At 40.2% G+C, this 287278-nt stretch overlaps 1 protein-coding gene across 1 annotated transcript; it reads left to right on the top strand.

The window, feature by feature from the left end:
• The first annotated feature begins 54126 nt into the window (after positions 1 to 54126).
• On the top strand, positions 54127 to 203571 carry TSEN15 (tRNA splicing endonuclease subunit 15). The gene is made up of 9 exons (XM_022593350.3): positions 54127 to 54296; positions 56486 to 56567; positions 56849 to 56984; positions 89462 to 89603; positions 90146 to 96419; positions 122254 to 122367; positions 151372 to 151586; positions 167554 to 167736; positions 179581 to 203571. The coding sequence occupies exons 1-5, from the start codon at positions 54174 to 54176 to the stop codon at positions 90164 to 90166; spliced, it is 504 nt and encodes a 167-aa protein (XP_022449058.1). The 5' UTR covers positions 54127 to 54173; the 3' UTR covers positions 90167 to 96419; positions 122254 to 122367; positions 151372 to 151586; positions 167554 to 167736; positions 179581 to 203571.
• The last annotated feature ends 83707 nt before the right edge of the window (positions 203572 to 287278 follow it).

Below are 287278 nucleotides of genomic sequence, written 5' to 3'. Positions count from 1 at the left end.
ATTAAAAACATCAGTCTTAGCGATGTTTTTGTGGATCTGACTCCAAAGGCAAGGGAAACAAAAGCACAAATAAACAAATGAAACTGCATCAAACTTAAAAGCTTCTGCACAGCAAAGGAAACCATCATCAAAATGAAAAGGGAACCTACTGAATGGGAGAAAATATTCGCAAATCATATATCTGATAAGGGGTTAATATTCAAAATATATATACAACTCAACAGAGCAAAAAACAAATAAACAAACAACCCAATTAAAAGATGGGATCTGGACAGACATTTTTCCAAAGAAAACATGCAGATGGCCAACAGGCACATGAAAAGATGTTCATCATCACTAATTATTAGGGAAATGCAAATCAAAACCACAATGAGATACCACCTCACACCTGTTAGAATAGCTATTATCAAAAAAAACAAGAAATAACAAATGTTGGAGAGGATGTGAAGAAAAGGGAAACCTCATACACTGTTGGTGGGAATGTGAATTGGTGCAGTCACCATGGAAAACTCAAAAAATTAGTAATAGAACTACCATATGACCCAGCTATTCTGCTTCTGGTTATTTATCCAAAGAGCACAAAACCACTAATTTGAAAAGGTATATCCACCCCTATGTTCACTGCAGCATTATTTACAATAGCCAAGGTATAGATACAACCTAAGGGTCCACTGATGGATGAAGAGATAAAGAAGATATGGTATATATACACAATGGTATACTACCCAGCTATAAAAATGAATGAAATCCTGCCATTTGTGACAACATGGTTGGAACTTGAAGATATTATACTAGGTGAAATAAGTTCGATGGAGAAAGAAAAATACCATGTGATTTCACGCATATGTGGGATCTAAAAAACAAAATAAATAAACAAACAAAATAAAACAAAAACAAATTTATAGATACAGAGATCAGATCAGTGGTTACCACAGGGGAAGGGGATTGGGAGGTGAGCTAAATGGGTGAAGGGGGTCGACTGTATGGTGATGGATGGTGGTGGTGGTGGTGATCACTGTGTAGTGTGTACACATGTTGAACTATAATGCTGTGCACCTGGGTGAATATGCGCCCAGAGGCCACTGGCACTCAGGTAATCAAAATAGTAAGTACTTAAGCTTTTTATATTCTTGACCTTTATCTCCTTGAGAGAATTTTAAAAGTACAGTGCCTGAGTCAAAAAGGGAGACAGCTTATTCAGTGAATCAATGGGTGGACAAGTAAATACATGAACAAATAAATTAATGGCATGGGAAATGGCGAGCAGCAGAAATCTCTCTATAGAACAAGAGACTTAGGATCTGGCCCAGCCAGCCTCATATGGAATTTCAAGCAAATACATTTATATCCCAGATTTGTTTTCTGTAGGATTAACAGAGGTGTTATGAAGATAAATATAAAATAAAGTTTCATGGGACAGCATTACATAAAGCTAAGAAATTATAAATTGTCATATTTCTTACTGTAAACTACATCACACAAAAGTGAATACAACATACGTGTAAAAGAGTGGTAAATGTACCTATGTGCCCCTCTCCACCTTGCTTAAGAAATATTAAGAAGTATTATCAATACCTTTGAAGTCCCCTATGTGTCCTTCCTAGTCACTGCTCCTCCGTCTCAGCCAGTAATCTCTAGTGAATTTTTGGTTATTAATTCCTTTGCTTTTCTTTACATGTTCACCACAAATGTATGTAACCCTAAACAATGAATACTTTATTTTGAACTGTTTTTGAACTTTATATAAATAAATTCATAGTATGTGTGTTTTCTGTGGCCTTACCTTTGACTTTAAAATTCACATATGTTGATGTTTATATCTATAGTTAATTCATTGTTAATGCTGTAATTCAGTGATCTATTGACTGTCAATGCACATTTAGGGTGTTTCCAGGTTTTGCTATTAGAACCATGTTGCTATGACCTTTGTTGTATGTATTCTCTGATATGCATGGCCAATAGTGTATTTAGGAGTAGAATTCCTGGGTCAGAGGTCTGAGAATATTCACTTTTACAAGGAAATGCCAAACTGTTTTCTAAGTAGTTGCAGAGATCCATACTCCCAGCAGTAGTATATGTGAGCTCCTGTTGTATTTCCAGCAATATTTGGTGTTGTCAGGCTTTAAAATTTTGGCCCACCTGGCTGGTAAGAAATGATATTTAATTGTGGCATTTATCTGCATTTCCTTTATTACTGATCAGGTAGTACAAAGTTTCACATATTTATGGTCATTCATGCTTCCTTTTTTGTGAATATCTGTTTATGTTTTTTGCCCCTGTTTCTATTGAGTTCTTTGATTATTCTTATTTATTCATAGGAGTTCTTTGTTAATTCTCAATACTATTCCTCTGTCAGGTGCAAAAATAATTTCCCAATTTTTTTTGGTGTTTTCTGATTAAAAAAAGTCTGCCCCCCTGCCCCCCACCAATTAGTTCTTTTGCTTTAGGAATGACTTAGGTATTCTTGGTTCTTTGGTATTTCAAATAAATCTTATAATCACAGCTCCTCAAGGTTCATGAAAAATCCTCTTGGGATTTTGATTGGAATTGCATTAAATCTACAGATCAGCTTGGAGAGAATTAATATCTTTAATGAGTTTCCTATCCATGAACATCTCTTTCTCCACATTGTCTTCTTTATGATTTTAATAAAGTTTTAGAATTTCTTTATAAAACCGTTACCTATTTTTGTTAGATTTTTTCCTCTGTATCTTACATTTTTGGTAGCTGTTACAAATAATATCTTTTCTTAAATGGATTTTCTGTTACTTGGTGGTAAATAGAAATCCAGACTTTTGTATATGGATTTTGCTAAATTTTTCTATAAATTCTCATAACTTACCTGCAAATTCTATTGGGTTTTCTATGCAGTCATATCATATGGGAATGATGGTGTCTTATTTCTTCCTTTTTAATCCTTAACCGTTTATTTCTTCTTTTACTTCTACTGCTGAGGCCAGAATCTCTAGAACAAAGCTAAATAAAAGTGATGACAGTGGCACCCTTGTCTTGTTTCTAATTTTAAAGGAAATGCTTTAGCATTTCACTATCAAATATCATGTTTGTTACAGTCTGCTTTGGTGTTTGGTTTTTCTTGTTGCTTAATTTTGGTTTGTGGGTAGCATTCATTGGGTTGAGAAAGTTTTCTTGCTTTCCTAGATGGTGAAATATTACAAAATTTTTTTGCATCTATTGAAATGAACACATGGTTTTTCTCCATTAATATGTTATTGTGATAAAATACATTTATAGATTTTTCTAATGTTGAACTAATTTTCCACTCTTGGTATAAACCCAACTTAGACAGGATAAAATATCTCCTTTAACATTGCTGGATTCAGTTTGCTAGTACTTTGCCTAGAATTTTTACATCTATGAAAACATGGGTAAGATTTGCCAGTATTTTCCTTCCTTGTATTGCCCTTCTAAGATTTTAGTATTCAGCTATGTTAACCTCATAAAACAAGTTGGAAAGTACTTGCTGTTTTTCTAATAGCTCAAAGAGTATACAGAATGTTGGAATTTTCTGTTCATTAAATAGGTGGTAGAACAAATCTAGAAAATCTTCTAGGCCTAATGGTTTCTTTGTGGAAAGACTTTTTAACTACTGACTAAATTTCTTTAATGGTTCTAGGAACATACAGGATTTCTCTTTCTTCATGAATCAGATTGTTGTATCTTTTCCCTAAGATTTTTTAATATTTTACCTAATTTCTCAAATTTATTAGTATAAACATTTATAGTATTTTTATGTTCTTAACATTAGTTTTATCATTATTTACATATTCTCTTTTTCATTTCTTATAGTGTTTGCATGATCAGTCTTACCAGATTTTATTGATTTTTAGAATATTTTAGGAGAATTAAATATTGGATTTATTTATTCTTTTTACTTCAGTTTTTATTTTATTAATTTCTATCTTATTTGTATTACTTTGTTCCTTCATCTCTTGTTGGGTTTATTCTATTTTTTTCCCTAGTGACTTAATTTCGCCACTTAGCTTATTTAGTAGTATGCAACCTTCAATGTCTTCTAAATTTCCATTATTATTTCTTTCTTGGCCCTTGAGTTATTTATAATTGTGATTTTTATTTTCAAAATATATGGCCATTTTTGAGTTATCTTTTTGTTGTTGATTTCTGTCTAGTTGTGCTATAATCTGAGAATGCAATCTGTATGATACCATACTGTTAAATGTTTTGAGGCTTGCTTTATATCCTATATGGGTTTAATTTTTGTAACTATTCCATGTGTGCCTGAGGAAGAATATGTGCTCTGCAGCTACAGTAGTTCTTTTTTTTTTTTTAATTTTTCCTCTCCTAACTTATTTTAGATTGAGATATTTTCCTCTCATTTCATTAATTTCTCCTCCAATAGTTATTAGTTGTCATTGGAATATATGTATATAACTTAACAAATTTTTAATTTAGCAAACATTTTTACTCTCTGCAAACCAATACAAGGACCTTAGAATGATTTAACTCAGTCACGTCACATCCCAAACTAAATGTTATTGTTATACTATATTTTAGTTCTATCTTGATTTTCTAATTCTTTAGACATTGTTACCATTTTACAAGGCCAATAATTTTTTAAGATTCACCCTCATGTTTAACATTTTCCTTGCTCACCACTGCTTTCTGCATCTTAAATCTTCTTTCTGGTATCATTTTCCTTCTCCTTGAAGTACAGGCACTTAGATGCTTCTTTAGTAGGTATCTGCTTGTAGAAAATTCTCTCAGTTTTTGTTTGTCTGAAAATGTCTCCATTGACTCTCCTTGTTGAAAGGAATTTTTGCCAGTTAAAGAATTTTAGGAGGGCAGTTTTATTTCAGCACTTTAAAGATATTCTGGCTTTGATTTCACTCTTGAAAACTCAGCTGTAGTATGTTGTTCTTTTTTAGTGATCTATCCTTTCTCTCTGCTGTTTTTATGGTCTCATAATTCTAAAAATATATATTTTGCAGTTTAACTATGATGTATCAAGTGAATTTCTTTTTACTTACCCTGATTGGGATTCATTGGAATCTATATCTGAAGATTGGTATCATTTACAGATTCTTGAAAATTCTCAGCCATATTCTGTCCAAATACTGCCTCTCTCCTATTCTCTTTCAAATCTACTCCTGGAATTCCAACAAGCATATATTAAGTCTTCTCATCCCTTCCACCACATGTCTAAACCTCTCCTTCATATTTTCCATCTCTTTGACTTTCTATGCTGAATTAAGGATAAATCTTGAACTCTATATTCCAGTCTATTAATCTGCTCTTATACTGTCTGCATTTCTAACTTAAAGCATCATATTTTTTTCATTTCTAGAAATGACTCACACATCCCTATTTCAGAGTTTCATATATACAGAGAATCACATTTTTCCAAAGCACTTTTATTACAGGCCAATTCAATTCACGTTATTTTTAAAACTATTGTTGAACTTAGTATATGAGTCTCTTTGTTATTAGGAAAGTCGGCTGGAATCACATAGAAATATTCTGTCTCATTTATAAAACCCCATGAAATGCCCTGCTCCAGAGCCTTCTTACCCCTGAATCTCAGTCTTTACAATCTTTTTAGGTCAAGTCAGAAGTCTAAACCCGTAGTTATAGTCGGGAATATTCCACAGGCCTGCAGTTTGGGGCTTTATGCTTCTCTGGTAAAAAAAATCTCATTTCTTTATAAGGGTCTTTCAGCTGGAGATTTTGAATGACCAAGTTTAAACTCTCTAGCTATGCTACCCCATGCTCCTTTTTTCTCCTCGTCACTGCATTTTGAAGACTACAATTTTCCCATTTTGCTGCTGCAGGAAGCACACACTCCTCCACCAGGATTTTGGGATGGAAGCCCAGTGCTCACTGCATGCCAGTCCCAAGCTCCACAGGTGGTGCTCCTACACCAAGTGTTTGAGACCCTGAGCCCGACAGTGAACATCGTCCGCTGGGCCTGGAGTGGACAGCTGTCAGGTAACTGCCCTGCAGGCTGCAAGAAGAAACCTGGGTTGGACTCCAGGCCTGCAAATAAACTCGTGGCCATCTGCATTCCCTTTCATGACTCAGCTGTTCTTCATGAAAGGATTCACTGTGTGTGAGGAGCAGGAGGCTAGACGATCTGAAAGAAGGAACAGCAGAGGAAAGCTGCGGAGATGATTAAGTCATTGAAATCAAGGTGCAAAGGAAGCTGTTAGAGGCTGCTGCTGCTCTGTAGCAAGAGGAAGAGAATGCTCCACTTAAAGAATAATCATCACGTGGGAAGGTTAATCTTTGTGTACACAATGCAAACACCACATAACAAAACAGTACTAAAGCACCTTACTAGGATCTCAGAGAAAAGCAGTAATATAGAACAGGCTGAGTAAATGTTGAGTTTGTAACTTGAAGTCCTCTTCTAGTTTGGAATAGTAGAAAAAGGACTTGGGTCTGAATTCTTGTTCCACACTTTCTATTTTGGGGCCCATTGGCCAACATTTTACCATATCTAAGCTTCAGTTCTCTTATTTGAACAATGGGCATAATTATAACTATGTCTCTGTGAAAATCAGAGATGATACATATAAAGAAATGATACAGAAATTACTAGTTACCTCCTGGTATCCATTTTCCCCTTTTTTCCTGGTAATAAGAACTATGATTTTATCTGGGCACATCCCCACTTAGAGAAAAGGATACACTCCTTTAAGTAACACACCTATGAATGTATAAGATTGGGAGATATATATATATATATATATATATAAAATAATATATAATGATATATGAGAAATGTTGCACGTGATTCCCATGAAGTGCTCTTAAAGCAAGGGGATTGGGTGGCCTTTGTTCCTTCTTACTTCCTGGAAGTTAGATGAGATGGCCAGTAACCATTTAGGACTAGGAAGACAGAGGATATATTTGTCTCTGAGTTAAATCAAAGTAGAGATTCAGAGTAAAGAGTTGGAAGAACACTGGGCTCCTAATGATACTATGGAATCACCATACTGGCCTTGGGCTCTGTATCTCCAAATTCCTTTACGGGGAAAAAGAATTTTCTCGTGTGTTTAAGTCAATATTATTTTGAGTTTCTGTTTTAAATCACATTCAACCAAACAATTCTGATGCAAAAAATTAGGCTTCCTATCGACCAACATTAAAATTTCACATTTTTTTGACCCAGAATCCCACTTTTAAAAATATATCTTATAAATGTACTGAGATATGTACATAAAATATATAATCAAAAATATGTATTGCATCATTGTGATATCAAAAGACTGGAAACAAACTAAATGTTCAACAGTAGGAGGCTGGTTAAGCAAATGACTTGTACTCAAGTGGTATATTTTTATGCAGCTGTTAGCTTGAGAAATCTATATGGAATAATCTTCAAGTGGAGTAAATTCCCATTTGGGGGAAAATAGATTAAATACTTTGTTTTCCAAAGATAGCTGAAACAATATCTCCCATCTCGTGATGTGACCTTGATACTCTTCCCATCAAGATATGGGGGCTGGTCTCCTTCTCTTGAATCTGGGTAGCAGAAATGACACTGCGTGACCTCCAGGGCTAAGTCAGAAAGGTGAGGCAGCTTTCTCCTTGTTGACCAGAAGGCTCAAGCCCAGAGCCCAAAGTCACCATGTAGAGGCCGCCATGCTGTGAGGAAACCACAGCACGTGGAGGGGCCATAAGTAGGTGCTCTGCTCAGCAGTCTCAGTCTTCAACGCCACCCAGTCCAGGGACCAGACATGGGAGTGAATGAGCCTTCGATGATTCCAGCCTTCAAGTCTTTTGAACTGAGGATCCAGATATCACAGAGCAGAAGAAAGTCATCCCTGCTGTGCCCTTTCTGAATCTCTGAGTCACAGAGTTGGTGAGTGTAGGAAAATGGTTGTCTTTTTATGTCATGAAGCTTGGGGTTGCACAGTAATAGCATGTTTTTTGTGTGTGTATAAAAATTTTCAAGAAGAGTTTACAATAAAGCCTTTAACCTTGATTGTTTCTGGAGAGTGAGACAGGAGATCTAGAGTGGGGAAAAGACTTAGCTTTCACTGTGTGCTATTTCATACCATTTCAATTTTTCTTTTATTATGTGCATGTGTTATTGCACCTTTCAAGTATGTATAAAAAAGGACATTTATTAGGAAGATGTGACCAGAGTCAAGCAGGCCTGCCAGCTCCCACTAGCGACATGACTCTAAAAGCCCAAATCCCCATTAAGCGCATGTGCTAAAAAGTCCAAAGAAGATGAAGATAATATTACAGGCATTCCAGTTTTTAAAATTAGGGAACATGTTACCAACTTCATCAAGTATAGTATCTCACTATGATAAATCTCTATCACTTTCTTTTCCACAATGAATTATTAATTTAAAAAAATTACCACCATCTAGCCTAGTGCCTAGGATCTAAAACAGCATTATTTCAATCATAGATTAAGGTGCACATTGAACACAACTTTCACTTTACATCTTCCAAACAGCAAGCTGGCCACGGGCTTAAGCCCCTGTCCCGTGTGACCAAGGGAGGCATTGGGCAGTCAGGTGAGAACCTAAAATGTGAAAGGTAGAAAGTCTATCTTCCCCAATCACTGCAGGAAAGCACGTGTCCTTAGAATTCATACAAGTGCTCTGAAATCTGGTAATGACAGGAAAAGAAACAGAAACACCCTTACCCATCCTCTTCGCCAGATTGTAAAGTTAATGGAGAAAAGGGGATGTAACCATTAACTCAGAGGACTTATTCCAAACAATACTAGGAAATAGGAATAGAAATGATAAACCAAAACAACCAAAGCACTTAACCATGTTCTACAACAACTTCCTTAAGCATTTTAAAGTATCCTCCCATTTCCTTAAATTTACAAAACTCTTTTAGGAGGAGTTGTAGCAAGAGACAACCAGTTCTCTATAAAAATTACTCAGCAACTAAACAGTACATGATACAGAATTTTCTAATTCCATAACTTCTAAATAGGAATAATGGATGATTTACAAACATCCTGAGGGACAGACTGGCCCTTTTTGGACATTTAGAGAACATTAGTTCTGGGAATTTCTGTAGAAAAATCATTTTACTTTGCTCTATTACAAAACAATCTCAGTACAGAGCAACAGGAAGCCATGCATCCGGGAAAGGGATGGGGGGTGGGAGTCGCTCACTGAGGTTGGGATCAGTGGTTAGTCCAGGGGTTGACTCTGAATACCATTAAAAGACTTCCTCATATAATGAGGTTCATGAAAATAATTGGGAATAATTAATATTTTCCACCCAAAGGAAGTTTTTTTTTTCTACTAAGAAGAAGGTAATTCCCACACTGAGGGCAGGAGGCACCTAAAAACAGAGGGCCCGATGCAAGCTGCTGCAAAGTGCTAGCTTGTGTTCAGCGCCCCCTTTGCCTGTAACCAGGGCAGATCTATAGCAAAACATGAAGGAGCACAAAGTGGGGGCTCCAGAAACATTTTCTGAATGAATGCATGAATGAATGAATATCAAGGAAGCCCCAAACTTCTTCAGGCTTCCCGGAAGACACAAACTCATCAATAAGCATCAAGTCCCCCAACTACCTGACTTGATCCTTCACCTTCTTGCAAGGACCTCTAGCTCCTGTAGAGCTCCCCCGACCCCCATCACCCGACGTGAGCTGGTCGTCTTAATCTCTCCTAGCTGCTTAGTCACTCCCCGCCCATAGTACTTCTTTGTTGATTGCCAAATGACCAGGCGTGTCATACTCAGAATTTCCACCCACCTGCCCTTCCTGCCTGGAATTAGTTTGATGGGATAATTTTTCTCTTAGAGACTCTCTCAGCATCCTGCACAGCCCACCCCACACTCTGCCTTGCCATCTCCACCCCACCCAGCTGGTGCATGCCATGCAGATCTGGTCCCCGTGTGCTGATATTAACTTGAATTACTTCCCAGGAGACTCCTGGTATGAATCACTGGACTTCTCCACCAGGCCTATTGTCATGGACTGAATGTTTGCGCTCCCCCCAAATTCGTATGTTGACATCCTAGCCTCCAATGTGATGGTATAAAAATTCTAAGTGATAAGAAAAATGTATGTTTTAGTTTAACTTGCAGCTTTCCTTTCTTTCTCTTAGAATACATAAAATCATGGTGTATCTTGGATTTGATAAAATACCATATTTTAAATTAACAGCAACTGAAGCAATTTTTAATATATTTCATACTTGCAACAAATCACGTGGCTCCTATTTTAAACTGCTTATAGGTCTTTCCTTCCTAATCTGTTGTCACTCTTGAAGAAGAGTAAGAACAGAAGCTCGTTTACTTGGGACTGTGGTTCTTCTGAGAAACAAGACCACAGCTCCGTTTGGTGTGGAGTTCTGTGACACAGGTTCCCAGGGCCACACACTCCCTGGGTCCTCAAACAAATATCTTGCAAACAGCCCCACCCGGCTAGTCTTCTTTCATCTTTCCTTTACCAAAGTTAGCTCATCTTTCCCCCCAAATCTCTGAGACCTACTAAAGTAGAATATATACCCAGATCCACTTTATCTAACAAATACTCCGTACCTGCTCTTGCCAGGTCCCAAGGTACACAATGAAGATACACTGGGGAACACAGAATGTTTCCTGCTAATGAGGAACTTAAAATCTACTGAGACAAATTACTAATTTCAAAAGGAAAAAATTACTCTACAATGGAGAAACTGGAAACACATTAACCTGTGTTAACGTGTTGCTCAAAATTAACATCACCAGAAAGGAGCAAACAGACATCAGCCTCCAGATGGATCCCAAAGACATCTGACTTAGTATTCCAGCCCAAATGCCTAAACAGAAGCTAATCATGAGGAAACAGCAGAGAAACCAAACTGAGGGACATGTTATAAATGACTGGCCTGTAGAGTTTTTTAAAGGTCAGTGGTTCAGTGGTGTGAAAGATAAAGAAAGGCTGAAATTAAATATTTATTCAGATTAAAGGAGATGAAAGGGATGGAATGACTTAATGCAATAAATGATCCTGGGCTGGAGCCTGTTCTTAAAAAGAAAGGAAGAAGGAAGAAAGAAAATTCTGTAAAGGCATTATTAGAACAATTCAGGAAGTGGAAATGTAGATTGTAAATTCAAGTAGTATTGTATCAGTGTTAAATTTCCTGAATTTGATAACTGAACTGCTACAGATACGTAAGAAAATATTCTTGTTCCTAGGAAAAATATAGAGTCATGAGGTATGCAAACTATCTTAAAACAGCTCAAAAAATAATAATACATATATACACACATAGAGAAAAAGAGAATGATAATGCATATATGACAAAATGTTGGTATACAAAAATTCTTTGTATTATTCTTGCAACTTTCCTGTAATGCTTTAAATTACTTCGAAATGGAAAGTAAAAAACAGATAATCCCCATGAAAGTCTTTTGTATATACTTGTAAGGTTGTAGCACAATTAAAAAGAACTCTATTCTTAGTTGCCACATGATCCAGCAATCCCACTCCTGGGCATATATCCAGACAAAACTCTATTTCAAAAAGACACATGCACCTCTACGTTCATCGCAGCATTATTCACAATAGCCAAGACATGGAAACAACCTAAATGTCCATCGACAGATGAATGGATAAAGAAGATGTAGTACAAATATACCACGGAATACTACTCAACAATAAAAATGAATGAAATAATACCATTTGCAGAAACGTGGATGGACCTAGAGATTCTCATACTAAGCGAAGTAAGTCAGAAAGAGAAAGACAAATACTGTATGCTATCACTTATATGTGGAATCAAAACATGACACAAATGAACTTATCTACGAAACAGACTCACAGACATAGAGAACAGACTTGTGGTTGCCAAAGGGGGAGGGGATGGATTGGGAGTTTGGGATTAGCAGATGCAAACTATTATATATAGGATGGATAAACAACAAGGTCCTACTATACAGCATAGGGAACTTATTCAATATCCTGTGATAAACCATAATGGAAAAGAATATGAAAAAGAATGTATAATATGTGTATAACTGAATCACTTTGCTGTACAGCAGAAATTAGCACAACACTGTAAATCAATCATACTTGAATAAATTAAACTTTAAAGAAAGAGAACTCTATTCTTAAACTAAAAAAAAAAATCCAATGAGAGGTATAGACAAGTAAACTTGCAAACCTGGGGTTAAGAGTTCTAACACATTAACCTCCAGATCTTGAGAAATGAACCTGAATGAAGTTAAGATCAGAGAGGGAGTTGTCAGAATTAAACATAACTAATTAAATGTGAATTAAGAGCAAAAAAAAATTCCCCTCTGTTTCAACATTCCTAGGATTACATTTTATTAAGAGATTGGCATTTTCATAATCAACATAATTCCCTCAAATCCTTTTTGGAAACAGGTGAAGTATAAGTAAATTAACAGATGTGTGATTCTTATCTTGGTCTCTTTCTCAGCCACATGCATTGCATTAGCCAATTATTCCAGAAACCTCTAAATGAACTGAAAATGGCAATTCTTCAGTCAACTTGTCTTACACTCTGCCCTCCATATGAATCTCCCTTCCCTTCTCTAAACATCGAAACATCAGTTTTTGTGTTTCTTTCAGACTTTAAATGGAGATTTATGAGTAGATCATCTTGGGGATTATATTTGTATGGTTGACAGAAGATGACACAACATTTTTCTAATCTCTGAACGCCCAGAACACTGGTGGTGACATCCCATGAAGTCAACAGTGACAAAGTAAAAAACAAAAAAGATTTTGGCTTAAATTTAAAATTTGTGTTTATTTTGGTGATTTAAAATATGACTTCTCTCCCTACTTTTTGGACATAATTTATATCCATTCCACTCTTGCTCATGTTCTCTAGTTCATAAGAATAGTGGTTATGTAAGGATAGAAAGGAAAATGACAGGGCAACTAAAAATCTGAGGCTAGAGTTGCCAAACGCCCTGCTTTTGACCAACTCATGGAGGAAAGAACTTCAAGATTCCTTTGGAGCCGGGCCAGTCTTTGCTCCAAAAGTACTGGCCACCTGTCACAGAGGCACCAACAGAACTCCTGGCCAGATTTGGGGCAACTGAAACAAATGATCATCAACTTCGAGGAGATGAATCACAGCCACCAAGCAGGGAGCCAGTGGTGCCTTACAGCCAGGGGAAGCAAAGACAACAGACCAGTGGGGAAGGAAGGTCTGGTTTTAATTCTCAGTGGCACCATATGGCAGCTCAGTGAAGGGCTGCGAGTTGGGAGAAGGTCATTGCTTGACATATGATCACCAGTGGCGGCAACCTACCATGGAAGCTAGTGGAGATCCAAGAGCTACTGCAGCCTTTTCAAGAAACAATTCAAACCATGGTCAGAACAATACCACCTATATTTCACCTCCCTCCTTAGTGCACGTTCTGACCTAGAGCTGAACATAGAGACACTTGTAAACACTTCTAAGTGAATGCTAGCTACACAAGTGTTGGCCACATGGTTTGTTTTGAGAGCCTATTTAACTGAAAGCTGGAATCTGGGCCAGTAAAGCTTTCATTTTAGTACCCCTTCTCCAACATAGTTCCCCTGATGGCTTAACTGGGAAAGAGAAAGTATCCAGAAAGGGACAGCAAACTGGAGACCATTCTGCTATTCACAAGCTCCTGTCTCTTTCCAACCTCCAGTGACCTTCAAAGCTGTCTGCTGCACAGAAACCCAGGCAGACTCCATCTCTACTATCAGCTCTTATTTAAGGTGCCAGCCAGTACGTGCAAAACCAACTTCCTCATTCCAATTGGCTGACATGATATTTGACACATGGTCAGAGACCACTCTTAGTAATCCAAGGCATCACAATCTTACACCTCCCCTTAGCTCTCAATGTAATTATATAGTTAGTATCTTTATGCAGTCCTCTGAGCTGTCTGTCTTGTCTCACTTTTAGAATGTGTAAACCCTATGTGTAAAATCCATATGTGAGACACAAGTGGGCAGCAGTCTGATCTATTGGTCAATATGCTCCCAGATTGTTATATAAACCAATAATGAAGTGACCTGACCACTACAGTTTGGCAGGAAATGCAAATTGTACAAATTCCCTGCACTTACCCTGGCTCTTATTATAAAATACTTTATTATAATTCAGAATACTGTTATCTCCAAGAAGGATGTAAGAGAAGGAAAAGGGCAAAGAATGATATTTCTTTGTCCTTCCTTATGCTTTCTGAAAACACATTTCTCAGAACCCTCTTCCCCAAAAAGAAGAAAGAAAAATAGAATAACAAAGAAAAGAAAGAGAGCAGAGATTCCCCCAAATCTCTCCTGAATCCCATCACATCCACAGCTTACAACATTTCTGCTGCCTCCTTCTTTAGGATGGTGAGTACCAATGATTTTTAATCCACTATCCTTGCAAGCATTTTTGTGCAGATGTCTTTATAAGTGATTAGAACCATTGAAAAATGTTATCTGCTAATACAAACAAAGAAAAGAAACTATTTCGTTAGAGATTTTGATAGTCACGAAATCTAAATGAAACTGTGTATGTGGTATCCTACAGCATCTAGGGTTATCAGAGGAGAAAAATGAAAACACCATAGCGGATTACGTTTCAAAATTCTTTTTCTTAAGAGAGAGAAAAAAAGATTGAATCTAATTTGCATAATGAGGGTGGATTACTCTTTGAAACAATGAATCACTGTTTTATTGAACTTAGTGTCATGACAAAAAAACTGTATGTTTTCAGTGTGGCTGTGGGATTCTAATAAACGTGAAATTCATCCTCACTGTGTACTTTAAAATGCACTCCAATTCCATCATCACATAAGCAAAATAAGAGACGGGATCCTACAGAAGAGAATTCCAATTCCCCTGCTTCTGGGAAAAGAAGCATAAGGTCTCAGTTTGGGGTCCCGACTCTGTAACCAGATAAGCCCCTGAGGAACTGGGAGGAAACCATTAGTTATCCTCGGGGGCCTCAGTTTTATCATAAAATGTAAATAAATAAAGTCGATATTGATGAGAGAATCTATTAAAATAACTTATTTACCCTTTCCTGAATATTTATTGAGCCCCTTCCTACTAGGCACTTCAGTGCCAGAATCCGAGGATACGATCAGAAGACAGGCCCTGTTAGCAAAGAGGTAATTTAAAAACCTTTACAAGAAAGCTATGGAAGACGCATGAAACCACACCAAAGACGTCTTGCCCAGATCACAGGCCCCAGGAGACCCTGCTGGAAGAGGGTAAGGTCTGTTACAAACTTTGAAAAACAGGCAAGTAAGAGTAGAGTGGCAATCTGGATCTAGCAAAGAGCATTAACAAGGACCCAGAAATCAGAGAGAGTTGTGGTCCCCTGGAAGGCAGCTCAACATGATTACAGCATGGGGCATAAAGGAGGAGGGAGGACAAATAGGGCTGGAGAACTAGCAGAAGCCCTTTATCTTGAAGGGCATTGTGTGCCATTTCAAGATGTATAGACTTTACCTTCAAAGGCCATCGGAAGTTTAGAAGTAGCAAAGCCTGATTTTATTTAAAGAAAGATGGTTACTATGTGGGTCATGGATTATTGGGGGTTGAGATTGAGGGCAGAGCAATCCATTAGGAGATGGGAGAGTACAGTGACCTGAACTAAGGACATGGCAGAGAGGATAGGGAAAAGTGAAAAAACTCTGAAGGATTAAGAAAGAAGATTTGACAGAATTTAAATAATAACTTGATATGAACGGTAGCAGAGAGGTCCATGTTTCCGTTTTGAGGGAGTGGTGCATGGTGGTAGGAACATGGGAGATGCAGCTGGCTGAGAAAAGGGAAAAGAAGGTAGTGAGTTCAGTGTGAGATTTACAAATTAGAGGAATCTCTGGACCATCCACATGAAGATGTCTAGGAGGCCACTAGGTGTGGAGCTCTGGAGAAACAATCAGGGGTAGAATTAAGAGTTGGGAGTCATCTGCACACATATGGTAACTGAATTTACAGGAATGGACAACACCATTTAGGGTGAGGTTGTCCAATGAGAAGAAGGTCCAATCTAGATTCCCTAGGAAACACCACTTTTAAGGATTATGAAGTGAGAAAGAAGTAAGCCAAAGAGAAGACAAGGTAAGAAGAAAATTACCTCAGCATATTCACTGAAGTTAATATGTTGTCAAGAAATTATAATGAGTTAGAATTAAGAGGAATTCTTAAGAGAGAGGAATTATGGATCCAAGTGAAGACACTCTTATAAAAAAGGAAAGTGTGGTCCACATGATGGAATGCAGCAGAAATATCACTATATAGAAGTTGTCAAAGTGCCACTGGATTTAATGACTGGAATTGCTGGTGACCTTGGCGAGGAAACTTTCAATGGAGAGGAGGTTAGGGAAACCAGATTACAGAAACCAGAGGAGGAATGAATGCAGGTGAGAATGCAAAAGTGGCAAATGTAGACCATTCTCTCAAACAACTTGACTCTAAGTCCTTGAGAGCAAACACTATTGTATCCCCAGGTCTAAAACATAACAAGTGAGAAATAAACATCCACTGAATTAATGTTAAATTAAGGGGAAGAAGATGAGATAAAGGCTACTGGGACGATAAAGTCAAGGAAGAGGATGGGATCCAGAGAAGAAACTGAGAAGTTTACTTTAGGCAAGATGAAATCTCTCTTCCATCCAGATAGGATTAAAGGAGGCAAGGAAATTGAAACCGTGGTCATCAAATGGCTTCCATTTTCTTGCTGAATTCAGAAGCAAGGTGGTATGCTGAAAATGTCAGTGGAGATGATGGAGTAAGTAGACTTACAAGAGTGGAGAACAGAGCAAGAACAACTCACCGGGAAACAGAATGATCACTGGGCCCACTTGAGGGTAGAGAGCTCAACTCGTGTGGCAAAATTAGCATGAGTGTGTGTTAGGGGAATGAGGAGGGGAATGAACCAGACCCCAAAGTAGAGACTGCAGGAAGACTGATCTGGGATTGGTTTTTTTCTAGGTGAGTAAAACAAAAAAGACAAGGGAAATCTAAGGTATCTGCAACTGGGCCAGGCTAGAAGGAACTGAAGAACAAAAGGGACTTTGGTAGCAAGTAGGATCAATGAGGTCTTACAGAGGACAAAGATAAGATTGTAGAGGGCATGGCAGAGTGAGAGTTGAAGGCTCCTTATAGCAGGACATCCTATGTAAATGCAAGGTAAATATACATCTAATCCTGGCACTTTTCTGGATGGCCGTTAACATGGAGCCATAACCGAACTCTCCAACTCCGTCTCAGTGCCCCTCCAGGCTCTCAGAACACTGCCTTGTTTCTGAACCCCCTGGGCTTCTTTTGTGTTGCTGGGCTTCTAAAGAGTAGAGAGAGGCAGTATTTTACTCACTTTCAGAACAGAATTCCTGCCATTAGAAAGATTATTGACATCTTTGGTGAATGAAGAGATAAAAGTATACCTCAATGTATTTGCATATCTTCTAATTTGGTGAAATGCAGATTATTTTGCTCATTTTCCCTGCATAGGTACATGTGGAACATTCTTAGTTCTGAAATCCACAGAGCAAGTCCCCGCCCCTGGGCCATGAAGTCATTATATTGAAAGTTAGAAAACGAGCTGCAGAAGAAGCCATGTGGCTGATGTGAAGAAGTGAGGCTTCGATGGCAGATGACAAGTCACACTGTTTTCAGGGCACCTTCTGAGTGTGTAGAGGATTTGGTGAATTAAGTAAAAGGCTATTTATGTGAAACTATGAAAATATCCTGAGTCCCAGATGCAGACATCATAGATGTATGTGAAAGTCAAACAGAAATTCTAACTCATTATAATTTCTTGACAACATATTAACTTCAGTGGATATGCTGAAGATCTTAAAATGTCAAAGGTGATGCTATGAAAATGAATTCTTACTCCAAACCTCATATTGTCATGAGTGGCTTTATTTATAGGCACATGGTGGTTTCTGAGGTCATATACAGTTAATAAAATGTGACAAAATGGGTTTTTTATGGACTCAATAACCCTTAGTTACTACATTTATCTCAGAGTCAAGATGATTTAAAAATTTCCACTTTGATTATAAATTATCAGTCACTAAAATTTTTATCATTCCCTGAATTACACGAAAGATCCAGGAGGGAATTATATAGCAAGCCTGGAGTAGGGCGAGTCGTCCTGCAAATTGCCATGCTGTGTGGCAAAGCAGCCGGACAGAATGTTTTCAAAGCATTTTACTGCGGGACATGAAGATGGGTGTTGAAATACTATTTATAACTCCAAGTTTGGGGATTTTTTTTTTCAGTAGTGAGATTTCAGTGTTAAATAAAGATAAACTTCATTAATTCAGAAAGCCCTAACATGAAAATTTAATTGAAAGAACAGCTGGTTTGTGAGACAACCAAAAGTAAAAGCAAGGTTTGAAAGGGACAATTTGTATCACTCAAGTGGTAGAGGTGTGCAGAAGAGCAGCAGTTGGGTTTGAAATCTCAGGGCTTCGGCAGGATTGAATCAAGGTTTTTTGGGGCTTGGAGCTTATATAACTTGGGGGAACCCACTTTAAGAAAAGGAATACAAGATTCCAAATGTAAAATTAAGTATGAAAGTGAATATTTACTTAGAATGAGAAAATCACTGTATAAATAATTATAACACATTAATAAACTTGTTTTATAATCAAGTCATTATAAGAAATTTTCAAAGGCTGAGAAATGCCACAAACATCCAAAATCCAGAAAAAAAACCATTTTATTAACTACCTGACATACTTCTATAAACTTATTTTCTTAGATTTTTGTTAAAATGGCCATGATCAAACAATCTACAAATAATAAATACTGAAGAGGGTGTGGAACCCTCTTATACTATTGGTGGGAATGTAAATTGATACAGCCACTATGGAGTACAGTATGGAGGTTCCTTAAAAGACTAAAAATAGAGTTACCGTATGATCTAGTGATTCCACCCCTGGGCATATATCCAGAGAAAACTCTACTTTGAAAAGACACATGCACCCCAATGTTCAGTGCAGCACTATTTACAATAGCCAAGACATGGAAGCAATCTAAATGTCCACCGACAGATGAATGGATACAGAAGAGGTGGCACATATACAGAATGGAATATTACTCGGCCATAAAAAAGAATGAAATAACGTCATTTGCAGCAACATGAATGGACCTAGAGATTATCATACTAAGTGAAGTAAGTCAGACAAAGACAAACATCATATGATATCGCTTATATATGGAATCTGAAAAAAATTACAAATAACTTATTTACAAAACAGAAATAGACCCACAGACATAGAGAACAAACTTATGGTTACCAAAGGGGAAGGGACGGGGAGGGATAAATTGGGAGTTTGGGATTAACATACACACTCTACTATATATAGAATAGATAACCAACAAGGACCTACCGTATAGCACAGAGAGCTATACTCAATATTTTGTATCAGGGAAAAGAAGCTGAAAAAGAATATATATGTAATACATATATAACCAAATCACTGTGCTGTACACCTGAAACTAACACATTGTAAATCAACTATACTTCAATAAAAAAAATTAATAAAAATTAAAAAAAACTCTGATCACCTCTTCATATGGCAATTATTTTACAGTATCTCATGTATAAAGAGAAGAGAAATATAATTTCGTCTTTCCTCAACTAAGGTTGGCTGGAATTTTCTTTTTATTATTAATAATGTAGAAAGCTTTCAAGCCATTTCACTGTGTTGCTAACAGTTTTGAATGCCATTTCAAATGGATCTGCCAGATTTTGTGAAGCCATGATGCCTTCGGTCTGCTAGACACAAGCTGAGGTGTTGGGATGCAGAAAACTTCCATGTACTCAGACACAATGTCTCTGGTTGTGCTCTTCAGAGAGCAACTCTGATATATTCTGTTCCATGTGATTCCCATAGAAAAAAGGAAGTGTCCAATAGCTTCGGACACTATTATATTCAATTGTATTCACTATATTACCAAGTATGTTTCTAATAGAAGAGAAGTTTTGTTTTGCCCAGGAATTTATGAGAGAACTAAATCATCCACTTAAAAATTTTCATGTCTGATGACTGGAAGTATTTTCCAGAGACAAGTTTCGATTACTGTTGCTCCTCTGCACCTCACTTACTTCTTACTTACTGCAGCTATGCAGCAGAGCCCTCGGTCCTTCACCTGTGTGTCAAGTGGACCACAAGAGTAATAAACTATACATGGAAGTGACTATGAACCACATTTTTCCCACTATCCCCAAACTAAGTACATCCCCAAGTCAGCCTCCTCTTAACCAGATCCCAGATACAACCATTGCCACTCTATCACCACCCGAAATAAGGGGAAGAGGGATGGAGGGCAAGTTGGCTATGTGGTCTTAGCCCATTGCTGATGAAATATTTTCCCTTTGCATGTTTTACCAAAACAGACGGGAATACATTGCAATGGGACCCCAGCAGGGGGACTGAAGCTTAAGCTTGCTTAACTTCCAAGTCAACCTGCCTCTGGCCTGAGTCAGGTCACTCTCTGCCACTAAGTCTATGGCTCTGGAAAAATCTTAGTTTGTCTCAATTCAGTTTCCCCTTCGCCAGATGAGGCTACGGCTAATAACAGGTGTTTCATGGGGTTGTTGCGAGCTCTGAATGAGTTAACTCATGGAAAGTGTTATCATAATGCTCAGTACACCGTAAGTATCCAATTAATATTAGCTCTCACGATTAAGTGAAGGGTACTATATTGCAGAGTACTATATAAGATACTAAACTATTTAGAAAACGAATTCATATACCATCAATAAAGATATTAAGCAGACAATTGCCATATATTAATTTAACGATTTCTCTAAGGATAGCAATAGCATTACCCTAATTACCATATGTATTTGAGAACAATAAAACTACTTTAAAAAATTGTATCTGAGAGATTTAACTTGTACAAAAGGAACACCTCTTCTTCCCATCTCATTATGTTTGAACTGGGGGGATGGGTGATTTGTTCCACTACAGTATTATAGGGGCAAGAAGGATGTTGCTTTTCTGGTATTAATTATTCTAAATGGCATGTTATATTTCCTTTCCTAGGAAGCATATAAAGAATTCCAGTCCCAGAAATCAAGGTTTCAAGACATCTTCAGAAGCAAAGTAAACAAAATGGAAAACAAATCTTAACAATGGTTTCATTCATAGGAAACTTCTCATTGCTAATAAAATCAAGGAACAGTATAACCCTTTTTCAGACTACACGCATTCTTCACTTTACCTTCAAAGTCTAGATATTTAATAAAATATACATAGAATTACTGCGTAAATTACCTAAGTGAAAAAGCTTAAGATATTTTAAAGCCAAATTTGACACAGAGGCCCCTATAAAACCAAATATGTGATCTTTCAAAGTCATAAATTATTATGCTGGAAGATGCTCCAGACAGCAGGGATCAGAATAAACTGAGACGGAAGAAATATTTTCTGCCAGAGGCAAGCAGTAAGAATGCCAAATGTAGGGGAGATAGGGAAGCTTTCAAAAAACAGAAGAGATCTCTGTGGAACCATATATCTGCTTAAAGTAGACCAGATTATAATTATTACTTTATTAGAGATTAGATTTTGAAACGTCTTAAATTTGAACATTTGAATTTGAACGGCTCAAGTCCTTTCTCACAGTCCCCATAAATGTGCCTCTCGATTCTGAAATAATTAAATCATTGCTCTCTGCTCTGATTTTTGGCTTCTCAGTATCAACTCACTTCGTGGTTACACTGTATGAGAGGCAGAGGAAATGTCATCGACTTAAGAAGCTAAATCTTAAGGGGTGACAGGCAGCACTTGTGAGGACCCAGGTACGAGACAGAAAAATCCTGGCAGTTATCTTATTTTACATGAAGAAACCAGAGCTGAGCTTTGCCAAGCAGACAGCTATGAGCTCACTGGTCTGAAATAATTACCCATTGAGACTTTTCTCCAGCACAGAACTAATGGCTTTATGCAGAAAACATAACTCGAATATTGATTTGCAGAGTTTTTCTTTTTAAATCAGTAATCAGTAGGCTTTGTCTGTACTTGAGCCTGACATAGCTCTCGGTTACATTAATTGACAAAGTAGAAGAATAAAAAGAGAATAAATATTCAACAAAAGCAGATTGTTTTTAATTCACATTCTTTATGTTTGGTGGTCTCATTCCTGTTTTAGGAGATAAAGAAATCAAAGCCTCAAACATTTGAAACGGATAGAAGAGTTTTTAAGGGGTTTAATATTCCACAGTTGTAACTCAGAAATTAAGCACAGACTGAAGCAAACCCAAAACAAACTGCTCTGTTTAGCCTAGAGCCGACCTGAGAAATGTTCTTTATAATCAAGATGAGATATGTTGTGATGTTAACAGAGGGACCAAGGACATCAAAAGTGGACTGTGTTCAAATGATTTCCACAGAAAGATACAGAGCAGGATCTAAAACACCAATCTGTATTTTTGCAAAATTGTGCTTCATGCCTCAAGAAAACAAAGTACAGCAAATAGTATGCAACTAACACTCAGTGATGCATGCCCTAAGCTTAGTGCATTCTTTCAACACTCCTAATCTGTGGTTTAAGAAATAGTTATATGCAGAACTGGCAATGTCCAGCATTCACTCATTTTTTTAGACTCTTTGGATGGCTGTGTAGAATGTCTTCATTTATTGCTGGGGTTATATGTTGTGCTTAGTTTTATTTTGTCATTTTAAAACAAAGCACTTTAATTTTTTTATGAATACTGCCCCCAGAATCCTATTAGTAATGGCATTGCCATTGGTGACATACAGAAAAAAGAAAAAAAAAGTCTTTTGAGAACATTCCACTGTGTAATCAGGATGCAGGGAAAAAGTAGAGAATTTGCTGACGTAATACTCAAAGGTTTACAGCACATTTATTTCCACTAACTGGTGGGGGTTTAATTGTATAAGTTACACAGGTTGAGAAGAATTAAAATAAAAACTTTATACTATTATTGATGATATTGAAAACTGACCATATTTTCCCCAAAAAGAAACCCAAAGAAGAATGGTATGCCATTGAGAGGGCAAATCTGACCTAATTCTAAGACAGATCAGCCACACCAGCCTTCTTCTTTCCTTCCAACAGTGTAATCTTTCTCTGATTTAGGAATCTGCCTGGTTCCCCTTCTCTTCTCCCGTCTTACCCTCTGTTGCCAAGGTGGCTCCTTCTCATCATTCAGGGCTTGGCTCAAGTATCACCTTCTCAAAAAGCCCTTCTCTGACCACCTTATATATGAAGTACTCTTTTATCCAAGCACTTCATCTATACCCCATTATCCTGTTTTACTTTCTCCTTAACACATCTTTTAAAATCATCTGGTTTGTTTATTTTTTGTCTGTCACTGCTCTCCCCCAGTACAACAGAAGCTCCATGGATGCAGAGCCTATATCTGTACACCCAGCATCTCACACAATGACATTGCTTATGTTCGCAGATGTGTAGGTCAGGTGTTTAGGACATTTGCACTTGAAGTTTCTCATGAGCTTGTAAACAGATGTCACCTGAAAGCCGCACTGGGCTGGAAGACTGACTTCCTAGGTGGATCCCTCATATGGCAGCAAGGTGATGCCGGCTGTTGGTTGCTGGCCTTAGTTCCTTCCCACATGGACCTCTCCTTGGGATTGTTTTGATGTCCTCATGGCATGGGGGACATCCCTCAGGACAAGCAATCCACGAGACTGGGGCAGAAACTGCAATGGCTTTTATGATTTGACCTCGAAAGTCACGCACTCTCACTTCCACCCATGCCACTGGCCATGTGAGTCAGCGTGGGAGGAGACTAGGAGAGTGAGTACCAGAAGGCAAGGACCCTTGGGGGCCACCATGGAGGTTGGTTACCATACCACTGGTTACAGTTAGTTCACTATTAAAAAAGCAGGCCTTTAAGGTAAGGCAAGCAAATACCCATACCCCTTATATTTTTACATATTACTTCAATATTTAAAACACTTTAAAAGAAATAATCAAAGCTGTCTACTTGGGCTTCCCTGGTGGCGCAGTGGTTGAGAGTCCACCTGCCGATGCAGGGGACACGGGTTCGTGCCCCGGTCCGGGAAGATCCCACATGCCGCGGAGCGGCTGGGCCCGTGAGCCATGGCTGCTGAGCCTGTGCGTCCGGAGCCTGTACTCCACAACGGGAGAGGCCACAACAGTGAGAGGCCCGTGTACCAAAAAAAAAAAAAAAAAAAGCTGTCTACTTTTCTATGGAGCCTGAAAAAATATATGAATCTCTTCTTAGTGACAGAATTAGATGAAAAGAATCATAAAATGACTACTGTTGTCCCTTTCATTTTTCATTTAACAATAGGTTGCTGGTTTTGTTTTACTATCTACTTAGTTGGGGATATGCAGCACTCAAGCTCTTTGAAGTGTAAAAGTAAGATTAAGGCCAAGTGCAAACTGAGCTGGGAGGAGTTCACACAAGTATTTGGAAGCAGGTCCCCAGACAGGATCTGCAGCCCATGTGTCTTTTGAGACAATGACATATGCAATCCTTCAACCAAAAATGACCTCACTTGTTACCAGTTGATTGTTCAGGGGTCTGGAAACCACAGTGTATTATTTTACCACCCAGGGTGAAATTAACTACAGACCATAGCCATGTGTAACCTTGGTCTTCTCAGGGATCAAAGGCCAAGGAAGGCAAATACAGTTTTTTAAGTTGCTGAAAACAAGAATTATCTGTCTGGATTTTTCAAATTCATAATCATTTTTTACAAGGTGATGCGAAGAATAGCTTCTCCTAATTATTTCAGATAAGACACTTGCATTTCTAGTACTGCTAATTCTATATTTAAGTAAACAGATCAATCCATCAGTAAACTAAGACCTACCTAGAAAAATGCTGCTTTGAAAAACTGAAAAAGAAAGGATTGGAAAAGAGAAAATGGAGCCAAATCTATGATGTTAGTAAGAATAGGAGTAAAAGTAGTGAGATTTAACTGGAATCTCAAACTAGATTCTAGCTAACTAGATTTAACTAGAACCCCAAAAATCTGCTACGGAGAAATGATTTCAGAAGGTGAAACACAGACTGTGGTTTATTTATCTGCTTCTCCTTTGACATCAAAAAGATGAAGTGCTCCTTTTAGAGAAACTCTTTGCTTTCTAACTCAAAGCTACAGAATGTCAGCGCAATTTATTATCTAAAACTTGACAGATGATACACAGATTAGGGGAAGCAACACCAAATCTCAGATACCTTGTTACACAGAAGAGAGGAAAAGCTTCAAAATCCACTTCACTACAGGGCAGAAATTGACCTTCTGTGCCTTAAATCACATTTACTGTTACATCAGAGGAAAAACTCATTAGCACATTTTATGCTACCATGCCTGAACCCCAGGGTAATGAAAGCATCCTAGAAAAATCTTACTTCAGAAACTCAAAACAGCTGGCGCTAGATTGTTGGGAAAGCAGGCAGCTAGCTTGAAGCTTGAGAGTATCAGCTGAGTAGCCAAGATCAGAGCGAGCTGAGAGAGGCAGCCAAAGAGCAGTGCTTTCTCAGGATAATTCTGATCCAGCAGCACTGCTTTTTTACTGAGCTCAAAAAAGGAAGAATTTGATTTTAGAGGCTGAACCCCAGGAATATAAGTCGGAAACACCAATGAGAACTCTCTTTGGAAAGAAAATTGTTGCCCTCCTGATTTTATCTTTCTAGAGCCTATATACAAAAACTCAACTTTTTCTTCTGCTCCTACATTAAAGCCTCAGCAAGGAAGGACACGGCCCCAACCAGCTCCATTTTACAAGGACCTTTCACAGGCACTCATGCTCCTGGCCTCTGGAGGTGTCAGTGCGGACCAATCTTCAGCATCTCTACAGTAAATGACACCATGACACCGCTGTGAAGTAAAGCCTCTCCCTGGGGAGGAGCTATCAGTTCAGTGCAATAGCCCATTAGCCTGCTGAAACGTGACTTCTATTGCCAGGTTCTCCTAACCCCAAAGTGCACATGCAAGCTAATTCCCTCACACGGTAGACTGAGCAAAATACACAGGTCTGCACGCTGGCCAGCAGCTTTTGCAAAGAACAAGCACATATGTTGTTTCCCATCACAATGGCAAATGTCCAACTCCTATTTCTGCCTCTTCAGAAAAAAGGGGGACCTTCTAGGGAAGACCTGCACTTACTTATTTTGCACGCATGAGAAAAGTCAATATATGCACTCATGCCACACACAACTATTCCATCCCTGGTGCCCACAGCAATGGTCTTCCTAGCTTTCAGATCTGGAACTATCTCCTCTGACATAATTCTCTGCGTTCTTTTTCTTTTCAGCACAGCCCTTCTTTTGGCTGTTGTTGTTCATGAAAGAGATGGTATTTTCTTTCAGGTTAGAGGTTATATTAGTCAAGGTTCTCTGGAGAAACAGAACCAATAGAACAGATAGCTAGAGAGCCAGAGAGAGAGAGAGAGAGAATGTATATATATATAATATATACCTCAATATAATATATCTACTTCATATCTATCTATTGAGAGAGAGGTGGAATGATTTTAAGGAATTAGTTCGTGCAGTTATGGAGGTTGGCAAGTTCAGAGTTTGTAGGGTAGCCCAGAAGGCTGGAGACTCAGAGAAGAGCTAATGTTGCAATTCAAGTCCAAAGGCAGTGTGATGACACATTTTCTTGTCGCTAGAGGAGGTCAGTCCTTTGTTTTATTCAGGCCTTCAACTGATTAAACGAGGCCCACCCATGTTATGGAAGGCTTTACTCAAAGTCCACTGATTTAAATATAAATCTCAGCCAAAAACACCCTCAGAGAAACACCCAGAATAATGCTTGACCACATATCCAGGCACCATGCTCAGCCCAATTGACACATAAAATTAACCATCCCAAAGGGCAAAAAAATTTTTTAATTTTTATAATTTGATGTAGATATGAACCATCAGTCTATTCACCAAGGATATGAGACAAGGATAAGGCAAAACTACTGAAAAGTTATATCTAAGTACAAATAAAGAAACAAAGGCCCAAATGGCATTTTAAATAATGTGGCAACAGAGTAAGCTGTTTTATTTTTCATGGTATCAGTGGTGGAACTGCAAATTCACAGCATGCTATGGCTAGAAAAATCTTTAAAGATCAGCCTATGCAGCACTCATGGTATAGCTAAGGAGACCAAGGCAAGGTAGAGAATTCAAGAAAATCTGAAAATATGGTGGGGTATGGTATAGATGATGCAGAAGAGCTAACAGCTAAGAAACCAGATAAAATTCATACTGGAATGCCTTATGTGGAATGTTACTGAGATAAAAATCACTCTCCATTGTGTAAAAACACGACTATTGCGCGGGAGAGAGAGAGAGAGAGAGAGAGAATGAGCTCAAGGGGGTGCTGGATGGTTGGAGCAAACTGGTCCATTATCAAAAGCTGGCCTCTGTATATCCAAAAGACAATCCATGCATGGATAACCGAGAGTTCAAATACTGCCTTTATTTTGATAAGACTCATGGGAAAATGAGAGTTTGGCCGTCACCATGCCAACATCAGCAAAGACTGGCCAATGGGTCTGGGACTTCATGCTTCCCAGTGGGACTCAATAATCTGCCTCTCATGGGGTAGGGGAGTTCGGTAAATATTAGTGAGTTACTGTCCTTTCCTCCTCAGACAAATGCCAGCAGTGTCCCTTTAGTTCACTAGTATTTGCCCAGGCTTTGGGAAAAGCTATTAAGATTCAGCACCATTATCAAAGGGGACTTGGCAGCATCTAATCTTTGGGAGACAGAAAACTGGCTCAGAAGTGGGGCTGTAACCTTCAGTCACCTTCTGGCTTTGCTGCAATCTGATGCCTAAGAAATGAGGATCCAGTGCATCTTTGATGCCCAGTCAAGGCTTTGAAGCTGTGTCAAGACCACAGGACAAAGGCAGCACTGTTTATGCAAATTTAGAAACAAAAGAAGCTAGAATTCAAAGCCATTAAAAGTAACATCAGAAATCCAATACCCAGAGGTGATTAGAGGCCCTACACCAGTATGAAACAGAATGCCTGAAAGTGAGGCTGGGCAACACACCAAAACACACGCTGGGGAGCAATCCTGAACCGCCACAGCCCGGCTGGATGTGCTTAGAGGCCTTTGACGTCCGCAGCTCCTTAGCCAAGGGGCAGCCTCTGTGTACCGCAGGAAGGAAGCCCTCGGCCACAGCTGCTCTACACCTGGTGCATGCAGCCCTTTCCTGAGAAGTTCCAATTTGTGCCCTCAAGCCCAGCCCTCTTGCTGCCACATCGTCCCCTCGGCAGTTCAGTCATCATGTGGCACAGGCCTTCCACAGGAGACGACACTATTAGGGAACACCTCCGGGCACAGTACACAACAGGGTGATATACAAATGAGCTTCCGAGAAAACTTAGATATTTTGTTTTAGGCCACTCCGAAAAAGATCTAAAATTGGGCTGAGGGTCCAGGAAACATCAATCGTGCAGAGTTATGATTCATGACAATTCTTTAGATCCACTCACTCCATGAAGGGGGTACTGATGTCAGACGGGGAAGGGACCCGAGAGAACATCTGTCTCATCCACAGGTTCTCAAGTTTGGCTCCGCATTATCACCCCCTGGGAAGTTTTCAAAATATGTCACTTGCCCTAGTCCTACCCCATAGATTCAGACCTAAGTGGTCTGGGGGTGGGGCCCAGGCATCAGTATTTTTTTAAACCTCATCAAATGATTCTCATAAGCAGCCACATTTGAGAGCCACAACTCTGGCACATCTCCCTGATGTTACGGAGAGGAAACTGAGGCCCAGAGGGAATAAGGGGTTTGTTCTAAGTGACACAGCATGAGCAAATGAACAATGCCTCCCAGTCCTTTCACAAGACAACACAAATAACAAAATGAGGGTATTTGCATACTGGGGGGAAAATGGAGGCGGCTGCTTTTGGCTGGAGGGAACAGTTCCGGAGACACACACACACACACACACACACACACACACACACACACACACACACACACACACACACACACACACACACCGCCCCGGGGAACCTGGCCTCATCTTCCTCCCCAGGTGATCATTATCTCCCTGGCAGGAGGCATTAAGCTGTAGAATGCAGCTCACATTTCAGGGATGGAAAAGGACTTAAAAATGGGAGGGGCTTCCCTGGTGGCGCAGTGGTTGAGAGTCCGCCTGCCGATGCAGGGGACACAGGTTCTTCGTGCCCCGGTCTGGAAAGATCCCACATGCCGCGGAGCGGTTGGGCCCGTGAGCCATGGCCGCTGCGCCTGCGCGTCCGGAGCCTGTGCTCCGCAACGGGATAGGCCACAACAGTGAGAGGCCCGCCTACCGCAAAAAAAGAAAACGAAAAAAAAAAAAAAAAGAAAATGGGACACATAAACTTGAGGACATTTACAGTGGAATCTGTGATAGACCGGTCACCTAAAGGACACAATAAAACGAGGGTGTGGAACTGTATGAGATTTATCAATGGAGCTGTGATCATCCCCAGAGAAGGCTGCCTGTTGGTAAGCTTATAATAATGCTACTATATCAACTCTGAACATACCTCCGCGCAGCAGCGACAAACTCAGAAAAATCTTTTGTACAGCGGACTCGAATAGTGTACATTTACCAAAAGTTCTATTTTGGATCCATAACCGGTGAAGACACTAGGTTAGAGACTTTGTAATATCATGTAGTTAAGGCTGAACTTCAACTAAGCTAATTTAGTAGACTGTTTATTCTTCTCCCAAATGAGGGGAGGAGTTTTTAAAGGCATGCCAGAGAGAAAATCAAAGGTAAGAAAATTAAATACCAGCAACAAAAGAATCAAGATGAGGGGATATGGAGACTGAAGTGGTTCACATGACTACTATTTATTTGGAGGAAATGCACTGGTTTGATTTCCCTCCAGTCTATTAAGAGATGTTCATCAATAGCTATCCTTCCTTCTATAAACCTAAATGCTTAATGAGCTCATGATGTGAGATACCTGAGCAAAGAAAAGGGTTTGAGGGAGTGTCACATTATACTGAGCCCCAGCGCAAGGCACTTCATACAATGGGTAATCTGGAGCATTGCCTTAAAATATATATATATTATTTTTTTTAAATAGCCACTATTGGAAGGCGGGAAAACACATATGCTTGACTCAATAAAAAACACAGATGATATCTGTCTGGCAGAGCCTCTTCTTTGTAATCCTGTACATTACTACTTCTCTTAATAAGAAACCCCTTGGCCTTCTTGATTGCTTACACATCTGGAACCTGGGGTTTAGAAGATTCCAGTGTGTGCCAAATTACCAAGCTTTGAAAATCCCACGGCCTGTACTTCAGGCACATATACAGCTTTCAGTCCTTCCATGAGGGCCCCCTATTTTTCATGGGGGCTTCTGGGAGCTCATCTCCTGCAGTTCCCAGACCCAGAAGTGTATACAAATTACTTGTGCACATGTTTAAGACACAGATTCCCAGGCCCCTTCCACAGGCCATCTGATTGAATGTGGCTGAAACGGGGCACAGAAATCTATGTAACTAACAAATGTCCTAGGTGTTGTGATACAGCTGGCCCATGAACAAGTATTTAGGAACCACTAGTAGAAGCCCAGCAGCCTTATAGCAAAAGGTCAACAGAAGAGTGATGAGGGCCACGTCCACTCATGGCCAATGAACTTGACCAATGGGGTTGAGTTGCTTTGAGGCCACCTCAGCTACTAATTTCAACATGATTACCTGAATTTATCCACCTAGACAATCCATGATGGTCAAATAAATAAAAGGAGGCATATAATTTTTTTTAGTCTGCTGCTTTAGAAATTCATAGTTTATCTTGCTACAGAGAATTTTCTAGGATAGAAATCAATGTGTCCAGTAAATCTTAAAGTCTAACAAGATTGAGGAAAGGCATAAAGGAGATTTGTAATTTTCTAAAACATTTTAGTATGCTGAGCCTTAAAGGCCAGCTCCACAAAATCCATCTGAAACATAAGACACAGTCTGACTGTCTGAATGCACTCCCACCCCACCTGCTTCTAGCAGAGGGAATGCAGCAATGTAGGAACTTCATATAAGCTTACTGTTCAATGTTGCAGTGATGACATGAAAAATCCTGATTCCACCTGGCAGCAACCTTCCAGTATCTTGGCGGTTCTCAGCCATAATCACTGTGGTGTGTGGAGCTTGGACAGATTATGGGGCTGGCTGGAATCCAAGAAACTAAAAAGCAGTCCAGCAGTCCAGCAAGGAGACTCTGTGTTGGAAATGCCATAGCCCCAAATGCCCATGACCATATTTCTCACGGACAGCCCAGGAATTTAAGTTCCACTGTTCGTCTCCAGAAAATCCTGCCTTTCCCAAGGCCCTGAAAAGTGGCAATTTCTCACTTAATATGACTTTTAGGGAGAATGTCTATCAACATACATCCATGTACTCCCCTTTCTCAGAATCATCTCTCGCCCTGTGAGAACAGGAAAGCTTCACGTGGCCCACTGCCCTCCCCACCTCCAAAATGTATACAATCAGTCTCAGAAAGGAAAGGGGATGGAAAGTAAGAGTTCTACTTCTTTACTGCCTAAAATGTAGGCAGTTTGGGCCACCTTCATGGTTTCCTTGGGCTTGACAGCTATCTTAGTCTATTTGGGCTGCTATAACAAAATACTACAAGCTGGGTAGCTTATAAACAACAGAAATTTATTTCTTACAGTTCTGGAAGCTAGAAGTCCAAGATGAGGATGGCAGCATGGTCAGGTTCTGGTGAAGAGCCTCTTCTGGGTTGTAGACTTCCTGCTGTGTCCTCACATGGTGGAAGGGGTGAGGGATCTCTCTGGAGCTTCTCTTATAAGAACACTAATCCCATTCATGAGAGCTCCACTCCCATGACTTAGGCACCTCCCAAAGACCCCCCCACCTCCTAATATCATCATCTTTAGGGGTTAGAATTTCAACACATGAATTTTGCCAGGAGGGTGGTGGATGGGGAAAGCTCCATTTAAGGAACTTCCTCTCTCCAGCCTGACATGTGCCTCAATGGACTTTGAAGTGATCAAACCTAGGAGGTAAAGAATTCTTCCAATGTAGGCAATTTATCACTTAAATCAAGTACTCATGAGGCTGCTTCATAGAGTGGCCTGGTTCCACACACAGCCTTCTGCCATCTTCTTAGGGGTGTGTAGCCTAGGATCATCACTTAAGTTATCATTTATGTTTTTGAAATGCACGTTTTCTAAGGGGTGTTGAAACATTAATCAAAAATTCTTGGGTGGGGGCTTCCCTGGTGGCGCAGTGGTTGAGAGTCCGCCTGCCGATGCAGGGGACACGGGTTCGTGCCCCAGTCCGGGAAGATCCCACATGCCACGGAGCGGCTGGGCCCGTGAGCCATGGCCGCTGAGCCTGTGCGTCCGGAGCCTGTGCTCCGCAATGGGAGAGGCCACAACAGTGAGAGGCCCGTGTACCGCAAAAAAAAAAAAAAAAAAATTCTGGGGCGAAGAGGATTACTTTGCACTATGTTTGCAGAGGAACACGATCTCATCAGCTAAACCAATTAAGTCAGGGACAGGTTTCAGCTTGCTGAGCTTGACAAACAACTAAATAATAACAATTACTGCCTCGATTAAATGAAGTGTGTTACGATATCATAAATTCAGCCTTGGTAGGATGTCATGAGGCTATTACGGGAAGTCTCAGTCCGAAATGATTTCTGTCCAGTGCTCCTAGAGAGGAAAAGAAATGCCCTGCAGCCAAGTCTAAGGTTTAATTCATACAAGAGACTTCGCTAATGTCACCAACCACAAATGCTGCGTTTTCATGGCTCTGGACAGCAGCAAGTTCCAGTGAATTAATTACAGCCACTCTATTTATATTCTGCATGGCTTTTCAATTACTACCTATAAGGAGATGGTTTTTACCTTTATGAACATTAACGCATAGCTTTCCAACCATAGGGATGGAGAGCTGAGGGAAAAGTAATACAATCCTGATCACTTTACTACTAGGTCACTCACTGGCAGCTTGCCAAGCCTGCTGGTTCTAGAAAGCAGTTACTACTGGAGTCCTAAGGCTCCTGAGGAGCCTGAGCAGGGAGCAAAGGTCACCACCCAAATGCCTACAGGGGCCAGAGAGCAGGGACCAATCACAAGTGCACAGAGGGTGGGCTTGATGGGACGAAGTCCGGGGGACAGCAGCTCCTAGGCTAACCATTTGTTGCTGTGGACAAATGCAGGCCTGGTGGGGCAGGTGCTGCTCACTCTGGCATGTTCAGTTTGTGAAAAGTTATCTAGTTATACATTTATGATAGATGCATTTTTTGGATATGTGTTATGCTTCTTTAAAAAGTTTTTTTTTTAATGGGCTAAGGGCCACATTTCTGGGGGCCAGAGACACAAGAACAAGAGAGCAAGATGGGTATAATCAGGGAGGGTTCAGAGTAACTACCTGGAACAGGTGTTGTGTGAAGCTGGCTTTCACTGTGCCAGCCAGGACATAGGTACAGGTGGGATGGCAGAGTTTAAAAAACCTGGGATAGAGAGATTGACTTAAAAACATCACATTTGTGCAGAATAGGAGATATCAAACACTTCTATTAGGTTGGCCAAAAAGTTTGTTCTGTATTAAGTAAAAATGAAAGACTCGTTTTCACCAAGAACTTTATTGAACAACATATTCATTAACCAAATGTACTTTTTGGCCAACCAATATTTGGGTTAACACTTAAAAGGATATATGTATATGCACAGAAAGTTTCTAGATGATACACAAGAAACTGTTAACAATGGTTGCCCCTGGCAGGTGGTATGGAGTGGAAAGGAGATTAACTTTTTTTTGTATTCCCATTCACACTTTTTGGAGTTTTATTATGGGAGAGTATTATTTTTCAATTTTAAAAAGAAAACGTCAGGAAAGAAAATGCCTAAAATAATTAAATTACTATAAACCTACAAGGACTCTAACGGATTTAACTTCTTTTAGCGGCAATTTTTGATATGCTAACGATGTAAATGCAATAAAATGAACAGATCACTCCTTTGAGAATAAAAACGTCAAAAGGTATACAATACTTTGTAATTCCTGATGAATAATAGCTATGATTTAAACACATATAGTGAAACCTCTTCATAATATGGTAACTGGGGAATAGAACTAAGAACCAAACTACAGGCTAATCATTTTCTCTCAAACTTTAACTCGAATGTATATTGTTATGTTATTTGAAGAAATGTGCAGAAATGAGCCTTATAATGGTCCTACTATAGTATGCCTTAGACTTGAAGACAGTGCCACACCGTGATAGGACCCATGAGGACATTTAAGTGTTGGAAAAAGGACCGAGGCACAACCAACAGCCTTTCAGGTTACAAAGCTTTCATTGTTCATTCCTACGACCACCGAGACAGTCAAGGGAGAGGGCCGTGGGAAGCACGCTTACGTACCTGGAGTCATAAGCATGCACCATGCACTAGCTATAGAATCACCTGGAGAAAGGAGTTGAAGACAACTACGTAAAGCCAAACCCTGCTTAGAATAACTGGTATGCTCCTTTAGTCATGAGCTATATTCCTTATAAAATACTCAACATTAAAACAGCCATATAGGGTTTAAAATCTAGAAATCTGTTATCTCACTCCGACACTTATTCATTATGTAATATACTGTGGGAACATCCCTTAACTGCCCTGTGCTTTGGTTTCCCCACCTATGGAAGTCAATTAATAAAATAGATCCAGGACAATTTAGGCATCCATTCTAACTCGCAAGTGATTTGTCTAAACTAGAGCAAGAGGATAGGTGACTTCAGTTTTTACCCAAAGGAAATATATAATTCTGAGGTCCAATTGTGTTTTAAAATTGTACAGTGGAGGGAGGATTGATAGTTGTCTCCGACTATTTGGAAGAAAGTTGAGTTTATGTGTCAACCAAATCCAAGACCACTAATTAAAAAGGCTGAAAAACTGACCCTCTGTCTTACCAAAATGCTGCAGCCACCATTCATATGAATAGGGCGGCCTTATTCGTTTGTCACTAACAATACGTGATAAATTTCTTTCTGTTGCTATATAGCTGTGATCATAACAAGTGACCTGCATATTTAAGTACAACCCACATATTTAGTCTCGTTCTGTTCCTGTGAAATCTACCAACACAGAACAGAGTTTAGTAACTAGAAAGTGCCTAAGTGACAAAATCATCAAGACAGTGGAAGGGAGCCACTGAGTCCCTTGTGTCATTCAAGCAGAAGGAGCCATTCTTCTTGGAAAGAAAACACTGGCACTCTTATCTTCCTAAGGTGGGTCAACTGACAGAAGCAAAAACTAGAGCTAATTGGTCTTTTCTTGATCTTAAACAGAGCATCTGTACTCAGTCTGCGACATTAGCTGCCTGAGTCGCGTCCTGGCTCCACCGTGCACTAGCCTTGTGACCTCAGACAAGTTACGTAAATTCTCTGTGCCTCAGTTTCCTCCTGTGTAAAGTGAAGAGCGTAATGACACTTCTCACCTAAGGTTGCCGTCAGGGGTAAATCAGTTATCACGCCAAAGTGTTTAGAACAGCCCCTCCATGAATGTTAGTTTCCATTATGCTGACAACTTTTTGTTGGAAGGAAGAAAATAAACAGCTTCTTTTGAACATATTTTCTTTTTTAAAAGTTTCATTTGCGAAGAGAAAGGTAATGGAGATGAGACAAAAAGGAAAAGATGTCTAGGAAATAGCAACTATTATCTATTTAGTAGCATGTGTGTAAAAGACATTGTAATACTTTATCTCATCTGCTTGTTATAACAACTCTTTGAGGTAGGTGTTATTATTAGTCATCTCCAGATGAGGCAGCTCAGCTTAGAGCTTCATGATGTGCCCATGATTACACAGGAGATTTGAGCCCTAGTCTATCTGACTGTAAGCTGCATACTTTGCCCTCCGTAATAAACTACCAGGCTGGGAAAAATAAGGAGAAGGAGGGGGTAAGGTGAGAGAAATAAACTAATGGAGAGAAGCAGACCAAAGTACCATATACATTTTCAGCCATGAGCTGCAACTAGAGGGAAAACATAAACACTTAATGTCAAGATTGTAATGATAAAACGTGACATCATTCTCACCACTGATGAAAACTAGCATTACTAGTAGCTTGGAACATTTTGTAAACACACTTATATTAGTGTATCAAGTTAAACATTCACCAAAATGCTACTGGTTGGGCATTAAAACGTAGAGATAAATCCAAGCTAATCCCCAAACACCCCACAAAGTTGTGTGCAAAATGTCAGGGTCAGTACCCCAGAACAAGTAGAAGTTCATCATTGTTAATGTTTATGCCACAGAAACACCTCTTTATTTAAAAGCCATATGACGGTTTTCAATTTAGCATACATATTACTTTTCAAAACTCTACCAAATGAAATGCCCAAATTGTTCTGTAATTACACGATAGTTACTGCCTTGTGACTGCACAGACTCCATGAATCCCAACCGTCTTCCCACACAGAACAGCAGGCTCTCCAAAAGACAAACTTAATGTATCTTTTGGGTCAAATGTTTTTCCTTGTGCCCTGCTCCATTTTCCATCATCATGTTACTTGCCACTGCCCCCCTTAATCATAGGCTTGGGAAGGGGGATGAGGTCAGCCTTCCCTCTACTGCTAAGGCCACTATTCACGGCTCCACTGAATTAAAGAGAACCCACTCAAGCGCACTGCCGCATGTTACAATGCCAACCTGTCCCCTTCATCTCAGCACAGCAGTGATCCCCATTAACCCAGTGCTGGTTTTAATTACAACACAAGGATTATCTCAGTTCCTTATCACAGAACTGTGATATCTGAAGGAAAACAATTAGTTTGGTGGGGTTTGAGATCAGATAGGTAAATGTGACAAGTTTTCCTTTTTGCCGGTACAAAATATCTCTAAAATATAAACTTTCCTTAATTCAACTGAATCCAAATAAACTTGATACTGAGATAACTGCACTCAACCTCTGAAAAAAGTTTTCAGGTCAATTTGTTGGCACTCAGTGCAGATCTGGTCCAGAACTTTAGGTGAGGGGAAAAAAAAAATCACACCACTGGGAAATCTGAATATGATCATCGAACCAGGGTCTCAATTACTCATACAGGAAAGAAGTCTTATCAGATGCTCCTCCAGCCATCGTTAGAAGTAAGCAGATGAATGAGAAGAGAGAGTCTGCACAGAGTTACTAAAATAAGATGAAATGGAAGCTGGCAGCCCAGTCTCTATACCCAACGTGGTTCTGTTTTATGAAGTTCTGGCCATTTTTGACACTGACCATTTTTGACCTCAGCATGTGCTAGCCTTGCAGAGTGGAGACTAGCCAGTTTGGCATCTCGGAATGTTGAGGAGAGCTTGGGACCGAGAGACTAGAGTAAGTCATTGGCAGAAGCCCCTCAAAACTGCAGCATCCTAAACTGAGGTACTGCCTCTCCTGGAGGGTTATAACCCATCACCTTCCCCGCAAATACTCCTCTAGCACTAGTCATGAAGTCAGCAGCTCCAGGGTACAGTGCAATGAGTTTGGAGATTTGCAAAACTTAGACCTGCCACTCACTTTATCTCCCCTGATAGGAAGCTCTGGTTAATGTTCCAGTACCTTTTTATTTTCCATGCTTCTCCCTCTTTCTGGAACCCTCCTTCCTTCCCAGGTTTTTGTGGATTCCTATTTGTCCTTCAAAACTGAGTTCAAACTAAGTGTCAACTCTCCTCAAAAAAACTTTCATGACCACACAACTGCCCCAATCTGATTTATATAGAAGTCTTTTGTCACTCTCCCAAATGCTATAAATGCCATTCAGATCACCTTACACTGCCTAGTTTTAGAAAGCCATACTTATCTGTGAGGAGCCACATCTTATTCAACCTTTTCCAGCCTGAACCTGGCATAGTGCCTGATTCTCACAAAAGAAGGTCATTACTTGCACAACCTCTCTGTGCCTCAGTTTTCTCATCTGTAAAAGGGTGTAAATAATAAGACATAACTGATAGGGTTATTGTGAAGAGGAAACCAGAAAATGAATGTAGCGTGCTTAGAAGAACTGTGAGCTCTTATTATTAAATATTTGTAAAATTAACAAGTAAATATAATCTTCAGTAAGTTAGTTACTTTAGACACGATATCTTCTATGAAATGGAGATAATCTTGTTTCTTTATAGGATGGTAGTTAAGATCAAATGAGATAACTAGTTGATGAAAGTACTTTGAAAGCTGTAAAGGACTATTTAAAAACTGGCATTTTATTATTATTACCTAATAAATTATATAAGATTTCTAAGCCAGAACTCAAAGAAGAGTCTTTAGTGGCTGGTTAATGTAGGGGTTGCCCAAGGCCTTACCCAAGCCTTGGGTTTCTTCCTTCACTTTCCAACACAGACCATAAAGGTACAGTCACATGGACCATGAATAAGGGTAAGGGAAAAGAGATCCCTAAGGTCTAAGCAGAATTGAGAATACTACCCATCTAAAGAGAACACCAACATCCATAGAATCTGGAACATCCAGGGAACTCAGGATGTACAATCATTGCTGAGTGATTCTGATCATATCACAAAATCTATGAAATTCAAGAGCTGGAAAGGAGTTTTGAAATCACTTGTTCCTATTCCCTTATTTTACTGATGAGAAAACTGAGGTCTGTGGATCCGAAGCAACTGGCCCCAAACTACATGTCAAGCTAGTGACAAAACAACTCAAGTCTCCTTATTTGTAGCTTTATATACATTTTGCTTATACTGTATCATGTTCCCTTTATCCTTTCTGGGGTGGTCTTTAGAAACAAACCTGTGTTCAAATTTCAGTTTAACCATTTATTAATTCTGTGACTGAGTTATTGAACTGATCCAAGCCTCAATTTCTTCGTTTGTAAAATAAGGATGATAGTATCTTTTAAAAGTTTACTATATGATAAAAGGGGTAATGTCTGTACATCAGGTAGCAAAACCTGTGCCTGGTACTCACTTCCCCCCTCACTAATTTCCTATAGCAACTATTGTGATGTTCTTTAAAACTGAACAATGCATAAAGACCAAGACTATATTGTAATGCATCTCTTTTGAAGAAAGCATCTAAGAACTGACATTTGTAAAATTTTCTTTTGGTGTTGAAATGGTTAAAAAAAATCCTTCTGGTTTAAAATCTGACTGCACCAACGTTCCTACTTTCCACATAACATGCCCTTCTCCGTGGCAAACGTCACGTATAACAGAGTATATAGTAAAGCAGTGTATAGCACAGTGCTGCACTATATCTCATGTTTGCTTTCTCACCTCTGCACCTTTCCCACCAGGTACCATTAGGCTGCCAGCTCCAGCTACTGCTTTATCCTTCCTTTTCCCTTTATGCCCAGCTGTGGCTTTAAGGATGTCTTGTCTGTGGACAGCTCCCTTTATCAACACAAGACAGAAATTGCTCCTGAGTGACCTGGGCTCTGTCTTCCTCAAGAGACCAGAGGCCTCTTGTCCATGTATCTGGTGGCCTATCTCCCCTGGCCAGTGCCCACGTCCTCCTCCACAGGCCCCTTAGCGGCTCACCTGGCCACCAACTTCTCACCATCTGATACCTGCTTTTATAAAAAGATGTGGAGACAGGACCAAGTGGGAAAGTTGAAGTGGGCAGCCACCTCCACAGCAAGCACAGGGCCTAGGCCCGGGTCTCTACCCTAAGTGCAACAAAACTTAGCTGTTTGCCTTCCCGGGGCGCCTCGGTCCCCAGGACGCCGGCACCCCAAGGCACCCCGCGCGGTTTGCATCTGCGGCGGGGTCCCGGGAGGATGCAGGGCCGGGACAGCCTGGAGCGCTCAGAGGAGACAGGACCCACGGTGGTGACGTAGTTAGGAAGACACAGCTGGCCCCAACTAGCCTCAAACTCTGGGTCCTGATCCCTTCTACCCTTCCTCCCCACACCCAGGGAGAACCTTGAGCCGCTTTTCCAGCCTCTGAGTTGGGAGCAGGAACCTGGCACCAGGAAGCCAGGACAGCGCACTCCAGCCACTCCGGAGGGCCCTCCCCCCCGGGCCCCCAGGCGCAGTTTCGGTCCATGTCGCGTCCGGACGAGTAGGCGGCAACGGGCAACCTTATTCCCGCACTCCGGGGCGAGGGATATGAGGTGGGGGAAAAGGAATCTTCGCGAGTGTTAAGGGGGCAGAAGGTAGCACTCCTGCGGGGTCTCCCCAGTCCTGTTCGGGAGAGCGACGAGGTCACCCCGCTCCATACTGTCCCCACGGGAGCTCGGGGCGGGCTGCTTATCCTGGTTAGCAGCCGGTGCGCACGCAGACGCGCGCGTCCTTCCCCACCCCGACCGCTGATCCGCCCAGGACCCACGCCGGCTGTGAGGGGTGTGCGCACCTCGTCTCCGCGTGCCCCGAGCGGCCCCCTCTCCCCTCAGCGACACTTCGGGCGCCGCCCCCGCCGCCGGCCCGGCGCAGCCAGCTCACCAGATGGCCATCCTGCTCTTGGGGTAGTCTAGCCGCTCCAGGCAGCCGAGGAAGTGAGGCAGCGTGTGCGCAGCGTTACGCGCGAGGACGGCCACCATCACCGTGGGTCTCTGCAGGGGGGACTCGGAGAATACTACCGCCTCCCCTTCGTCGTCTTCGGAGTCCGGCTGGGCAGCGAAGCGCGCCCGGCAGCCGCCGCGGAGCAGAGCCCACGAGAGGAGTAGCAGCGCCCAGGCCAGGGGGGCAGCGGGGCTTGCGGCCATGTTCAGGGCCGTGGCGGGCGGCTGGACCACCGGCCGTGGATGCCCGAGGCCGGCAGCGAGGGGGGGAGGGGAGGCGGCTGGTGCGCGCGCACTGGCAAAACCTCGGCTGCCCGGGACCCTCCCGCCGCCGCCGCCGCCGCCGCCGCCGCCGCGCAGCTGCACTGCTCAGGCCCTGCCGCGGGGGCCCGGAGTACCTGCCGCCGCCGGCGCTCGTCTGGGACTCAGGCTCTCAGACAGTCGTGTCGGTGCGGCTGTTTGTCCCGAGTCCCGCGGAAAGTTCCTTTAGTCCATGCTCAGCTTGTACAGCTGAGGTCTGTGGCTTCCCCCAGAGCCGTGAGGTGTGGCCGTGTCTGCCAATGGGCGTGTGAATGCGTGTGTGTGTGTGTGTGTGCGCGCGCGCGCGCGAGCGTGTGTACATAACGGTACGACTCCAAGAAAATTTATTCTGCTTTTGCAAACCGCAGTCTAAAGTCCTTCACAGTGATGCAATGTATCCAGTTTTTCATAATGCACTTATTGACTAAATGGGTAGAGCTCTAAAATGGAAAGTCACCTAATGATTCACTACTAGGATAAACAGTTTTTTAACTTCCACAAAGGCAGAATGTTTGCATTTCCTCACACTCAAGTGCTCTTTAAATTCATTCTTGACTGAGTAGACCCCCAATAAGATCAAGTTGGAAGACTTGGAGAATTTTAGAGCCAGATCGAACCCTTGAAATTAAAGAAAGCCCCTTGGGGGCCAGGTCCTCTACCTGCCAACTCAGGGTCCTCAGCTTCCTGACAGGGTGGCATGTTAAGGAGATTCGCTTAGATGGTTTTCTTTCTCCTTAATGACCCAAACTGACAAAGAGAGGGAAAATCTGTACATGCTGGAGGAGAAGTATAAGGAAGAAGGAAGGAAGAGGGAAGGTAAATTAGCAGATAAAGTGAAATTCCTAGGATACACTATCGAAGGATATTTAATCTTGAACATAATGGAGGAAAGCTAGTAAAAAAAATCTGGAGTTCCTTCTCTGTGGAATTGTGTAGACTTTAATTTACCTGTGTGCAGATGACCTCCAATCCCAGCTTGCCCTACACGGTCTTTTTACTAGTTGTATCCAAACTTCTCCACAACTATTAGACACCTTCTTCACTCTCCTTCCACCCCCTCCCTTCCTCAGAAGAATATCACCTCCTTTACTGAACTCCCTAAACACCCCTGTCTCTAATTAATATCCCTATCAATGCACTGCTTACTTGCAGGTGCCTATTCATGGCAGAGCTTCTGATCCCATCCTCTCCCTTCTAGTCCAGGACTTTTCTCCATTTATCTCCACTCTACTGAACCTTCAACTTGTCCCTTTCCATCAGCTCTTTTCCCTCAAGCTAAAGACTCAATCAGGGGACTTCCCTGGTGGCACAGTGGTTAAGAATCTGCCTGCCAATGCAGGGGACACGGGTTCGAGCTCTGATCCAGGAAGATCCCACATGCCGTGGAGCAACTAAGCCCATGCGCCACAACTACTGAGCCTGTGTGCCACAACTACTGAAGCCCGTGTGCCTAGAGCCTGTGCTCCGCAACAAGAGAAGCCACTGCAGTGAGAAGCCTGCACATGGCAACGAAGAGTAGCCCCTGCTTGCCGCAACTAGAAAAAGCCTGCGTGCAGCAATGAGGACCCAATGCATCAATCAATCAATCAATAAAAAGAAAAGAAGGAAAACTAAAAAAATAAATAAAAGAAAAACTCAATCAGTCATCTTCTATCCTTAAAGAATTAAAAAACAAAAAATCTTGGCTCTCTTTCTAGCAATCCCCTCTCTTGGCCAAGTCCCTTTGAAAGAGAGCTCTACACTTGCTTTCTCCACTTCTTCATTTTCCATCTCTCCTACCACAGTGCATGTGGTTTCCCACTTTTTTACTGAGGTTGTTCTGGCAAAGCCATAGATGACCTCAGTATTGGAAGATTCAGTGAACTATCCTCAGTTCTCACCTTCCTGGATTTGTTGTGTCATCTCTCCTCCTTGGTCTCCTCTGAGTCTACTTGGGTGCAAGCCCCTTCACCGTGTACTACTCTTCTAGCACTACATGTTCTCCCAGGGTGATTGCAGCCTCCAAGTGTCTGTCTCCTGCTCTAACCTCTTTGCTAACGTTCATACTTTTATGTTTAATGGCCGGCAGACATTTCCTTCTGCTCCATCCTCCTACAGAAATTGCCCTCAGTCTCAGTTTTGTAGGGCAGGCTGAGAGTTAAACACCTGTCAGAGGTGTCATGACAGGCATGTATGCCAGCCACATTGGAGGCACAGACAAAGGCACAGCCACTTATGCAGGGGACATGTTGCTGGAGGGACTATTCGAAAGGTTCCATGGAGACCATCTCCATGTTGTTCTGTCTTCCTTCTTTCCCTTTCTTGGCCTGTTTCCCTCATCTTTCAAAACTAAGATCCCCACTCCAGCAAAAATTTGTAAATGCAGGGCATTAAAGCTAGGGAACCATGTTTCTGTCTTATTTCACTTCTGTTACCAAAGCTTATCCAAATCCATGTTTTTTTTGAAAAATGAAATGAGGCACCAAAACTACACTGGTGCTGCGCCCTGTGTGACCTCTAATGACATTTTAATGAAATCAGCTGCACAGAGTTCTAAAATAATTACAGCCTGGTCTACAGATGAAATCAAGCTTCACAGCCATGCACCTTGAAAAACACCTATTTAAAACTTTTAGTCAATTTAGAGTGTTTATTTAGTCACTGAGGATATTGAGGGCATGATAGGGTAGGTAACAGTGGATCATTTTAAAGACGGGGGTTTAGGGGTGGGGAGCGAGGAGGGGAAGCTCCGGGAAAGTTGCGTCCTCATCTTACTAACAGATTTATGCCACAAGTTCTTTAGAAATCAGTGATGCAAGTCTTGGATGATTTTCTTTCCTCATACAATCAATGTTATAAAACAGTTAATTTGTAAAAACTAATTTAAAAATAAAAGCTAACTATGCTTCAAAATATTCATCACTTATAATGCTCTTTCCATGGAAAACTTGTTGAATTGAAAGCCACACGCATCTCCTTGTCTCTGCTGCTAACAGATGTCCCCCATAGTTCTTGCATGCATGTTAGAAGTAAGCACTTTTGCTCACCTCCCCTCTCCACACTGTGCCAGCCCAGGGAACTTCCCTCTTAGTCTTTCCCCAGGGACAACAAAACCTCTTTGCCTCTCATTCTCAGCACAGCTGTGGCAGGGGCAGGGCCTCTGAGGTGGACAGAGGGCTTCTTGCAGGAAAGAGTCTTGAGGTGTCTGTGGCTCCAGCAGCCAAGAAGAGGAGGAAATAAATGACTTCGGGGCAGAAGTAACACACTAGAAAGAGAAATGGATGCTTAGAGTTGGAGCTAAATTTTTGTCTCACATGTGTCACTTATTATATGTGTGACTTTGGAGACTTGACCTCTCTGGACATCAGTTTCTTCCTATGTAAAAACATTTTTAAATGCTTGCCTTATTTGTTCATTCCACAAACATTTATGAAATTACTAAGTGTCAATCATTTGGGTGTTGAGTGTTTTAATCCTTCTTCTCTAGAGAAAGGGGCAGAAGGTGTCCTGCCCTGGTGTCCTGCTGGGCCAGAGTTGGAGAAGGGAGTCTCTTGGATGAATCAACAGGGATAGTTTTTCCTTCACCGAAATACCTTTTTTTTTTTTACTACTTGGATCTTTTATTCCCTTTTCTTAACCTGCCTAAAATCCTACAATGTAAACATTTATCTGAATTGACAATGATGCCAATTTCAACACAAAAACATTTGAGAGAAGAATCTTAGGCAATAGTTTCTGTCATTCCTACATTTGTGTGAATTAAATCAGAGTTCGTAATCTCAGTACCTAAACTGAGGTGCACTATAAGAAGCTTTGATGAAGGGAACAGAACGGGATCCTCATTTGGAGCACGGAACCCTTTGATGACAAAGCAAATCCCGTGGATTTCTGATATGTGGGCTTGAGGCCTCCAAGTCCAAGAGGGGGAAAGGATATGGGAAGGTAGAGGGAGAAAAAGAGCCATGACCGAGGTGGAAAGGGCTAAAATTAAACTGTTCCACTTTCAAAGTTTTGTCTAAGCTCTGGCCTGCATCCAAGAACGATATAATAGTCACCATAGGAAAATGTTTTTCAATTCCAAACACATTTACACAAATTTAAAATACATGCCTTTATCTCATTTGAAAAGACTAGATATGTTTCTTAAGTTGTATTCACTTATTTGTTTCAGGGTTTCCTCACTGCCTGCTGTCTCAAGGCACAGGTGCTGGAAATGCATGGATAATGAAGATACATCCAATGAACGAATAAATGTAATAACGTGGTATACATCTTATGGTGGAAAAGGAAGAGAGTGAAGGTGGTTGGGAAATGCCGTATTAAAGAAATGCCTTTGAACTAAGTATTGAAAAATGAGGAGCATGTTTTATGCCAGTGGGCAGAGTGTAGGGAGAGGTTGGAATTTCAGGCAGATGGAACTATAAAAGCAAAAGAATGAGAGAACACAGCACATGAGAAATCACAATGAGTACAACATGACTGGAGGGTAGGATAGGAAGTGGGAAGAGAGAAATCTGGAATATTACATGATTTTTATATAATTATCATATATAGACAATCATTTCTAGAAAAGCCAAAAATTCAGTTAAAAATGGAAAAAAATGAGCTAAATAGCTGATGTATAGTTAGCCTACATAGTGCTTTCAAATGTTCATCTGTTTTTAAAGATATTGAATGGTCACAATCATATGGCAGTTGCAGGTTTCAGGTGATTAAAGTATCAAAACCAAAATTTTAGTTTAAATATACAAATTTTCAAACTCAGTAATTTTGAATTTACATGGTTAAATATCTTATTTTAAACAGATAAAAACCATTCTATTTTCAACATATAAAAACATCTTACGAGCATATAAAAGCATTTAGTTCTTCATTTTATTATCTAAAACAATAGTTCCTAATACTTTTTAGAATGAAGACCCTTTTTCGAATATAAAGAAAAAGAAGATAAGACTTTGCACATGACAGTAGTTGTATTTTTGGTAACCACCAAAAGTACCTAATGGCATGATCTGCTCTGGCCTCAGCCACTGTGTGCAAGGAGTCTCTTGGACTACCCTGCATAGGCCATAGGGACTTTTTGACATTGCCTTTTCTCTGGGATGAGATGGGATTGATGGACAGTTGCTGGTGTTCTTGAGTGTATTTTAGTTTTCTGAATGTTCTCCTTACTGATTCACAAAAAGAGCCTGTTAATTAATTATGGCCTGGCAAAGAGAATGGAATTTCCCCTGATCTTGGCAGGTTCTAAAACATACTAACAGAATTAACACAACATTTTTTTTTTTTTTTTGCGGTACGCGGGCCTCCCACTGCTGCGGCCTCTCCCATTGTGGAGCACAGGCTCCGGACGCGCAGGCTCAGCGGCCATGGCTCAGGGACCCAGCCAGTCCGCGGCATGTGGGATCTTCCCAGACCGGGGCACGAACCCACGTCCCCTGCATCGGCAGGCGGACTCCCAACCAGTGCACCACCAGGGAAGCCCTAACACAACATTTTAAATCAACTATACTTGAATTAAAAAATACTAACAGAATGTATATTTTATTAATCATAACTGCATGTATAAAATATGAAAACAGGGCTTCCCTGGTGGCACAGTGGTTGAGAGTCCGCCTGCCGATGCAGGGGACACGGGTTCGTGCCCTGGTCCGGGAAGATCCCACATGCTGCGGAGCGGCTAGGCCTGTGAGCCATGGCCGTTGAGCCTGCGCGTCCGGAGCCTGTGCTCTGCAACGGGAGAGGCCACAACAGTGAGAGGCCCACATACCGCAAAAAAATGAAAACAGAAATTTATACGTATGAGATGTAGTGCAGATTTAATTAGTCTGTAGATAAAGCTTGGTGCAGAAGTTGTTCCACAGTGGAGTAGATTACAGTCTTTGCAAAACTCTTTTATCTGCTGGGGTAACTAATAAATGAATTCAGTAAAGTTGCAGGATACAAAATCAATATGCAAAAATCAGTTGCCATTTTATACACTAAACACAAACTATCTGAAAAAGAAATAAAGAAAATAATCTAATTTACAGCAGCATCAAAAACAATAAAAAATTTAGAAATAAATTTAACCAAGAAAGTAAAAGATCTGTAAACTATAAGACATTAATGAAACAGAAGAAGACACAAATAAATAGAACTATAAATCTTTATGGATTAAAAGGCTTAATATTGTTAAAATGTCCATACTACTCAAAGCCATCTATAGATTCCATGCAATCCCTATCAAGTTTCCAATGGCATTTTTTATTGAAATAGAAAAAAAATCATAAAATTCATATGAAACCATAAAAGACCTTGAATAACCAAAGCAATCTTGAGAAAGAACAAAGCTGGAGGCATCATACTTCCTGATTTCAAACTATATTACAAAGCTATAGTAGTCAAAACAGTAAGGTACTGGCATTAAAAACAGACACATAGATGAATACAGCAGAATTTAGAGCCCAGAAATATGCCAATTAACATTTGACAAGGGAGCCACAAATACTCAATGGGGAAAAGGATATTCTCTTCAATAAATGGTGTTGGGAAATCTAAATAGTATTCACATGCAAAAGAATGAACTTGGACCCTTATCTTAGACCACTTGAAAAATTAACTCAAAATGGACTTAAATGTAAGACCCCAAAATGTAAAACTTCTACAAGAGAACATAGGGGAAAAGCTCCTTGACATTTATCTTGGCAATGATTTTTTTTGGATATGACACCAAAAGCACAGGCAACAAAACAAAAATTAAACAAGTGGGACTACATCAAACTAAAAAGCCTCTACACAGCAAAAGAAATGATCAACAAGATGGAAAGGCAACCTACAGAATGGAGAAAATATTTGCAAACCATATATTTGATAAGGGGTTAATACCCAAAATAAATAAGGAATTCATGCAATGCAATAGCAAAAAAACACAGACAACAAACAAAAAACCCAACCACCAACACCAACAACAAAACCAAATAACCCTATTAAAAATGGGCAAGAAACCTGAATAGATATTTTCCCAAAGAAGATATACAATGGCCAACAGGTACATGAAAAGGTGCTCAACATCACTACTCATCAGCAAAATGCAAATCAAAACCACACTGACATATCACCTCACATCTATTAGAATGACTATTACCAAAGAGACAAGAGATAAGTGCTGGCAAGGACGTGGAGAAAAGAGAACACTTGTACACTGTTGGTGGGAATAAAAATTGGTACAGTCAGTACAGAAAACAGCATGGACGTTTCTCAAACAATTTAAAATAGAACTACCATACGATCCAGCAATTTCTATATGTGTGTGTGTATGTGTGTGTGTGTGTGTGTGATGTTATATATATCAGTCATAAAAAAGAAGGAAATCCTTCCATTTGTGACAACATGGATGAAACTTGAGGGCATTATGCTAAGTGAAATAAATCAGATAGAAAAAAGGTTAATACTGTATGATCTCTTCTATGTGGAACCTGAAAAGCCAAACTCATAGAAACAAAGAGTAGATTGGTGGCTGCTGGGGCAGGGGATGGGGTAAATGGGTGAAGGTGGTCAAAAGGTACCATCATCCAAAGAAAGAAAAAAAGGTACAATCTTCCAAATCTTCCAAAGGCAATCTATAGATTCAATGCAATCCCTATTAAAATACCAATGGCATTTTTCACAGAACTAGAACACATAACTTTAGAATTTGTATGGAAACACAAAAGGCCCTAAATAGCCAAAAAAATCTTGAGAAAGAAAACCAGAGCTGGAGGTATCACACTCCCTGACTTCAGGCTATACTACAAAGCTACAGTAATCAAAACAGTATGGTACTGGCACAAAAAAAGACACATAGAGAGCCCAGAAATAAACCCACGCACCTATGGTCAATTTAACCTACAACGAAGGAGGCAAGAATACACAATGGAGAAAAGACAGTCTCTTCAATAAGTGGTGCTGGGAAAACTGGACAGCTACATGTAAAAGAATGAAATTAGAACATTTTCTAATTCCCCATTGGATATTCTTGCCTCCTTTGTTGTAGATTAAATTGACCATAGGTGTGTGGGTTTATTTCTTTTTTGTTGTTGTTTATTTATTTCTGGATACGTTGCCTGAGGCAAAGAAAACAAAAGCAAAAATAAACAAATGGACCTGATTAAACTTAAAAGCTTTTGCATAGCAAAGGAAACCACTGACAAAGTGAAAAGACAACCTGTTGAATGGGAGAAAATATTTGCAAATGATACGACCAATAAGGGGTTAAAATCCAAAATATATAAACAGCTTAATATAAAAGAAAAAACCGACCTGATTAAAAAATGGGCAGAACACCTGAATAGACATCTTTCCAAAAAAGACATACAAATGGCCAATAGGCACACGAAAATATGCTCAACATTGCTAATTACCAGAGAAGTGTAAATCAAAACCACAATGAGATATCACCTTACACCTGTCAGTATGGCTATCAAAAAGTCTACAAATTACAAATATTGGCAAGGATGTGGAGAAAAGGGAACCCTAGTACACTGTTGGTGGGAATGTGAATTGGTGCAGCCACTGTGGAAAACAGTACAGAGGTTTCTCAAAAAACTAAAAACAGAACTACCATATAATGGGACAATCTCACTCCTGGATATATATCTGAAGAAAACAAAAACACTAATTCCAAAAGGTACATTCGCCCCAATGTTCATAGCAACATAATTTACAATAGCCAAGATATGGAAGCAACCTAAGCATCCATTAACAGATGAATGGATAAAGAAGATGTGGCATATATATACAATGGAATATTACTCAGCCATATAAAAGAATAAAATTTTGCCATTTGCAACAACATGGATGGACCTAGAGGGTCTTATGCTTAGTGAAATAAACCAGACAGAGAAAGATGAATACTATATGTTATCACTTATATTTGGAATCTAAAAAATAAAACCAACAAATGAATATAACAAAACAGAAACAGACTCACAGATACAGAGAACAAAGTAGTGGTTGTCAGTGGGGAGAGGGAAGGGGGTAGGGGTACGATAGGGGTATGAGATTTAGAGATACAAACTACTATGCATGAAATAAATAAGCACAAGGACATATTGTACAGCACAGGGAAATATAGCCATTATTTTATAATAATTTTAAATGGAGTATAATGTATAAAAATATTGAATCATTATGTTGTACATCTGAAACTAATGCAAAATTGTAAATCAAGCAATACCTCAATTTAAAAAGAGTGGGGAAAAAAGAAGAAATCAGATTTTGTTTATGGTGCAATTAGGGATCCAATTTCTTTTTATACATACATGTATATGTATATGAATATATATGAATATACACGTACATATATATTATGTATATGTATACATATATGTATTCATTGCCTCAACCCTGCATTGTGTCTGCAATGTCATCTCTGTCCATATTTGTATGACTCTCTACTTGATTCTGTTGGTTTATCTACCCCTGTAGAAATATCACATACTCTTTTTTTTTTTTTTTTCCGGTACGCGGGCCTCTCACTGTTGTGGCCTCTCCCGTTGCAAAGCACAGGCTCCGGACGCGCAGGCCCAGCGGCCATGGCTCACCGGCCCAGCCGCTCCGCAGCATGTGGGATCCTCCCGGACCGGGGCACGAACCCGCGTCCCCTGCATCGGCAGGCGGACTCTCAACCACTGCGCCACCAGGGAAGCCCTCACATACTCTTAATTACAGACCTTTATAAGTTCCCTCAGTTTGTTCATCAGAAGGGTCTTGGTTATTTTGGGCCCTTTATGCCCACATTTCAGAATCAGTTTATCGAGTATTAGAAAATCCCTGTTGGGACTGTGATTGAAATTTACAGTTTATACAATTTATAGATCAGTATTATAAAGATGGCAATTCGCCCCAAACTGACCAATAAATGTTATTGAAGCTCATTAGAGAAGACCTAAATTAATGGACAGATATACTTCTCTAATGAGCTTCAATAACATTTATAATGTTCTCCATAAAGGGTTTGCTCATTTTTATTCTAGGTACCTTATTTTTGTTGGTTTTTTCCCAAAGGTAAGCAGTATTTTTAAAAATTAAATATACTATATTCTGATTTTTTAAATGGGGAATTTAGATTGCACTCTTAAATTTATGAGAAGTTGGAGAGAACATATTTTGATTATTCTGAATTGTTTTCTATATGTATGAGATTCTTCATACATGCTCATACATATGAATAGTAAAATATCATAGCATTCTAAATATTTTACTTTAAGTATAAACATCTCACCTATTCTCCTGGAAACACAGAGAATGGGGAATTGTATGCTTTGTGTACAAAAGAAGGAATGAGATATATAAGAACATTCTTACAATCAGTGAATTAAAAGCTGATCCAGAATGCTAGCCTACATTTTTTCAGCTTGAGATCATTGTCTTACACAATACTGTGTCAAAGCTTTTTCTTTTTAACACACTAAACATTCGTATCACAATTCAAAGTTCATTTTTCCTCTGAAGACTCTAACTGAATTAATGTCTCTGCCTAAACATTACAGACTTTTTGGTAGGAATAAAATGGCCTGGCTCAGATATCAACATGGGAAATCGGTAGAGCAAGTGCCAGATTACACTGAATTTGATTTCACCCAGTATACTCAGGGGGAATTTTACTTGTTACTTATCTAGCGTTTTTCCTAACCACTTTGGTTCTCTGATATAGTGAACCATTGAAGCATTTATAAAAGGAGAAATTCTTCAGTCTATCAGAAGCTGAAACTCTAACCTGTCCTTGGTGGATTTTACTCTAGATTGTCACAACAGACATTTTGACTATACTTTAAACACTAGGTTAAGTGTTCCTAAATATTTTGTTTTCTTTCTTAACCATTTCCAATCACCAAGACTTATTTATGTTTCCATTGTTTAATACGAATGGCAAAAGACATTTTATTTTCATTCTTCAACTCTTTATAATAGATGATGACATCAAAAGTCAGAAGCATTTAATATTTATGCTTAAATATACCATGCTTTTTCTAAGCAATAGAATTTCATCTATTTGCCAAAGGATAGCATTAGCCTGTTGCTTTTTTTTTTTTTTTCAGTTTATGGTTCTTTCTGAATACTTTTGGGATTCCCTAACCTCCCTGTCCCATACACCTTTTTTTTTTTTTTTTTTCCTGAAGTTGGAAATCTTCCCTTGAAGATGTCTGAGCTTTGTTCACATAGTACCTAATTCCACTGGATCTCCTTACTGATTTATAAAATCTCCCCTTTCCTCATATGAGGAACAGAACACTCTTAAATGCTTCTATAAGTACCATCACCTGAACTGATTGGGATCTTTAGAGGTGAGAGAGAAAGATCTACTTACCTCTAATTACTTAAATTAGTGTCAGTGCTCAGTGCTTCAAGGAACCTACTAATTTCAGTGTCATTTGCTTCTTTAGGGCTTAGCAGCTGCTTGTAGAGACAAAGGTTAATGACTTCATTCAAATGTAATACATTCTAGGGCAATTTATGAATCTTCATGCACTTCTCCTTATATGTAACGCATTTTTAAAAATGCATTCAAGCTTTTTATCTGGTTTTAAACAGCTTGACTTCAGCATGGACTTCATTGTGTTTATTTTACTTGGTATTCATTTAGCATTTTGTACCTGCAAATTTCTTTCATCAAATTTGGGGAATTTTTAATTTCTTCCATTTTTTTCCGTCCCATTCTATTTCTTTTCTCTTTCTGGTATTTCATTTACATGTATGTTGGATTGACTGATACCATGTGGCAGGTCTCTGAGGCTCTGTTTATTTTTAAAAAATCATTTTTCTCCTTGTTCATCTTGGATGATTTCTTGGATGACTGCTCTACCTTCAATTTCATTTAATTTTTTCCTCTGTAATTTCCATTTGGCTGTTAAATCCAACCAGTGAAATTTTTTTTATTTCTGAAACTTTAATTTTTAGGTCCAGAATTTCCATGTGATTCTTTCTTCTTTTTCTCTGATGAGATTTTTTTTTTTTTGTCTCCTGAGAGTTTCATTCACTGAAAATATGTTTTGTTTTACTTCATTGAGGATAGTTATAAGAGTTACTTTAAAATCTTTATCTGTCAGTTTCAACATCTGATTCATCTCAGGGTCAGATTTTACAAAATGTGATCCACTTTCTTGATTTTCATTTGTCAGTAGTTTTGAATCATATCTTGGACTTTATGAATAATAAGTTGTGGAGGTTCTGGATTCTATTACTTTTCTATGATGAGTGTTATTTCCTTTGCATTAGCAGGTTATTTTCTCGGCTAAATTTGAACTGTACACTCTGTTTCTTTGAGGATAACCCTAGTCTCAGTTCAGATCTTTTGTTTTTTAATTCTGTTTCAGGTGGTTCAGGATCTGTCAGAGATGTGAGCAGAGTTAGGGGATCCTCTCTCTGGCTCCTGCCCTTTTGGGATTTCTTAATTTCTTCAGCATTCAAAGTTTCCTGGCTTCACATTTTTGGTTCTCCAGAAAAGAAAAACTGGGAGTTTTCCCACATGCACCCCTGCTGCCAAAGAGCCTGCCTCCTGGACTGCACTTAGCTCCAAGCTAAACTCCAAGGAAAGGGCAACTTTCGTTTATGGTTCCTCAACTGCCCTTCTCCAAGCAAGCTTGCCCTCCCCACCAGAGTCATGTTTCTGTTCGCATTCCAGGGCATTCTGGTAGTTGCTTTTTGTATTATGTCCCATTTTTCTAGATGTTTTCTGCTGGGGGATAGTCCAGTAGGGTCTTAGTCTGTCATATTTGGAAGCAGAAGTTCTATCCCTGCCTGGTACTTTGACTCTTGAGAGTCACTTCTTGCCTTGGTTAATGCAATACCCCCTAACCAGTCCCTGCTTCCACCCTTGACCCCTAAGGTCTATTCTCAACACTTCAGGAAGAGGGATACTGTGAAAGCATAAGAGCAACTTCTAGCGTCCCCCCATTTCACTTTAGGGATTTAGGTAAATGCTTAAAATGTCCTACTCTGCCTGATTGAAACTCCTCGGCCCTGACTTCCACGTCACATGCTTATGCTATGCTGGTTTGCATCCTACTTTTCTGACTGCTCCTGTTTACTTTCAACAACTCGTATTTACTCTTGCTCCTCTAATCCTGAAAGGTCGGTCCACCCTAAAAATAAGGTCCTTGGCAGTCTGGTCTTTCTCCTTTCCACTTTCTTCTCTGGATATCTCATCCACTTCTACACTTTAAGCTTACATGTCAGGGCAAAGAAGCCTTAAGTTTCCCCCACTTTCTCAGCAGAGTTGCAAACAGCGCTGACGTAAGGAGAATTAAGGGCTTCTGGACTCGGGGTATCCTTGAACCTTCTTCTCGCTATTATCTGCCCAGATTTGAATAAGCGCAGACCGAAAGGGGAGTGCGTTTGCCCAGGTTCTAGCTATGTTTGTCTGAAGATGGGTCTGAGAGAACTGTCCTCCCAGCATCCGAGCTCTCCCGCGCCAGCGCAGCGGACGACTGGGAAGCGGAACCCAAACGCGCGCGTTTCTGCTTCTGGCCGGGCGCGGAGAGCGCAGCGCGGTGCACCACGGGCGCACCGCACAGCAGGGCATGGAGGAGAGCGGCGAGTCCCCGCCGACCGCGGGCTGCAGCGATGTGCGCCCGAGCGGCGATCGCGGCGGCGGCGCCCTCTCATGGGCCCCCGAGGACGCCTGGATGGGCACGCACCCTAAGGTCAGGAGGCGCGAGAGGAGCAGGGCGCCGGTCCAGGCCTCTACCCCAGGCGGAACCCACGGGCCGTGCTCCCCTTTGGGCCCTTGACTCCCAACCGCATGGGATCGCCGTTTACGCGCGAACCTCACCGAAGGGGATCCTTTATGCTCACCGCCTGCTGCAGGCAACCTTGTTTTTGTTTGTTTAAAGGAGTTGAACTCTTGTTCTGACAGCGCCCCCTTCCCCCTCCCTCAGACCATTCTTAGCTGGAGGGAACAACATTGAATACATTGCCCCTCAAGGCCAGATAGTAACCACTCCACTAATCTGAGTTTTGCTGTGTAGGGCTCGTTCTGGGGATGGTCTCATTTAATACTCACAGTAACCAAGCAAAACAGTTTGTGGGCCATGGATAAGACGTAGTAGTCTACAATGATTAAGGTTTAGGCACAATCCTCATTTGCCTGTGCTTGGCAAATTGCTGCCCTGTACCAGTCATGGCCCAAACAATGAACGGATAGTGAATGGATATAAGGGTTTTTGTAGTATTATCAGGGACTAGATACTTTGGTCTAGTAACTTTAGTAGAATTGCAGTCTTCTGCTGGAGAGCAATATTTCATAGATAATAATCTAAAAACAGTCCAGAAAAGGAACAATTTGAAGATCTTTTCATCTTCTCTTGCTTGATGTTATCCTCCTGCTCTGATCCCCTTATTTCCCCTCAAGGTGAGAAAAACAAACACTAGCATGGAGGTGTTATTCAGTGCCATAAAAGAACCAAAACATGGAGAGGGATCATGGTGGTTAGGAGCATGAACTCAAAGTTAGACTGCCTGGGTTTGAATCCTGGCTCTGTCACCAGCTTTGTGATTTTTTTTTTTTTTTTTTTGGTGCAAGTTGTTTTATCTCATTGTTTCTCAGTTTTCTCATCTGTAAGATGGGGATAAGAATAGTACTAACCTTATAGGGTTGTTACAGGATTAAATCAGTTAATATTGGTAAAGCACTTGACATATAGTAAACATTACCTAAGTGTTTAATAAGTGGAACAACAGTAACAAATTTTAAAAACTTCTTCTAGATTTCATGTTACTATTTATATTGGTTGTTTGATTTTTCAGTTCTGCATTTGTATTATTCAGTTTGAAAATTACTTAGGTCGATCCAGTAACGCAGTATCAGATTTATCATCCTCAAACACCATTTTGATTATATTATTCCCATGCTTAGAGAATTTCCTTATGGGTAAAATTCAAACTATTAGCTTGACCATCAAGACCTTGCCACCTGGTCCCCAATTGCCTTTTCAGTGTCATTTTCAAACACGTTTAAGGTTTGAGGAGGACAGTTAATAACACCCCTCTTTTCCTGTACCTGTGCACACTTAGGAGGACTCCGATGGGGAAGTGTGACTTCAGATCTGCACCCAGGCAGGTCTGCTGACGCCTCACTTCTGCATTGTCCCTGCTTCCCCACCTAGTCACTGACATAGCTCGAATACCTCAGGCTTCTCTTGCAGGGGCAGGCTCCTGAAGAATGTTTGCTCAGTGCTGACCAACAAGTCTGAAAGCAGCAGCAGCTTGCTTGTTCCTTTAAAAACCAACAATTAAATAACTCCCTACTCTTGAGTGAGCAGGGGTGGGGATGGAGGCCAGGAGTGGTCTTCTTGCAGACTTTCTCCACAGGCAAATAAGAGACCAGGGAAATAGAGGCTCCCACTAACATGAGCCAACAAAAGTTCTATTAAAAAATGTCTCTACTCCTGGCAGATAGGTTTCTTTATAGGCCCTTGAATATGTGTTGCTTATTCCCACCTTTGTGTGATTACTCACACTGTTACTCTACCTTCTCTATTCAAATCATACACGACAAGTCCTTCAGGGCCCAATTTGCATCCCATCTCTGCCAGGAAACATTCACCAACCAAGCCACCTGAGTGGAGCTCCTTTGACCTGTTGTGTCATGTTTTTTTATTCCACTCACTTGGTTTTTAGTCACTTACTGTCATGTATTTTTATTTACCTACAATTGCATACCCTAACAATCCATAAATTTTTTAGAGATAGGGATCAGGGCTAATTGCCATGTAGCTCCCACTATACCTATAAGAGAGTCTTATATATTATCTATTTAATGAATAGTTGTTGATTGAAAGAAAATATTAAGAGATTCTTCCTTCTCTATTGACAATTACATTTTGATTTTCAGTATTTAGAAATGATGGAATTAGATATAGGAGATGCCACCCAAGTTTATATAGCATTCTTGGTTTACCTGGACCTCATGGAGAGTAAGTATTTGTTTTATTATTGTTTTGTTATTAGGGCGGTGGTGGGGGGATGAGGAGTTGGGTTGGCATATAGCGTTTATACATTCGCTATTAATTTTGTCACTGTTGTGATTTCTTTATTCCTTTACATTGGGAATTACTGGGTAACAGAAAATACTAGAATGATAAGGAGACATAGCTTTATAAGCGATGTTTGCTCAGCTGAGTATTAGGTAGGTGTTTGGAATTTTTATCTTTTATTTTTGATAAACATTATTGTTCATTCAATGATGCACTTTCAGGTAAAAGTTGGCATGAAGTAAACTGTGTGGGATTACCAGATCTCCAGCTCATCTGTCTTCTTGGTACTGAGATAGAAGGAGAAGGGTTACAGACTGTGGTACCTACACCCGTCAGTGCTTCCCTCAGCCATAACAGGTGGGCAGGTGATTTTGATCTTTGTTTAACAGGTTAGTCCCTTTCCTGAATAAAGCGCTAGGAATCATTAAATTAGAGGTAGTAATATATATATAGTATTTGTATACATTTTGTAAAATTTTATCTTCCACTTTTTTAGTTAACTCCAGGTCACAGCAATGTACACTTACATACAGATACAAACAGAGCATTTGTCATTTACACTTTTCCTTTGAAAATAAAATATCTTAATAGTCTGTCTAATATTGATATATCACAGATGCTTCAACAAGTTGGTTTTAATTAATGACAGAGATTCTGTAGAGACAGACATTGGAAAGTTTTGAAACAAGGAATGTGGTTAAAAATCTTGATTTTTCCCTCTCACAATGTGTCTGCCACATATTGTTAACATTTTCAGATAATCCGCTGTTCTATGACTGTAAAAATTTGGAGGTTTTGTTCCTTTCCTCTCAAAGCATTTGTAGAGGTAGTAATATATTTTAAAAGGAATTTGGGGTACAGGGATCATTGCTTTACTTTTTGTTATTTGAGGAATAAGTTAAATATGAGTATGTAACAAGTATTCATTTACTGTAAAGTATTACTGTATTTTTCATGTTCATTGGGAATTGTTTCATTTTAGATCTTTTTAACTTTATAAAAAGGCATGTAATCATTTGAGGCTCACTTTATGTACTTAATGTCATACTGCTAACATTGATCTATTGTGTATTTTGGAGGTGGGGAGCTGCCATATAGCATTCCATCGTGTGATTGTACCACAGTTTTCACACCTACTCTCTTGATGATGGAATGTTGCTAATGTTCAACTTCAGGGGGTAATTTCAAACTGTTTTCCAAAATGGTTGCCTCAATTTACTTTCCCCTGCAATGTAAACAAGATCTTTGGAAGCTGTGTGGTCTCTTATATTTAGTATTCTCAGACTCTGAAATTTTTGTCAGTTGAATGGCTTATCTCATTGTGGTCTTAATTTGCAGTTCTCTGATATTGAACATTTATTTATATATTTAATATTTCCTCTCTTGAGAAATGTATTTTCATATCCTTTGCCTACTGGATTGCTTATAGTTTTCTCATTGACTTCTAGGAGTTCTTTATATATTCTTGATAATAATCCTTTTGGTTGTGTTTCTGAGCTTTAAAATCTGTCTTTCAGGTATCTTTTGATGAATACAGTTCTTAATTTGAATATAATCCTATTTATCCATTTTCAATAATCAATATCTTTGTATCTAATTTAAGAACTATTTCCTGTCTAAAGGTCTAAGAAGTTCACCTATATTTTCCTAAGAGTTTTAAAGTTTGCTTTTTTTAATGGTATGAGAGGAAGGCTAGGAACCCTATTTTCATTTGGATAACCATTTTTCTCCACCTACGTTTACAGAATATTCCCTCCTTTCCTTATTGTCCTACATATCATCTCTGTCATTTTCCAAACCTCCCTCTATGCACTGATTTGTTTCTGGGCTCTCTTTATATTCCATTAGTCAATATATTTATCCTTGTGCCAATACCACATTTTCATAATTGGTAACTTCATAGGAAGTCCTGGTATCTGGTTAACAAGTCTCCCTTTTTGCTTTTCTTCTTTAGAAGCTGTGGCAGGCAGCCTCTAAGATGGCTTCTTATAATCCAGCCTTCTGATGGTCACACTCTTGTGTATTTCTGTTCCCTGGAGTGTGGTCTGGAGTTAGTGACTTGCTTTCAGTAAATAAAATTTGGCAAAAATAATGGGATGTTACTTCTAAGATTAGATTATAAAAGACTATGGCTATTTGGGGTCTTTTGTGTTTCCATACAAATTTGAAAATTTTTTGCTCTAGTTCTGTGAAAAATGCCATTGGTAATTTGATAGGGATTGCACTGAATCTGTAGATTGCCTTGGGTAGTATAGTCATTTTAACAATATCAATTCTTCCAATCCAAGAGCACAGTATATCATTCCTTCTGTTTGTGTCATCTTTAATTTCTTCCATCAGCGTCTTACAGTTTTCAGAATACGGGTCTTCCTGACTTCAGACTATGCTACAAAGCTACAGTAATCAAAACAGTATGGTAGTGGCACAAAAACAGCTACATAGATCAATGGGACAGGATAGAAAGCCCAGAAATAAACCTACACACTTATGGTCAATTAATCTACCACAAAGGAGGCAAAAATATACAATGGATAAAAGACAGCCTCTTCAATAAGCAGTGCTGGGGAAACTGGACAGCTATGTATAAAAGAATGAAATTAGAACATTCTTTAATACCCTATACAACAATAAACTCAAAATGGATTAAAGACCTAAATGTGAGCCTGAATACTATAAAACTCCTAGAGGAAAACATAGGCAGGACACTCTTTGACATAAATCTCAGCATTCTTTTTTTTGATCCATCTCATAGAGTAACGGAAACAAAAGAAAAAATAAGCAAATGGGACCTAATTAAACTTACAAGCTTTTGCATAGCAAAGGAAACCATAAACAAAACGAAAAGACAACTTACGAAATGGGAGAAAATATCTGCAAACATTGCGACCAACAAGGGCTTAATTTCCAAAATATACAAGCAGCTCATACAGCTCAATATCCAAAAAACAAACAACCCAATCAAAAAATGGGCAGAAGACCTAAATAGACATTTCTCCAAAGAAGACATACAGATGTCCAATAGGCACATGAAAAGATGCTCAACATCGCTAATTATTAGAGAAATGCAAGTCAAAACTACAATGAGGTACCACCTCACACTGGTCAAAATAGCCATCATCAAGAAGCCTACAAATAATAAATGCTAGAGAGGTTGTGGAGAAAAGAGAACCCTCCTACGCTGTTGGTGGGAATGTAAATTGGTGCAGCCACTATGGAGAACAGTATGGAGGTTCCTTAAAAAACTAAAAATAGAGTTGCCATATGATACAGCAATCGCACTTCTGGGTATATATCCAGAGAAAACTCTAATTCTGAAAGATAATGCACCCCAGTGTTCATAGCAGCACTATTTACAGTACCCAAGACATGGAAGCAACTTAAATGTTCATTGACAGATGAATGGATAAAGAAGATGTGGTATGTGTGTGTGTGTGTGTGTACACACACACACACACACACACACACACACACAATGGAATATTACTCAGCCATAAAAAAGAATGAAATAATGCCATTTGCAGCAATATGGATGGACCTGCAGATTATCCTATTAAGTGAAGTAAGACAGATAGAGATAGACAAATATCATATGATATCACTTATATGTGGAGTCTAAAAAAATGATACAAATGAACTTATTTACTAAACAAATAGACTCACAGACATAGAAAACAAACTTATGGTTACCAAAGGGGAAAGAGGGGAGGGACAAATTTGGAATTTGGGATTAACAGATATACACTATTATATATAAAATAAACAACAGGACCTACTATATAGCACAGGACACTATATTTAATATCTTGTAATAACCTATAATGGAAAAGAATCTGAAAAAGAATATATATGTACACACATATATATTTTTTTCAGGTATACAGCAAAGTGATATATATATATATATATATATATATATATATATGGAGTAAACAACTATACTTCAAGAAAAAAAAAAGACTATGGTTTCTGTCAGGCACTCTCTCTGACTTGCTTGTTCTGAGGGAAGCCAGCTGCCCTGTGAACTGTCCTAGAGAAAGTCTGAACATAGAGGAGTAAAGGTAATTACTGATGGAGCAAGATTCTTGAGAGGTGGGGAGTGGTGGATTCAAGAGACTAGTTGAAGAGATTAATATTGAGCTAGAGGAGGAACACCTGAACCACTGAGGCTGTGGGGCAGGTAGAAAGGACAGAGGAAGACATAGGTGTATCTGAGTGGGTTTACACGCAGGGAAGAGGACAGAGCACTGTAAATTCTAACATGAAGCACTTTGATAAACACCTATTCCTTTCCTAATTCTCTATGATAAATGCATATTGATTTAATAGAAAGACCACTGGACCAAAGCCATAAGACCTAAGTTCTGGTCTTGACACTGACACAACATTTTCTTTCATGATTGGAGACACCTAATTTTTCTGAGTTTCACTTTCTTTGTCTTTTATTGAGGGATATAGATTATCAGTAGATAACATGTAAGATCCCTTCCAAATCAAAGCTACCATAATTGGTTATTTTCATTGTGTGTATTGCATAAAATTAAATTTTTAGATTTCTATTAAATGTTTTTTGTATGTGTGATTTGTTATGAGAATTGTTTCTTGATATATCAGGCTATTTATACCCTTCTTTGAGAGGCTCCTTACTCTGAGATTTTTCTGTGTGTTTGAATATCAACACACAATTTTACTAGCATTATTTCCAATAATGCTTCTGTCTAAAAGACTTAATAATTCACTCCTTAAATCTCTTCCTTTGTGTCTTTTAATTACTCTAACAAATATCATCCTACCTAGTATTATTAATATATTATTTGTTTGGAGAAGGAACTACCATTTAGAGTTTACCTGAATTTAATCCTAAAAAATGAAATCAATAGCCTGTTTGAATCAAATCATTTCATAAGTCTAGAATAAATTTGTGTCCTATTTATTTCTAGTTTTTCCCAACTGGTGATTATTGCTTTTCTAGCTTTTTAAGTTTGTTTTCTTCTTTTTTTTTTTTTTATAACAAAGTGAAGCAGTTATACATATACATATGTTCCCATATCTCTTCCCTCTTGCGTCTCCCTCCCTCCCAACCTCCCTATCCCACCCCTCCAGGTGGTCACAAAGCACCGAGCTGATCTCCCTGTGCTATGCGGCTGCTTCCCACTAGCTATCTACCTTACGTTTGGTAGTGTATATATATCTATGCCTCTCTCTCGCTTTGTAACAGCTTACCCTTCCCCCTCCCCATATCCTCAAGTCCGTTCTCTAGTAGGTCTGTGTCTTTATTCCTGTCTTACCCCTAGGTTCTTCATGACATTTTTTTTTCTTAAATTCCATATATATGTGTTAACATACGGTATTTGTCTTTCTCTTTCTGACTTACTTCACTCTGTATGACAGACTCTAGGTCTATCCACCTCATTACAAATAGCTCAATTTCATTTCTTTTTATGGTTGAGTAATATTCCATTGTATATATGTGCCACATCTTCTTTATCCATTCATCCGCTGATGGACACTTAGGTTGTTTCCATCTCCGGGCTATTGTAAATAGAGCTGCAATGAACATTTTGGTACATGACTCTTTTTGAATTATGGTTTTCTCAGGGTATATGCCTAGTAGTGGGATTGCTAGGTCATATGGTAGTTCTATTTTTAGTTTTTTATGGAACCTCCATACTGTTCTCCACAGTGGCTGTATCAATTTAAATTCCCACCAACAGTGCAAGAGTGTTCCCTTTTCTCCACACCCTCTCCAGCATTTACTGTTTCTAGATTTTTTTGATGATGGCCATTCTGACTGGTGTGAGATGATATCTCATTGTAGTTTTGATTTGCATTTCTCTAATGATTAATGATGTTGAGCATTCTTTCATGTGTTTGTTGGCAGTCTGCATATCTTCTTTGCAGAAATGTCTGTTTAGGTCTTCTGCCCATTTTTGGATTGGGTTATTTGTTTTTTTGTTATTGAGCTGCACGAGCTGCTTATAAATTTTGGAGATTAATCCTTTGTCAGTTGCTTCATTTGCAAATATTTTCTCCCATTCTGATAGTTGTCTTTTGGTCTTGTTTATGGTTTCCTTTGCTGTGCAAAAGCTTTGAAGTTTCATTAGGTCCCATTTGTTTATTTTTGTTTTTATTTCCATTTCTCTAGGAGGTGGGTCAAAAAGGATCTTGCTGTGATTTATGTCATAGAGTGTTCTGCCTATGTTTTCCTCTAAGAGTTTGATAGTTTCTGGCCTTACATTTAGGTCTTTAATCCATTTTGAGATTATTTTGTGTATGGTGTTAGGGAGTGATCTAATCTCATCTTTTACATGTACCTATCCAGTTTTCCCAGCACCATTTATTGAAGAGGCTGTCCTTTCTCCACTGTACATTCCTGCCTCCTTTATCAAAGATAAGGTGACCATATGTGCGTGGGTTTATCTCTGGGTTTTCTATCCTGTTCCATTGATCTATCTTTCTGTTTTTGTGCCAGGACCATACTGTCTCGATTACTGTAGCTTTGTAGTATAGTCTGAAGTCAGGGAGCCTGATTCCTCCAGCTCCGTTTTTCGTTCTCAAGATTGCTTTGGCTATTCGGGGTCTTTTGTGTTTCCATACAAATTGTGAAATTTTTTGTTCTAGTTCTGTGAAAAATGCCAGTGGTAATTTGATAGGGATTGCATTGAATCTGTAGATTGCTTTGGGTAGTAGAGTCATTTTCACAATCTTGATTCTTCCAATGCAAGAACATGGTATATCTCTCCATCTATTTGTATCATCTTTAATTTCTTTCATCATTTGTCTTATAATTTTCTGCATACAGATCTTTTGTCTCCTTCGGTAGGTTTATTCCTAGATATTTTATTCCTTTTGTTGCAATGGTAAATGGGAGTGTTTTCTTGATTTCACTTTCAGATTTTTCATCATTAGTGTATAGGAATGCCAGAGATTTCTGTGCATTAATTTTGTATCCTGCTACTTTACCAAATTCATTGATTAGCTCTAGTAGTTTTCTGGTAGCACCTTTAGGATTCTCTATGTATAGTATCATGTCATCTGCAAACAGTGACAGCTTTACTTCTTCTTTTCTGATTTGGATTCCTTTTATTTCCTTTTCTTCTCTGATTGCTGTGGCTAAAACTTCCAAAACTATGTTGAATAAGAGTGGTGAGAGTGGGCAGCCTTGTCTTGTTCCTAATCTTAGTGGAAATGCTTTCAGTTTTTCACCACTGAGGATGATGTTGGCTGTGGGTTTGTCATATATGGCCTTTATTATGTTGAGGAAAGTTCCCTCTATGCCTACTTTCTGCAGGGTTTTTATCATAAATGGGTGTTGAATTTTGTCAAAAGCTTTCTCTGCTTCTATTGAGATGATCATATGGTTTTTCTCCTTCAATTTGCTAATATGGTGTATCTCATTGATTGATTTGCGTATATTGAAGAATCCTTGCATTACTGGAATAAACCCCACTTGGTCATGGTGTATGATCCATTTAATGTGCTGTTGGATTCTGTTTGCTAGTATTTTGTTGAGGATTTTTGCATCTATGTTCATCAGTGATATTGGCCTGTAGTTTTCTTTCTTTGTGACATCCTTGTCTGGTTTTGGTATCGGGGATGGTGGCCTCCTAGAATGAGTTTGGGAGTGTTCCTCCCTCTGCTATATTTTGGAAGAGTTTGAGAAGGATAAGTGTTAGCTCTTCTCTAAATGTTTGATAGAATTCACATGTGAAGCCATCTGGTCCTGGGCTTTTGTTTGTTGGAAGATTTTTAATCACAGTTTCAATTTCAGTGCTTGTGATTCGTCTGTTCATCTTTTCAATTTCTTCCTGATTCAGTCTTGGCAGGTTGTGCATTTCTAAGAATTTGTCCATTTCTTCCAGGTTGTCCATTTTATTGCCATAGAGTTGCTTGTAGTAATCTCTCATGATCTTTTGTATTTCTGCAGTGTCAGTTGTTACTTCTCCTTTTTCATTTCTAATTCTATTGATTTGAGTCTTCTCCCTTTTTTTCTTGATGAGTCTGGCTAATGGTTTATCAATTTTGTTTATCTTCTCACAGAACTAGCTTTTAGTTTTATTGATCTTTGCTATCATTTCCTTCATTTCTTTTTCATTTATTTCTGATCTGATTTTTATGATTTCTTTCCTTCTGCTAACTTTGGGGTTTTTTTGTTGTTCTTTCTCTAATTGTTTTAGGTGGAAGGTTAGGTTGTTTATTCGAGATGTTTCCTGTTTCTTAAGGTAGGATTGTATTGCTATAAACTTCCCTCTTAGAACTGCTTTTGCTGCATCCCATAGATTTTGGGTCATCATGTCTCCATTGTCATTTGTTTCTAGGTATTTTTTTATTTCCTCTTTGATTTCTTCAGTGATCACTTCGTTATTAAGTAGTGTATTGTTTAGCCTCCATGTATTTGTATTTTTTACAGATCTTTTCCTGTAATTGATATCTAGCCTCATAGCGTTGTGGTCGGAAAAGATACTTGATACAATTTCAGTTTTCTTAAATTTACCAAGGCTTGATTTGTGACTCAAGATATGATCTATCCTGGAGAATGTTCCATGAGCACTTGAGAAAAATGTGTATTCTGTTGTTTTTGGATGGAATGTCCCATAAATATCAATTAAATCCATCTTGTTTAATGTATCATTTAAAGCTTGTGTTTCCTTATTTATTTTCATTTTGGATGATCTGTCCATTGGTGAAAGTGGGGTGTTAAAGTCCCCTACTATGAATGTGTTACTGTCGATTTCTCCTTTTATGGCTGTTAGTATTTGTCTTATGTATTGAGGTGCTCCTATGTTGGGTGCATAAATATTTACAAGTGTTATATCTTCTTCTTGGATCGATCCCTTGATCATTAGATAGTGTCCTTCTTTGTCTCTTCTAATAGTCATTATTTTAAAGTCATTTTGTCTGATATGAGAATTGCTACTCCAGCTTTCTTTTGGTTTCCATTTGCATGAAATATCTTTTTCCATCCCCTTACTTTCAGTGTGTATGTGTCTCTAGGTTTGAAGTGGGTCTCTTGTAGACAGCAAATATATGGGTCTTGTTTTTGTATCCATTCAGCCAATCTGTGTCTTTTGTTGGGAGCATTTAGTCCATTTACATTTAAGGTAATTATCGATATGTATGTTCCTATTCCCATTTTCTTAATTGTTTTGGGTTCGTTATTGTAGGTCTTTTCCTTCTCTTGTGTTTCTTGCCTAGAGAAGTTCCTTTAGCAGTTGTTGTAAAGCTGGTTTGGTGGTGCTGAACTCTCTCAGCTTTTGTTTGTCTGTAAAGGTTTTAACTTCTCCATCAAATCTGAATGAGATCCTTGCTGGGTAGAGTAATCTTGGTTGCAGGTTTTTCCCCTTCATCACTTTAAATATGTCCTGCCAGTCCCTTCTGGCTTGCAGAGTTTCTGCTGAAAGATCAGCTGTTAACCTTATCGGGATTCCCTTGTATGTTATTTGTTGTTTTTCCCTTGCTGCTTTTAATATTTTGTTTTTGCATTTAATTTTTGACAGTTTGATTAATATGTGTTTTGGCGTGTTTCTCCTTGGATTTATCCTCTATGGGACTCTCTGTGCTTCCTGGACTTGATTAACTATTTCCATTTCCATATTAGGGAAGTTTTCAACTATAATCTCTTCAAATATTTTCTCAGTCCCTTTGTTTTTCTCTTCTTCTTCTGGAACCCCTATAATTCGAATGTTGGTGTGTTTAATGTTGTCCCAGAGGTCTCTGAGACTATCCTCAGTTCTTTTCATTCTTTTTTCTTTATTCTGCTCTGCAGTAGATATTTCCACTATTTTATCTTCCAGGTCACTTATCCATTCTCCTGCCTCAGTTATTCTGCTATTGATCCCATCTAGATTATTTTTAATTCCATTTATTGTGTTGTTCATCATTGTTTGTTTCATCTTTAGTTCTTCTAGGTCCTTGTTTAATGTTTCTTGCATTTTGTCTATTCTATTTCCAAGATTTTGGATCATCTTTACTATCATTATTCTGAATTCTTTTTCAGGTAGACTGCCTATTTCCTCTTCATTTGTTAGGTCTGGTGGGTTTTTATCTTGCTCCTTCATCTTCTGTGTGTTTTTCTGTCTTCTCATTTTGCTTATCTTAACTGTGTTTGGGGTCTCCTTTTTGCAGGCTGCAGGTTCGTAGTTCCCGTTGTTTTTGGTGTCTGTCCCCAGTGGCTAAGGTTGGTTCAGTGGGTTGTGTAGGCTTCCTGGTGGAGGGGACTAGTGCCTGTGTTGTGGTGGATGAGGCTGGATCTTGTCTTTCTGGTGGGCAAGTCCATGTCTGGTGGTGTGTTTTGGGGTGTGTGTGGACTTTTTATGATTTTAGGCAGCCTCTCTGATAATGGGTGGGGTTGTGTTCCTGTCTTGCTAGTTGTTTGGCATAGGATGTCCAGCACTATAGCTTGCTGGTTGTTGAGTGAAGCTGGGTGCTGGTGTTGAGATGGAGATCTCTGGGAGATTTTCGCCATTTGATATTATGTGGAGCTGGGAGATCTCTTGTGGACCAGTGTCCTGAAGTTGGCTCTCCCACCTCAGAGGCACAGCACTGACTCCTGGCTGCAGCACCAAGAGCCTTTCATCCACATGGTTCAGAATAAAATGGAGAATAAATAGAAAGAATTAGTATAAGTAGGAAGAAAGGAGAAAAGGAAGAAAGGAAGGAAGGAAGGAAGAAAGAAAGAAAAGAAAGAAAGGAAGAAAGAAAGAAAGGAGGGAGGGAGGGAGGGAGGAAGGAGTGAAGGAAGGAAAAAAGAAAGATAAAGTAAAATAATATAAAGTAAGATAAAATATAAAGTTATTAAAATAAAATAATAATAAGAAAAAAATTAAAAACAAAACAAAACAAAACAAAAACCGCACGGATAGAACCCTAGGACAAATGGTGGAAGCAAAGCTATACAGACAAAATCTCACACAGAAGCATACACATACACACTCACAAAAAGTGGAAAAGGGGAAAAGATCATAAATCTTGCTCTCGAAGTCCACCTCCTTAATTTGGGATGATTCGTTGTCCATTCATGTATTCCACAGATGCAGGGTACATCAAGTTGATTGTGGAGCTTTAATCCGCTGTTTCTGAGGCTGCTGGGAGAGATTTCCCTTTCTCTTCTTTGTTCTTACAGCTCCCAGGGGCTCAGCTTTGGATTTGGCCCCGCCTCTGCGTGTAGGTCGCTGGAGGGCATCTGTTCTTCCCTCAGACAGGACGGGGTTAATGGAGCCGCTGATTCGGGGGCTCTGGCTCACTCAGGCCGGGGGGAGGGAGGGGCATGGAGTGCGGGGCGGGCCTGCGGCGGCACAGGCCAGCATGACGTTGCACCAGCCTGAGGCGCGCCGTGCGTTCTCCCGCGGAAGTTCTCCCTGTATCCCGAGACCCTGGCAGTGGCGGGCTGCACAGGCTCCCCGGAAGTGGGGTGTGGATAGTGACCTGTGCTCGCGCACAGGCTTCTTGGTGGCGGCAGCAGCAGCCTTAGCGTCTCATGCCCGTCTCTGTGGTCCACGCTTTTAGCCGTGGCTCGCGCCCGTCTCTGGAGTTCCTTTAAGCAGCGATCTTAATCCCCTCTCCTTGTGCACCAGGAAACAAAGAGGGAAGAAAAAGTCTCTTGCCTCTTAGGCAGGTCCAGACTTTATCCCGGACTCCCTCCCGGCTATCCGTGGCGCACTAACCCCCTGCAGGCTGTGTTCCTCTCCCGGCGCTCCAACCGAAGGCCGAGACTCAACTCCCAGCCCCGCCTGCCCCGGCGGGTGAGCAGACAAGCCTCTTGGGCTGGTGAGTGCCGGTCGGCCCTGATCCTCTGTGCGGGATTCTTACCGCTTTGCCCTCCGCACCCCTGTTACCGTGCTTTCCTCCGCGGCTCCGAAGCTTTCCCACTCCGCCACCCGCAGTCTCCGCCAGCGAAGGGCCTTCCTAGTGTGTGGAAAGCTTTCCTCCTTCACAGCTCCCTCCCAGAGGTGCAGGTCCTGTCCCTATCCTTTTGTCTCTGTTTATTCTTTTTTCTTTTGACCTACCGAGGTACGTGGGGGGGGGGGTTCTTGTCTTTTGGGAGATCTGAGGTCTTCTGCCAGCGTTCAGTAGGTGTTCTGTAGGAGTTGTTCCACATGTAGATGTATTTCTGGTGTATCTGTGGGGAGAAAGGTGATCTCCGCGTCTTACTCTTCCGCCATCTTCCCGGAAGCCCCGTTTTCTTCTTTAAACAGAATTAGTTGGAAGGTTAACTTAGTAATCCATTTTTATACTCTGGCATTTAATAACTCAGAGGGCTTAAGTCTATGTGTTTTGTTTTTATAGAAATATTCATAATTATATTATGCAGTGGAATAATAATACACAAAATAGCACAAATGAGGCCCAGTACACATTAGATTTATTATGCCTTTTATGGCATGAAATTTTCTCAACTCAAAGTATGCAAATGACCTTTTAGCAAAGATTTGTGTATGTTTGTTTGATTTCATTCCTCAGTTTTTAACAGGAGTGATATTTTTAGGTAGTAGGCAAACTTTTATCTATTTTTGCTTCTATGTGTACTTTGTATATAAAATGTTACATATCTAACAGAGATGCTGCAATTTCAGACGTTTGTGGTTAATGTAGGAATTTTCCTTCATTAGTAACACAAAGAAAATTATTGACTTTGAAGCTTCGGCAGCCTTGTATAGGGAAGAAATTCATTAAGCCAAGTCCTAAAAGTATTTGGGTAGGAATTTATGAAGGTAGCTCACCTTAAAAAAAATACATTTTTTTAAAATTTAAGAGAACAAACAGCTCTTAATTTATCTGATAATAAATCATCTACGAAAATAAATAACTCTGTTCACTTTTGAATATCATTACTGTCAGATAATATTGCTTGGACTTTTTAGTTTAGCAAATATTTATAGACAATTATGTGTCAAGAAGTGGTCTAAGTGCTAGGAATACCGTGTTGATCAAGACAGCCTCTTTCTTTTTTTGAGGTATAATTGACAGGCAACATTATATTAGTTTCAGGTATAAAACATGATGATTTGATATTTGCATGTATTGGGAAATGATCACCACAATGAGTCTAGTTAACATTCATCACCATACATAGTAACAGAATTTTTTTCTTATGATGAGAACTCTTAAGATCTACTTTCTTAGCCACTTTCAAATGTGCAACCGTGTTATTAACTGTAGTCACTATGCTGTACACTACATTCCCATGACTTACGTATTTTATAACTGGAAGTTTATACCTTTTGACTCTTTTCACCCGTTTTACCCACTGCCTCTGGCACCCACCATTCTGTTCTCTGTATTTATGAATTTTGTGTGTGTGTGTGATTCCACATCTGCATGTGGTATTTAAGACATTCTCTTGAAAGTAATGTTCTAGCACTAAATGTTGGCTGGAAAATAAATTTTATTTCATTTTTTGGCAATTGTTAGATGAGATCTGGTAAAAACAGAATTGTCCTTTGTTCAGAGATTTAATTAACTGTAATTTGGGACCACCTCCATTTATTTTATTGTTAGGTAATTGAATAACAAGGGTAGTGGAGTACTGATAAGTACTTTACACTAGGTTGTGCAGGACCCAAAAGGACAGAAAAAGCCTCCTGAAAGTTGTAAGACACCATGTTTTAGTAGGATAAGTGCAAGTAGTTAAATGTGCCTGCCTGCCTAGCATGGAATCTAGTTCAGAGTAGGTGATTAATGGCATTGATTAAGGCCGCTAATGAACAAATGAATGTATAGAACTCATGAGAAAAGAAGGGAAGGACGGGAAATGAGGCTGGAAGAGTTATGTACATCATGAAGGCCATCACTGTTTTCACTTTTTTGCTGTTACAAATTGTACTGTAATGAATAGCCTTGTAAATATATCCTTGTTCTCATGTATGAGCGTTTCTCTAATGTAGAAACCTAGAGGTGAAATGGCTGGGACATATAGCATTTATACCTTCATCTTTACTGGTTATTACTAACTTGCTCTCCAGAAGGTTATCAGTTTATGGTCCCACTGACAATATATAAGTTTCCATAGACTAGGAGAAGAGATTTACTGACATATAGCTGACAAAGATTAATTCAGAATATGTAAATAACTTCTCTGCCTCAAGGAAGAAAACAACCCAAATGAAAAACATGGGCAAAGAATGTGAACAGGCAGTTCATAGAAGAGGAACTGAAATGCTCAAATCTATTTGTAATCAAGGAAATACAAATATAAGACGTGCATGTTCATGTTTATCTTGATGATGCAGAAGCTTTTCAGACAGTTTATGTTGTTATTGTTTGACAAAAAGAAGGTATGGGGGTATCTTTGAACAGGGCTATAGCTAGCTCATAACATGCCTTGGAGCGAATTAGAAAAAGGGACTCCCTCTGGACATACAGAAAAAGTCTCTTCACCAGGATTCAAGGTTTGGCAAGCACCATAAATCAGATTTCAGACGCATTTGTACCTGGCATCCTTGTGCAAGGCACAGTCTGTACAATATACATGATTCCTTACCCCTGAAGCATGTCTGTTGAGTCCTAGGTTTCCAGAAGGAACTCTAAAAGTTACTGGTACATGGATGGTGTTATTGAAGGGCTTTAAGCAGGGGAGTGATGCTGTAGGTTATTCCATGTGGTTATAAGAGTATTTTGCATTTGTAGAGAAGTTACAGAATTTCAAAGTACCTTCACATGTATACTCTCGTTTCATCAGCTCTAAAATACTTAGTGGTATATAGGGTACTTGTTTTATCCTAATTTCACATATAAAAAGCTTAGATTAAAAATGTGGTTTTATTTATGCTCTACTGTTTCCAAAAGATAATAAAGGATTAAATGAGTTGCGCCAAGATCTCATAGTAGATAACAAAGTCTCATAGCTATAGTTCTTCTTACTTTGTTGGTGATTTTAAAATCTTTTACTGTAGAATAAAACCAGATACAAAAAACTACGTAATATAAATGCCATAGATCGAGTTACAAGGCAAACATTTTGAACACTTGTAACCCACCAAGTCAAGAAATAGAACTTTTCTAGCCATCCCAGAACCACTTGAGTGTGCCCTGTCCTAAGCATTACCTTTTCCTTTCCCGTTATTCTTACTTTTATAATAATAACTTTTATTTTGGCTATACTATTTTATGGTGTACTCATGGTACATTTCAGCGTTTCCCTGTCCTCTGTATTTTCTGAAAATTGGCAACTGGAACCAGGGCCTTGATTTTATCATATTAATAAGACTGTAGCTGGTGGTCTGTACTTTGGTCAGGAGGCATGTAATGTCCTTTTACTTTTTTTTTTTTTTTTTTTTTTGCGGTACGCGGGCCTCTCACTGTTGTGGCCTCTCCCGTTGCGGAGCACAGGCTCCGGACGCGCAGGCTCAGCGGCCATGGCTCCCGGGCCCAGCCGCTCCGCGGCACGTGGGATCTTCCCGGACCGGGGCACGAAGCCGTGTCCCCTGCATCGGCAGGCAGACTCTCAGCCACTGCGCCACCAGGGAAGCCCCTTTTACTTTTTATATACATTTTAAAATCAACTAATTTCTACAAATAAAGCACTTCTTTATTTACATCTCAAATTTTTCCCATTAAAAAATGTTTTTGGTTATATCCTGTAAATCTGTTGATCTGCAGTAGAGTCCAGCAAACTCTTTCCGTAAAGCTCTAGATAGTAAATATTTTGGAATTTGCAGGCCATTTGGGCTCTATTGCAGCTCCTTAGCTCTGCGATGTTATGATGAAAGCAGCGTTAGACAATACATAAGCAAATGGTGTGGTTTTTATAACTTTATTTACAAGAACAGAGGGCAGTCCAGATTTGGCCCATAGACCATTGGTTTACCAGCTCCTGATCTGTGGGTTTTGCCTCTATCCTTCTCTTTTCCTTACAATTTTTCTGTTAAAGAACCTGGGCGGTTTGACATGCATACTCTCCCATAATCTGGGTTTGTCAGTTACTCACGGTGCATTTCAACGTGTCTCCCTGTCCTCTGTATTTTCTGCAAATTAGCGGCTGAAACCAGCAGCTTGATTAGATGCAATTGGATCATGTTAGTAAGACTATAGCTGGTAGTCTGTTCTTTCATCAGGCAACATATAATGTCTGGTTACCTCTCTGTGTGACCTTAGTAGCATTGATGCTTAATGCCTAGCTTTGACCGGTGGTTTTAACCTTTGTTGTCATTGTTGTTCTGACTTACGATTCTAGTCCACTTCCCTTGAACTGCAGCACAGATACAGTAGAGCTTTGGTTCAGATATTGTTCCCAGGACCTCTTAGTGCTGACTTCCGCCTTTGACTTTCACTCAAGAAAGCACAGTAGAATGGGTGTAGGTGAGAATGATGATATATTATGGGGAATATTAATTTTATATTAAAATATGACCTGCCAACTTCGATGCTTTGTTGTTAGACACAAATTACTTTCTACACACTGCACAACCAACCTGAGCAAACCAGCCGTAAATCACTATCCTAGACTGTGTTGCTTAGCTGCTTGATTATAGTGCTTTTTTTTTTTAATGCTCTTTATTCCTCAAAAACTTTAAAATGACATTTTTGTTACTAGGGAATCTGGGTAGCACACAGAGCCTGAGAGCCAGAGGAGTTGGCAGCTGCTGCGGGCGCCAACTTCATGTTATTTACACAGGGCATATTACACATTAAGCCATGATAGCTGTCTTCTTTACTGAAGTCCCAAGTTTTGGAGTCTGTTGTTTGTAATACTGGACCACACTCTATCATTTACATAGTTAACTACAACTTAGTTATAAAATATTTCCCCAGTGCTAACAATAAATAATCTCACTGTAGCTCTTAAAGCTACAGCAGTAGCTACCTTGCTGCTTGACTGCTGAGCGGCAGAGTGGCATATATATTTGCAAGGCTTATGCTTTCCGTTATTTATTTTATGGTGTATGTGTATTTGATGACTCCTTAAAAGGTAACAAATCTAGACAACATTTAATGTTATATCTGCATCAGTTTCTAAGAATGCCCAAACAGTTTTTGTATCCATTTCCTATTTATTTTCCCAGGCTTTGGACCTAGTGATTTTATGTACATAGTTTCTGGCAAGAGTACAGACAGATCCCATTACAGAGCAAATGTGTATTTGAATAGCAGTGAGTGAATGCATTACTTTGAGCAAAAGTACAGTTTATGATTGGCGTTTTCTGTAAAGCAGTTATGCATAATATTTGCTCATAGTTAAAACACTTTGGCGTATTTTTCAAGGCTCAGAAGGTCTTATGTATCCTGGTCCCTTGTGAAAATATTGATTTAATACTACTTGCTGATCTCCAGTGGCAGAATAGAATTGGTAAAATGCCTATATCTGATACCTAGTGGGAAAATTATGTTGATGGAGTATGCAGTTGTTTGTGTTTCTTGAAGGGAAAGACACAGCTCCTTTTTCTCTCATCTAAAAATACTTCCTAAAGCTAATGCAAAATAATCTTTAGCTTACATTTTAAAATAGTAAGTTATGTATTCGGTTGGCATACGGAAAGTACTCTAGGTTGTTTCTCACTAAAGTGAATCTAAGAATCCATGTAGCAGGTTTGGTCAGTGACGGTAGAGGTATGACTACAGTTTGCCCAGACTTCGTGATGATATAAAATCATAGTAATAAATTCACAGAGGTCAAAGAGATCTGATGAATTTAAAAATGAGACAACCAGAGGAATGCTAATGAAAGACAAGGGCCTTTTTCAGAGCTAAGGAAGCAAATGAAGTCAAATTTATGTTCACATGGCTTAATTAGCTTCTCTTTGGACCATCCTGCCATTGATATTTGTTGAGTGTCCCTAAATGTGTGAAGTATATTACAACAAAGTTAGGATAATAGTTTTACAGGCTTCTGTAATTATTAGTATTATAGGTAGTTACAAATGGGAAAATATCTTAATAAACTGACACAAGGACCCATACCAAATTGTGAGGTAAAAAAATGTTTTTCTGTTTTTTAGCTATCAGTTTGGGGGGTTTTTGTTTGTTTGTTTTCTGATAGAACTTATGTTGTCTTCCAGTTTCAATGTCAATTTAGTTTCTTCGGTAAAGTATGAGAGATGTGCTGAAAACTGAAACCCCAGTTGCCGTATTTTAAGCTTATCTGCTTTTATACATAACTTTAAAAAGAAAAAAAGCTGAGCAAAGCGTTTTCTACAATCATGAGATTCAGGGACAGTTAAGATACTGTTTTTTGAAATGCTCTATAAACCTCCTTTGTTACAAAGGACCATAGTTCTTTGCTTAGTAATACCAGTGAATCATTCACCTTTTTAAACCCAACTAAATTATAAATGGCTGTCTACTCTCAGTGCCAGAGAAGGATAGTGGATAGTTTATGTGAAGATGGAGCCTGTCCAATGACCATTTTATCCACCCCACTTCCACAAATTTGTGACATTTCTTTTGATGTGTGGTGATTGATAACCTCTCTAAAAGAGGTACCTTCAGCCAGTTTATCTGAGAGGCAGTTTTTCCAAATATTCTCTTTCTTAGCATCTTCCAGTCTGACTATTACTCTAGAAATTTAGAAAAAAGCCTTCAACATTCCATATACCAAATTGGTCATCTGCTAGTTCAGCAGCCATAAGGCTAAAAGTCTAAGAACTTTTGTCATTTGGTTTGATCAGAACTCTTTTGGCAAGATTCTTGTACAATTTATGCTTTAAGAGAAGTGAAGACAATTCATTCAGAGCCAAAGTTAGGATTTCTAGCCTGTGATTTTTTTTTTTTTTTTTTTTTTAAAGTGAGCCCAGGAATGCTCTTGCTCATCTACCTGCTCTTACTGGTCTTTCAAAGCTCACTCTTTTTTTTTTTTTTTTGCGGTACGCGGGCCTCCCACTGCTGCGGCCTCTCCCGTTGTGGAGCACAGGCTCCGGACGCGCAGGCCCAGCGGCCACGGCTCACGGGCCCAGCCGCTCCGCGGCACGCGGGATCCTCCCTGACCGGGTCACGAACCCGTGTCCCCTGCATCGGCAGGCGGACTCCCAACCACTGTGCCAGCAGGGAAGCCCTAAATACAGTTTTTAAAGACTGTAAATAGTAATTTCTCTTTTCTTAAAGGTCATGATTATTTTTAAAATATTTTATTAGCTGTTTATGTGTTATCACAGCAGTAACCCAGGTAATAAAATAGACCAACTGTTTATTTTTAAATTCATTGTACCATTGTTTTTATGGGGAGAAGAAAAAGAACCCATATTTTAAAACACTGAGATGTGTAGGAAAAATTAAAATTTTATTTATTGTTCTTATACTAAAATAATATAGCTTTCAGTAAAAATACTATGAATGTAATATAATTATACTTTTTCTTTAAGCATTAAATGTAATGAATATAAATGAATATTAATATAATTATAGACTATCTAGAGTCAAAGAAGCATGTTTTGGTTTGGGGGGAAAGGATAAAAAAGTAAATTGCATATTACTCCAGCATTTTCTAGTTTGCTCATTCATTTACTAGGCATCTGTTGTGTGCTGGACTCAAGGGATCCAAAACATCATAAGATGCTCACAGTCTTTAGCGGAGACGGACAGACATTTATAGCCATCGTGATGAATGTAATGAGAGACGTGTACGAGGCACTGAGGAGGATTGCAGAGGGAGGAGATAGAACCTTGGCTGGTGATACAGGAGATGCGGGAGGCTAAGAAAGCTTCCTGCAGGACGAGCTATTTGAAATATGTGTAGGCATTCCATGTGGAATGGAGTTGGGGATGGATGTTCCTAACAGAAGTAGTAACATGAGCAAGGTATTGAGATCTGAGAGAGCATGGAAACTGCAAATGTTTCCTTAAAACGGGATATTAGTAATGGCAGAGGGAGGGCATGCCTGCAACTGGTGAGAAAGCCCTGGATTAGGGGTGTGTGTGTGTGTGTTGATGTGAGAGAGATGGGAATGGGAGAAGGAGGAGGGAGGGAAGGAAGGAGAGACAGAGATAGAGAATATGGAAAAAATACCCCTTCTCCTGGTAAGCAATAGATCAGGAGAGGCTGAAGGGGTTAGGGAATTCAAAGATAAGAGAAAGTTAAATCAAGTGTTTTGCCACTTTGGGAGATGCTGGTATATCCTGAAAAAAAAAAAGGTAGGAAAATTATTTGAATCAGAGTATTAGGAATTGTAATGCTTGTTTCCATTTTCTCTAAAGATACCAATTAAAATATACAAATCTGCGAGGATATAGGAAATGACCAGCGGTTAGTGCAAAACCAAATTTTAGGGATTTGAGGAGATTAAGTAACTCCCTCCATCTCTTGCTATTTCACAAGCTTCCTTTGTTGAACCTTTTCAAGTTCCTGGCCTCAAAATTTTAAAATGTTCTAGGGCTTAGGCCTCTGAGCTTTTCTCTTCTTAGGTAGCTTCATCTGGTTCCATGGTTTTAAATATCATCGATATACTGATGACTTCCAAATTTATGTCTCTTCCTCTGCCTCTTCTATGAATCTAAGACTCATATTTAACTGTCTACTTGACATCTCCACTGAGATCTAAATGGCATCTCAAATTGCCATGTCCAAAAAGAACTCTTTCTGTTTTGTAAATAAGTTCATTGGTACCATTTTTTTTTAGATTCTGCATATAAGCCATATCATATGATATTTGTCTTTTTCTGTCTGACTTACTTCACTCAGTATCACAATCTCTAGGTCCATCCATGTTGCTGCAAATGGCATTATTTCATTATTTTTAATGGCTGAGTAATATTCCACTGTATATATGTACCACATCTTCTTCATCTATTCACCTGTCCATGGACATTTAGGTTACTTCCTTGTCCTGGCTATTGTAAACAGTGCTGCAATGAACATTGGAGTGCATGTATCGTTTCAGACCATCTTTTTCTCTGGATATATGCCCAGTAGTGGGATTGCAGGATCATATGGTAGCTCTCTTTTTAGTTTTTTAAGAAATCTCCATACTGTTCTCCACAGTGGCTGTACCAATTTACATTCCCACCAACAGTGTCGGAGGATTCCCTTCTCTCCACACTTTCTCCAGCATTTATTGTTTGTAGATTTTTTGTTGATGGCCATTCTGACTGGTGTGAGATGTTATCTCATTGTAGTTTTGATTTGCATTTGTCTAATAATTAGTGATGTTGAACATCTTTTCATGTGCCTCTTGGCCATCTGTATGTCTTCTTTGGAGAAATGTCTATTTAGGTCTTCTGCCCATTTTTTGATCGGGTTGTTTGTTTTTATGATATTAAGCTACATGAGCTGTTTGTAAATTTTGGAGACTAATCCCTTGTCGGTCGCATCCTTTGCAAATATTTTCTCCCATTCTGTGGGTTATCTTTTCGTTTTGTTTATGGTTTCATTTGCTGTGCAAAAGCTTTTGAGTTTAGAAGATGAACTGATGGTTACTGGGGGGGAGCAATAGTTAGGGAGTTTGGGATTGACATGTACACACTGCTATATTTAAATTGGATAACCCACAAGGACCTACTGTATAGCACAGGGAACTCTGCTCAATATTTTTCTTATTTTAAAAAAATTTTTGTTTTATATTGGAGTATAGTTGATTAACAATGTTGTGTTAGTTTCAGGTGTACAGCAAAGTGATTCAGTTATACATACACATGTATCTATTCTTTTTCAAATTCTTTTCCCATTGAACTCTGCTCAATATTATATAACAACCTAAATGGGAAAAGAATTTGAAAAAGAATAGTACATGTTTAAAAAAAAAAAAAGAATTCTGTATTTGTCCCCTAAACGGCTCCTACTTTCAGTAAATGGCAACTCTACTCATTCTGAGGCTCAGGCCGAAAACCTTGGAGATAGTTATCTCTCTCTATCTATCTATCTATACTTTATTTTTTAGACCAATTTTAGATTTACAGAAAAATTGAGCAGATAGTACAGAGGTTTTGCATATAAGCTTCAGTCCAGCACAGTGTTTATTAGTTGTTACTATTGTCTTGTCTTAGTATGGTACATTTGTTGCAAATAATGAACCAATATTGATATATTATTGTTAAGTAAAGTCCATAGTTTACATTAGGATTCACTCTTTTTATTGTACAATTCAATTGATTTTAACAAGTGCATAATGTCATGTATCCACCATTACACACAGAATAGATTTCCCACCCTAAAAATCCCCTGTGCTCCATAGATTCATCCCTTTGCCCCGACCCTGAAGTGCCGGCAGCCACTGAACGTTTAACTTTCTCTGTGGTTTTGCGTTTTCCAGAATGGTATATTTGAAATCATACAATATGTAACCTTTTCAGATTGTCTTCTTTCACTTAGCAATACACGTCCTGGCCACCATGGTACTGTTAGTTTTTTGAATTTTAGCTATTCTAATTCATGCATAGTAGTGTCTCTTTTTTTTTTTTTTAATTTGCCATTTCCTAGTGACCTATGATGTTGAGAAGTTTTTCATATGGTTATGTGCCATCTGTGTATCTTCTTTGATGAGGTATCTGTTTGGATCCTTTGCCTATTTTTTATTTGGGCTGTTTGTTTTCTTTTTGTTGAATTTTGAGAACTCTTTATGTACTTTGGATACAAGTCCTTTATCAGATACGTGTTTGGCAAATATTTCCTCCCAGTCTGTGGCTTCTCTTTTCATTCTTTTAATAGAGCCTTTTGGGGAAGAGAAGGTTTTAATTTTAATAGAGTGCATCTTTATTATTTCTCTTACAGATCATGCTTTTGGTGTTGTATCTAAAGGCTCATCATCAAACCCAAAGTCATCTAGATTTTTTCCTATGCTGTCTTCTAAAAGTTTTATAATTTTGTGTTTTACATTTAGTTCTATGTTCCATTTTGAGTTTAATTTTTGTGAAAGATGTAAGATGTGTGTCTAGAGTCATTTTTTTGCATGTTAATGTCAGTTGTCCAGCACCATTTGTTGACAAAACAGTTTCTCCATGGAGTTGCTTTTGCTCCTTCGTCAAAGATCAGTTGATTGTATTTATGTGGGGTCAGTTCTGGGCCCTCTATTCTAATTCATTAACCTATTTGTCCATTCCTTCACCAATACCACATGGTCTTAATTACTGTAGCTTTATAGTAAGTCTTGAAGACAGGTAATGTCAGTCCTCTCACTTTGTTCTTTTCGGTATTGTGTTGGCTATTCTAGGTCTTTTGCCTTTTCATATAAACTTTAGAATGAATTTGTCAGTATCTACAAAATAACTTTCTAGGGTTTTGGTTGGGATTTTGCTTAATTTATAGATCACAATGGGAAGAATTGTCATGTTAACAGTATTGAGCCTTCCTCTCCAGGAATATGGACTATTTCTCCATTTATTTAGATCTCCTGTGATTTCTTTCATCAGTTTCATGGTTTTCCTTATACAGATGCTGTACATATTTTTGTTAGGTTTATACCTAAATATTTCACTTTTTTGACACTAATGTAAATGGTGTTATGTTTTTCATTTGAAATTCCAATTGTTCATTGCTGGTATGTAGGAAAACATTGACTTTCATATATTAACCTTGCTATGTCTCTTATTGGTTTTAGTCTACCCAGTTCTCAGACCTCCAAATTAATTTGTTAACAAATTCTGTCAGTTCTCCCTTAAAAATATATCCAAAATCTGACCATTTCTCACCGCTTCTGCAATACTCTGTCACTCTGGTGTAAGCTACTATCATCTTACCCTCTGTACTATTGCATCCTGAGAAGTGGGCTTCCTTTAATAACACAACATTTGTCACTACTCAATATACTATATATTGGTTATTTTTTGTTTGTTTGTTTAGTTGTTTACTCTCTTCTTCCCCCACTTCCTCCATGGAAGCAGGAACTTTGTTCTACTTGTTGCTGTTTCCCCTGTGCCTAGCCTGGTACCTGGTATTTGGGGTTAAATATGTATTTGTTGTATGAGTGAACTCACTCAGACTACTCAGTTCCTGCAACAGAGACTTGCTAAATAATATCTTAAAGAACATAAGGGTGCTACAAGCAACCTTCCAAGAGTTTCTAAAAAATTAGAATGTCTGCAAAATTCATCACTATTTCCCACACTTTACACTGTAACTCTAACTGGTATACATCTGAAGAGAGAACAATCACAGATCTGGAGAGTCACTCTGCCAATGCTATGAATAGTCTCCTTACCTTTTAGTTAAATTCGTTTTCATCCATATCTTCCCCTCCTCAACATGCCCACCCCCACTTCAACCCTTAGTTTTCCTTAGTGCCTTGGAAAAAGGACTTGTATTAATGGTGCAGTAAAGGGTTAATAGAACTGAGTTCCTTCTTTAGAACATGTTTAAAGTTATGAAATCTAACTCTGAAAAGCTACATATTTTTTGAATGATACTCCATTATTATTTCCCTGTAATCAAAAATATTCCTCTCTCCAAAAGTATATTCTTTATTACAAATTCATTAAATGATCATTATTTTATATGAGGCCTGAAGTCTAATAACTAGTAAAACGAGTTGTCATTTGGCTTCCCTGCATATCAGGATGTGTGTCCTCATACTACCTCTGTTGGAAATCTGTTTCTGGTGAAACCCCCAATTCTGGCAGCTTCTTTCAACTGACATAGCATTTTTTTCTTACCCTCAAAAAAAGCTTGCAGTTTATTTTAGAATGGCTTCCCACTGGGGTGAATAGCCACACAGGCACTTAATTGTTCAGTAAACCCCCTTGGGCTTTTAGCTGCCTTGATTTTTTAGGAGGAAGGCATCGGCATGATTCCTAAGGAGATGGTCTGTTATTCTTGAAACTTTCTTCAGGACTGAGCCTGTGGATGAATAAGGCACCGTGGGCACCAATTTAATTTTGCATTGTGTTTCAGAGTTGCATTATTGCGTGTCGTTTCAATATATCATAATGAGGCAGATCAGGGAGTTAATGTCTTTTATTGATGAAGCTACAGTGTGTATCAGTTTGGCTACATTGAAGAGGACAGGAGGAGATACTGCTTTCTGTGGATTGAAATTAATAATTTTAACCCATGATGCATTCTAGTTTGACAACATTGAGGGTAAAATTAATGTTGTCTTCAACTTTCTTGTCCTCTGTGCAAATCTCCAGAGATTACTTAGTCTCTATTGTAGGATTGTTACCAAAAAAATGAATGCTAAGGTTTATGGAAAGCATTTGAATAGCTTGGAGAAAGGGCAGTAGCCAAATAATGTTCCCTATGTGTTTGCCTCAGGCACATTCTCAAGTTAGCTTTGTTAAACTTGGGAGCCACTCTGTTTTCAGTATGCTGAGCTCCTCTCTGAACGATTACGAGAAAGAAAAACCTGTTATAAACATCAAATTCTGTTACTGTTCATGAACAACTATGATTATTACTGATTTATCTTTTTCTTTAGATGGGATTTTTTCCCTTAAAATATAATGAACTCAGAACCTGAAATTTTTATTATTAATACATAGGTTATGTTTTACATATGTGTATTACTATCACATATGAACCATAAAGGGTTTTATTATCTAAATTATTATTTTAGATTTGTGTGATGAAACTTCTCTACAATGTTTTTGCAAAGAACTGAGCTTTTAAAAAATACGCCTGTAAGGAAACTTTGTTCAGTGGTTTCTAAATTAAGATTTCAAGCTGTAAGCTTGTTAGAGGTTAAGTGAGACTATTGTATTTTAGTGATGCTTCAGTGTCCTCAGCATCTTTACAACCATGTGTGATTTTTAAAATAGAACTTTGGAACCTGTTGTTGTTATATTGAGATTGTGCACTCTGTTGACTTAAAGGCAAAGTAAACATTTTTAGGAGTTTATTAGTATCCCATAAAGGAAACAAACAGGACAGGTCTCAAATGGGCAAAGATGATGGCATTACTTTAAACATATGTTAAAAATTGACTAGAAGAGATCCTGAACAAGAATCTTTGTAAGACTTCCCAAGTGTGCTTTGGGTAACAGAGGCAGATAAACTATTTTATTCTGTTATTACTGCGAAGATTCATTGGTAATTTTCCCCCATGCTACCAAGTAGGATAAACAGAGCTCTGAGAGGGGAACTTCCATTTCATTTTGACAGTGATTTCCCTCAACTCCGAAGACAATACCCCCTTTACAACTCTGAACTAATTTTCAAATGTTAGCATTTCCCACATGGGTGTTTTGAGTAAGTCTGAAAATGTTTTGCTATTTATATCAAAGAACTCTGGAAACAAATATGAATGAGATGGAAATTTCTATCCTAAATTTTAGTATATGGTCTAGAGTTCCCACACAGTTTACATTAGGAAAACAACCATGCACACGCACACACGTATGTATGTACATTTCTGATTTAAACCACGTCATATCTTGATAAAAAGAAAATACGTAAAAGTTGTCTTAATAGGTTTTATTTCCCTTTCTGTCTGTGTCCCGTCTTCGTCATACTCTGCCAGTTAGGGATATTTAAAGAAACTTATTTTTAAGTTATGTGTATTACAGTGGCTTCAGAGTGTTACTTTCCATCAGTGCTGTGTAATAAGGTTTCTGATTAATATTTATGGTTGCTTTATCTCTTTCTCAAGTAAACCTCTGATATGAACAGTAATCTAGCCAACTGTCATACAATTCAGCATAGGTGGAAATTAGTTTTTAAGGGGAAGGTAGTGGTTACACTGCCTTTGCAAGAATGCAAATCTGGTATAGATACTATATATAATAATACTGTATTCAGTGACTACTTGACAGTTCGCAAAGCCTTTTCATGTATGCCACCTCATTGATTCTTAAAATAATCCTATTTGTAGACATAGAGGTATACTATCTTCAGATTACAGCACCATTTGTTAAAAAGACTTTCTCCATTGAACTGCCTTTGTAGCTTTGTCAAAAATCAACTGATCACACTTATAGCATATTAAGAAGTAATACTTATGACAATATTAACACAAAGGATGGGGTTATATTGAAGCAAGGAAATGATATCAGAGAGTAACTTGAAGAAATGAATAGTATCAGAAATATTAAATATGTAGGTTAATATATTTTTTATCCTTTTTCCTCTTAACTTTTTAAAAAGACATAAGATTGTATAAAGCAATAATATAACACTGTATTGAGTTTATAATATATAGGCATAATATATATGACAGTAATAGCACAAAGGAGGAAGAAAGGAATGAAAGTTATACTAGAGTTTCTATATTTGTTTTAGAATTGAATTAGTATTCATCTGAGGTAAATTGTGATAAATTAAGATACTAATGTATTATAGTGATCTCTAGAACCACCACTAAGAAACTCGAAAAAGTACAGTTGACCTTTGAACAATGCAGGGGTTAGAGGTGCCAATCCTCTGCACAGTTGAAAATCCAAGTGTAACTTTACAGTTGACTCTCTGTATCTGCAGTTCTGCATCCGCAGATTTAACCAACCAGGGATCATGTAGTACTATAGTACATATTTACTGAAAAAAATCCACGTATAATTGGACCTACATAATTCAAATCTGTGTTGTTCAGGGGTCAACACAAATTAAAATTAAAATGGTACACTAGAAAACATCAATTTATTACAAAAGAAGGTGGTAAAGGAGGAACAGAGGAACAAAAAAGACATGTGATATATAGAAAACAAACAGCAAAATGGCAGATATAAATCCAACAATATCAGTATTAATTTTAAATGTGACTGGATTAAACACTCCAGTCAAAGGACAGAAATTATAAGACTGGATGTAAAAACAAGATCCAACTACATGCTGTCTGTAAAAGAGACACTTTACATTCAGAGACAACGATTTTGGAAAAGTCTCAGCTGTTTCTTCTATACTGCTATAGTCTGAATGTATCCCCTATGTTTCATATGTTGAAATCCTAAACCCTGAGTATTAGGAGGTGGGACTTTTGGAGGTGCTTAAGCCATGATGGTGGAGCCTTCATAAATGGAATGAGTGCCTTAAAAAAAGACCTCACATTTCAGATAGCTCTGAGAAACTGCTCCAAAGAGGTAGGGGGGAAAGGTCAGTATATATGTGATTTTGGTGAAGGGGGAGTACCTGCAATTAAGCACACATTTTTTGCAGAAGGCTTCTGCTAGTCACGAGGAGCAGACGTCACCACAAAGGATTTTAGTGCTTTTCTAGATATGAGGAGATACAAGAATTGAGCTCATAAAATCAGCTCCTGAAAATATCTAACTATCGGAAGACCTGTTCTGCTAGTTTTTCCCAGAGCACAGGGCGCCTCATTTCTGCTCTCCACACTGAACTCCTTTCAGGGGGTGTCGAAAGTCAGCAGCTGCAGTAGCACATGACTTAATCCTTGTAGAGGTAGATGGCAAGTGCTAATGGCAAGTGCCAATTTGTAGTTGACAGTGCCCACAGCCTAATCCCAGAAATTTGTGAATATGTTATGGCAAAAGAGATTTTGCAGATGAGATTAAGGATCTTATGATTGGGAGATTTGCCTGGATTATCCGGGTGGGCCTTATTAAAAAAAAGAGAGAGAGAGAGACCTTACAGGGATCCCTTGCCCCTTTTACCATGTGAGGACACAGTAAGAAGGTGCTGGCTATGAGCCACAAAGAGGACCTCCACCAGAATGAGACCATGCTAGTGCCTTGATCTGGGACTTTCCAGCCTCCAGAACCCTGAGAAATAAATATCTGTTGTTTATAAGCTGCCTGGTCTGTGATATTTTGTTATAGCAGCATGAACGGACTAAGACACACACCATTCTCTCCTTATTTTTCTCTGTAATTCTATTTACACATATGTTAAACTGATATTGCATCAAAGGCCTCTGATGTTTTATTTAAAGAAAAAAAAAATTTCTCTTTGTACTTCAGTTAAGTTTCTTGTGACCTATTTTCAGGTTCACTAAATCCTTTCTTCTGCTGTGTCTAATCTACCATTAAGCCTAGTCAATACTTTGAAAATACATTTTAAATTCTAGAATGTTCATTTTCTTTAGAATTTTCGTTTTTTTGCTTATATTTTTCATCTTGTCACTCATTTTGTCTGTCTTTTTCCTCAATGCTATAACATTTATTATAGTCATTTTAGAGTCTTTACTAATTCCAACATCTGTTCTTCAACAGCCTTAGTTTTCTGACAGCCATCTTGTATTGACTTTTTGCTCTTGATTATTAGATATATTTTCCTGCTTCTTCACATAGCTTAGAGTTTTTCACTGGATGCTGGACATTGTGTATGAAAAAAAGACTGATGTTGATAGACGGATGTCGATTCTACTCCCCGCCTCCAAAGAGCTCATCCTTTCCTCTATGTGGCAGGTAGAGTTAGTGTCTAATTTAGTCAATCAAATCAGAAGTCAAGAGGAATCATGGCTGAATGGCAGCTTCAGTTATCTCAGTTCTCTTCTTGGTTTCAAATGTCTTAAGAATGGGATCAGCCCTCTCTCTTCAGCAGGGCTTAGTGATTAGGGCTTACTTGCCATTTTCCAGTCCCTTCCCCAGCTTCTCATGCTGTTGCTTAAGCACAGCAAAAGTGCCGTGAGTGAGAGTTGGTGAACTGGAGGGATTGGTGGCTTTTAAGATTCCATTCCACCATGCCAGTTCATGTGCCATTTTTACAAGTAGTGCTGTTTTCTCCTGGTCCCAATGAAGTTGCTTGTGTATGACTGGCTTTCTCCTCCAGCCACTGTGGCCAGACTTGGCAGTTGCCCTCAGGGATGGAAGTGGCCGTGTCTTGGTCTCTACCCTGGAAGGTCTCATTGCTCATTGGAATTTAGTTCCTTTAAACTTCATTGTGTTTACCTCTCTTTTATGGCATTAAAGAAAAATGGCATATTGTTAAGCAAATCAGGTGTGTTTCTCTTTATTATCATAGGAATGGTGGTCTTTTGAGATCTTTTATAGCCTCATTAGAAGTGAAACCTCCTTCTGTGCTGACTTTTGAATAAATAATATTGAAAAAAAAGGAACACTGCCTTGGTGATCATATCTTACCATTTTTATTCTTAACCTTTTTTTAAAAAAATAAATAAATTTATTGATTTATTTTTATTTTTGGCTGCATTGGGTCTTCGTTGCTGTGCACAGGCTTTCTCTAGTTGCAGCGAGTGGGAGCTACTCTTAGTTATGGTGTGCAGGCTTCTCATTGCGGTGGCTTCTCTTGTTGCGGAACACAGGCCCTAGGCGTGCGGGCTTCAGTAGTTGTGGCGTGCGGGCTCAGTAGTTGTGGCTCGAGGGCTCTAGAGCACAGGCTCAGTAGTTGTGGCACACGGGCTTAGTTGCTCCGCAGCATGTGGGATCTTCCCAGACCAGGGCTCGAACCCATGTCCCCTGCATTGGCAGGTGGATTCTTAACCACTGTGCCACCAGGGAAGCCCCCTTAACCTTTTTCATAATGTAGAGTAGGGGTCAGCAAACCTTTTCTTAAAGGGCTAGATAGTAAATATGTTGGGCTTTGTGGACAGAGTGGCAAAATCAAGGCTATTATGTAGGTACTTATATGACCATTCAAAATGTACCATTTAAAGATGTAGTAAAGATTATTCTTAGCTCATGAGTCATAGAAAACAGGTGACCATAGTTTCCCAGGCCCTGGTATAGAGACAAATGATAAAACAATTTGACTTTTTTTCAGTGGCCATGGCTCACAGGCCCAGCCGCTCCGCGGCATGTGGGATCTTCCCAGACCGGGGCACGAACCCGTGTCCCCTGCGTCGGCAGGCGGACTCTCAACCATTGCACCACCAGGGAAGCCCCAGATACTTTTAAGAAATTAAATTCTAAGGAGTTCTTTGGTACACCATCTACCACTGTCATCTACAATAATAAGTACCAAAAATGATGATCCTGAGCTGTCAAGACAAGTTTAACTTTTATTTAGTGTAATTGAATTGCATAATAAATTTTAGAAAAATGTTTATCAGAAATATTTTAAAGTTTATATGCCTGAAGAGTTAGTTACAGCCATATGGAAACCTTCATTCAAAAAGCCTCATTCAGGGACTTCCCTGGTGGTCCAGTGGGTAAGACTTCGCCCTCCCAATGCAGGGGGCCCCGGGTTTGATCCCTGGTCGGGGAACTAGATCTCACATGCGTGCCGCAACTAAGAGTCCACATGCCGCAACTAAAGATCCCGCATGCCGCAACTAAGACCCGGCACAGACAAAATAAATGAAGTAAATAAATAAATATTATAAGAAAAAAAAGCATTCATTCTACCCAAGTATTCTACTACATATTGAGCATTAACAATTTTTTTAAAAAAGCTTTGACCCTCAAAATGGGTACAATCCAGTGGAAAACAGGCACTTAGATGTAAATATAAATACAAGGTAGTAATTGCAGTAATGTAGGTTTGCACAAGGTGCCTCTGTAGGGTTGGGGAAAGGTGGCAGGGAAGACTTCAGAGAGAAGATGATGCTTTGCTGACTCTTGAAAACGAATTAAGATTTTGTCAGGTAAACATTTTATTTATCCAGTACTACCATATTGTTGAATTGACTCTTTCAAGGTTATTTTAGAAATGGTTTGACTATGAGGAAACGAACTTAGACACTCATTCTCTCCCTATCTGATTACATACCTGTGAAATTTAAATGATAGTAGGTAAGCAGCTTTTTGTGACTGTTTTAAGAAACCAGTTATCACTCTGTAACATATGTAGTGACTAAATGATGGTTTAGCAAGAACAATTTAATTTCAGCTTTTCTAGAAGTTTATTGCTGTTTTAAATCACTTTTAAAATCTTGTCTCCACCACAGGTTTTTAAAAAAGCATTATAATTACTATAGGAAGAATATTTCAAAGCAGAGACTTTTCTTTTTAGATACTTTATAGATTCAGTAGCTAGTAGGATGGGTGAAGAATCACAAGAATTTTTACTTAGGGTTGGGAGTAGAATTTAAAGGGACAAATCAGACTTTTGTTAAAGAGAATATAGTGTTGAGTTATTTATGTATTCAGTTGTAGCATGTTAATATGCTAGTAAATCTTTTTCTAATTCCTGGAAAATTGGTTACCTTCATGAAAAAACAACTGACCATTTTTTATTTGCCTTTTTAAGAAAGCTCCTCTGGAGATTATATTTTACTGAATTATTGAATACAGGTTTTATTGAGTAGGTAATAAGGATTTTTAGTTTGTGGTAAACAAAAGCTAATGGTGTTTTGAAGACCTAGATATTAGATTTAGTAGATTATTTTCCACAGCAAGCAAGCTGAAATCCTTTATAACATTGATGTTTGATATATAATTTTACAAAAAAGTTTTTTCTCTCTGTATTTTTCTTTTAGCTTTTATTAAGTAACAGAATACATATTGAGAGCTGCAAAAATATCTATATTCGTATCTAGTAATTCTGATACCTGGAAAGACCCAACAGAATTATTTAAAAAGAAACAACTACCTGCAGAAAGATGATTATTACAGCTTATCTTTATTAGCACCCTCCTCCTCACAAAAAACCTGAAAGAACTTTACAGCAATAGGGGAATGACTGGATAAATTATGAAGCAATAGAATATTATATAGCCATATAAAGGTTGTAATTATTAACACCAGTAGAAACATGGGGAAATGTTTATTATAGTCTATTTTTAAAAAAACAAACCTGAATACCAAATTGTTCCACTGTAAGATACCAAGTTGGAAAATTGGAAAAATGAGTAACCGGGATCTTTAGCTAATTTAGATGCCCTAAATACTGTTAGTGTCCCATTCTGTTGGTTCCTAAATGCAGTTTTGATTCTCTCAGGTATGATGATCAGGAGAGACGGGTGAATACAAAAGAGAAGGACGGAAAGTCAGTAGATAGCTCTTATTTGCAAGATTTTCTGTATAAGAAGACAACTTTAAATGTTTATATTTGAGCCTTCATACATTTCCTGAGTCCACATTATGGAAATAATGTTATTGCCTACCTCTTCTCCAAGATTTTACAGTATTTGATCTTATTATTAATTGCGTGATTGTGAATGCTAAATGTGTTGTGACTTTATTTTCAGGATAAGGGAGATCTTGAAGGCATCTCGAAAATTGCAAGGTGATCCAGATTTGCCGATGTCTTTTACTTTGGCCATAGTGGAGTCTGACTCCACAATAGTCTATTACAAACTTACTGATGGATTTATGCTGCCAGATCCTCAGGTCAGTTTGGGGGCAACTATCAGTAAACATTGAAAAAAGAAGAAAGTTATGACATGATTTTAAGTGTGAATCAATCCATTCACAGAACCATCACTTCTTTTGCAATATGAACATTCAAGAAAAAAAAAATGACTTGGTTTTTCATACCTCAGAAATCTGTTCAAAGTAACATGTTTCTAGCTGTTTTCACAAAAATAATTTGACTTCCCTACTCTACAGAAAATTTCATAGTTTCCCAGAGTACTTCATGAAGTCATGATGCATTTAATGATTTGATGAGTAACTGGGATGGAATGTAAAGGCTTATAATAGTAATAGTTCTGAGAACACTTAAACACTTCTTTAAGGAAATGTTAAATTGGTTGACATTTTGACAGGAACAATTTAATAAGTAAATGTATTTTATATGATTTCTTTACATATATTGTTGGCATAATTGGCATGATCACATTACATATCTTCCTAGTTTTGCTTTTAAATTACATTATCTATTGGGGAAAAGGTCCATCCTTATCTTTTTTTTTTTTTTTTTTATGTTGCAGAATATTTCCCTTAGAAGATGACACCTATACTTCCCGATGCTTGCTTTATTCACACAAGATTGGATTGAGACCCATCAGCCTGATTCATCTTTTATCTCAGAGATAGTCAGGGTTGACTTAGCTGGTCCCATTCCATAAGTTTTCTTTTTGAAGAATAAAACTTTCCCAGATAGAAGAATTTATTTTATTCAGAAATATAGGGTAGTTGCTCTAGAACTTTCTCATCTGGAGACAGTTTAATTATAGTTGTATACAAGTTTATGCCTAGGGTGTGTTCAGAAGGGTAGAACATTGTTGAGACTGCCACCTCTTTCCCTTACTCAACCCTCTCAGCGCCTTTTGGTCACTACAGCTAGCCTGGAATGGCATTTCAGGTACACCTTGACACCTGGAGAGTTTACTTTAGTCTGCTTTTTCATCCCCAATAGAAAGTATTCTTTCAATTGGTTTTTTCATGTTGCAATTACTGTCACTTCCCTCTTTGGTTGACTTTAAATCAAAACTAAAAATATGCTCATCCAGAGTGTAAAATTACATGTCTAGATTAATAGGGACCAGAGAATTGCTACCTACAAGAGTACTGGGTCTTTTTCTTCTGTTCTTATTACCACCACCTGTACTGTATCATAAACTAGAATATTACAAGAGAGATAGTAGGGGACAGTGTTAACCTTAAAAACATCTTTCTTAAGTAAACCCAGTTTTTCCACTTTCGTTCATACCTCCCAATTAAGTTGCCTAAGGTATAAACAATTATATGCACAAAGATGTTTCAAGTGACATTTTGGGGCATATAATAATCCAAATTATAAATGACTTAAAAGTTTAAGGCAAGGGTCAGCAAAATTTTTCTGGAAAAGGTCAGAAAGGAAATATTTTAGGCTTTTCAGGTCATATAGGCTTTCTCACAACTTCTCAGCTCTGCTGTTTGTAGGACAAAAATAACCATAGACAGTATCTAAATGAATGGATATGGCTGTATTCCAATAAAACTTATTTGCAAATACAGGGCCATAGTTTGCCAACCACTGGTCTGGGGAGATAGTCAATGAACATATATAGCTAATGAATGGTGTGTTATGTACCCATTAAAAATTAGTAATTACCGAAAAACATGAGAAAATATTTAGTAACAAAAAGCAAGATACAAAAGTATATGAATGTGTATGACTATGGCTATAAATAACACACCAAGTATATAATAAAAAGATGACAAAATAAATTACTAACTGGTTATAATAGGATGGCAGGGCAGGAAATGGATGACTTTGTCTTTCTTCAATATTTTACTTTTTCTCTATTTGTATTACTTTTATAATAAAAATGTTTTAAAATAAAAAAGTGTCCTGAGATCTATATTAGTTATCTATTGTTGCATACTAATATCACCACAAACTTAGCAACTTAAAATAGCACACATTTAATATCTCAAATTTGGGTCCTTTGTAAGGTTGCAGTCAAGGTGTTGGCCAGGGCTGCAGTGTCATCTGAGGCTTCACTGGGGAAAAACCTGCTTTTTCACTCATGTGGTTGATAGCAGCTTTCTGTTCTCTGTGGGCACTTGTACTGAGGACTTCAGCTTAGTGGGGTGTTGGTAAGAGGCCACCCTCTTTGCCACATGAGCCTTGCCAGCACAACTGGTTGTTTCCTCAAAGCCAGTGAGGGAGAGAGAGTCAGCAGGATGGACCTCCTAATATCGTGTAAGGTAGTCATGTACATCCTGTCACCTTTGCCATATTCTGTTGGTTAGGAGCAAGTCATGGCTAATTACGCTGGGAAACAACAATTACAAGAATGGAAAAATGACCAAAAGTAGGAAAATTACAAAATTGTGTAAAGCATCACTCTTGATCTATAGTAGTTCCTGAACTCCTTTCCTTTGATATTTTTTGAATTTTACTTTCCTTCTTGATGGAAGGTCTTGGCAACTCCTTCAGACTCCCTCTGCTTCCCCAGAAGGCCTGAAGATGCACCAATTCAGAACAATATGGGTTTCTGTAACCCTAGTCAGCAATTTGCAGATCTAAGGTTCCTAAAACAGTTTATGATCAGTTCTTAGCGTCTCTGCCATTTGATTCCTTTTGAGGGCTTTCATTACAGTGCTAGAAAAACAGTCTGCATTTTCAGAAAGAAATGTAAGGCTTAATGAACGCTAGATTTGTGTGTCAGATCTGGTGACCAGTGGGCCCCTATGTAACTACAAGACCAGAAGTGTCTTGACTGTGAAAGGAGCTTTCTTACAGAAATCTTTAAAACTAGGTCTTAATCTCACTGTATGTCCTGGGATGTCTACTCTTTTTCAGAATGTTCCCTGTGTACTTGACCGAAGTTGTTCTGTCCAAAGCCAGCCAGATACCTGCTAGTGTGAGTAATGGTCCAGGACAGTTTGGAAATGGAGATGACCCGGCTCTGTCAGTCTCATTTTAGTGAAAAATAGGTAAAGTGATTTCTTTTGCCTGATCAAGTAACTTTGTAATTGCATTTACACTTGTCTTTCTTGTTAGACTATGGGCTCCTTAAGAACAGAACAAAGAACTGTATCTTTAAAAAATTTTTCTAATTGAAGTATAGTTGATCTGCAGTATTATATTTTATCAGTAGTTTCAGGTGTACAACATAGTGATTCAATATTTTTATAGATTATACTCCATTTAAAGTTATTACAGCATGATGGCTATATTTCCTTGTGCTGTACATGTATTCTTGTTGCATATTTATTTTACATATTTATTTTATTAATCCCCTACCCCTGTTTTGCCCCTCCCTCCTTCTCTCTCCCCACTGGTAACCACTATTCTGTTCTCTGTATCTCTGAGTCTGTTTCTGTTTTGTTATATTCACTAGTTCATTTTATTTTTTAGATTCCACATATAAGTCATAAAAAACCATGTCTTTTTTTATACATCTGTGTATCCCACCACCTTCCACAAACTGGCATATACAAAGTGCTCAATAAATATTTGGTGAATGAATGAATGCTGATTGTAGACTTGTTTAATGGTTTACTTTTTGCCTGAAGGCAAACTAAAATGATCCATTTGGACACCAGAGGGCACTGCTAAATAAGCACAAAATTTTCAGACTTCAGGAATGAATTAACTTGAGAAGTGGTGCTCTTGAAAGTTTATTTTCAATCTGTGGGAAATAGCATAAATAAAAATATAAATAAGTTTTATGTGCTCATACCCCCTCCCTTTTTCTTTCTGGCATGACTCTAAAATAACGCTGTCTACTGACATTAAATATGTGACCTGGTTCATGCTTTACTCAAAATATAAATCTATATTTAAAAATCAAAGCTTGGGGCTTCCCTGGTAGTGCAGTGGTTGAGATCCACCTGCCGATGCAGGGGACATAGGTTCGTGCCCCGGTCTGGGAAGATCCCACATGCCGCGGAGCGGCCCGTCCGGAGTCTGTGCTCTGCAATGGGAAAGGCCACAACAGTGAGAGGCCCGCGTACCACAAAAAAAAAAAAAAAAAATCAAAGCTTGTTTGGGGCCAGGGTGGGTGGGTGTTTTTTCCTAGATTATGGTTTTGTTCATATCCACATGCCATGATGCATTTCATTTTTTCCTTGCAAAAGCCCAATATATTAGATAAAATTTCAAGAGCAGATCACCTAGCAACAGATCCCAGCTCTGAAACACTCATTGAACTGGCTAAATCCCAGTGGTGAGAGACATGAACTGCTGCTGTTATACCTATAAACTTTTCCGTTAAAGGGAAGCCCCTCCCTAGATGGGAGCAGGATGGGGGAAAGGGTATGCAGTGATCCCTCTCTAGTGCTGTCTTTGCCTGTGTATTTTGGGGTCCCTAGTGAGTGCACCCTCGGCGCTGGGACGGCTTAGTAGAACGCTGAGTGATTAGGTCCAATGACGCCAGACTGACTTATTTTGCTTCCTTGCCTGGGCCTCTCCAGGAGAATGTGTTCCTAAACACCACAGATCTCTTGTGCAGAACATGAGGGTGGAGGCACTTTGGAATTCTAAGCTACAACTAGAATAGAATAATAATCTACAAAGTTCATGTAATCTGCGGTTTTTTAAAAAACTGAAACAGCTTTACACTTTTATATTCCTGGAACCAAGTGACTTAACCAAAACTTCATGATATTTCATCTTTCTGAGCATTTTAGTTCTGAATTCCTCTCTGAGGTCACTTTTTCCATTGCAGCCCCAGCAGGAGGCCTTTCACTGCTGCAGCACAGTGGTTCCTGCCAAAGTTTATAGTTCTTCTAGACAGAAGCACTTTATTCATCTGCTGTATTTCACCTTGACTCTTCACAGGTGCAGAGTAGTGTCGTATTCTGAACAATCAGTACAATTTTCCCTCCTTTCAGACCAAGGGCTGTCCCATTCCTTACCACCGACACTCCTGCAGCCTAATCGGCTTAATGATCTTTGAGTAAGAACTTGCTTGGGCTAACTAAGGGAAGAGTGTGGGGAAATCACGTGACTTATTGGACGGGTCTGCTTTTAAAATGTTTAGATGATTCTGGAAGATTAAAAATCAATTTAACTAAAATCAAACAAAGATTGGCTTTTTAGATTGCAGAGTACTAAATGGAGGTACTATTAAGGAAGTATTTAATTAAAGTTCATTAATTTATTAACATGCTAATTTATCTTCAGACATTAACTGTGCTTCTTCTGTGCTTAGATGACTGTGGTAAGTGCTGAAGTAACAAAGGTGAATGAGATATGACCTGTGCTCTCAAGGAGCTCAGATAGCCAATTACAACTCTCCTAGCCAAAACTCTAAAACACTGTTGCCAATGTGAGTGAGGAATACCCATCATGCAGTGTATGAAGTCTGAAGTTTATGCGGTTTACTTAACGGTGAAGGGGTTCAACAACTTTTGATAAATTAAACAATTTTCAAACAATCATTGTATGTATATTATTTGTCCCAAAGGACTGAACGTTGGACAGGATACAGAGAAATATTACACAGTGCACCTCTCAAAGACTTATTTTCTGGCTTAAAAGGAGAAAATCTATGTGTACAAGATAACTGAGAATGTTACAAGGCAGTATTACATATAAATGCTAAATGATAATTGTAAAGCAATTTATTCACTACCAAGTACTTCAGTACTCTTTATTTTGATTCTCACAACAGAGCTGATGTTATTTACTTGCTATTGTTAATTTATTATGCTTATTCAATAGGTGGAGAAATTAGGGCACCAAGTGGTTAAGCAACAGCTTCATGTAGTAGCAAGTGAGTGGGTAATGAGAACTAGAGCCAGGTCTCTTAACGTCTAGCCCCCTGTTCTTTTCAGAGTCTTGTATGGTGCAGAGAAATATATTAATGTGTGTCAAACAGGCTTTGGGAAGAAAAAAATTAGCTCTACTTAGTCCTGGAGGGAGTTTTTGTTTGTTTGTTTGTTTGTTTGTTTGTTTTTAGCGGTACACGGGCCCCTCACTGCTGCGACCTCTCCCGTTGTGGAGCACAGGCTCCAGACGCGCGGGCTCAGCGGCCATGGCTCGCAGGCCCAGCGGCTCCGTGACATGTGGGATCTTCCCAGACCGGGACCTGCATCGGCAGGCGGACTCTCAACCACTGTGCCACCAGGGAAGCCCGTGGAGGGAGTTTTTTAGTGATTTAGGGATCAGTTACATTATCCTCTTGGACTCTTGAACAAATGTATCAAAATGTCAAGCTGTGTACGGGTAATTTGGAAAATCATATTCATAGGCAATATATTTATAAGTTTTATTCCAAAGAATAAATACGATCATCTCCATGCTGTTATGTAGGCAAACCTAAAACAATAATTAATGTTAAATGAGAAAGAGCTCAGAAAGTTTCTTTGCTTGTTGGAGCTAAATTTTGGCTGGTACGAAGAGTAGACTCAGGGAACTTTTAAATGATGATTTCACACTCAATGAGGAAGGGTCTTGCACCATAAATATCCCACAGATATGCTTGCTATTGCTTAGAATCCTACCGTAGTTCTATTTCTTAATCATGAAGCTTTGATCCAATTTAATTTGAGAAGCATTTTTGCAGGACCCCATGGAAAGGCCCAGTGCTAAGATTTGGGGGGACTACAAGCCCAAATATTTACTATTAGAGAGTCAACAGGTAAAGTTAATCAGTTGAATTGTTATATGAATTTCTAAATGTTTATTCTCAATTTCTGTACTTGCCTAATTGCAGACCAGCGATATCTTGTGGATTGACACCTGTGTACAGACCACACTTTGAGTAGCCTGTGTTAGAGCTCAGATGAGAAGTGATGAGAGCCTGAAACCCAACAGTAGCCCAGGTATGTTAGGATGGGCAAGATTATGATGCTGCTGGTTCACAACCTGAGGAATTTCCCAGGTGAAATCTGCAACTGGCTCCTGTAGAGAGAGCAAGGAGAGACTGAAGAAAGAGGCAGGCCACTTCGATTGGTAGGTGGCAGTTTTAATAAGCAAGGGAACTTACATACCAGGCTTATCTTGGGCAGCCACAAGATAAGTAGATCTCTGTACCCACCCTCCAGGATCTTAAAAGTTTATATAGAGGCCTTAACTGGATTCAGTCATGTATTCAGTCCAGATGGTCTCAACAACACATTACTATCTCAAGGCTGCATCCTTGAAAATGGCTCCCACTGTGGGAACTGTGGGCAGAGCATACATTATAAGGACAGGGGAGGGGTGAGAAGCCTCCAATTGCCCTGGTCCAGCTCGTGGGTCAACGGGGGGTCGTGTCCTCTTGTAATCTTTTCCAACAGCTTCAGTAAAAACCAGTGAATTAGTTAAACTTATGTTTATTTCTTGCTCACATTACAAGTCCTTGTACATAGACTTGGAAACTGGGAATCAGATCAACAGAACCTCCGACAGCTAGAATGTTGCTGGTTCCAATGGTCGGAAGAAGAAAGTGCTGTAGTGTCACATACAGCAATTGAATACTTCCAGAAGAAGCAGCATGTCATCCCTGCCCACATTTTTTTGGCCAAAGCGAGTCACATGGCTGGCCACGATGAACTTCAAGAAAGAGAGGAAGTGCAAGTCCACTGTGTTCCTGGACTGAGAAGAGGGGATAGTCAGAGAACAGCACTCCCAGATAATGAAAAGCAGAGGAAAGGTAGCAAGGAGGTAAATTTAACAACTGATTAGCTCTGGGAGCAAAGAAGGGGGGGAAGTTAAACCTCAGACTATTCCCAGTCACTTACTTATATGTGAATGGGTTTCAGGTTGCAATGGGGAGATAGTGAGAGGACTTTATAAGAGGGACACAGAGGTGGGAAAAGGGCCGACCTAGGGGCTGAGGGGGAGAGGAGAGTTTGGAAGAGAAACTTCCCCCACTTTTATAGTCAGGTTCTAGATTTAATAGCTGAGCTCCAAAGAGAGATCTTTTATGTAGCAGGAACTCAGGATCACTGTAGACCTTACTCTTCTCTCTCTTCTGATGCACCATGGGCTGTTGCACAGACTATGTTTGGTCTTTACTTCCTAAGAATGGGGGAATGGGGGGAAGAATTTGTGCTGGTAGCGTAGGGGATTTAGTTGAATCCTGCTAGAATATTTCTGAAGGAAGCTGGTTAAATATGGATGCACAGATGGGACTGGGTTTGTGAAGAACCTGGGGGCTTTTTTCGGGGGCTGGATAATTATCTAATGAGATCACAAACCTGGGGTATTCGTGTAGATGTAGGGGGCTTTCAGAGTGTGTTAGCATGGGCTAGGGAGAGAAAGTTGGGAGTAGACACTAGTCCAGGGATTCCCATCAGTCCATGTTGGCATTGGCTGAATTGAGTATCATCCCGCAGTGCTTCTGTTCCACCTAAGTCACTGCTGTGTCCTCCTGATCTCTGGCCACAAGATCTTTCAGTACTCTTTCAATACTCTTGGGCACTTAGAAAATATTTCGTTCTTTCCCTGAACTCCATGGCACGTGGGGGGGAGCTTTTCGGCCATCTCGGGTCCTCTCCATCCCGATATGCTTTCCTAGCCAGACGTTCTTCTCTGCTGTCTCAGTAAAATGCTAGGTGAACGACCATAAGGGTCTGGGGTCTGTGAGGTTCCACCTGAGCCTGCAGGCAGCAGCGGGTGGCTGGGGGACGGCTGCTGGCCACAGATTCTCATCTTGGATGAGAGGATTTCCCCTGGAGTGTCTACTGTTTCTCCTCTGCAGTGGGAACTCAGCCAGAGGGGGTCAGGGCAGAGGGAACGGAGTACAGGCCTCTGCTTAGTGACCCAGTCAAGGGTCTAGCTCTTCTGCTTTTGCTCTCACCTCTCCCCGCCACCAGTTTTTTTTTTTCTTTTTTTCCTAGTTTTATCTTATTTTAGGAGTAGGAAGATACTATGACCATTTCCAGATCTATTTTTCTTCCAAACATATTGTTTTTGCCAAGATTTCAGGTTTTGAAACTCAAAAGGCAAGAATTTTCCTCTTTTGTTCTGTAGTATAATCCCATCCCCAACGCAGTGTGCCAAGAAAGGCTGTATGGGAAGAGGTTCACAGGTAACAAGAATTACCGAGAAGGGAAAACATTTCAGTTAATACATCAAAATATTATCCTTCTACATTTGCCAACAGAAGGTGTTAATTATTGTTAACATGTATATTTATACTCACAAGAACTACGTAATTTCCTTAGTGTATATAATATCTTACCAATCAGACCGTACCCTACCTATTGGTAATACAGTACTTGGCACGGGAATTCCCTGGCAGTCCAGTTAGGACTCAACACTTTCACTGCTGGGGCCCAGGTTCAATCCCTGGTGGGGGAACTAAGATCCCACAAGCCGCCAGGCATGGCCAAAACAAAACAAAACAAAACCAATACAAAAAAACACTTGGCACAGAGTAAGAGCTCAATAAACGTTTTCTTTGATCACATTCGAGTTTATAAATGGACTGCTCCTTACCCAGTCCTATCCCTGCCATTCTAAGGGATAAAACTGCCTTTCTGCCCCGTCAACCGCATGTAGAAAGGGAGCCCCATGTTCCATGGGCCACAAGAAAGATGCTATATGCTCTTGTAAACATGCTTATGCTATGAGATACATTATATTTTGATCCTTTTCCTTAGTAGTTTTGAGAAATCAAGACAGAGGTTTCTAAACAAAATATATCCACTTAATATTTTATTACACATTCTTTCCTGTGCCAAACCTGTGCGTTTTTACTTATCCAACAGCTTTTGGAGGGAATGTAGACATGAAAACATTGCTAAATTTGGAAACTCTACTTAGAAATGGCAATTCCCTACTCACAATTATTAAATTAAAGTTAGGTTTAAATGAGTATCATTCACCCACTTTGGGCCTTACTGTTCCACTTCTGTAAAATGAAGGGGTTTGTGCAGACAGTGTGAGATCCATTCTATCTTAAATGTTGGTCCACCTGTAATTGAAAGATCTTGCTGCATAAACCTTCCCTTTTCTTCAACACTTTCATCACTCTCTTCTCACCTCCACCGCTGTATAAAAAAAAAAAAAAGTTCTTCCAATCATGGGCTTTGATAATCTACCATGAGAAATGTGCTCATTTGAAGTTTTGAAGCTCAGGAGGCTTGAAGGGCAGAGCTTTGACTTCAGACCATCCAGAGTGACATGGGAGAGGTAGGTAATCTCTTTGAGCCTCCGTTTCTCATTTGTAAAATGACGGACAAAATATGTCCTTCTAGGTTGTATTTTCCTTGCACGATGAAATGACTGTGCGGGGATAAACAAAGCCCTGCACATAATAAGCTATCCGTATCCCGTTCCTTTGCAGTCTCCAAGCACTTCCCATTGGTGTGCAAGTTGCCAGCTTAGGAGGGAATACAGGTAAATCGCTGGGAGCCAGGCCTCCAAGGAATGGGCCCTAGGTGCCCACTAGGGTAGGAAGAGGATGCAGGAGGGCACCAAAGATAAACTTGGCTCCTGTCAACTTTATCAGGCCTAACCCTGCTGCTGCTGCTGGTGGTGATGATGATGATGGTGATAACATTGTTTGGTCCCATTTTGGGGAACCTTTCAAGTCAGATAAACTGCACAAGAATAAGACAACTACTAGCTAGGTAGTTGGCGGCTTACATCAAGTAAGGGAAATTTCCACTACAGGGAAGCTGTACTGGGATAATTCACTGGGATTGAAAGCAACTGAGTTAAACTTAGCTCAGCACAGCACAAAAACACATTGAAAAATTCCCTCAAAATAGAAGCTGGAATGTTCAGGGTGGGTTTAAGTCATGGGCCCTGGCATGGAGCCTTCTGTTGATGGTAGGGATTGGGCCTCTTCTTGAAGGAATGAATAAGTAAAGAAACATGATATAATAACTAACAAACTGTATTTGTAGAGCCTGCTTACATTAGTGTGGGGGACGTAGGGACTTTATTTTGTTTTCCTCTGTGTCCCCAGAGCTTAGAACTGTGCCTGACATATAGTGGGTGTTCCCTAAATATTTGTGGAAGGAAGTAAACAAGTGAATACATCTAAAATAATGGCAAGTGGTAATAAATGTTATGAAGAAAGTAAAGCAGGGTGAGAGGGTAGAATGCAACAGGAATGCAACTCTAGTTAGAGAGGTCAGGAATGGCTTTTCTCTGCAGGTGACATTGGAAAAGAGACCAGAATGCAGTGAGGGAATGAGTCTTGCAAGGATTAGTCATACAAGGACTAGCATTGCAGGCAAAGGAAACAGCAAGTACAAATGTCTTGAGGTGAGAGCATGATGGGGTCTTAGCTTCTGCATATTCAACAAGCTTTCAGGCAATGCTGAAGCAGCTGGTCTGTGGACCACACTTTGAGGGGCAAAGGTTTGGTCTAGAGCCTGACCATGGAGTCTGTAGCTGATATGAGGAGGTCAAGGAACTGAGAGGCAGGGTCATTGCACGTGAAAAAGAAGATGAAAAACTGCATATGCAAGATAATATTATTATGTAAAATTATATGCAAAATGGATATTAAAAATATCAGTAATGTTTTCCTCAGCGAGGTCACATGTCAGGTGATTTAAATTCCCTTCTTTTTAGATTGTTCCAAAATTTCTGTGTGTATTTATCAGAAAAATTTTTATTTCTAAAAAGTTAATTTTAAAACAGGAAATGTTTTTGGATAAGACACTGAATTCAAAATGTGTGAAAACATTTCTAATTAAAAAAAATTTTTATAGACATATGGGAATCGACTGGGGTTTGTTAGAAAAAGTTTCATAGAGGGGATCGTTTTGAAGTGAATCTTGATGTCTAAGTAAGTGAAACCTAAGTTTGAGCTCTTAGCAACTTCTCTTCTCTCTTCTTTTCCTGTCCTCGGGTGGAAATGTGGAGGGATTTAGGGCATGAGTGGTGTACTAGTTATCTATTGCCATGTAACAGATTATCCCAAAACTCAGCTGCTGAAAACAACAAACATTATCTCACAGTTTCTGTGGTTCAGAAATTTGAGAGCAGCTTAGCTGGGTGATTCTGGCTCATGTTTTCTCATGAAGTTACAGTGAAGACACTGGCTAGAGCTGTAGTCATCTGAGGGCTTGACTGGGGCTGAAGGATCCACTTCCAAGGTGGCTCATTCACATGGCTGTTGTCAGGAGGTGTCAGTACCTTGTCATGTGGAGCTCCCCATAGGGCTGATTCATTGAATCTCTTAATGATAAGGCAGCTGGCTTCACTCAGAGTGAATCATCATTAAGAGAGGTGGGTGGGGGAGGGGGAGAGGAGGAGGAAATTCCAACACTTTTTATGACACACTGATATTTCTGCTTTATTCTATTTATTTACTTAGTCACTAAGTCCAGTCCACACTCTAGGAGAGGGGAATTAGAGTCTACCTTTTAAAAGGAGGAGTGTCAAGGGATTTGGGCATATATTTTAAAGCCATCACAGGAGGAATAGGGTATGATAGTTCAAGGGCATTCTAATTTTCATTTAAAGTGTGCTGTATAAGATTATAAAATACCATAGCTTGCTTTGTTAGTCACTGAGCATGCCTGGTGTTTAGCACAGTATGAGATGGAAAACAAAGGGTAAGAAAAACATCTAGAACATAATGCAAGCCACATATGTATGTTAAAGTTTTCTAGAAGCCACATTAATAGAGGTACAAACAAGTACAATTAATTTTAATAATATATTTTTAACCCCATATACGCAAAATATTTTTATTTCAACATGTGCATATTCAATATAAAACGGAGACATCAGTGGTTTAATGGCTAGGGGGAGCTTACATATCTGAAGCAAGGTCCTGGAGTGACACCTCCCCCTCCCCAACTGTGGCAGCAGAAGCAGGCAGGACCTCACAGCAGTCTCTGCTCCTGGTGGGAGGGGGAAGTTACCAGTTATAGGGGGAATTGAGTTTGGCTCATCGGTTGCCAGGGAAACCAGCAGGTGGGCGTGCCCCTCACCACTCCTTTGACAAACTATCATAGTGGAGATAGTTCTGATCTAAAGATTAGAGCTGGCTGGGGCCAGGGGCAAGTACATAGGCATTTACTGATTAGGCTCTATGATTTAGAGGGAAGGTCAGTCAGGTGAGTAGGGTGTAGGACGGGTCAATCAGGGGATGTACAGAGAGCAAGAGAACAGCCTTCTTGGGTGGCCTGGTCATACAGATAGCAAGGAGGTGGGTTGTTCTTGGATGTGGAAAAGTAGGTGGTCAGAAAACAGAGAAGCCTAGAATGATTCCAAGGTTTATGGCTTAGGTGATTGAGAGGATACAAAAAGGAAATACTGGACACAGAACATATTTTGTTCTGGGAGGATGGCAAGGGAAGATTACAAATGTAGACTTGGAAAAGTTTTGATTGAGGTAATTGTGAAGGACAGAGGTGGAGATAACTGGACAGTTGCATGGGTGGATCTCGGGCTTAGCAGAGAAAACTAACTTCAAGTAGAATCATCACAACGCTTCTTCCTTCTATATAACACCACTGTGAAACACTATAGAAAGTTCCAGTCTTCTCACTTGCTTACGGTGGAGGCAGAATAAGCTGAGGAGGAAGGAGCAGAGCCCCTCAGGATAGGCCTGGGGGGCCTGCTTTCCTGGCCCACTGACCTGGTCCCTTGGGAGCAAGAGGGATGCCACAGGAGCCACACTAAGTGGTCATCTTAGAGAGAGGCAGGAACCCCTCAGCCTCCCATTGAGGGGGAAAAGGAGAAGGAAAGTGTCTGGATAAGATATTAGAAGTTAAGAATTCCTGTCCTGGAGTGTGGTTGTTCACCTCGTATGTTGTCTCCACCTCTGACAGTACGTTTCCTGTCAGTGAAGTGTGTCCAGCCACTTCTTTTCATTACTAGATGTGATGCTTTAATGCCAGAGTTGCAAACCAAAGTACCTACAAGGTAGACAACATGCAGGAGTGAAGCAAGTGCAGAGAGAGCGTGACACACTCGGCCAAAGGGAGCAGTTGCCTCTCAGCTCCTGGAGATTTTTGTGAAGTGGCAACATGGACCTAGTTGCCAGATATTCTTATTTTTGTGTGTGTGAGTTTTTTGTGTGAAGTTTTCACACATTTAAATGTCGGATAAATTTTATTTAAAACCCCAAAACCAAATAAAACATGTCTTCACGCTCCAACTAGCCCATAGTCCACCAGCATTTGACATTAGTCTGAACACCTTTTTTGTGTCTTTATGTATCACGCTTAATTGTGTTTTTCCACTTATGTTTCCTACTGTAACCACCAATTTTGTGTGGGTTGCTTTTGTGTGTTTGCTTTTTTGTTTTGATTCTCTAAGGAAAAATATAATGGGTCAGACCGTATTTGTTGATTAATCTGATTTCTGGAAACTGGACAGAACTATGTGAGGTAATGAGGCCCTTCAGTCTTTTAGGGACCTGAAACAGCAGACCACACAGAAAACGGCATATTCCTCTGGCAGATTTCGGCCTCACAATTGGAGTGGGAGAGGAGTAGCCAAAATGCACTTGGCCGTGTCTTGGTGATAACTCCTCTAATAAGGTCACAGATTATTTAAAGTAGATCCTGTGTTTAATAGCAGGATGAAACATGAAAGTCATTCATGAAGGTATTAGGTCTCATGATGAAAAAACACTCTTTCCAGTGCTCAAGGCTAAATATATATATATTTTAAATTGAATGAAGAATGAGGTAAGAGAAAATACAAGAAGAAAACTAGTGAGGGAAAATAGGAGAGAAATACATGGGATAAAATGGACATAATATGCATTACCCATGGATATTATGGAGCTATACGTCTTAGGTTTACAGAAGAGAAACAATGCTTCTCTTATCGTGCTCCTTATTCCTCTTCCTTCTTTCCTATCCTATGGGGCAGAGTTGCTACAGATTGACAGGATTCTAGGACACTGGACTGTGTTTGCCAGTAGGTGCATTAAAAGATCATGGACTGGGCTTCCCTGGTGGCGCAGTGGTTGAGAGACCGCCTGCCGATGCAGGGGACGCGGGTTCTGCCCCGGTCCAGGAAGATCCCACATGCCGCGGAGCGGCTGGGCCTGTGAGCCATGGCCGCTGAGCCTGCGTGTCCGGAGCCTGTGCTCGGCAACGGGAGAGGCCACAACAGTGAGAGGCCCGCGTACTGCAAAAAAAAAAGATCATGGACTGTCCATTAAAAGATTGTGCACAATGTCCACAAAAAGACTTATACACATATGTTCATAGCAGCTTTATTCATAATAGCCCAAACTAGAAACAGCTTAAATGTCCATCAGTAGGTGACTGGATACTGAGCAATAAAAAGGAACAAACTACTTTTATATATATATATATTATTCATAAAACATTGTGTTGAACAAGAGAAGTCAGAGCCCAAAGAGTTCATACTGTATAACTCAATTTATGTAAAACTCTAGAAGAGGCAAATCTAATTTATAGGGACAGAAAACAGATCAGTGGTTGCTTGGTGCTTGCGGTGGGGGGCATGTAATACAAAAGAGCGTGAAGGAATTTTCAGAAGGGATGATGGAAATGATTATATCTTGATTGTTGTGGTGGTTACATGTGTGATTATAGTTTCAAAACTCATCACACTTACACTTCAAATGGGTGTATGTTATTTTATGTAAATTATACCTCCATACACTTGATTTAAACAAAGAGGTCCTGAATAAAGATAGAGTTCTCTCTGGTGCTCTCCTGTACCTCTTTAACCTGTGCTGCAGAAACTGTCAATAGATTTAGCTCACCTTTCTGCTTCCATGTGACTTGAATGAGGGAAAAGTCAGGGCCTTCCTGCTTAGAACATGCCCAGCTAACCTTTTGCTCTTATCTTGCATCATGAAGCCTTTTCATTTGTTTGGTTTTCGGTCTTCATTTTTGGCAGGTGAGGTGTGGTAAAATCCTGAAGTTGAGTTTGGACTTACAGGGAGAAAAGGTGTTCCGTCTCTAAGCCTTCAGACTTGCTCATGTGCTCCAGCCCAGCTTACAAAGCCTCTGTGCTGGGGTAAGAGCCCAACTTTAGCTGAGAATGGGACACTTACTTTCCTTTACCATTGTTCTTTGGGTATATAGCTCCCTCAGGGACGTTTCGGAGAAAGATGGCTGAGGTTTAGGACATGATTTTGGTAATCCTAAAACACTTGGATAAATACTATCTAAACATCATAATTCTTTTTAAAATAAGTCTTCCACAGGCATACCATGCTTATTCAGGCCTCACTGCCTTTGCACATATCATTGCTTCAAGCAGGAACGTCATTCTCCAGTCTTAATACCTCTCTGGGCTTGTCAGATACTTATTTTTTAAAAATCCAGCTTGGGTCATTGTCCTTAATCCTTTCCACGCCCCAGTCTCAAAGCAGATCTGTGTATTTCTTGCTACATCGTGCAAAAGAAGAGACAGGGGCTTGACTGTCATACAAGTCTGAATTCACATCTTGACCTGCCACTTGATCTGCCACTATATATATATAGTCACTGAGGTTTAGAGATTGATACACATGTTTATGTGTTCTTTTCATTTCTGAAATGGCGATGATAATTCCTACTTTTTAGGCTATTGTATATATTATGAAATAATTAAAGTACACAATTTAAAAAATGAAGATGAATAATATATTCTAGCTATTATTATTAGACACTGGTGGCAGAAACAGCTCACAGGCTGTTCTTGCATCTGGGTGTGGACATATGGCATGGAGAAAATGGAATGCGAGTGCTGTGTGTCACTCCAGGGGCAAGGATTTTAGAAGAGGGTGTCCCTTCTCCCCTCTCTTTTCCTTTCCATTGGCTAGAAGCAGAAAACAAAGGGACCATAGGAGATGGTGGGACCACAAGATAGATGGAGCTTGGGGTCCGTAAATCACCACCTGGAAGAAAGCTGTCACCCAGTAACACCTGCCTTGGACTGTATAAGGAAGAAACAAGCTTATTTTGTGTTGGGTCCCTGAAATTCTGGGGTTTATTTATTATAGCAGCTTGTGTTAATTACCTTAGTGAATTTAGAAATGGGCACTTTGAAGTGAGGGTGAATGTAAGAAAAACCTAAAATATGTTGCATTGACTCAGCAGCTGGATGGTGGGTGGCACAGGCACTGATAGTGAAGGCTGGGAAGATGGAGACCAATGGAAGTGATGGCAAAGCATTTGGTAAATCTGTTGTTACTGATAATTTCAAAGGCAGGCCAAGTGCCTTACAAGCCTTTTTCTCCAAGTGAGAGATAGCTTATCACTTATTGCGTTTAACAAAGTATCACAAGACAGAGATATGCTGCTCAGGCAAGAACTGGTTTGTATGACAGCAGAAATGAAAGGGACCAGATAGAGGCCAGAAATTTGAGGCTTCACAGGACTGGAAGGGAAAACTACTTATTGGCTCAAACCAGTAGAAGATGCGGCTGAAAAAAGGCTTGAACAAGAGGTGCATTTAAAAATCTCAATTTACTAGATGCCATGCTAGCTTCTACAGAGGTTATAAAATAACTAGGGACTGTTCTCTGCCCTCGAAGAGGGCAATTTACAAAATTGCAATTTACAAAAAAGGATAAAACATGTACAAATGACTGTAGTGGACACAGTTAATGATTGAAATATTTGTTGCTATGAATAATGGAGGAATTACAACCCTCTGGCGGGAGCCCAGAGAAGGGGTTCTCAAGGGTGCAAGGAAGCTTGGGCCTTGTTTACCCATCAAGCCCTCAGAATCATGAATGAATGAACCTCAGTCATCTTTCAAATTCATCTTTACCTTTTCGAAATATTAGAGTTCAAGTTTGGTCTGTGGAGTAGGAGCTGATACCTGGCGCACTGGAGGATCCTTTCAGCCAGCCCATGACTTCCCTATTGACATTCTTCCCTGACTTCACAAGTAGTTCAGGCTAAGACGTGCTCAGCTTGCCTCCTTAGGGCCTCATTTCTGTAAAGGTAGAAGAGGACCCTGCTATCCTCATCCCTCCTCAACTGCCCCGAGGCTATGAGATGGTCCAGATCTTAAAGCACTGTGTGTTTGCAGAGATTGCTTGTTTTTATTGTCTCTTGTTTTTTTACATCTTTATTAGAGTATAATTGCTTTACAATGGTGTGTTAGTTTCTGCTTTATAATAAAGTGAATCAGCTATACATATACATACATCCCCATATCTCCTCCCTCTTGCATCTCCCTCCCACCCTCCCTATCCCACCCCTCTAGGTGGTCACAAAGCACCAAGCTGATCTCCCTGTGCTATGCAGCTGCTTCCCACTAGCTATCTACCTTACGTTTGGTAGTGTATTTATGTCCATGTCTCTCTCTCGCTTTGTCACAGCTTACCCTTCCCCCTCTCCATATCCTCAAGTCCATTCTCTAGTAGGTCTGTGTCTTTATTCCTGTCTCTCTTGTTTTTTTAATAATCATCTTTGGGCAAAGAATAACAACTTACAGCTTCTTAGTGTCTCCTGGCATGGGCCTAGTACATTTTTATCTTGTTTTTATTGCCTCGTTGGCTGCAGAGAGCACTTATCTAAATATAGAAAGGTACACCGCTATGGAAAGGACTGGAATAAAATAACATTTTCTTTCCAATCAATTCCCTTGCATCTTCTAGTGAACACCAGGTACTGTTCTTTTGTCAGAGTGGCAAGAGTGGGCAGCAAAAAAGAAATGATATTGAATTGTGGAGCTTTCCAAAGTAGAAGTCAGTGACTGCAAGGCCTTCCGAGGTAGCGGGGCCAAGGTAGTTAGTGCTCTGGGCTGGCTCTCCTGTGACCTTGGGCGAACCACACAATGACGGTCAGCAGCACACACCTGTCCTTTGGAGGAAGGGCAGTATAGTGGAAGGGGCGCAGGCTTCAGCAGACCCAGATTGGATCTCCTGCCCAGCCCCTTATTTACGGGTGACCTTGGGCAAATTACTTAAACTCATGTATAAAATGGGTGGTACTAATAAAACCTATCTCTTAGGGCTCTTATAGGGGTTAGATGAGGTGAATATATGTAAACTATTCAACACATTTTCAAGAAATGGTAGCTATTACTTTTTGTAGGCTGGTATTTTATAGCATTAATGTTTCAAATGTGACCATATTTTCAATTTTGTTTCTGGGGAAATTATATAAATTTATTCTTGATAATAACAAATAGCAGCTCTTATCTACCATATGAATCAGATACAAGTCTCTACCTTCATTCATTCTGGAGAGAGGGTTTCATTGCTGGAGGCAGCGCTGTGTAGTGGTTAGAGCGGGGTCTCTGGCAAGAGTCTTTGGGGCTCAAATCCTGGGGTGTGATCTTGAACAAGTTGCTTAACTTCTCTGGGACACAGTCCTTTATCTGCAATTCCAAAATGAGATTTTTTATGAGCTTTAACCCACTTTGCATAAATCTTCCTAGTTTTGTGCAGAAATATTGTGATTGAGTCTAGGGGACTCCCCAAGACCCTGAGGGGGTTCTGTAATATATGTTACATGTGCCATGTTATCTTTATTAAATCTGAATTCTGAATTTCAAAACTCATCTGGCTCTAAGGATTTTGGGTAAGTGACCCATGACTCACCCTCATAAGGCTGTTTTGAGCTACATTAACTTCATGTAAGCCTCTGGGAATCCTATTGGCTATTATTGTCATCCTTGGAACAATTCTTTGAGGCAGCAATTATCATCCCATTTTATAGATGAGGACAATAGGGTATAGAGACGTTAAGCAGCCAGATAGCTCATAGGTGGTAGACCTAGAATCCAAACAAGACATTTCTGACACCAAATCCCATGCATCCTATTGAAAGATTTATTCCCAGAGCCCTGCACTTGCCCTGGCTGAATTACTCCCAATTAAGTTTCCACTCAGAGAAGTTAGGAAACACCATCAGCTGGGGCTGCCCTTTCCAAACATCTCCGCAGGGAGACCAGCTCTGACGTGGGCTCCCCACCCTCTTCTCATGGCCGTGCAGAGGAGGGAAGAGTAGGGGTGCTGGTAAGGCTCCCCACAGGGGGCTGCCAATGACACAGCATGATGAGAGAGCCTGGCCTGCACACTGTCCTGCTGCACACCTCTGTCCATTTCTCTGACGGCCACCCTTTCTCAGTTTGCTTTCCTCCGGAAGATGACACTGAGAAAAGGGTTTCAGTGCAAGTAGTTGATTTGTGAAACACAGGAAACACCATTTGCCATTTGGCAGTGAAGAAGGGAAGGGGGAAGCAGCCAATAATAGGTATATTATTATTCATTTCCTACTGCGAGTAACTGAAACTCCACAGGGAAACGTGAGGTCACAGTGTAAAACATATGGCTCAAAATGATCCCACCCAAGGGATGAGGGAGCTGAGTTATTTATACCCCATCCCTGGAGAGACATTGGTTGAGGGTTACTCCCAGGGACGTCCTTGGCAGACAACCAGAAGCAGCATGGCCTTCTTCATTCTGGAATATGAAGTCTGGGAGATAGGAGTGAAGCACTGACAGGGGCTGGTACACACCCTTTAGCCCAGTTCTGTGTAGTAGCAGGAATAGCCTTATTTGTGAAAAGCCCAGGATGAATGATGTCTCATCCACCGTGGGTTTGATGTCCATTGACAGACTCAACTACCCTCAAAAAATTCCCACCATACTGCCTGCTGTGGTGCCTGATATTGGTGCCAGTCTCCAGAGGCCACCAATAAAATGTCAGGATGTTACCCAAGAGAAGGAACAAATGAGCTATGACCTTTCCTTTCCTAGCCAGACTTGCCTCAAGGGAAAGGGACTTGGATCAAAGAGGTTTTAGTGGAAGAAATATCAAGAAATTTCTGATGGGGTGAGTCATCACCAGCGAAGACCCTGGATAATCTGGGGTGCCAGCTGCCAGCTTGGAGGTAGACATGGAAAAGGTGACCTCTGAGGAGAGTGGCACCAATGGGGGACCCAAAAGTGTGACTCAGAGAAGGAAGGAACCCAAAGGGACAATTTCCTACTTCCCAGTTGTATCCAGATCAGGGGGCCCGGAAAGGAAGACTCCCTTCACCGCTGCCGAGACCGTGAGCGCCCGGAAGATAGTGACCACATCTTCTTGTCTTAGTATTCGGAGCTCAGCACAATGACCAGTGACTCGTCTAACTAAAATCATCTTTCTTTTTTTCCCAGAAAGAAATATTTCATTTTAAAATATATTTTCTCCTTGTGCTGTGCATACCTGGGCCTATGAAACCCCTATGAATGCAGGGGAAAGCAGTATTTTGGAACCGACCCCAGTCGAGACTCTCCTGGTCTTCATGTTCACGCAGTTGAACCACCAGGCTTTTCATACACTTTACATTCTCCTTTCAGGCGGTGATCTGCTGGACACCAAATTCTTAATCCCTTCTTCAGTTTCTGCAGCACTGGAGGCCATGTCTGGCCTTTCCTATGGCCTAGCTTCTTGCTCTTACAGAGCCTTGAAGCGAAAGGCTCTATCCCAGTGAATTCAGTGCTTTGCTCTTGCTTCCACCTGCCAGTTCCTTTCTGACTTTTCTGCTAGCAACCCTACATTCATACCAATGAGCTCTGTGTATTTCCACTTCTCCTTCTATAAAAACAAGCAACACCAATACCAACAAGTTACTTATTGGCAGTGAGACTTTGGGCAAATTACTTAACCCTCAGTTTATTTAGCAATAGAAGGTAGAGAATGCCCCTGACTTCCCAAGCTTGTGGAGAGGACTCAGTGAGGTTATTATGAACTGAATTGTGTTCCACCAAAATTCATATGTTGAAGCTCTAAGCCCTGGTGTGACTGTATTTGGAGTTAGGCCCTATAAGGAGGTAATCAGATTAAAATGAGGTCATAGGGTGAGGCCTTAATTCAATAGGACTAATGTCCTTATAAGAAGAGGAAGAGACACCAGGGATCTTTCTCTGTCTCTCCTTGTGCGCACAGAAGAAACGGCATGTGAGGACACAGTGAGAAAGTACCATCTGCAAGCCAGGAAGAGAGGCCTCACCAGAAGCTAAATTTTCTGGCAGCTTGATCTTGGACTTCTAGCTTCCAGAACTGTGAGAAAATTAATTTCTGTTATTTAAGCCCCACAGGCTGTAGATTTTGTTATGGAAGCCCTAGCAAACTAATACAGAAGTAACTCATATAAAGGGCTTTGCTGTGGCACCTGACACAAGGTGGAGAGTCATTAAGTGTAGCTATTGCTATTACTATTGCTTCTAATAAAATACCCACCTTTCTAGGAGAGAAAGAGAATTCTAGAAATCCTGTACCAAACAGTTGCAAATCCATGTTAAGCTTCCGATGAGAAATTGAGGACATCAGAAAGAAAGCAAACCACACTCCCTGAAATCTTCCAATCCTATTAATGTATATAAGTCATAATGATCTGGGTCAAATAATATGACTGCATCTTTCCTCTGAGGAACTTAATGTGCTTTTGCCAACTACTTATCCATCAGGCAAATGTCTGCATCCTGAGGCTGAGCTAAGAGAATGTCTTCGATGGCCAGGTGCCTGAGACCAGGACAGTGCACAGGGGGGCACTAATAAAATATGATAATTGCATTTGTTCCACTCTCTCTTTAGTTTAGGTTGTGCAGTCTGGAAGCAGGCCAGACTGGTCCATTTTAGGAATTGTGGGGTTGAGCTTACAGTACAAGACATATTTTCCTTCAAGTTGGCCTTGACTAATGGCTGTTCCGTCTCTTAGAAGCATAGCTAACTCCGACTCATGGACACATCAGGGAGAGGGACCTCCCAAAACTCCATTCTCTCACCAAAACTCTGAGGTTCTGGTTTCATAATGCTGTTTACATTCCTCAGGACGCCTCCACCAGGGCCCTCCAAGTAGACTTCTGGGCTTCGGACCTCCTATGGACAGATCGGGGAGGGGACAGAAGAGGCCTCTTAAGCAACTGTAATTCTTTTTGTCTTTATTTTTAATCCAAATGAATGCATTAGAGATGGTACTAAAATCTATGTGGGAAAAAAGAACCATCTGAGATCATTGGTCAGAGTTCTAAGTGGTGTGGAAAGAGAAAAAAAAAAAAAAGTGCTGAGTCCTGATAAATGGGAAGGGGGTTACATTGGCTAAATTGAAACCAGTTGAAGGGGTTCTTTTGTCTGGTTTTTTTTTTTTTTTCCCTCAAATTTCTCTTTAAATCAGTGTTGTCCAGCTGTCCCCAGAGACTACAAAAGACACAGATCAAATTTCTATTGTTCTTTCTTGCTACTGCCTCTCCACCGACCCTGGCTTCACCCAGAAGGGTGTTGTAGCCTATAGGATCCCTTGCCATTTATTCCTCTGTCACAGATGGATGAAGTGCTCGAATATGAATCATTAAACCTACTTCTTTTTGTGTCTCCCAGATGCTAAGTATTTGTTCTCTGATTCAACGTTGATTCAATGTATTCATTAAATCCAAACATTTACTCAACACTCACCACGTGCCAGGCCCTCTTGAAGGCACTGGATATGCTAAGGCAAATGAGACACAGATCCTGCCTTCAAAGAGCTCCAGTTTAGTGGGAGAGCAGAGAAATAATTACTAACACACTGTGGAAGACGAGGACAGAGCATGGAAAAAGGCTTTGAAGAGAGTACCAAGGGATATGGAGCTCACCTTCCAGGAGGGAAGAGGAAGAGAAGCCCCTTAGTGGGAGGGCAAATGTAATGGGGAAAAAGCAGCAGCCAGCTGATTGCTTGTGAAAGAATCAGTCTTTTTAATATACGGCCGAAGGCAGCTAGGGATGTTGGTGTAGACTGCAGATGGCTTTAGTTTGGGCACCAAGAAGCAGCCTCGGAAGGTGAAAGCCTGAGTGGAAGGAACTTTCTCATATTGAGCAGCACTGTGTAATCACTTGTCTCAGAATGGATGGAAGGAAAAGAGGGAGGGAGGGAGGGAATCACCTTACATACTTGAGAAAATATCGTATATGAATCCATCTGCCACCATTCCATAATCCCAACCCCTCTTCCCAGGAGGAGTTGAGAGATTGGTCCACTAGAGTTTCTCTTTAGCTTTCATAAGATACAACCAATAAATACCAAACTCATTGATTCCCTTATTTCTCAGAAGACTAAGGAATGGACTGACCCTGTACCAAACCTATGAAAGTTGTTGATTTAGGAAAAGGAACGATAAGATGATGTCTTTTACTACATAGGGTGATATTAAGATGGACAAAATGAAGTATATATCATTATCTGGTTTGAACAATATAGTTAATTAGCATGTAGCTTTACGTTGGTGGCCCAAATCTGCTATAAACAAGTCGGAATGCTATTCAGATTGTGTCATTCTAAAAAAAAAAAAGGTATCCAGAAAGGTGGCCTACCGTATACCTACACAACTGTCTATTTACTAAGTTAAAGCTCAATTTAAGGATTGCTGTAAGGATTTCACATGAATTGAGGCCAGTGGTAAAACTTGTACGATGGCCATTGGGGAGGAAGAAGAGGCAGTGGGAGCAGGAAGTCTTCCTGAGAGCACCCACACCCCTCTAGAGCTACATTCCCCTATTTTTTCTACTTTCTTCCCATTAACTCATTGGGCTTAACTAATGGGATTTGGTTTTGACTTTATCTGCTTAACATTTTTTTACATATCTATAGACCCAGATAGTGGTGGTAAAGAAGTTGACTCAAACTTTCTCAGGCCAGACATTAGATGACTGAAATCATGTCTTATTCATCTCTGCACCCTGAGTATCCAGAGTAGGTGCTCAATATGTTCACTGTGTACATTAATGGGCCTCCTTGCTCCACCTAGTTTTACCACTAGAAAACCAGGTTCTTCAACAAATATTTATTAATTACCTACTCCTTGCCAGGTGCTGTATCCGGCACTAGGTTTATAAGAGTGAGCAAAAGAGACATGACCCTGTCTTCCAGGAGCTTGTTGCCCTTAAAGAGAAACAACAGTTAAATCTGGAATTACAAGAAATTATGATAACCTCACAGTATGGGAAGTGGGGTGTTGATGGGGTCAATAACGTGGGACCACGTCTGTTGGGGAGGTGGATCAAGCAATGTTTCCTGGTATAAGTGACTCAGAGCAAGTTAGAGTTCTCAGCTCTCCTAGGATTTATAACCTATTTAGAGAAAGAAAACTGTCATACATACAAAAGTAAGAAACAGAATGATGTAAGACACTCTAAACTCAGTGTTAGATCATGGATTAGAGATGGTAGAAAGGGTGAGATCAGAGGGCAGAAGTAGACATGGATGTTTTCAGGAGGAAGGGGCTCTTGACTGTCCTTGAAAGATGGGTAGAGCCAGTAGAATGGAGTAAGGGGAGAAAAGGCTGAGGTGAGAATTGCACACAGTTGGACAGGTGAGGCCTAGATGAAAGAGAGAGGCTGAATTAGGCGAGACCTGGAAAGTCGGGGAGAAATAGAAGTACAGTAAGCACTGTCATATTGTGGTTATTATTCTTCATAATGTGATAAAAGCTACTATCTGTCAAGTTCCAGTCTGGGTTAGGTTCTAGGCAGGAAGTGTTTAACAATAGGCCTACAATCCATCCTCCCTCTTTACCGGGGGGGAAGCCCATGGGAAAGACAGAAGGAAAGTAACTCAGTCAAATCTTCATGTAAGCATGCTAATGATAGACATCCAACTAAGCATACTAATGATATTTGCTAGTTGCAGGATCCTTATCTATGAAATGCTTTTATAAGGCGATACCTGATCTGCCTGGGTTGCTCATTTGTTACAAATCTAGAACCTATGGATACGTTGAGCATGATTTCTGGGAAAAAGTAAAGTATATTAGGTAACTATCTGAATATAAATATGAAGGTACTTCCCAATGACTCTTTTCCATGTAGGTGATGTGGCCATATACATGGCTTAAAGGTTTTCTATGTTCATCTGGGCAAGAGAATATCTTGATGTGGCATAAAAGGGCCTGGGCGGCTGCATTAATCTCAGACCACTCATTGCTTTACCTGAACCTTGCAATGACCTGTTTCACTGATGTTATTAGTAAAGCTTGACACTGGGTAAGATCTATTCTTATGAGTATGCTTTAACAATCTGATCCTTTGTGTTTTCTTAGGTACGTTACATATATTGGCTCACATCAACCCTCTAAGATGCTCAGAGGAATTAGTGAATGTGTCCAATATCACACAGTGAGGAAGCAGCAGGCTTAAAATTTAATCACAGATCTGACTCCCCAGACCATACTCTTCCCACTGCTCTATATTTTCCCCCTTTTTAAACCTGAGTAAAACAGAACAGGTCACGGGGTAGGGGTTGGGGGAGCAGCCAGGCCCTAGGGCAGCAGTCCCCAACCTTTTTGACACTGGGGACCGGTTTCATGGAAGACAATTTTTCCACGGACCGGGGTGGGTGGGGAGGGTGTTTCAGGCGGTAGTGCCAGCGATGGGGGAGCGGCAGATGAAGCTTTGCTCACTGCCCTGCCACTGACCTCCTGCTGTGCAGCCCGGTTCCTACCAGGCTGTGGCCCAGTACCGGTCCGTGGCCCAGGAGTTGGGGACTCCTGGGCCACTCCTGCCCTGGAGGACCATCAGGAAGCCCCACAAGCCCTTTGAGAACCACTTCCCCAAAGTACAGTTTTAATGAGAAAAGTCTTTCTGGCATAAAATCCGATTCATTTGAGACCCAAAAGGTAGTGTTTGTGTCACATTTTCCATGGAAGTTCATTTTCACCAGAGGCAAAACACTTACATCTCCACTGGGACTCTGCGACTCATGGAGAGTTTGTGTGCTATCAGGGGAATAATAGCACATTCCTTGAATGCTGAGAGAATAGCCCAAAGACTCTGCCCTTGATCAGATTAGATGATATGAGTTGGTGTTTCTCATTCCATTTTTAGCCTTAAAGCAAGCTGGGCCTTGTGGGAAGACTCGCTAATTCCTGATATTTCACATGGGCTGCAGTTTTATGAGGACATTTGTGTCATTCATTCACAGCTCTGAGTTTTGTGGGTTTTTCTTTAAACATAGTGCTTTGCCAAACATTAGGATCAGCTTCCTTTCAGGGAACTCAAGTTTCCCTTTTTAAAAAACTAGTGTGTGAACAATGGGAAAGGAGGTAGACCATATCATGGAGTCCACTTCTTTTTTTCTGGAGAAGTAAGTGGTTTAATTCTAGTTGCCTCAGATCAAGGAGTCTTATTCTTAGGGGACAGCTGCCTAGTGCAACACCTTGGTTCCCGTTAAAAGCACCACAGGACATTCATAACTGGGATGTGACAGATTGCCCCATGCCTGGATCTCTTGCTCAGGGCTGCCAGCATCATTAATGGACAGATGGAGCCATCCTCCCTTCCTTGGCTGTGTCTGTTTAATCAACTTTGGAAGTAGCTATAATACCACCAGCTAATAAAAGTGCTTAATAAATATCTAAATTGCAATACCCCCAGGAAGATGTTCATCTTGGTAGAAAAATCTGACAAAAGAGTGTCAGAATCTTTATTTCAAATCAGAGCAGACCCATGCAGACCTTGTATCTATAAGTAGCAGTATGTTGAGGGGCACTTTAACTTGGGTCTTACTAAGAAAAGCAGAAAGCTTAGTTGAGAATTACTGAAACCTATAGAGCTGAGCTGAGAGAAGTCAGTGGTCTGATGTAGACCTTAGGTTTGTCTTCTGGATTCCACTGACCCCCTTCTTAGGCTACACTGTTAGTATCCTGCTCTGATCTGCACTGGGTTATTGCTTTCTTGCTTCTAGACCCTTACTGTTTTCAGAGAGTTCTCAGTTTTTGTTTATACTTTTACCCAATGTTCCCTTTAAATACAACCTTTCTCAGTTACAAAGGAGAATGTGATTCTTTCCAGTGTGTGGCAAAATACTGGCTATTTACTTTGTTTACTACCAGCTTATTTGCTGATGGTCCTATGCCTTTCCAAACCCAGAACTAGCTATTCTTTTTGTCCTGCTCTTTATGTTCTTTATTTTGCCTGTCATGTAATGGAAGAAAATTATAATAGACACATTTTTTAAGGGAAGAACAATCTCCAGCTGAATATGAATTTCCTGCAATGTGTTGTAGGGCTGTCTTTGTAATACCATAGTCCATTGGAATCATCTTGGCTGCAAATAAATAAATACTTAACTAATAGTAACTTAAACAAGGAGGAATCTATTTTATGAGGGTGATTAATATAGTAACAAGGTAGTAAAGATTCCATATTGACTTATCTGTCATTCTTTAGTCTCTCCCATATGGATGTAGGTTAGCCATCTAGCATTAAGCGTTATGTCTTCACAAAAATATCCAAAGGAAGACAGGGAGAAAGTGCACACCATTCGAGTTTTATCTCTCTTTTTTAAATAGGGAGGAAAATTTTTTCCAAAATTTTACCCCCTGGCAGATTTCTCCTTAGTATCAAGGGTCAGGATAGGGTCACATGCCTATGTTCTACCTATGATGAAGCTGGGAAAGTAACTGGCCTCTCTAGTGGAAGTGGACTTCTGTGTGTAAAGAAGAAGGAGGGGGAAAGCTGCTAGGTAGTCAACCACTGTTATGGACTGAATTCATATGTTGAAAACCTATACCCCAGTGTGAGGATATCAGAAGATGGTGTGGGGCCTTTGGAAGGTAATTAGGATTAGATGAGGTCACAAGGATGGACCCCTCACAAATGGGATTAGTGCCCTTATGAGACTCAAGAGAGAGCTTGCTTCCTTTCTTTCTGCCATGTGAGGATACAAGGAAAAGTCTGAAACCAGAAGAGGACCCGACCATGCTGGTGCCCTGACCTCAGTCTGTCAGCCTCCAGAACTGTGGGAAATGCATTTCTGTAAGCCATCCAGTCTATGATATTCTGTTATAGCAACCTCAACAGACTAAGACGACCACAACCATCAAATACCTTTAAAGTGCAACAGCCCAGGGATGGATTATATTTAATAATCTCACGCTTGCTGTCACATGGGCCACACATACAGTTAATATGGAGTCATAAAAGAAGAGACCTCACAAGTTCAATATAAACTCATCCTCTCAAAAATCTATCTAAAAATCTATCTCAATTTTTTAAAATTGTGGTAAAATGGGTATAATATAAAATTTACCATTTTAACCATTTTAAGCATGCAGTTCAGTGTCATTAAGTACATTCATTGTTGTGCAATCATCTATCTCTAGAAAGACTTCATTTTCCCATACTGAAACTCTGTACCCATTAAAGAATAAATTCCCCACTTTGCCCTCCCCCAGGCAACCATCATTCTACTTTTTGTCTTTTTAAAATTTGGCTACTCTAGGTACCTCATATAAGTACAATTATGTATTTGTTCTTCAAGCTTATTTTCAAAATATCTGGTAACCTCTCTTGAAATACCCTTCCTGCTTCTCCTCCTTCTCTCCTCTTCTCAAAACCCTTTCCATCCTCCAAGGCTCAATACCAAGATTTTCCAGTTGCTTCAGCCCGTGGGGATCTCTCCCTATCCTGGACTCAGAATGCTCAGAGTGCTCAACTCCCGTACTCCCTTGGCCCTTGTGTATACTGTCTCAAGCCATATCTTGCATTATTATTCTATATTACCTGTCATTTTGTGGGTAATTCTCTCCTCTCTCCAACTAGATTGTGACCTCCTAAAGGGCAGAGACTTAATGTACCTTGCTTTTCTTTTCATCCTCCACAACCTAAGCCTTCTATGCAATAGACACCCAGTAAGTACTTGTTAAATCCCCTGCTCCTCTTTAGAGAAGCTGCATAAACCAGCTGTATAATCAACAAGCTCTCGCTTAAGCCTGATCACACTCTCTCTGGTTGAAACTTAAGTCCATTTTTTCTTATTTGATCTTCCTTGAAATGGACAGCGAATGTCCACTGTCCTCATTAAACCTCTATCTATACTTGAGAAAGGTTAATGAATCTATGTTAGCTTCTGCTTTTCCAGGCTAAGTCAAGATAATAAGGCAGAACCACTATATTTACACAACAGTTTTTCCTAAGAAACCCATAACATTTCCCTCACATTAAGATCAGTTCTTTTTAGTAGCTAAAAGTCAACAAAGTTTTCACAATCTGGGAAGGAATTCCTCTGTTGTAAGTCATAGTTGGGAATTCCAGAGCCTCTGGCAAGCCTTTAGTTTTTACAAAAACTCCTTTATTGATCTGGTGTGATATGTACTGATACCCTGAGGATAGCACACACACACACACACACACACACACACACACACGCACACCTGACCCCCTTTACGCAGCCTTGATCACAGCAGTGCACATTACTGGATCATTTCTGTTGATAAAATCAGAACAGGAGTTTACCAGAAAGTAATCTAAAAAACTCAAGGATTATAATTTTGTGTACCAAAATCTTAGATGTACAAGGGCTGGATGTGGCTTTTTCTCTGAGTATTGCTGATTAAGTGACTAGTAGAAGATTTTAGCAACTAGGATTTTCTAAGGATGAAATATTGCTCCTGTGTAATTGATACTAACAAATTTAACTGAAGTAATTCTAAGAAATGGTAATTATAGATGTATTTCCAACTCAGTTTTTCTTCCCCAGCCTATAATGAAAGACACAGAGCTCAGGCCACTGGGGAAAGTGAGAAGCAGCTGGGGTTGTGTACTTTTGGTGAAGACACCCAGGTTCCCATCTCAGATGACGTGTCTGCAGAGTCATGTGGAGGTGCAGATGTGAGGAAGATTAATCTGCTCGCTTAAAATATCCTGAAGTATCAAGAAAAACAATTTGAATCCCAGAATGTTTGCAAGCTAGCTGAAGGTTAATTCATATCTGGTTTGTTGAAGTGGCTTGTTGAGGGGTTTCATAGAAACCATAGAAATAACAATAATGGTTGGGTGAACAGAGGGTCACCCTAGGGCAGCTGGAGGGAACCTCTATGGGATTATTTCATGAGGTTTCTCTTTGGTTTGATTGTGTTTTTAAAGGTCTGAGAAAAATTAAGAAACTTTAGGCCTCTTCAGATTGGTTTATAAAACACTCACATAGTGGTGTACTAACGCTTAATGAAGAAATTTTATATCTTACGCACGACAGTTTTGACAGCAGTCGTAAACATGGAAGTTGGGAGGAATGGCAAGCACTGTGGCAGCACTGAGGTCATTCCCCGATCAGAAGAAAGAGCTGCCTGTGACACATGGCATTTAGAAATGAAGTATTTGATCCTTGAGTTTTGGGTAGTCAGAAAGGAAGGCTCGCAGGGACAAAAAAAAAATCTTCTCTAGGAAAAAAGAGCAGAAGGGATATTTAGAGTAGGTTAAAAATATGAATGTTAAGAAAAATAACATTTTCTCTTTGAAAAGAGTAAGTAGATAGTTATGGTCCTTTTATTCCACTTTGAAGTTTGAGAACCCATGCAGCCTCCCCAGGGAACTGCAGACAGGCCAGGCACTTTCATAATATTCATACATTTATTCACTTATGTATTCGTCCAGTCATCATTCATTAATCACCTGTCCAAAATCATGTATTGGGGACTTATTATATTTCAGGCATTGAGGCTATGATGATGAATAAGAAGTAGCCATGGGCACACAGGACAAAGATCCCCTCGCTTATCTGGGGTTGCCGGGAAGGAGTTCACAGAAAATGATACTTGAAGTGGGTTTGGTAGGATGAATGAGAGTTCAGCGTAAGAGAAATAAAATCCCACTGAGAGGAGGGTATGCAGAGGACAGGGGACAGCATTAGAGCAATATGGTAGAGGACCAGGTACAGAACACGCAGGAGCAGTGATAAGGGAGAGCTGAAACTGAGACCTTAGTGCACGAAGAGGCCATTTGTCCTCCAGCTCAAGGGCTAGAAGGCAGAAGTGCAGCCCATGGGCCCTCCTGCCATTTTACACACACACACATGCACACACACACACGCACACACACACACAGGAACCTCTCTATCAGTTAACCCCCTCTTGAGAGCAGAGTTGACTCTGTCTGCTGTATCCCCCAGAGCCCAGAATTCTAGGAGCAACACTGTAGAGTACTTTGGTAGAGGACCCAACATTAGTTTTGAAGCGTGAGAATGACATACACACATTATCTCCAGCCTGTAAGTTCACAGAGGCAGGACTAGGTCTGACTCGTGCCCTGCTTGGTCTCCTGTGAAGACCTGGCATGTATAAGGTCCTCCTTAAATATTTGCTGCATGAATAAATGAACTAAATGAATGGGGCAGAGTGGAGAATGGACTAGCATGGGAGGAGGCTACTCTCAGGCCACTTAGGAGACATAAGAATCCAGATGAGGAATCACGGTGAGGTTGGAGAGAAAGGGCCAGAATTTAGACCAGCACTCCCCAGTAGAACTTTCTGCAATGATGGACATGTTTTATTCTGCACTGTCCGTGCCACATACAGCATTGAATACTTGAAAGGTGGCCAGTGAGACTGAGGAACTGAACTTTTAATTTAAATTTAAATAGCTATATGTGGCTATTGACTACCATATTGGACAGCACAATTCTAGGGTTTCTGTGACAGAATCAAAAGAACTTTTAATAAATTGGATTTATTCATAAATTCAATCAACAAATATTCATTGACTGTTTACTAGGTTCTGGAGGAGAAAATTGGGGCCAATCTGTGGCAGTTGTGTGTGCCATGCCAAGGTGTTTAGACTTTGTAATAAAGAGTGGGAGGCTGGACAAGCTATTTTAGCAGGATTGGTCAATGAAATCTCGCTGAGAGGTGATAAGCTGAGAGTTGGATGATGAGAAAACTGTGGGGATTAGGAAAGAAAAAACCCAAAACCCAAAACAAGAACTAGAACAATCATTGATGAAAGAAAGCAATAAAATTCAACCTGAAGACACTTAAAGCAAGAAGGTACCTGCACCATCTGCAAGTCTAACTCACTCATTTTCTGTCTCCAGAAGGGAAATCGAAGCCCAGAGAGATAACTAGACTTGCCTGTGGCCACCCAGCTAATTAATAACATAGTTGGGAACAGACTTAATCTCCTAACTTCCAACTTCGCACCCTACTGGGTAAGTCTGAATCTCATTTTCCTTGCTAGTAAAAAGGTTATTGTGAAAAATGAAAAATGTAACATAGGCAAGGTGTTAAAAATGGTAGCTATATTTATTATTGGATTTGTTTCAATGTTACAGTGTTCCTCTCAAGTAATTACATTATTAATAATAACTGTAGTATTATTTTAGTAATACAAAAGCATAATGCAAAAAATTTAGTAATTTAATAATTCAACAAGCGTGAGAAGGGCAATGAACATTCAACTCCTGATTTGTTTTAGTCATTCTTGTTTGGGGTGAATCTCGGCTTTGGGCCTGTGCAATCAACGTCAGGTACCACCTGCCATTTGCCTAGAGGCAGCTGCTGGAATTACAGATGCTGTCAGGGAAGAAATAACCAGCCTCTCCACTGCTGGCCTTGCAAGCCCGCCTTGTTAAGTGGTGGCACGTATCACAGTTCTAAGGGTTTTTTCTCTCTTCTTCTGAAGAGAGAGAAAAATGAGGCTGTGGTTTTCCCAACAGACAGATCTGTCATCAAGCTCTTTATGGAAAGCTGCTGCAGACAGGGGTTGAGAAGACGATGAAGGCTTTAACACAGTGTGAAAGTTGGAATGATGAAAAGGGTGCACTAAAAGCATGTGACCCAAGAAAGGATTTTCTGCCTTCAGGGTTAGGCCTTCATTTCGTTACTTGCCTTTTTATATCATACTCCCTCCCACCACACCTCTGCCCTTTGAGCTTCTATTTTTATAAATATTCAGATAGGACAAACAATATGATGAATAAGGTCATAGCTTTGCCAGAGTGATGGTGTTGAAATATCCATGTTGACTCTCCTTGACTTCTCTGTGTCACTTGACTTTCTGACCACACCTTTGGCGTTCAGACCTGGAGTTTGGACCCCAAGCCCATGCTCTATTGGTTCTGTTGTGTTGCATCTGAGTTTGATGACTATGGAGCCATCTGTGCAATTATCAGTAATCAATAGTTTCATATACCTATTGCATGATCGCCAGAGTAACACTGACAATGAGGCATTGAACAACTGCAGGTTGCATGTGAAAGAGTGACCTGAGAGTCACATCTGTGGCCCACTGCCCACTGCCTCATCACTCCAACCCTCCCTGGCCAGGGCCAGGACCCTCTCCCCAGACTGTAGCCCCATCACCTCCCATCATTCCCAAGTATCAGTAGCCAACAGGATAATGCCTCTGCACTTTCCAGCCCTCTGGTGCTCCCAATGCATCCTATAGTGGACACAGTGGCATACTTGGAGCCACAGAGGCAGAAGGTCCAAGTCACTGGCCTGAATCCAAGCAAGTGTGGATTCCATACCTCTCTCTACCACTTAGTTCAGCTTGGGCCAATTATTTCATTTCCCCAAGTCTCCATTTCCTCAAATGTGAAGCTGGAGTAATGTCTACCTCATAGGATACTAAAGAATTTTTAAATTGTATTATTGTATATGAAAATGCTTTGAAATTAGAAAGTACCACTCGAATGAGTGCAAGGCATTTTCATTAGTCTACGCTACATGGTATTTTTGTGGAAAAAATAAAACCTAATGAATATTAAATTATATTCACATCTAGCCAATATTTTATAATAAGTATAAATGGAGTATAACCTTTAAAAATTGTCACTATTTTGTACACCTATAACTTATATAATATTGTACATCAACTGTACTTCAATAAAAAAATTATATTCACATCACTTCATTCATTCATACATCCATTGATTCATTCACACATCCATTCATTCATTCACAAAATTTTATTAGACAACCAGTCTGGGCCAGGCACTCTGTCAAGTGCTAGGTAGTTATATGATTGTGAACAGCCCAGATTCCTCATGGAGTTTACAGTTTATTTAGGGGAGGGGGACATTGTAAGCCACTAGCCATGCAAATATATCTATAATTACACAGCATGCTAGGTGCTATGAAGGGAAACATGCATGTGGATAACAGTGGAGGGGCATAACTATGAGACTTGGTTGAGTTGACTTATGCAACGCAAGGGCCTTCTAGGGAGCAGGAAGTGCATAATGGAAGACCTCAAGACAGCAGAGCACTTGGCAAATTCAAGGATCCAACAGGCCCTTGTGGCTAGAACACAAGAAAGGAGAGGGATTGTGTTGCCAGAATCAGGCAGGCAGAGCAAGAGTCACAGACGACTCCTAGGATTCTCTTATGAGAGAGCTGAGAAGTGTGAGACTAGTGGAAGAAATGTAAGTAGAAGTTGTAAGACTGAGAGAATGTTCTTACTAGAGAAATGCAGTAATGTGGTCCATTTAATTTGAGATAGGATAAATTCATAAAGATTATATTCTCTCGGGTGGTGAGAATTTTTACAGCAGTGTTCAGGATTTAAACACAGACATAGAAATTAATTTTTACATTGTTATTTGTAACTTTCCACTTCACACGGCTCTATATAAACATTCCTACGTGTTCGTAGTCCATAAACTTGTTATTTTTATCAGCTGTGTAGTATTCCATCATGGTATTTTTGGAGCTTCTATACACTTGTCTGCTTTTTCGTTCTTTATAGTTTTTTCCCTTAAAAATAGTGCTGCTGGGAATATTTTTGTTTTCCCACGAGTTATTTTCTTGGGTTACATTCCCCTCATGGGTCATTTCTCTGCATGTCAGATGGCCGCTCTGATGCTCACAGTGTTTTGTGTCAGGCTTCACTTGCCCTGCCTGGGTGGGAACAAATTCCCAGGGTACCAGATGCTTCGGGGAGTTGGTGGGGGAGGGGCAGTGGCAGGCAGGAGGAGGATTTTCCTCGTTAGATGTACAGAGAATGCAGGTTGTTGTGTTAATACGCTAATCCTCTATGATGTTGCTTCTATTGGGGTTTTTTATGCACTCAGAACCTCCATGGTCCTTAGCCTGACAGGTAACTCGTTCTCCTCCCTCACTTTTCAGTTTCCCCCAAGGACTTTTTAAGTTCTGGTGAGTGTTGTATGTGGAACAGAAAGGTGCAAAGGTAGTGGCAATGAATTAACTTGTTGTTAGCAGGAAGTGATTGTGAGACGAGGCATAAAATCTCTGTGATTGTAATTAACTGAAAGTTATAATTACATCATCTAAGGCAAATTGTTCCCTGAGTGTCAACATGTTTACTTATTCCTTTATTTAATATTTCATTCTAACTTTCTAGATGTGGTTGAGAAATTAGTCAGGGACCAGCTTACCAGGTCAAGCAGGTATCTGGGAAATTCATCCAACTAATATATTTTCCTTGCCTGGTCGTATCTCACCTGCTCATCTGATCTAGTGTATCTTTTCAGCATTTTTAATTTATTATTAATTTTTTTTTTTTTTTTTTTGTACATGGGCCTCTCATTGTTGTGGCCTCTCCCGTTGCGGAGCACAGGCTCCGGACGCACAGGCTCAGTGGCCATGGCTCACGGCCCAGCTGCTCCGCGGCATGTGGGATCTTCCCGGACCGAGGCATGAACCTGTGTCCCCTGCATCGGCAGGTGGACTCTCAACCACTATGCCACCAGGGAAGCCCTACTTTTTTAAATTGAAGTATAGTTGATTTACAATATTGTGTTAGTTTTAGGGGTACACCATAGTGGTTCAGTATTTTTGCAGATTTTATTCCATTATAGGTTATTACAAGATAATGGGCATCCCTGTGCCTTGTTGCTTATCTATCTTATATGCAGTAGTTTGTATTTGTTAATCCCATGCCCCTAATTTGTCCTTCCCCCCCCTCCCTCTCCCCTTTTGATAACCACCACAAGTTTGTTTTATATATCCATGAGTCTGTTTCTGTTCTGTATATAAATTCATTTGTATTATTTTTTAGATTCCATATATAAATGATATCATATCATATTTGTCTTTCACTGTCTGACTTATTTCACTATAATATTCTCTAGGTCCATCCATGTTGCTGCAAATGACATTATTTCATTCTTTTTATGGTTGAGTAATAGTCTAGTGTGTGTGTGTGTGTGTGTGTGTGTGTGTGTGTGTGTGTGAGAATACCATGTCTTCTTAATTTGGTCAAAAAGTTACTGGAACAAAACAGAGTAACTGAACTCATTTGAGTTGGGACAAGAGTATAGCTTAAGTTCAGTTCTCTGGGGAAAAAAAAACCCTCAATTCCCTGTGTCAAATATAATATAATATAATAATTTAGTCTACAGTTGTTGAAAACTGGGGAATACGTTCCAAAAGTTTTCTCTACCTTATCAAAGCAAAAGAAGACAAAAATGGAACATAATAACCAATTATCCTCTTTCTCAAAAAGAATATGTAAGAGGGGAGACAGGATCCTGATGGACTCTCAGCCATTTTGGTCAGGACCACCATCACTTACTGTCAGTGATGTCTGTAGTTATTCATATTGGCAAGGATATTAACCTGCAGCACCTATGGAGTTTTATGCTTGACACTGTATCCTTATCTCACCACTGTGAGGTGGGTTTTGTCAAGATCACAAAGCAGTGAGTGATGGACTCCGATTCACTGCTCCTCACTTCTTCTCTACCCTGAGGACACAACGGCTGGAGGCCATGTAGGGTAGCAGGACAAGACCATGCTGTGAGCATGGAGAATTGCTGATCATGTTAGCCTCTAATCTGTTAGGTGAGTTTAGGTAAGTCACATAAACTCCCTGAGGTTTTGCTTCCTGTGAAGCAGAAAGGACTCCTGTTTTTTCTAACTCCCATTGCGAAGGCTTGTCAGATAATAGCTGTGAAAGTTTTTGGACAGTCAACCATAAAGTCATAACAATAGGACATTATTTTGTATTGTGATCACTGTGATGATGTGGCAAGATTCTCATATGAGACATGGTAGCTGCTCTGGGGTAAAGATTCGCAGAGGAGTCAAATTCGAATGTCACATCCAGTGAGGTTGAGATTCAAAATGAATCATTTGATATGCTGACATGCCAGGGAATCAGATAATTCACAGCCAGGAAGCAGCAGGAATCATGAACGTTGTGGATCTGACTTGATTGATGTGGTGACAGATGTATTCAAAGCATCACCAGGCTCCCTAAACAGATCTCCTTCTAGGGAAGCTGATGTCTGTGGGAGGCTCCCTCCAGAGACTGCAGGCCAGGAATTGATCATAACAGATCATGAGGTAAATTTTTACAAGACTCAGGGGCTCTTCAGAGTGATCTTGCTGACGTTATACTGACTCAGGCTCCGCCGTGCCTTGAACAATTACATCTCAGTCTTTGGTTTCTAGATGATGGAATACTTCCATAGCTGATCCAGGCAGCAGGACATGAAGGCAAGGGAGAAATGTCATCCGTACTTCATATAATCCCAGTAAACTGGTGGGTCTCAAACTCCAGGGAGACTAAAATCTCTTAGAAAACTTGTTCAAAGGCAGATTTCTGGGCTCCATTCCGAGGGATAGAGAGATCCCATTGGTATAGTTTGGGGCCCAGAACTGTGCATTCAAACGAACTCTTAAGTAACAATGCAGGTAATGTAAAATTAACATTTTCAGGGAAAAAATGTAGAAGAGAAGGGCCCTGAATGAGAGTTACTATGATAAAAATTAAAAATCTAATGTTTATTGAGCACTTACTATGAACCAGGCACTCTTCTATACATAAATTACTATAACACCTAATATGCCATATGTAAATTAACAACTTCCATCCTCACCATGATCCTGTGAGATATACAATAATATTTCATCCTTTTTTTTTTTGCGGTATGCGGGCCTCTCACTGTTGTGGCCTCTCCCGTTGCGGAGCACAGGCTCCGGATGCACAGGCTCAGCGGCCATGGCTCACGGGCCCAGCCGCTCTGTGGCATGTGGGATCTTCCCAAACCAGGGCACGAACCCGTGTCCCCTGCATCGGCAGGCGGACTCTCAACCACTGCGCCACCAGGGAAGCCCTCATCCATTTTTTAAATGGAGTAACGGAGGCACAGATTGCTTAAGAAGATCCTAGCACCTGTGAGATCATGTCTTGGTTTCATAGTAAAATGTAAAAATGTTAATATCTCAGAAGAACTTTCTAGGAAAGGGATAGATTGTTCAAATCCCACCCAGAGGGAGGGTCATTACTCCTATAGCTCTAGCAATATAGCCTGATTCTAATATTAAAATTCATGCCAGCCTGGTAACTTACAGTAGGGATGGAGCTTGGGGAAAACTGCCCACCATAGAATCTGTTTCACAGGATCCAAACATTGAGATTGGGGACCATGAAACCCCAATAGTTACAGCTTTATTCATAGGGCCCCGGCCTCTAATGCAGAAGTTGCTCTTCTCCCAACCAACTTTCTCTTTGATGGAGTCCTGTTGAAATGCTGCAGGCCTCATACTTGCCTACCAGGTTTACAGAAGGAGGAGTTTTTAAGCCTCTACTAATTAAAGTATAATGCTAACCATCTATGGCCAGTTAGCTCATTTAGTTAGAGCTTATTAAAAATAAGGGTAAACTCACTGAACCCTACATTTACTCTCTGTTACGAAAGAATTCTTTGGATTTTTTCCCTTTCCCTTGGTTAAGAAGAGCAAAGAGGCAGGATACTTGGAAGACCCTCTTAACTGGGCATAGTTACTGAGACAAACAGGCCAGCCCAGAGAGGAGGTAGTACTTGAATGTTTGTTTAAAAATGCTCTTTCCTGGTTTAATTATCCATGTACCATGATTTAAAGAACGTTGAAGGTGGCTGATCATTGCTTAAAATTTCGGAGCTCCAGAGTTCCAGGCCTACATTTCTAAGTGCCTGACTGCTAAAATGTTCCATTTGATTGCTCTGCCAGAATCCCTTCCTCCAAACGTATCCCAAACTGAATCTATCATGTTCTCCATGAAGTCTCTCTTCTCCAGATGAAACTGTTTCTGTTCCTGATGACACTGTTCTCCCAGTCCAGGCTCAGAACCACAGCCATCTTTGAATGCACCCTCCCTAGATAGTCATCCGTGAGAGAAATTCACAAATTCTCCCTGTTCTGCTTTTATTCTTCCAACACTCTCATCACTGTCAGTACCACAGTGCAGATCCCTTTTCACCTTGTGGTATCTGGACCACACTCTGGAAGCTAATGTCTTCCTTTGTTCATCCTGTGGCTTCTTCCTACAGTGGCTCTGGGAAATTGAAACCATATCATTCTTGAGCTCAGAATTTCTCCATGATTTTTATTGCCTATGAAAAGGTTCTGCAACCAATTCCATTGTGTGTGTTTGGGGCGGGTGCAGGGTGCAGGGCAGGGTGGGCGTTCTACCCACACCACCAAGCAATTCTTGGACACCAGCTGGGTATCCTACAATTCAGCTCAATTTTGACTATCTACCCAGATGGCATCAGATTCCACAAGTTAAGGGCTCAGTCCCACAAGATGTCCCTCTACTTCAGATGTCAATTGCAAGTCCAGGTTGTCACCTATATTTCTGACCAGCTGGCTATAAATCAGAGATTTCCTCAACCCTTTCCTTGGGTCTGATTAATTTTCTAGAACCGTACACAGGACTCAGGAAACCAGTTTACTCACTAGATCAAAAGTCCATCACAGGGACTTCCCTGGTGGTACAGTTGTTAAGAATCCGCCTGCCAATGCAGGGGACACGGATTTGAACCCTGGTCTGGGAAGATCCCACATGCCGCGGAGCAACTAAGCCCGTGAGCCACAACTACTGAGCCTGCACTCTAGAGCCTGCGAGCCACAATTACTGAAGCCCACACACCTAGAGCCCATGCTCCACAACAAGAGAAGCCACTGCAGTGAGAAGCCTGCGCACAGCAGCAAAGAGTAGCCCCTGGTCAATGTAACCAGAGAAAGCCGGCACACAGCAACAAAGACCCAATGCAGCCAAAAATAAATAAATAAATAAATTTATGTTAAAAAAACCCAAACAGTACATGGTGGGAAAATGAAGCACAAGTATTGTTTTTAATCCACATGTTGATCTGTTAAGTGACTGTGATGGTTAATTTTATGCATCAACTTGACTGGACTAACAGATGCCCAGATAACTGGTAAACTATTATTTCTTGGTGTGTCTATGAGGGTGTTTCTGGAAGAGATTAGCATTTGAATCAGTAGGCTGAATAAGGAAGAAATAAAGAAGATTGCCCATACCACTTTGGGTGGGCATCATCCAGTATAGTGAGGGCCTAAATAGATCAAAAAGGTGAAGGATGGGCAAATTTGCTGTCTTTGCTTGAGTTGGTACACCATCTTCTCCTGCCCTCAGCCATCAGTGCTGCTGGACTTCAGACTCAGACCAGGACTTACACCATCAGCTGCCCTGGTCCTCAGATCTTCAGAGTTGGATTGAATTATACCACTGGCTTCCCTTCTCCAACTTGAAGATGGCAGGTAGTGGGACTTGTCCTCCATAATTGTGTGAGCCAATTCCTATAATAAATTTCCTCTTAAAAATACATGTGTATATATATATATATATATATATATATATATATATATATATATATTCTATTGGTTCGATGTCTCTGAAGAAATCTGACCTGGATCAAGACCCTGGTCTCCCCATTATGCTCACCCGTAGTATAATGTTGTCTTCTACCATCTGCTGGTAGCACTTCTCATCACCTCCCCTCTGAGACCCCATAACCAAGCCACCATCACCTCTCTTTTTTTATTGAGGTGTAATTATATACTATAAAAGTCACGTATTGTAAGTGTATAATTCAATGATTTTTAGTAGTCATTTAGTAATAGAATTGTGTAACCATCATCACAGTTTTAGAACATCTCCATCACCCCAAAACATTTCTTTGTGCCTATTTGCAGTCAATTCTGCTCCCACTTTCAATCCCTGGCCACCACTGCTCTGCTTTCTATATCTATAGATTTGCCAAGCACTGCTCTGTTTTCTGTATCTATAGATTTGCCTTTTCTGGACACTTCATATAAATGGAATCATACAATATGTAGTGTTTTTTGTGTGGCTTCTTTCATTTAGCATAATGTCTTTGAGGTTCATCTATGTTGTAGCATGCACTGGTAGTTTGCTCCTTTTCACTGCTGAATAGTATTTCATTGCATGGACATACCACATTTGTTTATCTTTTCATTAGTTAGTCAACATTTGGATTGTTTCAAGTTTTTTGGCTATTGTGAGTAAGTCTTCTCTGAACTTTAAGTCTTTCTGTGGACGTATGTTTGTATTTCTCTTATGTAGATATCTAGATGTGGAATTGCTAGGTTGTAAAAATATATTTAACTTTATAAGAAGCCGCCAAACTGTTTTCCAAAGTGGGTCTATCGTTTTTCATTCCCACAGGTATAAGGGTTCTAATTTCTCCACATCCTCACCAATACTTGTTGTTGTCTGTCTTTTTGATTATAGCCATTCTAGTGGGGGTATAGTAATACCTCATTTTGGCTTTAAACTGCATCTCTTAATGATTTATTGATGTCAAGCATCTTTTCATGTGCTCATTAGCTCTTCTTATATTTTCTTTGGTGAAATGTCTATTCAAATATTTTGACTATCTAAAAATTGAATTGCTTGTCTTATTATTGAGTCATATGAGTTGTTTATATAATCTGGATACAAGTTCTTTATCAGACATATGATTTACAAACCGTTTCTCCCAGTTTGTGCCTTCCCCCTTTCATTTTTCTAATGGTGCCTTTTAGAAGAGCAAAAGTCTTAATTTTTATAAAGTCCAATTTATCAATTTTTTTCTTGTTTTTGATATCATATATAAGAACTCTACATCTAAATGTCACTACATTTTTTTTCTTATGTTTTCTTCTAGAAGTCTTGTAATTTCACTTCTACATTAAGTCTATGATCCATTTTGAGTTAATTTGTGTATGGTGTGAAGTTACTATCTACATTCTTTTTATTTTCAATTTTTTTTGCATATAAGTGCCAATTGTCTCAGCCCTGTTTGTTGGAAAGACTACCTTTCCCCTATTGAATTGCCTTAGCATATTTGTCAAAAATCAACTGACCATAAATGTGAGAGTTTGTTTCTGGACTCTCACCTCTGTTCCATTGATCTATGTGATTGTCCTATGCCAGTACCACATTGTTTTGCTTACTGTAGCTTTATGGTTAAGTTTGTAATTGGGCAATATAAATTCTTTTCTCTTTTTTTTCAAGACTGTTTCAGCTACTGTAGGTTCTTTGCACTTTCACATGCATTGTTGAGTAAACTTGTCAATTTCTATAAAAAATCCTGATGGCAATTTTATATGGATTGTGTTAAATCTATAGATCATTCGGGGAGAATTGCCATCTTAATAAAATTGAGTCTTCAGTTTATGAACATGGAATGTAACTCCATTTATTTAGCAATGCTTTGTGGTTTTCAATGTACAAGCCCTATCTTGCACTTCTTTTGTTAACTTGATTCCTAAATATTTTATTCTTTTTGACGCTGTTGTGAATGGAAGTCATTTCTTAATCTTTTTTTTTTTTTTGGCGGTATGCGGGCCTCTCACTGTTGTGGCCTCTCCCGTTGCAGAGCACAGGCTCCGGACAGGCAGGCTCAGCGGCCATGGCTCATGGGCCCAGCCGCTCCACAACATGTGGGATCTTCCCGGACTGGGGCACGAACCCGCATCCCCTGCATCGGCAGGCGGACCCTCAACCACTCCACCACCAGGGAAGCCCCATTTCTTAATCTTGATTTTGGACTGTTCCTTGCTAACATGTAGAAATATAATTGATTTTTGTGCATTGATCCTGTACCTTGTGACCTTTCCAAACTTGTTTATTAACTCGAATATATCTTTTAATGTGAGGATTTCTCAAGATTTTCTACATACAAGATCATGTTGCCTGTGAATAAAGGCAGTTTTACTTCTTCCATTCCAATTGGTATGCTTTTAATTTTTTTCTTGCCTTATTAAACTGACTAGAACTTTGGTACAAGGTTGAGTAGAAGGAGTAAGAGTAGGTATGCTTGCCATATTCCTAGTCTTAGTGGGAAAACTTTTGCCAGTGAATCCATTTGGGCATGACTTTGTCATTGTGGGAAGATTTCAAATTACAAATCGGTTTTTACCTTATTATATATCAATTCAGATTTTCTATTTCTTCTTGAGTCAGTTTAGGTAACATGTCTTTATAGAAATTTTTTCATTTTACATAAGTTGTCTAATTTGATATAAAGTAGTAGTTTATAATATTCACTTATAATCCTTTAATTTTTTGCAAGAATGGAAAGGATTGCCCCTCTTTTTTTGGGGGGGTGGTAATTTATGTCTCCTCTTTTTATTTCCTGGTTAGTCTAGCTAAAGATTTATCAATTTTGTTGGTCTTTTCAAGGAACCAACTTTTGGTTTCATTGATTTTTTGCTACTATTTTTCTGTTTCCTATTTCTCTGTTTTCTACTTCTCTGTTTTCTACTCTACTCTTCATTATTTCCTTTCTCTTTCTTGTTTTGGATTTAGTCCCTCTATTACTAGTTTCTTATGGTTGATGTTTAAGTTATTGATTTAATAACTGTCTTCTGTTCTAGTGTAGACATTTATAGCTATATATTTCCCTCTAATTACTGAATTAGCTGCATCCCATAAATTTTGATATGTTGAATTTTATTTTTACTCAGCTCAAAATATTTTTTAAAATTTCCTTCTGGTGTTTTTCTTTGACAGATAGTTTATTTAGAAGTGTTTTGTTTAATTTCCAAGTATTTAGTAATTCCCCCAATTTCCTTCTGTTGTTGATTTCTAATTTAATTGTATTATAGTTAGACAACACACTTTGTATGATTTTGGACCTTTTAAATTTATTGAAACTTGTTTTATAGCCTGACGTATGGTCCACTCCAGACAATGTTCCATGCATGTTTGAAAAGAATGTGTATTCTGCTGTCATTGAGTGGAATGTTTTATAAATATCTGTGAGGGCAAGTGTTTTTAAGTCTTCTCTATACTTGCTGACTTTCTGCCTAGCTGTTCTATCAATTTAAAGTGGAGTACTAGGATCTCCAACTGTGATTTTTGAACACTATCATCTCTTGCTTATGTTATTGTAATAGCTTAGCACTCCCTGTCCACCCTCCCTGCTTTATTTTTTTCAATAGGACTTATCATCATTTGACCTTGTATATATTTTACTTATATGTTAGAATATATAGGTCCTATTATGGCAGGGATTTTGTCATTTTTCATTGCTCCTGTAACCATAGTACCAGTAAGAGTGCCTGACACATATGTCACTCACAAATATTTGTTGGATGAATAAACACATCACTGAACAAATGGCACCCATTAATCTCTTGGACAAGTACAAAACTCCTTACCCTACCATCTGGAGGATAACCGCGATGGATCAATACCAGTGGAATACTGAGAGGGAGTGGCCATAGGTGGAAACTCTCCCTTCTCCCTCATGTTTTTCCTTTGGGTTTCTCTCTCCTTATATTTTCTAGTCATCAGAGTAGTAGGACTTGAGGACCAGGACTGGATGTAGATCTTGAGGAACTAGGCCACTGTGCTTGATTGAGATCCAGGCTGTTTGGTGGCCTTCTCCAGGCAAAGGAATCCCCCTGGCATCAGGTGGCCCTGTGCAGCTCAGTGGGGATTAATTTCCAAGTGGAGAGGACAAGGAGGGGCTAAAACTTCACAGTAATAAACAGAGCAGCTTTCCTCTGCACCTACACTTTTTCCTCCTGAACCTGAGACAGCTAGCCATAGGGGGCTGGTCCAAGATTCGGTGTTCAAAATTCCAGCCAAACATCATTCCATCTCAGCACAATTGACACTATCTACTCAGATGTACATCTTGATGTAGCTTTGAAATTTTATGTTTATCCTGCTTTGGAGGGCTATATTATATATAACAGCATCAGAAAAAAAAATACCCCAGCATGTAATATTTACTGAGTGCTTGGCATATGATATCAAGATTTTTCACATTTATCAAGTATATTTTTATATACCTATATGCTTAATCAGTTAAAAATAAAAGACTGACTAATATTTTTCTTTTACTCATTAAAGTTAGGTCTAAGTTTTATAAACTGTTCTTGTATGGTGTGCATAACCAACTAGAGCTCAGAGGAGTGGTCTGAGCTAGAGACAACAATTTGGGTATCATGTATAAATGTATGATAATTAAAGGTATAGGGATAGATCATATGCTCTGGAGAGTGATAAAAGGAGAGAGCCTAGCTCAAAACTTTGAGGAATTTAATTTTTAATGGTTGAGTAGAAGATGATGAGCCTGAAAAGGCAGAGGAGGAGCACCCAGAGAGGTCACAGGAAAACTGGGAGGATGTTACACACAGGAAGGTATGTGTCAGCTTTCTGAAAGCTTGCAATTCTCATAACACACTTTGCTTTGGGGGAGTCTAACTCCTAATAAAGTACCTGTCATTTAATTAAAAATTATCATTAAGCAGGTGGCCCTGAAATTGTGCTTGACACTAGATAAATAGTTCTCATCCAGATATACCTGCAACACTGGAAGGATATAGATTTTTGCATTATTAAGATGTTGTGTCTTCATCAAAATTAGTTTATTCCAATTCTTGCATTCCCCCTCTGAGTGTGGCATATCCTTTCCAGATACCCTATTATTCATCTATGGCTTTTTGGCATTCTAGTAGTAAATTTGAATATTTGATGTCAGTGAAACTTGATGATAAACACTGTACAAATAAAGTTGAATTATTATTGCAGCATTCCTGGGAATGAGGTTATTTCTTATTTTTGTGTTTAATGCTAGTGGCAGTAAATTCCCAATGAATTTTTATTTTATTGCTTTAGACTCAGCAACAAATTTATTTTGCTCATTCACTCACTCATTCATACATCAAATGTATGTTAAGTGCCTACTATATGCCAGACACTGGGAGCGTTAAGACACATCAGGCGTGATTTTCAAGCTTTGGTATGCATTGGAACCACCTGGAAAACTTGTTAAAAATACATATGCCCCAGTGCATATGTATTTACCAAAATGAGGTAAATACAAAATGAGGTAAATACCAAAATGAGGTATTACTATACCCCCTCATATTCAGTCCAGGGTCGTTTCTGGGAATCTATATTTAACAAGCTCTCTGTGTGATTCTGGTGCACAACTAAGTTTTAGAACTATTGTTCTATGTAAAAACATTTATAGTGAAAACTTAAATATACTAAAATGTAAGAGGTGTCAGATAGAAGTATACATGGGGTAGACTGTATATTAAATTTTATTATATTTGTATCTTCCTATAGCAGTAGACTGTACACTCAACAATATTATTGCAAATTTTCAGCTATAATGGAATTTTTGTTTGGTCTTTAAAGCCTTAGCAATACGTTTACTTTCATTAATATTGCAGAAAATTTTAATGTCCTTATAACTGATCATAAAGGTAAGAGCATGCTGTAAACATACGAATATCATTATATCCATGCATACAACTTCCTTTAGTAGGAATGAGGAAAGCATCTGGCAGTTCTTACTTAAATGCTGGGGAGCATATTCTGTGGCCATTATAGGACTGGTCCTGTTATAAATGAAAGGGTTCTTTCCTTTTCTTTTATTCCTTTGTCTACTGGGCTCTTTTGCAGCCTGTTGGTACAAACAGCACTAGAGGAGTATCAGCAGTTTCTAAAACACTCACAATAATGCAAAGTGCAAAACTCTGAGTCTTGAATTGAGGAAAATAAGCTTTCTTTTAAAGAATAATTGGTGTTTTCTTCTTAAGAGGAGGCACTCAGTTACTGTGCCATTCACAAAGAAACTTAGGCTGTGAGGGATGGATCAACTCCACTTTTATTGTAGGGAAGCTGTGATGTTCCTTGACTACAAGATTTAATAGGAAGAGATGTAGGTTAGAAGCAACTATTTAACAAGTCTGATTCAAAATTGAGTGAAAACAGCACAGGAAATTTGAAAAAAATTCTGGAATTTTTTCCAAATGTCAATTCAAAATGTCTCCTGGTCTCTTGAAATAGCTTCAAGAAGTGCAATATGGTGGCTGCTGATCCCCAAAATTCTTGATTTTCCTCTCTTTCCTGGGAACACAGGTAAACTACATGTCCAAGCCTCCTTTACATTCTCTATATGGTCATATACTAAGTTATAGCCAATGGAATATGAGTGGAAGTGATGTGAGATAGATAGATAGATAGATAGATATACCTCTTCTAGGCTTGACCCATAAAAACTTCCCACTGTGGTTCTCCATGCACCTTTCTGTCTACTGGATGGTGACACCCAGGCAACCTTGAAAGCCACAAATTGAAAACTGCAGGGCTTCTGTCAGCCTGGGTTCTTAAATGACTGTATGGAGCAGGGACATCCCACCCCCACTCCTCCCCATCCCAATGCCAATGGACTTTGCTTGAGAGAAAAACAACCCTTCACCCTGTTAAGCCTCTGAAGCGTTGGGGTTAGTCTGTAACAGCAGTTAGCCTATTTTAATTAATGCAGGATATAAGAATACGGGCAAGTCTGTACCATGAGACCATGCACGACCTATTATTTCTGGAGCCAGAGCCCTGAACATAGTCCCATAATTCTCCTGCAGAGGTTGCCTTTACCATAATCCCCCTGAGAAAATTCTGTAGAAAAGACTCTTCTAGCTCCAGGGGGCGGTACTTAGGCTGTCAGGAGTGTTCCAGTCCTGCAAGGACAGTTCAAAGCGAACATTTCTCTTGGTCAGTGGGACATGATCCTAGCAGCACACAGAGTGTGAAATACACGGAAATTCTCACTCCAGAATTTGGAGACAACAGGATTGGATAGAAGGAAACCAGAGGCACGGCCACAATGGAGCGTGACACGCATGCAGAGAACCAGAGCACCAGGACCACCTGCTAGGTCCCTTAATGGCACTTGCCACAGACTGGCAGGTATTGTCATTACAATTTAAGAGAAAGTCCTCCTGGCTTTTAAAAAGTTTTACTGCGTGGAAGTCAGATAGCGAATTTCACGATGTTCGAAGTCCTAGTCCTTAGGAAAAGATAGATTTGCCTTCCCTTTTAAGATAATGACCGAGCCCCTCCAGATTGTCTCCTTCCTCTCCCAGCAGCCAGCCTTTCACACACCAGCACCCTTCCCACGGTGATGGCTTTCCATTGGGTAGCTATTTATGGCATCGCCCATTCCAAATACAATCTCAGTGGATATAGGAACTACTTAAGAATTTGCAACCTGACTTTACTTTTAATTTTGGCTTGGTTTTTATCTGAAATGTTCCTCCAAGCCTTAAAGCTCTTCAGCCATTTTACAATAAGTACCTCTCTCTCCTTCCTAGTCCATTAAATAAAATAGCCACCATCCAAGCAACAGTTATTCTGTACAAGGCACTGGGCATGGCCTTTACCTACATTACATTACTTAATCGTCACAGGAGAGTATTATTGTTATCCCATTTTGCATATGAAGAAACTGAGGCAGCAAAAGGTTAAATAATTTGGCCAAGCTCACATAACTAGTAAGGAGCAAAACCAGGGTTCAAACCTGAGCACTCTAGCCACAAACCTCCAACCTTAACCACTGTACTGCCTCTATTTCTATTTCAATTTTTGCTCATGGAAGACATCTCTCGAGAGAGTAGTTGATCCTTCAGAAGGAAGATAAATAATTCCAGTTCATCAGAACTTCTTCTCTGCACCTTTGTTTTTTTTTCATTCCCGCACTTGTGGAATTTGGGAACCTCTTACCATGGTGCCAGTGTTCACTCTCTGAGGTACCTCCCTTCTCTAAATCTTAGCAGTTCTCTGGCATGGCGAGATCCTGGGGCTGTTGCCACAGTCTTCCGGAAAAGAGAAGCTTCTTGGCTGCAGCATGTTCTTAACGCTCAGGAGAAGAGCTGCACTGAGGGGCCAATCTGTCGCTGTGTCTATATTTAACACCATCTGCCAGGAATATTTCAAACTGCCTATTTTAGTACATGCCATTTCGTGCAAATGCGACTGCTCCACCACTAGTTCGTGGGAAACCAAGGGCATTGGTGGGATAGGGAGTTTCTGCTCTTTATGTTAAGTGTTGTGAGTCGGCCCTTCAGGCAACCTTCCAATGAGACAAGGGAGAGGATGGAGGGAGGGTTTTCCCAGGGTGTTAGTCCCAGGGGTCCACACTTTTAGTGGCTCAGAAGCGATCCAGGGGTGGCAGCTGCCGAGGAGGCGGAGGGGGGTTCTGGATTGGGGGAGGAAACGTAAAAAGCCCAAGGCTTTTATACAGTATCCCTGAGGCAACATGCTGGCCTTTCCCATTTCAGAGCTCCCCATTCCAGCTCCATAAATCACTGGGCAAACTCTTCCAGCCTTAACCAACCCTGTGCAGCCTTTGTGATCCATCTCAGGGAAAGACAAGGGCTCCCGTTCACTGAGGGCTTCAGTTTTCAGTGTTGGCTTGTACAAGCATCAGTTCAACTCGTCCATATGACATCCTTATGAGGGAGGTTCTAGTCTTAGTTCCACCTTACAGCCAAGGAAACTGAGGCTTGGAGAGGCTTAGGGACTTGCAGAGTTAGAATCTGAGCTCGGGCTCTCTGAAGCCAGACCATGATCTTAACTATTGTTATCATACTGACCAGTTCTAAATCCCCTACCCAATCAGTCTCTCTGCAATAGACACTGTATTTTTTGCATATTATTTCCACCTGCAGCTTATTTTCCAGACTCAATGCTTAACTGTATTTGAGAGGTTCTGACCCTAGGTTTGTTATCAAGCCCCACTGTGACTGTGTTGACTTCCCTAAAAACCCCTCCCAGACCGGGCCCAGAAACAGCCCAGTGAGGTGCGGGGCTCTTGGTTTTGCCCTCAGCCTTGAGTAAGAACTGCTTGGAGGAAGCAGTTGAACAGCCTTATGAGAGCCTGCCCCAGCTGTAGAGGTGCATAGAGATGTATGGAATTCGTCCTTGTAGATGACAAGGGCTGCTGGAAAAGGAAATGCTACCAGGGACTGGCGTGGGACCGGAGCTGAGAAGACTGACAGTGGAGTGCAGTTCATTAACCCAGCTGTCCTGGGTGACTTATTTATCTTCAGAGTGGCTGAATCCAGGCAAATTCTGAAGTGCTATAATAGGAAAATATCAAAATATATGTGTACTTTTTTCTAAGCACAATTCCTGAGGATGACCAATCACCCTAGGATGAAAGTTAGAAGAGGTGGTTACATGCATGCTCTGGTGTTGTAGGTTGGAAACTGAGTCCTTGGGAAGTAGAGTGAGTGGTACAGAATAGAGATTAGAAATCAGAGCTTTTAACAGACAGCTCCATATCCCATCCGTTTCAGTTGTTTATTCCTATATACCAAGCCACCCTTAAACTTAGTGGCTTAAAACAAGAACAATCTTTTTATTATTACCTCCCATGGATGTTGGTGGGTGGCTGTCTGGCTAGGTGGTTCTCACTGGGGTCTCTCCTTCAGTTGCAGCTGGACAATGGTTGGGGCTGAAATGAGTCATTTCAAAGGCTTCTTCATGTATCTGGAAGTTGGTGCTGGCTGTGAACTGGGACCTCAGCTCGGCTGTGCGTCAGGACAGCTGTACATCATCTCTCCATGGGCCTGACTGTCCCCATAGGAAGAGAGCTGTGTTCCCAGAGGGAGAGACCCGAGAGAATGAGGCAAACACTATACCACCTTTTATGACCTAGCCTGAGAAGTCACGTAGTGTCATAGCATACTCCCATTGTGGTCGCAGGCCAGGCCAGATTCAAGAGGAGAGAATATAGACACATTCCTCAAAGGAAGGAGAATCAACATCAATTTGTAAGAGGAGCATGTGAGATGGGATATATATTGTGGTGGCCATCTTTGAAAGATACAATCATCCATACCAATGACAATGGACTAGGGAACAACTTGGTTTTGGGAGAAATTGGACGAGGTACTATAGCCAGTATTAAGTGCCAGAGGGCTGGAAGGGCAGTGGAGAATCAAGACTCCAAGCAATTCCTTCTTACATTCAACAAGTGTTTACTGGGTACTTATGAGGTGCCAGAAACTGGGGATACAGCAGTGATCAAGAGACAAGGCTCCAGCAGCTTTCATGTAATTTAGAGTCTGGTGGGGATGCGATGAACAACTGCTCAAATAAATACGGAAGTGCCACGAGGAACTATAAAGTTGGGTAAGAAGACTAATAATATTGGGGCAGGGTGTCTATTTTAGGTAAAGAGCTTAGGGATGACCTCTCTGAGGTGGGGACATTTGAGCAGAGACTTAAATGGACGGAGTGAAGCATGCAAACATCTGGAGGAAAGGCATTCCAGCCTGGGGAAGAGCAAGGGCAAAGTCCCTACAGAAGGATAAACTTGAGTATTCAAGGTATAACAGGAAGCCCTGTGACTAGCATTTAGGGATTAAGTTGGAGAAGGGTAGGAAATGAGGTATAAGAAGTTACCAGTAGTTGGGGCAAAATCTATCACAAAACATTGCTTTTGCTGGTGTTTGGTTCCCTCGGTGTTAGGATGGTAGAACAAATCCTCCTCATTAGAAAGTATCCATCATGAATATAGGCTTCCTGTTTTCTAAACATAAATGACCATGTTTCCATTTGGGGCAGAGCTGACTGAAAACGACTTTCAGAAAACATCTCTGACATGAATGTAGAAGCATCTGGCCGCCCTCAGGGTAACTTCCCACCACTTACCACAGTCAATCTGGTCTTTGTCAGGGCATCTTCCTTTTCAGAGGGTAACTATGACAACGGAGCATGATGCTGATGCTGTGGCTGTGCAGCAGCCCTCTATTTGCACACATGATGCTGTGGGAACACAGAACTGTGTATCAGGGTAATGTCGGCCTCTCTCTTTGTAGTGAACAAGTTATCTGCTATTTGATTCAATTAATGTTTTTTTTACTCACTTTGTTTTTACTATGACTCTCTCATAACAAAATGATTAACATGTCCTATAATCTGTAACATCATTTCCCAAATTTATTTGATCAAGACCCTCGTATTAGTTTTCTGTTGCTGCTGTAACAGATCACCACAAACTTAACAGCTCAAAAAACACGAATGTATTATCTTACAGTCTGTAGATCAGAAGTCTGATGTGGGTCTCTACAGGCTAAAATGACAGTGTCAGCAGGGCTATATCCTTTTCTTGAGGCTCAAGGGGAAGGTCCATTTCCTTGGTCATTCTGGTTCTTGGCAGAATTGAATTCCTTGTGGTTATAGGACCAAGGTCTCCATTTTCTTGCTGGCTGAGGGCCATTCCCAGCTTCTAAAGGCTTCCCAAATTCCTTAGCTCATGGCTCCGTCCTCTATCTTCAAAGCCAGCAATGGCAGGTCAAATAACTCTCACACCTTGAATCTCTCCTCCATCTTCTTCTGTCTCATCTCTCTCTGACCACAGCCAGGGAGGATTTTCAACTTTTAAGAACTCATGTGATTAGACTGGGCCCACCTGGATAATCCAGGGTGTTCTTTCCACCTGAAGATCCATGCCCTTAGTCACATCGGCAAAGTTCCACTTACCATGTAAGGCAACACAGTCACATGTTCCATGGATTAGAGTGTGGACATCTTTGGGAGAGTCATTCCCTACCACAACCTTCATTCCCCAACCCCATTAAACTAGAGTTTAATGCAATAGAGTTTGGGAAGCCCTGCGGTAGAGGTATCCAGAGGGCTGATTCTAGACAGGAAAGAAACTATTTCTTTAGGGGCTGTTGCAACAGCCAAAGCACTGGGTGAGCACAAGACAAGGTGAGGTTGGATTCCTCCACGTGGTTGGCGCAGGTGGGGCAGAGGAATAAGGTTTCAGTGATGGGTTTAACCTTCTTGCTTACCTCGAGTATGAATCAGGTAGATTTTTCTGATTAGGCTTGTCTGTCAAGAACCTCTGCCTCTAATGCCAGAAAGGAGAGGAAGGGACAGTTACTGCAGCAGGTGCTTTTCATGATCACCTCATATAATGGTCATGCTAACTTGTGAAGGTGAACCCTGCATTTGAAGCTACATGAGGCAGATTCATTTGGTGCCTCACTCGGTTCCCCTTTACTGGGCTGGTGCACCCATCCACAGAGGTGGTGAACTAACAGCTCCCAGCTCCCCCTTTCTCTAGAAATTACCCTTACAGCTGATGGGGGCTGCCTCAGCTTTGAGGTTATGCCACCGACCACCCCCTCGCTCAACGGGCGCGCGTGCACACACACACATACACACACACACACACACACACACACACACACCCTCCAAACCACAAAAGTCTGGCCCTCTTGCCTCATGGTGGGGACATTTCTGTGATGCTTCAGAGTCCTCTGGGGATCAAATCAACTTCTTCCTCGCTTTACTCTTTTCCCTTCACTTTTCTGCTTCCCTTCTTCCCTTACAAGTTTTTCCTGAATAAATCACGTGTTCCCAAACCCCTACCTCTGGCAGTACTTCCATAGAGCCCAACCTAAGATGTAATAAAAAATTAATTCAAATATCGGGACCCACAAAATGGAGGCTGCCCCAGCGGCGGGGGTCTACATCACAGATCTAAACGAAAGTCAGTTCCCACTTACAAGAAATGCCTCACTGTCAAGGAAACCTAACATACACCAGTCACAATCCTCCAACTCAGCTTTAGCTGGCTCCCCTCACCCTGGAAAACAAGACCTGCTAGCCTTAATACCGGACCTCCTAGCCAATCATGCCATTTCCTTGTTGCCTCTTCTAGCTCTCTATAAAACGTAGTCCTCGCTTTTTTGCAGGTTCTTGGGCTAGACTCAGACAGCGCCAAGAAAAAAACAGGAGAAAATGCCGCTATCGCCCCTGGTACCTGCCCCTTTCCGGATATGTAGTTGAATAAATCAAACGAAGCTTGATTATTTCTTTGTAGAAGTGGGGCTGGAATTATGTGTAGGATTCTAAAGACTAAGTTTATGGGAAAGGACAAGTAGTGAGAGTGGAGAATAAGTATGAATTCAATGGTCCCTCTCACTGTAAGCTCCGTGGGGGTAGGGGGCTGTGTTCATCTCATGCACACTGTATCCCTGCGCCCAGCACAGGAGCTGAAACGTGGCAGATCTGCAGCAGTAAGTGAAGGAAGTTGAGAGAAGCAACCGGTGAGGTTTCTGTAAGTCCGGAGGTTAAGCCAGGAGAAAGTTGGGGAAAGAGGATCTGTTCTCCGTAGCACATGCTCCTTTGCACCCTTCCAGGCCCTTCTGTGATGACCTCACCTTTCCCGGGAACCTGCTCATAGTTCCCAGGAAGCTGTGGACGCAGGCCCTCACCCAGAAAGTGGCACTTCCGGTCAGCCCCTCCTCCGCCTACACCGGGATGGAGTGTCCCAGCTGCTCCTTAACCTAGGACAATGCCCTGCCCTTCAGAGATCTAGTGGACCCTTGGGTTAGACTTAAATTAGGTTTATTAATATATATATTTTTTTTATTTTTATTTTTGCGGTACGCGGGCCTCTCACTGTTGTGGCCTCTCCCGTTGCGGAGCACAGGTTCCGGACGCACAGGCTCAGCGGCCATGGCTCACGGGCCCAGCCGCTCCGCGGCATGTGGGATCTTCCCGGACCGGGGCACGAATCCGTGTCCCCTGCATCAGCAGGCGGACTCTCAACCACTGCGCCACCAGGGAAGCCCTATTAATATATTATTTAAATCTGTACATCAAAAAACTAGGTAGTATTAACCCATGTTACCTTAGTGCTCATATAAGACTAAAACAAATTTATGATCTAAACACCAAAAAAGTCACAAAACCAGTAAAATGAGCATTAATAACATTAATGAAATGTGACATCATATTGTTTTCCTAAAACCAAGTCTGTATTCCCAGCACAGTGTGGTCCTAACTGTCCAAGCCCAGCTCTTTCCCAGTCAGCCCATCTGTATTATCCTGGACCAAGTGCAGGCATCCTCTCTTGCACTCAGCTTTTCTCTCTTCCTACCACCTCTAAGCCTACTTTTGTATAAAATGCACCCTGCTGTTTTTTAACTTCCAGCAGATGCAAACACATTTATATGTTAAGCCCACCTCTCTCTATTCCTCATTAGAGGAAAATAAATAAAGTGGCTTTACTTGGCATTAATGTGATCCCAGACACAAACTGGAGGCTGCAGTCATGCACTGACTGTGGATTATACGTCGGATATTCAGATTATTTAGAATATATGTGCTTATAAGAATATATATCATATTTATTATATATACATGATATATATGTATGTATACATATGCATTTATGTACATGAAATAATCGTCAAGTTTTAGTTTTAAAATAAAAAAGTAAAACATTCTCTTAGAAAATTTGTGGCCCCTTGAGGAACAACACTATTTTAGGCATAGCCTCGTCTGGAATGCTGCGTCTCTGTATGTGCTATTATTTCTCCTTCTGCCATACCCGTGCATTCGGTCATGCCCAAGAAGTAAAATTAATTTTCTTTACCTCCCCTGTTTGCATATCCAATCATCATCCTTATTTATTCATCTATTCTAGAACAACCAATCAGCCACATTAAGCATGTATCATAACCACTCGAGACTTCACAAGAACTCTGCAAAGTAGATATTATTATTCTTGTTATGGTCCCAGTTTAAAAATGAAAAATCTGGAGCTCAGTGAGTTTGAGACTTGGGTTGCATTGGAAGTAGGGCTTTGATTCAGTTCTGCCTGACCTCAGATCCCACACTCTTATTCTTCACCGTATCCCCAAGGTATTAAAAAGTGTGGTACATAATCAGTACTCAGCAAATATCTTTTGAATGAATACAATAACAATGAACTGTTTCTATTGTGCCAGTCGCCTCTACTCACGGCCCACAGGAGCTGGACTCCACTATAGACCCGACATAGACCCTGTATGTTTCTCCTTTACAGGCAGCAAGGCCCTGCAGAGTAGAAACTAAGCATCCTTACCTGAGAATCCCCATCATGCCTGGCACATAGTAGGTGCTTAAATATTTATTAATCAGAATTGGCTTGAGCTCTTAGGTAGTCATGGCCCAGCCTGGGATCTTTCTTCAAGGTTAACTTAGAATTAGAAAAAAGACCTTGAGGAAGAGAGTGTGTTTCTGACGACTCCAGAAAGGCACCACCAGCAGCCTTGGTAAAGGAATGGGAAGCTTTGGCAACTTCCTTCTAAGGTTGGACTCCAAGCCCTACTACGTAATGTACGCAAAAGCATGTGACTCAGAGAGCAGCAAAACCATGGAGCAGCATGCCAGGTTTAGAGTCATTGAAGCAAGTGGTGTAAATGATGAAATTTAAAAGGCAGAGACCTTTTTAGAAAAAGCCAGGGTGCACAGAAGTGACAGCATTGCAAGCTGGGTGGAAATGACAAATCTTCCCCATTCCCCTTGCAGGAGGGCCTTGGAGAATGGCTTTTAAAATGCCCTTTTAAGTCTCTGAAGGAGCCGTCAGCGGGATCAGCTAAGGCTGGGAAGTTCCTCGTGATCATCTACAGCATAATTGAGGTTCCCACATTCTTTCTGCCCCGGCTGCTCCTCGGGTCAGATAAAATGCACCCGGGGCTCACGGTTCATCTGTGTTTACATTTTCCCCTCTTTGCTGCCCTTGTTCTTCTGCTCACCCCAAATCACCAGGCCCTTGCTGCCTGTATTTCAACAGGAAACTTTCTTTCCCCCCAGACTGTTTACAGCTTCCTCTCCATGCAGTTTTCCAGCCAGTAGAAGCCTGGCCCGTTACTGGTTTGCGGCGGGTTTATGGTGGGTTTGCGGTGGGCACCCACTGAGCAGCAGGCAGCTTGACCTGAGCGTGTTCTCTCCTCACCCACTTGCCTGGGGGCGGGGGGGGGGCGGGGGATGGGCAGGGCCTCCTTGTGCTTCTGGAGGAGTCCCCAAATGTCTGATAAATTGCAGGGTGTTTTCAGTGACTGGGCACCTTTCCAAAGCTGGCGCATCTTTCCCTACCTCAATGAGATGGGTTGGAGAGGGGGAAGGAATTGACATCATGCGTAACCATCCACGCCAGACATTGGACCAGGGACCCAATGGACATTAGTTGGAATTCTCACAGCCACCTGGCAGGCTCAGCTCTGTCCTCACTCAGCAGATCAGGGACCCCAGATTCACCAGAGACACAGCTAGGATGTCAGAGAGTCAGGACTCAATTCTAGGTCCCGGGCCCCAGAGCCCAAGCGCTTTTCACTTGAATACGCTGGAGGGACTTTGGCTTCTCCCCTGACACCCACACTCGCAGAAGGGAGCCTGATCTCCCTCTCTCCCGACCCGTCGCTGATTCATGCAGAAATTATAATAAAGTCAGGATTTGTAAAGTTTCATCCGCCAGCTCTTCTCAGGTACACTTCAGTTCAAACACAGTTTGGGTTCCTGCCAGAGTCTCCAGCATACTTCCAATTTCATGCAAAGCCATCTTTTCTGATAAGTTCATTTTGTTGCATTTATGACTAAGTATGATTTCACTTTATACCATTTTAAGGCATCTCCTGTATGCAAATTCAGAAACCAGAGAAAAAATGTTTTTGTTAGATGCCATGCCCCGATTTTTGGATCAGAAAATGCATCCCCTCCCCAAGCTCTGCACCATGTCAGTATCATCATCGTGGTAATCATCGTGGCTTAGTTTTCCTTTTAGCAGCATTTTGTATTTTTAAGTTCTCTGTTCCAGGCACTGGAAGAACTGTTGTGTATCCCTCATTGCAGGTGCAGCACCAGAATACCCCAGCCCCTTCTCCAAACAGATTCTTGACCACGCAGTCTCGGCCTCCCCCTCCATACTAAGAGTTAAGATGCTTTTCTCAATCCTGTAGCAGATGGAACAGCTGCTCCTGCCTGAGGATCCCCTTCCCAACCCCCATTCCAGGGAAATGTGTGTGGTGGGGGGAACCCCAGTGGAGGATGAGGTTGCTCTGTCTTGGCACCAAAAAGAAAGTCCTGCCCTTCCCTGGTGGGCCTCCTCCAGACTGGCTACCCTCCCTCCCCAAGGATGAAGCTCCAAGTGGTACCTCCAGCCCTGCCGGAACCCACTCTTTCCAAACCACTGAGTCATTTCCCCTCAAGGACTTTCTCATTAAAACCTTTCTGTTTGGTTTAGCTCTGGAGCTCCGTTCTGAGTTACTGTTTCCTTCCCCATCCCCACTGAGCTGGAATTAATGACCCGGCACCTTTCAGCTCTCCCTCCCTTTGCAGTTTTCCTTCCCACTCTCATCTCTTGGCTGGAGTCTCCACACTTTGTACACATTTGTGCAAAGCCCCAGAGTTTCTAAAGCTGTGAGGGAAGATATTGTTTGGAGGATAAATTGGGAAGATGAGCATCTACGAAGAGGCACCAGGGAGAAAACCCTTTGACCAAGAGCTTGTCCCAGATCCATCTGACATAGCGAGCAGAGCAGTTGGGAATAGCAACCTTTGACTAATGGCCTCAGAGCTGCTGGACCTTGAGCAGCTGCTGAATCCCCTGGAAGACAACTGTGGTCTCCTCAGAGCCCTGGTTAGGAGCGTTGCATGCACGTCTGAGACCTGCTGACCAGGGGATAGTTTGCTGTGTGGTCAGTAGCCACAAAGCAGGACTCCGTGGGGCAGTAGAGGCCAGAAGACATCAGCCCTTTCTGGTTCAGTGATGGAGTGATGGGAAGAGAGTACAGAAAGAGAAAAGAAATGGTCATAGTAAACAGTGCACCTTAGTTCCTCTTCTATCAGTCTTAACTTTTTAGTGAGGCAGTTCTCTGTTCCAGGCACATAGAGAGCCGTTTTATATTTCTCGTTGCAGGCCGAAAATATTCCAGCCCCTCCAAACAGATTCTTGATTGAATAGAATGTCACAGGCTGTACTAAGAACAGTGTCCTTTGTGCCCTGTATTGAGTAAAAGTTCATTGAAGCAAGTCAAGCTGAAGTTCAAAAAGTGTACGTGACAGAAGAGAAGGGCCAAAAACTCGTCTGCTGACTCAAAACCTTTTATTGTTTATTCATTCCATCACAGTGTCATTATGAAAAGCTTTGGGGAGATTTTCCTGGGGTGATGGATCCACCCCTCAAGTCCCATCACATTGACAATCCCCTGCCCCAGTAAGTGTGAGGCCCACACAATCTAGTGACCGCTGATGTGGCTTTGCAGAACTCCAAAACACTGCCACTTGGAAAACCTGCTCTCAAAGTATGCCTATGGTTGCTCATTGTCACCAGCTTGGTGACTTCCACAGAAGGTGAGAATTCCATGGTTTGGGTCCTGGCTCTCTTCCTGCTGATTCAGAGATCCTCCACAAGGCTCATCGGCCTTGTCTGCTGCTCGACACGCTATTCCCTGCCCTGTGAACTTCTGCATCCTGTGCCATAAGCGATCCTTCCTTCTCCTCTTAGATTTTCAATCTCTGCATCCCTACTGACCTTTTCCAATTAGTCTACAAATTGCTTAACTCTTCATTTCCAAACAACTCTATGTACTCTGCCTGCTTCATAAGCCTTTCCCTTTGCGTCCTCCAGGGGGCGCCACCCACACTGTATTCTGGGTACAGGAGTAGTTTCGAGGAGTTTCATTTACCCAGGATACAACCTGAATGCAACTCCTCCTCTTCCACCTCCTCGTGCAAAGATGGGCACCGTTGCTTCCCTCCAGTTACTGTCCTGTGTTCTTCCTTCCTTCTAATACCATTCTTACAAGAGCCATCTCTGTTCCTTGCCTTTCCACGTGCAGAAGTCTCCGAGGACTTCCTACTGTAATATCAGTGGCCTCCTTTTCATCCTCCCGCTCGCCTGTCTGTAGCGTATGATACACCTGAATTTTCCCTCCTTCTGGAAACACCCTCCTCCCCTGGCCTTCCTGCTTCTTCTGTTGTCTCCTGGCTCCTCGTCAGTCCCCGACCAGCTCTCCACCTCCAGTGTTCTCTCTGAAATCTTGATGTTTCTGAAGGCTATGTCCTCAGCCCTTTTTTATTCTTCACAGTCCCTTCCCTGGACAGTTGCATTTACTCCCAGTTAATGATCTGAAACTTTCCATGTCAATGCATCTTAATAATAACCAGTCCATATTTGATTATCTAAATCATCCCCCAAATGTCCTTTCTAGCTAGTTTGTTCAATGAGGAACCAATTAGAGCATGTACATCACATATCCAATTTTAAGTCCTTTTTTAAAAAAGATCAAGTATAGACATGATAGCATGCTTGTTAAACGGATTTGGCCAGTTATCTACAGAACATCCCATCTTCTGGATTTGACTAGGTGCTTCTTTGCAATATCATTTAGCTTGTTTCTCTAACCCACTTATTTTTTATAAACTGGAAGGAAAAAGCAAAGGCATGATGATTCAATTTAAATCTTGTTGGCTAGATTATGTCATAGATGTGGACTTTATGTTGCATTTCATCATAAGATACATATGTTCTGGTTGACTCACCATTGAGGATCCTAGCATTGAACCATCAATTAAGGCAAATGGTAGTCTCATCCTTCCATTGTAGCATGATGTTTTCCCCATGTGACTAGCAAGTAAACGATGTGATGTTATCTTGGCAATATACAAATGTCCAGTGCCCCATCAGCCATATGCCTAATGCTTTTTATCACCAGTTTATACTCACTGCATACGTCAATAATTCCATTAAGAGTTTAAAGTGATTATCAGCCAGAGTTCTTGGTAGGATATGGATGCCACACTCCAATTAATTAAAGGTTAATTAAGAACATTTTTAGGATGGAGCTATATACTAAGGTGTGGGCCATCAAGGGGTGGGTGATGAGTGCCAGGTGGGCAGCTGTTACCAGCCCTGGTCCTGAAGGGGCAGGAGAAGAAAGTGGTACTCCTGGTGCTGGGCAAGCTGCAGCCCTGGGAGGAGAGCTGCCCACCAGGAGGAGTGGCTGCTGACAGAGGAATGCAGTTATAATCCAGACCTTCACCTGGCAGGGCACTCAGATGAAATGAAACTTTTCTGACAACTTTATTTTCTGCTTCTTACCTGAAGCACAGTAGCAGGACAGGGGGTTACAGTTGAGGTGCTGGAGGCAGGTATGTCCTTTGAATAGCTGTTTCTGCACCAAGCTGACTATTGGCATTGAGAGCTATCAAGAGAAACAAAGTGGACAGCACTCTCAGGTGGAGGTTGACCTCTGGTTGCCAAAGCACAAAGTGTATGTGGGGGGGGAGGCATCACATTTACAAAGGATAATTGTATTCGTTAGCAGGTTGGGGCCAAAGCTGTGTTGTCTCCCTGCAGGAAGCAATGAAAACAAGATGATGTTAGTCCCAGGGAAATACATCCTCACTCCTGAATAATTGTTTCAGCCCCCGGACACTTTTCATTCAAACGTGTAAATGCACAGAAGAGAGAAGTTAATGATCACTAACTTTTTACCATCTTGGGAGGAGCGACTTCTGGTGCTACGTATCAGGAAACTTCTGAGGGAATGATTCCAGGTGCCCTTAGCTCAGGTAAGTTTCCTCAGCTTGGGAATAAAACACCTCTGCTTTCACTCGCTGCAGGTTAAAAGAAATAGCACTGAGAACGTGTGTCATGTCATTCAATCAAGTGTTGGAGCCTGAAGGCGTGCTGGTTCTTCTGGTCTCTGGGGGAGGGTTCATTACTGAGTTCCTTCTAGCTGACAAGCGATTTGAATGTCCCCCTATTACATGGGATGCCAACAGCATGGGGCTGAGAAAGAGGAGATTAGATTGATGGCTGCTCTATCACTTACCAACTAGGTGGCCTTGAGTGTGTTACTTGATCTCCCCAAACCAGTGTTTACATCCATAAAACAGTAATAATCATCATTCCCCTGGTTACAGGAGAAACAGCTGTCTTGAGGTAAGGTGTATAAGAATGGATTCTAGAATCAGAAAGACTGGAGCTTAAAATCTAGTTACGCTTCCTAGTGATTGTATAAAACTGGACAGTCACCTGTAAACCAGGTAAAACAGGGAAAGCAATGGAATTTTCCTCATAGATTATTTTAAAGATTAAATGCTGAAAAGCACCTAGCACAGTGCAGGCGAGGAATACGCACTCAAGGGTTCATGGTTATTAACATCAGCTTTCCCGGCTGCTGGTGGTAGGCAGGATGCCCTGGTGTGATGCCCTGTTTAACATCCTTGGGCAAAGCGAAGCCTGTGAATATGACGAGCGACCACTCCCATGGCTGTGGTACGTAATATGGCAAAAGGGAGGTCATGGGGTGGACCTGACCTAGTCAGGTTAAAAGCACAGAGCTTTCTCCGCTGGTCACAGGTGAGAAATCCTAGAAGTGGGCTCCTGCTGGCCTGGAAGAAAGTAAACATCCATGCTGTGAATAGCATGGGGACCACATGGCAAGGAATACCAATGGCTTCTGGGAGCTGAGTGTGATCCCCAGATGACAGCTAGCAAGGAAACGGGGAACGTATTCCTACGAGGTCATGAGAAACTGAATTCTGCCAACAACCCGACTGAGCTTGGAAGGGGACCCCACACCTCAGATGAGAACTCAGCCTGGCCGGTGCCCTAACTGCAGCCTTGTGATCCCCTGAGCAGGGATCCAGCAAAGCTGTGCTCAGACTTCTGATCCATGGAAAACGTAAGATAATAAGTTTGTGTTGTTTTAATCCACTTAGTTTGTGGTAATTCGTTCACAGCAATAGAAGACTAATATCCCACCTAGAGTTAATCAGCACTACTGCTATTGTTCTCGCTGTGTCAGGTTCTGTTCCTAATTGCTGTCATCTGCAGCAGTACCTCACTGCATAAATCATGACATTGCAAGAATGGCAAGAGGTGCTTTTCTTCAACGCACCCCCCTTAGACGGGAAGTATTCGCTCTGTCTTCTGCTAATGGGCTGGTGATGGTCACGGGGAGGAGTGGCTTATCGACCTCTGTGGCTTTAGAAAGGCACACAAATATCATCAGAACTGGTCTTTCCTGGAAGACTTGACTTATTATGTGAAGGCCCTTTTCTTCAGAGGCTTCCTGTTTGACACTACAAGTTTCTCACCCACCAAGGCCTTCTCTGCACCATAGACCAAACGTAGCCAAATGATCTGTTGAAGAGTTTTTAGGTCCTCACTGAGCTTGCAGCATGTTGGGAAAGGCAGATATTAAACAAGTAATTGCACGAACATAGGAGTATAAACTGTATGGTGTGCCTTAAAGAATAACATGAAGTATCAGAGAAACTTGAGCCTGGAGGTTCAGGGAAGGCTTTTCTTGAGGAGACGATCCTTGCCAGGAGACCAGGAGGATGAATAGGAGGTAACTCGGCCAAGGGATGATAAAGATGCTCTTCATCACAGGGAACAGCTCGTGTAAAGTCCCTGAGGCAGAAGAGGTCATGGCCAGTTTAAGAAACGGCAAGACTAGTGAAGTAGCAAGGAGAATGAGGAGAAGAGTGTGTGTGAGTCGAAGGTGGGGAGGGAGCAGAGCTAGATCTTGCAGGTCCTCTTAGGCTTTGCTAAGGATTTCAGTCTCAGTCAGGCTTTCCCTTTTAAGAGAGCACCCCAGCTGGGATGGAGGGAAGGGATCGTAGGGAGAAAGACAGATGTGAAAATACTAGCTGGGAAGCAATTGCAACTATCCAGACAGGAGTTCAGGGTGGCTGTGACAGAGATCATGATGTGGACAAGGAGAGAAGTTAGATAAAACTAATCTAATTTGGGGAGCCTTAACTTTGCCAGTTTTAAAAATTAAGAAAACGTTTTCAGTCCACCCTACCATTTTGAAGAATTCACATTCATTCACTTACTTATTTGATAAATATGTATTGTGTTTTTTTTATGTGCCAGGCACTGTTCTAAGCATGGCGATATAGTAATGAATAAAACAGGCAAAAATCCCCGTTCCCAAGGAGCTTGCAAGGGATTTAGATCAAAGCAAGAAAGATAAGGAACATATAAAATATATTTGTTAGCAAAAAATGCTAAGGAGAAAGTTAAAATTAAAAGAGGGAAATAGGAAGTGTTAGAATAAGATTGTATTATATATGGCCAGACAAGATCTCACTAAGAAGATGATATTTTTTTTCCTATCTTGATTAAACTTTTTTTTTAATCGAAGTATAGCTTGATCTACAATGTTGTGTTAGTTTCAGGTGTACAGTACAGTAATTCAGTTGTACATGTAGATATACATATAGATATAGATATTCTTTTCAGATTCTTTTCCCTTATAGGTTATTACAAAATTTTGAATATAGTTCCTTGTGCTATACAATAGGTCCTTGATGATTATCTATTTTATATATAGTAGTGTGTAAATGTTAATACCAACCTCCTAATTTATCCTTTCCCCTTTGGTAACCATAAGTTTAGAAGGTGATATCCTACACTGTTGGTGGGAATGTAAATTGGTACAACCACTATGGAGAACAGTATGGAGGTTCCTTAAAAAACTTAAAATAGAACTACCATATGATCCAGCAATCTCACTCCTGGGCATATATCCAGAGAAAACCATAATTCGAAAGGATACATGCACCCCAATGTTCATTGCAGCACTATTTACAATAGCCAAGACATGGAAGCAACCTAAGTATCTATCGACGAAGGAATGGATAAAGAAGTTGTGGTACATATATGCAATGGAATATTACTCAGCCATAAAAAAGAATGAAATAATGCCATTTGGAGCAACATGGATGGACCTAGAGATTATCATACTAAGTGAAGTAACAGACAGAGAAAGACAAGTATCATATGATATCACTCATATGTGGATGTGGAATCTAATTTTTAAAAAAAGATACAAATGAACTTATTTACAAAACAGAAGCAGACTTATAGATATCAAAAACTAACTTACGGTTACCAAAGAGAAAATGTCAGGGGGAGGGATAAATCAGGAGCTTGGGATGAACACACACACACTACTATATATAAGACAGATGACCAATGGGGACCTACTGTATAGCACAGGGAACTCTACCCAATATTCTGTGATACAGGGAGATCAGCTCAGTGCTTTGTGGCCACCTAGAGGGGTGGAATAAGGAGGATGAGAGGGAGACGCAAGATGGAGGAGATTTGGGGATACAGGTATATGTATAGCTGATTCACTTTGTTATAAAGCAGAAACTAACACACCATTGTAAAGCAATTATACTCCAATAAAGATGTTAAAAATTAAATTAAATTAAATTTTTAAAAATATTCTGTGATAACCTATATGAGAAAAGAATCTTAAAAAGAATGACTATATGTGTATGTATAGCTGAATCACTTGGCTGTGAAACTAACCTGAAACTAACACATTATAAATCAACTATTCTCTAATAAAATTAAAATATTAAAAGATAGAATAAAATGAAATGAAATAAAATAAAATAAAAGCTTTACCCACTATTGGTCAAGAAGACAGATCATGTAAAATTTTTTAATGTAAATTGAAATTAACATTTTGATGTAAATATATGATTTCTCATAGGAAAGATAAGTATCATTCTATGAATTTTTAATTTTCATATTTGTATACATAGACATAGTGTGTGTGTTCCAAATGATGATTAAAGAGGTGGTTTTTTTTAATGTGGATCACAATTTTAAAAATTTGAAAGCCATTGCTTTACCTCATTGAATTGTTACAAAAATGCTGCAATAAAAACATTATTCCAGTTCTGCAGATGAGGAAACTTAGACTGAAAGAAATTAACTCGGCTTCCTCAGCACTGTGGAAGTAGAGAAATTAGCATTCAAATTCAAGTAAAATGAATCCAAAGTCAATACTCTGTCCACTGTTTCATACTCCCCTATATTCTACAACTAAATTCTAAACTCAAATTTTAAAGGCTATGATACATATGAACATCAAATTTCTTTTGGAAGATATTGTTGATGAATTTGTCTTTGTTACCCCAGTTGAAATCATGTCAGTAAAGCAAAACTAGATTTTAAGAAAGAAAAGTTTAGAAGGTGATATTTGAGTAAAGATCTGAGGGAGGTTAGGGATTAAGATGTGCAGATTTTGGGGGTGGGGTGGGTCAAGGAAGAGTATTCTAATCAGAGGGAACAGCAAGTACAAAAGCTGTGAGGTAGAGATGTGACTAGTCTTTTCCAGAAGGCTACTATGACTGGAAAATGTATCAGTTATCTATTCCACAATAATGCTAAGTAACAAGCTACCTCAGAACCCCAGTGTTGTATCATAATAAACACTTAGTTTTACTCATGAGTCTGAAGATCACCTGGGTGGTTCTGCTGAGCTGAGCTGAGTTTAGCAGGGCTCATTCATGCCCCTGAAGTCAATGGCAAGCCAGCATAGCTCTGATCTTGGGCTCTCTCACATGTGTTGAGACTTGGATAAGACAATTGGGTTGACTTAGCTCTGCTCCACATACCTGTGTGTCTCTCATCCTCCAGTAAGATGATATTCTGTTCTCATGCCTAGTAGGAAGGGTGGGGAGAAAGGTGAGGAGGGAAAGAAAGAAGAGCGGGAGAGACCATAAAAGGAGGAAAGGGAGAGAGGGGATGGAGAGAAAGAGAGAGAGAAACAGGGTGGGGAGAGGGAAGAAAAGAGAGAGCGGGCATGTACACAAGACCTCTTGAGCCCTGGGCTCAGAACTGAAACAACGGTACTTCTGCCGCATTCTGTTGGCCAGAGCAATTCATAAGACCAGCTTAGTTTCAAGGGGTCGGGAACAAACTTCTTCACTTCTTAACGGGGAGAGCCTTGAAGTCACATTGCAAAGGATGTGAAAATAGTGAGGGGTGGAAAATTAGGACCGGTTTTTGCCGTGAATCTACCACATTGAGCTGGTAGGAGATAAGGCCAGAGAGGTAATGGGAATCGAGGTGGTATAGGGCCTTGCAGACCAGTGTAAGTCTCTTGGCTTTTACTCTGAGGTGAGAAGCCATTGGAGGGGTGCCAGGAGAGGAGTAACACAGCTTGACTTGTATTTTAATGGAATCACTCTGGCTGTCAGGTTGAGAGTAGACTGAAGAAGGGAAGGAGACCAGTGTGGAGGCTACTGCAGTGAACCAGGCAAGAAACGATGGCGGCTTGGCCAGGAAAGTAGTCATAGAAGTGCTGACAAGTAGTCAGGTAATGGACATAATTTGAAGGGGGAATGGCCAGGATTTGCCTACAATGCAAATGTAGGATATAGAACGAAAGAAGAAAAACAGATGACTCCAAAGCACTGGCCAGTTAGTTACTCTAGAAAAACTGTGTTGCAATGTACTGAGATGATTAAGGTTATGGGAAGAGTACATTTCAAAGGAAATATTTTTCAAAAATCCTTAACTGCCTGACAGTTTCTTTCAGTACCTTGAGATGCAATTAAGTTAGACCAGAAGATATGACTTCAGTCAGAGCAGCCAGGGGCTCTCCTACAGTCCTTCCCTTGACCTTAGACACGGGTTCTCACAGATCCAGAGCTGGCAACCACTGGGATGTACTATGCTGTACAGCCTGACCAGTTGTTTACAGCCAGCATTTCTGACGTTGGTTGCGGCATCTGCTCTGATTGGTTGTAGAATCCACTCTTGTTTCACCCTCCATTTTGATTGGTTGGAACCCAGTTTAATTTTCTTTCTCCATGGCAGAGCCAGGAGAGGTAAAATATGGGTGGAAGTGCTCTAATTTCTAAAAGGCAGGGACCATATCTCATCCAACTTTGTACTTCCAGATGGAAGAGGGTGGATGGATTCACTTAGATTCACTCCATAGCAAAAGCATCTCAGGTTTCACACTGTATTGAGTATTGACATATGATTTTTTTCTGTTGAAAAAAAAAGGCACTTTGAAAGATAATCATGATTCTATGTGATCAGTATATAGCGTCGAATACTCTGTGCAGTCTTTAAAAAACCCCTATTTGGATAGGTAAGGAAAGTTACTATTGGAAGGGAGGAGTGTTTGTGTTCCTAGTTTCCCTAAGTTCCATCTTGGCTCATGGAGGGGGCAACTGACACCAACATTTTAGTGCTGTCTTCACGGGGGGAGAAGTGCAGGAACGGGAGGTTCCACCTCTCTCCGCTCCTCATTGCTTACTCCGCCTCAGACAAAAATGGCAAATCCCATGGGTGAAAATCTGACATGTACTAAGCCACGCTTTCCTAATGGGCAGGGACTTTTGTCTGCTGAGCAAAACCAGTTCAGTGCGTTCCCTTCACCTGCGCGTTCTCTGTCCCAGGGAGCAGGCTCCGACTCTGCCACCTTGTGGTTGGAGCAGTGAGGCAGCTCTGCTCCTTACCGCCGGCTGCTGAGTGAACCTGGGTTGGCTCTGCACACCCAACCCCTTTCTCAGATACACTGGCTGAGCAGATCCCAAGGTCTGGCTGTGATGGGAGCAGGAGGACTCACTCGGCCCCAGCCACGCTGCCCTGCATTCAGAATCCCTGAGCCAGTGCCCTACTCAGCTCCATTTGTGTGAGTCCCCACTGGTGGTAAATGTGGTGAGTCCTAGAACCTGAATCCCCAACATCAACAGCACACCCAACTGAGAGTCTTAAAGAAACTGGAAGTTGCTCTCATGTTTATCTTCAGCATAGTCTTCCTTCCTCTTCCCTTTTTTTTTGCACTTCTGGAATAGTCCTTTATGCCTCCATCCTTTTTTCTGAACCACATTTGAGAGAATGTGAAATTGCATATTTATTATTGGTTTCAACTAACAGAAACACACTTGAGCTCTCTTAAAGACAAGAGATAGAGCTTATTTTATTTTTCACAAATTTATTTATTTATTTTTGGCTGCATTGGGTCTTCGTTGCTGTGCGCAGGCTTTCTCTAGTTGCACCGAGCGGGGGCTACTCTTCGTTGTGGTGCGCGGCCTTCTCATTGCGGCAGCTTCTCTTGTTGCGGAGCACGGGCTCTAGGCTCTCAGGCTTTAGTAGTTGTGGCACACAGGCTCAGTAGTTGTGGCTTGCGGGCTGTAGAGCGCAGGCTCAGTAGTTGTGGCACACGGGCTTAGTTGCTCCGCGGCATGTGGGATCTTCCTGGACCAGGGCTCGAGCCCATGTCCCCTGCATTGGCAGGCAGATTCTTAACCACTGCACCACCAGAGAAGCCCCTAGAGTTTATTTTAGAGACAGGTTTATCTCCGAACCCAGGGGCAGGTAGCTAGTGTACTCTAGAAATAAACTAGAGCCAGAGCCTCAAATGCAGTCAGGACCTTCCCTCCCATCTCTAGAGGAGGCGACCATACATTTCAGTTTCTGTAGGAACCATTTCAGTTTCTGTAGGAACATCCTGGTTTACTCTTTCACTCTGCCCACAATCACTGTATGTCAGTCTCGGTCCAATCAAGAGGCAGAAACCTCAAGCTCACTTAAATAGGAGAAATTTCATGTAAATATTTTAAATTTTCTGATAAAAGAGCAATTATAAGATATAAGGGAACTCTATGTGGTACCCTAAAGCTGAGGGGGAATACCCAAGGAGGGACAACAGCAAAAGAGGACTCCCTTCCCGAGGCTGGGATTGCAACCACTGGGCAGCAGAGAGGTCTGCTGATCCACCCGGTCCAGAGCTGGTCTGCAGTCACTGGGCAAGCAGGAAGCAACTCTCTGAGACATAGTGGGGTGTAGAAAAACCACATCCAGTGGCCTGACACATGGGCGTGCAGAGCGAGTACAAGTGCCACTGCAGATAGGAGGCCTGGAGCATATGGTGTCCATGTCAGGAAGCCCACAGGAAGGGGATTGTTAGGGCAGGCCAAGGCTGCAAGGACACCAAGGGACCATGACTTTGGGGCCTGTGCCAGAACTGGGTCAGAGTACCACCAGCTGATAATGTAGCTGCCAGAAACAGCAGGAGGGCCCCTTCCTCCTGCGTTCTTCCTTGAGTGACCTCTACTGAGAAAGCTTAACAAGTGCTCTTTGTAAAGGAGAAATGCTTAAAGGAATTCCATCTATCATTGCAGAGCACGCATTGAAGGGTGAATTCGGATGTGAGTGACAATAAATTGCTAACTGGCACAAATTTCAACAGTACCCTGGTAAGAATGATTAATTCCCAGAATTGTCAGATTCATAGAGAAAGAGAGCAGAATGGTAGTTAGCAGGGGCTAGGAGAATGGGGAAACAGAGAATTATTGTCTAATGGGTACAGAGTTTCAGTCTGGGAAGATAAAAAGTTCTGGAGATGGATGGTGGTGATGGCTGTACAACAATGTGAATGTACTTAATATTAATACCACTGAATTGTTCACTCAAAAAGGGTTAAAATGGTAAGTTTTCTATTATGTATATTCTACTACAATTTTTAGAAAGATTAATTCATGGTTACTATATTCATGCCTCACTTTTGCTCCTCTCCATACATCCACTTTCTTCTTCCTTTCACTGTTTCTCTGTCCACACACTAAAAACATGGCCACCAACAGCTCCTCACCTAAAACAGCTCTCCTTGTGTCAAGAAACCAGCCAGACTGAGTCTGGACTCTCACAATTTCCTCTTCCAAATTCTCCTGGAAGTTCTTCCAAAGCAGCAGCTTTGGTCCAATGCTCACTTCGGTTATTTGGGCCAGTATCATCTGTGATAGACCTGTTTTCAGAAGTGTGTATTTGTCGTTTTGGGGGTAGGATAAATGAGGAGGGAACTTTACTGACAAAACAAGAGGAATCCACTATAATCATTTAATGACTCCCCTCCAGAGTTTTAATCAAATGGGGAAGTCAGGCAAAAGATACACACACACACACACACACACATACACACACATATACACACTCACATCAAGAGTAAAATCAATAGGTAAAATGATGCCAGATCAGTAAAAGATTTTTTATCCTTTCCACCGATGCTAGTAGTCTGAATTAATATTAGAGGCATATGGCAGAATAATCATAATTATTTATCAAGCTAATTAGCCATATTTAGTTTCCTAATTGGCCATAAAATGGCAGAAATCTTTATATATACGGTGAGACTTAAAAATGAATTGTGGTTGTTATAGGGATTGTCATTTTTTATTTTTGTAGGCACAACTCCTTGAAATGATGTATATATTCCCATCAGGTGCTTCAGAGAAGCACTGGTCTTTGTCTTGACAGACAATGTGCATTCTGGCACCAAATTATTGGATGGAAAAATACAGGCATTTTCCAAGCTCTAAACACAGAGCATGTCATCTATTCGTTTGGATTTCTTCCTAAACTATTGTCACACCAATATGTGGTGGTTTTTCTAAGAAGAAATCAATCCAAATCTGTCTTTGGACTCAGAATCCAGGAAGCCTGGGTTTTATCACTGGCTTGGTCACAGATGCACTGAAAATGGGCAAGTCACTTCCATCTTTGTCTGAATTTCTCCATCTGGCAAATGTAGATTCTGACACTCACCATCAGATAATGTTTGCAAAATGTTTGACGGTCCTTGATGGTAGACAGTATGTAATTGCAAACTGTTGCAATGTTTTTTCTGCCCTAAAAATTCTTCTCTTTTCTAGAAACTATTTTTAATTTAAAAATATCACTTTTAAAGTATGGCTACCTGGCAATAACAATTCAGTTGGTAATGGAGAGTAATTTGAAAAAAAAAGAAAGTACAGGTCTTTTTCCGTGGCATTCCCCAGAGGTAACAGCTTAAAATTGCTCTAACTTTAATCCTTCTGAGACCAACACCCACAATAATAATTTATTAGCCTTTTATCTTCGATGTGTCAACTTCAAAGTACATCTGATGGGTCCCCTCATGAAAGATGAAGATCTTTGCTTATTTACACTTCAACAACCACTGCCAGGTGTATTTCATTTTTTATTATTCTGTTACCTACTTCTATAGCTTTACCCAGTACATCCCTCCATTTCTTGATCCATCAATTTCAGACGGTATCTCTTGACTTCCCTCTAAGACGAGAGATTTAATAGCCCTGTGTTCCCCTCCTCCCCTCATGGCTACCCCCAATGTCACAGCTTCAGTTCATCATATAGTTAATTTTACATTGTCAAAACTTATAGAATTTATACTTTCTTATATAATTAATTCTTCTGCATTTTGGCTGTTTATTAAGTTTAAAAATAACCAGGACTTATTTTAATTAAATGAATATTAGTCATTATTTGGTAAATTTCATTCTATTCAAATAAAAAAATATTTATTGATTACATACTCTGGGCCAGCACCATTCTAAGTGCTAGGGATAGATCAATGAGGAAAACAGACAAAGTATCCCTGCCTTCATAGAGCTTACATTTTAACGTATGTTTGGACTCATAGAAAAAGTGAAGAAATTCTATGGCATATAACCTTGCCAGTAGAAAAAGAAATGCACATACCTAAACTGGGAGGAAGAGGGAAGAAGTAGAAGAAGCAAGGTGCTGAATTTTTATAATGTATTATTGTCATATGCCTTCACTTTCTCACTAAGATAATAATCTAGAATCTGCAACACTTTAGAGGAAATTTATTTTCTTCTTGAAGCTATTCTTTCCAGAGCCTCCTGACTTGCTAATCGAACTTGGGTTGCTAACTTTTGAGGCTTAGTTTTCAATGTCATTTTACTCCAGGAGGGGAGCGGTGTTCTGTTTATTGCAGGGATTTGTTTTTGTTTTTGTTTTTTTCCAGCTTTACTTTGTATCGAGCAGCTGAGTTTAGTCAATTGTTATTTGAATTGCTTGTTTTTCTCTTTTCTTTATCTTTCTGGAATAAATTCTCTAATCATTATTTCAAGAAGCAAAATTATGAAGATAGTAAAAAAAAAATCAATGGTTGCCAGGAGTTGGGGGCAAGAGGGAGGGATGAATAGGTGGAGCACAGAGGATTTTAAGGCCAGTGAAAATACTCTATGATACTATAACGATGGATATATATTATTATACATTTGTCCAAATCCAAAGAATGTACGACACCAAGAGTGAACCCTAAAGTAACTGTGGACTTTGGGTAACTGTGATGTGTCATTGTAGGGTCATCAGCTATAACAAGTGTACCACACAGGTGCAGGATGTTGATAACAGGGGAGGCTATGCATAGGTGGGGTTTGGAGGCATATGGAAAATTTTCATACCTTCTTCTTAATTTTGCTCTGAACCTAAAACTGCTCCAAAAAAGTCTTTCTTTAAAAATTATGCTTAACCTACTGTATAAAAAATAACTTAATTAAATTAATTTTTTTAAAAAAATTATGTTAACTGAAAAAAGCCAGTCACAGAAGGCCAATATTGTATGATTCCCTTTATATGAATTATCCAGTATAAGCAAATCTGTAGACGGAAAGTAGGATAGTGGTTGCCTAAGGCTGGCAGAACCGTAGGTTTAGGAGTTGATGGCTAAAGGATACAGGGTTTCTATCTGGTGATGAAAATATTACCAAATTGATTTTGGTGATGTTTGTACAACTCAAATATACTAAAAATAACTGAACTGTACGCTTAAAAAAGTAAGATTGAATCAGGAGGCAATATTGAATAGGGTTTAATTAGGATATCGATTTTGAAATTAGGCTGACCTGCGTTCAAATCCTGGCTTTAATACTTACTGGTTGTGTGACTTTAATGAGGTACTACATTCTCTGTGAACTTCACTGTACACATCTGGAAAATACAAATAAAGATATCTGACTCAAAACATACACACACACCCCATCCTCAAAGAGTCTGGAAAGTGTCCTGAGGAAGCAGGACAGTGGTGGCCAAAGGCTCCCACCCCCTCCTCCGCAACAACTTCACCTCACTGACTGACTGCTTTGGCATGGAGGTAGCTCCATGCTGCCATCCTTGCCTCGAGGAGGGAAGACAGATCAAATTCAGTGAGAGATCAACTAATTGTCACCCTCTCTTGGCCCTTTCTTTCTGTCTGAGTTTTATCAGTCTCAGTCCCATGTCCATAAAGCTCCTCCCTCAAATTTCAAAAGGAGGGTTGAAAAAGAGTAAGAAATTTAAAATCTCCATCATGATGTTATACCCAAGGTTCCAGGTTCACTGTAGACAAGGATTGGACACTTATCAAGTACAAACTCCAGACTAGGATGAATTACGTCATTTGTTGTGGAAATTACAAGTGGTGCTTAGTTGCTAGCTTACTTTGGCCAGACCAAGTGGATTAATCATTATAGTGTAATATAAAGTCCAGATGAAACAAAGTCAGCCTAGCAATTTTAGCTAGAAAGAGCAGTGTAAACACTTCAAAAACAACCAGGCAAAAAAATATAAACTGTGGAGAGCAGCCACTTCCAAAGCCATAGCAAACTCAGGGACCAGTTTTCCAAGAGAATGTTTTATGCCAAGCCAAGTGGACCTAATACTAAAGCCCTAAGATTAAAGCCTGTTGTACCTACCAATCCATAGTATCAATAAAGGACCACTCATCCAAGGAAAGAGCATTCCCAACTCCTTTTTTTTTAACCTACTTTACTCTGATCTAAAATGGACTCTTACAGAGAAGTCGACAAGGAAGCCATGACTAATATTTGGGCAGGAAGCAGATACACCCTACCGTGGCAGTACAACACTAGAACTAGCCATCAGGGATGGTTGGTTCTTAGCAAGATGATAATGATGACATAGAGTCATGAAATTTCCAAGCTGAAGTGAAAATAAGAATATTAAACATGATGACAGTGATACAGTAATTATAGCAAACATTCATTAAGACCTGATGATGTCCAGGAAGTATTCTAAATACTTCACATGTTTTAAATCACTGAATCCCAACCATAACCCTATAAGGTAAGTACAATAAACATTCCCATCATACAGAAGAGAAAACTGAGGGTAGAGACCAATTCTTTCTTTTGGCCCTTCTCAATACTGCGGCCAAGTGAGGTGAGGGATCTTGTATATAGTTACTGAGGTTGGTTTTATTTGCCTTCAGACTTCCTTCTTCATAAATTCTTCATCTTCTTCCTCTTTACTCCATTTCAGAGGCTCAATTACCCCTTTTATAAGTAAAGAAGACTATTTTCATGGAAAGACCCTTTATCAGCCCTTACTTGTCAAGATCACTGACATCCAAATGATGTGAGCCAAATCCAGTGTTAAATTCTCCATCTTCCTTTTGCTTGTCCCATCAGCAGGATTTGACATAATTGATCACTCTTTCCCTTCCTCCTCGGAAATCTTTTCTTCCTTTGGCTTCTGGTACACTATTCTCTCTTGAATTTCCTTCTACCTCAGTGGCTGCTACTTCACTGTCTCTTTTACTGGTTCCTTTTCTTTTCCCTGACTCTAAGCTGGAGGCTCCATCACTGGACCGCTTCGCTTCCATAACTACACTCACTCCCTTCGTGATTACTTCTAGTCCTGTGGCTTTAAATCTGATTCCTCAATTTATACTTCCAGTGAGGACTCTGTCCCAGAAGTCCAGCCACATATTCAGTTGCCTACTTAACATCTCCACCTGGATGTCTAAGAGACATCTCAAACTTACTGGGACCAAAACCAAAGGTGTGGTTTTCCCTATCAAACCTGCTTCTCATACACTTTTCTCCACATTGGTAAATGGTAACTCCACCCTTCCAGTTGCTTAAGTCAAGAATCTTGAAGTCATCCTTGACTCCTCTCTTTATCCCATATTCAAATGAACAAACCCTGTGTCTCTACTATCAACGATATCAATATAGTTCAATATATATCTCCAATTCTCACCATCTCCACAACTATTGCACTGGTCTGATCCAAGCCTCTACCATCTTACCTGAATTGTTATAATGGCATCCTAACTACTCTACTCCTCCTCTCCTGCCCTACTACGGCAGCCAGAGGGCTCTTTTAAAAGTATAATGGCTTCATATGTCACTCAGAGCAATGACCAAATTTCTTCACTAGCTCATCGGCTCTATGTGCTTTGCAAGTGTCCTAATCCTACCCAAATACCTCTCTCCTATAACTTCTCTTATCTCACTTGTTCTTGGTTTCCTTGCTGTTCTTGAATTATGAGTCATGCCCCTACCTCAGGGTCTTTGCACATGCTATCTCTCAGCCTGGAACACTCTTACATGTATGGTCGGCATCCACTCTTACTTTACTTACTTTTCACTGTGCTCAAAATCACCTTATTAGAGAAGGCACCTACTATAGATAACAATCCAGAACTTCTGCATTCCTGATACCCTTTCTTTTGATTTATTGTGAGCCTTGGCAGTTATTATTATATGTTTAATTGTTTATTGTTGATCTCACCCAATTAATTATCAGCCACATGAAGGCAGGGACTTTAGTTGTTTCGTTCACTATAATATCCCCAGCACCTCAAACAGTGCTTGACACTATTAATGAATGAATGAATGATGTTGAATCAGACTGTTACCTATCGCAGGCGTACTTGCAATTAAGATTTATCTCTCATTGCAAAAATAAATGCATCTCTCCTCTCAAGGAACTTCATGATTTAAATATGGTGAGGGTGAATGTATCCATGAAATTATCTTTTTGTGGTCTCCGACTGCCGTCATATGGATCTATCCTGAGTACTGTTTTCTCTAAGAATTCACTTCAAAATTAAAATGAATGATAAAAGGGTGACTGTATTGCATAAGTTTGGGCAGGGTTCTTTCAGGCATTAAAATGAGTTCATCATTATGGCCACTGGCTTGGCTCGAGTCCTTGTGCCACCTATGTGCTGTGGGAAGTCTTTTTTTTTTCCCCTCCACATCCTTTGGGGAAAAACCTGAAGAACTGAAAGTACAATGGCCACAGCTATTCTCTGAGAACAGACTTAGGACTGTGTCCCTTCCTTTGAAAAGCACACCACACATACCCACTCCCAATATAAATACAATAACCATGAGTCTGACTGCCATGGAGACCCAGCTGCATCACAGACCTCATGCCAGATGAACAGAAGGTTAAAAGAAGGAATCTGCTGAAGAGACCAAAAGTTTGGTTTGCTTGTGGACTGTTTTTTTAACCTTTGCCCATTCAGCAACTGTTAGTAATTGTTTTGTCTCTCTCCTCACCCCACAGTATTGTGCAGGGTCAAGCTTCCATTAGAGAGCACCTGACTTATATTACCCTTCTTCTTTTTTGATGTTAATATGGTTGGGCTTGATTAGAGTAAACAGAACAGGAGATTTGAATGAGTTCCTGTTTCCAAGGAAAAGAGGATCTGTTGATGCCTCACCCATATCCCCTCCACTTACCCTGGAAGTCAACTGCCTGTGGTTCCCACACACTCTGATGCATTCCTGTGACTCTGCCTGATGGCTTTGTCTAGCTGCAGGACTAAGCTTGGCCGTGCTCTCTTATGCTCTAAGGAATGGAGTAGCCAACAGTGCTGAGGGCCGATGCCCCAGGTGCAGCACTCGGCCAATGAGGGATGGGAGTAGGTGAATAAAGAATTCAGCTTTCTATTCCTCCTACTCCTGAGGAATAGTTCTCAGGTATGTTCCATCCATTTTCTTAGAATGTCCCCAGTAGTATTAAGCCCCAGTCACCCACAATTCATTAACTCACAATTTATTGTCTTTATCCCCTTTATGACTCAATTTCTTATTCTCTCAATGTCCATCCTGTAATCACCTCCCAAATAAGTTACTTGTACTGAAATTCTTCTTTCAGATTCTGATTTTGGGGAATACACACTGAGACAGAGGCATATTTTGCTACCTGAAATGGCTTGGGCTGAAGCTTGCTCTTGAGGAGAACAAGCACCTGGAGCTACAGTGTCTGAACTAGCAGCTGCTGCCGCCCCCTAGACATTGTCACCGAGCTGTGTGAAGCTAGATGGCAAGGCTGAGTCTGGTAACATATTTTATCACTTGGATAATAATAAGGTTACTTGGTTAGTAAATACCAAAGAAATGATACTCATTTCTTCACTTTATTGACTTAAGCATACAGGTGTAAGTTATCAATATGAATAACATAGTAATGCATGTTATCATTTGATGATCCGTTAGTTGTTTGTTATGGTTTATTATTAGTTGTCTGTAATAGTTACATTGTATGTTTGTTATGCATGTTTAAGAAATAATAGTCATTTATGAATTTAAAAAACATGTTTAGGAAGCTCCAGAAATGAGGAAGATTTTTTTTTTTTTTTTCGTGGTAGGCGGGCCTCTCACTGCTGTGGCCTCTCCCGTTGCGGAGCACAGGCTCCGGATGCGTAGGCTCAGCGGCCATGGCTCACGGGCCCAGCCGCTCCGTGGCATGTGGGACCTTCCTGGACCAGAGCACGAACCCGTGTCCCCTGCATTGGCAGGCGGACTCTCTACCACTGTGCCACCAGGGAAGCCCGAGGAAGCTTTTAAAAAGAAACCCTCCAGAAATCTACATTAAGGTCCCTTTGAATCTTTGCTAAGTACTGACCTACACAGGCACAGAGTGAAATTATACAAAGCTGTTCAAAGAATGGTGGGGAGTTGTAAGCTTGCACAGGGATGAATGTGTTCAAACTCTGATCATCCACAGTGGAGGATCGTTGGGATCACCTGGGGCATTTAGTGGGGATTCCTGAGAGGTCACACCTTAGAAGTAAGTATGAAATATTCCTGGAGTAAAAACTACTTTAGCACTACTTACAAAAGCTTAAAAAGAGTTATCAAGAAGATTATTTGGGTCTTCCCTGGTAGCACAGTGGTTAAGAATCCACCTGCCAATGCAGGGGACATGGGTTCAAGCCCTGGTCTGGGAGGACCCCACATGCCATGGAGCAACTAAGCCCGTGTGCCACAACTACTGAGCCTGAGCTCTAGAGCTCGCGAGCCACAACTACTGAAGTCCACATGCCTAGAGCCCGTGCTCCGCAACAAGAGAAGCCACCACAATGAGAAGCCCACGCACCACAACGAAGAGTAGCCCCCGCTCGCCGCAACTAGAGAAAGTCCGCACACAGCAATGAAGACCCAACGCAGCCAAAAATCAATAAGTAAAACAAATTTTTTTTAAAAAAAGATTATTTTGATCTTTTAGTGACTTAAGTGTCTACAAATATAAAACCCAACCCTCTTTAAAAGAACACAATGAAATCCAGACACTTAACAATGTAAGATTTACAAAGTCCAGAACCAATAAGTTTTTTTTTTAAACTAGATGTGACAAGAAAATGGAAAACGTGTCCTCTAACCAGGAGTAAAGACAATCAGTAAAAACAGATCCATAAATTACAGTGATGCCAGAAATTACAGGGTGATAGAACAGTTATTAATGTAATATTCAAGTATATAAAGAAAGACATAAACATAGTGAGAAGAGAAATAGAACATATAAAAAAGAATCAATGAGAATGAAATTCTGGAGTGGAAAAATAAAATATTTGAATTGAAAAATTCACTGGAGGGGATTAACAACAGATTTCACACTGCAAAAGAGGAGGCTAATGACTTTGAAGACATAGCAATAGAATCTATCCAAAAAGAAACAGAGAACAATGACTTTAAAAATGAACAAAACCTCAGTGACCTGTGAGACAATATCAAGAAGTCCAAGATGCATGTAATTGGAGTCCCAGAATAAGAAGAGTGAGAGGTAGGGAAAGCAAACATATTAGAAGACTCAAGGCTGAAACATCTCCAAATTTGATTAAAACTATAAACTCACAGATCCAGTGAGCTCAGAGAACATCAAACAAAATATCACACACACACACAAATACCCACATACAGAGTCACACAAGGCACATTATAAAGTGCTGAAAACCAGTGATTAAAAAAGAAAAAAACTTAGCAGCCACCAAAGAACAAAGATAGTTTATAGAGAGAAACAAATAAGAATTATTGTATACCTCTGGGCAGAAACTGTGTAAACCAGAAGAAAATGAACTAACATCTTCAAAATACTAAAAGGGGAAAAATCCATATGCAACTAATATATTCTTCAGAGATATGGTAAAAAAAATTTTCAGACAAACAAAAGCTATGACAATTCATCAGGAGATCTATATTACAAGAAATGTTTTTAAAAATCTTGCTCATAATCAATGAATTTGGTAAAGTAGCAGGATACAAAATTAATGCACAGAAATCTCTTGCATTCCTATACACTAATGATGAAAACTCTGAGAGAGAAATGAAGGAAACACTCCCATTTACCATTGCAACAAAAAGAAGAAAATACCTACGAATAAACCTACCTAAGGAGATAAAAGACCTGTATGCGGAAAACTATAAGACACTGATGAAAGAAATTAAAGATGATACAAACAGATGGAGAGATATACCATGTTCTTGGATTGGAAGAATCAACATTGTGAAAATGACTATACTACCCAAAGCAATCTACAGATTCAGTGCAATCCCTATCAAACTACCAATGGCATTTTTCACAGAACTAGAACAAAAAATTTCACAATTTGTATGGAAACACAAAAGACTCCGAATAGCCAAAGCAAACTTGAGAAAGAAAAACGGAGCTGGAGGAATCAGGCTCCCGGACTTCACACTATACTACAAAGCTACAGTAATCAAGAGAGTATGGCACTGGCACAAAAACAGAAATATAGATCAATGGAACAGGATAGAAAGACCAGAGATAAACCCACGCACATATGGTCAACTTATTTTTGATAAAGGAGGCAAGAATATACAATGGAGAAAAGACAGCCTGTTCAATAAGTGGTGCTGGGAAAACTGGACAGCTACATGTAAAAGAATGAAATTAGAACACTCCCTAACACCAAACACAAAAATAAACTCAAAATTGATTAAAAACCTAAATGTATCAAACTCTTAGAGGAAAACATAGGTAGAACACTATGTGACATAAATCACAGCAAGATCCTTTTTGACCCACCTCCTAGACAAATGGAAATAAAAACAAAAATAAACAAATGGGACCTAATGAAACTTAAAAGATTTTGCACAGCAAAGGAAACCGTAAACAAGATGAAAAGACAGCCCTCAGGATGGGAGAATATATTTGCAAACGAAGCAACTGACAAAGGATTAGTCTCCAAAATATATAAGCAGCTCATGCAGCTCAATAACAAAAAAACAAACAACCCAATCCAAAAATGGGCAGATCTAAATAGACATTTCTCCAAAGAAGATATACAGATGGCCAACAAACACATGAAAGGATGCTCAACATCACTAATCATTAGAGAAATGCAAATGAAAACTACAATTAGGTGTCACCTCAAACCGGTCAGAATGGCCATCATCAAAAAATCTGCAACCAGTAAATGCTGGAGAGCATGTGGAGAAAAGGGAACCCTCCTGCACTGTTGGTGGGAATGTAAACTGATACAGCCACTATGGAGAACAGTATGGAGGTTCCTTAAAAAACTAAAAATAGAACTACCATACGACCCAGCAGTCCCACCACTGGGCATATACTGGATGTTTGAATGCTAAAACACCATGAATTAATACAAAAAAGACAGAAAGAGAGCAAGTAAGTAAATAAATAAGTGGTGGATGGGTGAATAGAAAAGAATAACAAAATTGTAAGTTTAAACCCAAACAAACTGAATATTTCATTCAATGTAAATTGTCCAAATGCCTTAATTAAAAGATTCTCAGATTGAATAAAAAGCGATATCCAACTATATGCTATCTATAAGAAACCCATTTTACACATAAGGGCACAGATAGGTTAAAGGAAAATAATAGAAGGTTTGATACAAAGAAACAGAAGAAAAAACAGATAAATTGGACATCAGCAAAATTTAAATTTTTCTGCTTCAAAGGACACCAGCAAGAATGTGAAAAGACAACCCACAACATGGGACAAATATTTGCAAATTGTATATCTTATAAGAGACTTATATTGAGAATATATAAATAACTGTTACAACTCAATAATAAAAGATAAATAATCCAATTTTTAAATGATTAAAGGATCTGAATAGACATTTCTCCAAAGAAGTTATAGAAATGGCCAATAAGCACATGAAAAGATGTTCCACATCATTAGCCATCAGGGAAATGCAAATCAAAACCACAATGAGATACCATATCACTCCCACCAGCATGGCTGGAATAAAGAAGACAGATAATAACAAGTGTTGATGAGAACACAGAGAAATTGGAACCCCCATACACTGCTGGTGGGAATGTAAAATGGTCCAGCTACTCTGCAAAACAATCTGGCAGTTCCTCAAAATGTTAGACATTGAGTTACTATATGAATCAGCAGTTCTACCCCTAGGTGTATATCCAAGAGAAATGAAAACATATATCCACACTAAAACCTGTACATGACTATTCGTAACAACATTATTTATAATAGCCAAAGTGAAAACAACTCAACTATCTATCAGCTAATGAATGGATAAGTAAAATGTGAGAAATCCATATAGTGGAAGATTATCTGGCAATCAAAGGGAATGAAATAGTGATACATGCTACAACATGAATGAACCTTTATAATATGCTAAAGGAGTCAGACACAAAAGCCTACATATTGTATTATTCCATTTGTATGAAATGTGCATAATAGGAAAATCCATAGAGACAGAAAGTAAATTAGTTGTTGCCAAGGGTTGGGTGGGTAGGGAAAATGAGGGTGACTGCCAGAGGATATGTGGTTTCTTTATAAGGTGATGAAAATGCTCTAACATTGTGGGGATGGTTGCACAACTGTGACTATGCCAAAAATCACTGAATTGTACATTTTAAAATGAATTAATTGTATGGCATGTAAACTATATGTCGATAAAGCTGTTATTTAAAAAAATAAAAATGATGGGAAAAGTTATGTCAAGCAAAAACCAATAAAAGGAAGCTGAAGCAGACTTCAGAAAAAATATTACCAGGGATAAAGTGAGACATTTTATAATGATAATGAGTCAATTTACCATGAAGATATAGCAATCCTAATGCATTTGCACCTAAAAATAGGACTCCAAAATACATGAAGCAAAAGTCAACCAAACTGAAAGAGAAATAGGAAAATCCACAAATATGGTTGGAGATTTCAAATTTTCTCTCTCAGTAATTGAGAGAGCAAGTATATAAAAATTAATAAAGATATTAAAGTCCAGAGCAACTTTGTCAATTAACTTGACCTAATCAACATTTATAGAATACTCCACCTAATAACAGTAGAATACACATTCTTTTCTAGTGCATTTGGAACATTTATTAAAATAAGCCATTTTCTGGGCCATAAAACAAATCTCAATAAAGTTTAAAAGCATAGAAATCATACAAGCCATGCTTCCTGTCCAAAATAGAATTAAATCAGAAATCACAGGAAGAAAGTATTTAGATATTGGAAAATAAAGCAAATATTTCTAAATGATCCATGGGTCAGAGAAGAAGTCACAAGAGAATTTAGAAAACATTTTAAATTGAATAAAAATGAAAATACAACATGTCAAAATTTGACACAGCTAAAACACTTAGCTGTTTAGTTTGTAAATCACTCTTGGAGAAAAATTTAAAGCTTTAAAAGCTTGTATTTAAAAAGGTGAAATGGCAAAAAAAATTATTTGAGCTTTCAATGTGAAAATCTAGAAAAAGCATAGTAAATTGAAATGAGTCATGGAAAATACAAGAAAACTAGAGAAAATGAGATCAAAAGGAAGTTCCTTAAAATAATCAATAAAATTGATAAACCTCTAGCTTGATATATCAAGATTAAAAAAAGGGGGGGAGGGGGCTTCCCTGGTGGCACAGTGGTTGAGAGTCCACCTGCCGATGCAGGGGACACGGGTTCGTGCCCCAGTCCGGGAAGATCCCACATGCCGCGGAGCGGCTGGGCCCGTGAGCCATGGCCACTGGGCCTGCGTGTCCGGAGCCTGTGCTCTGCAACGGGAGAGGCCGCAACAGTGAGAGGCCCGCGTACAGGGAAAAAAAAAAGTGGGGGGGGGTAATCACGAGAGTAGACATCACTACAGGTCCTTCAGATACTAAAAGGATAACAACAAAAAACTTTTTAGAAGGAAATATAGGAGAAAATCTTCATAGCCTTCAGATAGTCAAAGATTTTTCAGATAGTTCAAAAAATGTAAACCATAAAAGAAAAAGATAAAGTGTACTTTATCAGAATAAAAAAAAACTTCTTTCAAAGACACCATTAAGAAAATGAAAAGGCAAGCCTCAGACAGGGAAGAAAGATTTACAATGCATATATCTGACAAAAGATTTATATCCAGAATATGTAAAGAACGAACTTTTTCAAAATCATTCAGTAGGAAGAAAACAACTTTAAAATGGAGCAAGATTTGAAGTCACTTCACTCATATCAAAATGATGCAACAGTCCTCAATAAGCACATGAAAAATGCTTAACACCAATAGTAAAGAGGAAAATTAAAATTAAAACCACAATGTGATACCACTACAAATCCACTAAAATGATCCAAAATACTGACAAGTGTTGGTGCAAATGTAGAACAACTATAATTCTTGTACTGCTGGTGGGAAAGTAAAATGGCACAACCACGTTGGAAAGCAGTTTGGCAGTTTCATATAACTTAAATATACGCTATCACACAAACCAACAATTCTATTTCTAGATATTTCCTTAAGAGAAATGAAAACATGATTCACAATATACAAACGTACACAATGTACACAAATTTTCATGGCAACTATATTCATAATAGCCTAAACCTAGAAACAACCCAAAATATCCATCAACAAGTGAATGTATAAACAAATTGTGATATATTTGCACAATGGAATACTACTCAGTAGCAAACAAGAATGAACTATTGATATATACAGCAGCATAGATGGTAAAGATAGTAATGAATATCAATTTTTTCATCTGAAATATATCAGTGTATATATCTGAGTGTATATATCTGAGATATATCTCAGTGTATATATCTGAGATATATCTCAGTGTATATATCTGAGATATATCAGTGTATATATCAGTATATATATCAGTATATATCTGAGATATATCAGTGTATATATCTCAATATATACATTTTATTGAGAAATAATTGACATACATCACTGTGTAAGTTTAAGGCAGACAGCACGATGGTTTGATCTACATGTATTGTGAAATGATTACCATGATAGGTTTAGCTAACATCTATCTTCTCATATAGATACAATAAAAAGAAAAGAAAGAAAAAAAGTAGGAAAATATTTTTCTCCTTGTGATGAGAACACTTAGGATTTACTCTTTTACCAACTTTTCTGTATATCACACAGCAATGTTAGCTGTAGTCTTCATGTTGTACGTACATCCCTAGTATTTATTTATCTTGTAACTAGAAGTTTATACCTTTTGACCACCTTCCTCCAATTCGCCATCCCCCTACCCTCTGCCTCTGGTAACTACAAGTCAGATCTCTTTTTCTATGAGTTTGGGGGTTTTTGTTTGTTTGTTTGTTTTTTGGCTTTTTTTTTTATTCCACATATAAGTGAGATCATACAGTATTTGTCTTTCTCTCTCTGACTTATTTCACTTAACATAAGGCCCTCAAGGTTCATCCACATTGTCACAAAGGGTAGGATTTCTTCCTTTTCATGGCTGAATAATATTCCATTGTATATATACACCACAACTTCTTTATCCATTCACCCATCAATGGACACTAGGTTTTTTCCATGTCTTGGCTATTGTAAATAATGCACAGCAGCATAGATAAATCTCAAAAACATTATTCTGAGTAAAAGAAGCAAGACACAAAAATGAACATCTGTTTGATTTCTTTTTAAAACTTGGTATATGCTTTGAATGTCTTTTAATCTACAGGTTACTCCTCCATCCCTCTGTTGAAGAATCTATGCCATCTTTTTATCTATGTCATTTGAACTGTAGTTTCCCATAATTTGGATTGCCTACCCATAGTGCAGTTCAACAAGACCCATATATTTCTGCAAATTGGAAGCTGGATCCAGGGGCTTGATCAGATTCAGGTTTGATATATTTTGAATCAAAGGATGGCATGTTCTTTCATCAACAAACACATAATATCTGGTTATTGTTCTTTTATGACATTAGCAAAATGGTAATATTCTAATTCTATCATTTTACTGGCCTGAATAATTTTATAAAGAGAAGAGTCTCTTCATTTGCTATTCAGTTTTTCCAGTGGTACAGTTCTCAAAGGAAAGCAAGGATAAATGTTTGATTTTTTCCTTTTATTTAATCTGTTTTCAAGATGATTCAATTGCTTATCACCCAATTTTTAAAATATCTCTAGAAATGCATGGACTTAAAATATTTGATGGTTTCAACCCATTACAATTCTCATCCTTGTTGAAATTCAAATTGTCTTATCTTTGGAAGTAGAATACAGGAATGGAATGGAATGGAATTGAATAGAATAAAGTGGGAGCGTCTTTAAATTGGCTTCTGAGTCCTTTTGACATAACCCTAGTGGTCTTTAATAGTTTCCTTGATATCTGACATGTTGAAACATATGAAGAATATGTTATTTCTTTTAATAGGAAATGGCATTTCAAGACCACATTCTGAATACAGTTTTGCAGGATATCACTGGTTAGTCATTGCTTCAAGGCCTTTTCAGTGGATATATCTAATATATATATTAGATAGATGATAGGTAGATAGATAGATACAAAGATGATAGATAAGTAAGTAGATTGATACAAAGAAAGAATATGTTGCATGTTTATGATATTTATTCTGATATTTCCAATTAAATTCAGAAATACAGGATTTGCATTTAACCTCTTCTGGATTACATCTCTATCTCCTTTCTTCCACATTGAGAATCCTTATTCTCAACAATACAAGGGAAAATACAATTAGAACATCCCACAGTTATTCATTTGCTTTATCTCATATGACACCTAACAGTCACAAAAAGGCAATGCTAATACTATCACCACCAATTATTATTACTAAAAAACAGTTTAAATTTTTTGCATATAGAATCCTATTTTCCCTACAATTTTTTTATGCATATACATGCAACCTTTTCATATACCATCTGGGTTCATATCTGTCCTGAAGCTGATATATGGGTCTCAGTGTAAGAATGACTGCCATTCATTTAGCTCTCTTACTATCTCTCCTCATCGAGAAACAGATATGAAAAAAAAGAAAGAAACAGATGTGATTAAGATACATTTTCCTGGTGCAGTCCCACTTGGATCTCTTTTTGTTTATTATCATGCACCATTTATTGAATAAACCATCTTTTTCCCAGTGTCTCAGTGCTACCTCTATCATATATCAACTTTCCATATATGTGAGCATCTGTTTCTGAGCTCTGTTAGTCTAGTCTTGTGCCAACCCTACATGATCTTATTTACTATAGCTTTATAATAAGTATCATATCTAATAGGGCAAGTGTCTCTGGCTACAAGAAACAAATACAAATTGTTTCCAAAGAAGTAAACTTGACAAGCAAGCCCCAAAGAAATACCATAGTTAAAGTTCCATGTTCCATATACTCACCAAAATACCTCTACACACATACAAAGCATACAACTATGAATAAGATTCAAAAAAACAGCAAAACACAGAATCAGACTTATAAAGACTGATGATATTATGATTATCAGATACCAAACATACAATAAAAATAAATATGTATAAATTAATATATAGAGAGAAATAGAACTGAAAAAGGGGTTCTGGATGGATCTGTAAAAATAAAAATTATAATAGTCGAAAGTAGAATCTGGATGAATGGATTTACCATTATATTAAACACAGTTAAAGAAACAGTTATTTGGAAGGTAAAGTTGAAGAAGTGAGATAGCGTGAGACAGAGACAAAGCAAAGAGAAATATGAAAAAGAGATTAAGAAATATGGAAGAAAGACTTAGCAGGTCCAACATACATATAATCTGAGTTCTAAGAAGAAATGACAATTGGGGACATTCAGTGTTAAACGACATGAGTGAGTGTTTTCCAGAAGACCATTAATCTTCAGATTAAGGAAGCTCCCCAAGTGCCAAACAACAGAAGTAAAAAGAAATACATAACAGAGTGAAAAATTCAGAATAATAAAAACAAAGAGAAAGTAACAGATGCAGCCAAACAGGGAAAAAAAGTTGGGGGTGGAGTGGGTGGAGACACATCTGCAATGACTAACTGATAGGTGACTTCTCAGAAATGAGAGTGGAACTCAAAAGAATTGAAAATGAATTTTCAAAGTACTGTAAGAAAATAACTCTCAACCTAGAATTGAATATTTATTAATACAATCTATCAAAAATCAAGGCAAAAAAAGACACTTTCAGACACAAACCTGAGGACTTACCACCAACACATCTTCACATAAGGAACTTCTAATGAAGATACTTCATGTCAAAAGGAAGATTTGCAATACATGAAAATGGAAAGGATAAATATTGACTGTGTATAATGGTAAAGTTAATGTCTAATGTATGAGGCTAAATATCAAGAGAGAATAACATATAACTTAGGGAGGGTGATGACTGGCATGGCAGTATTCTAGTATTCTTACATGATTCAGAAGAAGATTATAATTATTAATATTGAACTCTGTTAATTATGTATGTTAAAATTTCTATGGCAATCACTAAAGGAGTAGAGATAGCTATAAATGTTAGCTATTTTTATTATTGTTATTATGATTATAATTATTATATTCCAGTAGTATTATAGAAAGAAAGAGAAAGAGAGAGGGAGAAAGAGAGAGAAAGAATTCTGTAGTCAAATCAGTTTTGTTTAACCAAGTTAAATATATTTCCTGCTTGATTTCTGTTTTTTCTCAAGTAATGTGCTTCATAAATCCCTAGAGATTTGGAAGGTTTGCAGCGTTTCTTTTTATTATTTGACATCACTTTATCTCGTGGAATATCTATTAACATCTTGAGAAACTTGACATTCTGGGGAACACGTTTTAAGTTGAATCTGAATCCCCTTGGGCTTGGATTTGCCTGTTTAAGAGGATAATATAGCCGTATAGGCTTGAAGAGAATAACAGACTAGAATAACAAGGTCAGTTTCAGAAAGACCTTAGGTTTGGGAAAATAAGACATAAGGAAGAATTGAAAATACGATTGTCCAGTGATACCAGGAAGGGTGGGACATATTGCAGTCTGTTAAATGGAAGGAAAAAAAATAAAAGCTCTGCCTAGCAAACGGGTTGCAAAGCTTCTGCTACAAGACTGTTGGAACATCTGGGAACACTGCCAAGCAATTCTAGGGAACAGACTTGGCACTGATTGTGGCCTTGTGTTCTGTATGAAAGAAAAAAGATTAATTTATTTTATGTCATAATACGCTACCTAGAAGCCAAATTGCCAGTTAAAATTCTATTTGCAAGCAGGTGTAGGATTTCGATATAGCTTTCACCTAACATCATGGAATGCTGCTTCTCCATGATCAAACATGATGCAAGCTGTCTTTTCAACTACATTTTCAGTGTTTCAAAATGTTTAGAAAAATGGCAGGTTAGTAATGTCTGTAACTATAATTGAATCTTATGTATCTGCTCTAAATGCAGCTGTTTGGTTTATACAGTGTGGAGGAAATAAATCACCACATATAGAAAGGAGTGTTTGCTCTTATCCATCCAATTAATTTTTTCCTCTAGAAGTTAACATTTTAAACGTGTCCAAGCAAAGAGATGGGTAAAAGGTATTTGATGGTTAGTTTTTCTAATTCCATGCTATTAGGAATATAGGATGTTACCTTTTTTTAAGTCCAGAATACTTTAATTGCAATTGATGTAATGCAACCCCATTGATGCTTTTTTGTAACTCTGTGTATATACTTGTTTTCTCTGAAGACTCAAAGATATCTGCAGGCATTAATCTTCACAGTTCTCATGGTGGAAGACTACAAGGGCAAGCCAGACCTGAGCTGACCTGAAAAGATTTTGATAGGCGGAAAGATGGGAGGACTTTCATCCATTTCTCCACCACTGGAATGCCCTCAGAACTTCTCTCTTTTGCTCTCCAAATCCTAGTAAGTTCAAAGCCGGCCTCCTCCATGAAGCTTCCCTTGATACCTCCGGTCCACCTTAATCTTTTTTCCTTTTTCTGAAGGAAAAGCCCATATCTCTAGTTCTCCTCAAGGTAGCACTCAGATCTTACTGCCTTGCATTGTCCCCTAATTATCAATCTGACCTTCTCTCTAAACAATGCATTTCTTTTTTTTATTATTTTGTTGAAGTATAGTTGATTTACAGTGTTGTGTTAATTTCTGCTGTATAGTGAAGTGATTCAGTTATATGTATATACATTCTTTTTCATATTCTTTTCCATTATAGTTTATCACAGGATATTGAATAGTTTCCTGTGCTATACAGTAGGATCTTGTTGTTTATCCATCCTATATATACCAGTTTGCATATGTTAATCCCAAACTCCCACTCCATCCCTCCCCCACCTGCCCCTCCCCCTTGGCAACCACAAGTCTGCTCTCTATGTCTGTAAGTCTGTTTCTGTTTTGTAGATAAGTTCATCTGCATCATATTTTAGATTCCACATATAAGTGACATCATATGGTATTTGTCTTTCTCTTTCTGACTTACTTCACTTTGTATGATAATCTCTAGTTCCATTCATGTTGCTGCAAATGGCATTATTCCATTCTTTTCTATGGCTGAGTAGTATTCCATTGTATATATGTACCACATCTTCTTTATCCATTCATCTGTCGATGGACATTTAGGCTGTTTCCATGCCTTGGCTATTGTGTATAGTGCTGCTGTGACATAGGGGTGCATGTCTCTTTTTGAATTATAGTTTTGTGTGGATATATGCTCAGGAGTGGGATTGCTGGATCATATGGCAACTCTATTTTTAGGTTTTCTGAGGAAACTCCATACTGTTTTCCATAGGGGCTGCATCAAATTACATTCCCACCAAGAGTGCAGGAGAGTTCCCTTTTCTTCACATCCTCTCCGGTATTTGTTATTTGTAGGTTTTTTAATGATGGCCATTCTGACCCATGTGAGGTGGCACTTCACTGTAGTTTTGATTTGCATTTCTCTACGAATTCGCAATGTTAAGCATCTTTTTATGTGCCTGTTTGCCATTTGTATGTCTTCTTTGGAGAAATGTCTGTTTAGGTCTTCTGCCCATTTTTTGATTGGGTTGTTTGGTTTGTGTTGTTGTTGAGTTGTGTGAGCTGTTTGTATATTTTGGAAATTAAGCCCTTGTCAGTTGCATCATTTGCAAATATTTTCTCCCAGTCCATAGATTGTCTTTTCATTTTGTTTATGGTTTCCTTTGCTGTACAGAAGCTTGTAAGTTTGATTAGGTCTATTTTTGCTTTTATTTCTATTGCCTTGGGAGACTGACCTAAGAAAACATTGGTACGATTTATGTCAGAGAATGTTTTGCCTATTAAACAAGGAGCTTCTTGAAGTCACTTCCAGGTCCTGTGTTTCCGATTCTTGCTCAGTTCAGTGATGGGTTTACAGAGGGTAGCCCATAAATACTTATTAATAAAGTGACTGATGAAAGAACCAGAGAGTTTAATTGTTTAGGAACCAATTATTCAGGCTGCTCCCTAATGGTAGGGAGGTTTGGGGTTATCGGTGGTTTGGGGATTACTTATATGTTATCATTTTTTCATCCATTTTCAAAGAGTTTAAGGAAACACTCAGAGCTCCTGAGAGCACTTATTTCTCATCTGTGCAAATGATTGGATTAGACCATGGGCAAAATAAAGGCCTTTCCCAGGTATCCCAAGCTCTTTTTGTGACAAGGATCCTCTGGGAGGGGATGGTGGAGGAGGGAGGGCAGGGCAGGAAGTGGGGCTGAAGATCCACCTCTATTTTTGTCTCCCTCTGCCCCTTAGCCACCACACCTTGCTACATTGTTTGTTCTTCCATTCCCCCTCACAGGCCCCTGCACCTTTATGTCTTAAAGGACTGCTTCAGAGATGAGGATTTGGAAACATGTGTTTAGCACTTGTGAACTCCTCCAAGGCTTTGCAGAGTCAACAGGAGGCATTTTGATTATAGCTATTGGTTCTCAGCACACAGCAAGTTGGCAGAAAATAGAGGTTAGACCCTGTCTCTTCTTGCTGCTCGAGGGGAATCTACGCAGCCAGGGCCTGGCTAAGATTGCAGGCCTGAACCAGGGAGCACAGTCCTGAACCCTGGGGCTTTGGGACACTGTGACACCTGGGCGAGAGGCCTCCTCTACACTGAACAACGAACCCTGGAGGCTCCAGAACATGGTGCTGACTGAGGCGGAGGCCCACAGAGCCTAGAGCTGTCTGATTTATTTCTGAGGCAGCGTTTCCACAGGAATCGGGAATGATTTAGTCTCTGATCCTTAGGTGGTTTCCTTTTACATCATTTCTGCCCCTTTTGATTGTTGGCACATTTGGGGAGTTCTAGGGTCCTCAACCTTACAGGTGTGTAATTTTAATAAAAGACAATTTATTAAAATCTGAGCTTACAAAATTGGTAAATTATGGGGATGGATTATTTTTTCTACCACCAAAGGGTCTTGTGATCAAATTCAGAGTCCCTTTTATTAATCCATAATTCTCTTATTATATATAACACTACATTTGTGGGTTTCTTTTTCCTGATTTCAGAAGTAATCCGTGTTTCTAGCTAAAGTACACCTTGGTGATTAAAACCATGTTCTTTCACTTCAACAAGACCTAGATTTGAGACTAGGCTCTGCCACTTACTTCCTATGTGTTTGGATAAGTTTCTTATTGGCTCACAAATACAACATTAAAATTTTTGCACGTATTAAATGAGATAGCATGCATACCTCAGGCGCTCAGGGCATAATAAGTGTTTGATATATTAGTGAGCAATTCTTAGTCTTTTTGTTATTAGAATATTTATACATAAAGGTTGGTTTACCCACATCTTATTTAAATGCAGCTTTTTCGAGACTTCCCTGGTGGTCCAGTGGGTAAGAATCCGTGCTCCCAATGCAGGGGGCCGGGGTTCAATCCCTGATCGGGGAACTAGATCCCGCACGCATGCCGCAACTAAGAGTTCGCATGCTGCAACTAAGAAGTCCGCAGGCTGCAACTAAAAAAAAAAGATCCCCATGCTGCAACGAAAGATCCCACATGCTGCAATGAAGATCCCGCATGCCACAACTAAGACCCAGCACAGCCTAAATAAATAAATATTTAAAAAAAAATAAATTCAGCCTTTTCTGTTTCATTTAAGTGTGAGATCTACCTTTATTGCTGTGACATGTCTGCTTAACCATTCTGTTCATTGCCCCTCCTGCCCAATGGTTTTGGTTCTCTGGCTCTGGGAGTCCCCCAAGTGCCAAAGTCCTCCTCTGACCCACCCATCACAGTATGGAGTAGAACATGGCTGCTCCCAGATCATACTGGCTAGAGACTGAGAGTGTGAAGTTAGATGGGGGTTCTCTCTAAAATAATGCTTCTCACTGTGAGGCCCATGGACCTCTCTATCAGAATCACCTAGGAATGTTTATTAATTGCAATCCCTAAGATCTTGTGCCACGGCTTTCGAAGTAGAATCTTTTGTGGGCTTCCGGGGTAGAACTCTGCATTTGTATTAATAATAAGCACCCAGGCTATTCCGATGCTAAATAAATAAAATTCTAGAACTGCTCCAGTGCAGTCTTCAATCTTGCCCAATTCTAGAGTGGCCTGGGGGTGCTAAATAGAAGTAGAGCTTCCTGAGCCCCACCCCAGCGTTTCCAATAGAGGAGCCTGAGGATGTATATATTTTTTTAATATTTATTTATTTATTTAGCTGCATCAGGTCTTAGTTGTGGCACTAGGGATCTTCACTGTGGCATGCGGGATCTTTTGTTGCGGCGCACAGGCTTCTCTCTAGTTGTGGCATGCGGGCTCTAGGGCACACGGGCTCTAGGGCGCATGGGCTTAGTTGCCCATGGCACATGGGATCTTAGTTCCCAGACCAGGGAGCGAACCCGTGACCTCTGCATTGGAAGGTGGATTCTTAACCACTGGACCACCAGGCAAGTCCCAGGATGTGTATTTTTAATAAGTAGCCCCAGATGACTGTCCGGCTGGCAAGCATAGGAATGCTGCTGTAGAATGACTGGCCAGTGACGTGATTGCTGGCGGTGGTGGTGGCGACAGTAATGGGGTTGGGTAGTGATTAGGGAGGTTTGAATGATCCAGAGAGTGACTTGGGTCAAGGGCCCATCTTTAGCTCTCTAACATCCCCTTCAGGTATGAGAGTGTGTGTCCAGCCATTCCCATGGTGTTTGAGAAAGCAAAGCAAAGCCAGTGTGGGGAGAGCGAATAGTGCAAAAGTGAACAGTGAAGCTCTTGGGCAGACACCAGTAATGCCAGATGAACTGCCATGGGACCCTCGGTAAAGGAAAGAGCAGCTGCTTATCGGAACAGCCGTTCCTGGTGTTCTCTTGTAGCCTGGCTGAAGTTCCTACCAATATCTTTCCCACAAATTGCCTCCGTGCTTTAAGGCTGTCTGGGTAGGTTGGTAACCCAAGTGGCCTTAGTCAAAACAATGCCCTGCCACCAGGTGCCGGCCATTTAGTGACCCGTGACTAAGCTGCGCCTCCCTACGCTCCTCTGGGCCTCTGGGCCAGACTCTGCGGTCAGATTCATTCTCTCAGAGCCTATTCTGCCTTCTTAAGGGGCTCATGCTGGGTCAGAGCTTCTCCTCAGCAACCCCAGTCTAGTGATGACAAACTGACATGCTTTGTCTTATCTGTGGCAAGTAAAACAGTAATGCTTCAATCTCGTATTTTATTGACAGACATGGCTACTGGGTTGAAAAATCTAGTTGTAAAGATGTTCTCTTGGGCTGCTCATCCCCTCTCCATGGTGGTCTCCTTCCTCCCAGCAAAGCTGGACAATACTTCTCTCAGCCTGCTGCCTACCCAGTGATGGGAAGGCAACCTACAATCAGAGCAGGGTCTGCCCTTTCTCTGTCTTCATGGCCACATGGGTTCTGTACTTTTGCCCCCAACAGCTTTGGGTGTGGGCCCAGCCCTTCGTGACAATACTGCTTTTTCCTTTCTCTTCTTGGAGTATCAACTGTGACCTCAGAGGGTGGTAGTAGGGCTTTGCAATGAGGACGACTCTGATACCACTGTCATCTAGTTTGTTTCATGACATTCCAGCCAGCAAACATTTAATGATGAGGGCTTCTTCCTGGCGAGATATCATAGTAGGCTCAGAGGGGCATCCAAGATAAATAGGATAAAGTACAAGCCAGAAAGAAATTCAGATGAGGAGAGCAGTGACATTCCAGTGGATGACACATGCAAGGGTCAACCATGCTATGAAAATATTAGAGTCAGGATATTAAGGAGAGAAATAATGTGGAAAATTTTTCATTGTGATGTATGTATTTATATCTTTATCTACAGAAATCTGAAATGTCAGGAAAAAGCAATGATAATGTGCATTGTATTAAGTGCTGTGTTGTCAGCTCATCTAAGCCAATTTGGTCATTCACAACTGTTGGGTTCTTTTGGCAAATAATGGTGGCCTCCAATGCTAAAGGTAGAGGAATTGTCTAGGTCTCATTCCCAAGAAACTTGCTACCAAGTGGTCCATTACAAAGAAAACAAATCCTGCAACGCACACACAAACATTTATCAGCACACAGACACAAGGAGTCATACAATGTGCTCTTATTGGCTCCCTGCCTTGGTTCCTCTGCTAGGCCCCCTGTATGACAATTTCACTAGTGGCAGATACAGAAATATTATCTTGGGGGGATCAGCTAGTCATCAAGTCAGAATCCAACAGTAAATCCTCTGGTTAGAGATGGGACACAGGACCAAATGGGACTTCTAGGCTGGGGTATCACACTGAGAGGTATTAGGATGCTGAGTGGGACAGATTCATGCATAGGTGGAGATGTCTGTACCTTGCTAGTCACAATTGGACACTACTCAAATTGTCTTTGAAAATTATTTCTAACTCCGCTAAATGCTACTGAATAACCCCTTCACTGCTGATGGAGATAGAGATAATGGAAGCACTCAGAGTACTCTGGAGTGTGGACTCCTCGGTGTGACTTTTAAAATCTAAGCACATCTGGACAGTTAATTCCAGGTTAGGATGTTAATCACGTACCCCTAGCATGTAGAGTAAAACCAACACACACACACACACACAAACACACACACACACACACACACACATTTATATCACAGTACTAAGCTAAAGTATTTTCAAGTAAATTTTAGACATCATCCAAGTGGACAATGTAACAAATCTTCAATTGAGTTATCATAATAATCTCAACAAGAAGATTAAATGAGAATGACTAAGTTCACACTTAGTGAAAAATAAATACAGCTAATTACTAGTTAATTTGAACAAGCTTATCTTAACAGACAGAAGAACAAATAATACACGCTTTATTTCTGATATTCAACTCTAATTCCATTAAGGAAAATCACATCTGCCCTGCTTCTGCCTGGATCCTCATCCTTCGTCATCCAGGTTTGCTGGTTTATTCATTGTTTTCCATCTGACAGCATTTACTGAGTCTCTGCACTATGACTGGACTGGGGTTACAAAGATGAATACAAATAGTCCCTGTCCTCCAGGAGCCCACAATCCAGTGGAGAAAGCTGACTATTAAACAGGAGCCACAAGTAGTAATTCTAAGTCACAGATTCAAGATAGCAAGAATTATAACAGCCTTTTCTACGACGACATTAAATTTCTATCTTGGTCTCTCATTATGCTTATAGTGAGAAGTTTACTTCTAGCCAGTTCAGAATGATAGACAATTCAAGGTTTTCCCCTTGCCCTTCATCCTCGGGACTACATTTAGACTCCATTGGCTCCACATCAGTGGGAGGAACACCATTGTCTAACATGTGTGGGCATCTGCTCTGGGGTCTGGGCTCACATCTGACTTTCAGTGACCAATTCATGCAGGACACACTGTACCCTCCCACTCCCCGCTGAAAGTTCCCTTCAGAGCCACCGATTCACTCCCAGCTCCTTCGGTTCCCTTCTTGGATGTGGGAAGTGAAACTCTTAGAAGCTCTCCTCCCCTATATTTAAACTGTGTAACCAACAAGGACCTGCTGTATAGCACAGGGAACTCTGCTCAATGTTAGGTGGCAGCCTGGATGGGAGGGGAGTTTGGGGGAGAATGGATACATGTGTATGTATGGCCGAGTCACTTTGCTGTGCACCTGAAACTATCACAACATTGTTAGTTGGCTATACTCCAATATAAAACAAAAAGTTAAAAAAGAAAAAAAGAGAGAAAAAAAAAGAAGCTCTCCTCCCTTCCTGGGCCACCCTTACCCACCCTCAGAGTCACTCGCCAGTGGCTTTACTCACTCTTGCTTCTGCTTCCTTTTTCTCTGGTGCCAGTCCATAAAATCTTCCAAATCAGAATGAACTTTGTGCTGTAAAACATTCCTGACCTAGGTTTTTGATCTTTTAAAATATTCTCCTTTAAACAATGAACGGCCAAATTGAGTCTACTTGGGGAAACTCAAAAAGCTAATATTAACTGATTTCCTGCTCTTTGAATTTTTCATTTACCAGCCTTACTCTGAAGGGTATTGAGTAGAGACTGCCCATCTTATCTAAATGGAAGAAAGGACAGGGGTATCAGCAGAAATAGAGACGCAGATGTAGAAAACAAACGTATGGACACCAAGGGGGGGAAAGTGGCGGGGGTGGTGGGATGAATTGGGAGATTGGGATTGACATATATACACTAATATGTATAAAATAGATAACTAATAAGAACCTGCTGTATAAAAAATAAATAAAATTCAAAAAAAAAAAGAAAATACTAGAGAAAGAAGTATAGGGGTTTTTTTTCCTAAATGCTTTCTCTCTATATTGGCAATTTCGGTAGAGTGGGCTCAGTAAAGGTTTTGACCGAGTGGACCCATAGGATGTCATGAGCACACAAGAGAGGGGCACTGAAGGCTAACTGGGAGGTTCCAGGAAGGCCTTGTGGGGGAAGAAATTAGCGAAGTGGATAAGTGAGTTCAAGAGGCAGAGACAGTAGCACAACAAAGAGCTATGGCCACAATGGAGAATATGTCATATTTGGGGATCTGTAGCAATTTAGCGTGGCTGGCATAAAATTTATGGTAGGATGGGAGCCTGGTAAAATATGGGATTGAACTGGTAAACTGGGCTCAGATAATGAAAAGCCATGGAAAGACACAGAAGGATTTTTTGTAAAGGAGAGTGACATTATCAAATTTACACTGTACAGAGATCAATCTACCATTGGTGAGAATTGACTAAAAGGCAGGTAAACCAGTTAAAATGAGCTTTCAGGAACCAAGAAAGAGATTTTGAGCCTTTGATTTGATATAATGGCAAGAGAGGATGAAGAGAAAGAAGACAATGGAGACATAATTAGGAGATAGAATAGATGGGATTTAGCAATGGATTGGACATGTGTGAATAAGGAAGACGTAAGAATAATTCCCATGTTTTTAGCGGATGATGGTGTCATTCTCCACAGCAAAGAGTGTAAGGGAAAGAGCTGATGGAGGGGTGGGTGCGTGAGGTGGGAGGATGAAGAAAACACATCAGTGTCTGTGAGATATCCAAACAGAGTTGCCCCAGTAGGGTCAGGAGCTCAGGCAAGAACTCCGGGGTAAGGTGGGACCTGGGATTCTGTTCCACAGAGGAGGTGGCTGAAGTCCAGGGAGTGAATGAAGGTCAGCGAGAGAGAATATACACACCGTAAAGAGAAGAGGAGTAATTCCAGATTCTTAGAGATCACCAACATTTAACAGTCGATCCCTTTCATGTTTTCTCTTCTGTTTTCAAGCTGGTTTGCATCAGAATGGTAATTCTCTCATTTCAAGATTTTAATGCCAACTGCAGAGAATTCTGTGTTTCTGTTTATAATTGTTTAAAGTTCTGATTTTGAGCACAGCATCTTCAACAGCTATTTTCAACCACTTTGGAGATCTGTTTGGAACATAGTTTTTCTCTGTTAAACCTATTGTGTGTGGAATGTCACAGCCCCCTGATAACTGGCACTTGGGATCTCCTACACTGGTCTTCCCTGTAGTAGTGGAGGGGGCAGGAGGGTTTTCATGGCTCCCAAACCTCAAGGTAAGAAAAAAGTCTAGATTTTGTGCTGCTAAAAAGACCTCCATCTTTTTTCAAAAGTCCTCAACTCTTATCCTTTCTGTGTTACAGGATGAAGGGTTCCAGGTCTGTAACAGAACATTTATTAAAGTTTTGATATCACAAAACCCCACTGATAATATTTTTATGCATAGGCATATAAGATGTTTCTGTAAAAACTGTTTTCTTAGGACAGCAACAAAATCCCCAAAGTTATATAAGGTAAAGACAAAGTGATTTGATCCTGAAAGGTAAGGAAATAAAATTGCTTCGATAATTATCAGTATCATGATAAAATGGTTATCATAAGACTTGAAAGTATTTTTCCATTTATCACAGCACATCTACAAGTTATTCACGGAACACCCGTGTTCCCTGGCACGCAGTATGAGAAACACTATCCTAGTGGTTTGATTGTGGTGGTGCACAGTACTATGCTCACCGAACGGGACCCCATTATCTTTAAGTTTAAAAAGGCAATTTCAGAAAAGAAGAGGGATGGCTCCAGAAAGCTGGTTAGTCCTGTCCTTCAGTCTCTACTGCCCTTGTCTTTAGCGCTGTTGGGGAAAGCAGGGCTCTGGAAGTCTATAGACAGACCCTTAAAAGACTCTGCAAAATAGGAGGCAGCTGGGCAATGCTCTGGCAGCAGCTGCAGCAGTGAGAGGTGGAGGAGCAGTCATTAGACAGGCCACCCAGAGGGTAGAGCAGCCAAGCCAGTGATTGCAACCAGCTTAGTTAGCAGCAGGCGCGACCACCACATCACAGATGTGAGAGGCAGAGAATGCTGGTGCACTGGCCTGGCCTGGCCTGGCCTCATCTCCTGCTGTGCTCACACACACCAGCGGCAGCAGCCATGCTGCAGAGCTGTGTCACTCTCTCCCTCTCTGAGAACACGTGAATGTGCATGATATACTGATGAAGGATATATTTTTTAAAAAGGGTAAAATCATGCTGTCCTACAAATATAAAATGAACACGTGTCAAATATTGTGTTTAATTCAGTAAACGAATGAACCAATAAGACATTACGACTGGTTTAAAGAATTCCAAGAACCATACAGAAATAGAGCATAAGGACTTCAGAAATGAATTTACTAATAGATGCAAGATGCGTCCACCCACAGGGCAATAATCAATTAATTTGCATTTCTATGGATATGAATAATTTGTATTATTATCTGTGTTTTACAATTTACAGGGTTATAAAATAGCTCAAAGGCAGGGGAAGATGGAGAGAATCCAGATGGGTGAGCTGCTTAGACTAGTTTCTAGTTCACAGTAAGTTCAATGCAAGTTTTAGCTATCATTTATTATTGCAATAATAGTGCATTTAGAATCAGACAGGCTTGGTTTTGAATCTCATCTCAGCCACTCACTAATTGGGTGACCTTGGGCAAGGAAATTTATCTTTCTCAGCCCAGTTTTCTTATCAGTGTGCCATTATTGTGGGACTAATGAGGACTAACTAGAATAATGTTTGTAAAATACTCCATATAGGGATTAGCACAGAGTAAACATTCAATAGCGGTCATATTATTTTTATTATTAAAATTGGCAATTTTAATAGTGCTGAAACTTCTGTTTATATAACCAGCCATTGCTGTTTTCATTACCGGTGTAAATTCCTTTCGGATATAGTTAAAGTTGTAAATCATAAACAGATAAATAAACCAACCTCAAGTATTGAGTCTGGCAAAACGGTACTCATCATTTCTGTACTTATTTCCAAAGCTAATTATTGAGTAGGTCTATGTTTTTGCTTTTCTTCTCTTTTTCTCTTTTCTAAAAATTAGACACCCTTGTCCTTAGACATGGAAGGGAGGTTGTCAATGCTCCTTACAAACAAAGCATACAGCACAGAAACTTTTATTAAGGATCATTTATGAAACAGATCACTCAGCATCACGAGTCATTTATTGTCATTTCAAGAAACCCATTGACTCAGAAAATCGTATGACTGACAGGAAGCTTCAAGATTACCAATCCATCCATCTCTTTGTTTTAGAGATGGGAAACTATTATTCAGAGAGTTTAAGTATATTGTCCAATGCCACACAGCTAGCCATCAGCAGAGTTGGGACCAGAAGCCAAATCTTTTGATTCCTAGGTTAATTTCCTCTGAATCTGCCTAATTAGAGCTTCATCTAGTTGACAATAGCTAAAAACAGAAGTACTAACTTTCCTCTGCATATACTGAATTGAGAAATCAAGACCCACAGAAATGTCATGCCAGCTTCCCTACAGCACTCAGGACAGATTGGAGATGCCAGAAAAGGAGATTCCACTTGACTAGAGCTCAGCAACCATTGTCCAGGGTGGAGTGAGCGACCCACTTGTCTGCAGTGCCTCATGATTTATTAACTGCTACTGGTGCCCATAAAATATTCATCCACTCTCCTAGTCACTGCTCCACTGCATCAATAAACCATTGCTCCCCCATCTGTCTAGGTGTGCAGCTTGGGGAAGAAAAGCTTCACAAAAAATGGAAAAGAGCCCTCTTTTCGTGTCTAGCTCAGAGACAGAACACCAATGCACTTCTTAGTTTTGTTTTTTTTTTTCAAAGGCAAAGTCAGGGCTGTCTTCCTGGACTCCTGGACCAGGAGAAACCCCAGCACCTAGGTGAGGAAAGGCCAAAATAGCGAGAGGGAAGGGTGAAAGCCTTCATGAGGTTGGCTTGTTGGTTGTCACGCTCCCAGTTTCAGCCTGAGTTTATTTTTGCCCATAAGCAACAGAGCAGGGCACAGGGAACCACGGCTTGCCTATCAAGGATGCTTCCCTGACCTTGAATCGGGTTCAGTGTGAAGCCTTGAATACAGCCTCCCCTCTGTGATCAGAAGCACTGCTCACCAGGAGCAGAAAGGGTAAACTCTCTGCCCTACTTCCCTGCTCTCACTTCTTTGGCGGCTTCTTCATGGACTTTTTTCTGCTACCCATTGTGATTGTTCCTCTTGAGCTCTCTTCTCTTCTTACTTATGTATATTCCCCATAGGTGTTTGTATCCGCAGTCATGCAGTCTCCCTCCGTAAATATCATTCGCATACCTGTAGTCCAGATCTCTCTCCAGTTGCAGATACCTGTATGTCCAACTGTACCATCTATCTCTACCAGATAACCCCTTGCTTCTCAAACTCTGTAGGTCCCCAGCTGAACTTATCATCACCCTCCAATGCCCCCCTCACCTCCTCCACTCTCCAAGCCTGCTCTACCTCTAAATCTTATCTTTGAGAAAGGAATCTCCATCGTGTTACCTATACCTGGAGACCTGGGGGTCTGATCCTGATTCTCCCCTTTTTACCTCCATGTTTCAGTAATTACTGCTAATTTTTAATGTAAAACTTAGTGACTTAATGACACCTCACTCACATGGCTGGCAAGATGGTGCTGGTCATCAGCAGGGAATTCACCCAGGGAATCTGAGTTCCTCTCCATTTGGGTCTCTTCCTGAGGCTCCTTGGGCTTCCTCACAGCATGGTGGCTGGGTTCCAAGAGACAAGAAGTAGAATATACAGGTCTCTTAAAGCCTGGGCCTGAAAACTGGCAAAGTGCCACTTCTGCTGTATTGTATCAATCAAACAGTCAGAGCCCACCCAGATTCAAACATAAACCCCACCTCTTGAGGGGGAGTATCAAAGAATTCAGGGCTATCTTCAATCTATTACACTATTTCAAACCAACTCTTGTAGTCCTCTCCCTACTTCTGTGCATTTTTACATGCTGTCCCTTTGGTCTTGAATGCTTTTCTCACCTCGTCCTATTTCCTGCTCTTTCTTCAAGATTCTGCTCAAGAGTTATAATATCTCCCCAAATCTTACTTAACCCTACTTCCTCCAGGGTGTAACATAACACACTATGTTAGCATTTGTTATTCTGTATTATAATTGTTTGTGTGTCTTTCCAGTAAGACTGTGAGTGCTGTGAAGGCAGGGACTGTCTTATTCTTTTTTGTGTCTCCAGAACCAATCTTGGAGCTGGGCAGAGTAAAGGACCTCAGCAAACATTTGTTGAATGGGTAAATGTTTCCTTATTTTAACCTCTCAATGGTCCTGTAAGGTGGCAGAAATTGAGTATTATTCCTGTGTAACTGCCTGACTCCCTTATCTTAGATAAAAGAAAGAAACAATCATGACAAAGAATAATGACATAACCCAAGGTCACACAGCCTTGGAAGATAATTCAGTATAGTCAATAAGAGTTCAGTTCCCCAAAGTAAGTTGAAATCATAGACCCAGAGACAAGGTCGGGAAGGCAAAGAAAGAGCCCCACCATGAATGGACTCAGTTGTCTAGCAGAAAATGCCCCTGAGGCTTCCCACTCTATTCTGTGTTTACTAGGGGATGCAAAAGACCTCTGTCCTCTGCCAAGAAACTGAAAATGCCAAAAGAGATGGAAGATAATCTCAGAATCTGTTAAAAAAAAAAAAGAGAGAGAGAGAGAGAGAGTGGATACCGTGCGGTGCTTTGTGCAAATAGGAAAGGTAGATTTAATGTAGATTCTCAAAATGACAGTGGGAGAGTGAGAGTTTGCTAGTAATTCTCAAGTGACTCTTCAGAGCAGAGAGAGACAGCTATTATCAGAAAGAGAGGCTGTGTCTAGAGGCCCAAGTGTCAGGGTCAATTGGATAATTCACTGGAGTTAAAACCTCAGCTAAGATAAAACATCCCTCAAGGACATCTGATTTTCTGTGCTCTGATTTCATGCTTAACACGTCCTTTCTGTTCACTAATTTGGTTTCTTACCTATTCTTTTATTAGGAAAATATCCTGTAAGGTATCAGAAATTGAGTATTATTCCTGTGTTACTGACAGTCACTAGAAAGAAACCTTCTTTCTTGTAAATTCACACATTGGTATTGCAACTTTTAAGCCAGTTTCTTAGAAAAAATTCCCTGTATACAATGGATTTTTTTTAAATAGCACAAATAATTTATATATACTTTCTCATTATAAGAGATTCAAACAATTGAAATAAATATACATGAAAGCCCCTTTCACCACGAGGCCCCCATCCCACTTCCAGTCTCAGAGATAATCATTGTTACGAGTCCAATATGCAGCCTTCAGTCCCTTTTCTATGCATTTATAGAGAGATATGTGCATATTTATGTGTCCCTTTTGATTTTTATACAAATTAGATCATAATATACATTTCCCTATTTCCCATAGCTCTATCCCATGAGCATCCTTCTACATTGGTCCACAAAGCTCTGTCTTCTTGTTTCTTATGGCCGCACTTTTTCTGGAGGAGGTATTAGTCAGTGTCCTCCAGAGAAACAGAACCAATAGGATGTATATATTAGAGAGACAGAAAGAGAGAGAGAGATTTATTATAAGAAATTAGTTCACGTGATCGTGAAGGCTGGCAAGTCCCGAGATGTTCAGGGTGAGTCGCAGCTGGAGGCCCAGGAGCATCAATGCTTTAGTTCCAGCCTGAAGGCCTATGGGCTCAAGATCCAGGAAAAGCTGATGTTTCAGTTTGAGTCCAGAGGAAGGAAAAAACCGATGTGCCAGGTAGAAGGCCATCAGGCAGGAAGAATTGTCTCTTGCTAGGGGGAGGGTTAGGCTTTTTATTTTATTCAAGCCTTCAACGGATTGGATGAGGTCCACCCACATCAGGAAGGGCAACCTGCTTTATTCGGTCTACCAATTCAGATATTAATTGTATCCAAAAACACCCTCACAGAGACACCTAGAATAATGTTTGACCAAATATCTGTGTAACTCGTGGTCCAGTCAAATTGACACATGTAATTGACCATTACATGGAATTATGTAATTATTCTACTTTTGATGATATTTAGATTCTTTCTTTCCCTCTTTCTTTCTTTCTTCTTTCTTTCTATTAGAAACACTACTGAAATAAAAATCTTTGATCATACATTTTGTGGCACGTGTGTGTGCGCAATTCTGTAGCGTATATTCCTAGAAGTGGAATTTCTGGAAGTAGTAGGAAGACTAATGACCTCCCCCAACAAAAATGTCTATGTCCTAATCCCTGGGACCTGTGAATATGTCAGGTTACATGGCAAAGGGAAACTAATGTTGCAGATGGAATTAAGATTCCTAGTCAGCTGACTTTACAATAGGGAGATTATCCTGAGTTAGCCAAGTGGGCCTAATGCCAAGGGTCAAGGGTCCTTAAAAGTGGAAGAAGAGATCAAAAGACAGAATCAGAAAGATCACAGTGTGAGATGGACTAGCCTGAAGTTGCTGTCTTTGAAGGTGGAGGAAGAGGCTCACAAGCTGAGGAATGTGGGTGCTCTCTAAAAGCTGGAAAGGACAAGGAGACAGATTCTCCCTAGAGACTCCAGTGAGGAACGTAATCCTGCCAATACCTGGATTTTAGGTCCGTGAGACCCATGTCATTCTTCTGAACTACTGTAAGATAATAAATTTGAGTTGCTTTAAGCCACTAAATTGGTAGTAATTTGAAACAGCAGCCACAGAAAACTAACATACTGGGTCCTAGGAAATACATATTTAAAAATTTGATGAATAATGAAAATGGCTTTCACCAAAAATAGCATCTTCAATTGACAATTCTATCACCAGTGTAAGAGAAAGCCCATTTCCTAATACCTTCACCATCACTACATTTTATCAAGCTTTTGTATTTTTAGTAATTTAATTGGGTGAAAAATTATTATTGCTTTGTTGTTGAGATTGAAGTTCTTTTTATGTGCTTACTTCCCTATTGACAGATGGAATATTTGTCTTTCCTATTTTTAAACAAGTTAGATGATATTTTTTTCTTATTGACTCATGAGTGCTTTTTTTTAGGTATTATGACTTTTAGTCCTTTGCGTGTCATCTATGTTCAAATGTTTTCTCCCAGTTCATCACATCTATATTAACTCCAAAAATGGTATCTTGTCCTGTAGACAAACATTTCCTTCATGACTATGAGTTTTGTGTCTTCTTTAGAAAGAAAAGATACTATCTTTACTAGAAAAACTGCAGATGCCTATCTGACCCAATTAATAAACAGCTTGAGTGACTTTCAGTAAGTCCAACATTCCCTTGAGCATTAATTTTCTTATTAAACTAACAAACGTATTCATTCAAACATTATTTACTGTGAACCACTTTATGCCATGCCTAGATGCTAGCGAGACATAAGTGAATACAACATTCAAGGAATAGACAGTCTCATGGGAGGCATGGGTGATTAAACGACCATAATAATAACAACAGAGAATACATGTCCTGTGATAGAGATTGTGCAAAATTCTGTGGGAATCAGTGGGAAGAGCCCCACATCCAGACCAGGAGGTTTTGTAGGGTTGGTCCAGGTAAGGTAGGAGAACAGGATGCTGGGCAGACGAAGGTGCAGGTACAGAGGCTTGGGAGCAAGAGAGAGGACCTACCAACAGGTCACAGAAGAGGGGTGATGATAGTGGTGAGTTATGAGTCTGGATAGATAGGCAGAGACTGTTACTGCCAATGTCATTCAGTTTAGCCTTTTTCCTAAGGACACTAGGAAGCCTTTGAAGTTTGAAGCCGGGGAGTGAGATATGGACCAGCATTTAATAGAGACCATTTTGGCTGTTCGGTGGAGACGGGGCTGAAAGAGAGTATAGTCAGAGGCAGGGAGGTCAGTGAGGAAGGAGGCCATCGTACAGACATAGGAAGGAGATGGCAAGAGTGAAAATAAAGTAGTGGCAGAGGAGAGGCACACGCTGGACAGATTGAGAGATTTGTGTCCACCTTTTCCACCACTCATATTAGTTGTGGGTCAAGAATAACAGGTCACATTTTTCCAAGTAGAAGTTCTTTATAAACTAAAAGAATCAACTTAATAATAGAACCGCAGGCAAGAGATATTTCTGAACAGAGAAGACTTTCCAGAGAGAAGTAAAAGTCACTATTTTTAAAGTGCAAAGTCATTATATATTTGGACCGTGTGTACTTTTTCCTTTGTATTTTGATTGTCTTTACGTGACTAGGTTGTATAACACAAGCTCAGCCTGTCTGCACTCCCCTCTTATTCTTTGTTGATTTTCTTCCCATGGATGGGTCAGGAAAGAATAGGGCTTATTGCCCATCTTTCCTGAGATTTCTACCATTCTCAGCCCTGCTATTGGCAACCATTCACCTCACTGCCATTCACTACCTACAAATCCTGGACCAGTGGATAAGAGTCGGCTTCCAAAGGGCCAGTGAAGGTGTGAACAAGAGAGAAAAAAATTTTTCTGATATTTTCCCATCCTTTTATTCTACATGACATCACTTCTCAAAGTGAAATAGGGACTTTACACTTTACTGTGACATTAAACTAGTGAAAGGGAATTACAGTAGAAGAGCAAACCATTAAAACTATAAACTAATATTTTTACCTTGCTTTAAGGGACAAGAGCTTCCCTCCTCTCCACCCTCATCCCCAGCTTTGCTTCTGTTTCCTCTTCCCAAGCAAGTGACTGGACAACATGCGGGGACAGGACACGCCCTCTGCCAGGAGTAAAGCTTTCCTTATCACACAGTATTATTCTCTCAGCTCTCTGTTTCATTCAGAAATGGAAAAAAATATTGAACAGCATTTCCCAGGCCTACTGCTGGCTAATAGCCTCAACTGCTAATGTATGAAATCCATCTCAGCCAATGTGGTACATTAAGCAGAACCCACTGGGTTAACACTGGCCCCCTTTCCTGCTCTCTCACATTGTTGGGCTTGTCCTGCTATGTGAAGAGGCTCTGTAGGATCCAAAGCTCTGCGTCTGCCTGGCAACAGTGATGGAAAAGGAATGCCATCTTGAAGCTGCCCATTGCGCTCTGGGGCTGACGTTTGGTGGGCCTTCCAAAGAAGGCTGAGTTTGTCGACACTGTGAGTTTGGTTATCACCCATTTTTCTAGGACAAAGGCCTGAGGCAGCTCCTAGTACCATTTGGCTGACACTAATTTCATCTATTTCTATTTCTCATGGTGAAAAACAGAAGCTGAGTCATTGGTGCTTTGGCGTAAAGATGTCCAGTCTCACCCATGAGACATCTGGCCTTATTAAATGGCAACATGTAGAGGGTGAGGAGGGAACCAACTGGAAATCCATTCAGAAACTGTAAAAATAATCATAATAAATTTACACATCCTGTCTTATTTGATTCTTAAGTGAGGTAGGTATTTTTATCCTTATTTTAAAGGTGAGAAAACAGGCTCAAAGACTTCAGAAACTTTCCCAAAGTCATATATCTTGGTGGGAGGGGGTATATAGATTTATGTGATTCTAGGCCTAAATGTTCCAATATCTTAGGCTGGATGCCATTATGTCCCTCTGCCGAGACCAAAGCGTGCCATAATCCAGGAAAGTCAGTGACCAGGTCCAGGTGAGTATTGAGTTTGGTTTTGAAGATGTAGAGAAATGAGATCTTGCAAACAGGAAAGAGTGACATTTGTTTTGGGGATGGGGGTAAGAATTTATTAAATCCTGGGCACTAAATGCATCTGATTGGGAGGTAATATTGACAGTAAAGATCTTACCAAGGAGGGAGCTCCTGCATTCATCATTGTTCTCAAGGAACTTTCATGTTTCACCTGTGATCAGGTTAGCCTCAGGCTCCAAACATGGTCGCAGACTCAAGTACAATGGTCTCCAGTACCATTAGGAAGTGGGAGCTGAGGAAAGATAGGACTGAAATGGGCTGGATGATAGAAATGTGACCTTTTGTCTTAGAGCTTGAGAGAGTAGCCAGTGTCACAACCAGGAGCATCAGCTGGGCACCATGGGGCTATTTGCAGCTTGACAGCCTCTGTTGAATTATTGATGCTCCTCACTACCTCGGGACCTCCCCCTTGTTAACAAATCGCACTCCATATGAAAATTTAAAGAGGCAAATGAGTGCAATCTCTTGTCCTATTATTACCCTCTTCTTTTGCCATCTGAGCTCTAAGTCAATCAGCCTGATAGGCATCTCTTGGGAGATGGAACAGCTCATAGAGCCAAGCCCAGGACAAGAAAACTGAAGGCCACGAGTGAGACCGTGACCTGAGTCCTGAGTCAATTAATGGAGCCTTAGTGATGCTGAGCTGGGTGAACGCTGACTCTCTGAGTTATTGAAACACAATAGGGAAAAAAATCTGTTCCCTCCTTACTGGGATAGCAATGCCCCTGCCCCATTAGCCACATCCCTAAAATTTCCCTAAAGCAAAGGACAAAAAATTTAAGTTAAGGTTCAAATTTGGATTTTGGATGTTTTGTTTGGCCTGCAGGGTACTGTTATTTTTAAAAAATGAAAATAGTTGTCAACATTTTTTAAAGTAGGAGGTTTTACATAAATATCCAATTTTCTGACTTCTCTTGAGAAATTGGAGGACTTGGGCTTTCATTTGCTCATTGCGATACTTACTGGGGCTTAGAGTAGCTGCTCCTTTAAGTGAAGGATTGGCTGTTTGCTTTTTCACAGTTCCTACCACTTGCTATGAGTGCTTGCACCTGTGACCCTTGGTCTCGAGAAAGATGGCGAACAAGTTTTTCTGTGTGCTGCCTCAAGTCTGCTAGTAGGACTGCCCGGAGTACCGTAATGGATCTGATCAGTTATGGTAGATTGCACTGCGGTTGGCAATTATCCACCTCCCCTTCCTTATGAGGATTATACATCACTGACTATTGCCTTGTGACTATGTGTGTGGATCATTCAAGCAGTGGTTTTAAGAGGCATCATGGATTATCACCAGCTCTCTGGCTCTTTCCCTCTGCCGTGGGAATAGCACACCTCATGATCCTTCAGCCTGGATCCCAGAAAGTGCAGACCAGCAGCCAACTTCCAGCTTGGAGCTGAGCCACACACTGGAACAGAGCGGCAGCCAACCCTCGGCCTTCAGTAACGTGAGTGAACAATAAATGTCACTGTAAGCCACTGAGAATTGGGGATTATCTGTTACTGCAGTAGAACTGACCAATACAGCAAGACTAGGCTTACTATGAAAGGGTACTGTGATGAAAAAACAATGTTTTCCTATTTTCTGAGGAGAGAAAAATGATGGCATTAGGGAATTCTTAAACATTCATTTTAATTGTCTTTAATTTAAAAAATAATTTTAGAGGATTCTGGAAAGATCACGGCAGTGGCATCAGAAGAACTGGGTTGAGTCCCTGAACCCACGTTTAATGACCATGTTATAAAAATTTTAATAATTTTCCTTTTATTATAGAGAATTATCTTTTAAAATCTTACATGTATTAAAGTTGTATTTGTAGTTAATATCATTTTGTGATAGTAAGAGGACACTACAAAATATTTGTTCTATAAAGGGTGCCTAGCATCTGATAGAGTTTTAACCACTGCCTTATTGTGAGGATCAAATGGCGTAAACTATCTGAAAATCCTTTATCAGTATTGAGTGATTACAAATTCTAGTTCTTACTAGGTTTCTAGTGATGTGACATCTTTTTCTCATTTTACTAGGAGGCAGGTCAAGCAGTACTGTCCCCATTTGACAGATGTAAATACTGACGCAGCAAGCAGGGAAGGGACTTGAGCTAGTTAAGCGGAGCATTGAGGGAGAGCCAGTTTATCACCCCGTCTCCAGACCACCAGGAATCTGTCCTGTGCCTTACACAGAAAGGGGGCCAACGGAGAACTTTTGAACACTTATGCTAATACACAGATTTCTAGTCTAATGGTGTCAGTTATAATGAGATTTGGCCTGGGCTGGTTTCTTGGAAATAGTCAAAACCTAATTAATGTCAAGATCTACTTCCATATCTCCCTCCTACCTCCTCTGGCCTATAGTGTTGCTTCTAATTTATACTTTCAGTTTATAATGTAAATATTAACCAACCCCTTTCAATCCTTGTTTAACCTGGTCATCCTCTGAACCATCTAGTGGTAGGCATGGTAGTTATTTTTATTTAAGATAGTCAAGATTTAATTTGCACATGGATAATATTAGTTTGAAAATAACATACAAAGTTAAATACCAAGAGTTGGGATTTGTATAGTTTGGTATCATCCAGTAATTTTGGACTGTGTTTACTGTTAAAACTCTAGATCATCCTTTTGGACATCAAGGGCATTTTGACCCATTTGGGAGGTACCTCTGTGTAACGTCCCATGGGTGGCCAGAACACTCTGAAGGACAGGGACCTACCTGAGCACCTAGTGCTAGCAGACACATCCCCTTTTTAGGAGATGCTGCTTTGGGACAGAAGCTGAGTCACTGGTTAGATTTCCTCTGCTGTCAGGATCCCAAGAGTCTACTGCTGCACATTGCCCTCTGGAATCCTCAAGGATTTGGGAATGCCGTGTCAGTTGCTCAGGATTTGAGGGCAGCCAGGCTATGTGGACTGGTCCTTGCTTTGGAACCATGGTACATTTTTAATGATAACTTCCATTCCCTGTGTTCCTCCCTGACTTCAAACTACTTTATGGAAAGTAGGCTTATGATGTGGCCCCACTGGATAATAGACATCTTTCCCATTGACTTAAAATTGATTTGTTTTTTAAAAACGAGTGCACCGGATCAGAAGGAGGCAGGTCAGCAACCACCAGGTCTTGGAGATGTTTCCCAGGGGTCAAGGAGAACAGGGAAGATCTGTTGCAGATGGAAGGAGTGAGGCTAGAGGTTCTCCTCTCACACAGAAGGGAGCAGAGACCTCCAGGCTGTCTGGAGTGACGCTCAAGGTCACCAAGCACACTGACAAGCAATCTTGGCCAAGTCAAGATTGATACCAAAAGCTGCTGTTGATAGGGTCTATCCTCCAACCACCAGCCTGGGTTGATAAGTATGTTTTTAGAACATGCTTTGCTCCTTGGCTCCCTTGACAGCTCCTAACCAATGTTTTCTTATTTAATTACTTTCCATGTAATCTGCTCCTGCAGACTTGCCCTGTGTGAGAGGAGGCCCATGGGGGCTTTCACTAAGGGAAGAGAATCAGTGTAGTCTGGAAGAAAGAGCACAAGCCTATTAGAGGGCTTTTGCCATGCCAGGAGTTTGAGGACATCTAAGCTTCGTGAAGGCTGGACGTGAGGAGGTGAGGAGGGCAGAGGAAAGGAGTCACAAAATAAACTAAGTGTACTCTGGATTCCTCCAAGGACAGTTTGTATGCCTGAGAACTTGATCCCTTCTCACTGATTTTCTTTCACTGTCTAGTATTGCAAAAAAGCTTTGGCAAATCATGTAATTTCCCCACATGTTAGTCCTTCGTCTCTAAGGTAGGATTATAGCCCTGCTGCTCCTAAAATGGGGCCACAGCTGTTACGGCTAACATGAGGCACCATTAAGTCAGCACCTAAAGTGATTAGAGGAAGGTGGTGAATGCAGGAGATTAGATGGGGGCTCTCTGGTGGTCTTGCCTACTCCTCCAGAGCTGTAGGAGCTGGAGGAAGATTGCAAACCAGGCCCACACCTCAGAGGGATTGCAATGCTGGCTGGAGGCCTCAGGAAGGAGCCTGGCCCGGTCCTGCCATCTGGAATGAGCCTGTTTCCTACTGGTTTTGATATTAATGAGGTAATTATTGTGCGTGTTTATGCACCTGTGCCTCAGCCTCTCTGCATTTCTTCTCCAAGCAATGTGGTTCCCTCTGTCCTTACCTTCCTCTAGCAGGAGGGGATTGAAAGGAAGGGAGAAAAAAAGAAAGGTTTTCCTCTCTTTAATCTTGGCTTTGACTTCTGACTTTATCTCTGGTCATAATATTTATAGTTTTTTGTTTGTTTGTTTTTGGTTTTTATTTATTTATTTTTGGCTGTGTTGGGTCTTCGTTTCTGTGAGAGAGCTTTCTCCAGTTGCGGCGAGCGGGGGCCACTCTTCATCGCGGTGCGCGGGCCTCTCACTGTCGCGGCCTCTCTTGTTGTGGAGCACAAGCTCCAGACGCGCAGGCTCAGTAGTTGTGGCTCACGGGCCCAGTTGCTCCGCGGCATGTGGAATCCCCCCAGACCAGGGCTCGAACCCGTGTCCCCTGCATTGGCAGGCAGACTTTCAACCACTGCGCCACCAGGGAAGCCCTATTTATAGTTTTATTCACCATAATAGTAGCTACTAATAGAAGCTATTTAAGTTTTTGAATGTCCAGGTAAGCCCTGGCATATGGTTAGAATGGGTTAAAGGGGGTGTGCTCTGGCTATGCCTCATTATAACCCTGGAACTTTGGCCAAATGACTTAATCTTACCCATCCTCAGTTACTTCAACTAGAACAAGAGAATAATAATTAGTACCTACCTCACAGAGTTGTTATTAGGTTTCAGTGAGTCAATGTATAGCACTTAGCATGTGCCTGGCACTTCTTTAGTGCTCACTATAGTAATAGCAGTCAGAGCAAAGATGAAGTCGCTCTGGTGTCTAGAGTTATGGGTCTAGTCTATCCATTGCCTCATGGTACTTGACAAGCTAATATTGAAATGTATATGGAAGATCAAAGACAAAGGATTATAAGTTGTAGTTTTGAAAAAAGAACAAAATGGGAGATTTCCCTTGCCAGAGAGCAAGACTTTTATAGTTTATAGCAATGGTGCAGATACTGGTACAGGAATAGAAGAATAGACCACTGGAATAGAGAACAACAGAAGACCATACAAAGTGAAGATTTGATACGAGAAAGCAGGAAAAGGATGGGAAACTGGTTATCCATATAGAGAAGAATAAAAACAGATCACACACCCAAAAATCAATTCCAAGTGCATGATAAAGCTCTACATGAAAGCAAAAACATAATACTTTTTTTTTTTTTGAGTAAGAACCATAATTTATTCAAGCACTCTTTGTTTTGTAATTTTAATTATAACATTTATAAAAATACTGTGGTGATCATCAGTGTACCTTGATCTTTGCATAAATCTGGAATTATTTTCTTAGGATTAGTTCCTTGAAGTTTCATAGATGGTTCTAAGCTAGCACCTGGCTTGATTCTTACTGATGGTCCACATGTGCTTAATGATAAATACCATTTTTTCTTTCTTTTTTTTAACTGAAATGTAGTTGATTTACAACGTTCTGTTAATTTCTGCTGTACAGCAAAGTGATTCAGTTATACATACATTCTTTATTTTTTTTTTCATTATGGTGTATCACAGAATATTGAATCTAGTTCCCTGTGCTATACAGTAAGACCTTGTTGTTTATCCATTCTATACATAATGGTTTGCATCTGCTAACCCCAAACTCCCACTCCATCCCTCTCCCACATCCCCTCCCCCTTGGCAATCACAAGTGTGTTTTCTATGTCTGTGAGTCTGTTTCTATTTCATAGATGGGTTCATTTGTGTCATATTTTAGATTCCACATATAAGTGATATCATATGGTATTTGTCTTTCTCTTTCTGACTTCACTTATTATGATAATCCCTAGGTCCACCCATGTTGCTGCAAATGGCATTATGTCAGGTTTTTTATGGCTGAGTGGTATCCCATTGTCTGTATATACCACATCTTCTTTATTCATCTGTTGATGGACATTTAGGTTGTTTCCATATCCTGGCTATTGTGAATAGTGCTGCTATGAACATAGCGGTGCATGTATCTTTTTTAATTATAGTTTTGTCCAGATATATGCCCAGGAGTGGGATTGATGGACCTTATGGCAACTCTAGTTTTTTGAGGAACCTCCATACTGCTTTCCATAGTGGCTGCACCAATTTACATTCCCATCAACGATGTAGGAGGGTTCCCTTTTCTCCACACCCTCTCCAGCATTTGTTATTTGTAGACTTCTTAATGATGGCCATTCTGAATGGTGAGAGATGGTACCTCATTGTAGTTTTGATTTTCATTTCTTGAATAATTAGCAATGTTGAGCACCTTTTCATGTGCCTATTGACCATCCATATGTCTTCTTTGGAGAAATGTCTGTTTAGGTCTTCTCCCCATTTTTTTGATTGGATTGTTTGTTTTTGTTGTTGAGTTGTATGAGCTGTTTGTGCATTTTGGAAATTAAGCCTTTTTCGGTCACATCATTTGCAAATATTTCCTCCCAGTCCATAGGTTGTATTTTCTTTTTGTTCATGGTTTCCTTTGCTGTACAAAAGCTGGTAAGTTTGATTAGGTCCCATTTGTTTATTTTTGCTTTTATTTCTATTGCCTTGGGTGACTGATCTAAGAAAATATTGGTACGATTTATGTCAGAGAACGTTTTGCCTATGTTCTCTTCTATGAGTTTTATGGTGTCAAGTCGTACAAAAACATAATATTTTTAAAAGGAAATGTAGGGAAAGCATCTTTGACTTAAGAGCTAGGGACTGATTTCTTAGACAATAAATACAAAATAAAAACAATATAGAAAAATAGTGACAAATTTGACTACATTAACATTAAATCTAAAACTTCTTTTTAACGAAAGACACCATAAACAAAGATTAAAGGTAAGCCCAAGACATGGAGAAAATATTGGAAACGCAGATAATTGTTAAAGGCCTAGTATACAGAATTTTAAAAGAACTACAACTCAATAAGAAAAAAAAAGAAAGAAAACAGGCAAAATGTAAGATGATAGTCATTAATTGCCAATAAACACATGAAAAGATGCTCAAGGTCCCCCCTAACTAATAAACTACAAATTAAAACAACCAAAAGATACCACTACTCACTCATCAAGTTGACCAAAATTTTAGAAGTCTTATCATAAAAAGTGTAAGCAAGGATATGGATAGATGAAAATTCTCCCACACTGCTTTGTTCCTGGTTGCAATCACTTTGAGGCAGAGATTGCACTTCTAGGCATACAATCTAATGAAACAATAAAGGTATATAATGAAATGGGAGATTTGTAGAAGAGCACTGATTACAACATTGTTAGTAACAGAATAAAATAAGAGGAAACCACCTAAATGACCATCAAGAGTGGATAGATAAGTTATGGGATAATAATACAATGAAATATTACATAAGAATTGAAATGAATAGACTAGAATTACACGTATTAACATGGATACATCTCGAAAACATAATGTGGAATGAAAAAAAGCAAATTACAGAATAGGCGTTATAAGGTACCATTTATATAAAGTTTGAAAGCATATAAAACCGTGCTACTAGTTATTTATGGATTCACACATGGGACACATATTGTGGAGAGTAATATAAAACACGAATGGGAATGATAACCATCAAATTTATGATGATGGCTCCCTGTAGGGAAGATTTCAATTATAGTTGTAATCTTTTATTTAAAAAAAAAAAAGAAAAGTAAAGCAAATCACTTAAAATGTTACGATTTGATAGAGGTAGATAGTGGGCAGACAAGTGTTCATTATGTTATTTTCTCTCACTTTGTGCATCTTTACAGAATTTTGTAATCCACTTTAAAAGATTTAAAATTGGCTTTTACTTCCAACACAAAGGAAGATGAAAGTATAATGGTTTGCTGTTACAGTGCTGATGTATATGACCTGCCATATCCTTCCAATGGCCTAGGACAACTATCCCTAGTACCTAGCACAGTGCCCAGGTCCAAAATAGCATACAATAAATGAAGATGGAAAGAATGAATGGATGAATGGGCCTGTGTTTGGAAATAGAGTATGCCTGGTCACACGTACGCTGTGCCCCTTCTATCATTAAATCACACTTGGAGAGTCATTTCCTCCCCATCCATCTCACTCAGCCTGAGTTGCCATCTAGTATAATAATTCAGGGGAATTACATTTAGGGACCATTTCTTGCAGGACGGCAAGGAGCTGCAATTCAGTCCTGTCTGTGCTCCGAATTCATTTTAGTGTTTTTTCGGCAGCGTGTGGTGCTCAGAAGAATGATCCTCTCTCAGAGCAGGGCACTGCTGTCTTTCTCATATTATAACAATAATAATAACCAAGAAAACCCAAGGAAGTAAAATCACCAGGGAGGCCTTCCTCTTTAATTAAGGCGTTCTAATGAGTCACAGTCCCACCATGCATGGGACTCAATTCTCCTTTATAAATAGAAGGTTATCAGTGTGGGGTGTACTTTCAAAAGAAGCCCTGCTGCTGTTTCTCCTTCATTGCCTTGTCCTGGTGCTTCTGTCTGTACATGCACATGCACACGTGTGAAACGTATGACATCAAGAAGATCCAAACCTCTTTACTCACTCAGCCAGCTTGGAATTCTTAGATTCTTTGGGCGTCATCCAAGGAAATATAATATGGACCAGGTAGCTTAATTGGTTGGTAAGGGTGCTAATGAAGGTAAAGTCTTAGGTTCCATCCCCCAAAGCCAGAATGATGAACTCTGTTCAACAGACACAGAGAGCATCTCAAACACTGGCAAATGTAGAGTTGTTTATGTGAGAGTAGGGCCAGACAAGGCAGGACGGCATGAATCATGGCAAATGTACCACCACCAGTGGAACTCAAAATTGACCTCACCCTGGTGAGCCTGTGGATTCCTTTTATGAGAAAAGGAGAATACCTTACGTGGATAAAACCAATTAGTGACGTCCTAGCTCACTTACAAATGTGGAACTGAGAAAGTGGCCTGGGCCGAGATTCTCATCTTTATTGCTAAAGAGTAGAAAATAGAGTCCTGGTCTTTCTTACTGTCATTTTTCTGATTCTTCTGAATCTGAGGGTACATAATGAGGAAAAATGTGACAGACTCAAGCAAAGAGAAATTTGGGCTGAATCTCTGGGAAAAAAGTAATCATGGTAAAATCCATTAGACGGTGTAATAGTTTCCCAAGGGAAATGATGAAAACCTCATAGCTGCAGTCATTTAACTTTGATTGAACCATACATTTGTGAGCAGACCCCAGGGGACAATCCTGCATTGAAGAGGGGATGGGAAGGTGATAGGCCAGATGACCTAATAGAGCTTTTTCAACTTAATTTCTAGGGTTGTAGAATCCTAATTAAAACGAACTATATTGCCTGTTATGAACTCATTACATTAATATTCTGTAAGGTGTCTCCAAACAGGCCAAGGGGGTTTTATCCTTTTCTTCTTTCTGTGGAGGCAGAGTCCATGAACCACTTTAACTACATACCTGCTGCCCATGTACTGACTTCTTCCCAACAATGCTTGACAAAGCCTTTGAAAGAAATTAGAGCACATATTATGAGTTAACAGTTTCTTCAATGTAATCCAGTGGAATGAGAAGCATGCTTTAATATCCTTGAGATGAACTGTGACAATAAATATTCTTCTGGCAAATAACACAGTAGTGATCTGGCTCTGTGATGGTAGCAGTTGTCTCCACATAAGATCCAGGACTAAAGTCTGATTGCTCGCATACGGCCCTGACTTTTCCCTTTAGCTTCAACTGATAGCTGAAAGGGAATGTTGATCACTGGAGAAATCTTAGCAGAGGTCTTGCCATCAAGGACCAGCCCAATTTTCCACTAATGTTAGCCTCTCTTCCTTGACTGTCCTCTTGAAATGGACTCCAGTGAGCAAGCCCAAACAAGACCACTGGTGGGCTGGCCAGGGCTGGTCTGAGAACCACCAGTGAAGGCGCACAGGGCACTGCAGCTCCCAAAGTAGTGGCAGTTTAGGGCAAGTGGAAGAGCTAGGTGGCTCCATTGTCCATTTGGTATTTCAGGTGAATGTAGCTGCAGGATAAAAAGAAAGGGTGGTAGCAGCCAGCTGGTAAGCTACTTTAACAGTCTTGTCTCATCCTGGGGATTCCCCAAAAGGTTCTTGATGAGCCACAGAATCCTACTGGCAGGGGTAGACATTGGCGTGCATCAGGGAATATCAAGCACTACCTATTTTAAATTTATAAACTGGGCTTTAATTAGCCTTCAGGGAGTTTCCGTGGAAATTGGAGAGATCACTTTGCAACAGCACAAGGGTGCACCATCAGGTAGGCGGGAGGACTGGAAAACCCCTATTCCTTCAGGAGTCAGAGGGTGTCACCTCACTATGAAATTGTCCCTGGCTCCTTCAGGCAGATCCCAGGAGCTCCCACTTCCATTATAGTATTTCTAATACATAATTGTCAGTGTGCATAGCAAATCCTACAGGCAAGGGAGAGACTGTTACTTCATCTGTTTCCCCCAGAGTATAGCTCAGTTCCTGATATAGAAGGCACTTAATGAAAATTTGTTAGGTTATTATAGTAATATCTCAGAACCTTGGTTTCTTCATTGTGAAGCGGTGTAATAATGCTAACTCAAACGGCTGTCCTCAGGATTAAACGTCAGAATAAAGTACTTAGGACAATGGCCAGCACTCAGATAACATGTAGTTCATTTCCCCACATTTTTGGTGTTGGAAGGTTATTTCTGGTTCTGATAGATAACAGGCAAAAAGTATTTTTAAAGCAGCAAAGAAACCAGAATGTTGCACACTTGAGTTTTGTGTTGCAGTGTTATTGGGTTTCTAGAATAGGTCAGCGTTTGTACTCCACTTAGCATGGTAGAGGTTATACCAGCTCCAGCCCAAGTACCTGGGTATTCAATCTTCTCCTCATCATATACCATAAATAAGGGAGATTTCTGAGATATTCAGACTTGATTCTATTTTAGATATCCATGAAAGAAACTTGGAGAATGAGTAAGCAACTGTCATCAGTAATAATAAAAATGACTTTTAAGAGGTGGCCCTGTTTGTTTGTTGATCGTCAGAATTTCACCTTTGTTGTACCAGAATACCTCCAGGCCCTTCCTGTAAACACCCTTAGAGGTATCTTCTTCTTTGCTTTATTTCTACAAAACAAAGAGTTCCTATAGGGTGACTTGTAAAGGAGGTTTGTATAGTCAAAATGTACCGGAGTGTGATGCTGGGTTTGCAGGGCCATCCTGGGACTGCTTGGCAGGAACTCACACATAGAATAGTCTGCTTCTAACCAAAGCCAGGTTTCCACTTTCCCACCAGCTCTGAATTTCACCTCTTACATCACTGCAGGCCCTGCAGCTCAGTCCTTGCAGCTGTCCTCTGATTGCTGTAGTAGGCACTGGACCCATAAGAAGCAAAGTGAAGGCTGAGAAGAGGAGGTGAACACTGCCGGAACCCAGTTGCTACTTGAAGGCATTTCCGAGGCTGATTCCCTCTAGCTCTGTTGTGAGCACAGTACCTGGCAATGGATCTGGCTCTCCACCCAGAGCCCCATGCCCGCCCTGGCCTATCATCCCTGGGTTCCCAGTTTTTCCACCGTCTCATCTCTCAGCCACGTGAAATCTGTGTTGTCCTGGAGTCAGTGAGCAACTGCCTTCTCTTTTTCCTGCTTTTACTTCCAGTTGAACTCCTGACTTTTGATATTGAATCCTCATCAACTGAATTGCCTCCTTGAAGGGCAGAAGTGCCCCTACTCCTGCTCTGTTGCCCCAGCTGCCCTCTGCTGGCCGTCAGTGGGTACTGTGGTCAACCCTTTTTCACTCCTGGCATGGAACAGGAGCTCTTTCTTTGCTCTTTCCCAATTCTCATGTTTTCTTTTCCTTCTTTTAAAAAAATGTGGTTGTACACTCAGAATTTTGCAAGTAACACTGAAACACCTCCCCTCCCCATGCTACCAATGACTGTCTCCGGGATGTGCCATAAAGCATCCGCCATGGTGTCCAGCACCGGCCAGGCACTTGGTCAAGTTGGCCCTGGTGACTGGAAGGGGACATTGCTGAACGGGCTACGGAACACTGCTTGGGTGTGGGCTTTATAAACTGGAAGGTGTTATGTCAGAGCAGGGTTTCTCAAACTTGACATGATTGACATTTGGGGCCAGATAATTCTTTGTCGTGTGGGTCTCTCCTATGCGTTGTAGGGTGTTCAGCAGCATCGCTGGCTTCCACCCTCCAGATGCCAGTAGCCCCTGTCCCAAGTTGGTTGTCCTCCCAGACAACCAAAAACATCTTCTCCAGCCACTGCCAAATGCCCCCTGGGGAGCAACACAGTCACGGTTGAGAACCACTGCATTTGGGTGATGGAGGAGAAGGCCTGCCTTCCTCAGAAGGACTTCTAAACACAACACGTGCAGGTCTGTTCTCTGGGCCACTCAGTGCTTTGAAGTACGCCCTAATTGACTTTGGAGATTGACACTCAACTGCTGAATTGCTGTGGGGAGTGAGGTGGTCTCATGGAGAGCCTCTCTCGTAAAGGCTTTAGATCCATCCTCCCGCTTCCTGCCGCCTGTCCTACTCTAGCACTCAACTCTGTCAGGCCTGAGCTCTACCTTCCGAGCCTTCCTGAGCCTTACTGCACAGTCGTATCCTCCCCTCCTGTCCCTCTCTCAGCAGCCACCTCTGGTGCTCTGGGCAGCTGCAACCTCCACCTTTCTTTCCCAGGACCTCTCCTCCATCCACTTTGTCTCTCCTGTTGATGGGCTAAAAGTCTCTTGTCTGAAGGTATTTCTCCCCATTCTACATCATTGTGGGTTTATACTCATTTGTACTCCATTACAATATTGGTTATGATCTCTTAGGAGAGAAAGGGAAGTTAACCACGTGGGGCTGACCAGTCATCTTTAACCAGAAGCCATTCCTTCCGCCATGTTAGAGGCCCCTTGTCTGTCTCCCTGGACCTGGGCCACACCCTGGACTTACATCTGCACAGCACGTACTTAGATTGTCTATCTTTTGTCAATCCTCCTGACTGGACTATAAGCTCTTTAATTCAAGCATCATGTCTTTTTCATCCTTAACATCTTCAGTGCTAAGGACAGAGGTGCTCACAATGCATAGGACGTGCTGAGCAAAAGATCACTGAATGCACGAATAACTTCAGTCTTGGAAAAACATTCCTTAATTGAAAGTCAGCAGCAGTAGGCTTTCTTGAACTTTAAGAAAGCTGAGGACAAAAGGCTCTGAACATTTTGTACATGTGTCTCCTCAAGGAGCATATCTCTGCTTTAAGTTGTCAGAAGCTGCATTCAGCCTCTGGGATTTCCCAGAATCTTGGACTGGAAAGCTCCTGATCTTGTTTGTGATCTGCTGCATTCTACAGAGGGACGAAGTCCATTCCTCTGACATCCTAGCTGGCATGCCCTGCTGATACCGCTACAACACTAATGTAGATTAACGGCATACTCTGACACAGAGATGCCTTTTTCACAGTTGTGACTGATGGGGTATTGATGGTGTCCCCTTAGACAGCCATCTATATATAAATGAAGCAGGATGAGCTAAGAGAATAAAATGCAAATATCACTTTCTTTGTGTAAGAGTTCCATAATATTATCTGGGAGCCAGCCCAACTTTATGGAAATCACTCAGAAGAATCAGACAAGCTTTTCCTAGGACACTTTTATATTTGCAAAACCACCATCAGTGTCAGCTTTGATTAATATTTATTGGTGTGGATCACAGCTCATTTTATAAACTCTTCCCCAGGACTATTAACAAATTCCAGAACACTTACGTTATAATTGAGGAAGCAGAGGTATGAGACGTTTGGCAACTTGCTTAAGTCCAGGGGTAAATCTTCTGTCAGGCTGAGACCGGGAGGCTCAGATCTTTAATATCCTGTTACCTCGCTGAGAAGGGCTGCTGCCCTGGGTCAGCTTTGGGGGGGGGGGGTTGCCTCACCTTGGTCCACTCATCACACGAAATGAGCCACCTGGTAACTCTCCAGGACTCGCACAAGGAGCAAGCTTCTGAAATGAAGAGGAAGCCAGCTCATTTTCCTGACACATGTCACATCTCTCACTGAAGGGAGAGACCCACTGCTGCCTAGTTGTCCGTTGGGGCATGTCACAGTCTAGATAGCATATGAAAGACAGAAAGCTCCCTTGTCATCTGCCTTTCACTCTACAGAGAGACAGCCTGGAAAGTGCTGTGAAACACCACATCACATATTAATTAGGAGGAGCATATGTAGCATTTCTAGGCCATGTGTGTCTGTGGCAGCCACACAGGAGGGAGTGAAGACGGAGCTAAACAGAGATTTGCTCAAGGTTTAAGGAGACAGATCCTAGGGTCAGATGCTGAGACTAAATCAGTAACATCATCTTGCCTGCCTTCCTGCTCCTTGCTGCTCCCCTTTGCAGCCCGGCTGGGTTCCTATCCCATCAGAAGCTTCCTGGGCGGAGATCACCTTCTTGTCCTCTGCTCCATAGCCCTATGAGACGGGCAGGGGAGCAAGGACGCATGCGCAGAGCAGTCCGGGAGCAATGCACCCACCTGGAAATGCTGCTGAATGGTGAGACGAGGCACACCCCTGTTCCCCGCCCCCACCCCTGCCTCCTCCTCCGCTCTGTGGACTTGGCTTTCTGTGAGTGTTCATGAGAGGAAAGTTATCCAAAGCCAGGGACAGAAGTCGGAATCCCAATGGCTGACTGATGCCTGCCCCTTGCTAGCTGTGTGGCCTTAGGCAAGTTCCTTAACCTCTCTGAGTCCTCCTTAAAATGAGAATGGTAATACCATCTCATCTATGACGCAGGGTCCAAGGAGATACTGAGTATTGTATAGAAAGCATGCTCCACAAATATGAATGATGGTGACAATGCTTTTATATCAGTTATGTCAGGTATACCCTTAAAGTCTTAAGCTGAAGTTAAGAGACACAGGACCCCTTAGGCACCCAGCTACTGTGATTATCCATAATTATCATAACTCTGAGGATTTGCTGCCCTTCTTGTATCATTATGCCCTGTCAGCTAGAAAGACTGGGATGTGCCGATCTGTGACCCCAGCAGACTTTTTTAAGCACTTATAGTGTTTTTATCACTAGGTAGATCTTGTGGAGGACAGAAGAACAGACTGAACACAGTCCCTCCCCCTAGAGAATGAACAGTCTAGAAACTAGACAACAAGGCAAGAGTTGGAAATATAGCATCTTCTGGCCCAGCAGTATTCAACATTTTAGAAACACCATGTCCTTTTGGTCACCTAAGTGTCCAGAAAGTACATTTTATATTGATCTGCAGTGCTGTCCCCTGAATATCACAAAGTCTCTCTTATCTTCTTAACAGAGGTGCGGAACAAAAACGTGCCTCAGATTTCTCTTAGGTCAAGAGACCTCTCACCCTCTCGCTTCCTACTTCTTTCATCTTGAATTTGAATAGAACAAGTCCTTTCTCTTCCTCAGGCCCGTCGTCCGGATGCCGGTGACAGGTCACTGACCACGGCTCTTGCGTCTCCTCCTCACCAGCCCCTGTTCCCAGCTTCTTAAGCCAGTGCACCACAACACACGTATACTTTCCCCACTCTGCTTCAGAGGTGGCCCGGTTGTTCTCTATCCCTGTTAATAGCATTTGGCCTGCAAAAGCTGAGACCAAGAAAAGATTTACATAACAGTTCAAGGCAACAGAGGATTTGTCATGAGGCGGCTGGTGATTAATTGCCAAATGAACTGCACAGACAGCCTCGTTGTTACAGGAGCGGAGCCTCCTTGGGTCCTTTTTGGAAGAAAGCAGAGCATGCATTATAAACAAGCATAAATGAACAAGCTGGCTGAGAGGAAAGAGGTCGGAGTGAACAGAGGAAATCTAAGGAACTTGCCTCTGAGTGGTCAGTGACCAACTGTACCATACAGGCAGTATTGGGCCATGAAGAGTTACTGCCATTTTATTTATTTCTTTATTTTTTAATGTATTTATTGTATTTATTTATGTTCGGCTACGTTGGGTCTTCATTGCTGCACACGGGCTTTCTCTAGTTGCAGCGGCGAGCGGGGGCTACTCTTGCGGTGCGCAGGCTTCCCATTGTGGTGGCTTCTCTTGTGGCGGAGCACAGGCTCTAGGCACGCGGGCTTCGGTAGTTGTGGCTCGTGGGCTCTAGAGCACAGGCTCAGTAGTTGTGGCGCACGGGCTTAGTTGCTCTGCAGCATGTGGGATCTTCCCGGTCCAGGGATCAAACCCGTGTCCCCTGCATTGGCAGGCGGGTTCTTAACCACTGCGCCGCCAGGCAAGCTCTGCCATTTTAATAAGTCAAAACCAGTTGAATATTGATTGTTTCACATGGTTCAACTTAAACATTTTGGGGTTTGGCAAACATTTTTATGTTTACGTGAAAAGTTAATGTGGCTCTTCCTGAGGAAGAAGATAAGTCTGGAGCATATTTTTGGTATCTTATTTGGCCACTGGTACTGTTGGCTAACATGTGTGTAGCATCCTTTCTATGTACCTTACACACCACATGGTTTGTCTCATTTCAAACTCAGGAAACCTGTGAATTAGGTAATTTTTATTCTTATTTTATATAGGAAACCGAGGCTCAGAAAAGTTCATTAACTTGACCAAAGTTATACAGTTGATAAGTGGTGGAGCTGAGACTGGGACTTGAACCCAGGACTCATCTGGTTCCAGAGTCCACATCATTAATGCAGCAGTGCTTCACAAGGATGCATCCCGCACGCTTTGCTGCCCAAACCTCAGCTGCTCAGTCAGCTCTCCTATTTATAGTCTATGTTCAAGAAACATTTTGAATCAAACTAAATACACACATTCAAAGGTTCAGTCACTGCATCTTCTTCCAAAGCACATGATTCTCACACACATATGTTTAATGCTTATACAGACCATCTAAAACATTTCCCTTTCCCTTATGCAGTTACTAGGTATCTCTGAACCTCATGTTCTCTTCCAATAAACAAATATTTATTGAGCACATACTATGTGAAAAGCCCCATTCTTTCTGCTTCTCATGTCCTTAATCTCCTCAATTAAAAATATACACATGCACAATATTTATATATTTATATGTTTGTGTGTGTATATATATATACACACACACACACATATATATATATATATATATATATATCAACACCCACTATGTGCCCGCCTCTGCACTCTGAAGACACAGAGATGAATGAATGAGGTCTCCTGCTTTCCATGAACCCAGAGTCAAGCAGAGGAAGTAAACCATAAACCCAAGCCAGTCCCTGTCCAACAGTGTGAATTGGAGCAAAATATTGATTATAGAGAAATAGATGCAGTACATAGGGTAGGATATCGGGAGATATGATAAACTAGAGGACATCCAGGGGACTTCACAGAGAGAGCTAAGCTTGACAGCTCTACAAACCCAGGACACAGTGCCAGGCATGTAGTAGGCATGCAGTACATTTTGATAAACAGAATTACATTGGCTAAACCTAAATGTGGAGTGGAACATGACATGGAATGTGGCTTGAGAGTTTCTACAGCTCTATGGATTTTTCTCTGCTGGGCAGTGGGGATTCCTAAAGAAGTTTAAATAGAAGAGCTCAGGATCAGATTTCTGGATGTGTGGCTTGTATGCGTGACATAGAAGAAGAGGTGAAAGGTGATAAATGTGCTGAAGGACACCACTGCTTGCCAACCCAGAGCCAGAGACAGGACGGCAGAGATGCATGTCATGCAGGGGACTAGGAAATGGAGAGATTCTTTCAGGGTCACCAGACTGACCTGCTGTGCCTGGTTTTCTCTAGGACTTCTCTGATTTCTTTCTTTATTTGAGTATTTACATTTATATCCTACTTTCTAAATTTGAAATGGTTTGCAATACAAGAAACATATATAATAAATTTTATTTTATTTTTTAATTAAAATTTTAAAAAATTTTTATTGAAGTATAGTTAGTTTACAACACTGTGTTAGTTTCAGGTGTACAGAAGAGTGATTCCATTATATATATTTTTTTCAGATTCTTTTCCATTATAGGTTATCACAAGGTATTGAATACAGTTCCCTGTGCTATACAGTAAATCCTTGTTGTCTGTTTTACATATAGTAACGTGTATCTGTTAATCCCATACTCCTAATTTATCCCTCCCCCTTCCCTTTCCTCTTTGGTAACCAGAAGTTTGTTTTCTATGTCTGTGGGCCTATTTCTGTTTTGTAAATAAGTTCATTTGTATTTTTTTTCAGATTCCACATACAAGTGATATCATATGGTATTTGTCTTTCTCTTTCTGACTTACTTCCCTTAGTATGATAATCTCTAGGTCCATCCATGTTGCTGCAAATGGCAATATTTCATTCTCTTTTATGGCTGAGTAGTATTCCATTTGTGTGTGTGTGTGTGTGTGTGTCTGTCTGTCTGTCTGTGTATCACATCTTCTTATAATAAATTTATTAAAATAGAAACAGATTAGGTATATATCAGAGAGCTACATTAAATATATATATCAGAAAAAGAGGCAGAGAGATTCTAAAACCACAGCCTAGGCCAACATCACTACTATTACTGAGTATTAAGTTCGGTTCTCAGCTTCCACGCAGCCAAAGCAAAAAGTACAGCACACAGCTATTTTGTCCTCATTGCGTTTTAGGAGAGACAACCTTTTTCCTGGTACTAAATTCCAAAAGGGATTTCTCAAATTGGACCTTATTCGTGATATTAATGGCAACACTGCCTTCATATTTCATCCCTGTCTGTCCTCAAACATTGCATCTTCTGGCTGTCCCGTATGAATCTGCACCCTGCACTCAAGTGCTAAAGGAAATACAACTCTCTGATTCTGCACTGTGTCTGGACCTGCTTTCCCTTAGTTACGGTTTAAGACTGTATCCTCAGTTCCTGTCAGAAATGGGTATGAACAATAACACATGAAGAATCTTTCTGTATTTACAGGAAAACTGGACACTGTCCATTGTTCATTCAACAAGTACTTACTGAGAACCCAGTCTCAGCAGGACACTGTTTTAGGCAAAGATCGTGCAGTAGGGAACCACACAGGTAAAGTTCTTGCCCTATGGAGGCTGTATATTTCTGGGAGGGCAGACAACACATAAATAAATATATTTTGTCAGGTAGTGACAGGTACTGGGAAGACACATGAAGCAGGCTAAAGGGACAGTGTGTGCTATTTTAGGGATGGCTTACTCAGGAAGCCTCCTTTACACGGCTCAGCTTTCATCCCCATGCCTTTCTATCTGACTACATCACCTTTTCCTTAGCAACAGAACGCAGAGTAAACATTACAGAACCAAATACCTTTTGCCATGTTGACCACTAAGGATGGCAGGAAAATATTCTGCTACTATTTGAGGCAGAGGTTTTGGCCAAATTGCTCATAACAAAAATAACCGTTCATGCTAGCCTGGTCATTTCTATGGTAAATCTAATTTGCACCTAAGCTGTTGACTCCACGCTCTTTCTGAATTCCCTTCCAAGGTGCCAGAATAGAGTCATTTATGCAGCACTCATATGACTATGCCCTTAACATATGTTAGCTCATTGAATGAGATTCTTGGTAATCACGAAAGGAAAGAGGCAATAGGGAAGACGGTTAGAAAACTGGGTTCTTGGAGCCAGACTGCCTGGGTCTACACCTGAACCTCAAGAATTCTTCACTGGTGATCTTAGGCAAGCTATTTATCCTGTCTGAGATTGGTCTTCTTGTTTGTAAGAATAGTTAATACCTCAGAAGTTTATTGTGAGAGTAAATTAGTTAATATGTGTATGACACTTAGAACATATCTGGCATATTACAATTAATAAGTGTTGACTATTATAACTCCAATTTACAGATGAGGATATTAAGGCTCTGAGAGGTTAAGTAACTTACCTGAATTCATACAGGTAATGAGTGGCAGATTCAGAATTTAAACCTAGGTTTTTCTGACTCCAAACTCATGCTCTTCCTGTTATGACTGCCTCTGTCACCAACAATAGAAATTAAAATAATGTTTCCTATAAGAGACTTAGGTCCAAATAACAATAGCAAAACAGAATCACTCACGAGAAACTGGGGTCATGAGTTATACTGGTGAATCAATCAATCAGCAATATTTATCAAGTGCAAAGTGGATTTTGTCTTTGCCTGATTTTTCACTTTATTCCTTAATTTGTTTGTTTGTATAGCACTTACTGGGCTGCGGGAGATTCACAGGAACAGACGAAACGATCCCACTCTCAGTCTTGGGGAGGAAAGGGCAGAAAACATCTAGAAGTGAAAAACCAGTAGCGAATATGGTCAGACTCTCGAGATGGTGGGCCCAGTCACAACGGGACTGGAATAAGAAGTGAGAGCACAGTTGGTCCAGGGTGGGACTAGTCACAAAGAGTTTGATCTAGGCCCTGCAGGAAGTGACCAACATAAATCAGCCAGGGTTCTCTGAAACAATCATGTCACATTTAAGGCCTAGTGAATGAAGGGACAGTGAATAAAGTTAAGGGCAAAACATTGCAAATTCAGTGCATGTTTTGGAGGGAAGCTTTTATGTGAAGGTGCCATATTTGTAACATGTTTTTTAATCCATCAGTGTTTTTATAAGAAGAACTCTGAATTAGAAACCCTTATGCTAAAGGATTTCTTTGGTTCAGCGACTGTTATCAGTCAGGGTGAGGTCAGAAAATTTTAACAGTAAATTTAATAAAAAGAATTGTTAACCAGATATGTTGTTAACTAGGTAACTAAAAGTGTAAAAAAGAGAACTCTATAATATCATGGAGGTAGAAACTGCAGGAAGCAGCTCCCATCTCTATGCGGGGACCAGGAAAAAGGTTGGAATGTTTAAAACTTAGAAGCTGGGGAGCAGGGGTCCCTAGGGGCTGGGACCCAGACCTCTGAGGAGAGGGTGCTGGCCCACACTGGTGTCTCTTTGGGGACACAAGGAGGCTGGTTCCATAAGGGTTGGAGAAATTGCAAACTGGAGTCAGCTGCTACTGCAGAAAAGTGAAGAAGCATGTCTGGACTGTTCCTCACAGGAATAAGAAGCAGACATGAGGCCAGGAAGCAGCAAGTCCCTTCCCTTTGGCAGAGCCTAACACAGAACTGGTTGGCAATACAAACAGGAACAGAATACAAGGATGAACATGGTGTCATCCCTCATCTTCAGCCTAGAAGGGAAGGGAGACATGGAAACCAGAAAGCACAATACTGTATATGTGATACCAGACAACTGAACAGGTTTGAAGGGAGCACTGAATTAGAAATGATTACTTTCAAGGGAGCAGATAGGAAAGACTTCATAGATAATTCCTGAACTGAGCCTTTAAAGGTGAGCCAGGCAGTTCTGGTCACTCAAGAGAACATTCTACACAAGAGCAGCCTGAACAAAGACATAGGAGCAGGAAGGAGGAGGGTGCCTTCACAGTTCATGAAAATAATTCAGCCTGGCTGGACTGTGGGATAAGAAATGAAGGATGTGGTAAGAGAGAAAGTTCACGAGGCAGGCAGGGGTCAGATCATGAAGACTTTTCTATGCCCACTGAATTGTTTGAACCCTATTCTAGAAGCAGTAAAAGGTTTCAGCTAGGGGAGGAACATGAACAGAATTGTGTTTGAATGACAACTCCTGATTCATCATGGAGAAGGGGTTACAGGAGAGCAAAGGAGATCAGTTAGGAGACTGTTGTAATATTCCAGTTGTGCAATGGTGAGAACCTGATCGATGGTGGTAGCAGTAGGGACGTGGTGGAAGGGACAGACAGGAGAAATGCTAAGGGAGTAGAAATGAGAGAAGCAGGAACTACAGGGAGGAAACAACACAGGAGTCTGGGTTATTGGCTTAGGACACTGGATAGATGGCCGTGCCGTTCTCCAAGATGGGAGGTTAGTAGAGGTTGCTCTATGGGTGAAGGAAGAAATAAAAAGGATAAGATCATGACTTAAATTTTGTGCACATGGACATTTCAAATGAAGAGAAGAGTTCCTTAAAAGGCAGATGAGTTGATGGTGAACTCATCTTTAATAGGATGCTACGCACAGATGACATCAACTACTGCCTTCCTAAGGAAGTGTTGCTCATAAAGGAGATGGAAACCATTCAGCGATTCCAGGAAAGATCTCCAGGATCTTTGACACTTACAGAAGATGTCGTCATCATTTCCCATATTATCACTTTTCCCTTCTGTCCACATGACAATAGTGAGGCCTGTGTTGGCAATATGTCAGGTGACCACAAAGATTGACATGTGAATGGATTTGTCCCCGTGCTTAATGCCTAATTCCTTAATGTAACTTCTGACCTGAAAGCTCCTCCTAAGCAGATGTTCAGAAAATTCTTTTTAAAATATTTTACTTTGTGCCTGAAGTAAATTCAAATCTCAGGTGATGATGCTACTGCTATTCTTAAATTCTTGGACAGGACTGCTATTACTGCTGCTTTAGTGAGCTACTATAATTATTAGAGCCTACGTTTTTCCTCTTTTCATGTCTTCTGCATTGACATAGCAAGTAGACACTAGAAGTAATTGAAAGCCAGCACTACCATAGAATTCTTTTTAAGGGTTTCTAGAAGGCCGGCACTTGGTCTCCTTTTGCTTTTCGTTCACATCATCTTCCTTTAACATTGTTGTTTGAAAGGGAGAGGAGGGAATAATTTGAGGGCATGCAGGGGGTCTGTGGATGTCCCAGAATCAGCAGGGGCCACCTCGGCTGTCTTGTCCCTCTACCTCTGTGACTTCTCTTCACACCCATCTTCATCCACCCAAGCATTCAGCACTACTCTGCAAAGCCCAGCTCAAAAGCACCTCTTCCTCCCCAGCTACTCAAGCCCGCAGCAATTCTCTGAGCTCCTGCAACATCAGGACTGTAACTCCGATAGCCTGAAATGTCAATATTGAGCACGCTCGAGCATATTTCCATGGGCGTGATCCCTTTTCCTAAACAGAGTGCAAATCTCAGGAGAGCAGAGGCTCAGCTACCTTTTTATGTACCCTGTGTATACATTTCTTCAGTGATAGCCTTGACCCGAGTTCTCCTGGGCTAAGCCCCAGAGGTCGCCAATATTTACTTAGGGGCTCATCCCTGTCCTCTCTGCTGTTTACACTCACGCCTCCTTGTAGCAGGTCACACAGGCACTGAGTAACCTGCTTCCTTGCTTTAATCACCCCGTTTATCTCATTTATTCCTCCCCACACATGAGCTGCTTTAAAAAATTTGCACTGTACTTATTATCTCTGCTTCCCAGTAACATAACACACACACCTCCAGGTACACACCAGTTGATAAGTGGGATACACCACAGGGTCTCAGAAGGAAATCAGCCGCCATAAAAGTTAATGTGTTTTCTCAGGGTATATGCCCAGAATTGACTTGAGGACACAGGGAGAGGGAAGGGGAAGCTGGGACGAAGTGAGAGAATGGCATGGACATATGTACACTACCAAATGTCGAATAGATAGCTAGTGAGAAGCAGCCGCAGAGCACAGGGAGATCAGCTCGGTGCTTTGTGACCACCTAGAGGGGTGGGATAGGGAGGGTGGGAGGAAGACGCAAGAAAGAGGGAATATGGAGATGTATGTATATGTATAGCTGATTCACTTTGTTATACAGCAGAAACTAACACACCATTGTAAAGCAATTATTTTCCAATTTTATTTATTTTTTTATACAGTGCGTTCTTATTAGTCATCAGTTTTATACACATCAGTGTATACATGTCAATCCCAATCTCCCAGTTCATCACACCACCACCCCCTCCCCCTGCTGCTTTCCCCCCTTGGTGTCCATACGTTTGTTCTCTACATCTGTGTCTCAATTTCTGCCTTGCAAACCAGTTCATCGGTACCATTTTCTAGGTTCCACATATATGTGTTAACATAAGATATTTGTTTTTCTCTTTCTGATTTACTTCACTCTGTATGACAGTCTCTAGATGCATCCGCATCTCTACAAATGACCCAATTTCGTTCCTTTTTATGGCTGAGTAATATTCCATTATATATATGTACCACAGCTTCTTTATCCATTCGTCTGTCAATGGGCATTTAGGATGCTTCCATGACCTGGCTCTTGTAAACAGTGCTGCAATGAACATTGGGGTGCATGTGTCTTTTTTTTTTTTGTGGTACACGGGCCTCTCACTGCTATGGCCTCTCCCGTTGCGGAGCACAGGCTACGGACGCACAGGCTCAGCAGCCATGGCTCACGGGCCCAGCCGCTCCGCAGCTTGTGGGATCTTCCCAGACCGGGGCACGAACCCGTGTCCCCTGCATCGGCAGGCGGACTCTCAGCCACTGCGCCACGAGGGAAGCCCACATGTGTCGTTTTGAATTATGATTTTCTCTGGGTATATGCCCAGTGGTGGGATTGCTGGGTCATATGGTAATTCTATTTTTAGTTTTTTAAGGAACCTCCATATTATTCTCCATAGTGGCTGTATCAATTTACATTCCCACCAACAGTGCAAGAGGGTTCCCCTTTCTCCACACCCTCTCCAGCATTTATTGTTTGTAGATTTTTTGATGATGGCCATTCTGACTAGTGTGAGGTGATAACCTCATTGTAGTTTTGATTTGCATTTCTCTAATGATTAGTGATGTTGAGCATCTTTTCATGTGTTTGTTGGCATCTGTATATCTTCTTTGGAGAAATGTCTATTTAGATCTTCCCATTTTTGGATTGGGTTGTTTGTTTTTTTGATATTGAGCTGCATGAGCTGCTTGTATATTTTGGAGACTCATCCTTTGTCAGTTGCTTAGTTTGCAAATATTTTCTCCCAATCTGAGGGTTGTCTTTTCATCTTGTTTATGGTTTCCTTTGCTGTGCAAAAGCTTTTAAATTTCATTAGGTCCCATTTGTTTATTGCTGTTTTTATTTCCATTACTCTAGGAGGTGGATCAAAAAAGATCTTGCTGTGATTTATGTCAAAGAGTGTTCTTCCTATGTTTTCCTCTAAGAGTTTTATAGTGTCCAGTCTTATATTTAGGTCTCTAATCCATTTTGAGTTTATTTTGGTTTATGGTGTTAGGGAGTGTTCTAATTTCATTCTTTTACATGTAGCTGTCCAGTTTTCCCAGCGCCACTTATTGAAGAGACTGTCTTTTCTCCATCATATGTCCTTGCCTCCTTTGTCATAGATTAGTTGACCATAAGTGCGTGGGTTTATCTCTGGGCTTTCTATCTTGCTCCATTGATCTGTATTTCTGTTTTTGTGCCAGCACCATACTGCCTTGATTACTGTAGCTTTGTAGTATAGTCTGAAGTCGGGGAGTCTGATTCCTCCAACCCCATTTTTTTCCATCAAGACTGCTATGGGTATTCGGGGTCTTTTGTGTCTCCGTACAAATTTTAATATTTTTTGTTCTAGTTCTGTAAAAAGTGCCATTGGTAATTAGATAGGAATTGCATTGAATCTGTAGATTGCTTTGGGTAGTAGAGTCATTTTCACAGTATTGATTCTTCCAGTCCAAGAGCATGGTGTATCTCTCCATCAGTTGGTATCACCTTTAATTTCTTTCATCAGTGTCATAGTTTTCTGCATACAGGTCTTTTGTCTCCTTAGGTAGGTTTATTCCTAGGTCTTTTATTCTTTTTCTTCCAATGGTAAATGGGAGCGTTTCCTTAATTTCTCTTTCAGATTTTTCATCATTAGTGTATAGGAATGCAAGAGATTTCTGTGCATTAATTTTGTATCCTGCTACTTTACCAAATTCATTGATTAGCTCTAGTAGTTTTCTGGTAGCATCTTTAGGATTCTCTATGTATAGTATCATGTCATGTGCAAACAGTGACAGTTTTACTTCTTCTTTTCCAATTTATATTCCTTTTATTTCTTTTTCTTCTCTGATTGCCATGGCTAGGACTTCCAAAACTATGTTGAATAATAGTGGTGAGAGGGGACATCCTTGTCTCGTTCCTGATCTTAGAGGAAATGCTTTCAGTTTTTCACCATTGAGAATGATGTTTGCTGTGGATTTGTCATATGTGGCCTTTATTATGTTGAAGTAGTTCCCTCTATGCCCACTTTCTGGAGAGTTTTTATCATAAATAGGTGTTGAATTTTGTTAAAAGCTTTTTCTGCATCTATTGAAATGATCATATGATTTTTTTTTTTTTTTGCTACATGCGGGCCTCTCACTGTTGTGGCCTCTCCCGTTGTGGAGCACAGGCTCCGGATGCACAGGCTCAGCAGCCATGGCTCATGGACCCAGCTGCTCCACATCATATGGGATCTTCCCAGACCAGGGCACAAACCCATGTCCCCTGCATCGGCAGGCGGACTCTCAACCACTGCGCCACCAGGGAAGCCCAATCATATGATTTTTATTCTTCCATTTGTTAATATGGTGTATCACATTGATTGATTTTGTATATTAAAGAATCCTTACATCCCTGGGATAAATCCCACTTGATCATGGTGTATGATCCTTTGAATGTGTTGTTGGATTCTGCTTGCTAGTATTTTGTTGAGGATTTTTACATCTATATTCATCAGTGATATTGGTCTGTAATTTTCTTTTTTTGTAGTATCTTTGTCTGGTTTCGATATCAGGGTGATGATGGCCTCATAGAATGAGTTTGGGAATGTTCCTTCCTCTGCAATTTTTTGGAAGAGGTTGAGAAGGATGGGTGTTAGCTCTTCTCTAAATGTTTGATGGAATTCACCTGTGAAGCCATCTGGTCCTGGACATTTGTTTGTTGGAACTTTTTTTTTTTTTGCGATACGCGGGCCTCTCACTGTTGTGGCCTCTCCCGTTGCGGAGCACAGGCTCCGGACGCACAGGCTCAGCAGCCGTGGCTCACGGGTCCAGCCGCTCTGCGGCATGTGGGATCCTCCCGGACCGGGGCACGAACCCGTGTCCCCGGCATCAGCACACGTACTCTCAACCACTGCACCACCAGGGAAGCCCTGTTGGAAAACTTTTAACCACAGTTTCAATTTCATTACTTGTGATTGGTCTGTTCATATTTTCTATTTCTTCCTGATTCAGTCTTGGAAGATTATACCTTTCTAAGAATTTGTCCATTTCTTCCAGTTTGTCCATTTTATTGTCATAGAGTTGCTTGTAGTAGTCTCTTAGGATGCTTTGTATTTCTGCGGTGTCTGTTGTAACTTCTCCTTTTCATTTCTAATTTTATTGATTTGAGTCCTCTCCTTCTTTTTCTTTATGAGTCTGGCTAATGGTTTATCAATTTTGTTTATCTTCTCAAAGAACCAGCTTTTAGTTTTATTGATCTTTGCTATTGTTTTCTTTGTTTCTATTTCATTTATTTCTGCTCTAATCTTTATGATTTCTTTCCTTCTGCTAACTTTGGGTTTTGTTTGTTCTTCTTTCTCTAGTTCCTTTAGGTGTAAGGTTAGATTATTTGAGATTTTTCTTGTTGCTTGAGGTAGGCTTGTATAGCTATAAACTTCCCTCTTTGAACTGCTTTTGCTGCATCCCATAGGTTTTTTTTTGTTTGTTTGTTTGTTTTTATTTTTTTTTGCGGTACACAGGCCTCTCACTGTTGTGGCCTCTCCCATCGTGGAGCACAGGCTCCGGACGTGCAGGCCCAGCGGCCATGGCTCACGGGCCCAGCCGCTTCACGGCATGTGGGATCCTCCCGGACCGGGGCACAAACCTGTGTCCCCTGCATCGACAGGCGGACTCTCAACCACTGCGCCACCAGGGAAGCCCCATCCCATAGGTTTTGAATCGTCGTGTTTTCATTGTCATTCGTCTCTAGGTATTTTTAAATTTCCTCTTTGATTTCTTCAGTGATCTCTTGGTTATTTACTAACGTATGGTTTAGCCTCCATGTGTTTGTGTTTTTTACCTTTTTTTTCCCTGTAATTCATTTCTACTTTCATAGCATTGTGGTCAGAAAAGATGCTTGATAAAATTTCAATTTTCTTAAATTTACTGAGGCTTGATTTGTGACCAAGATGTGATCTATTCTGGAGAATGTTCCATGCACACTTGAGAAGAAAGTGTAACCTGCTGTTTTTGGATGGAATGTCCTATAAATATCAATTAAATCTATCTGGTCTATTGTGTCATTTAAAGCTTGTGTTTCCTTATTAATTTTCTGTTTGGATGATCTGTCCATTGGTGTAAGTGAGGTGTTAAAGTCCCCCTCTATTATTGCGTTACTGTCGATTTCCTCTTTTATAGCTGTTAGCAGTTGCCTTATGTATTGAGGTGCTCCTATGTTGGGTGAATATATATTTATAATTGTTATATCTTCTTCTTGGATTGATCCCTTGATCATTATGTAGTGTCCTTCCTTCTCTCTTGTAACATTCTTTATTTTGAAGTCCATGTTATCTGATATGAGTATTGCTACTCCAGCTTTCTTTTGATTTCCATTTGCATGGAATATCTTTTACCATCCCCTCACTTTCAGTCTTTATGTGTCCCTTGATCTGAAGTAGGTCTCTTGTATACAGCATGTATATGGGTCTTGTTTTTTTATCCATTCAGCAAGCCTGTGTCTTTTGGTTGGAGCATTTAATCCATTCACGTTTAAGGTAATTATTGATATGTATATTCCTATTACCACTTTCTTAATTGTTTTGCATTTGCTTTCGTAGGTCCTTTTTTTCTCTTGTGTTTCCTACTTAGAGAAGTTCCTTTAGCATTTGTTGTAGAGCTGGTTTGGTGGTGCTGAATTCTCTTAGCTTTTGCTTGTCTGTAAAGCTTTAGATTTCTCCATCGAGTCTGAATGAGATCCTTGCTGGGTAGAGTAATCTTGGTTGTAGGTTCTTCCCTTTCATCACTTTAAATATATCATGCCATTTCCTTCTGGCTTATAGAGTTTCTGCTGGGAAATCAGCTGTTAACCTTATGGGAGTTCCCATGTATGTCATTTGTCATTTTTCCCTTGCTGCTTTCAATAATTTTTCTTTGTCTTTGATATTTGCCAATTTGATTACTATGTGTCTCGGCATGTTTCTCCTTGGGTTTATCCTGTGTGGGACTCGCTGCGCTTCCTGGACTTGGGTGGCTCTTTCCTTTCCCATGTTAGGGAAGTTTTTGACTATAATCTCTTCAAATATTTTCTTGGGTCCTTTCTCTCTCTCTTCTCCTTCTGGGACCCCTATAATGCGAATATTGTTGCATTTAATATTGTCCCAGGGGTCTCTTAGGCTGTCTTCATTTCTTTTCATTCTTTTTTTATTCATTCTGTTCCGCAGCAGTGAATTCCACTATTCTGTCTTCCAGGTCACTTATCCGTTCTTCTGCCTCAGTTATTCTGCTATTGATTCCTTCTAGTGTATTTTTCATTTCACTTATTGTATTGTTCATCTCTGTTTGTTTGTTCTTTAATTCTTCTAGGTCTTTGTTAAACATTTCTTGCATCTTCTCGATCTTTGTCTCCATTCTCTTTCTGAGGTCGTAGATCATCTTCACTATCATTATTCTGAATTCTTTTGCTGGAAGGTTGCCTATCTCCACTTCATTTAGTTGCTTTTCTGGCGTTTTATCTTGTTCTTTCATCTGGTACATAGCCCTCTGCCTTTTCATCTTGTCTGTCTTTCTGTGAATGTGGTTTTTGTTCCACAGCCTACAGGATTGTAGTTCTTCTTGCTTCTGCTGTCTGCCCTCTGGTGGATGAGGCTATCTAACTGTAAAGCAATTATACTCCAATAAAGATGTTTTAAAAAAAAAAGTTAATGTATTTCATTCATAAAGAGAAACACTCCCCACGCACAAAGGTAGCTTGGAAATTGGAGTATTCACTTTATGACCTCATTTGTTAGCGAGAATGATGCCTTGTTTCATCTCTGAAATTTGTTTAGGATCATTAGGAAAGGGCTCCTGGGTGTCCCTCACTGACAATTTATACACTAGCCTTGCGCACACACCCTGGATATAAAGACTAAGGAAAACACAGTTTTTATTTCTTCTAGGCCATAATTTCTTGTCTCTAACCAGTTAGTACCTGAATACTCAAGTAGTTTATATGTGCAGATTTTGCAAACATCTTTGCAAGACTGTGTTAGTTTATTATCCCCACTTTGGAAAAGGGAGCATTCTTACCAATAGTAGAAAGCAACAATTTAGGATACAGTGACTCCTTAGAAAAGTCAGTATCAGAACTGAGCTCTAATATTACACTACTGGATATTATTTTCCCGTTTAGGTAGCACCCTCTGCCCTGAAAAATTAGAATTATACTATCTTCTCCCTCTTGTGACCTGCTGGCTGTCAGAAATAGAATTTGAAAGAGCTGCTGAGAAAACATGCTTACTGAATACTGCTTCTACCTCTTCAGATGCTTTATCTCTGTCACAGAGGGTGAATGGGAGAAAAGAAAAAAAACCATATAACTTTTTACTTCAACTCCTCACCTCTAATGGTCACCTAGCCTCATCCCCCAAACCACCACTCTGCAGACACAAACACATGACATGTTACCTTTGCTTCTAACCTTGGTTTTTTAGCAACAGTATGTATTGGATGAAGTGCGTTTATCCCCCTCCATCCTGTATTTTAACTGGGTATTGTCTATGTGCCCGAGGATGTGGTAGGAGATCATTTTCGAATAAGGGGATAAAATTTGCACAATTAACTCTGCTAGTAAGGCCTTCTGGGCTACACCAACACCGTTATCAGTTTGCAGCTATTTCATGATGAGGTCGAATTTGGTAAATCTGGGGAATGTTTGAACTTCAGAGGAGGTTAATCCAGTGGCTCTGTGTTGTCCTTGATGAGCTGATTTTCTTGCCTTCCACAGGTAAGCATTGTCATAAGGCTCTTTTCTCTCATGGTGTCAACATGGTTGCTGCAGTTCCAAGCTTCAAATCCATAAAGCACACCATCCAGGAAAGAGTCCTTCTCTTTCCAAGCATTTCAATAAAGGCCACGTGGCTGTCTCTGAACCAATGGCTGTGGTTAGGGTTATGGGCTATGCTGATCAGCTTAAGCTAAGGAGAGCCCATCCCTGGCACTGTGAGTCAGATCAGTTTCTCCTGAGGTATTTACCTGTCCCTAGTACTCATCTCTTTTTCAATCATATCCTATCATCCGAGGCCAAGCCTTCTTGTATCATACCTGGTTACTTTCTAAGAATTTCCCAGCTGAACTCAGTGATGTTTCTTCTCCATTCAGTTTATTAGGTGTTGCTCACACTTCTCTCCTATACTGTTACCTACTTTTCATCTTTACTTCCTCTTCTTTGACATGTTCTAGGGTTCTGTTTATTTTCCAGTACTTTTTGCAGTAGAGATTAGACCTTCTCTCCCCTACTGGCAGGATTATTCCTCAATCTCTTTTTTTTTTCAGCAAGTTTTCCCCAGCCACCTGCTAATCCCACCTTCCCTAGGAATCCCAAAACACACTCTTCCATCCCTACTTACCCATTAAGATGTGATGCAGAAATAAAATCATGCCAGAACCCAGACAAATGGCACCAAGAGTAGATGTCCCATATTTTAGAGTTGGATGTAAACTGTATTTATACTTCCAACATGGCTATGTTACGTTTCTTCTACTTCATTACATTTGCACCTAAAATTTGACCAGCCCTGGCTCAACATCTTTTCAACAAGTGAGCAAATCAACAGGAACCCAAATCTTGAGTTCCGGGACTTGAACAAGAATCATAAATCTTACAGTGAAATCTAGTCAGTAATAATGGAATGCAACTTGGGATATGTAAATTACCTTGGTATTCAAATAGCCCTCAAGAGTTGAGATGCTTATCCATTTCTCAAGGTGGAAGGTATCCTACTTAGGGTCTTAGTCTCCTCCAAGATTTGGTGATCAGATGTGAAAATCTCTGTGGTAATTGTGAATCAAATTTTGGACATTTTTCAAAATCTATTATTCTTATTATCTAGGAATTGTTCCATCCACATACTCCTCTGGTTTGGGGTCACTTCAGTCAGTGAATTTTCCCTAAGAACTCTTCCCCATTATTCCAAAAGCAGTTCTCCGAAAAATCTATTTTAGACACATAGTTAGAAATGATAGGAATCAAGGAACCCATCAAAAAGAACAGATGGTTACTTTCTGTGAGAAAAAAATCCTTTAAAAACTTCTATTCAAAGAATTAACCAAGAGAGACTGACGCATCCCCAGTTGTTGCTGAGACCTCTGTCAGCTGGTTCTTTGTTAACATTGATATCAAAGCTTTGGGTTCATTGTAAAAAAAAAAAAAATCTGTATTAATCCATTAAGTTACAGTGTTGTCAAAAAGGGGCTCAAATGAATACGTGAGTGGATAGATGGATGGATAGGTATGCCATAAACCAAATAACCTAAAAGATTAATGATAGAATCTAGATGATGCATTTATGGGTGTTCACTGTCTATTTTCAGTTTTTCTATATGTTTGAAATTTTTTTAAATGAAATGTTGGAGAAAAACAGGGCCTTGAACAACAACGAGATGAACCAGATGAGGGTGACTTAGTACACGGACAGACTGTTGGAAGAAGCCTACAGGCAATGGTGGGGGATGGGAAATCTATATAAGCACAGGCATTATGGACTGGGGTTGGCAGTCACTAGGCAGAACAAGAGGAAGAAAACATCAAAGATTCCTGTGAGAGGCTATCAGAAGGCAGACAATAGATACAGCTAGTAGAGGATAAATTCCCTCCAATATACTCCTCTCGCTATTATTAAATTCCCCATTTCTGAATGCTCAGGCAGGAGGGAAGAGAAAGCCCTGCTCCCTGTGTCAAGTGCTCTGCCTAAATTCTCTCCTTTGCTTTTTGCTGTATGCATGAAAGCAGGTTTTAAAGTGTTTGTTTATTTGCTTTTTGCCTTCACAGCCTCCCTTCATCCCTTACCCACTTTCTAGGTAAAATCACGGGGCTCTTCTTTGGGAAACTAATGCTCGATCACTGAATGCAGACCCGGTGCCCTATCTTATCTGGTTAAAGGTGTGGACAAGTAACATGAGTAAGTGAGGCCAGGGAAGCCCCATCTCTAGGGAATTTGAGTCTTGAGCACAGTCAACCATGAATGGAAGATGGTTGAAGCTGACAACATACGAGCCTTGAAGAGTGCATTCATTAATTGCTGCTATCTGGATCCTTTAGAACTCTCTGGATTCCTGTCATTTTGGACAGTGTTGTTTCTGTTGCTTGCAAACAAAGACTCTCTAACTGGCAGAGGCAATGTAATTTCCATTTCAGCAATAAGGAAACCTATGATCAGAGGGATTAAGTGTTTTGGCTCAGGTCACCTTTTGATATCTGTAGCCAAGTCTCTCTGACTTCAAAACCTGTCTTCTTCTATACTTATTTTGCTATGCTCCCTCAAATGCTACAGACTAGGTTCTTTCCTCTTGCTTTGTTAAATATTTATTTTTTAAATTGTGGTTGGGGTTTTCAAATTACATCGACAATGTCCTCATATGCAAAAGCTCTTCTTAAAATGAGAGGTGGACACATGCTCGTAAAGAGGTCCTGCTGTATATCTCAATATCTTTCCATACATATTTGAAACCTACCATTACTTTTTTCTCTGTACTCTTTTTTTATTGAAGTATAGTTGATTTAAAATGTTGTGTTAGTTTCAGGTGTACAGCAAAGTGCTTCAGTTATACATATATATCTATTCTTTTTCAGATTCTTTTCCCTTATAGGTTATTACAAAATATTGAGTATAGTTCCCTGTGCTATACAGTAGGTCCTTGTTGTTTATCTGTTTTATGTATAGTAGTGTGTATATAGTGGGATTAACATAATCCCAAACTCCTAATTTATCCCTCCCCGCTTTCCCTTTGGTAACCCTAAGTTTGTTTTCTATGTCTGTGAGTCTGTTTCTGTTTTATAAGTAAGTTCATTTTTATCATTTTTTTTCCAGATTCCACATGTAAGTGATATCATATGATATTTGTCTTTCTCTGTCTGGCTTACTTCACTTAGTATGATAATCTCCAGGTCCATCCATGTTGCTGCAGATGGCATTATTTCATTTTTTTATGGCTGAGTAATATTCCACTCAGATGTGGCATATATACACCACATCTTCTTTATCCATTGGTCTATCAATGCGCACTTAGATTGCTTCCATGTCTTGGCCATTGTAAATAGTGCTGCAATGAACATTGGAGTGCATGTATCTTTTCAAATTATGGTTTTCTCCATATATATGCCCAGGAGTGGTATTGGTGGATCATATGGTAGCTCTATTTTAAATCTCATCTTAGCCACTTACTAGCTGGGTAAGTTTGGGAAAGCTATGTGCCAATTTGTAAATGTCAGTTTCTTGATCTCTAAAATGGAGTAACAATAGTCATGCATCTCATATAGTCGTGATAAAGATAAAATAAGCTAATTCATGTAAGGTGCCTGGGACATAAAAAGAGCTAAGCAATGTTAGTTACTACAATGATAATGATGATTGTATCAGTCAGGGTTCTGACAAGGAAAAGGGAGTATTTGAAGAGAGTTAAATGAAGGGTCTATTGAGAAAAGTGGGGGCCGGGTTAAGGGTTAGGATAAGAACCTCAGCAAGCTGTAAAGGAGGGCTGCCCAATGTAGGCTGGGATCTCAACCTATGTTTCTAAAATAGTGGGTGTGGCAGACACAGTCAAACGTAGCCTCACAAGGAGGGAGCCAGGAAAATAAATTCCCTGCCCTTTTCCTCTCAGCTTACCCTCTAGTCTCTTGCCAGTGCCTCGAATGGGCCAAACCCAGCTTGAAGCCAGAGGATGAGGAAGCGTGGTTGATGTGGTCCATAGAGGTCAATGTCTCAGGACACAAAGCTGGGTAGAGAAAGGTGGAGACGCACTTCACATGAGCATCCTTCATCTGCGTGAAAAAACATGTCTCCCCAACACAGAGCACCCCCAGCTACCATTCATTGTAGGTGATATGAATTCAGTCAAAATCTCCCCTACACCTAAAATGTTAGCCACTACCAGTGCCTTTTATGTAAGGTAGCAGGGAAATAAAGTCGAAAAAAGAAATGATTAATATAAAACATAGCTGCACAGTCCTGCTTCTGAGGCCGGTCATGAGGACTAAGTTGATAAGCATAACTTCCTTCATTTACCACCAACCCCATGTTCTCCAGCCCCTCTACTGGGTTGGGGGGATTATATGCAAGGAAATTTTAAGAGAATTGGGAGGCTCAAAGTTCTTGGTCTTGCCTGTGTCTGTCAAACGTTCCCATCCCACAACCCAAGTCCTCAGCAAATCAGATTTTGATGTTGCAATTCTCAGATTCTGGATTGATCCTCACTCATATCAAACGTGCTGAAGAGGATAAGCAACGTTTTTCAAGCTGCCAGAGAGGTTTTCTACTTGGCTCTGACTGGACCTTAAAAGCTTTTAATTAGTACTTTTATCTGTGCACGTTATTTAAAGCTGACAGAAACAGCCAGCTCACACCACTATCTTAATAATTACCATTGTCACCATAGCAACTAAGGACCATTGCTAATTGATCTTTCAACACCTTGCCCTCCACCTACACTGCATCCCAACCTTCGTTACTTGTAATAATTTGAATAACATACAATGGATTATACATATTTTATTTTCCTTCATCAAGAAGGTTCTATGTTCTCATCAAATATGTTAGCAATCTGTATCAGTTTCCTATTGCTGCTATAACAAATTACCACAATCTTACTGGCTTAAGACAACACATTTATTATCTTACAGCTCTTTAGGTCAAAAGTCTGATATGGGTCTCACTGGGCTAAAATCAAGGTGTCAGCAGGGCTGCATTCTTACTGGAGACTCCATGGGAGAACGTGTGTCCTTGACTTTTCCATCTCTAGAGTCTGCATGCATTCTGTGGCTCAAGGCCCCTTCCATGTTCTAAGTCAGAAATGGCTGGTCTGTCTTTCTCACATCACATCACTCTGACACTGATTCTTCTGCTTTCTTCTTCCACTTTTCAGGGCCCTCGTGATTACATTGGGCTGACTTGGATAATCCAGGATAACCTCCCTATCTTTAGGTCAGTTGATTAGCAACCTTAATTCCATCTGCAACCTTAATTCTCTTTTGCCATATAATATAACATATTCAAAGATTCCAGGGATTAAGGTGTGGACATCTTTGGGAAGCCATTGTTCTGCCTACTGCTCGATACAACCCCGATGTACAATCTTGGAGGTCCGTTTCCTGAGGCCATTCATAGCGGTATTACTGTATCATTCTGGGTCCTCTCAGAAAACAGGTGGCATATTCTAAAGAGATGATTGGAGAACATTTAATGGAGGGACAGTTTATGAAGTTGTGGGCAGGATTAAAGGAATCAACAAAGGATGAGAAAGAACACTAAAGACAGTAACAGCAGAAAAGGGCAAAGACTGGGGGAAGCAATTACCAGAACCAGGTGAAGGCTATGGTTTTAGGTAAAGAAAGACAGCCAGTGTCAAACCAGGGTCCAGCCGGGAAGGAACTAGGGGAATAAATACTTTGCCCTCTCTCTCCTCCCACCCTCTGATCTCCCCTCACTGGCCAGTGTTGCCAGCTGGCCAAATCTGCCCAAGCCAGAAGGCAAGGGACCTGGGTTGATGTAGCCAATAAAGTCAACATCCCAAGACACAAAGCAGGTGGAGAAGGCTAAATAACTGGCCTGCAGGGACAGACAGACTATAATGCGCATATTATTTAGTTACATAATTCTTACAAGAGTGTGAATGGGACCTACTGCGCAGCAGGGCATTTGTATTTTAAAATAGCCAGCTTAGCCCAAATTAAACAACAAGTGGAATTTATGGGGAAATTCTTTTTATTTTATTGAAGTATAGTTGATTTATAATGTTGTATTCATTTCTGCTGTACAGCAAAGTGAGTCAGCTATACATATATATTCTTTTCTGTATTTTTTTCCATTATGGTTTATCACAGCATAGTGAATATTTTTCCCTGTTCTGTACAGGGAACTATACTGGGTCCTTGTTGTTTATCCATTCTATATATAATGGTTTGCACCTGCTAATCTCAAACTCCCAATCCATCCCACCCTCACCTCCTCTCCCTCTTGTCAACCACAAGTCTGTTCTCTGTATCGTTCATTTGTGTCATATTTTAGATTTCACATATAAGTGATATCATATGGTATTTCTGACTTACTTCACTTAGTATGATAATCTCTAGGTCCATCCATGTTGCTCCAAATGGCATTATTTCATTCTTTTTTATGCCCGAGTAGTATTCCATTGTGTGTGTGTGTGTGTGTGTGTGTGTGTGTATCACATCTTTTTTTATAAGTTTTTTTTTCAAGTTGTTTTTTCATTTACTTCTCAATGCATGAGAGCTCTTTTTTTTTTTTTACATCTTTATTGGAGTAAGATTGCTTTACAGTGTTGTGCCAGTCTCCGCTGCACAAAAAGGTGAATCACCCATATGCACACATACATCCCCACATCCCTTCCCTCCCGCATCTCCCCCCCCAACCTCCCCACCCCACCCCTCTAGGTGGCCGCAAAGCACCGAGCTGATCTCCCTGTGCTGTGCAGCCGTCTCCCATCAGCTATCTACCTCACATTTGTAGTGTATATATGTCGATGTTACTCACTATTTACAATAGCCAGGACATGGAAGCAACTTAAGTGTCCGCTGACAGATGAATGGATAAAGAAGATGTGGCACATGTATACAATGGAATATTACTCAGCCATAAAAGGAAACTAAATTGAGTGATTTGTAGTGAGGCGGATGGACCTAGAGTCTATCACACCTTCTTTATCCATTCATCTGTCAACGGACATTTAGGTTGTTTCCATGTTTTGGCTATTGTAAACAATGCTGCTATGAACACTGGGGTGCATATATCTTTTCACATTATGGTTTTGTCTGGATATATGCCTGAGAGTGAGATTGCTGGGTCATATGGCAACTCTACTTTTAGTTTTTTGAGGAACCTTCATACTGTTTTCCATAGTGGCTGCATCAATTTACATTCTATGGAGAAATGTTTTTGAGCCGCAAGGCCTAAAGCAAGCCCTATCCAGTCACACTACATAATGTGTACATCTACAACTAATAAAAATAAAGAAGTACCATATAGACATAGAAATATATGGACTTGGAAGGATTTCATTCCATCACAGTGATGACAGCAGTGATTCAAAGGGTGTAGCCATGAAGGAACCATAATTTTCCTGCCATTTCACCAGGACTTTGTAAATAAACATAATGGTGGTCATCACATTCAGAACAAAATACTAGTCTGTCAACGCATACAAGTTATATATCGCTTTTTCATCTTGCCTTGGTTACCCCAGACACATCAAGCCATATTTTCCAATAACTGAGATGCAAGTATAGGTCCAAAACACAGGGAATGCAAGGAAATTAATGAGTGTTTGTCAGTCACTCACATGCCACATGCATGAAAAAATTACAAACGAACCAAACAAAAAAATACCAACTTGGCTAAATACTGCTCAGAGAAAAGAGTTTTTTTCACAGTTGAAGAGGTTTCCAGTATGAGACAGACACAGTTGTCTGTCACAGAGGAAACAGCATTTTGGTAAATGAGAAAATTTTCCAGGGAAAAAATGCAGAAGAAATTCTTTTTCCTTCCTCAAACCATAGAAGTCTATAAATTCCTACCTCCAGAGTGTTTAGAAGAGAAGGACCTTAGAGCAATTGCTCTTCTTATTCAAAGTGAAGTTCAGGGAAGAATTACACTTCCCAAGGCTCTGCACTGCATATATACCTACAGAACAATTTCATTGGTAAAGAAATAGTGAGAGCATTTAGACATACAGTGAAGCCAAAGTAACCTCCTGCCCTTGATTTTCTAAAAGATGTTAAGAACAATTCATGCTTATTATTCAAAAACATTTAAGCAGTACAGAAAAATATAAATTTAAGAGTAAAAGTTTTCTTCTTGTCTTTCTTTTTCTCTCTTTCCCTCCCTCCATCTCTCCCTTCTATTCTCTCTCTCTCTTTCCATATCTATATCTATCGATAACTACCTGTATGTGTGTGTATACATATATGCATATATACACATAGACACTTACACATTTTAGGAGACAACTAACAGTCTGCCTAACAAACTTAAAAAAGGAATTTATAGAAGGGTATTGGTTAGCCTACATGATTATTAGGAGGGCTCAAGAGCCAGGAATAGAAAACAAGCAACACCTAAGTTTTCTCAGACAGCTGTGAACACAACCAAGTTCATGCCCCAGAAACGGTCCAGTGAAGATGATGCCACTGCTGGTGCCACCACTGGATACTTGCCACAAACTGTCTGAATGTGCCATAACTGGACACTTACTACCCTCATTGAGTTTTCTAGCCCACTACTGTGGTACAAACAGCCACTACTCTTTCTGCATCTTTACATCATAACATTCATACCTAAAGGATGGGTAGGAGAGTTGGATTGATGAGATTCAGTCTGATTGGCTGAGTCACAGCTTCCAGAGGGAGAGGCAAGAGACTGTTTGGCTACTAGAGTGGGTGGCAGAACCCTGCTTCCTGCTGAGGGTCACACAATAGAGATCTCAAATTGGAAGAAGATTTGGCTACTGAGTAGCCCAAGAGAGACAAACATCAACTATCCAGACTCTGTCCTTTCAGTGGGCAAGGTGTCTGTCAAGAGATCCAGTTCATATCTTCCCAGTTAGCAATCCCAACAGAAAGAAAGTATCTCTCTAACAATATCCATTTGTTAAGCTCAGGAAAGATTCTGATTGACACCGTATGGGGGCTCATTCCTGCACCAATCACTGAGGTCATTAGCATGGAGCATTTTGATTGGCTCAGCCTGGGCAAACATGCCCACGTTAGTGACTGGGAGTGGTTGGGAAGGCACTGCAACTGAAAGTCATTCATAACCCAGGAAGTAGGGAGAGGCTGATTGTCCCAAGGAAGATATACTAGAAGACAAACACATAATGTACGTTTTAGGAGATCTTATAATCTTCTCGTCTATGTTTTGACTCACACTTCTTTTTTTAAATTTAGTTATTATACCTTCCTTTCTTAGTCACCCGAATATCACCATAAACCCTCAGACGTCATTATTAATGGATCTCAGATTTCATTCAGTGGTTCTTCAAAGTTGTAGATAAGACTTCAACCATGGTAGACTAACTGGTATGGGATGAGCTCTCCTTCCATAAACAACTATACAACTGTAAAATGTATGAGGCAACTGTTTTCAGACATTGGATAATAGGTGCACCAGATTGTGATCCTTGAGAAAAGGAAACTCACAAGGTGATCCCCACAGCTGCCATCTCTCTCTGCCGGGGGGCAAACTCAGAGTTTGGAGATACTGAACAGGTTAGAAACTTTAGGGCAAAGCAGGGCACTAGAGAGGAAGGAGCTGCACCAAAAGAAGACTCAAAAGTCTGGGTGAGGGCTTCCCTGGTGGCGCAGTAGTTGAGAGTCCGCCTGCCGATGCAGGGGACACAGGTTCGTGCCCCGGTCCGGGAGGATCCCACATGCTGCGGAGTGGCTGGGCCCGTGAGCCATGGCTGCTGAGCCTGTGCGTCTGGAGCCTGTGCTCCGCAATGGGAGAGGCCACAACAGTGAGAGGCCCGCGTACCGCAAAAAAAAAAAAAAAAAAAAGTCTGGGTGAGACCTTGGCTAAGGACTAGGCTGTGCATGTTCCAGGTGAGATCACGCTAGGTTTACCAGAGAGTGGTTGCTATGGGGTTGAGAGGAGAAAGGAATATTAGAGATCAAGCAGTGCTGGGAAATATTAGAGGGCTGCTCCAGCCAGAGTGTAGAGACCTCATTAATACCATGGGTATCCAGCTGAGACACCAGGAAAGCCATGCTTTAGATGTAAGGACCATGCTACAGAAAGGCCTACAATAGACCCACCCTAACAAAACCTAAAAATAAGACTTAAACAGATCTGTAGGGGCATCAGAGTTTGGAAGTTGACTCTACCCAGCTTAGAGAGTTTTAGAAAACACCTAGCACTTTCCACATATCTGCCATAACAAAGCATAAAACAAGTCCATATAGATTCAAGGTGTTCAGCTAATAATTGAGCTACCTTCTGGAACAAAAATCATGCTCTTCAGAGGAATATTACAGAATCCCAAGAATCTACAATATTGCCCACAATGTCTATTATACAATTAAAAATTACTAAAAATGCAAAGAAATAGGAAAATGTAAATCATAGTTGAGGAAAAAAGTAATCAATAAAAATTGATTAAAAGATAGTTCAAATATTTGATTTGCAGACAAAGACCTAAAGCAGCAATCATAAATATTTTCAAAGATTTAAAATAAACTATGGTCTTAATGAGTGATCAGTTAGGGAATCTCAACAGAAAAGTACAGACTATTAAGAAAGATAAAAATTCTAGAACTAAAATGTACAATACCCTGAAATAAAAAGTTCACTGGAAAAGATTCATAACTGAGCAGAGATGGCAGAAGAAATAATCAGTGAACTTGAAGACATATTAACAGAAGTTATCAAATATTAAGAATATTAAGTGAAAATATTAAAGAACACTAGTCTCAGGGGTGTATAGGATAATTTAAAACAGTCTGACATATGTGTAATTGAAATCAAAGAAGAAGAAGAAAGTGAGAAAGGTGCATAAAAAATAATTTGTAGAAGTAATGGCATGAATTTTCCCAGATTTTATGATTAACATTGACTTACAGATCCCAGAAGCACAATAAATTCCAAGCAGGCAGACTATAAAGAAAACCACACTTAGACACATCACGATCAAACTACTGGGTATGATATGTGAAGAAAAAAACTCCCAAATCTAACGAATAGTGTTAGAAAACAGACCATTGTTTCCCTGGGGCTGGGAGTGGTGGGAGAAGATTGAGTGGAAAGGAGTACAAGGGAACTTTCATAATAATAGAAATGCACTGATTGTAAGGGTAGTTAAATGCATTTGTCAAAACTCATCACACCACATGCATTTGTCAAAACTCACTTAAAATGTGTATATTTTATCATATGGAAATTATTTCTATGTAAATTTGACTCACAACACTAGAGGTAATACTTAACACTTCAAACACCCTAAGTTGATTATTTTCTGTCTTATTTTCATGGCTTTAGTCTTTATATTTTTTTTTTTTTTTTTTTTAGTCTTTATATTTTTATTCATATAAATCTGGGTTTTGTTGCTTCCTGTAAAAGAATGAGCTGGACCACAGATGAAAATTGTCGCCACTCAAATGACATATGTTATTTGCCTTTTTCTCCTTATTAAGTAGCAGACCTCAGCCTAGTCAAGTTCGCTCACACAAAATTCACCCTACTACTCTTTTTCTCCTGTCATTGAATATTGAATCTCTTAATAGAATGCCTTGGTTTCCACATATATCCATTGGATATTATATATATTACTGTTACTATATGTTAAAATGCAGATTAAATAAAATTTTACTTTTAAAATATTCATACATTACAAATGAATATGAAAGTGCTATAAAAACAACATGTGTTTATAATTTGCCATTTTGTTTCTCATGGAATTATTTAAAAAATTAAAATGCCAGTATTTTTAATGTGATGTAATCTTTCATCTCATTTTTTAAACATATGCTGAGAATTTTATCCAATGCAGACAAATTTAAGGTACTTCATGTGGGAGTAAAATGCTTTAAATTACTTAACAGCTATAATTGTTTGCAATTAGTTCTTCCCTTCCAAAGGGATGCTTTAGCTGTAGATGAAGGCAAATTCTGGTTGAGGTTTATGATGTAAAATTAATGATCAGTAATGTGCTAGAAAAAAACAGAAGAGATATAGTCTCAGTACACAAAACAATGGTACCAACTATGTCTGTGATGTTATCTTGGTCATTTCTACTAAATTTTTTTTGAAAAGTTGAGCCTATAGGAATTAAACAAGGTGATATAAACAGAGAAGAACAGTACATTTGATAAAGTATCTGCTGAGGTAGAGATCTTTTATATTAAATAATACAGAGCAGGAGAAGAACGATGATAAACAATAAGGCTGACAGTAGACTGGACAGTTGTTTTTAGTCCAGGATTTGGAACCAGGCAGATAGGTTTTAAATCCTGGTTTTATTGCTTAATACCTATTTGACTTCTCTAAGTTTGAAAAATAGATCTAGTAATAGCCCTTGCCTCCTAGAATTATTGTGAAAATTAAAAGAGATAATACATGCAAATTGCCTAACATAATGCATGGCACTTAGACACATTCCTTAACAGTAGACTAAAATAAAATGACCAGTATCCTTTTAATAGATTAAATCTTGGTACAGAGTGTGGCAAAGGATTTTCTTTCTGGCTTCTACAAACTTCTAAAAAGTCAAGAGATATGGAAAAGATTTCTGTCATTGTGCTTGTCAAGCTTCAAGTAGCCCAAATGCCCCAGAGGGAATCTTATACTCTAGATTTTCTGGGATCCAACCATTTATGCTGCAGAAGGAAGCTGGAGCAAGGTGAACTTCTTCTGAATAACAGGAAAATTGTCTTTATGTGCTATGATGATGATAAGAATAGCAGCCATTTCCCTAACCAAGTTGACTATTGAACCAAAAGTGAGATAAAAATTTTATATTTTTTTCCTGAGTCCTGAAAACCCTGAGTTGAGGATTAGGGAAAGGAATAAGCTTGAGGCCTGAATTTTGTCCAGATCAGTAGCATCTTCAATTAGAATGCTCTTCTAATTGTTATGTCACTACAAACTTAATGCTCACAATGTCTGCACATTTTTATTTCAGACATGAAATAATAATTTAATTATGACAGGCAATTAAAAATGGTGACTACCATTTTCTGTTCAGTAATCTGAATAGATCAGCTACTAGTAAGGAGATTGAATCAGCAATCAAAAACTTCCCAACAAACAAAACTCCAGGACCAGACCACTTTACTGGTAAATTCTACTGACTCTTCAAAGAATATATAATACCAATCCTTCTCAAACTCTTCTAAAAAATAAAAGAGGAGGGAACTCTTGCAAACTCATTTTATAAGCCCAGTATTACCCTAATACCAAAGCCACACTAGGATGCCACAAGCAAATAAAATTACAGGCCAGTATCCCTGATGAACATAGATGCAAAATCCTCAGTGAAATATTAACAAACTGAATTTAACAATATATTAACAGGATCACACATCATGATCAAGTGGGATTTATTCCAGGGATGCAAAGATGGTTCAACATCCACAAATCAGTCAATGTGATACACCACAGTAACAAAATGAAGGATGAAAATCATATGATCATCTCAATAGATGCAGAAAAAGCATTTGATAAATTCAACATCTGTTTATGATAAAAACTCTCAACAAAGCAGATATAGAAGGAACGTAACTCAACATAATAAAGGCCATATATGACAAGACCACAGCTAATGTCATTCTCAATGGTGAAAAGCTGAAAACTTTTCCTCTAAGATCAGGAACAAGACAAAGATGTTCTGTCCAGTCTCTCCACTTTCACTCAACATAGTATTAGAAATTCTATCCAGAGCAATTAGGCAAGAAAGAGAAATAAAAGCCATCAAAATTGGAAAGGAAGAAGTAAAACTGTCACTATTTGCAGATAACATAGTATTATATATAGAAAACCCTAAAGATTACATCAAAGCACTCTTGAGGGGCTTCCCTGGTGGCGCAGTGGTTGAGAGTCTGCCTGCCGATGCAGGGGACACAGGTTCGTGCCCCAGTCTGGGAAGATCCCACATGTCACAGAGCGGCTGGGCCTGTGAGCCATGGCCACTGAGCCTGTGTGTCCGGAGCCTGTGCTCTGCAACGGGAGAGGCCACAACAGTGAGAGGCCCGCGTACCACACAAAAAAAAACACTCTTGAGGATAAATGAATTCACTAAAGTTGCAGGATACAAAACCAATATGCAAAAATCTGTTGCATTTCTATATGCAAATAATGAACTATCAGAAAGAGAAATTAAGAAAATAACTCCATTTATCATTGCATCAAAAAGAATAAAATACCTAGAAATAAATGGTTTGGTTAACAAGGAGGTGAAAGATCTGTCTATTAAAAACTACAAGACAGTAGTGAAATTGAAGAAGATACAAATAAATGAAAAGATATTACATGCTTATGGATTGGAAAAATTAATATTGTTAAAATGTCCATATAACCCAAAGCAATATACAGATTCATGCAATCCCTATCAAAATTTCAATGGCATTTTTCACAGAAATAAAACAAACTATCCCAAAATTTGTGTGAAACCATAAAAGACTCCAAATAGCCAAAACAATCTTGAGAAAGAAAAACAAACATGGAGGCATGACATGCCCTGATTTCAAACTATATTACAAAGCTATAGTAATCAACACAGTATGGTATTGGCATAAAAACAGACACGTAGATCAATGGAACAGAATAGAGAGCGCAGAAATAAACCCATACATATATGGCCAATTAATTTATGATGAAGTAGGCCAGAATATACAATGGGGAAAGAACAGTTTCTTCAATAAATGTTGTTGGGAAAATTGGATACCACATACAAAAGTATGAAACTGGGCCACTATTTTACACTAAATACAAAAAATAATTCAAAAAAGATGAAAGACTTGAACATAAGACCTGAAACCATAAAACTCCTTGAAGAAAAATATAGGCAGTAAGCTCCTTGACATAGGTCTTGGTGATGATTTTTTTAATTTGACAGCAAAAGCAACGAAAGTAAAAATGAATGAGAGTACATTATACTACAAAGCTTCTGCGCAGCAATGGAAACCATCAATAAAATGAAAAGGCAACCTACTGAATGAGAGAAAATATTTCCCAATCATATATCTGATAAGTGGGTAATATTTGAAATATATAAAAACACATACAACTCAATAGCAAAAAACTCTAATTAAAAAATAGACAGAAGATCTCAACAGATATTTTTCCAAAGAAGACATACAGATGGCCAACAGGTACATGAAAAGATGCTCTACACCATTAATCATCAGGGAAATGCAAATCAAAACCACAATGAGATATCACCTCACATCTGTTCAAATGGCTATTATCAAAAAGAAGAGAAATAACAAGTGTGGGCAAGGATGTGGAGAAAAGGGGACCCTTGTGCCCTGTTGGTGGGAATTTAAATTGGTGCAGGCACTATGAAAAACAGTATGGAGTTTCCTCAAAAAATTGAAAATAGAACCACCATATGATCCAGCAATTCCACTTTGGGGTATTTATCCAAAGAAAAAGAAAACACTAACTTGAAAAGCTATACTCACCACCATGTTCATTGCAGCATTATTTACAATAGCCAAGATATGGAAACAATGTAAGTATCCATCAATGGATGAATGGATAAAGAAGATGTGGTATATATATACAATGGAATATTATTCAGCCACAAAAGTGAATGAAATCTTGCCATTTGTGACAACATGGATGACCTCAAGGGCATTATGCTAAGTGAAATACATCAGACAGAGAAAGACAAATACCATATGATCTCTCTCATATGTGGAATCAAAGAGATAGATTGCTAGATAGATAGATTAGATGATAGACAGACAGATAGATAGATAGGTAGATAACCAAGGTCATAAATACAGACAACAGATTGGGGGGGGTTGGGGGGGTTGGAGAAATGGGTGAACTTTTTTTTTAGTTTAAATACATTGAATTTTAAAAATAAAGTAATAAACCAAGGGTAATAAAAAGAAAAATAAATAGTATATTTAGTACAATGATATGAAAAAACACATACATGGGGGCTTCCCTGGTGGTGCAGTGGTTGAGAGTCCGCCTGCCGATGCAGGGGACACGGGTTCGTGCCCCAGTCCGGGAAGATCCCACATGCTGCGGAGCGGCTGGGCCCGTGAGCCATGGCCGCTGAGCCTGCGCGTCCGGAGCCTGTGCCCCGCAATGGGAGAGGCCACGACAGTGAGAGGCCCGCGTACAACAACAACAACAACAAAAAAAAAAAAAACCCACATACATGGAAATAAGCAACAGTGGTAAAGGTAGTTACCTAGCTAAATATGAGAATCAGCATAATATACTGTCTAATATGTATAACTTTATACTGTACAATGGTATGTAGAATAATGGCATTCTTTTTGTTTGTGGCTTCCCATTTATTACTATACAATTTTTAAAAACATGCATAATATATATATATATAAATCTAGTTTAATAAATACAAAATGTATAAAGATGCAATTGAGACAATAGCAACATGAAGGAGGTGAGAAGGTGCACATGTGCTGAGACTTAGTGTCCAATTTAAATTAAGTTGGAATGTGAAAAAACTGACTGCTATATTTGTGTCTCCTTAAGAAACCTGACAATTTTCTTATCCATTCTGGCATATAGTGTGTGTTTGTGAGAGAGAGAGAGGGAGACAGACAGAGATTGAGAGAGAGGGAGACGGAGGAGGAGGGTGCAGCAGGGGAAGAATTGAACGTGAGTCAGGCAAACTTCTGCCTCACTGAAGGGACAAAGAACCTAAAAAATTTAAAATCTACTCTTCTAGGAACTACATGTTATTAAATTGCTATGGCAACCCCTATTGCCTTAAACAATACAAGTTTAAGGCTTTTCTTTTGTTTTTAATTTTAGTTTTTTTTTTTATCAAAACAATACTTGTACTTGGTAAAAATCAAATAATATAGAGAAACTCACAAACACTGGTAGTTTCCCAGCCAGCTCTGGATATAGTCTCATCTCTTTTAATTGTTTCTGTACTTAGTTCTTTGGCTAGTAATTTCCACAAGTATTGTTACTATAATTATAAATATATACGCTGATTATCATTTATAGTCATCAACTCATGAGAAATGAAAATTTATCTCACATTATCTTATTTCCCATCATCTTCCCAACATTTAGCACTGTATTATTTTTAATTCTTCTATTAGTTACTTTTGTAACGTTAAATAATATGATTACATATTTGTTTCCATCAACCTTCCATGGGGTCATTCCAATTTGGAAAATGATCTTACCCTTCCTCTGCATACCTCCTTGGACCCCGCAGTCCACCTTCCACCAGCTATATATTATTTTTCATGGTCAAATGTTTTTTGACAATTACATGTTGTCTTAAAATTTCACCAATATTCCTGTCGTGTCCATGGATTGACTCTGAAATTTGAAAATGAAAAATTAGTGTTTACATTAGTATAGCAATGTAAATATTGTTTACTGCTTGACCAAGTAGTGTATTAGGATTACTTTTCATTTTCTATAGGTTCTGTAGTTCCAGGGTTGAGCTGCTTTCAAGAGGTTCAAAGCCAAATAGATTTTCCTTTTTTCCACTATGTCATTTGCCTAAATAGACACCACATTTTGGTTTACTTCTTATTTCACCACACTTTTCTTATAGAGTTTTTGTTTCTCCCAGAGTCCTTTTTGCCCCCCTCTTATTTGATAGGAGAGGGCATTTCAGCCTTTTATTATATCCTCAATTATCTCGATCACATGTTTTATTCCATTGCCTCTTCCCTCCTGGTCCTGTCTTGTCTCTTCCTCCAATCAGGACTAGAGCTCTCTAGATCTGCTGCAGATATCCTGAAATTCCCATCTTGTTTTACTTGGTTGAACTGACTGTTTCTTGAATCATATATCTTCCCTTTTCTTTTTTATTCTAATTATGTTGGAGTACGTCCTCCAGTAACTAAGACAAGTTGCTTACAAATTACATTTTCTGAGTGTTTTCATGCTTTAATCTTCTCCCTTTGTTGCCCAGATAGAGAATTTTAGGATGAAAATAATTTTCTTTAACATCTTTAAAGCACTGCAACTTTTGTTTTCTAGCATCCAGCTGCTCTTTAGAAGACCAGTGACAGTCTGATTCTCATTCCATTGCACATGAACTGTTGTTTCTTTCTGAAAGCTCTGGGGATCTTCTCTTTTTAGTGTTCGGTGATTTTACGAAGATGTATCCAGGTGTAGGTCTTTTTAAATTCATTGTGCTGAACATGCTCAGTTTTCAGTTCTAGGAATTTCTCTTGTCTTTGTAATATAATTTTCTTCCTTATCTCACCTCCCTTTTTCTGAAGCTTTTATTAACAGGACAATGGCTTTCTTGGATTGCTCTTCTAATGTCTCATTTTAAATTTTCATATATTTAATATTTTATATCTCTTTGACTTATTCTACATTTTGAGATATTTTCTCAACTTTAATTTTCAATCCTTCAGTTGAATGCCTAATGTCGTTAATCACATTTAATATCTGAGGGCTCTTTCTTCTTCTTTGATTGTTCCATTTTGTAGACCATCTGTGGCAACTATGGAGGTGCCCTGCTCAGATATCCCTTCAAGGAGGACCTGCTGGAAGGAGTGCAGTTGACTGAGCGCCTCCAGGTGCAGTACTGTTGGGCTCCACTGTAGCATTCAACCCGAGCCCCACTTCCTGGGAAGCTCCCAGGCAACGACTGAGCACAGTGGGGACTAGAGCCTGGGTGGTCATTCGCCCCAGTGGGCTGGCTGAGACCTTCTCAGACTGCACTGCAGTCTGGAAAGGAAGCCCTTCCTTTCCAATCCTTTTTCCTTCCCCCTCTCCTTTCAAAGTTGTTAGACCTACATCACAGACTGAAGGTTCTCTCTGTCTACTCCTGTTCCCTCCCCTGTTTATCTTTCATAGGCATTACCCCCAATACATCGTTATACTTCTTACTTTTTCTTGGCTTCTGTTTCTCTGAGGAATGAAGCTGGCAGAGCATCCTAGTCTTGCTTTATGAATATACTATCTTCTCACACCTCTCTGAATATATTTTACTTATTCTTATAATGCCCAATACATCTAACAGAGTGCATTTTACCTAGTAGGCTCAAACCACACCACAGTAAACTGAAATTAACTAGGAAAAAACGATGCCAGCAACACATCAAAAAAAGAAGGGGGTACAATAGTATATGAAAGTATGGTTCTGTTCCATCTGCTACTCCATAAAATTTTCAGATTTCATGGCAAGGTATGCTGCTACCTCATTCAAATAATCCTCAGCAGGAATCACACAGTGCCTTGCACTTCTACTTATCCTAGTACTTGCCCATGCCTTGTCTTGCTACCGGATTTTAGGATTGTTGAGGGCAGGGACCTTGTCTTCTCTTCAGTGGCCTGTAATAGTAACAGTAATAATTGCTGTTTGTTGTATGCTGAAGTATTTACCACCTTACCTTACCAGATATGGTGGTAAATACTTTACAGCCCTTGTTTCACTTAATCCACGCAAACAATGCAATTTTGCAAAGGGATACACTAAATCTCGGACAGGTTATATAAGTGACCCGAGTTCCCCCAGTCAGGAGGAGACACACACCTGCCCCCTGCCCCCAGGATCTTTGCTCTCAGTCACATCCATGCACTGACTCTGCCTGTGCCCAGCACATAGAGGACACTCAATAGCTTCAGCTGTACACACAAATAGGTCATCAAAACATCATTTAATGTCAGGTAATACGTCCTCGATAGACTTGTGATGGGGAAGGAATACATGTGCAAAGCTAAGGAAACCTCATACATTTTGAAATGATCTTCTGGGGAAGAAGTACACTGTTTATCAATATCAAATCTTGTTTCATTTGAAGTTCCGTGATCCCATGGAGCTCTAATAATGTCACTTTTTTAATCTTTGAAATACAGATGCTGATTAGAAGGCAGAACATAACAAGTCTTTTATTTTCCCTCTTCTGTCATGCAGGGCCTCTGTGGGAGGAGAGGTAATGTGTTAACATATGCAGAACACACTCTCTTATAGAAAACCATCTCTTTACTTATCTGAGCTTCTCCTCATGCCCCTGGAGAAGTAATTAAACCAAACCATTAACCTCTTCTGGAATAGTTAATGAGTCAGTTTTCTTTATACGAAACAAAGGTTTTAGGAAAAAGAAAATGTCATTGGTCCAGAATCAGAATAAATGAGTTTATACAGAAAATATGCACAGGAGATTTGTCAGCAACTTTTGTGATCTTTTTTCCCAATATAAAATATGAACTTTTAAAAAAAATGTCATCCTTTTTGTTCTTGGAATTCCTTTGTGCATCATACATAGCTCATCAAAGGTTGCTTGTCATGACAGTTACAGCTTTGCATTCTGCTGTTTATTAGAAGGTTAGGATTTGCCCAAGAATTGAATATGGGACTCCTCTCCTCCTCCTGGAGTTATGTAGTTATTTGGAGGCAAAATTGCTTTCTTTTTCCTCCTAATCTTTGTTAGCACCAGCCCATAATACCATAACAGGTGTATTCACCTCCCTTAACTCATCCCTTCAGAAGTTATCAGAGATTAGCAGTCATAACCCCAGAATATGAAGTGGTGATCCCAGTCTTTAGAATTGAGCCATGACTTGGACAAGGGACTGGTATGCAAAGGATGTTTGGAAACTAAGGCTGGCTAGTGTCCGGGTACTATTTCAGTTGTGGCCAACCTAAGGGGCCATGGACAACATATACACTAATGCTCTCTCATCTCCAGTTGCTGATGTTTAGCTCGTCTGTTTGAAGGTATCACATCCCCTAATCTAGAGCTAACCAGGTTGCTTTTTCCCAAACGTGACAATGCCAGCAAGACTTTAAAAATTTTAAACATTTTTATGAAAGCTGGAATTTATCTGAGGGACAAAGAGACAGTTGCCGAATGATCTGAAGTTCATTCATTCTATAAATATTTATCAGTTGTTCACCCCTTTTAAGGCAGTGGGCTGGATACCAGGGATACGGTGGAATAAGACAGACCTGGTCACTGCCATCATGGGGCAACGGCAGACAGATCATCATATAAATAGACGTGAATTGGGGTTACTCTAGGTCCTACAAGGGCAAGGTCTAGGGAGCTTTGGGAATGAGTAACAGAGGGAAGCAATAGTGCTTAGGGGAGACAGGGAAATCTCTGAGAAGGTGGCATTTAGGCTGAGGGGAGCTGAGTTAGCCAGGGAAAGAGTGAGAGACAAGAAGTCTGGCCTGTGTGAAAGCCCAGAGGTGAAAAGGAACCAGAAAGTCAGTGTGTCTTCAGAGAAGCATCTGAGGTTCTTCTTTTGGGGTCCACAGGCAGTCAATGAAGAGCAGAGACTTCTATGACCACAGAGAGCAAACCTCAGTTATGAACACCTGCGCAATATTAAGTACACATAAATAATGAGCCACTTCCCAAGGTGCCACAGCACAGCATGGTGGTGAAACATGGACCCTCTGCCACAGACACACCTGCACTCATACCAAACAATGTGCACACGAGCTTACTCACTGCAGCCTTGTCTGTCTTAGCCAGATGAGAAACAGCCCACTGTCTCTCAGTAAGGGACTGGTTAATAAATCAAGATGTGGCCACACAATGGAATAGTATGCAACTGAAAAAAGGAATGATAAACTCTCTACACACTCAAATGAAAAGATGTCCAACATTTCATATTAAGTGAAAAGGTAAGATCCAGAAAAATGTGTACCAAGTGCCACCACTTATATTTTAAAAGATTAAAAAGTAAAGAATATTCACAAGAATAAGAACACCAGCCACAGACTGGGAGAAAATCTTTGCAAAAGACATATCTGAAAAAGGACTGTTATCCAAAATATAAAGAACTAAAAAAAATTCAACAATAAGAAAATGAGGAATTCGATTTAAAAATGAGCAAAAGATCTGCAAAAACACATCATCAACATATATATACAGATGGCAAGTAAGCGTATGAAAAGATTTTTAATGTCATATGTCATCAGGGAATCGCAAATTAAAACAATAATTAACAGAATCTATAAAAAATTAAGATGCTAAAAGTACAAGAAGTAGATTTCCACAAGGAATTAGAAGTAAGATTTTGTAGTAAACATTGTATTTTAAAAACGAGATATGCTGTGAATGTATTTCCTATAGGAGTTTTTTCTCTTTGCTGTTCTCCCTCAGCATCTGACTAGTAAAAACATAAATAAATAAATAAATAATGAGATACCACTACACACCTATTAGAATGGCCAAAATCCAAAACACTGACAACACCAAATGCTGGCAAGGATATGGAGCAATAACAATCCTCATTCATTGCTGGTGGGAATGTAAAATGGGACAGCTACTTTGGAAGATAACTTGGCAGTTTCTTTCAAAACTAAACACGCTCTTACCATATGATCCAGCAATTTCCCTCTTTGGCATTTACCCAAATGAGCTGAAAACTAATGTTCACACCAAAAACCTGCACACAAATGTTTATAGCAGCTTATCATAATTGCCAAAATTTGAAAGCAACCAAGATGTCTTTCCATAGGTGAATCTATAAATAAACTTGTGGTACATCCAGACAATGGAATATTATTCAGCACTAAAAATAAATGAGCTCTCAAGCCATGAACAGACATGGAGAAACCTTAAATGCATATAACTAAGTGAAAGAAACTGATATGAAAAGGCTGCATACCATATGATCTCAACTATATTCAATTCTAGAAAAAGGGAAACTCTGGAGAAGGTAAAAATATCAGTGGTTACCAGGGGTTAGGGGAAGGGAGGAATGAATAAGCAGGGCACAGGAGATTTCTAGGGCAGTGAAATTTTGTAGGGTACTAGAATCGTGGATACATATCATTATAGCTTTGTTCAAACCTACAGAATGTTCAACACTAAGAGTGAACCCTAATATAAACTATGGACTTTGGTTAATAATGATGTGTCAATGTTGATTCATCTGTTGCAATTACTGTACCACTGTGGTGGGGGATATTGATGATGGAGGAGGCTGTGCACGTGGGTGGACAGGGGTTATGTGGGAGCTCTGTATTCTCCACTCAATTGTGTTATGAACCTAAAACTACTAAAAACAAAAAAAAGGTAAGCAGAAAAATAAGCAAACAAAATACAGAGTATATTTGTGTCTGGTTGTATTTGCGTGAGAAACTCTTGAAGGTACCCCCAAAACTAGTAAAAGTGGTTACTTATGATGGGGGGGGGCATGAAACAGATGGGGATGGAGGTGGGAACAAGACCTTTTATTATACACCTTCTACATTCTTTTGACTTATGTGAATGTATCATTTATTCTAGAATTAAATTATGTGGCATGGGTACACTAGAGCCAGCCAACCTAGGTTTGATTCCAGACACCACCAACTGTTACTGACCAGTGTCGTAATGTTACCTTAATTCAGCGCCTGAGTTTTCTTGTGAGCAAGATGGGAGTTAATAATAGTTTCTACCTCACAGGAGTGTTTTGAGAAGGCAATGAAGTAATTACATGTAAAGCCATGAAATCAGTGTCCAGCACGTAGTAGGTGTTCAATAAATCACGATGATAATCATGATAATGCTGCTCTCTACAGGTATATAATTTTTCAGTTGGTATGTGTGGCTCTCTCCAGTGATTGGAATTATTGATAGATTTGTGGATGATTTTTATTTTCTTTGCTGTGCTTAAAATATTTTCCAGATTTACTATTAAGATCATGCTGGTTTAATGAAAAAAATCAATTTTTTTATAGTGATAAGAACACTTAACTTGAGATCTACCCTCTAAACACATTTTTAAATGTACAATACAGTATAGTATATTATACAGCAGATCCCTAGAACTTAATTATCTACAAAGCTGAAACTTTATACTCATTGAATAGCAATTCCTCTTTCCCCCTACCCTCAGCTCTGGCAGCCACCATTCTACTATCTGTTTCTATATGTTTGACTATTTTAGGTTATCACATGTAAGTGGAATCATGCAGTATTTGTCCTTTTGTGATTGGCTTATGTCACTCACCATAATGTCCTCAAGGTACCTCCATGTTGTTGCATAGACAGAATTTCCTTCTTTTTTAAGGCTGAATAATATTTCATTGTATGTATATACCACATTTTCTTTATCCATTCATTTGTTGATGGACATTTAAGTTGTTTCCACATATTGGCTATTGTGAACAATACTGCAATGAACATGAGAGTGCAACTATTTCTTCAAGATTCTGATTTCGATTATTTTAGATAAATACTCAGAAATGGGGTTGCTGAATCATATGGTACTTTTATTTTAATTCTTTTAGGGACTTCCATACTGTTTTCCATAGTGGCTGCACCATTTCACATTCCCAACAACAACAATGTACAAGGGTTACCTGTTCTCCACATCCTCATCACCACTTGTTATCTTTAGTTTTTGTTTTGTTTTTTTGATAATAGCCATCCTGACAGGTGTGAAGTGATATCTCACTGCGGTATTAATTTGCATTTTCCTGATGATTAGTGATGTTGAGCATCTTTTCACATACCTATTGGCCACTTGTATGTCTTCTTTGGAAAAGTATCTATTCAAGTCTTTTGCTCGTTTTTAAAACGGGGTTATTTTTATTCTTTTGAACCCTTTGTCAGATACATGGCTTGCAGATATTTTCTCCCGTTCCCTAGGTTGCCTTTTCACTCTGTTAATTGTTTCCTGTGCTGTTCAGAAACTTTTAATTTGATGTAATCCCACTTGACTATCTTTGCTTTTATTGTTTATAAATGCAAATGCAATGTCTTGAAGTTTCCCCCTTATGTTTTCTCTGAAGAATAACAGGTTCAGGTCTTCTGCTTGTCTTTATTCCATTTTGTATGATGATAATAAGTTTGTTTAAAAAAACAAACTGAAGTCTGTTCCTTCTCAGTCTTAAACACTGCCCAACTTTCACCTCTGCCCTGCTTCTGGCCCTTCTAGATCGACTGACCCACTCATTGGCTTTTATATTCTCTAGTTTTTGAGATAGTTACCCCTTCGGACTACACCCTTTTTCTTTGGTTCACTGTCGTTCACGTATAAGTCCCACTCCCGGCTTTAGGCTCCTAATTTCAGCCTTACCTCTGATCTATAGGACTATTGTTTGCATTTGTTTACTATTTGAACCTTGATTGTACTTAAACTTGGGTATGAATTCCACCCTAGCTTTGTCCCAGGAAATCACCCCTGACAAGTCACACTTTATCACAATGGCTACACCAACCCTGACCATCCCCTAAATTGGGGGAGGGGGTGGCAGGTAGGAAGTCAAGATGATTCACATTTTATGCAGAAAATATATTTATTGGCACAATAAGAGAGTTGGCATCTGGGCATGATTTCCAAACAAGTATAGAATTTATAAAAGAGTCATTTGACTTTCTAATGATAAGCATGTCTCCTTGTAAAATCATTTTACAGAAAAACAGAATGGCACAACACCAGGTTGACAGTAAAGGCAATTCTGTCAATAACGACTGGAGCTGTTCCATGCAGCATTCAAGAACTGCTTGATTCAAATAACAAATAATTTGGGCTTCCCTGGTGGCGCAGTGGTTGGGAGTCCGCCTGCCGATGCAGGGGACGCAGGTTGGTGCCCCGGTCCGGGAAGATCCCACATGCCGCGGAGCGGCTGGGCCCGTGAGCCATGGCCACTGAGCCTGCGCGTCCGGAGCCTGTGCTCCGCAACGGGAGAGGCCACAACATTGAGAGGCCCTCGTACCACAAAAAAAAACACCAAAAACAAAAACAAATAATTTTTTTAAAACTACGTAAAATTATAGAGATGAAAGAGCCATACTATTGCCTGGAGCACTAAGGAAAGAAGGGCAATGGGGGTGCATTTCCAGCCTAAGGTGCACACTGAATTTGACAACCAGAAGTAACTTGTCCTGATGCTTGGTCCTACCCAAGGTCTCTGTATTCTGTGCATTCTCTGCATTTCCAAGAGGCAGGAAAAATGAGGTGTCATTATCGTGTTTTATGTTAACTATCGAGAGGCAGAATTTGTGCACCTGGCACATGCTTAACATTCGAAATAATTCCCTTTACATTGACATAGGAAAGAGAAAAGAAAAGGTTTTTAAAAAAGTGAATATTTCTGCTAACGTGGAAACATTTATAGCCTGGCATTTCTAGCCACTAGCCTGGAAATATCTACCTTTGTAACCCTCAATATCATTTTTATGCTTATAGAATTTTCTAGAGAATGCTTAACTTTAAACTGGTAATGTATTGTTCTTTTCCTACAGGTATATTTCCCCCTGGTATATAGGTAAACCCAGGCATTATAAAAGCAAATATACATTTTTATTTCTTCTCCTCCTCCTCTTCCTCCTCCTTTTTCTTCCTCATGAGTTGTAGAAAAAGCAGCAGAAAGTGTGCTTAATAATGAAAATCGAGATCAAGAGAATGCAAAGTCACATAAATTCAGTTTTGATACTCAGCTAATGGTAGTAGTAATAATTAGCAGTTCCAGAGTGTTCTGTAAATGGCCCTATGTGACACTTACATGTAGACTGGGTAGTTTGTTTTGCTTCACAGCTATGTCCTAAGGGTCCTCCATAAACAACGAGCAATATAAAAAAGCCACAAAAGAGAAGAGGAAAGGAAATAACATTTACCAAGTACTTAATATACACCAGCCCTGTGCTAGATGTATTATATACCTTAACTCTTTTATTCTCCTCAGGGCCCTATAAGAGGGCCACTAGTGTCCCAATGATGATGAAGATGTTGACAATGACCATGGTGGTGTTGATGGCTACAGTTATTAAGACTTTCTTTGTGCCAGGCACTAAACTATCTTCGCTGGACTGTTATTCACTTATTGAGTGCCCACACTGTGTGCCAGGTACTGTTTTAGACACTTGAGATATATCAGCGTACAAAACACACAAAAATCCTGGCTGTTGTGAAGCTATATTGGGGGGTGAGAGTGGCACTGGGGATTTCCAGGCAATATACATATATATAGGGAGCTAGAGAATATGTTAGGAGGGGAAAAGTACTTTAGAAAAATAACAGATCAGAGTACAGTGGACCAAGATTTTACGTGTGGGGTTCAAGTTACAATTTAAAATCAGCTGTCCGGGGCTTCCCTGGTGGCACAGTGGTTGAGACTCTGCCTGCCGATGCAGGGGACATGGGTTCGTGCCCCGGTCTGGGAAGATCCCACATGCCGCGGAGCGGCAGGGCCCATGAGCCTATGGCCGCTGAGCCTGCGCGTCCGGAGCCTGTGCTCTGCAAAGGGAGAGGCCACAGCAGTGAGAAGCCCGCGTACCGCAAAAAAAAAAAAAAAAAATCAGCTGTCGGTATTAGTGTTTGTGGCAGTAGACTTTACTGAGAACGAGCACCTTCAACTTGCAGCAGTTGAAGAGGCTGGCCATATGAATAGAATAGGACTCCATGCAGAGGGAATGGCCAATGGAAAGGATGCTTGGAGTGTCCAATGAACAGCAAGGAGGCCAGTGTGTCTGGGCAGAGGAGAGCCATACAGTGGGCCAGATCCTGTAGGGCCTTGCAGGCCAATGGGAGGAATTTGACTTTTACTATGAATGAATTGATAAATCACTGGAGAGATCTGAGCAGACAATTGACATGGTCTAAGGTATATTTTTACAGAACTGTAATAGTTCTTGTGCTGAAAATAATACTCCACCTGGCAATAGTTCTCTGAGGTTTCTAGAATTCCCATCTTACAAATAAGCTGAAGAGTGGAAAAATCAAGTAACCTTAGGTGAGTGATAGAGCCAAGAATCAAACCCAAACCAAGCATTGGCTGTCTTCCAGACCTGGGCTCATTTTATGACCACCTTGAAAGAAGAGCTTCATGCCGGTTCAAGTTCATGATGACTGAAATACAGGTTTCAGGTATAGGAAGAGGTCGTCTGTCCTACCTGGCCTGGTAAATAGAAGGCAAAAAAAAAAAAAAAAAAAAAAATTAATTCAGCCAATGACTACCGAGTTCCTATGTTTGTAGTTACCACGTGAAGGACTGGAGGTACAAACTCACCCGTTAGGTAGATTATGGTCTGAAAGGAGAGAAATGGATATGAACAAATATGTGCAAAAAAGTATTATAGGAATCACTTAAAAAGAATCTATAAGCTGCCGTTTAGACCAAGATGGGAGTGGTCAGTTCTAAGACGGAGCGGGTAGGCTCTTGACAGTTGTCAAAATCCTTTCTCATATTTAATGCTTTGTATTGTTAGGTTGTCCACTGGCTCTGGTTTTGGTTCAGATGGCTTAAGAAGAAAGATGTTTTCTCTCTTGAGGTACTTTCCAGGAAAAAAGCAGGTATTTCCTCATTTGAAGCTTCCTCCCTGGGTGTTGCCATTGACTAGTTTTGCGATTTCAGTCTCTTGAATTCTTCTGTCTGGGACACGTTGCAGACTCTTGGAAATCCAGAAAACAGAAGGGAACAGAAAGCTGTCTGTGCCTTTGATGTCAGTGAACTCTGCTTCATCGTGTGCGTCTGCAGGTCTGTTTCATGGCGTGTGTGTTTGTGTTAATGTGTGTGTGTGCATGCACATGCATCTCAGATTCTTGGAGAGCCCGCCAGGGCTGGGCAGCCCACCCATGGTTCTCCCCAAGGAAATTTTTTTGTTTACAAAACTTAATTGGTATCACATCACTGAGTTGGAGCGGGTGCCTCTGTTGGATAAAGCATTCATGTTCCAATTTCCTCCAAATAAACTCTTGCCTCTCCGCCACTTTTCCATCCTGCTGCCTTGGTGATTCCCTTGGACATGATTCTTCCAAAGCTCCCTTGCCAACCGTCAGAGAGGCAGTGCCATGAAAGAGAAACAGGATGGCCTGTGGACCTCTGGTCTATGCTGGGTTAGAATTCCCAATTCTGAAATTTCTGAAACTGGGTGACACTGGGAAATCCATGTAACCCTCTTCATCTGTAACTCAGACATAAAAGTACCTACTTCATAGTGTTGTCTTAAATAAGATAACCCATGCAATGGGCCTGGCTCGTAACAAAGGCTCGATGAGTGTTAGCTAGTCGTAGACTCACTTTAACAACATTGTCTTCTCACAGATGAACCGGTGGCAGTTCTGAGCACTGGGTCATGGCCTTGGTCAACAATAAGAACCATCGGTCCATCTGAGGAGGACCTCCAGACGGCTGGCCACTGGCTTGACTTATATTCCTGCTGGAAGGGAAGAGGTAGAAGGTTGGAGAATCACAAGCCCCCTGCTGAGATTTCACCTCGGCTGCTTCCATCAGTAGATTCGCCCCAGGGATTGTAGAGATATTTTGTGTTCCTGGAACCTTGCTCTGGGCACCATCCCAAGAGAGCTCAGTGTTTAAAGCGCTGTGTCCTCAACAGTCTGGTCTCAGACCTTACAAGACAAGATAAATTGTAGCAGCAGATGGGAGCCTTCCTTGGAGGGTTTCTAGGGAGGGCATGAGGAGACCATCGCCACAATCACCAACAGGCACTGACTTCGTCTACAGCGGTTTGCTGGGTGTCCAGTCCTTAGCATCAGCTCAGTGCCGACTTACTCCCTCTTCCACTCTGTGGTCACAGTTGCTTATACCCCATCGCTTTGACATGAGACAGCGGGGACAGACATCAGCCATAAATGTCTGAGATGGCTGCTCCCTGAAAGAGTCAATCACCGATTCATGAGCTTGAGGATGAAGCAGAATCCAAACTCCTCAGCAGAACCCACAAGTTCCACACAGACAGTGCTTTTCTGTTTTCCTAGGAGGCACCCCCAGGAAAGCAGAGCTGAGGCACCCAGATGTGGAGGCAGGGGCCGGCAGAGGGGGCTTTCTCGGGGAGTACATCCATTCTGCAAACAAGCATGCACCATCCCCGTATGCACCCCCTGCAGGCTCTGGAGTTCCCAGCCTGGAGCCTGGCTTGGGGAGGAGGAGGGCAGCAGGTGAGACAGGTATGTGGGTATGAGACAATGGGATACATGCAGTGATGGTGAACAAAATGCTCAGGGAGCACAGTGGAGGGCCTTACAGGAAGGTAGCTTGGTAGGAACTAGAAAATAAACAGATCCCCCAAGGATTTAAAAAATGCTGACTCACAAACTCCTGCAAGGGTAAAGCTTAAGCATCTTGAATTTGCTTTGTATCTTATCTGCCATGGAGTTGAAAGCATGTGATCAATGAATATGGAGGAACTGCTGCAACAGTAAATAAAAGGAAGCATTGGCTGGCAGTTGTGAGAGGTTGGGGGAGGGGTGCCCTAAATGTGGACTAACTGGCTCAGTGCTCACTAGGGATAAAGTCACCTCTCTGCCCGCCAGAATAACCTTCACCTGTCTTCATAGGTGATTCAGGCTAAATCAATTAAACTTTGGACACTAATCTGTCTAACCACAAAGTTGGAATTTGGCAGGTTACCCACTCCTCCAGAAGCATCTAGGAGGCCGGTATTCTTAGAAGGTGCTTTGTGTTTCCAGAAAGAAAGATGTTTTGAACATCTGAGGTTTTATCCTTCGCAGGGTGTGCTCAGTAAGGGCATCATTACACTTGGGGAAGAAAACCAGACCCGAGACACGTGAGATGGGAGAACGTGTTCCAGCATGTCAGAAATAGACCAGAGAGTCGTCATCAGAAATAACCCCCAGAGCAAGCATGGCATTGGAATGGATACCTAGAATGTAGGAACACTAAAGCAATCTTCTATTTATGCTCAGATAACATCAGACCCCTCTGGGGTCATGTGTCTAACTCCAGGAGCTTCAGTCGAGAAAGGGCAGCAGAAATTGGACAGGCTTCAGAGGACAGTTGTCAAGATGATTGAAGGGCTGGAAATAATACCTACCAGAAAGGATAAGGGAGACAGATCTGGCACCAACTCTCTGTGCCATTTTAGACAAGTCACTTCAACTCTGAGGAGTTCCATTCCCTCTTCTATGAAATGAGAATGGTGGCCTGACTGAGCGCTCATGACCTCCTGGGTTTCACAGTACATTTGTAGTCCAGAAAGAGAGAAAGCTAGGCAATAACTTTCTCTTTCATTTTAATTATATGCCTATCTGTTACACATCTCCGTCTTCTTCCTTACTGGAGACAGAATAAGAGAATAAAGGTTGAGACTATAGATTCAGATATTTTGTTGAAGTAAAAGTGATGCAGTAGAGGGCTTTTCCCAAACAGGGCAGAATTCAGAAAATTAAATAGAGCTAACCTTTGAAGTTTTTGTTTAAAATAACATTTCAGTTCTCACGTCTTCAGAAATTGTAAGCCAGCTCTCTCACATGGAGCCCTTTCCCCTTACCCAATTCATGCTGCCATGAGAGCTTCTAATGTCCTCCCCTTGAGTGAGGTGAGATGGGATTGGTCATTTACTTGCTCCCAAAGAGATGCCAGTAATCTGTGCCTACAGATTACTTTTTTGTAGGGTACAAAATCCATGTAAAAGCGAGAGGAGAGAAGCACCTACAGGAAAGCCTCGCCCTTCCTTTAATGACGTTCCCATAGTCAGAGACTGCCTGCTACCTGCTTTCAGCACGTAGTGGAGAGGAAGCCCAAAAGGGTGACTTGCCCCTCATGGCACTAGGCTTAGAATTCTGCCCCCAGGCTCTGCTTCCTTCTGTCCAGAGGAGCCATGGATTGGGGAGCAAGAGTAGGAGACACATGGAACAATCTGAGACAGTAGCTGGAAAACTAAACTCTAGAGCCTATGGTTCCCACTCATCACTGCCTGGGGTGTGAGGGACTCAGTCTGATCCAAAGGCGCAGGGCCATGTCGCATGGAGTGTGGAGCCCAGCATCATGGTCACACTGACCGGGGCGAACACCCTGGGTCCCAGCGTCCAAGTGCTGGTAGTACTCTCGGTCAGAATGGTTCCCAGCCTGGGCTGCATTTTGCAATCAGCTGGGGCGCTTTAAAAAAAATACTGATGCCGAGGCTTCATCTGAGATGAATTAAATCAAGATCTCTTGGATTTCAGGAGGAATTTCCTTACACTATAGACTGGACCATGAACCACTATATGCTTCCACTGGCAAATGAACTTAAAACACACAGAACATCAGAAGAATCACAGAGGAATAGAAAATCCCCAGTTTATCATATCCTATCCCTAACATATATAACACACCTTAAAAAATCCTCTTCTTGTGGAGATGCTATGTTTGTTATGCCTATGATAAGCATGCTTTTACTCAGTACCCTTTTATTAGCTTTGATTATCTGATGTACCTGAGGAACATCTGCCCCCAACGAGTTGTCTGCAAAAAACTTGGTTGCAGGTCAGTCTTAATAGCCACTTTATTTTTTTGCAGTACGCAGGCCTCTCACTGTTGTGGCCTCTCCTGTTGCAGAGCACAGGCTCCGGACGCACAGGCTCAGCAGCCATGGCTCACGGGCCCAGCCTCTCCGCGGCATGTGGGATCCTCCCAGACCGGGGCACAAACCCGTGTCCCCTGCATCGGCAGGCGGACTCTCAACCACTGCACCACCAGGGAAGCCCAATAGCCACTTTATTGCTCTTTCTCCCGACTAATGTGATTTTGTCATAGTGCCTGGCACTTAGTAGGAACTCAGTATGTTTTTGATAACTGATGGGCAATTCTTGATCTTGGCCCTGAAAATTTCAGCTCACTGGATGCTTAGATGCTATTAGGATAATTTATTCAGAACTTAGAATGATGGTAGCACTAAATCAATATTTCACATCCATAGGGGCTATTGGCTATAGTGTAGATTTACAGAATTTATTTCCATCTACAGTTTTCCTGCCCTATCTCATCTGTCAGATAAAGGGCTTCCACTTGTACTCTCACTGCAGGATATTTTCACCTTGTCTGTATATGCATCATTAAATAGTTCAAGATTAATTGCAGAAGAGATAAATAGCAATCTTTCTTGCTGTTGATGGCAAATTTCAGAGCCAGAATCTTTGATTCCCCTTAAACCTGGGTTTTTGTTGCTGTTGTTGTTATTTAACATTCCTTTGCAGCTCTCCTATAGGTGCTAGATGATGGATGGGGCAGGAGTACAATCTATCAAAGCATTCTGCTGGCATACAGATTGCAAAATCTATTATGCCAACCATCGGTACCCACTTCAAACCTCTGTTTCTCAGCCCTATTCATCTTTGTTCGAGCTTCTGTCTCTTGAAAGGCTTCATTCACAACCACCCTCTTTGCTTCATCATCTCCTGGTCATTCTTCAAGGTACCTCCTCTCAGAAAGCCTTCCTCAGGAGGCTTTATCCTGATAATATCTACCATTGCTCCCTATAGGACCAAACTACCACTGAATTTGAGCTCCTTGAGGACAGATATCGTGCTTATTCACTTCTGAATTCACAGCATTTAGCAGATTTTAGACATTTGATAAGTTTTTAATTAATATGTACACTCAACATATAATTGTCCAGCCATCGTCCAAAACTACAGTCTTCTAAGAAAAAACCTTTTCTGTCTCCTAAAAATAAAAACAAGTCACTGTTCTTTGCTACCCAAGTTCCCAGGCTGGAATGGTGGTTCCTCTTTGATTCGCTTCTCTTCCCATAGCAAGTCCATCGTTTCTTTGGAATATGCCCTGTAGCCCCCGACTCGCCACATGATGGCCCCCGAGCCTCGGCCGTGACCTCCTCGCCTTCCTCTGGTGCAGCTCTGTTCAGTATTGCCTCCTCACTTGCCTCCCCTCTTGGTAGGTCTCTCTCACCCCCACCCAGTGTTGCAATCAGTTTTCATCTAATCTTCACAAAGGGAAAGGCTTGCTTTTGCTTTGCGCTTGCTCAAGAACCTATGATGGCTCCCTATTCGTGTTTGTTTTTCCCTAAAATGCTTCTTTTATTCCTTGTCTGGCTTCATTCAGACTACTTATCCTAACCCTCTTTGCTCCCGTCCTCCTTGCACCCACTCAACATAGATCGTCCACTCCAGTTCAGTGGGTTGTTTTCCGTCCCCTCCCATCGGCATGTCCAGCGCCCTCCTACCCTGCTCACTCTGACCAGCCTGCTGTGGAGCTCTGTTCAGTTCCTCACTCAGCAGGCAATGCCCTCACCTCCACTATATGCCTGAGAGCCCACCTACCTTCAAGGCTCATCCATACCCCATCTCTTCCAGGACACCCGCCCTCATCACTCCAGTCCCCACTCAACTCTTCTCTCCCTGGTTTCCTTTTACATTATTAGCTGGTACCATGACTGCTTAGAGTTCCCAAAATATTGCATATGTTTTAGTATCTTTTCCCCTACTTTATTTTAAGCTCTGAGATCATACATAACATTTCTTTGGTATTCTTCCCTTTGCCTATCACAGTGGATCCGGCAGACTTGTTGATGGTTATAATCTCTTAGTCATTGTGACTGATGGGAATGTTAGGAGAGGTCTGGCTGAAAGGTTATCAAACGCCAAGAAACAAACTCTGAACTTGTGTGGGGAAAATAAAGTTGGTCCATGTAGATTATTTTTTATGTAATTAAGATACATATTAGGCCAACTATTTAGGTGATGCTAATAATCATCATCCTAGTAAACTATAACCATTATTTCAATTTAATTGAACACACATGACAGCATTTAATGAGTGTGTTCCACGTGCCAGCATTGTGGTGAGGTAGAGCTAGAGGTTCCCAAAAGGAATAAACTGTAGGCAGCTAATAACAACACTAGGTAGACTATGGGTAAAATTATAATAGTGGTTTAAAAAAATTTAAGCATATTTTGGTTTATAGTTTATGGAAAAACTCTTGGACTCAGGGCATTGATATAGGATGTAGGAATTTTAAAGGAAGAGGTAGAACCTCACAGGATAGTAGGGAGCTAGGGGGCTGAGGGGAAGAGTGAAGTAAGGTAATAGTGCTAAGAGGAGCAAACTGAATGGAATTTGAAAGTGCAGGAAAACAGTTTTTAGAAAATGGTTGATTATATGCCATTTAGTTGGAGCATAAGGTATTGGGAAAAGGGAGGGAGTGGCAGAAAATCTGGAAAGGTAAAAAGTTTCATTGGTACCAGGATTTTTGGGTGTCAAGAGTTTGGACTTTTCCTATAAGAAAAAAGAAGCCATTGAAAGGTTTTGAGCAAAGTCCTGATTGCAAATTCTTGCAGAATTCTGTGGCATAATTCCCTTTATGATGTTGGAGAAGTAAAAGCTTGGCCTATGGCAACCAATTTCCTTTTTGCTTGAAATGCTAGACTTGAAAGAAATATGTCACATAAAGCTGAAAACTGTCGAACATCTCAGAGAGCCAGGAGTTTGCTCTCTAATGTGTGGGATTTTGCTAAATGTATAATATTTGCATGTTTCCAGCGTTGTCATAGAAGCAAATGGCATGTTTTTGAGAATGTAGCTCTCCTGTGGTGTTTCCTGGCTAGGACAGGATGTACTTTCACTTGGAGGGTTGGATATCTGGAGCCCAAACTGGGGTCGACTTGTACCTTCCAGAGTTGAAGTGATTGGAGTTGAATGGCGGCCACCATCTGCAACACAAAACATTCTTTCAGTCTTTAGCAAGAGGGTCCCACTAGTGGAAAAGTACATCAGGGAGGATGAAGTCAAAAGGAATTCACTTTCACTGAAAATTTCATTTGCATTTATTTATTCAGACTTAATATTTGCTGGAAGTGGAAACTTGTGTTCATTTTCTTTGGATCATTAAAATGTGCTCATCTGAGCCATAAACAAAGCCAGCCGTGCCCAGATATCAACTAGAACAGCTCGATTAGTGATAATTGCATCACAGCTCCCCTGTGCATTTCACGGAAGCTCATTTGATTACAGTTACTAAAGACAATCTTGACAGATGGAGGGGATTAGACAAGTGGTTCTTAGTAGTTTCCACCCTCAGACAGATTTGACCAGGAAAGGATGCGGTCATACAACTGCTCTCCCTCAAAAGCATTTCAACACCTCAGCTAAACTGGTGGGGAGAATAGAGTAATAGTTTAATAAATTTTTAAAAGTTTATTTTAGCTATGGTTTATGGTAATACTCCTAACAGGGGCTTAAGACAAGATACAAAATTTCGACAGGAAGAGGTAGGACTTTGTAGAGTATTGGGGAATGAGGGAAAAGGTGGAGTAGATTAATAACGCTTCAAGGAGCAAATTGCATGGGATTTGAAAGCATAGGATCAAGAAAGCAATTATATCTGGAGAAAATGTATTGTTATTGTCTGACTTCAAGTACGAACATTTAACCTTTAAGGAACTGGTGTTACCAATCGGAGTCCCATGAATTATATTGTGAGGGCCATTTCTCAGATAACTGATAAATGAAAATCAAATTGAAGAACTTTAACAAGGCAAGGAGAGGTGAAAGAATGGGTGAGAGACAGTCCAAGGGCACATTTTGGAGAGAACCAGCCCAAAGAGTCTGGGCGTGCAGTGCTTCTAGGAATGGAGCAATTTTGAATCTTGACTTTCAGATTCTTAGCTGTAAATGCCTCACTTTACAGCCCCTCAAGTTCAAACCTGACCTGAGACACACCCTCTTTCTGTGTGATCACCCTTCAATGGTGTGCACGTAGCAGGTGCTCAAAGATCCTTCGCTGAACAAATCTTCATAGATACTTCAGCCTCACACATTTAAGTGAATCTAAACCTGAATGAAGAGATCTCCATGTCTGCTTAGGACCCCTGCCCTGTTTTCAAAGGACGCAAAGCCTGAATGTCTCTCTTTGTTGATTTGTGCATAGTAGTTATCTCTTTTTTGAATGTTAGTTTTTTCCCATGTTTTTGATAAATCTGAGTTGATTGCAAAGGTAAAATAAGAACTTCCTTTCCCCAGGGCTTTATTCATTCTTCCAAATTGAGCCGGAAAACACTATTATTAATTTTACCGACACTTGGGAAAACTTTTCCCTAATATATTGCTTCTAGGGGACGCTGGCAAATTCTTAAGCCTGGGTAACCAATATGAAAGATCTGGAAAGAATCAAGTATAATGAGAATGTCTGAAAGAATTTGTTCTCTTGAGCAAACTAGCCTATTTCTAATAATTTCATTATTTTTATTAACATTATTTTTTTTTTGAACTTCTAAAATAAATTTGTACCATAGCAATCTCCTCTCCTTGTGGCTTTAGAAATACTATCCACCATCTATGGAGCATTGATTATGTTCTGGTCATTCAGCACAGACCTCATTTGACCCTCACAGTAACCCTATGAGAAACGTGCCGGAAACTGAGGATCAGAGAAATTAAATGACTTGGTCACATCTACTAGGGGATGGAGAAGGGGTTTGAACTCAGGACAGAATGAGGCTAAAGCCCATTTTCCTACCCTACTGTGCTACTTCTCTAAGACCTGAGGAAACTGCTTTGTACCCCAACATGAACCGAACTCCGTTAAAAATAAGCACAGAGGCCAAAGACTTATCTCTCACAGGGTAGATTGCTTGGTGCCTCCCAGAAAATTTCAGCCTAACACCCTGAGATTAGTTAGCTCTGCATCTCTGATCCATGGAGGTCTGTTTAATTCAAGTCACATGTGGGCATTTTGACTCCAATTATAACGTCAGTTCTAAATCTGTTGGTATGTCACAGAGGCACAAGTTAAAACCCAGGAAAGAACTTGAGCTGTTACTGTTCCCAAGCAGAAACATCCTTGGAAGCTTATCTGAACAGAAGGCCTATCTGAAAACTTGGAGGTTTGCCCAGCCTTGGTTTCCTGTCTAACTGCAAGTAGAGAGACCCAGACATGGAGCCAAGAGGTTCACACTTGTGGGATCAGCAATCTAAATTTGAGGATTTGGACCAGTAAAGCCAGATGCAGCCTGCAGCCAGGACCCTGCCAGCATTACCACTCCAATGGGCCCAACGGTACGAGGAAAAACTGGCAGAAGAAGATAAGAGTTATAAATGAAGTAATAATAAAACAAGGCAAATCAACCTCCCAACTGGCAGAGATGGGGAGAAAGATCCCCTCTGGATTATTTTTGTAGATTATTCTGCTATCCTTGGCATCCAAAAAGGATCTTTTGCTATCGGTGACAATGCTGGTAACTAACATGTATTGAGCACTCGCCATTTTTGTGATACTCTACTTAGCACCTTACACATATTATTTCAATGGTGAGTGATTATAATGAAAGTGGCTGAAAAGGCAAATGTGCACCTTAAGGGTTTCTACAGAGGATTTCCTTTTGGCACAGTCTTTGCTATAAAGGAGACAACTCTGTTTTTAGAGCTGCATCACCTCAACTGCCTGCACTGTTTTCGAAATCCCAGCCCAAGGTCACCTTGAGTCAAGATGCTTCTCTGTTGCCGTGCCATGGCCATGACTGCAGGAATAACCCCATCACCTACTTTGGGAAGCAGAACCTCTGATGTACCCAAGGTCCTTTAGCAGATATTTCCGGCCACCTCCCAGTGATGCTTCCTGCTCTGGCTACACTTAACCCCACAATCAAACCATATCTCTTCCCTGCTCTACACCCTCCCTTTGCTTAGAAGAGACAGGGCAACATCTGTGAGAGAAAGGGCAACCTTTCTTCATGTGTTGTTTTCTCAGGAGGGAGGAAGATGTCCTAGATATTCCACAGAAGACTTCCTGTCTCATTGGCCAAAATATAGTCATGTACCCATTTCTAAATCCAACCTTCACAGGAATGTGACTGCCATGATTATCTTAGACCCATTGGGATCTACCCCTGGAGCTGGGGGTGGGGGTGACTTCCCCAGAGTCATGTGAGCAGGGGTAGACACTGGAATAAATGGAGGTTGGGAAGGGAGAGCCGAGGGGACCAGACACTGTGTAGTAACCACCAGTGTCCTACACAGGCCTCCATATTTCACAGCTGGGACTGTCCTTCCCACCTCTGCCCCAGGGAAAGTCTTACTTTCCCTCAAGTATCACCACTCCAGGGCTGAGTCCTGCTCTTCTTAAGGAAAACAAACCCTTCCCTCTTTATTTTTCCACGCCACTCTGTACCTACCTCTATTGCAGCACTTACACCCCCATCCTCCTCCTCTTCGTCCTTCTCCTTTTTACAGATATCTTCTTTTTACACGTATTACACATATCTCTTCCAGGCGGACTAGGAGCTCTGTGATCAAAAAAACCGTGTATTTGGGCTTCCCTGGTGGCGCAGTGGTCGAGAGTCTGCCTGCCAATGCAGGGGACACGGGTTCGTGCCCCGGTCCGGGAAGGTCCCACATGCTGCAGAGCGGCTGGGCCCGTGAGCCACGGCCGCTGAGCCTGCGCGTCCGGAGCCTGTGCTCCGCAACAGGAGAAGCCGCAACAGTGAGAGGCCCGCCTACCACAAAAAACAAAAAGCAAAAAACAAAAAAAACATGTATTATTCAATGTGGTATTTCCAACACCTAGCTGGAATAAAATAGGTGCTCAATAAATGTTGGCTTGAAATTATTTCTGAATTTCCTTTACGAAAGTCTATTTCATCATTACCTAGAATGTGGGGCAGGGTGCAGAGTTGATTTAAAAAGTGGGAGAGAAGAAAAGATGACTCTGCTGTTGGTTTGTTTATTTGAATTTATTTTTTTTTATTTATTTATTTTTTGCGGTACTCGGGCCTCTCACTCAACCACTGCGCCACCAGGGAAGCCCTGTTTGAATTTATTTTTAACCTGCCTAATTCAAAAAAAAGGATGTAAGGGAGCAGGGGTGCCAGCTGTCATGTACTATGCTGAATGTCACTATGCCTGTATTCCCCATAGCACACACGAGAGGGTGGGGTACAGCGATTCAGACCTCATCCGTCTGTATTCGAATTCAAAGACTGGCATATTTCCTAACTTGCCCAAGGCTCTGGCAGGGAAAACTCAGATCCCCAAACTCAGGTCATTCTAGTGCAGCAATAACCATCTGGGTTTTCAGCAACTTGGATGGAGCCATCTGTTTTCCCAGCCCACATAAAAATATGCGCAAGAAGGGTGCAAATCAGCAAATCTACAGCTTCCAGGAGACCCAGCTGGGATGAGCCCTCCCTCTGAGGACCGCTGAAAGGTAAATCCGGCACTGGAAGACAGAGGGCCAGCAACAAGACTAAGGGGCCAAGCAAATCCAGATTCTGTCATCCCTTCTTGCCTTTGCCTAGAATAGAGCCCACCTGGCTCCCTGGCCACGTGGCCATTGTGCTTGTGCGAGGGTCACCGTGGAGCATGCTGAGAGCCCGGAAAATTACCAGCAGACTCACACAGTTCCCACCGGGCCACCAGGAACTGGCCACAGAGGAACTCCCTTCTCTGGCCCTCCTGGGTCCTCTGACTGTCCAGTCAACCCTCGCGTTCTCACATAACGAGCATGGTGAGCCCAGGTGGTCGGGAACAGAGGGGTTTTTTGTGTCCTGGTCTTAGAGAAGAGACCACCTTAGCTTTTCCCACATACCCCCCTTCCATGGCTGCGGCTTCTCCTTTCCTACCACGCCACATCACGGAAGGGAATTTAGAGCCGTCTTGGCTCCCCAGCGAAGACAGAGAGCAGTGGATTCCACATGAAAAATGGAGTAAAATGGGGGTGCTGTTAGCCAGCCACCCAGGTGCAGGCGGCTTTTGGCAGCCCAGGACCTTGGCAGTTATTTAGAAGGGCCTTTCTCATGGTTATTACAGTTAATTGTCACAGAGTTACAGATTCATCCATAGGCAAAGAGCCAGCTCCAAAGCCCCAGGGAATTTCAAACGGATTAATAAGAAAAATGGCATGCACGTAAGGCAGCCGATTTTCTATAAGGAAATGATTTCATTATTTCTTTATTCCTCACTCCTGGATCCCGTGCTTGTTACATGTTCTCCTTCACATCTTGGAAGACATCTGTCCAACAGGGCTCTAGGTCAGGGGAAATTACTGTGTTCCTTGTTTTTAATTTGGCAACACACTTCCACGGTGGGACTAGTGCGTTTTTCATGACTCCTGATTCATCTCAGAAAGATGCATTTCAACCTGGCCATCTTCTAGACTCAGTGGTATTTTGCTGTTAAACCAAAATTCTGCAGAGAGACAATGATGCAGTCTTAACAAGATAGCATGAATAGCAGCACCACCATTTGCGTAAAGAAAGCCCATGTGCAGTTGGGAGCCAGAACAGTAGCTTAACTGACATCACACACAGAAACAGGGGATCTGTTAATTAGAGCTGGTGCTGAGCAAAAAAGACACGTACTGAGCTTTGAATGTAACTTCCTCTTCCAGTTTCTTTTTCTCTGATTTTTGTGCTAAGGTCTCTATCGTTACTCCTGAGAAGCAGGAATTATCTCACAAAGTATACTGCTCTTTGGCATCAACCCCTGCTGGTTCACTCTGTCCCACAAACCCTACTAGTCCAGCGTAGAGGGAGAGAGCTGTGTATCTGCTAAATCCCCCTCCATCGCAAATGATCAGTGCCTGGATTCATCTTTCTTTGCTGCTTGTGAATTTCCATTTCCTCTAAGCCTTCTCTCCATCACATAGCCCCAAGAAGCACAGGTTAATGAAAAAATGAAGAGCTTGACTTTATAAGTGAAACATTCTCTCAAAAAGCAGAAACTAAGCGAACTAATATCTGTGCAGGAAAAATAAAAGTTTTTCTGAGCTGTTTAAGAGTAATGATTTAATGACCATGTTGCTACTTAAAGATATTCTTATTTTGCTCATTATTGCTATTTCCCATTTAAATTTTTCAGTGTGACTGAGGAGTCTATCATACCAAGTCCAAGCTTCTAGTATTTAAAAAATGCATGAAAATAATGCAGAAAATAACTGGCTTGCTCCCAGCACCTAAACTAGTCAGGCAAGACCTGGGCAGAATAATACTTTATGGCAGTGGTTGGCTATGTGTGTTTTCTGTAGGGGCCAGAGAGTAAATATTGTATGTTTCATGGGCCATGCAGGTTCTGTTTCAACTGTTCAGCTCTGCCCTTGTTAACACAGAAGCAGCCATACCCAATACATGAATAAACGAGCATGTCTGTGTTCCAATAAAACTTTATTTTTAAAAACAAACCACAGACCAGATTTGGCCCATAGGTCATAGTTTGCTGACCTCTGCTTCATAGCAAAGCCCTAATAAATTTTCTTCTTTGGCTAAACAGTGAGTGGGAGCTTGCAAAACCAAAGCTGTTCTGAGGGGATGACACATCCCCACATGAGATGGTAGCCAGCACACAATAACTGGGTTTCTTCCTTTTACTTTCTAACAATTAATAACTGACAATTTAACAGCTATTTTCAACTTAGAAAGTACATGTTATCTACTTGAACTGCAAATTCTGTGAGGTAATATCAACATAATGCAGATTATTTATTATCTTGGACTTCCAGTTTCTGGGAATAGCAGGTAGGTTATCCAGACCAATTATCCTATGGAAAACAACTGAAAATACAAAAGGCATCAACCTAAAAGCACCCAAGAGCTAACAAAGTAGGAAGCGACTACCAGACCTAAATGGAGACAAAATATTAAGCAAACACAGAAACAAATTTTGCCCTGACAACATGTGCTGATCCTGGCAAAACTGAACTTTCCTTTTGGTGACTTCATGGGGTGATAAGGACAGAAATCAAAGCCTCGGGCCTGTACAGGCTAGAAAATCTACTAAGAAATCACCACTACAGTAAACTTGAACCTCAAAGGAATAACCTCAGGGGTAAGAGAAAGCCAGAAGTGAAGCACCCTTCCTGCAAGTAAGCAGGTAGTTTTCACATCCTCAGGTAGATCAAGGAGCCTCAAGCCTTGAACTTGGTTTAAGGTGATAGTTCCTCCAGACATCTTTCCGAAGAAAATATAAATCATATCTAGAAGAAGATACATGTAATTTATCCTGGGCCTTGAATTACTCCTACAAACTGTTTTCCAAGCACAAGAACCTAGCATATAGTCAAGAAAACTGGCTAACAATTAAAGCATCAGGATGTCAACTAAAAACAGATTTGCCAATACTTTAGCTATTAGAGTTATCAGAGACTGGTTAGAAAGCAAGAATATTTACTGTTTTTAAAGAAAAAAAAAGAGCAGGCTTGATAGCAGAAAACTATAGAAATGACAGCATAAATTTTTCTTTAAAGAACCAATTGAATATCTAAAAAGGGAAAGTGAAACAACCAAAAATTTAAAACTTAATAGAAGTTTTTAATAACAGATTAGACATATAAAAGAAAGAATCAGCTGTTAGTAGCCCCATATTTGAAAAAAGAGGTGCCCAATATCCCACAATTAGCAAGTGCTCAAAAGTGACGTTTATTTTTTTGGATTGGAAGTCCCACTAACTTTTCAGTATGTGGCCAACTTTGTAGTAATACATAGTTATATTGCTAAGGGAGAGAGGAAACCTCATCTTCTTCTCTTGCCCACCTTAAACTGATAATTTTCAATCCAGTTTTGGAGCCCCATTCTGCCTAGTAACAACAAACTCCCCATTGGGTCACCAAAACATTGATCCCTTTGTCCTATCTAGGAATTTTGGTCTTGTGATCAAATTCACTTGATCTGCCACAATGGAATTCAAGTTCTTACCTTTAGTTTCAGTTTGTTCTAGATAATGAAATGAATAAAGGACAGCCTGCTACCCATCAAAGGGCCCTTGTGTTTAATAATCAAACATAAACAAATTTGGTAATTGAGAAAAAAAGCGATGAAAAAAGTGTTAATGTAATATTTCTTCATCTAAAATTATTTAAAAATCTATCCATGAGGGTGTTCGATCCACTGGTAGTCCCACTGCTCAGAGAGAGGGCTATGTAATCCTGTAGTCAAACAACCCTGGACACTGCCCTTAGCCTGATGCTCCCAAGGTCCTCTGACCCCTTCTGTAACTCACTTCACTGTGGCTGAACTCTGCCCAGATACCTTCCCAGGGATCACAGAGACTTGACCAAATCAATAGGATTAAGTTTTTTTGGCTTCTAATAATAGACTACAGTCCAAACGATACCCCTGTCCTAATTTTGTATTATAGTTTTCATGAATTGTAATTCTCTGTATATTTTAAGCCCCACAAAACTGTCAATATGCATTGTATTTACCATCTGTTCTGCCTATTGCTCTTCGTTCCTTTTGGGATTTCTGGTATAACTTTCCTCCTGTCCAAAGAATTCCCTTTAGCATTTCTCTTAGCGTGGGTCTCCCGGTGATGAATTCTGTGTTTTTATTTGTCTAGAAAAACATTTATTTCACTTTCACATTTGAAAAATATTTTCACGGGGTAATCAATTCCCCGGTTGACATCTTTGTTTTTTCCTTTGCCCTTTGGAGACATTGTTGCATTGTCTTCTGGCTTTTATTTCTCTTTTGAGAAAATAGTTATAAGTCTGATTGATGTTCCTTTAAAGGTAATGAGTCAGTTTTCTCTGGATGCTCTTAAGACTTTGGTTTGCAGAAATTTTACAATCATGAGCCTAATTGTGAGTTCTTTTGTTCTTATCCAGCTTGGAATTAGTAGCACTTCTTTGATATCTTTCATTAGTTTTGGGAAAAAAATCTCAGCTATTATTTTTTTCATATATTGCTTCTGCACTATTATCTCTCTCCATTTCTTCTGTGACTCGTTTTATGTACGTTGGATCTTTTCTCCATGTTCTACATATCTCTTATGTGACTTTCTTCATTTTTCAACCTTTTGCTCTCCGTCCTTCAATCTGAATGTTTTAACTGATTTATCATCCAATTAACAAATCCTCCTTTGTTATGTCCAATGTATGATTAAACCTTATATTTAGATCCTAATTTCAGTTATTACGTTCTTCAGTTGTAGAAATTCCACTGATGCTTTTATAGACTTTAATTCTTTAGTGAAATTCTCCCCCTTGACATCTATTTTTCTTGAATATATTAATCAGGTTTTTAAAAAATCTATGTCTCATAATCCTAATATCTAGGTTAACTATGGATCTGTTTCTATTGTCAGATTTTGTTTAGAATTCCGTTTCTTGGTACATCTAGTTATATTTTATTGACTGTACAACATTGTTTATGAAAAACTGTAGATGTTCAGGATGATGTTATCTTTCTCCAAAGGAAATTTATCCTGTCCTCTGGCAGACAGCTATAGTAGCAAGCAACTTGTAGTCTCTGTTAGTCTTTACATACCTCTGGCATATCAACTGAGAACCTAGGGTATTTACTGGTGAAACCGAGGGTAGGCATCAGTTAGATCCATTAAACTATAACTTGCTTAATAAATAATAAACTGTAAACTGCCTTCAAGTTTCAAGCTCGCTGCAATTGTTTTTACAAAAACTTACATATCCTCCAAGCGTCACGCAGCCTAAACAATAAGATGTTTGCCCAAGTTGTTTTTCAAGAACTTGGAGTCAGCTGTGTCCAGTTCAAGCTCCAGCCGGTTAAGACTGGTTGGGACCACCAACCCATCAACTAGGCATGTGTGAGTATCCGATTCATGACCTTTTGGTGTCAGAGGGACCAAAACTTCACCCTCAGAACATGCTAACACTGCCATTTCCTGAATATGCATCCCATGAAGAAGCATGTGTCTTAGCTGTGCCTGCACAGAATGATTACCTCACCTTTTTCTTCCCTGCAGTCACCTTTCCTCAGCACGCCTCAGACCACCCTGCTTCTTTATCACATAAATATTCCAAGCCCCTCACCTTCAGGGAGGCAGATTTTAGGTTTGTTCTCCTGTCTCCTCACTTGGCTGCCTCACGAAGAAACCTTTTCTCTGTTGCAAACCTCAGCATCTCAGCTTTTGGCTTGCTGCACGTCAGGCAAATGAGCCTGGTTCTGGAACATGAGAAGTCCTCCTGAGCAGACCCTGAGCTTCAGTTTTTATCTCCTCACCCTCCTGAGACTGCTCCAAACTCCTTTTTGTTTTTAACCTGCTTTCTGCTTGACTTTTTAGCCTCTTGCTTGTACACCTTAAGAATGTGACATATGCCTCTAGATGAACACCAGAGGATCCTCTACACCTCTCTTATCTCAGGAGATCTTGGCCTCAGGTGCCATCTCCCCAGGTAGTCCTGAACTCCACCGTTTGTCTCTCTGGTTGCATAAGACTGCTGAAAGCTCTGATGGATTCTCTGCCTCTTAGCCTCTACCTTCTGTCCAATTCTCAGCTTTTCCTTCTGTGCCAAAAATTGGCCAATCCCCTGAACGTGGCACAGAGAATATTGGCCTTACCTTAGTGAGTTTCTCTCCTTCTGGGATCTTGACTCCCTGGGTCCTGGATACTTTGGCTGCTCTTTGATGTCTTGTAAAAATGTGTATTTTGTGCTTTTATATGGACTTTCTAGGTGTTTTCAACAGGAGACTTGATCTGTTGTGAGATACTCCATTATAGTCAGAAGTAGGATAAGCTTCCTATAATAGAAACATAAAATTTTTATCTCTCTGCTTTCACCTTTCTTCTTTTGTCGGTACAAGAAAATTAGGCTCTAGATTCCTTCTCGATACATTAGAATCTTCTTCCAATACCACTTAAATGTCTTATGCCTTCATTACTTTAGGTTAACCCTACGTTGTTGATGCTTCTGAATATGCCCAGACCTTCAATAAGAGAATGTATCTGTCACATGTTTCTTGAGATGTGGGCTTCTAGTTCAATGTTAAAAAAAAAAGCACAAATTCTTTCAGAGACTAAAAGGGGATTCATTGAAGTCTGTTTAAATGGAAAATAAACTAGAAAAGGGAATGAGAGATCTCAGAGAGGTGGGGTTAAGGTGTGGCTCTTGGGTCTTAGAAGGGAACAGATGAGCAAACCACTAGTTGAGTAGCTAGTTAAGCAAAAGGGGAGGATAAGAAGTAGACGAAATTATTTCCTTATTTAGTGGCTTTTTAACACAAGCCAAATTATCACTGGAATTTTGGCAGTCAGCAGATTCCAAATGACTAGATGATCAAGTTAAGAAATCACATTTAACTCAGGTCCTGAACCGTTACCATCAACCTCTGGACATGAAGCAGTCAGGGAGTGAGGGGAAAAGAGAGGGGCTGATTTTATCAAGAACATTTTGACATACTAAAATTAGATATCAGGAAAAAAATGCCCACAGTTTTTACTTCTTGCTTGCTTTCTTCTCTCCCTATGACTCCTAGAAGTATGAAAGTCAAAACTCAAAGCAACTGAGATATTTCCATAAAAAATAACCAGTGCTATGTTACCAAATTTCCAGGTGATCTTAAGTGATGTTATCAATAAACAAATAAATCACAATTTCACCGTAATCCATAGAGAAGGACATTTACCACTTCTGTTCATCCCCTATAATTGGCACTAATACTAAATGTTCATTGAAGAAGGAGAAAAAATAAATTATTCTGCTATTTTATCTTTTAGGAATGTTAATGCACTTTCTAACACAGAGGTCCAAAGTGTCTAAACTTTTGCATTGATATACAGGGCTGTGCCCTGCTTTTTCTTTCTTAAAAATGCTGACTTCACCTCACAATTTCAATACTCTAGTGTTATTTTCTTCCAGGAGTGCAGCAAAACAAAACATATTGCCAGTAAACAGCTAATGATTTCCATGGTTGTAAGCATGCAAACAGCTATGCATTTATGGAACTAGATATCCATTCTCTCATATCTCTGCAGGTTTGGTATGATTTTCCAGCCCAACCATGTTTCCCCCGCCGTGAAATAAGACAGATAATTAGTGATCTGGGGGACTGCCTGTCAGTACTGCACAGAATCTGCAATTCTGCCTGTCTTAATGGTCATGTACAAATTAGGAATACCAAGATAGAACACTTTAACAGAAAAGAATGCATCAACTTTTCCATTCTCCAGCTCACTCCAGCCAAGTGACACTGACGGACCAGCTCTGACCAGGAGTTCAAAGCTAGTTTTTCTTTTTTAACATCTTTATCGGAGTATCATTGCTTAACAATGGTGTGCTAGTTTCTGCTTTATAACAAAGTGAATCAGCTACACATATACATATATCCCCATATCTCCTCCCTCTTGCGTCTCCCTCCCACCCTCCCTATCCCACCCCTCTAGGTGGTCACAAAGCACCCAGCTGATCTCCCTGTGCTATGTGGCTGTCAAAGCTAGATTTTTAACCCACCCTCATCTATTGACAAGCAATTGATGAGAGATCGTAAAGGCCAGTTACTCAGAGAATTTTCATGCCACTGAAGCCAATAATTGTAGCTTAAAAAGAAGTGGTGGCTTTATATTTTAATTATTAATCTCGCTTTCCGCAGATGTGCTCTGAATCTGCCCAACTACCCATTGGCTTCAGCCAAGTGAACTATTTCCCTTGTTATGCATGCAGAATGCTAGTAAATAAAATATTTGTCCTACAAAGCATTTCTCTTATAAATATGATTTGCTAAGATCCATCAGTTTTCCTGAAGATTCGAGACAGGGAGATGTAAAAAAAAGAAAAAATACAACCAGCCTAAAGTGTGGTATGATGACAGGGCACCATCTTATTTTGTTCATTGGATCTCCATTTGGTGTTAATATTATTCCGGTTACTCTTTCACTTCAAAGCATGGAAAGGCTTAATTTTTTTTTATTAAACTTTTCCCTTCCTTAGCAGTAACTTTATTTGAGATCTAGATAGGCCTGAACTTGCCTACCCTTGTTCTCACACAGGAGTGTGAGCATCTTTTTCATGATAAGTTACCAATCATTTTGTATTAAATCAAAGTGTGCCAGGCACTCTAACATACATCATCTTCTTTAATGTAATTCAATCCTTCAATTATCTTGTAAATTAGGCATTATGATTTCCATTTTATGTGTTAGGAAACTGAGGCTCACAGAGGTTAAGAGAGGAGTTCAAAGTGACACAACTGAAAGCAGCTAACGACAAATCAAACCTCATTCCATGATGCCAGTGCCAATGCTCTATCTCAGAGTATTTGGCTTGCTTTATGAAGACAATCAGAAAGAGAGTTGATATTACTAAGATGATGCCCTTATCCCTAAGTTTTTAGCACAATTTTGAGCTATACTGTCTTTTATTTGAATTGGACCTCTTCTTCTATTAAAAATCAAAACTAATGCCAAATGCTCCATTAGACTATTCAGAAAAGGCTGGCTTAGGCTTCTGTTTCACCTTTTGTCAATTTAAGAATAAATTAAGCATATCTGCTATTGAGCTTTCAAATTCAGAAGTCAAAGGAGGTAAGAAACCCAAAATGATCTCTGGAAGCTAACAGAAACTCTCTTAGCCTACCATAGATTATCCATCTCCCTTGTTTTGTTAGGGACCGTTTCTTCCTGCTTCCTCTTCCCACAACTGAGCAGTGTTTGCTTTTTCTTAGATGTTCCTACGTATGGAGGTAGGAGTATTTCAAACTCAGTGAAAACTAGCCCTTTAAAGAAAGTACCGTGTAGAAGAGAAAGTGGGCTTTGTCACAGACAGACTTGGCATCAAATTCTTTACGTGACGAAGAAGAGTAGACTGTAAGAATAGGCAAGCTAGTGACCTCTGTGCCTTGGTTTCCTGATGATCTTTGCCCTACAGAGTTTTTGCTGAATGAGATGACATTAACTTAATATCTGAGATAGCAGGACCCCTTTACTGTAAAATTTACTCCATTTGCCTGTGTTAGTTCATCTCGAGGTGGCTCATTTTCTATGAAGCAATTTTCTCCACTGCTGTTCTTTCTGGCCTGGACAGGTGATTTTATTATTATTATTGTGGTGGTGGTGGTGGTGGTGATTGTGGTGATGGTGAAACACACATAACCTGAAATTTGCTATTTTAACAATTTTTAAGTCTACAGTTCAGTGGTATTTAGTACATTCACGTCGTTATACGATCACCACCATCCGCCTCCAGAACTTTTTCATCTTCCCACACTGAACCTCTGTACCCACTACACAGCAACTCCCCATGTCTTTCTCCCCTCAGCCACTGGCAGTCATCATTCTACTTTTTGTCTCTGCAAGTCTGACTACTCCAGGTACCTCAGGTAAGTGGAATCTCACAGTATTCCTTATTTCCCTCAGCACAATGTCCTCAAGCTTCATTCATGGTGTAGCACGTGTGAGAATTTCCTTTCTTCTTAGGGCTGAATAATATTCCATTGTATATATGTACCACGTTCTCCTTATACATTCGTCTGGACTGATAATTTTGATCGTACGGATGCTTGGGCAGAAAAAATGTGATGGAGACCATCTTCTTTCAGAAAGGATGTATAGCTCATTCTGGGGGTTGGAGAGTTTGAGAAGAGAGGACCCCCCTCCCAGGAAAACTAGTGTGGGGTGGATTGTCCTCAGCATCTCCCCTTCACTTTCTCCTCTTACTATTCAGTACTTTTGTTTATTATCCTTTCCTGGCTCTGTGTTTTTTGCATCATTTAAGTAGCAACAGCCTAAATTAGGAGGATAGGATTAACGTATACACACTACTAAATATAAAAGAGATAACCAACAAGGACCTACTGCATAGCACAGGGAACAATACTCAATGTTTTGTAATAACCTATAAGGGAAAAGAGTCTGAAAAAGAATATCTATATAACTGAATCACTGTGCAGTACACCTGAAACTGACATTGTAAATCAACTATACTTCAATTTAAAAGAAAAGAGCAATCGTCTAACCCAAACCCTAAGCTCACGCTTTTATTCCAACACTAACTTAGGAAGTCACCCGTTGTGAGGACAAGGTAAATAATATTTACTGTGAGTTTAAAAGTCTTCCTGAAACAAAGCTTTGGCTATCGATGGCTCAGGATTTTTATGGCTGTGAGATTAGGAAAGAACCCGTTTTCATTCATCGGTTTCTCTGTCTCCCTCCTCTCCTTCCTCTCTATCTTTCTCTCCCTTGCCCCTCTTTCATTTCCCACCTTCAAGATATTTGTTTTGCTATCATGATACATTTGAGTCTATGTTCTTTCCCTGAAATGGCTGCAAAGAAACATAGTACTAGCCTAACTAAATAATTTTCTAGTTCAAAAATATTCCTAAGAAATTCTCCCTTTTTTGTTCATTTCATTTTGTATCTCTAGATCTCCAAATCTTAGGAGGAAGAGAATAGTGAAATGCTAAATACCGCAGAACGATGTTGTGTAGTTTAATGGGAATTTGAAATAATGGAAAATCTGGTACAAATACAATCCACTTACGCCAAACTTCCAGGTTTGTCCTCAAGACGTATATCTTTTTAAAGAATTGTTTCAACCCCAAACCTGCTGTAGGTAAAAAGAGCACACAGAACATCCATCTTCCTCTTTAGAAAATGCAGAGATATAAATCAATCTTAGTTTCTTGCCTTCAGAACACTGTGAAAAATCACTGTGGGAAATGCGTGTTCTTCCCAACCTAGGCAGCTCTCTAATTCTCTCTTTAAAAAAGGGAATGAGTGATTTTGATCAGAAGGTCTTTAAAGCCCAACTCCCAAAGCAAAACTTTTTATAATCAAACTGTCCCTAGAAACACGTCTACCACAAACACTGAATGGTTTGAAGCCATAAAAAGAATTGTAGAATTTTAGAGATGGAAGGATCTTGGTCCAAACCTCTAAATGGAAGCTTCTCTTCTAGTTTACAGAATGGAAGAGGTAGCGCCATAAGAGTAGGAACTGTGGCTTGTGTGACCCATGATCGCTGTAGGATGCTAGGAGTAGGATCAGTGTATTTGGACAGCATGAAGGTGGAGGAGAGAAAGGGAGAGAGAGGGAGGAAGGAAGGAAAGAGGGACAGGAAGGTAAATAGTATTTATTACATGTTATATACATTATTTTGGGCCAAGAGCTTTTACTGTTTAGATTAACTAATTGAATTATCCCAGCAAACCACTAATGAAGATATTAATATCCCACACTTAGAGTTGAAGAAGTTCAAGTTCAAAGAATGTAAACTCATGTAATTCTAGCACATTGGAGAAAGGAGGCAGTGATACAAGAGGCAGAATTCCTCTTGAAGGGGACACAGGGTGAGAGAAAGGCAGAGAGGAAGTGTGTGCAGACCCACACTTATTGAATGCTTCTACCTTTGACTACAGTACTGAAATGACATCATATCCATGCCCATGAGTTCAAAGACCCTGAATTAATACTGACTGAAATTAATTCCCTCCTTCTTTGTCAGATATGGCGAGAGAAAGGTGATAGTAGGATTTATAATATTTTCCTTTCTACAAGTTCTAGTATACCGCTAATGTCTCCGTGAACCCCTCACCAATTGCAGTGCATAGTACATTATCGAAACATAGGAGGAAATGGCCTAATGCCAATATATAATGCTAAAAAGAAGAAAAACATCACTTTGATCCAAGCAGTGTTTGTACCCCAAGGTGTGAGTTTTGGTTATTCTGATTTCAGCTCCTAGAGCAATGGGTGCTACGACCAGTTGGCCTAATAACTCATCTCAGGAGAAGAGAAAAGACCCCTGAAGCACCCTGTGTCTGATTTGTAAGCAGGCCTTTGCTGACACATTATTTAAATAAGTTAGGAAAAGTGAAGGGCTCTCAAATTCACCAGCATCCCTGGCCTCAAGGCACACAAATCTCTTTTCAGCGTCTTAAATGTAAGGTTCTTAGGCTCCAGGCAGACTTCTCTGGCAAATCATTTAACTTCTGCGTGTCTCAGTTTCCTCCACAATAACGTGAAAAAGCGAGGCTGGTCTCTAGGGCACATGCCAGCTCCAGCTTTCTGGGCTCCTGTGATTCCCCATGTATGGAGTGTCATCTGTGTACAGAGTATTGGATTCACTCTTGAATTTTCTGTACCAGTGGAAAGATTTATACACAAATTTTCATCACCATCATAATCATCCCAGTAAGTTTCAGAGAGTAAGCTAAGAATTATTTCCATTTCTATTTCTGATTATCACTATAATCCTTAAAATAGGCATTATTACCTCCAATATACTGATGAAAAAATTGCACTAGTTCAAGAGTTATTTGATATTAGTGATTAATTTGGGGTGCTGTAGAAATGCTGTAAGATATTTTCAAAGTTGATTCACCAAAAAAGATTTTTGTTTGTTTTCTTTGTTTTGTTTTTTGCTTAATTCTTTTTATTTAAGATTACTTCCTTAGGCTGGACATACAAGAGAATAATTATATTTTCAAACATACAAAGATCAACTCCTCTTCAAGGCAGCAGAAATCTCACTCTATCTATCAGGTAAATTCCTGTTTGTGGAATTTAACTTTCCACAAACAGAATGAACCAGTTCTTCCTTGGTGTCCTTTCTGGACGCTGAACATATTTCTGTCACAGCGCCGTAACACTTTATCGAATTGAATCACTACATGCCTATCTCTCACCAGATTTTACCTGTGAATCCCTAAGCCAATTACTTTTACATTTATTGGAAGAGAATTTTTTATCTTAATTGTTCTATCAGTTCAATAGTACCTGATATATAATAGGCACATAAAAAATCCTGAGTGAATGAAACGTTGATAACTGAGCTTTCACTGTGTTGTGTAAATTTAAACTACAAGCAAAAACTGTCTGTGTTTTATCTTTTCTCTATTTGCATCACAGTAGTAGGCTGGCAGGGAAAATGCCCTCAAGCACCCTTTCCTTTCCTGGGCCCCCCACTCTCTATAAAATATTCTTGTAAGTACTCTCCCTTTTAGTTCGGGAAATTTTTTCCAGCCTACTTAACTTCAAACCATCTAGCTCAGATGTGCAGAATTCTGCTTCATCCCTACCCTGTGTCCTGTCTCTTCACCTATCGCCTCCCTATTGACAGCTAGTTGGATGGTTAAGTGTTGCTCTACAGTTTACATTGACAAGATCATAAACATTGGAGATGAAGATGGTTACCATGATTTGTCGGTTTATACTGTTATTTATTGATTGATCAACATTAGCAATAGATTAGTTATTGGCTCTCTGCTAAAGTAGGCTATAATGTACCTCTTGTCCTTCCATACCTGTGATTGTTAATTTCACATGTCAACTTGACTGGGCCATGGGATAACCAGATACCTGATTAACCATTATTTCTGGGGCTTCCCTGGTGGTGCAGTGCTTGAGAATCCACCTGCCAATGCAGGGGACACGGGTTCGAGCCCTGGTCTGGGAAGATCCCACATGCCACGGAGCAACTAAGCCCATGCGCCACAACTACTGAGCCTGCGTGCCACAACTGCTAAAGCCCGTGTGCCTAGAGCCCGCGCTCTGCAACAAGAGAAGCCACCGCAATGAGAAGCCTGCGCACCGCAACAAAAAGTAGCCCCCACCCGCCGCAACTAGAGAAAAGCCCGTGCGTAGCAACAAAGACCCAACGCAGGCAAAAATAAATAAATTAATAAATTTATTTTTAAAAAAACAACCATTATTTTTAAAAAAACAACCAAATAAATTAATAAATTTATTTTAAAAAAAACCATTTATTTTTAAAAAACAACCATTATTTAATTTATTTTAAAAAAAACAACCATTATGTGTCTATGAGGCTGTTTCTAGAAGATATTAGCATTTGAGTTGGTGGCTTGAGTAAAGCTGATGCCCTCCCCAATGTGGGTAGCCATCAGCCAATCTGTTGAGGGACTGAAGAGAACATAAAGGCAGAGGAACGTTGGATTCGCCCTCCCCCTGCCTGAGGGCTTGAGTTGAGACCTTGGTTTTCTCCTGCTCTCAATGCTCCTCATTCTCAGGCCTTCAGACTACATCACCTGCTTTCCTGGGTCTCCCACTTGGCAGACAGCAGATCTGGGGACTTCTCAGCCTCCATAATTGCATGAGCCAATACCTCACAATAAACCTTTCTCTAGGATATACATTATATATATATTTATATATATATATATATATAAATATATATATATATATATACACATACAGGTTTATATTTCCTCTATTGGATACATCTAAACTTATTTTTCCATCAGTATTCTTTCTTAGTTTATGCCCTCAATTTGTTGAGGAGCACATCTTCAAGTAACTTCCTAAGAAGGGTACATGGGAGGTAGATTTTCAATATAGTGGTATATTTGAATATGTTTTATTATTGAACTGATCCTTTGGTTGAGAATTCTGCTCTAGATTGAAAAAAAAATTTCCCTCATACTTCAAAGACATTGATCCATTTTATTTTAGCAACACTGTTATTGTTGAAAATTTTGATGCCAATCTGGATCTACCCATTTGTGTGTGCCCTCTCTCCTACCCCTTCGTTCCTGCCCCTGCTGTGGGAAACCTTATGACCTCACATCCAGAATTTCACACAGGTAAGTCTAGGTGTGTACCATCATCCACTAACTCTTCCTGGCATCCAGTAGGCTCTTTTTTTAATAGGAAATTTGTGACTCTCTAGTGTCTCAAATGTCACCATCTGACCACCCAACTGTTTTTGTCCGTAGCACATATCAATCTCTAAAATATGGAATAATTTCCTTTCCTATTTTTCCTCTTCCATCACTAGAATGTAAGCTCCAAGACGGCAGGAATTTTGGTCTTTTTTGATCACTATTGCATGCCAAGAACTGTGCCCAGCATCGAGTGGGTATTTAATAAATACTTGTTAAGTAAATCTTTGTTTCATATTTAAGAAAGGAGCAATAAAAGCTGCATCTGCATATGTAGGTCTCGTCAACAGGCAGACTTCACTTTTTTTTTGAATTGTATTTTACTTTTTATACAGCAGGTTCTTATTAGTCATCCATTTTATGCACATCAGTGTATACATGTCAATCCCAGTCTCCCAATTCATCACACCACCACCACCATCCCCCCGCTTTCCCCCCTTGGTGTCCATACGTTTGTTCTCTACATCTGTGTCTCTATTTCTGCCTTGCAAACTGGTTCATCTGTACCATGTTTCTAGATTCCACATGTATACGTTACTATACGATATTTGTTTTTCTCTTTCTGACTTGCTTCACACTCACGTTCAGATTGAGTGAATGGGCAGCTGACCATGCGGAGAGCCAACGATTACACTGGGAACTCTCAGATGAGAGACTGGAGAAGAATTTACACTAGGGTGCAAACACCAAAGTTATTTCCAGAGAGTTCATTCTGAAAAGCAATTGTGGTAAAAAATTTTATTTAGAGTATTGAATAAGTATCTTTAAAAATAACATGCTGGGGGGAGGCTGCAGGTAGAGAAAGAGAGAATAGAAATCAGAAGTAACTCCACTTAAATAGATGGTAGGATTATTGGTGATCATTTTTTATCTCTGTATTCTCCAATATTTTTCCGATTTTCTATGTATTATAGAAATATACAAAAATTAACAAACTGTTTACAAGATGCTCTAGTGAGGATTATCCCTATGATTTCTGTATGATATGAACTGTTCATGTCAGTATCTATTCAGTACTTCCTCTTCATTCCAAGTTACTACCTGATTCTCTTCAGTTTTTTCCATGTCTTTTAATTCTTTAACCATTTGGAAATACCACTTTAATTTAGACATAGGTTTATTTAGAAGTCTTCTATTTGATACAGTTGTTATCATTTTTGCTACCTAGGCAACAAAGCATGATTCTGTCACTAACATCTTTTCATTTTTAGCAAAATGAAATCTTAAACTCTTTTAACAAACTTGTAAAAAATCAAAGCCAAACTTAAATATATTCCTTTCTCTTAAAGAATAAAATGGGGAGTGGGGATAAGTATAAGGGACTGCATATATGACTGTGTTTCTTGGTGAAAGCAGAACAAGTTTGGAAAGAGAGAGAGAAGGGTGTATGTTTCAAAATAAAAGAAAAAACGTCTGGAAATATCAACAAAATCCACTTCTAATTTCCAAAGTTTGATTAATTTCTTGAAGAGGATACTAACTGACTACACATATTGTACCTTAAATACACATAGACCCACATACGCTATTTTTTTTATTATGGAAGCAATGCATCTTATTATAGAAAACAAGAAGTATTAAAAATGCAAATAAAGATTCCAACTGAAATAGCCTACCCTAAATTCTAGGTATAACTTCTCTTGGATGCACTTTTGAATGCTACACTTTTACTTTAAAATTATATTGTGAGGGACTTCCCTGGTGGTCCAGCGGTTAAAACTCCGCCCTTCCAATGCAGGGGGCATTGGTTCAATCCCTGGTTGGGGAACTAAGATCCCACATGCTGTGTGGCCAAAAAGAAGACAAACAAACAAATTATATTGTGAACATTTACATATAATTAAAGTTCTTCAAAACCAGAATTTTTCAGAATCATCAATATACCATAGCCTACCATTCCAATACAATTTTTTGTTGAACTTATTTCCAGTTTTTGACATTATAAATAGAAAGTAAATAATATCCCTGTGCAAAAAGCATTGTCCACATCTCTTTTTCATTTCTAATGACAGAATTCTAGAAGAATTCCTGGGCCAAGTGACCAGAGGTTTTTGCGCTCCTGAAACATACTGCCAAATACATCCCCAGGAAGATGGTAACACTAGACATTCCTTCCAGGTTACCTAACAGTATCCACCACCTGACCATCTCTCACCCTGAGTTGGCAATTAAATAGGTAAAATGATGTTTAATAAAATAGAAAACTAATAGCACAGCGAACTCTACCCAATACTCTGTAATGACCTATATGGGAAAATAATCTAAAAAAAGAATGGATATACATATATGTATAACTGATTCACTTTGCTGTATACCTGAAACTAACATAATACTGTAAATCAACTATACCCCAATAAAACTTTTTAAAATAAAATGATGTTTAGATTTGTGAGATTATCAGGAAAGTTGAACTTTCCCCCATCTTTACTGACCCCTCATAATTCCTCCGTAAATTACCCTTGTCTTTTTATCCATTATTTCTATGGAAGTGTCAGTAATTTTCTTACAGATTTATAAAAACTCTAGAAACAAATGTTACCTCTTTGTCTATCATCAGTGGCAAACATTTTTCCAACTTTGTCATTTTATTATTTCCCATGTTATTTTTCTTTTTTGTTTAAGAAATGATAGTTTTGATAGACAGCATTTAAAACTTTGTCACCCATTCTATTGATTCTGTCCTTTGGTGAAAGTTTCTTCCTCCTGAGAGTCATTTTTATTTGCTTCTAATATTTGTGTTGTTTTATTTGCTATATACATTGTTTTATATAGACATCACTGGAATTGATTACTGTGTGTGACATATGGGATAAGGTAAGGACTTAGACTAATATTTTCCATATTCCATTTATTGACTTCCATTTATTGACATCCCTTCCTTTGTTTTGATGTCAACTTTGTAGCATCTCAAGCCATTGTACGTAATAGGGAGCTTTCTTTTTTGAGGGCTAGTCTCTTTTATAGATCCATACTTGTGCAAGTACCACTCTTCACCGTAGCTTTGCAACATATCTTCTATCTGGTTGAACAAGTTGCACCCTGCCTCATTAGCTTTCCTTTCCAAATTTTCATTTGCTATTCTTATGTATTTATTCTTCCAGAAAAACTCCCAAAGGAAAATCCCATTGAGAATGTATTGAGTTGCATTAAACCAAAAAATTAATGTGGGTAAACTTGATATATTTATAATAGTCCACACAGACACACTCTATGGCTTCCTGTTTATTTAAGCCTTACTTTATGTTTGTTGGTCTAATTCTGTGGTATTTTTCACAAAGGTCTGACATATCTTTTTATTAAGCTTACATTTCTGGGTATTTTATATTCCTATCACTATTGTAAAAGAGATTTTTCCCTCATTATATTTTCTGATTGTGTCTTGTGCGTTTGAAATCCATCGACACACATTCATTCATCTTGCTGAACTCACTGCTAATTATTTTTTAGCTGATTCTC

Source organism: Delphinapterus leucas, chromosome 1 (assembly GCF_059928025.1).
Source record: "Delphinapterus leucas isolate spDelLeu-1000000601 "Yukka" chromosome 1, BTC_Dleu_Yukka2, whole genome shotgun sequence".
In the NCBI taxonomy this organism is placed as follows: Eukaryota; Metazoa; Chordata; class Mammalia; order Artiodactyla; family Monodontidae; genus Delphinapterus; species Delphinapterus leucas.
This window is presented reverse-complemented; position numbering and strand designations above follow the sequence as displayed.

What these genes read in the sequence shown, in the direction of transcription:
- TSEN15 (XM_022593350.3), top strand. Translation starts at nt 54,174, where the DNA reads ATGGAGGAGAGCGGCGAGTCCCCGCCGACCGCGGGCTGCAGCGATGTG. An exon ending in TTACCTGGACCTCATGGAGA is followed by an intron (nt 56,568 to 56,848) that starts GTAAGTATTTGT and finishes ATGCACTTTCAG; the next exon opens with GTAAAAGTTGGCATGAAGTA. An exon ending in TTATGCTGCCAGATCCTCAG is followed by an intron (nt 89,604 to 90,145) that starts GTCAGTTTGGGG and finishes TTTATGTTGCAG; the next exon opens with AATATTTCCCTTAGAAGATG.